A 261,772-nucleotide genomic window follows, 5' to 3' on the forward strand; every position below is an offset into this window, starting at 1 on the left:
CTCACAGCTTTATCTAATTCTGATCCTGAGAGGTTCTTGCTAAACAAAGTCACTTACATGGCAATGGTGTCCCTGTTGAAAAACATTGCTTGGCTTATTGATCTCAGTGATAATCAGCATTTCAAAGTGGTTGTGAATAGTTGTGATTATTCTCTTCTGAATGTGTCAATTGCATTTGACCCTTCTATGTATGAAGGATTCATGTTGCTGATCTCAACTAGTTTGCGATTGAGGCATGGTTGATTGATTGATTTGACCCTCCTTTAGGTGCAACAAACTGTTCTAGCTGTTGCATGAAATCCTTGCACTCGAAATCTGTAGCTGAGCAAACAGTTTATACCTTGAGAAGATAGCAGTTTGAGAGAGTCTTTACAGCTTGGCATTCAGCCATGAAACTTTGAGACTACTTTAGTATACAACAACAACAACAAGCCCAGTAGAATCCCACCATGTGGGGAATCCCACCACGTGGGGTTTGAGAGTACTTTAGTATACGAATTCAAAATGACCTGAACCGATCAAGTTTTCTGGAGAAAGGCCACTGGTTAGTATATTGCCTAAAGAAGACAAGATACGTTTTTTTCCCTTCACCATCCTAGCTTAGTGCAGCAAAAGATAAACCAAAGTGAGAGACAGAGGTAAGAAAATGGATATCAACTCTACAGCATTCGGCTTATGGCTTTCTTAATTCGAGCAGTGTATGGCTTCAATTGCAGCTCTGATACCTCTACAAGAGTTGGGTTACCAGAATGCTCAAGCTGAAGTTGCCAACTGAACATGGTATCTCTCTGTGACTTTTTGGTTTCTATATAAATACAAAAACATCAGATGCCTCTTTTCATAAACAAGCACCAAAACATTTTAATTCCCTCCGGTTTCTCCCTATCCTAATTATTGACTTTTCCTTTATTTGTTTTCTTATTTGGAATACCAACATTTGAGAGCCCAATAATCCTCATGTCAAATAAAAATTGCCGTTACATAACTATTTGACTCAAATGTACAAATTAATATGACCCTCAAGTAGTAAAAAGGCAAGGGTAATATTAAAGAAAATCATGGCGTGAAATTATGAACCATGTGCTAACCTACTACAATTAATTATGTACTGGCTTAGCTGATAAGCAAACTCTCTTCAAAACGATGAGATTTCAAATTTTACTATTCTGGATACCTAAATTCAAAGGCGGATGGAGCCTTTCAACAATGAGTTGAACTTAGCTCAATATTTAAAATTTCAATATATATTAAATTTTAAATTCATAACTTTAAAAGTACGATGGAAGTTGAATCGATCAATTTAAATCTTGAATTCTCATTTGCCTAGATTTCTGGTCAATTGTGTGGTTTATTTATGTATGCGACCACATGTGTCATGTGCGTACGCTGAAATGCCTGAAGCTCATAGGATCCAATGCTATCTCTGGCTCAATGCTCAAGATATCAACACAAGCAGCACGACGGAGAATCGAGAAAAATCGGGTAAAGTGCATATCACGACAATGCTTAGCCTCAAGAAAGAAAATAGAGGAAGCGAAAGTGTGTTACGTTATGATTGAAAGTTCACGAGCTTCGTGCAAGCTTAATTTTTAATCTATATATACGTGAGTAGGAATTTAATTTAACTACCTATATAAATGGGGGATTGGTAGAAGCCTAGAATGCATTTTCAAATAGAGAAAGTGCAACAAAAATAAAAGAGGAAGTGATAGTATATGGATGATGAAAAAAAAGAGTGATAGTATATAGGTAAAAAAATCACTTAACTATGGTTAATTAATGTATACATTTGCTCCATTAAATTACTTAACTACATTAAGTTACTTGGTGGTGCGATTATCACTTCCTCCTTCTAATATTACAGTTTACAAATACCATACCAAACCAATTACGTCAAATCAATTTTCTCGGGTTTTTCGGGTTTTTTTTTAAAAAGTCTTCATACAAAACATATAACTTACTTCCAAATATTTCTTTAGTCCTAATAAGTACAACTATATTTATGAATACATAATAACATCACTTAACTATGGTTAATTAATGTATACATTTGCTCCATTAAATTACTTAACTACATTAAGTTACTTGGTATAAACACCAGTTTAGACTTTATTTGAGTTACTAACGATTATCACTTCCTCCTTCTAATATTTATAAATTTTACCAATAAAATACCAATCTATATATAATATAAAACCAAACCAATTATGGTCGGGTTTTTTTATTCACCAAATAAGTCAAACCAAACCCTTCGTCATAGATAAGGTGATGTAATTGTACACCGCACAAACCAATCTATATATAATATAAAGCTGAGAAACATGTAAGCAGATAATGCTTATTTCTATTTATCTTTTTTCTCCTTTTTTTGGCATTTGTTGGATTTTCTCATTATTTTATGTAGTTATTCAATTAATAAATATCGAAACATTTGGTTCTCAAAAGGCATGCACGAAACTGCTCAAAAGTGCAATTAAGTAGCTCAACCACGTTCTCATGCACGAAATAGCAGAAGAGAAATTTTAGGAAAAACATTAAATGATATTAAAGAGGCCCTAATGAGTAGGGTATATTTAATTTTCTGCAGGTTAGGATATGTTTAATTTGCTATGTCTCTTTCACAGATTTTTCATCCATAGTTTTCTCCAGGCATCCGAGCTTCAATTTGTGTAATGTTTCCGCTTTTTCTTTTACAAGCACCGATACGAGGTTTTTTTTGTATGTAATAACAATAAAATACAATCCATCCTCTTCTTCTTTGATGTGGTGTCGTTTTTGAGTCCTTTTATCGCATTTTTTGTTGTTTCATGGTAAATTATTGATTTGGTGTCATTTAGTCAAATTGCAATGTGTATTTATATTACGTGAATGCCATGCATTCTAATTTATCTTTTATCGGCAATTTAGCAAAGGCAACGTCTGTTGCGTCAAGAAAGTTTTTATTTGTGTACGACAATTTGAGGCATACTAATACAGATGGCAAGACTGGAGAACATAGTACATGATTTCTTGCCCACGTCAATCCGAAATTCGTGGGTAACATGAAAAAGGAAAATTATCATTTTTGTTGCAGATCTGATATAGAGTTATTATCATGTTGTTCAATTCATGTTCATCACGTATTCTCCCGTTTGATTTATTTGTCTTTACATTGTTTTTTTTTTTAAAAGTTATTTATTGTAAAAGATTTTTTTCTTTTTCTTAATTTTTCACGGGTGTATTAAAATGTGCTAAATATTAAAAGAATACGGATAGTTGAACGGGAAGTCCTCATTGTATCGAAATTGATTCATCGTATTAGTTTCATTATTTCTGCATATTAGAAGGGTTGATTTTAGTTTTTGAAAAAATTACATCAGTATATTTAATTATATTGGTCTAGAAAAATTATATGATTAAATTCAACCATTATGTCTTACTTGTGGGTTCACAACTTATTCCCTGATGAAAATGAGTTGTGTTTAAATAATTTTAAGCACGGATAACCTTAGTTTATGTATTAATAATATGCTGAAGTTCTTGTATGTACATGTTCTTTCAAAGTGTTTACTAAACTTACTAATTACTTGTGATAAATAGTTATATGGGTTTGAGTTGGTTAAGAATGGAGATAACAAGAGTAAAACTATTCCAAGATATCTACTTTTGGCTGCAAAGAGTAGTGAGCTCAAATCCTATCTTCTCAATAAACGACGAACAATAACTTAAATGTTTTATTTCGTATGATAATTTTTAGTTATAAGATCAAATTTATGTAGCTTAGTTTTCTATTCTTCGTAAATTTTCAAATATCTTTTACGATCACGCTTTTGCCATCATTTATTTCTCTTAGAAAAAAGGGATGATGTCTAAATTAATTATTAGCATGATCATTTTGTAAGTTCTCAAACATCTCTTAAAACCGCGCTTCGCGCGGTCAAATTCACCAATAGAGTATAATATTCGTACCAAAATTTGCAAGGTTCTTGCAACTAGTACTAGTTCCAATATTATTAATGCAACTACGGAAGTGACACTGCCGGAGGTCCTCAAACATGTTGCAGTGATAATGGATGGTCACAGAAGGTGGGCAAGACAGAAAGGCTTCACGGTAGAGCATGGTCACAGTGCTGGCGGGGAGAAAATTAAAGTCCTCATTCGCCTTTGTAGCCAGTGGGGAGTCAAAGTTCTCACTGTGTTTGCATTTTCTGCTGAAAATTGGATTCGCTCCAAAGTCAGTCTCATTCTTTTAATTTCCTTCCAGAAAACACTTTTAAAGTGAAGATAGTTATTACCATGTCGATCTATCAAGCATGTTAAATCATCAAGAAAATAAAACGTAATAGAATATCAATAAGTACTGTTTTGAAGCAAGACATATGAATTTAAGAGAAGGTGCACGATCACTCTCTTTTCGAACAAATAATGGAATTTTATATAAGAAGTGATTCATATATCTGATTTAGGGACCATAACCATATACATTTGTAATTACACATAATTTATATCTACCCAATAACCTCATGATAAGAATCATCAAGGTTATATTTTATCTAACAACTCTAAACTTGAGTGACGCAGGAGGAGGTTGACTTTCTCATGAAGTTGTTTTTAGAGCTGATAAGCTCCCAAGAAAACTTGGATGAGCTGTGGACAAGGTATTCTACGGTGTTTGCTCTTTTTAAATGTCTATTGATCATCTTACACTTACTCGTTGGAAAGGTTTAAAACTATGCTAGTGCGATAGGCACAGGCCCAAGATGATTAATTTGGTTATTTATTTTAATTAGTCTTTATGATTTGTATATTTTGCAAAGATACCGTGATTCTCTGTAGTGAGTCTACATATTTTGTTTCTTTTCCTCTTATTTCCCCCCTTAATTTCTCAATTGTTGTTAAAATTTGTCTTATTTTGGTTATGTCCGCATCTTTTTATATTTAGTAAGTTGACAATTCAAATATCCTACATATCAAATTTATAATCACAAGATTCAAAGATATTTTATTATATTATACACATTTTTAATTTAGAACCACAAGATTCAAAAGTCCATCTTTATTTCTTAAACTCCTTTACTTTAATTAGCCATACTTTAAGGTTTATATTTTATAGATAACTTTTAAAAACATTCTAATTGTTATTATATATAGCAACATATACAAAATGTATTTTATGTACCATCACTTTAGTTATAATTAAAAAATGATGGAATTAAGTCTTTGAGATGGAAAGAGTAGGACACAATGAAAGTTGTTCATCAATGTGAAAAAGAAAATTAGTGAGAATATGAGGGGAAATTAATATTTTGATTATAGATTTTTTCTTTTAAATTTTTTAATATCTTATATGTATACCAACAGGTTGATATCTATCTCAATTAACTAACTGTTCAGATCCAAACATAAGAACTATTGTTGTATATATTGGATTTTTAAAAAGCAAAACTAATAAAATATTTTTATTAAATTAATTAAAAAAATATGTTAATAAGGGGTAAATTAGTTACATTATAATTTTTTATATTAACAATTATAGATAAAAAGAATTGTTACAGAGAAATTAAAATTAAGATTTAATTAATTTTATCTTGATTTTGTAAATGAACAAGTAATTTGGACATATATTTTTAGTAATGTGGCTAAGTAATATGGGACGAAGGGATTACTTCATTTATTAATTCTTAAAGAACGTGGAAAGTCAAAAGTGAGCAAGTAAAAGTGCACAGAGGAAATAAATATGTGTCGGAGAATTAAAATTGAAGTGCATATGTGTATACATGAGGAGAGAATAAATATTCAGTATTATGACATATGTCTACGTGGATAAAAAAGCAACTTAGTAATGTGATCAAGTAATATGGGAAAAACTTTATAATGGGTGAGACATAAATATGACATGATGTGTGAGGGAGTATTTTGTTACAATTATATTGTGGGCCCCACCCCTTTATGCTCTTCCTTCTCTTCCTTTCTTTTTCCACATTTTTTGTCATTTGTCTCTCCTTTCTCCTCTTTCCTTTTTCCTTTTTTTCTCATTTTTTTTTACGAATTTTAAAACCAATTCTATTATACGCAGATCAAATTTTTTTAAGACATTCTTCCATTTTATTATTCAGATTTTCAAAAAATTTCTTAAAAAATCAGTTAAACTCCGTACAAGTTTAAAAGAAAATAATTGGCACTCCAAAAAAAAAAAAGTTAATGTAAAAACTGATAACCAAAAATAAATGTAGGATACTTTTAAAAGTAAAAACACCTTAGGAAATTTATTGGAATTATTTTTTTTCCTTTTTCTTTTGGTATATACTATTCAAAGTTGCTACATTCTGTACTCGAGAAATTCAAAGTTCTAATTCCCATCAAAGTAGACCCTGAATTTAGTGTGTGCAAAAATCGGTTTAACCGATAAACTGAACCGAAAAAAGTTATCTGTTTAGCAATCTATTTGCTTAATGAATTTTTAAGTTTTATGGACTAACAGCTCGATTTCAAATTTTAAGTTCAATTAACAGGAAATTTATTGAAATTTCTTTTTTTAAGTTTTTTGTATATAGAACTTAAATTTTGAAATCGAGCTGGTAGTCCATAAAACTTAAAAATCCATTAACCAAATAGATTGCTGAACCAATAAAAAAAATTGGTTCAGTTTATCGGTTAAACAAATTTTTGCACACTACTAAATTCAGGGTCTACTTTGATGGCACTTAGAACTTTGAATATCTCAGGTACAGAATGTAGCAACTTTGAATAGTATATACTAAAAGAAAAAGGAAAAAAAGAATTCCAATAAATTTCCTAAGGTGTTTTTACTTTTAAAAGTATCCTACATTCATTTTTGGTTATCAGTTTTTACATTTTTTTTTTGGAGTGCCAATTATTTTCTTTTAAACTTGCACGAAGTTTAACTAATTTTTTAAGAAAAAATTGAAAAGCTAAATAAAAAACTGAATAATATCTTAAAATCTGCGTATAATAGAATTAGTTTTAAAATTGATTGAAAAAAAAATGAGAAAAAAGAGGCAAGAGGAGAGAGAAATGACTAAAAAAGGTGGAAGAAGAAAGGAAGAGAAGGAAGAGCATAAAGGGGTGGGGTCCACAATATAATTGTAATAAAATACTCTCTCACACATCATGTCATACTTATGCCTCACCCATTGTAAAGTTTTTCGTAATATGGGACAGAGTTACTTGTTCATTTACAAAATCAAGATAAAATTAATTAAATCTTTTTCATCTTACCCTTAGTAATAAATGTTCTTGAAAATAGTTAATTTTGATTAGAATGTATTTATTGGAGAGAAATAGGGATAAGATAGTAAAATATATATACATATTAGTCCCCGTTAAAGATAATTTAATTCTTTTTGTACAACTTATTGTTCTTTGTGTTAGTCCCCTTTTGCTTTATATATATATATATATATATATATATATATATATATATATATATATATATATATAAGAAATAAAAAAAATTGTCTTATTTTAGTTATACGCCTACTTTTTATATATTTAGTAAGTTAACAATTCAAATATCGTATATGTCAAGTTTATAATCATAAGGTTTTAAAGGATATTTTATTATATTATTCACATTTTTAATTTAGAACCACAAGATTTGAAAGTACTATTTTTATTTCTTAAACTCGTGTCAAAAACGTAGGACTTAAAATTGAATGTAAGGAGTATATGTCAAATGAAGGAAATGAAAGGACAATTTAGACAGTGCGGACCCATGGGGACTTTAAAAAGTAAATACATAAGAGGTAGAATTAATGTCCAACTTCTAAATTCATTAGTACAACTTATTGTTGTTGTGTTTGTCCACGCTTGGCTTTTATTATACATAAGAAAAACATAGCATACAAAAGTATATATATTTTTAGTGATGTGGTCAAGAATATAGGATGAAAGATTTTATTTATTAATTTTTAAAGAACGTGAAAAGTCGAGTATAGTAATGTGGGCGAAGTAATATGAGACGAAGGGAGATTTTTTATTTATTAATTCTTAAAGCCAAGTAATATGACTATGAGTACTTCATTTATTAATTCAAAGAACGTGAAAGTCAAAAAAATAAATAAAAGTGCGAAAATAAATGTGTCGGAGAATTAAAATTGAATCTTTTTGTATAAACACGTGTCCATTCATCATTAATGAAATTGGCAAAATTTATAGTACAATCTAACGTGTCCTTCACCGTTGAAATAGGGTACAACATGGAATCTGCTATGTACAATTTTTTAATGCTGTGTTGGTCCTCCTTTGGCACTTATATATATAATAGAAATAATATATATATATATATATATAAAATATAGAATAGAATATAATAGAAATAGATGGGTACAACATGGAATGCTCTATGTACAATTTGTTAATACTATGTTGGTCCTCTTTTGACACTTATATATAATAGACAGGTTATATGTTCGTCGACATTTTTTTTTCTTTTCACACACTATATTATAATATTATGATTAAATTATAACATTGAGAAAAAAAATATAGTACTGATTAGCTACGGTTAAGTAATAATAATATCATGTTTTCATTGTATTAGTATTTAATCATAACATGCATGATTCTTTGATAAAGCACTAGATTTTTCGCTTTTTACTTCTTTTAATCCTTTTAAAAGAATACTGAAGCATACGCGTTTTCTAAAAATATTCTAAAATGGTAATAATTTATTTAGAACTTAAAAAGAAAACATGTTCTCTGGTGGGTTTCAATTATGTGCCGTAGAGATCAGGGAAGTTCACTTTCATAAGTCAAAATGTCAACTCATTATTCATTACTCATTTCATTATTCAAAGATCCACTGAATCCATTGGCTACCATTCTTTGGACATAAGAAGTTGAGACAAACAAATACGTGACTCTTTGTCGTTTTCCTTCTCTTAAAGGGAGAGGCGTTTGCATAAAAAGTCTGCGGACCACTTAAAGTCATGGCCATACTTTGACGCAAGAGGTGGTACCATGTTTGATTGGTATATCTCGAACTTTTTATTTTATTTTATAATTGCGGTGTCCTCTTACGCGCACCTCAACTAATTTCACGACACATCTGCTACTTTTCACAAGTACTCGTATTGAGTAACTCTATCCACAAATCTCAAACCTTATGACAACTGCAAATTTTGATTTGCCAAGGAAGTGTCCTCCCTTCTCATTTCCTTTTTAAGTTGTACTCATTGATTGTGACAATTATAGTTGCTTAACTATATCACTTACAAGATAATTACATTCAAGTATCAATGATAGCTATTCATCGGTAACCTGATAAAAATGATATCTAACCTAATATAATAAATTAAACTACATTGATAATCCAAAGGAATGACTTAGTAGTCAACGAAGTTGGTTGAAAAATCATGATGTCTCAAGTTAGAATTCTAGCAGGGACAAAAATACTAGATCATTTCTTTCCATCTATCCAACAGAGTGGACAATGCAAGCTACTCCATGGAAGGTAGCAGACACTCGCATAGAATTAATTTAAGTGTGCGCGGACTGGTATCGACATCATGATTATCCAAGAAGGAAAAAAGCAACTACATTGATAGTGTTAAAAAGAAATTGTACACTACCAGTAAATAATTTTTAAGTCCTCTTTTTCAATCAATTTTGTACCCCACGGAATGACAAGTGAACTCAATATAAATGGCAGAGTCAAATGCCACTCAGTAGTATCCTACCATCATTACCTATCCCCTACCATCATTACCTATCCCCTTCTCCATATCACCTAGCATTCTCAATTCCCAAATGGAACTTCAAACTACTTTTGTTCATTCACGCTCTCTCTTTTTTTTGGCATTCCATGCTACTCTCTTCATGTTCCTTTACTTATCTTTTCCAGAATATGCTTCATCAGGCATACTTGGGAATCAGACAGACAAACTTGCATTGCTTGAATTTAAGTCCAAAATAACTGAAGATCCTCAAGGACTCATCGATTCTTGGAATGCCACTCTCAATGTCTGCCAATGGCTTGGTGTTACATGTGGCCATAAACATCAAAGGGTCATTTCTTTAGATCTCAAGGGCCATAGATTGGCAGGCAGTATATCACCTAGCATTGGCAATCTTTCGTTTCTTCGAATTCTTGACATCTCGGATAACTCCTTTCATGGTGTAATCCCTCCAAAGCTTGGCCAGTTGATAAGACTTCAAACCATGAATTTAAGCTTCAACATACTGCGAGAAGAAATTCCGTTAACCTTGTTCTAGACCATAATATCCTTGAAGGACACATTCCTGCTGAACTTGGTTCTCTGACAAAGCTGGAAATGGTGTACCTCAAGAATAACAACCTCACAGGAAATGTTCCATCTTCCATCGGAAATCTTACATCTCTGAGAGAGCTTTACATTTCCTACAATGACTTGGAAGGTGAATTACCTGAAACAATGGCCAATATGAGAAGCTTGATGAGCTAGGTGCATCGGTGAACTCTCTGTCTGGAGAGTTTCCCCCTGCACTTTACAATCTTTCGTCTCTTAAACTCATTGGCTTGTCATTTAACAAGTTCAGAGGTAATCTTAGACCAGATATCGGCCTTGCCTTCCCAAATCTTCAGAGACTGTATTTGGCTAACATTTACTTCATTGGTTCAGTACCAGCTTCATTGTCCAATTGCTCAGATCTTCTGCAGCTTGATATTCCTATAAACAATTTCACGGGAAATATACCATTGAGTTTTGGCAACCTCAAGAACCTGTTCTGGCTTAATGTTCACAATAACCAGCTTGGAAGTGGTGCACCCAATGATCTAAATTTCATAAGTTCTTTAATCAATTGCAGAAAGCTTGAGTTCCTGGACATTGCTGACAACAAATTTGGAGGTATGTTGCCCTACTCTATAACTAATCTCTCGACAACGTTGACGAAGCTACTGATTGGGAACAACGGGATAAGTGGAACTATACCTGGAGAGATCTCCAACCTTGTCAACTTGAATGTACTTAACACCCAAGGAACTCTTATAAATGGTAGCATTCCAGATTCTGTTGGAATGTTATCAAACTTGAAAAATCTCCATATGGAATCGAATCGGCTGACAGGAAATATCCCCTCTTCCTTGGGAAACATCAGAGGATTGTTGTACATTTATTTGCAAGACAATAGCTTGGAAGGAACCATACCTTCAAGTTTAGGAAATTGTACATCTCTCATAACCTTAGACATCTCGCAGAATAAACTCAGTGGTAGTATACCCAAACAGGTCATAGCACTTTCCTCCCTTTCGGTACTCCTTAACATGGCTTACAACTCTCTGAGTGGTCCCTTGCCTGTGGAAATAGGTAACCTGACCAATCTTGCTGCACTTGACATATCTAACAACATTTTGTCAGGTGAAATTCCACACACACTGGAGAGTTGTTCATCCCTTGAAATACTCTACCTGCAAGGAAACTTCTTTCAAGGAACAATTCCTCCTCTGAATAATTTGAAAAACATTCAGTATCTTGATCTTTCGGGTAATAACTTGTCAGGCAACATTCCTAAGAGTATCGCCAAGCATGTTTCTTTACGGAATCTCAATCTGTCATTTAACAACCTTGATGGAGAGGTGCCAGTTCAAGGTGTTTTTGCTGATGCAAGTAGAATTCAAGTGACGGGGAATATGAATCTTTGTGGAGGAATCAAAGAGCTGCATTTGCATCCATGTCTCAAGCATGCAAATAAAAGACCCAAGAAGCACATTACCCTCATTTTAGTGCTGGTACTGGGTACTTTTGCTGCATGTCTAACTTTGTTGCTGCTAGTTTCATTTTGCTGCGTGAAAAAGGTGAAGCAGAGGCCTAGCTCAGCATCTTCTTTAAGGGAGGGATACACCAAAGTTTCCTATGAAGATCTCTTAAATGCAACTGGTGGGTTCTCTTCAAATAACTTGATAGGATCAGGAAGTTTTGGCTCAGTTTACAAAGGAAGTCTTTCTCCAGAAGGAACAATTATTGCAGTAAAGGTACTAAAACTTGAAAAAAGGGGTGCTATGAAAAGCTTTTTGGCTGAATGCGAAGCCTTGAGGAACATAAGGCACCGGAACCTGGTGAAGATTGTAACTGTTTGCTCAAGGGTTGATTTTGATAGCAATGAATTCAAAGCTCTGGTTTATCCATTTATGGAAAATGGGAGCCTAGACGAGTGGTTGCACCCAAAGGAGGAACAGATGATGCAGAAGAGATTGAGTATCTTACACAGATTGAACATCACAATAGATATGGCTTCAGCATTGCATTATCTTCACAGGCAATGTCACACACCTATAGTTCACTGTGATCTTAAGCCAAGCAATGTTCTTCTGGACAATGATCTAACTGCCTTTGTGAGCGATTTTGGTTTGGCAAAGTTCCTGTCTGACTCGGGTCAAGATGCTGATGTAAATCTCAGCTCCGTTGGGATTAAAGGCACAGTAGGTTATGCTGCTCCAGGTATGTACTATAGTGGAGATCTTAGTCTATATATTGTCTGAACTGCTTTTGTCTCCATAAGACCATAATATACTAACAATTTAGTTCTGCAATTTTGTACTTTCTAAAGAGACTCTGGATGTTCCTTGTCCTAAGCCCCAGGCATCCAGTTACCTTTGGATATCTCTATCTCCTGAGTTTGGGCCATTGATACTTACAACCAGAGGCAGGTGCAGCCTTAGCTTAATGGGCTCAACCGAATCCAGTATTTCTGATACGGAACATCAATATCGCGTGAAAAACTAGTTCAATTTCAGTAGATATTAGAGATAATATCTCATATGGTCACTCGACTAAGGGTACTTCGCTCAGAAAGTCACTCAACTTTGTTTTCTAGCCCAAAAATTACTCAACTATTGGTACTTCACTCAAAAAGTCACTCAACTATTGGTATTTCACTCAGAAAATCACACAACCTATTTAAGTGATTTTTCCATTAAATTTTGCTAACATGGAATTTTTATTTAAAGCCAAATTTTTAAGAAATAAAAAAAATACCCCTTTTAATATTTTATTGACCCGATCCGTTAAAATTATATTGACCAAGAGCTAACGGATAAAACTTACTTAAATTGACAAAAAATATATTAGAAAATTAATATCATAATTCACACAATGAGAGAATACATGCACTTCTGCAAATGTATAAGAACGACAAAGTTTAATTAGTCACTGCTCAAATTCTCAAAGTCCAACAACACAGTTTCAATTGTATTGTTAATTTTGTATTCCACCGGATGTTGAATAATTAAGAATTTGGAGATGAGTGAGAGGAGAAATCCATTGTAACTTTACGCGTGAGAGAGGACGATTTAGGAGAGAAAAAAAAGGGCCTTGGTCAATATATTTTTACCGGGTCGAGTTGATAAAATAGTTAAAATGGATATCTTTTTTTAATTTTTTTTTTGCTTTAAATAAAAATTTCATGTAAATAAAATTTAATGAAAAAATCACTTAAATAGGTAGGGTGACTTTCTGAGTGAAGTATCAATAGTTGAGTGGCTTTTGGGTTATAAAATAAAGTTGAGTGACTTTTGGGTTAGAAAATAAAGTTGAGTGAAGTAACAATAGTTGAGTGACTTTAAGGTTTGAAATCAAAGTTGAGTGGCTTTCTGAGTGAAATACCCTTAGGTGAGTGACCATCTGAGATATTATCTCGTAGATATTAAATTTTGAACAAATTATTTCAAAAGTACAATGAGTTCAGTTCTAAGAACCCTAGCCTTTATTTGGATGGTAGTTACCCATGGTTTCATAATGTACAGTATGGTATTGTATAGTATGGTATTATATTTTATTGTACTGTATTGATGGATACAATGTTTGGACGGACGGTATCATTTGTTATGGTTTAATAACATTTTATTGTTTGGTTTGACTATATGGTACTATATATATATTAAAAACTAAGGTAAAAAATAAAATAGGAACTTTAATAAATAAGTAGGTGGTGGTGGGGATAATCACTAGGTGTGTGGTGGAGGGATGGGGTGGGTAGTAGGGTAGGGTGGGGTGGCGTGGGGGTGGGATGGTGAGGGTATTGGATGGTAAGGTGGGGGTGGGTGACAGAAAGTGGGGGTTGGTTTGGTGGGAATGGGTGGTGGTAGGGTGGGGTGGGTGGTGGGGATGGAGGTTTGGTGGAGGTGGGGTGGGTGTAGGTGTGATGGAGGAGGGTGGATGGAAGTATAATGGGGAAATGAAATACGTAACCACGCAAAAATCACCAAATTCGTGGTTATAAAAATTGGACTTTTTCATGGTTATATAACCACGAGATTACAAACGGATTTACAACACCATACAACATAATTTAAAAAACAATGGAAACAAACATGGTTTCACAAAAAACAATACAATAATGAACCACGGGAGACAACCATCCAAACGGGGGGTTAGATGTTGCACCCATCAAGTTTAAATCTTGGATCTACCTCTACTTACGACGCCTCTTCTCTCACACAATTCCTGACTACTACAACAACAACAATACCCAGTGAAATCTCACAAAGTGGAGTCTGGAGAGGTAGAGTGTACGCAGACCTTATTTCTACCTTGGAGGCAGAGAGGTTGTTTCCGATAGAGGGCATAAGGACAAATAGTGACATAATTCCTGACTCGTCATACTTTTTCTAAGGTCCTGAATAAGTGGTTTCACCTTGTTGGGGTATTTAAATAACTAATAATTCTCTATTGGAAAATTGATAGAAACAAGTGATTTGTGTTGCTGAAATATGTTTTGACAAACACTTAGGATCTCTGATGTAACTATGAAAACACCTTCTCTGATACATCAAATTTTGCAGAATATGGCATGGGTGGTCAAGTATCAAGTCAAGGAGATGTCTATAGCTTTGGGATTCTTCTATTGGAGATTTTCACGTGGAGAAGACCTACCAGTGAACTATTTGAGGAGAATGAAAAATCTTCACAGCTTTGTTAAGCATGCATTGCCTGATCAAGTGATGGATGTTGTAGATCAATCTGCTTTATATGACAAAGAGCCAGGGGATCTTATGGATATACTCAGCTGCAGAAGCACAAGTGAATTTGTTGAATGCTTGGTTTCTGCTCTTACCACTGGAGTTGCTTGTTCAGAGGAAACTCCACTAGCCAGAATGAACATGGGGCTAGTTGTTTTGGATCTCATTTGCATCAGAGACAAATTGAGCGGAATCTTAGTTAATTCAGAGAAAGTGAACATCTCAAGAAAAAAGTGAATGTGATTTACTTAAAGGTTTGCAACTGGGCCTATTTCACTGACTATCCATCTCCAACCTCATCTTCCACTGGAAAAGAAATCCATCCAATACCATTGTACAATTTGACCTATGCTAATAGCTTTAACTTCATTGCTAAGTTTCCTTTCTTATTTTACATTGCGTCAACGTGAATGTTAGATTACTCAAAAAAGTTAATAATCATCTAAACAGCATGTTTATTCTCACTTTGGCGGCTTTACATTACAGTTCCTATCATGGTGTCTCTAGTCTGCATCATGTTTAATCTACATGCTAATTAACAACATATCTGCAATCATCTGCACATCCTACCTGAGCTATTAATTACATATGGAGGCAATACATAGAAAGTAATATCCCCTTTCTCTAGTTCACTATGTAATGAATTCTAAAACACTCACCAGTAGTCCTTACATGAGCAATTACCCTCTTTAAAATGATGGAATCGGTAGCGATCCCTCAATAGTATTTCTCGATCATAAAGCTTGGAGAGAAGCTTGGCCACCTCGTGGCAGTCCCCACAAACACGTAAGTTCTTCACGATACGAATTGGTTGAGATGGAGCCACACTGATAAGTCCAAATGCCATAGCTAGCTTCTCACTGTGAAGATTTAGCGCTTGCTCCTGCATATCTTCTTCTTCAACAAGTTGCAGTATTTGGGACTTGTTGGAAACGTAACCTACAGACTTCAGTCTAGCTCCAATCTCATCCAATTTTGCATAGATTTTCTGCGACCGAGGGTGAGTATTATCTCCCACTAGAAACTCATGAACAATACCATTGACCTCAATTGAGCTACAACCTGGTTCTTTCTTCAATCCACATTCTCTCATATGCTTCCTTAACATAGAAACCTCGTCCCATTTCCCTGATTTCGCATAAATATTGGATAAAAGTACGTATGCACCATGATTTTCAGGTTCCAACTCAACTAAATGGTTACAAGCCTGTTCAGCTATTTCAAGATTTCCGTGTAATCTACATGCCCCAAGCAGAGCACCCCAGACAGATGGACCAGGGGTTACTGACATATTCCTTATCAGCTTCACAGCTTCTTCCAATTCACCTGCACGACCAAGTATATCAACTACGCAAGCGTAATGCTTTACCCCAGGCACAACCCCATAAACGGTCACCATTTGGTTAAAAATTGCCCGCCCCTCCTCCACCAACCCTGAGTGGCTACAAGCACATAATACGTTTGTGAGTGTAACGGAATTAGGCTTGACCTTATGTTCATGCATTTTCAAGAACAAACTTATTGCTTCCTTGCCACGTCCATGCATTGCTAAGCCAGCAATCATAGCACTCCACACAAACACATCTCTCACATTGACCGAATGGAACACATCAAGCGCTTTCTCCACGTCCCCACACTTGGAATACATGTCGATCAGTGCAGTAGTGAGGTGACAATTTAATTTTATTCCTTGCTTCTTTATATACACATGGATCCACCCACCTAAATCAATTGCACCCAACTGAGCACATGCAGATAGGGTACAGACAAGCGTTACCTCATCAGGTTTTGCCTTCTTGATGACCTGCAACTCATTGAAAACAGCCAAAGCCTCCTTCGGTTTACCACTCTGCTCATAAGCTGAGATAAGAGCATTCCAAGCAGCAATGTCTTGGCTAGGCATGCTATTTAAAACCCTCCTCGCTGCATCAAAATCTCCCGTCCTTGCATAACCAACAAGCATAGTTGTCCAAGAAACAATATCCTTCTCCCCCATCTCGTCAAACAATCTCTCTGCATCCTCGATGCTCCCACATTTCACATACATATCAAGAACCGCGTTATCTAAAATCACGCTCTCCCTTATCCCATTCCTCTGGATAAACGCGTGCGCCCATCTACCAAGCTCCAAATCAAACTTCTTACCACAAGCAGACAAAACCGCCATCATTGTCACATCATTAGGTCTCACATTCTCCTCCTCCATCTTATAAAACAACTTCAACGCCTCATCTTCATAACCCCCTTCAGCAAAACCCAATATCATTGTATTCCAAGAAACAACATCCCTTATCTGCATATTCTCAAAAACCAAATATGCAGCATCCAAACATCCACAATCAGCATAAAAATGAATCAAAGAATTAAGAACAAAGATATCAAGACCAACCCTCCCCTTTTTAACTACCATTCCATGAAGTCCTCTCCCAAATCCAAAAGCTTTCATTTTGGCACATGCTTTAAATACAAATGGGTAAGTAAATTTACTGGGAAACTCACTACCCTCACAAAGCATGTTTAAAAATATCAAGGGACTTTGTATTGGGTCCTGGCTAGAAGAATAAGCACGAATAAGCGCATTCCAAGAAAAGAGATTTGGTTGAGGAATTTCATCAAACACTTTGTGGGCATAATCGAGACTAGAGAAATGAGATAGAGCAGAAGCTTCAATTAGTTTGCTAGCTGAAAACGGGTCGAAGAAGAGCCCAATACGGAGCATACGGGCATGAACTTGTTTGAGTTGCTTAATGCTGTGACATTTATCTATAAGTAAGATTAGTGGGTGATTTTCGAAATACCGGTCGTTAAAGACAGTTTTGGAAATCGGGTTCGGTTTTGGAAAGTGTTGGTGACGTGGAACGGAAAGAACTTGGGTGTATTGAGTCGCCATAATCTCCTTGTCACTTCTTTTGGCTCCTAAAATTGAAATTTCGAAGTACGTAACTTCTTGTTCGTTGTTTATATTAAAAAATAGAGAGTTGCTAAATGGCCACACTAATTTGATTCAAATTTGACCACACTAATGTAAAAATTATCATAATTTTTATTGTATAATTTTAAATTAAGATAAACTTTGAGAAGAAAAGATGGAAATGACATTAAGTAAGCATAAATTATTAAATTTGCCCTAAATAGTCATATGAATTTACTTCATTTGGATCATTATGGCCAAAATAGTGTGGCCAAAAGACGTTTTTGTAAAAAATAAAGATATCAGCATTCAGCACAAGCGGATGTTATAGCCACTTTTGTTTCTTCACTTGTAAACAATACTCTAAAATTTATATATTAAACTAGTGAACTTCCCGCTTCGCCTTCTCGCGGTTATAAAAAGAGAATATTTTCAACAATGTACATCTTTAAAAAATATTTCTGTCCCGTAGGCCAATATACAGTATTATACAATATTATACAATACTATACATCATTATACACAATGTATCCACCTTGTATGAAAGTGTATAATAGTGTATAAAAGGTGTTTAAATGATGGGGCGGGTTTAAAAAATGAAATCAGATTATTTTAGGGAATTTGAGGATTTTCGTCAAGACAGGGGTTTATTTAAAAACTTTAATGACGGAAAGAATATTTTTTACCCAAATTTATAACGGAAGATATTTTTAGTCATTAAAAGAAAGTAGATGAGCATTTTTTAACCTTTTCCCAATCTTTAGAGTGTGTCTCCCCAGCCTCCCTCCCTGCAAATCTCCAAGTGACCCTCTTTGATAATGGTAAAATTCATAAGTGGTGTTTACGTCAAGTTAATAAATGCAAGATATGTGTCTTTTGTCCCCACATAACTTTTTAAAGAATTTTCCATACAATTGACTCTTTTCTCTCGAATTTTACTCTTAGCAACTTCTTTTTTTTTCTTAAAACTCTTAGCAACTTCTATGTTAGAAGCAAGGTGTGTCTAATTAGATCACGCTTGGAGAGTACGTTCGCAAGAATAAAACTCAAGGGAATTGAGTGAGGCCGCACAAGTAGTGGAATTATATATATGTATATTATTTTAAAAACATGAATATAAATGTTAGTTGACGAAAATATCCTTTAAATATTAAATGACTTTTATACCTTTAATGATCTCTAATCCTATTTCTTTTAAACATATAACACTTTTGGAGGGAAGTAACGCTTTTGAGAAGGAAGAAAAAACATGTGAGATAATGAAGTTACATGTGATTTTTGAGTGTTTCTTTAGCCTAAGGCGTACAAATATTGAACAGTCATTCGTGACATTTGGGGACAAATTTCGTAACAAAGAGTAGAGATAATGGTCAAAAACACACCGCACGTGTATTTTTTTTTTTTTATTACTTTTTTTGGATGTGAGACATATCGGATGTTAGCAAAATACGAGGTATCATATTAAACTATCATAGCTATATGTGTTTTGTTATTAGATTAATACACTGTATACTATCTAAAAAAACAAAAAGTAATTTGTGTTTTTGACTTTTCTAATTTAGCCAAGCCGGCCAGCAGACACTAGATGATAGGACAGATATGTGTTTTGTTAGCTTTTTGCGTGATAGTTTAGATAGAAAGTCCCCGATTTTTGATAGTTCAAATTAGTGAAAAAGAGTTGGCGCGATTTAATTGAGTTGGCCTGAAAAAGCGAAAAGTATCTTAAAGTGTGTTTTTAACGGTGCGATAAGTCAACTCAATATTTTCCTATATAATTTAGTAATCAAATTCCCATGTCATATAAATTTAATGTTGCACGAGTATCACATAAAAGGACAGTCATCACATGATTTCTCTGTCCACTTTTAACTGGTATTGCATACCACCCTACCCATTTGATCAATTGATCAGTGCAAGAAAATACAGAAATGGCAACAAAAATAATATTATTGGTAAAATTTAATATTTGACAATAATTTAATTTTATTATTGGTACATATGATAAAACTTTTAAAAATAATTTTTTTTGTTGCCACACTATTTAATTTTGTTGCTATAGTGTTAACTATTGTTGTAAAAAGTACTTTTGGTAACAAAAAATAAATAAATTGTTGCACGTCGTTGCAATAACAGCCGATGGAAAAAGTTACGTCGTTGGAATAATAGCCGATGGGAAAAGTTTATGCAACAAAAAAAAAATGTTGTTATCAAAAGTACTTTTTACAATAATAGTCAATATTATGGCAATAAAAAAAAAATTGTTGGCAAATGTTCTCTTTCTTGCAGGGGCGATAGTAATTTGTTATATGTGATATGCCAATTACATCCATGATTTCTCTGTCACTATTTAACTGGTAGGGTTGCATACCCATTTGATCAATTGATAGTAATTGCCATATGTGATATGCCAAATTAGTTGGCGGACAAAGGTTAATTTGGGCACCAAATTTGGAGGCCATTGCTTTTGGAATATAAAAGGAGGGTCATTCTTTCAGTTCCACTTGAAAATTTATCTCTGAAAAATAAATTGAAGAATAGTGAAGGGTGTATTATTGGAGGGATCTTTAACCCATTAGAAAACGGCTCGATGAAGATCGATCCTTTATTTTTACGTATCTTTTATGTTATTTTTTGTTGATTTTTTTGAAAAGAATCATTTAATTAATTAAAACAGCAATTATTATTGACTATAAATTCTTGAAAGTGAACACACTCATATCTGTGGGGGAAAAAAAAAAAAAACTCTCAAGTCTCATCTCTGCCCCACTCTCCCCGCCGCAATTCTCCAACAAATGACCCTTGTTGACTAAAAAAGGAAAGGAAAAGAGAGATAGAAACAAGTGATCCTTGTTGTATTTATATGATGATTAAATGATAGGTTTTCCATGTTGAATTGTAACTTCTAATTTTAAAATATCATTTTTCAACTTAATTTCAAATACCATTTTTCTACATATCGGCCAAATCATGTCCAAATTAGATTGAGATGTAACAACTCAACATAAATCAATTTAAAGCTAGTCCATTTATGTTGTATACTAGATGAACCAAATAACATAATATAACTTGCCCAAAGGATGGCGCTTATTTCTTACAATAGCCATATGCTAATATATTATATTCAACCGACATGCAATATAGAGAAATCTAATTAGTAGTACTAGTAACGAGAGGAAATTCAAAACTGCACTAGCAGTGTCGAGCTTTGCTCGCGATTCGATGCATATTTTTAACTAGGATTTTCATTTCTTGAATATTACTTCCACCGTAACGTCTGTTTCTTGGCTGAAACGACATAAAAGCCTCGATGAAATCAGCTTCTTCCATGTCTGGAAACTTCTTTTTTGCAAAATAGAGTTCAGTATAAACTAATTGCCATAACAAGAAGTTGCTAACTCTTTGCTCTCCACTTGTTCGAATTAATAAATCTGGTTCAAAAAATTCGGCAAAATGAGTTTCCAATTCTTGTTCAAATAGGCTCTTGTCTATATCTTCCACTTTAATAAGTCCATTATTTACTTTAGTGGCAATTCTTTTGGTTGCTTGTAGTATATCATGTCGTCCACTATAATTGAGTGCTATCATGACATGCAGTCCCGAATTAGACTTTGTCTTCTCCTCCAGCAAGGTGATAGCCTCCTGTGGAGACTTGGAAAAGTTTGACTTATCCCCAATGCATGCATGATACTCGTGTATCATCCCTATCATGTAAAATAATGCATTCAGTTTTCTTACACTGATGATGTATCACTTCTTAAAGAAGTTACAGTTTTCCTCATTTAATGAACATCAATTGGCCAAAAAGGGATTGAAAGCCTAATAATGTAAACAAAAGAAGATACAAAAACATCGTTACATGATACTATAATTACATCATTTAATTTTTAGTTTGATGTAGTGTTTGAATTAGTCGCGTGTTCTATATATATAATTAGACATAGTCTATATCCCATAAGTACGATGTTAGTGATCTCAACATGAACTCGAATTAGTTAGATTCCAAAATGAATATCAAATACCAAGTGGGAAACTAAAAAAAATAAGTATTGTACTGAGCAGACTTCACCAATAAATTAGAGCAGATGAGTACTTTTATTGAGAACTGAATGTAGAATGTCCATATTTTATTATTACCACTATGGTCTATGCATCAACTGCTCATTCTTGATTTAATTAGGACTCCGATCAAAGACGGTAACATATTCTTAATTAATCCAAAGGTTAAAACAAACTTAAACATCGTAGAGGGAAAACAAATTTAAACCTTTCCTAAGCGTAAGTGTAAGATTTAAAAAAAAAAAAAAGAAGGTGTGAGATGATCAATAGACAAACATTTTAAAAAGCCAACAACGTCATAGAATACCTCGTCCACTCATCCAAGTTTTCTTGTGAGCTGAGCAGCTCTAAAAACAACTTCATGAGAAAGTCAACCTCCTCCTGCATCACTCAAATTTAGATTCATTAACAGATTAAATAGAACCTTGATGATTTTATCATGAGGTTATTGGGTAGATATCGTGATGTATTAGAAACAAATAAATTCTGTGTAATTATAAATGTGTATATCTAGTTATCGTCCCTAAATCAATTCATTTCTTGTATAAATTTCATTGTCGAAAAGAGAGAGTCGCCTTCTCATATGTACGTCTTGATGATTTGACTTGCTTGATTGACCGACCATATAAGAGAGTAGTAACTATTTTCATTTTAAAAGTTTTGTCCAGAGAAGGAAATTAAAAGAATGAGACTTACTTTGGGGCGAATCCAATTTTCAGTAGAAAATGCAAAGACAGTGAGAACTTTGACTCCCCACTGGTTACAAAGGCGAATGAGGAATTTCATTTTCTCCTCGCCAGCATGGTGACCTTGCATTACAGTCAAGCCATTCAGTTTTGCCCACCTTCTATGACCATCCATGATTACTGCAACATGTTTGAGGCCCTCTGGCAGTGTCACTTCCCCAGTCGCATTAATAATATTGGAACTAGTACTAGTTGCAAGAACCTTGGGATATTTTGTATGAAAATTATATTGTTTTCTGTTGGTAAGTGTAATATTGGAAGGAGGAAGTGAGAATCGAAGTGATAGCATGTTGGGTCCGGAACAAAAATGATGCAAAAAATTTTTTTTTTAACCAAAATACCCCATCAAAAAAAAATGTTACCAATATACCTTTAGCGCAGTAAAATACTGCGCTAAAGGAGACCTTACTTTTCCCTATAGCGCGGTTTTCTTATGCGTTATCTATAACGCAAAATATCTTTGCGTTATAGTCTCAACATAAACCGTCAGGTTCCACCCGTCCCCTAGTCGGTTGAAAAAAAAAAGAGAAACGACCATTGACGAGAAAAAAGAGGTGGTCCCACTTCCAAAAACGTCGGCTTTCATTAAATTTCGTCCTAGGAAAGTTTAGATTCGGTATATTCAAGTCGAGGAGCAAGATTCTAAGTTCAAATTTTGGGGAAAAGCGGCGTAGAACTCGATTAAATAACTCTACAAAAAATCTTCGATTAAAGTTTTTTTACTATGAACTTTTGTTATTATTTTGTTATATACATTATATTCTAAGCATGCTTAACATTTAATCCTTGCTATGTTTCAAAAAAAAAAAAAAACAATTTATTTTTGTTCTTTTTTATTTGGCGTGCTTTTGCCACCGTTCCAATTTTTTTTTTTTTTTTTTTTTTTTTTGGTTTAATTCAATATTTGTTAAATGTTTATGAATTGTTAATTTGTTAAATGTTTATGAATTGTTAATTTGTTATATGTTTATGAGTTGTTAATTTGTTAATTATTTATGAATTGTTAATGAATTATTATTTTGTTAAATATTAATTATGAATTTATTAGTTGTTAAATATTGTTTATGAATTGAAAGAAATTGATTGGTAATGAATTATTATGTTGTTAACACTTTGATTGGATGATTGTTATGTATTATTTTGACATTTTTCGTATTGTGTCATATTGTATAGGACCAAATCAATGGTTACATAAAATAGGACCTTTCGTCGTTACATAAAAATTATCTAAAAAAGTAACAATCAAAACAAATATTGTATTTAAATTAACAACATAATATAATACAATAGGTAACAACCATCCAGATAAGTTGTAAATGATTATGAATTGTTATCTATATAATTTTAAAAGCGTGAATATATATATGTTAAATAAAAAAAGATTATCTAAAAAAGAATAGTTAAAGTTCTTCTTTTCATAAATACATAAGTTAATGATAAAAATGTAAAGATTATCTAAAAAAGTAACAATCAAAACAAACATTGTATTTAAATTAACAACATAATATAATACAATAGGTAACAACCATCCAGATAAGTTGTAAATGATTATGAATTGTTATCTATATAATTTTAAAAGCGTGAATATATATATGTTAAATAAAAAAAAGATTAGTTAAAGTTCTTCTTTTCATAAATACATAAGTTAACGATAAAAATGTAAAGTTTGTAGAAAAATATGTGGTCGACGAATATACTCTTTTAGTCTAATTTTATCGTAGCTGTGTTGGTTATTTGGTCAACTAAAAATGTATCACATATTCAAAATAGAGTTCTAAACAAATATTACTGTTGAATTTCGATTCTCAAACTAATTAACTTAAGATGATTCTCAAAAAAGTCTTTGCCATCACATATGTGTCCTTACTATCACATATTAAATTTACTGCATATCCATGTTAATTATTCACAAGATATAATACTACATAATTCACATATAATTTATCTTTCATTTCAAGAATAATGACTAATTTAGTTTTGTACATATTGGACTCTTTCATGGATCCGAATGTTCCCCCAGGCCCGACAGCCCCGGGCCCCATGCTCACGCGGGGCCTACTCATTCACCGGGACCCTCGATAGATCGGTATTGTCTTTAGACGATCGTAGATCGAATTATTATGGGTCGGTCTTTATAGGGATATCTACTAGGCTCGCCCGTAGCCGAGAGAGCTTGGGCTCTTTTACGCGAGCACCCCCCCACACCCGCGTCTTGGAGATATTTTTTCGGGGCGGCATCTACCGTTGCGTGTCCGTTGGTCGAGTACAGTATGATTGGGCGCTCATCACAGCCATGGTTGAGCGGTGGAGGCCAGAGACACATACCTTCCATCTTCGCACTGGTGAGGCCACGATTACACTTCGTGATGTGGAGGTCCTATTTGAATTTGCGGGTAGATGGAGAGCCATTATACACTTTCGGTACGAGCCTCACTCCGGTCGGACGTGGGCAACGAGTTGACTAGGCTCGCCCCCGACTTCGTGCACATTGCCGAGAGGCCGGATGTCGGGACGCAGTCGGGTTCGGATTAGTGCACTCTGCACTTTTTTGGAGGTCTTCGATCCGGTTGATGACGGCACTCCGGGACGCCGATCGTCATGCTCGTTTGTATCTTATTATATTCGGGGGCATCTTGTTCCCGAATTCATCGGGTGCCTTTGTCAGCTTACGTTATTTGTTTTTCTTGGAGCATCTGGACCGCCTGGGAGACTACAGCTGGGGGGGGGGGGGGGCATTTTGGTGTATCTTTACGGATGCACATCGTACCGAGCGTCTATTGGAGTTGTCACGGATGTGTGTGGATTTTTTTCGTTCTCAGGTAATATTTTAAGTATGCCTTCCTTTAATATAGACAAAACTCTTGAAAGACGACTTAAAAAATCGTATTTTCTAATATATCGGTATCATCGGATCACACGCCGATTGATCGGCAACCCGAACTTTGCGTCCCCACAGGGATGTAGATACTCGGCACTCGCCGGGCACGAGGCATTGGTAAGTTTATCGTATTTAGATTTATTTAATCGCATTGAATGTTACGTTTTAAAAAATAACTTTTTTTTTTTTTTACGTTGAACACAAATGCGGTGGTGGCGGTACGGCGTTTACGCGTGTTGGGGTTAGAGCATATGCCTTACCCCCGAGCTTGCGGGGCTAGCGGCGGAGATGGTACGGATATCGGAGGATGGTATCCGGCAGGGTGCGAGATTAGGCGCGGGAGGAGCCTATTCGGAGGGCGACTATCGAGCGGCGCCGGGAGGAGGACCGGGTGCTCGAGGAGGCGGCCGTGGCCGCGCAGGACGCCGTGTCGCCGGGGACGCCGTGCGCGTAGAGGCCGCGGTGCGGGCCGCCGCAGGACCCGGCGGTGGAGGACACCGTCGGTAGATGAGGCGGATGAGGCCGATCCCATTCCGAGGAGGGCGTTCACTTCGGTCTATTCCATCCGCGGCGGCTTCCAGCCTAGTGGCGGGGTCGGCCGGGGACTCACCTACGTTTACGCCCCGCTCTCGCTGGCCGAGATACCGGGTCGTCATCACGGCGCCCGAGCCGGGGGATGCATACATGGAGGAGCGTGATAACGTTGATTGGGCGGCGTTACGCGCTTCATTAGGCGATGAGCGGCTTTGTGAGGAATTTAGAGGGACCCGGGATTCTTGACTTCGATGAGTTTTTGATCCCGTTAGTATTTAAAATGCTTATTTGTTCATTTAAATATATATATATATATATATATATATATATATATATATATATATATATATATATATATATATATATATATATTTTATTTAGATTTTTATATTTTAGGATTCGGCGCCGGCGGGGTCCACCGAGCCACCCACTCAGGCGTTTTCTCATGGGTCTGTCGAGCCAGCGGTGTCTTCCCATATGACCACTGAGCCACAGGTATTAAAATTTCTTTTATTCAACATAAGGTCAATATTTAATATATATATTTGATTATTTAAAGTACTTATTTTAAATATGTATGTTACTTATTATTTTGATATTTTGATATTTTAGGATTCGACGCCAGCGGGTCCACAGGAGCGACCCATTCAGGAGCATTCCGGTCGACCGCCGGGCAGTGTCTTCTCATGAGACTACCGAGGCGCGTGTAAGTTTTTTTACTTAAAACTACTTTTATTCAATATAAGGTAAATATTTATTTAATTTTTTATAACCTTTACTTGGACTTCGAACGGCATCTCGTCCGGAGAGACTACCTCGTATTCACCATCACACCCATTTGAGGAGCCTACGGACCCATCTCGAGCCTACTCGGGCGCTCGTTGACACGCGAGGTTTGATTAAATAAATAACGTTAATGTATTCAATATAAATAAGAAATGGTACTAATTATTATATACTTTTCAGGTTCATCCTTCGGCGCCTGAGGTGGCGACTCCAGACGAGGAAGTGGTTGAGTCTCCGGCACCTAGCTCGGCCGAGGTTCGAGCGTGCCGGCGGGAACGGATCCCCGAAGAAGCACGTTCTAGTCAGGGCGCACGGGCTAGGGGAAGAGGAGATGATCATGACTTGGAGCGTCCCGGTTATTAAGAGGAAGAAGGACGATGGAGACGATGGCGAGGGCGGTGGGGATGGCATGAGCCTTAGGCCTAGGGATAGTCTCGGCATACTACATGTGGGACCCATCCGATAGTGTATATACATTAGTGTTATACAATTTATCGTAAATATTATATATTTTTTGCATATTTATATATATTATCTTAGTTTTTATTATTGTTTATAGTTTCACACCTAAATTGATAAAAAAAAAAAAAAAAAAAACTGACACGTTCGAAATAAAGTTAAGCATTAATTTAAAAATAAGATGAAACCCTAAAAGATAAATAACGTAAAGCTAATGACTACAAGTCTTCAAACAAAAAAGGACTTCGAGCACTTTTCAACCACTAAAACGACAATCCAAAGTATTGCGTATTCTTTATGTATTGAGCCTATCTTATTAATTGTACAAATATAAGTAGGGTTCTATATAAAATATTGAAGTTTCGGAGTATCAAAGCATGATTAATATACGGCTAAACTACGTAAAAAGGAGTGGAATGGAAAATATAACTACTTAGGTTTTTGGAAAAATGGCGGACTATAGCTAATATCTATCCCCGATATAACGGTAAAATGCGTTATAGACGCTATAAAACTCCCAGCAAAATGTCCTTTAGCTAAAGCACTTAACGGTACCGTTACGGTTAAGTGATTTAGCGCGAAAATATCGCGCTAAAGGTATATTGGTAACTTTTTTTTTGTTGGGGTATTTTGGTTAAATTTTTTTTTTTTTAAATTTTTGCCCATTTTTGTTCTGGACTCTAGCATGTTGTAGTGACTTCCTTCACCTTCTCTATTTCACAGGATTTTAGCTTCTACTAGCCGTAAATAAATGAATAGTCAAATTATTATCCATAATTACCTATAAGAAATAGCTCACCCATAATTAATTCCTTCTTATTTTCCTCAAACACTTCCTCCCGAAGTGCTTAAAAGTTATTTTAGCTTAAAAACACTTAAAATAAGCCAATTCAAACAGACTAAACAAGGTTGTAAAATATAGACACAAACAAAAACACAATAAATGAAGTGTTTAATTTATTTTTTCTCTCTAATTAGTGCATATTTTTAATGAATTTGAAAGATGATTTGAAATGAGTAATTAATATAATGGGTAAAACATGAAAAAACTAATTGGGCTTGATATGGTCTTCCCAAGCTGATAAGAAAAATGAAAAAAAATTATTTTTTAAGTATTCGTTTCATATATATGTGACAAGTGTAACACACTTTCCTATCTCTTGATTTATCCAATGAAGCTAACCATTCCTCATCTGAATCCTGAATACCACTAAGTGTTCTTTCTTCACTTTGTTTTCTAGATCTTTCTTAGATGGTATAGTATTATGGTAATGGACATTGAACCTATAACCCATGTACCAATTGGATGAGAATCTTTTGCCTGGATGTTCAATATCCACATTTTCTATTTCTTTAGATCTTTGTTTATAAAGGAAGCATAGTGTTGGCGTTATCGTCACAGCGTAACTGCATTTTGAAAAGCAAAAGAAAAAGAACTTGTGGAGGAGAATAAGAACTCTCTATCATTGTGTGTAAAAATGCACACAATATATATAAATAATGTATCAATCTCATTTGATGTATCAGAAACAAGAGTGAGATATCACAAACAGTATAATAGAAAAATAATAAATAAAAGGTGTATTTTATAATGGGGTGGAAATTAAATCTCTCTCCAATAATTTAGTTCATATATGATATATGTTTATTTTCAAAAACACTTAATATTAGGAGTAAGATGGAAAAAATTTCATTAATTCTCTCTTGGTTTTGTACATGGACAAATAAATTGGACATGGACAAATAAATGTGCATACTCCCTCCACGTTTGATTTATGCGTACCCATTTGATTGAACGTGCATGGAATAGGCTAAGAAAGAGTGACCCGCGCTTTTTGAATGCCGGTGGTTCAAAATAAGTGGCGGATATTTGTGTGTTCGTCGATCGGGCGGGGAATTTGTTTCCAAATTAGGAAAGAGATCATTCATTTTGGCACGGACTAAAAAGGAAATATGTTCATTTTACCCGCAAGGGTGGCTCAGTTGGTTGAGCATGGGGTTTTCATAATGGAAGTCTTAGGTTCGAAACCCCCTGCCACGATTATTATCACGGAATTAGCGGAATCGATTGTTGTCGCGGGCTTGCTTAGTGGAGAGTTATCATTATCAACTGAGTGGATTGGAATCGCACGGGCACGTTCATCGCACCCGATCTAGCGAGCCGAGTTCCCATGTTATCAAAAAAAAAAAAAAAGAAATAAGTTGCGTACGACTTGAAACGGCTAGGTCGCAATATATTTTTAGTAATGTGGACAGATAATATGGGACGGAGGGAGTAACTTTTTATTTTATTTTTAAATAAAGAACTCATGAACTTAAAATCGTAGCTCCACCTCTGATTTTTTTCTCTCCAAGTCTCCAACACAAATAATGAGATGCTTTTCACAATTATGCAAGAAACCCATTGAAAATTTTACTGGAAGATCAATGCTACTTTTAGATTTTGAGGCCGTATGGTATCTGATGCATTTGCTTTTTATATGGTGATTGGCATGATTTTACCTACGAGCGCACTGTGACGTAGGTCCATCTTTACCAAATTTTCCCTTTATTTATACCAGCTGCCCCTTCAACTTCAAGTGCAATGCTCTGAGTTTTAATATTATATATATAGAGCTGGAAACTTTTCAAAAATATTAGGTTGATTGCACCCAATATTTAAAAAAAAAAAATGGTATTGGTGAATGAATTGTACATGATATTTCGTGCTTATACTTATTTATTATAGCTTCGAAGCTTACCAAATTGCACTTTTTTAATAGTTGTTGTACTCATCTTTTTTGTTAAGAGTTTAAGTAATACATTGACAGTTGGAAATATTGTTTTAGGGTTAGAAGAGAGAGAGAGATATGTAGCATCTCTGATTTTCAAGATTTAAAATTTTATATTTTGAAATCAATCTCGTAACAAGATTGGGTGTCCTTATATACAAAGTAGAGTATAATGATACTAGGCAAAATAGGAAGGACCTCATTACATTTTCATAAGGGGAAATATTTACATAAGGAAGGGAATATTTACAATATTTACATAGTCTATCAATAACAAAATGATGCTAAGCATATTTTCATGGATTGTGCCATAGCTCCTAACTTTTGAATCACTTCGCAATCCAATTTCCCAATAGTACTGACGCTGACAACATGCATTGGCTTCTCATAGTTAAAAACCATACCAACCACTCTTACTAACCCGCTGCTTTAATGGGACATCTTCTATCGATTTGCTCTTTGGCATATATGGAATAATAGAAACGATAATATTTTCAATAGCTCTACGTACCAACCAAGTTTTCATTAATCAAGTGACCGTAAAGAAAATAAAACTTCGGCTCTAATTTAATAAAAATTGATATAATGATATCGAAATAGTATTACGTTGCTTCATATAGTGATTGCTTGTTCCCATGCTTGATAATTTGAAATAAGACGTCAAAAATCAAATTTTGATCGCGAATAATATAATTTTGCATGGCCCAATATTTTGGTGTGTAGAGAATTGAGAATTTTCAATAGTATAATAAAGTACAAGAATAATTTAAAAAAGAAAATAAGTAAATATGGGCAATAGAATAGTTCCCAAATAAATAAAAATACTCTTAACAACGACCGTCCATAACATTGAATTTACTTACACATTTAACTCCCTCTCCAACAATGGATTGCCCCACATGACAATCCATATAAAGGGGTATCCACCTCCTAGAGGATGTTTCAAACTGAACATTGATGGGACTTTCAATGAGAGCAATCACTCTTGTTGAATTGAGCTAAATTCAAGTTTTGATGATTGCTGATATGCAAGAATGATAGATAAACACACAAGAAATATGTTTTTAAATTTCAATTTTAAATAAATAAGCTAGTGACTTTAGTAATTTTCTTAAATACTTTTTGTGCTCGTCTAGTTAGTCTAAAATAGTTAGCTAATTTTTCATCTTTAAAAAGAGAGGAAAAAAAAGACAAAAAGAGAAAAGGACAATTTTTTTTTAATACATTTGCAAAACAACGTGAAAAGTACTACTCTACTAGTCTAAGTTATCAACATACAACTGAAGGGGACAAAAGAAAAGACTAACCAAAAAAGGAAAAGGAAATTAAGAGAAAAGAAGGACAAAGAGATAGTACATCATACCGCATATAAGTTTGCTGGCAAATTTTGGTCCCAAAATGACGCAGATAGTAATTGGGAAGGTCACCCAACTATTGATAATTATCTATTAAAGTCATGTTTTTTTTCTATAACAAGAAGGTCATCTTTATTAATATTTGACCAACAAAATATTACATGTCATTTTATTTAGTCTACATGATTTTTTCCCCTCGTCCATGTGACAATAAATCACGACCCAACCCGACCCAAACTCATAACCCAAATTAACACAAGAATTATTCCTGAAGAATAATAGTCAACACAATGCCATACTCAGTTTTTTGAACAGGAATATGTAGTGAGTCCGGAGCCTAAATGGCATAAATTTGCCACAAAAAAACCAAAATGGTATGCCTTTTTTTTTTCAAACCAAAATGGGTATTTCGTTGGATAACCAACGAAATACCCGCATCTTATCCGTTCATGCCCGAATTATTTCAGTCAAAATTTTTTATTTTTTTTTAATTTTGGTGCATTTCGTGAAATGCTGAACGAAATGGCATTAAAATTTTTTATTTTTTTTTAATTTCGTTTATACAAAAAACGAAAGTAAAAATAAAAATATTTTTGGCCTATTTCGTTGGACTACCAACGAAATAGGACAATTTTTTTTTTTTAATTTCGTTTTGTTAGCCAAATAAAAAAAATATATATATATATATACGTTTTCTGGAAAGTACGCCCCCTCCGGCGGACTTTTAGTTGTGTTCAACTAAAAGTCCGCCGAGGAGGGGGGCACTTTTAGTTGTGTTTATAAGTCCCGGAGGGGGTAGACTTTTAGTTGTGTTTAAGTAAAAGTCTGCCGGAGGGGGGCTTTTATTATTCATAAAGAATAATATACATATTGCGGACAAAGGCTATAAGATTTATTATAGCCAAACCAAACACGTAATGTTGATAACCAAATTCATATCAACTTTTCAACATTATTATTATTAAATTGTACTCGGTTTACACGTAATGGGCATAAAAGTTTGCCCATTAAATTTTGCCTTATAAGGCAAACTTTGTTATACCTTAAGGAAAAACTTACGTTTATGGGGCATACTTTTAGTTATGTTTTATAGACACACTTTAGCTAAGGCATTACTAAAAGTTTCCTTGAAAAGTTAAAAATATATATATATGCTTCAACTAAAAGTCTGTAGGAGGGCGCACTTTCCCTTTGAAGCATATATATATTTTTTTTAACTTTTCAAGGGAAACTTTTAGTAATGCCTTAGCTAAAAGTGTGTCCCATAAAACATAACTAAAAGTATGCCCCATAAGGCGTAAGTTTTCCTTAAGGTATAACAAAAGTTTGCCTTATAAGGCAAAAAAATTTAATGGGCAAACTTTTATGCCCATTACGTGTAAACCGAAAGTACAATTTTAATAATAATAATGTTGAAAAGTTGATATGAATTTGGTTATCAACATTACGTGTTTGGTTTGGTTGGCTATAATAAAATCTTATAGTTTGTCCGCAATATGTATGGTTACTGTATGAATAACTAAAAGTCTGCCCCCTCCGGCAGACTTTTACTTAAACACAACTAAAAGTCCGCCCTCCGTGACTTTACTTAAACACAACTAAAAAGTTCGGCCCCCTCCGGCGTACTTTTAGTTGAACACAACTAAAAGTTTGGCTTGGGGGGCGGTGACTTTCCCTTGAAGCATATATATATATATATTTTTTATTTGGCTAACAATTTGGCTAACAAAAAACGAAATTAAAAAAAAAAAAAAAATTTGTCCTATTTCGTTGGTAGTCCAACGAAATAGGCCAAAAATATTTTTATTTTTACTTTCGTTTTTTTGTATAAACGAAATTAAAAAAAAAAAAAAAATTTAATGCCATTTCGTTCAAAGATTTCACGAAATGCACCAAAATTAAAAAAAAAAAAAAAAAAAATTTGACCGAAATAATTCGGGCATGAACAGTAAGATGCGGGTATTTCGTTGGTTATCCAACAAAATACCCATTTTGGTTTGAAAAAAAAAAGGCATACCATTTTGTTTTTTTTGTGGCAAATTTATGCCATTTAGGCTCCGGACTCAATATGTAGTAGGGGAAATAGGAGCCAAATTCATTCTCTTCTTCAACAGAGGTGGAACTAGCATGCTGCATATGGATCACATGAACCTAATCATTTTTCTCCAGACTATGTATCTGTACTAATAAATTCACTAAATATCTATAAATACTTGACTTTAACTCAATTCTTATTATTGTGTGTGAGTGTCACTACTAAAAATCTTTATATTTCCACTGATTTTCCACTGAAATATATTCAATGGCTATTTCCCACTGAATGTCGGTGAGAACAACTTAAATACTAGTGTTTTCACACGGAAAAAGTATGAAGTTTCCCAGCGTTTCAGTGGGAAGTTGTTTTCCACCATGTATTTTTTCCCAGTGAGTTAGTTCGGTGGAAATAAAGTGGAAATATTATATTTTATAGCACAAATTTTTCACTGAATGTCGGTGGAAAAAATATCTTTTTCTAGTAGTTAAAAATCCTACGGATTAAGAGTGAAGAAAAACTCGGTTGTTATTTCATGTTCATGAAATGAAAAGAGGGAAAATGAATATCGGTGATGAGCAAGAGGATCATCTACCATTTTCAATTTTGAAATACTCACTTAGGTCTTTTATGGCTTTATAATGCCTTCAATAATAGCATCTATAATTGTACTAATTAACGAATACAAAGAAAATGAAGAATGGAAATTGATGCAACGAAGACGTAACCAGCCAATTAATGGTTTATTTTTTCCCGTTTGTTTATGCATTCTAACTTCTTCTTTTTTCATTTTTGACGTCTCAAATGTTATCGCGACGATTTTGAGAGGAATAAGATTTGTAAAAATATAAATTTTCTTTAAAAGAGGAGACAAGTAATGAAACTTCATTTTCCAAATAAGAAAGAGTTCATTATATTTTCTAACTAGTTTATTCTTTGTTTGGTAAAGATGGAGTAAAAAGAAAATATATATACAGGTAAGACTTGTCTATATCCTTGGTCAGTATAATGGAGCAATAGAAGAAAATTTCCTCTTCCTTGCCATTTTTTTCAGTCTTTAAGCAATTTGATGAGATTGCTTAAATCTTTAGGGCTCGTTTGGTACGAGTGATAAGAATAAATAATGCCGGGATTATATTTGAAATGAGTTTATCCTACGTTTGATTGGGATAAAATTTCGGGATTTCTGTGAGTATCTGTTGGTTTATAATGACTTATTTACTTTTATTGTTTTCATTTTCATAATTGCTTTGATTTGTTTGCCCGTATCTGACCTTTCCTATGCTTTTTTCGAGCCGAGGGTCTTAGGAAACGTCTCCCTACCTAAGGTAGGGGTAAGGTCTGTGTACACTCTACCATCCCCAGACTCCACGTTGTGGGATTCACTGGGTATGTTGTTGTTGTTGTAATTATTTTGGGATTGTAGTGTTATTTTATCCCTGTGAGAGGGTGGAATAACTAATCCCAAAATAATTTATTCCGGGATAACTTGTTTCCAACCAAACGACCCGGCCCTTAGTTCCGTTTATATATTGATCGATTGACCACAGATTTCCCAAATTCAAGAATGGAGAATTAACATGCACAATGTAGGAAGCATCAAACTCAAATGTTGATAGATCAAAATGTCTAGATATAGTTGATGAACCTTTTTACCTTTTCAAAAATTAAATAGCTATCATGCATAAAAGTACAAAAATGTAATTTCAAATACTTGATGTTGAATTTTAAGGTCTATCTTGGAACGACCAGAAGAATTATGATGGTTTCTTCAACATTAAAAATAATTCAATGTACGTGGCTTTCTGGTATCTATCAATTTTTTAGGAATTCACACTAAAAACTTTATGATAATTAATATGTCAATTAATAGTTCAATCTTCTACACGAGAAAATATATTGGGGGGTAGGGGGCGAGTGGGAACGAAAGGCGGGACTTACATACTCCCTTAGTTCAATCTTCTAAGAATCTGAATGCACATCCGAACGACAAGATGTCATTTCTTATTTGAACACCGAATGATTAGACTGTTTGTTTTTCAACATCTGAATGTGCAAAACATATTTATTTAAACAAAATAAATATACAATTCAAATAAAAAAGTAACTAAATAAAAATTTAATAAAATAAAAATATTATTTGACAAAAAAATGAAACATTTATGTTCGCTAGTAATGTTGGAGATGCTTTGTAGTGGTGGTGGGTGGGGTAAGTCTGTGGTGGTGGGTTAGGTGGGGTATGGGTGGTGGGTGGTGGTGGTGTGGTGGGTCTGGGGTAAGGTAGTGGTGAGGGGGGTGGCGGGGGGTAAGGTAGGCGGGTGGTGGGGGGTTAGGATGGTGTCAGGTGGTGAGCGGGGGGAGGGATGGTGGTGGTGGTGGGGTGAGTCGTGGTGGTGTGTCGCGAGGTGAGTACGGTGGGTGGGTTATTGGAGGGGTGGTAGGGTGGTCGTTCACAGTGTTGGTTAAAACCAAAACCAAACCGAAAATTTAACCAAATCGAATAAAAAAACCGACATTTGGTTTGGTTTGGTTTGGTTTGGTTTTAAATTTGAAAAACCGATAATATTTGGTTTGGTTATGGTTATAGTAAAAAATAACCGAATAAATAACCGAACCAAACCGATAATTATATACATAAAATTTATAATTATTTATATGTATAATATTAACTTTTCATAAATAATTAAAGATATTTTATACCTTTAATTATTAATTTAATTTTGGTCTACTTATTTTTAAGGCCCATGTCTTAAAAGAATATGTCCAAGTCAACAATCCAAGCCCAACTCTAATAAGTCGTAAGCATAAAAAAAAAAGTAAAAACCCTACTATCTCTTTTCATTTTACATTGCACGCATGTCTTCCCTCAATATGCAAGAAAGTTCGCCCTCGCGGGCCGTGAGGAAAAAGAGCTTCATAAGAAATTTGAAAATGTAGAGAGAGAATATTTGAATTGTCACGGCTAGTCATAAATTGAAAAACCGAACCAAACCGACAATAACCAAACCGGTGGTTATTATTTTACTTGGTTTGGTTATGGTTTTAGACATTTAAAAACCGACTAAATTGGTTTGGTTATGGTTTTAACCAATAACCGACCCAAACCGAACCATGAACACCCCTAGTGGTAGGGGTGGGGGTTTGGGTGGATGGTGAGTGGGTTGTTGGGGTGGGGGTGGGTGGGTTGTTGGGGGTTAGGGTGGTGTTGTGGTAGCAGGTCAGGGAGCCGATGGTAAAAATTATTCATAAAAAAAGTACCTCTTAATGATGTTCAGACTTTGTTCAAGATCTTAATGATTAAGACCTATTCAGACCAAATAAGTTGTTAGATCTTAATGTAAACAAATGCACTTAATGGTATAAGGTCTGAACCATTCAGATTCAGACCTCCATTAAGTGCAAACAAATGAGGCCTAACACAAGAAAATATATTGGGCGGGGGTAGTGGGAACGAAAGGCGGGAAGTTACATACTCTCTCTATTCACTTTTGCTTGTCCACTTTTAATTCTGCATGCCCTTAAGAATTAATAAATGAAATATGTATATTACCTTAATACTTGTATTAATTGATATATAGTCTCAATAGACTTGAGAGATGATTCGTAAATGAATAATTAATGTTACAGGCAAAACAAAAAAAAAAATAAAAAAAATTGTCTGCTAAAGTGAACAAATAAAAGTGAATGGAGGGAGTACCCCTCTCTATAAGAGCTAAGCGTTTTCGGAATCGATTTTTATGTCATGTTTTACTTCTCTATAACAACAGTTTACCTATAACATCAACAACTAACTTTCTAACAACACTCTCTTTTTAAAATTACCCCTTATAACATTTTTTTGTTGTATTATAATAATTAATCATCTTTATAAAAATAGAATATCTATGATTACCAATAGTAAGTGTAGACATTTTGACCAAATATTTAACTTGATACTTTAATATACTATATTTATGATAAAATATTACATATGCATACATATTTGTAATCTAAAAATATCATTGTCTTTATTTTTATTTATAAATAATTTTCCAAAAAGAAAACAAGCGTTATATCACCACTAAGATATTGTACGAAACAAGTTACAATTATAACTTTTTCCATTAATAGTGAAAGAATTCTAATTTTCAAGTAGATTTAAAATGTGTGCCTTAAAGCTTAAAACTTTATATATTCGGTTATGAATTTATTGAAATTGTATTAACTTTCTTCAAATTTAGTTAGTGAAGTATGCATACCTTTGAGATTTAAAATTTAATAATTCTGTTATTTTTGTAATATTAAAAAATAAAAAATTAGATTTTATGCACCTATTTTGTCTATAACAGCCAACTATTATTTAAATGTCAAATGTTGTTATAGGTGTATAACAATCATTCTCTATAACAGCCAAAAAAATTTGAACCGAACGATGCTGTTGTAGAGAGATTTGACTGTACTTACCTTTCATATTTTACAAAACGTCATTTGATTCAATACACTTGCCTATCATTAATGTTGAAGTATTAATTACGTTCTTGCAACAATTCTTTCTTCCTATACTCATTCCCTTCCATATTGTTTATCCATTTTTCCCTTTAAACGCCCTTTAAGAAATTATATATAAAAGCGTATTTATATCACATTACTCTTATCTCCTTCTAATAAATTATACTCTAATCAATATTGATTATTTTAAAAAATAATTAATGTGAAGGATAATAGGAATTTTCCTTATTAATTTTATCTTGATTTTATAAATTGATAAGTATTTTTTAGACGGATATTTGTAATAACGTAAACGACTAATATGAAAAAAGGAGGGTGTTACTCAAGTTTTCAATAATTAACGACACATCAACATGCAATGCACCTTATAAAACTTGAGTACCATTAAAATGGACGGGAGTATATATGTAGGTACCTAATTCGAATGAAACCGTTAAAATTGGAGTAGTACTTTTCTTGTTTCCTACTTGTTTTATTTCCTTTTACTTGTCCAATATATTAAAAATAAAATTTTCTTTTAACTTGTCCACCGAAGTAGATAAGTGGACACTTAAATGTTGTTAATCTTAAGATATTTGTTAATCTATTACTCCCTCCATTCCATAATAAGTGGTGTTTTAAGCTCATGCACACCCCTTAAGAAATTGCTCATTCCTAAAAATTAGAAGTGTTTTTACTAACTTATTCCTAATTAATTGGGTATTTACATAAAATACTGTGTTTATATAATTAAATGCCTAGAAGAAAAAAAATGTGGTTAATGAATCTTGATTATTTAAACAAGGGCAATTTTGGAAGAATTTGCCCAAAATATTCTTAAAATCCTAAAACACCACTTATTTTAAAAAAAACTGAAAAGCCTAAAACATCATCTATTAGCATTTATACAAAGATTGACACTTGAATGTTGTGATTCTATGAATCAAGGTTCTTGATGTATGGGACGGAGGGGAGTAACATGCAATGCTCGTTGATAGAAACTACTCCTTGAAAAGTTTCCATAAGGAAAATTTGCACGTGTGATTTCTGACTAAAACCCCTTTACATTCCCAAAAATATACTCTCACGTGTAGGTAGTACATACTTCCTTCGTGCACACCTCTTAAAAGAAATACTTCCTTCATTTTATAATAAGTGGTGTTTTAAGTTTTTCAATTTTTTTTCAAAATAAGTGGTGCTTTAGGATTTCAAGAATATTTTAGGCAGATTCTTTCAAAATTGCCCTTGTTTAAATAATCAAGATTCATTAACTATATTTTCTTTTTCTAGACATTTAATTATATAAGCACAATATTTTATGTCAATACCCAAGTTAATTAGAAATAAGTAAGTAAAAACACTCATAATTTTTTTAGGAATGAGCAATTTCTTAAGGGGTGTGCATGAGCTTAAAACACCACTTATTATGGAATTGAGGGTGTACAAGAGAAAAACAATTTATGTTTAGTGTTTTACCCTTAGCATTAATTACTCATATTTCCAAATCATTTTTCAAATATTAAGACTATACACTAATTAATATGGGTATCATGGTAAAATAAACACTTCATTTATTATTTCTTAAGGGTGTGCAAAGTCCATAGTGGACAAGTAAAAGTGAACGGAGGGAGTATGTAGGTACCTAATTCGAGAAAAATCATTAAAACCAGAACTTTTTTTTGTTTCCTACTTGTTTTATTTTCTTTTACTTGTCCAATATATTAAAATTAAAATTGTCTATTTACTTTGTCCACCTAAGTAGACTAAGAGAGAACTAAATTTGTTTTTTCAATCTTACTCTTATCACGAAGTAACTAAACATTTCTCCAATTTATTGAAATCTTAGTAATCAAATTCAGATAAATATGTAATTTAACAAAATATATACTTATCGGACAAGTAAATAGCAATGGAGGGAGTATGCTGAAAAACTGAATCCGATTATCATGCCTCCCAACTTCTAGAAAACTTTTAAAAAGAAAAAATCGAGAAAACGTGAAGGCAAGTAGCCACGTGTCCTAATAATTTGACCGGAAGAAGAGGGCAAAATTAAAAACAACCGGTAACTACCCAGAACAGACGTCACGAAGAACGTCACGCTTAGGACTTTTTTTCTTAATTTGAACTCCTTAAAAAATCCCATAAATGTAACTAAATAGTGACAAAGTCCCGCTTTAACAGAAAGACTCCTACTCAACCAAGCATATACAGAAACAAATGCTTGAGAAAAGGATCGGACTTCAAATCGTCTAAAACTCTTCCTTCTACCTTGTTCACTCACACGTAGAGAACATGCACGGCTGCGTAAGAACAACAGCGTTACGTATTAGATGATAATTATGTGTCTAACATTTTTTTATTTTTTATAATCGTTGATTAAAAGGAGACATTTTTCTCAATTTTTTGTTATAGCTATTGCAGCCGCTGAATCAGTCATTGGACTAAGAGAAATAAGGTTAGATCGCTCGCATTCCTCATAATACTACGTTCGTTTTGTAAGTTGATCAGAGGACGGTTCGAGACGTGAATTAATTCGCATCGACGATCGAGACTGTAATTGGACCCAAAAAAAAAAAAAAAAAAAAGTAGAAATCGTTATTAAGTGATAGTGAATTGATTTTTGTCTGAAATGGCGGCGTCAAATGGAAGTGAGTACTTTGAACTTATATTGATTGCGGTTAATATAAATTTTGTAGCAACATTTTCTGATGCTTTTGATAATCTTCAATTAAAAGGAAACATTTTCTCAATTTTTTTTTTTGTTATAGCTATTGCAGCCATTGGACTAAGAGAAACAGGCTAAGATTGCTCGTATTCCTCACAATACTACGTTCGTTTTGTAAGTTGATCGACAGGACTATCGAGATTGTTATCAAGTGATAGTGAATTGATTTGAAATCGTGATCAAGTGATAGTGAATTGATTTTTATTTGAAATGGCGGCGTCGAACGGGAGTGAGTATTTTGAACTAGATGTGGAGGCACAGAATGAGAGTTTCGGTAGGCGTTCGAATGCGGAATCGGTAGCGGAAGATGAGCAGGAGTTGATGTGGGCGGCATTAGAGAAATTGCCTACACGGAAGCGAACGAATATGGCTTTGGTGAAGCGAACAACGGATGAATCTGATGATAGTGTAGGAGGAAAGACTGATACTGTTGATGTGAGAAAACTTGATAGGGATACTCGCCAGCTTGTTGTTGATAGAGCAATGGCTACTTCTGAACAGGATAATTACAAGTTGCTTGCTGGGGTGAAAGAGCGTCTCGATAGGTATGATACATTCTCTGTATTAATTGATGTTGCGAATGTGTATTTTATTTTGTCTCTGCATGAATCTTATGTATTTCATATTTCGTTGGTTTGAGTTATTTTGACTAGTTTAATTAATGCAACAGGATTTTACTGCTGAAATGTGTTTCATTTAGTTATCTTCTCTTCTTTGATTCGTTTTTTGTTGAAGTCCAAGCTTTATGAAACTTTTATGAAATGGCACCATGTTAGGTGTAAGTTCACTGTAGCACTGAGCCAACCTGCGTTGAGTCGGGCTAATTAACTAAACTCTTGCTGAGCCAAGTTCAATTGAGCTTTACTACAATTCAGTCCAGACTTTTCTCTAATATAAGATTAATTGATTTATAAAAAATATACAAGAATTATGTTAATTTTACTTCTGAAATTAAAGTCGGTTAAATCATAAATTCTGCCGAGGGTCTACCGGAAAACAACATCTCTACTCCCAAGTAGGGATAAAATCTGCGTACACTATACCCTTCTCAGACCCTACTTTGTGGGATTTCACTGGGTATGTTTTTGTGGTTAAACCAAAAATAAATAAACAATCAAGCAATTTACATTAGACAATTTGAATTACGAGAACTAAGTTTGTTAAACATAGTTAACATAACTATAAAATAATCTTGAAGTTGTAATGAATATTAATTAGATTACATAAATAAGAAGCAGGAAAATTACTAGGACAATTTTATAGTCTATGCATCTAAGTAGAGGAAGATTTATCATCACACGAAACAAAATATATGTTGAATTCCAATTTTGTTCGAATGCGCTTGGATTAAATATATAGAACGTTAAATTGAACTTGCAAAGCAAATAAAATAATTTCTTTTACAAGATTGACCTTCATTAATAATTCTAATTCTTAACTGAAAATCTTGAATTACAATGCAGGTCACCAATAAAGTACATCAATTTAGGCCACGGTTACTAAAGTTCTATTTGTGTCAAGAAAAGTCATTGTGTTGATTATTCACTTTTATTTTTATTTGGTATGATGACGACAGTTAAGATTTATATGGAGAAATGAGATTCGTATAGCCGAGTGCCAACCTCAACTTGTTGGGATTGAGATGTAGTTATTATCATAAATTCGTAGATGGCATAATCTTGAGGAATTAATCAAGGAAGCGGTAACAGTTTGTGCAAAACTTTTTTTTTTTTTTTTTAATGTAAAACTAGCGATTCCTGTTATTCTTTTTGCTAATTTTCATAACTAGCAATAGTATAATTCATAGCGAATTAATAACGGCTAATTATTTTCATTCCGGAAAAAGAGTGGGATTGGAGATTCCTAAACTTGAAGTTCGATATGAGGATATAACAATTACAGCAAATGTGAATGTTGGCTCCAGAGCTTTGCCTACTTTGCTGAATTCATTCCGTGATGTCTGCGAGGTAAACCATTTAATCCTGCAACTAATTCTCTATGTTACTCTTTTACCTTAGTCTTTAGTTTATGATAGTTTCTCTAAATGCATTTCATGAATTACAGAATATATTGACTGGACTGAGGATATTCCGTCCTAAGAAACACTCTCTTACCATTTTGAATAACGTCAGTGGTGCTGTAAAACCTGGGAGGTAAGCTTTTGCCTTTTTTTATTTTTATTTTTTTAATTTATTTTTAAACCTTTCCAGTTTTTGGATTTCTTACTTCTGATGACTGCCTTGTGTATGAAAGAAGCACTGTTGTTATGTTGGTAGCTTTTAGTTGGATCCCTTTTAGTTACTGCTCCTTTCAGTGGCGGAGTCAGAATATTCACTAAAAGAGTTCAAAATATTAAAAAGTAACCATACGAAGAAGCCAAAGGGTGTTCAACATCTAATATACATATATATATATACATATAAAATAATTTTAACCATGTATAAACAGTTTTTTTTTCCGCTCCCCCTCAGCCCTATGTGGCTCCGCCCCTGACTCCCTTAGGTCTATTTTACTTGTCATGCGTTTTTTTTTTTTGCACTCCAGTAAACATTAACTAGAGGGTAATTTGACTAAATTATGCTTATCTATTACTCCTCTCAGTTTAATTCTACTCTTTTTTTTTTTGCACCACATTAATATCTCTCCGTATTTATAAGTAAGGATAAAAATGGAAGCACACAACTAATTATATATCTTCATTTTTTAAAATGATAACTATTTTGGACCAAATCTTTTTTTAGTAAGAATGACAAGTAAAATGGACCTCAGGGAATATGTATTAACAACATACTTAAAATTTGTAACTACTAACACGTGCACTGGAAGTCTGGAAGGTTATTTAGCCTGGATATGATGTGGCTTGTTGATAGAATCGATAGTTTGAGATGCTAGAACAGAATAATCCGCCGTTGGTGAGGGGATCACTGTATGGCAACTAGGAGTAACACATAGTAAGCCGGACACTAATTCATCCAATAATGTTGGAACAGTCGAAATAGCCAAAATCTGGTCCCACACTCCGTCAAGTTCACTGGGAGAGGATCCATAGTGGTGATGTTTTCTTTGAAAGCAGTTACTGGCTTGATCAATGTTGGACACTAATATGTACAATGCTGCACCTTCTGATTATTTACCCTACCTATCTAACAGAAAGAAAAGAAATATCTACTGAAAGTGAAAACAGCTTAGTACTAAACAAATTCAAATATAACAACTTATAGTTAGTAATTTGACTGCAAGAAAAGTTGCATATTATGAATCTTTGTTTTTATTGCTCTTGATAGGATGACACTGCTCCTGGGACCTCCTGGTTCTGGAAAAACTTCATTGCTTTTAGCGCTTTCGGGGAAGCTTGATAAGGCCTTAAAGGTCAGTACTAGCTCATCTCTTGTATGGCCGTCGGATTAATAATCCTTGTCTTCCTTAATGGACTCTGAATTCTTTTGAAAAGATTCCCTGATGCTATAAGCTCTTATATTAATGTATACATCTTAGATTCAAGATAATTACTCTCAGTGAAATGTAGAAATCATGTTTATCTCAAATATCATCTTGTGAACATTAGTGGCTCCAACTTCTAAAATTCTTAATTGACCTTATAACATACGTCACCGAAATTCTGTGTAACCAAGGCCTAAAAGGTAGGAGTTCTGGGGATATAGCAAAAAGAGCAAATAAGAATAACTGAGGCTTTTATTTTTCCATGCTTTGCTGGAATGGAAACTTTACATCATGATGATCAGCGCGAAGTTTTGATGTTAGTTAAAGCTGAAGCATTTCTTCTCCATGCTTAATGCTTCTTAAATGCTGGACTTCTACTTTAAGTTCTTGGAGAAGTTACTAGAGATTTATAAGTGCAGAACTACGTGTTTCTATTCAAATTAATGTACTAGTGGTGATGCTTTCTTTGAAAGCAGTCACTGGCTAATACACTTCATGTTTGCTCTTTGCTTTATGGATGTTTTATTGATAAATTAATTCAGAGTGGTGAAAAGTTTAAGCTTCTGATTGTTACCATGGCAATATTTTCTAGTCCCTTAGTTTTTCTTGGTGAAAACAAATAAATCCTGATCAGATAATAAGCGTTTTGTTCACTTAATTTGAGGGTTATGTCTTCTCTATGATTATTTGCTGCATTGGGCCTACCGTTCTTACTTGCACCATTCATTTAATATATCTCCACTTCACTTTACTTCTTTAAAGAGCACCTGGAGACGTTGTGTTCCATTGAATTAAAATAAAATAAAATAAAAAGAATACCAAATATAATTGCATAACTCTTTGTTTCAGAAAAGAGGGATTATCACATATAATGGACATAAGCTGGATGAATTTTGTGTGCAAAGAACTTCAGCTTACATAAGTCAGACAGATAATCATATCGCTGAGTTAACTGTAAGAGAAACTGTAGATTTTGCGGCTAGATGCCAAGGTGCAAGTCAAGGTTTTGCAGGTTTGTCTAAACATTTCCACTTCATGTACTTGATGAATTCTCCTTCTATATGGCATGGGTTTCCTTTAAAATTTTGGTTACTTGTGCAGATGTCTGTCACAGCTTTCCTGAAATCTTTCATATTATCATTGCGATAAGAGTATCACTTAGAAAACGGATGTATTAGGCTTCACAATTAAGCTTGCTGAACCATGTTTTATCGTTTTGCTCTATGTTTTTTCTTAATCTGGTTTTATTCTCTCTGCATTTACATGTACTATTACTAGCTGGCTTTGAAGAAGAAAAATGAACTAGGCAGAATCCATTTGCATAAACGGAAAAATCAAAGCCCCTCCATGCTCCCCACCCAACAAGAAAAAAGAAAGAAAAATCCAGAAAACTGTATCTGACAATCTTATGTCTTGAATAGAAACAACATAAAGGAAAGTGATCCCCAGAAAATTAATTCCTAAACAAAAGTTTAGGAAATATGTAGAACTGAGAAATGTCCTAATTTTGAGAAGTCAAGGTGTGATCACTTCTTCATTGTCAATGACAATGAGATAAAATAAAAAAATAAAAGGACTATTGCAACATCTTTTTTTGCGAAGGTTTTACAGCAATAAGATTGACCAAAGCTTAATGGAATTGAACATACAGGTGCTTTTGGAATTTCTCTGTTTTTTGGACGTGTTGTGAATGATGCCTTTATCTAGTTCCATAACTTAGTCTTGTGGTGAAATACGGTAGGAGTCTTAGCTAATTCCCCGCCACGCAGGGCACATTCTATTACTTAGTAGTGTTAAGACTGAAAAGCATTAAATTTCCAGATAATATCTTTCCTAATATATTTTACATCCATCAGAAAACTTCTCCACTTGATTACTAAAATTATGCCTGTTTTTCTCTAGAAGTTGCAAGAATATTTAGAGCAAAGGCAAGTATGTTTCTTGTCATGTCTTTAGTGATTGATATATCTCCAACTTTGCCTGCTTATCAGAGCCAATTAAGGCTTATCTAATATGACATAGCATGTTTTATTCCCAAACCTGCCCTGTAAATTTCTTTTGCAGATTATATGAAAGATCTTGATCGTCTAGAGAAGGAAAGAAATATACGTCCAAACTCTGAAATAGATGCATATATGAAGGTTTGATTTGAGTTTCTCTATCTTCCAGGCTAGTTCGCTCATGCTATATGGTTTCTCATGGAGTTTTATGTCATTTTCATGTTGGCACTTGTTGCAATCAATAACTGGTCAGGCATCTTCTGTTGGTGGTAAGAAGCACAGCGTGTCTACAGACTACGTCTTGAAAGTTCTTGGTCTAGATATATGCTCAGATACAATAGTTGGCAATGACATGATGAGAGGAGTTTCAGGTGGACAAAGGAAGAGAGTTACGACAGGTATATCTCTCTCTCTCTTAAATAATTCTGGTTGTGATGCAGCAAATATTGACTCCGTAGCCTCTTCATAATGGTGTTAATTGTTAGGCAGCACAAAGATAACCTTTGCATAAATTTTGTTTGTCTGTGGGGTGACATGTTTCCTTATAATAGTTAGGGTGCTTGAACTAAGTAAGATAGCCTGAACTCAGTATATAGTTTCGAGATTCCAGCAGACTCTATTTTCTGGATGTATGAGGGGAAAGAAACTTGGGTACGTGGAGTTTGAGCTCCAGATGATAGAACAGTTGCTAATAATGGTTTCCATACACAGGAGAAATGATAGTCGGGCCCAGGAAAACACTTTTCATGGATGAAATATCTACTGGACTTGATAGCTCTACGACGTACCAAATTGTCAAGTGCTTAAGAAATTTTGTTCATTTAATGGACGGAACTTTGATGATGGCTCTTCTTCAACCTGCACCTGAGACTTTTGAATTGTTTGATGATCTGGTATTACTCTCTGAAGGATATGTTGTGTACCATGGTCCCCGAGCAGATGTTATTGAATTCTTTGAATCATTAGGATTTCAATTGCCACCCCGTAAGGGCGTTGCAGATTTTCTTCAAGAGGTACTCTTCATTTGGTGCTTTATAGAACCAAGGTACATTTGGTACTTAAATTGATCTCTTCGCAGGTTACCTCAAGAAAGGATCAGGCACAATACTGGGCTGATAATTCCAGACCATATGAATTCATTCCTGTTCATGCAATAGCTGAAGCGTTTAGAAACTCCAGACATGGTCAGGAGTTAAAATCCTTCCTTTCTATTCCATATGATAGATCAAAAGGCCATCCTTCAGCTCTAGCTACAACGAAGTTTGCTGTTCCCAGATGGGAGCTCTTTAAAGCTTGTTTCTCGAGAGAATGGCTTCTAATGACTAGGCATAGTTTTCTTTATATCTTCAGAACATTTCAGGTATGCTTGTAGTTTACATTCTTTATACCAGTCTGATTCGCCTTCTTTCGTTTTCTGCCTTTCAATTTCAAAATTCAAACTAACGTAAAATGAGACTTATCGTTCCTTCTTTTTTTTTTTTTTTGTCTTAGTGTCGGTCTTTTCATAAACTACTCATCATTTACACATATTAGCTTCTATTTTGAACTCTCCAAGCTGGTCAAACAAGACCATCTAAATTAGATAGAAGGATTTATTAAGCAAATTCATAATGCATCAGAGGCTGAGCCAAGGAATTGAAGTTTATGGGTTCTACATTTGCACCGAATACAATAGTTCGTTTTAATTACTGGGTTAGAGTTTATACATATTTAATAGATTTTCTAATACAAATATAGATTATAATCAAAAGCTATTGGGTTTTTCCAACACCCCTCTGCCCCTGAATGCATGCCCATCGTGAAGTTCTAAGATTGAGAACGTTAGAGGAGAAACTATCGGTGTATTCGAGCTGGTAGGGAGTTCAAGTCTCAACTGTACCTCGTATTCAATTATGCATTTGATCCTTCAGGCCTGTATGACTTCTATAGGATGGTGCACAATTCCATATTCAGTATAGACGGTGGGGTGTATAAATGAATGCTTCCAAGAAGATGTCATTTGGGCCACTTCTCATTTTTCAAATGATTTGGATTAGTACATCAAGTTGTTTCTTAGACACCGTAGCATCCCCTGCATCAATAGCTTATCATTTTGAGCATCTCTGTAGAGTTGTTAGTCTCTAAATTTTGATGTATCACAGACTTTTCATACATATGTTTACAGGTTGCTTTCGTTGGATTTGTAACATGCACAATGTTTCTAAAAACACGGATACATCCCACAGATTTGGTGAACGGCAACTTATATCTTTCCTGCTTATTTTTCGCTCTGATTCACATGATGTTCAATGGATTTTCAGAACTGCCTATGTTAATATTTCGCCTCCCAGTATTCTATAAGCAAAGGGATAATTTGTTCTATCCTGCATGGTCATGGGCCTTCTGTAGTTGGATTCTGCGTTTACCTTACTCGGTAATTGAAGCTGTCGTATGGTCTTGTGTTGTGTACTGGTCTGTAGGTTTCACACCTGGTGCTGAGAGGTATGTTCGGTTTCTTTCCTCTTTTATTCTCTTCGATAATTCGCGTATTCTGTTATTTTTTCAGCAGACATACAGACAAGGCTACGTGAGATTGTTTATCCAATTTATATCTCCTTTTAAATGTTCCAGGTTTTTCCGCTACATGTTTGCACTCTTTGCAGTACACCAGATGGGAATGGGTCTTTTTCGATCAGTAGCTTCTATCGCACGAGATTTAGTTATCTCAAATACCATTGCATCAGCTTGCCTGCTCGTCACATTTTTGTTGGGCGGTTTTATTGTGCCAAAAGGTAAGTTTGCACTTTTCTTTAGTTTTTAACTGGAATTCATTTAATTAAAATGGGGTCTATCCTTGCAGCAATGATCAAGCCATGGTGGGTATGGGCCTTTTGGGTTTCACCATTGACCTATGGACAACGAGCTATTTCAGTTAATGAATTTACTTCCACACGATGGATGGAGGTGTGCTCTCTATACCGCGGGAATACCGGATCTGTTATTCATAGACAAAAAAAAAAAAAAAAAAAAAAGGAATGAACAATTATATATTCTAGAAGCTTAATCAGTTGAACCATTTAAATTGAAATTTTGTAGAAAACAACCATTGGAAATGTTACTCTTGGGAATTCCATTCTGCAATCGCACAGCATACCAACAACCAATGATTGGTATTGGGTGGGAGTAGGTGCTTTATTGCTCTACATTTTGTTCTTCAACGTTATTCTGGCTTTAGCCTTGGCTATTCTCAACCGTAAGTATATTGAACTCTTGTATTATAGATTTAGAAATTGCCAACATATTGTTGCCAGTATTTGCTAGATTTTATTTTTCTCTTTTTGTTCTTTCAGCAATAAGAAAATCCCAGGCAATTGTCTCACCAGAAGAAATTGGTCAAAAATCAGCAACTGATGGTAAATTATCGCCTCTCTCGTGGCTGAATGGAATGTGTACTTCTTACCCATTTCCGATAATATTTTTGGCAGGAAGTAGTAAGAAGTCTGAGTCAAATAGGGACGCTGGCCAGGAGATGACTCAAAAAAAGGGGATGATACTGCCATTCCAACCACTGACAATGACTTTCCATAATGTCAAATACTTTGTTGACATGCCAAAGGTATCCGTACTGAAGAATTTGTTTACCTGTACATGTTGAATCATATCATATCTAGCAGAAAACGTGTACTTTTTCAGGAAATGAGTTCAGAAGGAATACCTGAAAGGAAGCTGCAACTACTGTCAAATGTTAGTGGAGTATTCTCTCCCGGTGTTCTTACCGCATTGGTCGGTTCGAGTGGAGCGGGAAAAACCACATTGATGGATTGCCTAGCTGGAAGGAAAACCTCTGGATATATAGAGGGTGACATTAAAATATCAGGATACCCCAAACAACAGCAGACTTTTGCTAGAGTTTCAGGATATGTTGAGCAAAATGATATACATTCTCCTCAAGTCACAGTTTTTGAATCCCTATGGTTTTCTTCTTATCTACGTCTTCCCAAAGAAGTGAATAAGGAACAAAGAGCGGTAGTTGCAACCGCCTTCCGCTTTTACTTTTTTATCTTCTGAACTTCAATATATTCTGATTGATCTTTTGGTTAAAATGCTAAAACCTATTTGACTTTCTTATTCTGCAGGAGTTTGTCAAAGAGGTAATGGATTTGGTAGAACTTAACTCTCTAAAGAATGCTTTGGTAGGCATGCCTGGCAGTTCTGGCTTATCAACAGAACAAAGAAAGCGCTTGACAATTGCAGTGGAACTTGTGGCAAATCCTTCCATAATTTTCATGGATGAACCTACATCTGGGCTTGATGCACGAGCAGCAGCCATTGTAATGCGAACTGTTCGTAATACTGTAGACACCGGCAGAACTGTTGTTTGCACGATCCATCAGCCAAGTATCGATATTTTTGAAGCATTTGACGAGGTATGTAATCAAGCTATTTCTGTAATAGATAAGTTACATGAGGTGCGCCAGGGCATCTACTCAAGCAGTGTTACAACATGCAGCTGCTTCTTATGAAACGCGGAGGACAAGTGATATATGGGGGAAAGCTTGGGGAGAAGTCACAAACTATGATTGACTACTTTCAGGTACATGCTTGTGCTTCCATCATTCATTTAGTACAATTATTCCAACTGTTCTAGGAAAATGATTTTCAAGAGATATAAGGTGTCTTGTACAACTTTAAAATTGATAGAAAGATCCTTCTAGGCTTTTTCTTGGTGCAGAGGTGTGGGGGTGCCTCACTGATGTTTATCCGCATTCCACTGCTTCGCTCTCATATTTAATCTTCAACTAGTACTACTAGGTTAATTATATCAAGTAATTTCATTGTGGTCTGTATATATATTGTTCACCTGTTGTACAGTTGAAATCTGGTTGTACCTATAAACAAACAATTAGATTTCAAGTATATGATGCATAGTTCCTATATTTTGGCTAATCACTTTTCTAAAGCTACTGTTCATGCTGCACGTGTTTGTGAATATGTTTTGCAGAGTATTCCTGGGATACCCCCAATTCCTAGTGGTTACAATCCTGCAACCTGGATGCTTGAGATAAGTACGCCAGCTGCTGAAGAAAGAATAGGAGAAGATTTTGCAATACTATACAGAAATTCTGAGCAGTTCAGGTGATCTTAATAAATGTCTTCATCGCCTGACGTGTACTATTTATTGCTCTCTTCTCTTTTCCTTTATTAACAATTTTGTAGGACTTGTATCTTTTTTCTAAAAATAGGGGAGTGGAAGCTTCAATTAAGCAGCTGAGCGTCCCACCTGAGAACTCAGAACCTCTAAATTTCACCACCACGTACAGTCAAGGTGCATTTTCTCAGTTTAGGCTCTGTCTCTGGAAGCAAAGACTTGTATATTGGAGAAGTCCGTCCTATAATGCTGTTAGGTTGTTCTTCACAACATTGAGTGCTCTGATTCTCGGTTCTATATTTTGGGATGTCGGTTCGAGAAGGTAACTTTTCTTTTATGAAATATCTAGAGCAAATTATTGGATAATTCTTTCAGTCTCTATAAAGCAGACACGGGTGGTCAATTGTTACTCCCAATATAGTTGTGGAACAACTTCCCCTACATGCTATTTGCTGGGGATTCTTCAAGAAGGATAAATGGGAACAATAGAAGGGTCGCTATTCTTTTTCTTTTTATTAAGGATATAGACACAACGTCTATGGACAAAATGGTTGGATTGCCAGATTGAAAGAGCAGAACTATGCAAAATGACACAAGTCGAGAAAAGAAAAGAAAAAAACAAGTAAACTAGCAATTAGGACCGTTCTTAGCACCATATAACCATAGGGCTAAGATTGAATGCAGGATTGGATGTGGAGATGTCAGTACAAGAAAATGGTCGGAACAGACTGTGAAGACATGGAGAACCAAATTCACACACTTCATGGAGAACCAAATTCACATACTTGTACTTACTTTAGGAAATAAATTGTATGAGTCAGGGTAAATTCCAAGAACAAAATGCACAAATTTCTTCTAATCCTGGTGACGGATAAATGGAGAAGCTGTCACTCTATATCATTTCGGGAGATTTTCTTTTCATTCACTCTCTTATTTGGGTCAAAATGGGGTAACTTCATTTAAGCCCTAATTGGTTCCTCAATGAAAAAACATACAGAACAACAACAACATACCTGTATAGTCCCACAAGTTGGGTTTGGGTAGGGTAGAGTGTACCCAGACTTTACCCCTACCTTGAGAGGTAGAGAGGCTATTTCCGATAGACCCTCGGCTCAAGAAAAGCAACTCCAAACAGGCAGAAAAAGAAATAACGGAAGTGAAGACGCCATGTCAAAGCATATGAAAAAGAAAAAAAAAAAAAAAGGAACAGCCTCTACAAGAAGTAGAAACAATAGATAACAACAAACATCGAAGGACAAGAAACTACATGAGTAATACTAAACTACTAGCGAGACAACACTCTACTACCTACTAGCCTTTTACTCTAATCCGTGTCCTCCACAACCTCCTAACTAAGGTCATGTCCTCGCTAAGCTAGAACTGTGCCATGTCCTGTCTTATCACCTCCTCCCAATACTTCTTCGGCCTACCTCTACCTCTCCTAAAGCCATCCATAGCCAACCTCTCATACAGAATGTGCTAATGCAGAAAAAGTGAAAGTGGTGAGATCAGGCAAGGTGGTGTAAGGTGGGTTGTGGAACGGAGTTGACGAAATCTTACATTTTGAGTAGGTAAAGCTGAAGGAATAAGTTACATGAGTTTCGTCTGTCATCTTCATATGTTTCTTCCCTCAATTAATTTGTTATGGATTGCTCTTTTGAATACTGTGTAAGTTGGACATGCCATTGTAGTCTATAAGGTTTTCCAGTTTCCAAATTTGGAGTAATGGCTATTGATTCCATTAACATTAAAGCGTTTATTGTACCAATTTTCTTCACGATTCCCACAATTAACTATGGTGGTACACTTGAAATGATTCCACAGGGACTCAACTCAAAATTTGTTCGTTGTTATGGGTGCGCTTTATTCTTCATGCTTGTTCCTGGGGGTCAATAATGCTTCTTCTGTACAGCCAGTAGTCGCCATTGAGAGAACAGTTTTCTACAGGGAGAAAGCAGCTGGAATGTACTCTGCCTTACCATATGCAGCAGCTCAGGTTAGCCCATTCACATCAAGTGCATCTTAATTTCTTCAATTTGCAATAAGTATAAATAGTATGTTGGTGTTTTAAACTACTCAATAAGAAGCCACAATGAACTGGTTTTAGAAAGAAAAAAAAATGATGTGATTGATTACTAATATAAAAAACCTTCTTCTCTTTTGGAAAGCAGGGGCTAGTCGAAATTCCATACATTTTCATGCAGACCATATTATATGGAGTTATCACATATTTCATGATCAACTTTGAAAGGACTGCTGGTATGAACTAAGGACTCTTATTTTTCATGATCAACTCCATATTGTCTTTACTCTTGCATATCCCTAGTTCTTCAAGCAATGGGCTGATCTACCGTTCTGGTTGGTTTTTTTCTCTGGAAACCGTTCTGCTGTATGTTACCCCCAAGGATTACATCTGCTTTTCTATGGAAGTGTATTTGTCTAACATAAATATCAAAGAGCATGGTTGCATATATCATTTTCTGATATTTTACAGGAATGCTTACCATACATTCACATTCTTCTTTGTGTAACGCAGTAGTTGGATCACTATGTTGCTTTCACTATTCAAAGAAATGCCATTCTTGATAAACCAAGCCTAAATATAGTTCCCAAAAGTAGTGTAATGTGATCTTCCATTCCCAAGGATGTTATTACAGTTTTAGCTAGTCTTGAAAGGCCTGTTTGCTTGCCTTGTGTCACTCACCCATCTGTTTGTTTTGCAGTCTGCAGCTTATTATGTCTGTTTATTTGATTCGTGGATTTGTTTCTTCAGTAATTACTGCAGTTTATGTTCAAAATTTATTAAAATAATCCATGAACAGGCAGTAGTTCTTTTTGCATGGAAGTAAACAATTTAGGTTTGGATTTTACCCAGTGAACATTCTACTTCTCTCTTGTATCTTCTCCTCTCTTCTTTACGAAACCAGCCAACTAGATAGCACAATTTGACTTGTTAACCAAGAAATAAAGATGCATATGCAACAAAATGGCCATTGAAGTCTCAGCCCTTCCTATATTGATCAGTGAAAATTAGAGAGATGTACATCTTTCCTATGACATTACGGTCATTAACTTCAATTCATGTTAGCTAATATATATATATATATATATATATATATATATATATATATATATATATATATATATATATATATATCTGTTGTTACTCGTTTCAATTGTGATATGTTAATTACATTATTCCATGTCCTTCCTCATAAACGGCGCTCGTTGCAACTAAGTTAAATTCCTTGCTGTTTGCACTTGGTTGTCAGATAATCTTACTCGTGTTTGTATTGGTATGTTGCAGCCAAATTTTTCCTATATCTAGTGTTCATGTTTCTGACGTTCAGCTATTTCACCTTTTACGGCATGATGGCCGTTGGTCTTACGCCAAATCAACATTTGGCTGCTGTCATTTCATCTGCATTCTATTCGTTGTGGAACCTCATGTCTGGCTTTCTTGTTCCACTACCTGTGAGTACTATTTTCCTCATAATACACTCATCATAAATTACCGCAGTTGGGTGTGTGCTTAAGAAAATTACTCTTCCTATTTCTTTTGTCTGCTTATAGTATTTAACTCGAGGACTATGGGTAATACATAAGTTTTATTATCTTAAAACGCAGGTGATGTTGATTTAAGGAAATAGTAACAGTCTCTTTTTAGAACTGTTGTAAAAGAATGGAAATAGAAAAATCCAGCACAACTTTATAATTACAGTAATTTTCAATAGAAAAATTCAGCTCAACTCTATAAATACAGTAATTATTATCAGAGGAAGAATTTGGAACCATATTTTGTTTGTCAATTGAACTGTGGCTTAGTGTAGAGGCTGATGCGACCTTTTTTGTATGGGTTCAACTTAACATAGTAACCACTAAAATTTTGACAAATACTGTATCAAGTTCGGAATTCATAATTCAAAAGCACAATGAGTTCGGTGCTAAAACCTTAGTAGTTGAAGTCATTAAGTTTAAATCCTTGACTGGCCTTTGGATTATCGCGTAAGAGCGTGTTTGTTGGATTCTGCAAATCTGTTTAAGTGTAGAGTGCACCTTTTGTTAAAGCCAACTCACGGTTTCCTCCGTTTGGATCTTTTTATGATAACCAGTCCTTGTGAATTTATTAATTTTTCTCTTTTGCATACAGAGCATCCCTGGATGGTGGCTATGGTTCTACTACATCAGCCCAGTGGCGTGGACGTTGCGAGGCATTATTAGCTCTCAACTTGGTGATGTCGAAGAAATTATTTCAGGACCCGGATTTGAAGGCACTGTTAAACAGTATCTGGAGGTCAGTCTAGGTTTTGGACCTGGATGGATTGGGTGGTCAGCTGTCATACTTGTTGCATTTAGCTTGCTCTTCTTCGGTGTCTTTGCAATATCAGTCAAAATTCTCAACTTCCAAAAAAGATGATGAGACATTGAAGATCCTTGGAACTTGGAATGTAACTTCTTCTTGGCATGAGTGGATGGCTGATCTTCAAAGGCCCAGCAATGAAGCATTCAAAAACTTAGTTTTGTATTTAGACTATGGATTCATTTAGACAAGTGGAGGTTGCTTTGTAGAATTTTTTTGATCAGACCCAAGACTACAGAAGTTTTACTATGTTTGCCTTAGTGCAGGATATTTCTTAGACAGGATTAACGCCTTTAGTGCAGGGTATTTCTTAGACAGGATTAACGCCTTTAGTGCAGGGTATTTCTTAGACAGGATTAAACACATGCAATACTGAATTTACTATATGAGAATTTCTTTTCATCATCACCCAAATTACTAGAGGGGATGAAATACCCCTTTGCCTTCACCTTTTCTTAAGAGAGATGTTTCTTGATACATTAATTAACTCTACATGTTGCATTAATCTACTTTGCATTATTATTGCCAGTATTTACTTTGATATATCAATTGGAATCACAATGTATTTTTTTCATTTTTTCACTAACTGGTCAGTGTTCATCCAGAACAAGCATCATTATATTCTGAGTAGAGAATAAAAGAAACCTGGTGAGTTTTTTTTTGGTGTGTACTGAATATGAGAGCGAAAAGATTAGAGGGGAGATCCTTTGATTTCCTATGCTTGAGTTGGGATGTATGCAAGTCTTTAGCAGCGGATGTGTTCCCCGTTCTGCCTTCGACTCATATTCTCTATTAAAAAAAATGATAATTACAGTAAACTCACATTCATTGTTATACGAGTGCAGTGATAAATCATTCACTGATCAAAAAATTTGAATCCGCTTTTTATTGCATAGGTTAACTACTGCTCCAATCCTGAAGCGGCAAATGTTGAATTAGCACGAAGTAATTATTTCACAAAAACTTACTACTGTACATAAGGAAGGATCCAAATTTTTGTAGTCCTCACAAGAATTTTAAGTTTATGGTATTGCCACACATGACTTTGTTTTATCTTTCCTTGCCTATTGTATCATTTTTTGGACTCATTGTTTCGCTGAAGTCAATCTTTACGTGGGCATATTACTACTATATTATATATTTTATAACTTTTGACACTCATATGAACTAGTTGGTCACGATTGGTATCCCATTCCTTTTCTTTTTAGGCTTAGTTGGTCACGATCAGTGGCGGATCCAGAATTTTCGTTTAGGGTGTTCAGAAAAAAGAAAAAAAAAGCTAAATATAATTTATGCAGGGTGGTCAAAAGTTAATATATGCACATAAACACAAAAATTTTACCCTATATATACTGTAATTTTTTGCCGAGGGTGTTCAGGTGAACACCCTCGACAACATGTAGATCCGCCCCTGGTCACGACTGACATTCTCTTGGATTCAAACTATTACTCCGACATCTTGTCAGTTAATCACGGCCAAAGGCAGATCCAGGATTTTAAGACGGCGGGTGCACTATTATCTTAACATAAACACCAAGAAATTTTTTAATGACGACTGAGGGATAATACTGTGTCGGACCGGTCACTAATAAAGATAAATAGTTGACGAAAAATACAAGTATATATAGATTAAATATGTGTAATAAATAAAATTTAACACGATTAAAACAAATGAAAGAGATAACTCGGTGCATAAAGTTGTAAATACGTGGTAACGATGCGGAGGTTCGAATATGGGCAAGCCATTTAATGCTTATTGTTTAAATATAGGCTCAAAAAAATAATTAAAAGTGATATTAGTTCGATCCCATGACATGATATGATATCTAAACTCGATTGAACATTAGCTTCAGAAACATGGAACCAGATAATAGGAGAAAGATACATTTAATAATATCGAATTGCAAATTGGGACTTGTGTACTTTTTTTTCGTAACTCAACTTTCAAAACCATTTTTTATGAGAAAATTGGTCAAATATAAATCTATTTCTAATGTTGACAAAATCATTTCACAAATAATTTAACAAAAATAGATTATTACTCTCCCAAAAGGGTATAGTTGAAACACTATTTGAAGAAAAATAATTTTCAAGTAAGTTTATATATAAACCAAACATGCCTTAGACAATCAGACTGGACCGGGTCTAGAAGATCGGAGACAACAATAACCAACCAGGAAGAAAGACAGCCGAAACAAAGAACAATTCCGCGCCAAGAAGGACCAAAAATTAGAAATTTCCCAAATCAAAAGCTGAACCCTAAAATTAATGGCTGAAAAATTGGCCCCTGAGACACGTCACAGCTTCGTCCACAATGGTTACTTCTAATTCCTCTTCCTCATCTACTACTTTCTTCTATGAAGAAAAATATTTTATTCATAAATCTCTGTATGCTCTTTACAATTTTCCACACTAATTGGTTAGAATTTGGTATTTTAATTCACTTCTAAATAGTAGAATGGGGAGTTTTAAGTTAAATCATTTCTAAATATAGAAATGTATCATTCTTTTTTGGGCAAACTAAAAAGAAAAGTGTATCACATAAATTGGGACAAAGTGATTATTATAGATAGGCTATTTTTATTGTTAGGAGATTGTAGAGAGCATTCAAAGTTTATGATTTTTCTAAATAAGATATATTGCTTCATCTTGCATAAAAATGATAACGTTGATTGTGGAGTTGACAATTGAATTTCAGGCCAGAAGGTGTTCGAGTGGGACCAAACGCTTGAAGAGTTGAACATTTACATAACTCTTCCAGAAAATGTCCCTAAGAAGCTATTTTATTGCAAGATTGAGTCTAAGCGTTTGGAAGTTGGGATCAAAGGCAATCCCCCTTACCTTAATGTCAGTTCTTCAATTTCTTAGCTCTATATAAGATGTATATTTAGTGTTATTTCACCAAAGGTATTACCTTTGTTTATTTTTGTTTTCTCTGCAGCACGATCTTATGAGCCCTGTTAAGACCGATTGTTCCTTCTGGACTCTAGGTAATGCTTTATTTTCCTTAATAGGAGTAAGGTTTTCTTTAATTTTGGAAACAAAATTTCCATGGAATTGGCCAAAATGGAGTGGAATTGATATATAGGATTTATATAGCTTATCTTGCTAGTTTGCGATTGATGCATAGTAGTCGTTGGTGGTAACAGAAGTCAATTTCTGGCACACTGCTTTTGTTGATTTTCTCTTGGTACAGTGGTACTGGGTGAGATCTTTTAGAAAGCAGCTCGAAGCAACTCATGTAGTTTTGCGCATATTAAATACTAGTGGTCAAATGTCTCTGAATGTCTTAGGGAAGTTGAAGGGTGTGAACTTTATTACTCACTTGGTCCCAATTTATGTGACATTCTTTCCCTTTTAGTCAGTCCCAAAAAGAATGACACCTTTCTATATTTAGTCACAGTTTAACTTTAAACTTCCTATTTCACACTTAGTGAGATGATTTATAGCCACACAAATACCTATTAGCTTATTTTAGACCACTAATTTCAAAAAGTCTTCCTTTCATTCTTAAACTTCATGCCTAGTCAAATACCTTCACATAAATTGGAACGGAACGGGGGAGAAGTTCAGAACACTGAGTCTAGTCGGACCAGCTATTAATAAATATAAGAGTCAGCTGTTGTAAGTTGCAGTTGGGTATATTTGTGTGAAGTGTTACTCAGTTCCATGGACCTTATGAGGTTCAGATATGCTTAGTTTGAATGATCATTGATAAATCGCTAATAGCTAGTATGCCGATAAATTCGTTCTAACTTAGATGGTAAATGGCAGAGGATGATATACTGCATGTAACTTTACAGAAGAGGGATAAAGGTCAGACATGGTCTTCTCCTATAATGGGCCAAGGGCAATTGGATCCTTATGCCAGTGATCTTGAACAGAAAAGGCTCATGCTTCAAAGGTTCCAAGAAGAGGTAATATTATTAAAGCTCCATCGAATACCATGTTGCATTTCTTGCACTCTTCTGTCATTTAGGATACGGAATACCTTTTATTGCTTCTGTTGGTGTTCATGGGATTGCTACTTCAAGCTGTTCATTCATGTTGATGCATTGAACTGTAAATTGCTACTTGCTTGTTTACCTTTCTTTCTTTGGTTGACTCCCCCCCCTTCTTATTGGACTGACTAGTCATACTCATGAATTGGTTGACCCTTTCTACGTATTGATTTTTCATTATTTTTTTATTGACCGTTTTATTCGAGTTAATCATATCTGATGATTTTCCCCGAGGTGGCTTCCACGTGGATTGGGTTCATAACTTCAGATGAGTTCATCTTCTGTTTTAAGATTGTTATAGTTTATAGGAGCTTTGAAATTCTGAAAGCAATGAAGTTACCTTTAATAATAGGGAAGACCTCCTAGAAAACAGTATTTTACCTTTAGTAATAGGGAAGACCTTTAATAGTTTATCAGCTATTTGCTGGAGAACTCTTTTTCTCATCATCAACTGGCTTTAACGAAGGCTGATTTGGTTGCCAATAATTTGTTATGCTCATCATCAACTGGCTTTAACGAAGACTGCTTTGGTTGCCAATAATATGTTATGCTTGTCTGCCGCTTTCTGCAGCAATCCCTTGTTTCACTTAGTTCCTTGCTTCCACACTCTATGGCTCAGTTCTCCTTTCGCATTCGTGCAGCTTATAAAAGAAAGAAGCGAATGATAGGTCATTGAACTTTAATTCCAAAGTAAAAGTAGGATTACATTACTGTTCCCTCTTTACCTTACTTAAGCAAAATATTACTGTTTCCTGTGTAGAGAAGCAGCGTTTTTGGGAGCATCAGAGAAGCTTGTGTCCAAAACCCCGAAGTTCTTTTCTTTTTTTACAGAAATTAAGACGAACTGCCCTGAAGAGAACACTATTATCTTCCATGTTTAACTAATGATGTGATAATGAACTCTTCGCTAGGCAGAATGTTACGTGCAAGTAAATGTTAGTGGAAATGACACATGAATCAAGATAGAGTTACATGAGTGTAATTTTGTAAGTGAGGTTCATATACATGACAAATTTTCTAGAAAGGCTAAGCTTTTAGGAAATCTATATTGATGCTGGTGATGGTTTGAAGTTGCTAAATGAATTAGATGATTACAAGACTGGAGAGATAAAGAGCTCTACTATTGAATGTTTGTCACTTGAAAGTCAATAGTTACTTGGGCTACTAACCAGAAATGTCGTGCTCTTCTATGTACTGAGTGAGCTTGCTTTTTATAGCTTCAATCAGTGTAATCAGTCCCTTAGATGATATACTGTGTAAAATTGAAAGTCTCACTCACTAAATTTGAGTCCGTGACTCCTGACGTGTTTTCTGTATACTAATCTGCTGTGGCAGTTCTTACTGGCATTTCAAAGCAGATCCAGCTCAACGATTGCAGGCTATTGATATATTGTTTGTTCGATCACTGCTTACATTTTCCTTAGGAGTTACCCTTATTTTGCATCCTTAGGAGTTACCCTTATTTTGCATTTTTAGGTGTAGTTACTTTTTGTATTTTTGGGAAATGATACTCCATAGTTATATTGACATCATTCTCATGCTTTTGGGTGTTCGGATTGTATGCATGATTATTGATAAGCTAGACTCCATGATTACTTTAGCAATTCCATATCAAATTTGGCTGCTACAGAAATTTTAATGTCAAAAAGCCATAGTCCACACTCCACATAGGTTCAATTGCTTTAAGGTTTACTTCTTGTCATTGTCTCTCTTAACAGTATGGTTTTGTGTCCGTTAATAATTTAAGACATGTTGTCTCACACGCGCGCTATGTGTTTATGTGTATGACCATGTATTTATATTGCTTCAAGCCTCATGAGCAGTCTATCTGAATAATGCCCTTTTTGGTCAATTTCTGGAGTATTTTCTATTGGATTAAATTAGGTCATCTCCAGTTAGCTTCCTTTATTTTCTCTATGCATTTGTAATTTGTATGCAGATGAACGTTAAACTTTCAGACATATTGCTTGACCTCTGGTAGACAGTGAAAAGGCTTGTCTTGTCAATATCTTGGAGTTCTATTTTTTACCTGCTTATCTGTCTTGAGCTGTTTTGCATCTTCTACATACTGTATATAAATTGGAAGCAGAAATGGTTTAAAAAGTTACTTTTTGTTAATCTACCTTCTCAAGGTAGGGGTAAGGTCTGCATACACACTACCCTCCCAAGACTCCACTTGTGAGATTACACTGGGTTTGTTGTTGTACATTTTGTTAACTTCCTTTTGGTAACAAAAGTTTTCTTCTCTGCAGAATCCCGGTTTTGACTTCTCACAGGCACAATTCTCCGGGAATTGTCCTGATCCAAGGACCTTCATGGGGGGAATTGGCTCAACTTGATATCTACTATCTTGAAAGATTCATTGTATCTATGGACCTTACTAGATATGCATTGTCATGATAAGAAGCAGGCTGATAAGCTCTCTCCACTGAAATTCCTAAATGTATTATGAAATATTACTTCGGGGTAATCACCTTGTTCACTGTTAAGGCTTATTAATCACTTGGTTGTTGATTGAATATAATGATCCTTCAGAACGATTTAGAATTCATGCAATTCTTCAAAATCCTTGAGGAATGTCCAGGTTAATGTTATTAGTCAGGCTAGGTTGATGGATTGGAAATATGGCCGTCCATCATCCATAATCCAATGTTAAAGGTGCATTAAAAAGAACCAGCGAGGGCATGGAATTAAAAAAATTGGTCATGGTTAGTTTTCCCTTTTCCCGGAATATTATTCCAAAAGACTGTTTGTATATAGAATTATTACAATTTTTTGGAATTCGAAAAACTTTAAAAACTTTTTTTCGCATTTTTCACTTCAAATCACTGACAAAAATTCAAATATAACTCCAATTTGTGTCCAAACACAATTTTAATTTTCTTTCGACTTGAAAACAAATATTATTTTTTTCAAAATTTCACGATTCTTATGTCCTAACGCCCGCTAAATGGTACATTATGCTTTTAAATTGTGGCTTCGCGTCTGCCTCAATCTCTGAAGTGGCAAGTTGCTCTCGTTCTGTGGGAGCGAGCTCTCTTCAGTAGCCTCTTGATGAACAATATTATACTTTATGAGTAGTAAAAGAACTAAAAGCAAGTGGTGACCCCTAATTCTTCAATATCCCCCAACTTAAGTTAAAGTGAAGAGCATTTGTTAAATTTTCTATATTTAATTAATAGTCTTTTTTGTCTATTTTATTAGACTTGTCAACTCTTCAAAATGAGTGGAAGGATAAAGTTTAACTGTATTACTACTATTCTTTATCTTTATATATTAGACATTGGTAAAATGAAATTAAAATTATAGTCGACAAAAAGTGAATAATATAAAGATATCATCTTCTTAAGATGAAGTAAAATAGATTCGAAAGCATATGGATGAAATAAGAGGAAAAAGCTTACATGCACAAACTATACTAACTAATTTCTGTTTAATGATAAATTAGAGCGATCATGTGTACTATATCAATTAATTTTGATTCAATAAAGTAGTGCATATTTAGGCACATACTATTATGTATTCGCTAAGATTGGTGTAAATAATTTGAGATAAGATGAGACAGAAGGAATATTCACTTGGAAAGTATTTTTATTTTTATTTTTTGAGAGGCAACTTTTTTATTAATCCATCTTTATATTTGTGAGCATGCAACGCTGTTGTCCAGTCAAATTTGTGTATCAGTATTACGAATTTGTACCTATATGTCACATCAACTAATTTAAATACGAGTACGAATTTGCCTGTTTCGACGGGTTGAAAAAGATGATTTGGTCAAATATGACGTTGGCCCCCAAATTGAAAGATATTCACATTTCACTGTGTAACAAAATTAAAAAAACGACACAGAATGAATCCCTTTCCAATAAGGTCCGCACTTCAATGCATTAATGGAAGCACATATTCCATTTCACAACTTTGCTCTCTAATTTGCATTTACATCCAAACCGCTTCTCCTAACTCCCATCTCCCTTTCACGTACATTGGCCAAACAAAAACACATGTAAAGCATACAGAATTGCTTATGCACGTCGTTTGTTTTTAGAAAACTCATACCGACATTTGTCTTTGCGGCGAAATTGTTTTTGTCTTCATTTATTCAACACCCTTTTCACTCGTTTTCTCTCTAACCTCACCAAAAAAAAAACTTAACCATGGTGAAAAACCATGCAAAACCTCTCTCTTTTATTTACATGAAACCTAAACTATTAAATTGAGCTGAAACCCTACCTTTTTTCATCTTATAAGAATCAAAAGAAACTTAATTATGGTGAAGGAAGCAAAAGAACAGTGCTTAATTGTGGGTAATTACTGCCACGACGTTTTAATCAAAGACGACGTCGTAATAGCTGAATCACTAGGCGGAGCAGCTTCGTTCATCTCAGCCGTGTTTGACGGTTTGTTAATTTCCTCAAATTACATTTCTAAAGTGGGCCCCGATTTTGCTTACGCCTTTAATCACCGTCCGATCATAAAGCCGTTATCCAAAACCACCGTTTTCCACGCACATTTTACAACGGAAGACAAACGGCAACGGCAAGATCGGATCTTAAAACGGGTCACTGCATGTGACCCGGTTAATCCATCGGATTTACCGAATTCGAAATTTGATTATGGTATGGCTGTAGGTGTTGGTGGTGAGATTTTACCTGAAACACTTGAAAGAATGATAGATATATGTAAGGTTGTGTTTGTAGATATCCAAGCTTTGATTCGGGTATTTGACCCGGTTGATGGAACAGTAAGTCTTGTGCATTTAAATGAAACCGGGTTTTGGCCATTATTGAAAAAGATTGGTTTTTTAAAAGCTTCAGCTGAAGAAGCACCTTATGTTGATGTTGAAGAAGCAAGAAAATGGTGTTGTGTTGTCGTGACAAAAGGGAAAGAAGGGTGTACTGTGTATATGAAAGACGATGAATTGACTGTTTCGCCGTTTGTAGCGACTCAAGTTGATCCAACAGGTGCTGGTGATAGTTTTCTTGGAGGTTTAGTTGCTGGGCTTGTTCATGGATTGGAAATACCTGATGCTGCATTGCTAGGAAACTTTTTCGGGTCATTGACTGTTGGGCATATTGGGCTTCCTAAGTTCGACTCGCAGTTAATACAGGTTGTTTAGATACTGCTATTGATTATACATGTCATTTGTTATTTGACAGTGTTTAATTTTGTAGTGGTTTTATGAACTTGTTCACCTTGTTACTATAGATCAATAGAACTAGTTAAACTGTGTGAACTAAGTTAGAAGATTTAATGCATGCATAGTTTAGTTTCCTTTCTAATAGCCTGTTTTTGCTTATTTTGAAAAGTGTTTTTGGTCGAAAGTGCTTTTGGAGAGTAATAACATTTGTGATTGGTTTATTAATTTGAAAAACACTTATGTCAATGTTAGACCAGTACTTTGTGCTTGGCCAATGTTCCAAAAGTGCTTCTGGAGAAAGGCTACTTTTTTGCTTCTGCGACTACTCAAAAGCACTTATTTTTTCCCTAAGCTTGACCAAACACCTCAACTTTCTAAAATAAGTACTTCTTTAAAAAAGGTAAATACTTCTAGCTTCCCAGAAGCTTGGCTGAACAGGTGATAAATTTGTGTTCTATGTAGCAGGAAGAAAATACTTATGAAGAGATAAGCTTCTTCTTTTGTGGTAACATAATCATAATGGAACAGCCCCAATGGAGCAGAATGTATATATAGGAAAATAGCTGAATCTACTAGTTTGAGATTGTGGCAAAGTTTCTGTTGGTGGTAATAGAACTCAATTGAAAAGTAGACAGACCTGAGAAGAATGACCAAAGAATTTCATAAGAACACACAGATATTACAATTTATCCAAGCGATGCCATAACTTCAAATACAAATGAAAAGTATAGACTTGATAGTGTCACTAAAATCTGCAAAAGCTTATTATGGAATATGATGATCTAAGTTTATAGATGTTTGTGCTAAAGATGTTTGCCTAATTAGTTTGTAGTCCGAGTGAGGAAGAATGAGAAAGTTTTGTAAGTGAACTGTCATACTGCGGTTAATCTACTTTTATCTGGTGTCTGGATATACAATTAGAACTTTGAAAAAAGTTGAAAGTGATGTTTTTAGTTTGAATGATTTTTAGACACATAAAAGTCTACTGCTGTGTTATGACTGTGTAACACTTAATAGCAAACTACATAGGCTACCTTCAATTTCAATACACCTTTCATTTCTCTTCTTTTATCTTTCATTAAAAAAAAACGTGGGAAGAGCCAAAATACATATAAGAATTCTTGATCTCTTGAGAAGAAAGTAATTAGGAGTATAATGTTTTTTTTCTGCACGTAACAATCACATGTTGCATTTTCTTTTATTAATGCTTTTTCCATCTTTCACTTTTCTTCGTTGTACTTTTAAATATAGGTGGAACTACATTTAGTTTTTACTTCTTTTAACAAAAGAAAAGGAGTTTCAACTAGTAGTTGATATCTATTTCCTTTGCCTTCTGTTGCCTTTTAAGAAAAGTTTAAGATACTTCTATACTTTGATAATAATATGTATAATGCTTGTCTGGATAAACCTTACATATGAAGGGTCGCATTATCCCCTTGGTTATGATTTTACCAATATTTCTTCCTCTGCTAATGATTATAGCAACATATCTTTGCTTGGACAAGTATGAAATGAAAAAACAGAGACAAAATAGATCAGCTTTAAGTGCTGCTGAACACTAACAAACAGAGAGAGAGAGAGAGAGAGGGGGATCTTCAATATACACGAGTTTATAGAATTTAGATGCGTTTATGGAAGGAGAGCCTTGGCGTAACTGGTAAAGTTGATGCCATGTGACCAGGAGGTCACAGGTTCGAGCCATGGAAACATCCTCTTGCAGAAATGTAGGCTAAGGTTGCGTACAATAGACCCTTGCAGTCCGGCCCTTCCCCGGACCCCGTGCATAGCGGAAGCTTAATGCACCAGGCTGCCTTTTTATAGAATTTAGATGTTGTCTTTACATGGGGATTGGTATTAGTCTATTAGATATAGTGGGGAAGGAAATGAGTCTATTAGATATAGTGAGGAAGGAAATGAGTCTATTAGATATAGTGGGGAAGGAAATGCAGTATTGTTGGTGGGTGATAGCAGAAGTGCAATGTGCTTAATCATTGACTACCTATAGAGTTGGATATATTGTTGCACTCCATTTGTATTTCCTTAGTTCATAGAAACCGCAGGAAGTACTGGAAATGAACTTCTGTATAGAATATCCTTGTGTAGTTGTGTTATCCCATCACAAGTAATAGTAGAGAGATCGTGACTGCATATTGTTCTGTTACTGTTATCTGAATAACAGTCTATCAGAGAACTAAAATTTACATTCTGCGGTATTGTTAGTTTATCGAGTTTCTGCTTTGTGATATAGAATTATGGAGGTGTTTTACTTATTCCCATCATACATAGATACTCTTTTCTACCTTATTCAAAAAATAAACATAGATACTTTTTTCTGTATCAAGCTATTGTAATAGGGACTTCGTGTCTGGAGCCTAGTAAGCAGAAAATTGCAAACAATTGTAGTTCTAAAGTTGACATGGGGTCTGCCAGAGATGAAATAGAAACACTTAAGTTATTGGAGTCATAGCAATGATCATCTCCCAAAGATGACTTGACAGTTCTTTCTAGAGTAAGAAATGAGTAACAGACACCGGGATGCTTTTCTTATTGAACCTTCTCCTTTTAGCCTGATTCCTCATGCTCTCTTAGGGTGATAGGTTTATATAAATTTAGATCCATTAGTAGTGATATATGTATGTTGAAGAGAATTAGAACATTATGCCCATTGTCATGATGTAAAGATAGATTGAGTCCTCACAGATCAGCACATTGCTGATCCTCTCACGAAAGCATTTCCTCAAAGCAAGTTCGATTACCATGTAAACGAAATGGGCATTAAATTTCTAATATGAGTAGCTGACGTGCTTATGAGAATTTTGCTTGTTTTTGGAATGCCAAGTTTTTGCTCATGTAGTCCTAATTTTTTCTCAGAGAGTGAAGGATGAGGTGCTAAAAAGGAGTTTGCAGCATTTTGGGTCCCATGAGAAACAAGAAGATGAACCGAATAGATTGAAGCCCTTAGATCATGAAGAATTCCTAGCGGCTCTCAGTGCTGCCAAAGTGGTACCAGCAAACTCTATCAAAGAATGTAAGTGGGACTTGAATAGTTCTCCCGGAGCATTGGAACAGCCCGTCTGCAATGGTCATCATAGAATACCACTTAACCCTGTCTGTGAAGAATCAATTAATTCAGTTGATAGTAAACCTTGAATAAAGAGGGCGGGGTTGTTCCGCATTCTCAAATATATTGTTAGTTGTTAGTTCTGAATAAAAGAGAGTTCAAGCATGATATTCTCTCTACTGGGCGTTGGTTTTGTGTTTTTGGTAATTGCAAAATTAGCTTTAACAAAATGAGGGGCAAATTGTTTAGTTTTTCTGGAAGACTAGATGAATTGTGAAGCTCAGCGAAAGGGAGAAAGAACTTGAATTTGGGGCAATACCTTCTTCCAAGATGAATTAGAATACTCCCTCTAAAATTTAAATGAAGAAGCCATAATGTCAGTTATTTTTCTATTTTTTAGAGTAGTATATCATACTTGCAATGAAGAGTGTTTTATCTCAGTGATTTTGTTGAGTCAAAGCCTTCGTGGATAAAGTTGTCTACGGTGAAAGGTAGCAAGTACTCGTGAAATTAATTGAGATGCACGCAAACTGATTTGGGCTCCAAGGTCATCGGCAAAAGAAAATGAGCCCTTTCTTTTTTTTGCTTATTCTGGAAATGTACCTAAACTATATTGCCCGTATTTACACGATAATAATTGATTCTTCTTTTAGGTGTAATAGATTCAAATTACTACTCCTACATAGTGACAGTATAAGTAAACAAACATAAAGAAAGATGAAAGGATGTGTAGAATTTTAATTAGCACTCTTAATTGTTGATAACGGCAATTCGGTGCACTAACCTTCTGTTATGCGCGGAGTATACGGACCACAAGGGTTTATTATATGCAGCCTTACTCTTTATTTCTGCAAGAGACTGTTTTCACGGTTGAACCCATTACCTCTTAGTCACATGCGTGAGGCTTCCCTTCCGCACATTTAATTGTTGATAGTTAAATTAAAACTCTCATCGTTTCAATTTAGGGAAAAAGGTTTCAAAACACACTCAAATTATGGCCAAAGTTGTCATAACACACCTGAACTTTGCGGGGGTCCTATGACCCCCATGTACTTATTTTTTGTGTATTTTGTACGCTTTTATATAGGTATTTTGTCACAAGCGATTGTATCTACTCTCTTTGAGCGCGTAAGATTCCATATAAAAGTGTAAATAATACACGAAAAATAAGTCCGGGGGTGATAGGACCCCCCCCGCAGTTCGTGTGTGTTATAACTTTAGCAAATTTGAAGCGACAAATTACGTTCATCTTCTTCATAGAGAACTAGACTGAAATTTGATCCTAATGCACTTCAAATCTCAACCAAACATCACCAAATTTCGATTCAAATTCCTCTCCACGTTAGGTTCTTTTGATATATCACCCACTCGAAATGGAGCTCATTTAAACCTTTGAAAATTCGAGTTCGAAGCTTCAAGCTTTGTTCATGGCACTCATGGAGTCGTTCGGTTCTTCTTCACGTTCCGGTACGTCTTCTAAGCTCGAGTTCGACTTCAAACAATCGAAACCGAAGAATTTTATTCATCCCGGATACGAAAGCTTCAAGTCGAAACTCGACGTCCCTAATGGAGTTTTTAGTTCTTTGGTTCTACTATCTTAATCCACTATTATTAATCATGTTTTCAATGTCGACAATGTCACAAATTCTATATAATATCGAAAAAGACCCGTTTGATTTGGTCGTTACAATGGAGTTTTTTTGGGTTTGAAATTTTGGAATGTGGAGAAATGAAAAATACCCAATTGAAGAATAATTAAATCTTTTAAACTCAACACAAAGGAAAGAAAAAGGCACAAATTCTTGAACGAGCACAAACTCAACACAAAAGGCACAAAGCAAAAGGCACGATAATTGAAAGAAAAATTAGCTCTAACGACTGGAAAAAAATTTGGTCACTATAAGTGCACTTATAACGACCGGATTCATCTCCCTTCATTAAGAAGTGGTCGCTAAAAATCAAATTTCCTGTAGTGGAGCGCGTGCATACACTCAAACGAGTTTGGGTGACTTTGTCCATTTGAAAGCGTAGATAATATACAAAAAATAAGTCCAGGGGGGTCATAGGACCCCACAAAGTTCAGGTGTGTTATGGCAACTCTGGCCATAGTTTAAGTGTGTTTTGAACACTTTTCCTTTCAATTTATGTAAATCTTTTTTTTTTTTTATTAGTCTGTTCCAAAAAGAATGACTTATTCTTATATTTGGAAACAATTCACCTCAATTTATAGCCACACAAAATATATATGACTCATTTAACACCACAAATTTAAATTTTTTTTTTTATTTCCTAAAATTTGTGCCCAATCAAATGTTGAGGTGAGACATAAAAATTAAATCATTTCGTTCATGTATATATTTTGCTTAGTTTAAACAAATATTATGTGAAGTACTAGAATCTAGACTACGAGGTTGATATATACTACTATTTCGCTGCTGAATAGAAAAAAGGAGGAGCGGGAGATTATTGGTTGACAACAGCTGAGTCGGTGATCTCAATCATGGACGGTACCTTGCAATTCCTTTCAAATCTCTCTGACCACCGCGTCGAATTTAACGACAACGAAGAACAAGAAGAAGAAGTGTATGACACCGAGGCATGGGAAGCGATTACCAAGTGTTTTAAAGAGGTACAATCGGTTTTGGATCAGAACAGAGTTCTAATTCAACAAGTGAATGAAAATCATGAATCGAAGGTTCCAGATAATATGGTGAAGAACGTTGCTCTTATTAGAGATATAAATAGTAATATCTCTAAAGTTTCTCGCCTTTACTCCAATCTCTCTCGTGATTTCTGCAACATCGTTCATCAACGACGAACACAGGCTTTGTGTGAACCTAAGAATCCAGATGATGACGTGGACACTGCCGAATCCTGAGTCAACTCTTTTGGTCTATCTAAATATAGTAATCTCATCTTCTGTAATTACTTCTGTTCTAAGTATAAACTTTAGGTTTTTAGCACGTGGTATGGTGTCTAGACTCTAGTTATGCCAGTTGTTTGTAGTTGAGAGTTGTCTCGTTTATCCTTCCATACTATTAGTAGTATTAATTTTGTTGTTTCTTATTTTTGATTTCCGTTGTTTGATGTACTTCGATTATAGTATTATCTTGTTGGAGTTACTGTTCCTTTTTAAGAATGATTTGTCATGCTATCTTTAGTATTTTTCCGTTATTTCTTTTCTGTAGTGCTTGGATATGCTTTTCCTTGATCTGAGGGTCTATTAGAAACAACCTCCCAAGGTAGGGGTAAGGTCTGTGTACACACTACCCTCCTCAGACCCCACTTTGTGGGATTGCACTGGTTATGTTGTTGTTGTTGTTGTAATAAATCAGAGTTGTCTGTGTTGAATCAGTATATTGATGTTTGTTTTTTGTGGAGGAATAATGGTGCTTGTTTAGATTAGGAATTATTGTGGTATTGATGGTAATAACAAATATGATTATTCTCTATCTTTTTGTTTTTCTTAAAGGAATGATTCATTGATTGATTGATGATCCGCGAGGCTGCTTTTTGTCTGAATTCTCTAATGGCTAGCAGCCGTGATTGTGTTTGAGGTATTTATACCATTTACGCATAGTATTGCCTCTGATTTCTTCAATTGCTCCTCTTAGCTTATTTACGGAAACGTGATTGAGGTTTTTATGCAGTTTAAACGTTTATTTCCTCTGTTTTTCTCTGCAATTTCCGATAACTGGTGCCATTTTCGATGTTATCTTCCAGTCAAATGCTGCTCTTCGCTGATCAGCAGCCTTGAAGTGTTTATTTCAAATGCAATAGCTAATCAGAGTTTTACTTCTTCGATTTTGATCTTCAAGGGAGTGCTAGCAGACTATTGTGTATGTTTTGCATGGCTGTGCTGAGTGGCTACCTTTATTTGTCATCCGTTCTTTAGTGTCAAAGTTGCTTCACTATTCAATTACTTTTGAGTTATGATCTTTATTTGCTTCTAAAAATGAACCTTTTATCTGTCAACGGTGTGATCATTTTCAAAGTTGCTTCGTTGTTCAATTGATTTTGCATTATCTCTATTTTCATCTGAGTATGAACCTCGACTTAGTGTTTTCAGGAATTCATGTACAATGACATTTTCTCTAATTACTTAAGGCATATGTGACAGATCTAGTACTGCTATACAGGACAATAGTGCCTGAATGATAAGATTTCCTCAGTGTTGCATGCTGCTTTGGAGAAACCATTCATGATTAAAATCACAAATCAACTTATTTGGGGTATATGTCATGTCAATGTTTCCAAGAACCTCTTGCTTTGTGCACTTTAGCAGTTCTAATTCTTGCTAACTTTTTTGTTGTCAATTTATGAAATAAGTGTGGCTATTCAATCATTCAGACAGTGGACTTGTGTAGGCTTTGGTACGCCTGAATACTTTCAATATCTCCAAGGAAAATGCAAAATGCAAAACAAAAAAAAGGGCAGTAGTAACCACACGCATATTGCTTTAAAACATAGTAGGCACCTTGCTACTTCATTATCACCGACATATGGTGTGACTTCATCTTCATTAAGCCTTGCATACAGTATTTCTGTTGTAGGTACAATTGTACTTTACTCCACTGTGAGTGCACCCTTGTAGAGCTCATTCCATGGTATAACTTGTTCCTTGTTTTTGCACTGTAGTGCCTCAGTAGGGAGGTGAAGAATTTTAGATTAGTTGTTCCATATCAGGTCCAGTCGTTCCTTATATTAGTGGTATAAAGCTAGGAAGATATATCTCGTTGTAGTGAAGCCGGAGCTTATATTTTACTGCGTGTTTAAGCTTGTTTCATTCATGCAAATCCTATACTATCTTTACTTCACCTGGGAAATTTTAGGTCATGATGCTCACTCCTCCTGAGTAGGAATCTGATTTGAAAACTAGTTGGATATTTCAGATAAAGAGTAACTCAGCTTAGGCCCTTTGCGATTTTACTTACTGTTGTCATCAACTGTAAGGATAGAGGTCCTTTGCATTTGGCTTTCAGTGCCCGCTTTGATCTTCATTTGAATCCACAGGCATTTCTATGTTTTCCCATAAACAGTGTTTCATATCTTCTGCTTCAAGTGTTGTATCTGTTTTCACAGTATTTATAACTGATGTAAGTTGCTCCTGCATTTGAAATAGACAATTTCATCTCTCACTGAATTGTTTGTGCTCGTGGCTGTGGAATTTTTGTTCCTTTTAGTGCAATCTAGTGTTTAAGGTAACCGGTTGGATCAACAATTCGGTGTCTGGTTCCTCTCGCTGATGACTGAGAAAAGCACTTACATTATGTAGAACAACAGCTTCTCTTCAATTATGAACTGTATGTTATAGACAATGTCTTGTGTGGAACTATGCTTCGTTCATTATAGTTCCAACTCGAATCTTGTTTCTTGAATGTGGTGTGGGACACAATTTATCAGTTTTTAACATGCGAACTCCTGCAAATTAAGCATTTGAAACCGTTCCAGCTACCTTATTTTTAGGTTTTGATGTTAAACGTTGGTGTTTAGTGCTTTAACTTAGCCTGCTTCACCTATCAGGATTGGAGTGGTGTACTCATACCCTAAGATACCAGAGGGAGGAGTGAGAATGGAACGACTGTGATATAACAATAATTCAATAGACGGGAAAACTTCCTGAGACCGACACCCCCCACCCCCCGTCCCCCCGCCAAAAAAAAACCCCAAGTTTGTCTTTGCGAGACTTGTTTCCTTGTAGTTATTTGGCGTTTTAACTTAGTTATTGTTGTTTTTTTTTTGGTTGGGGGTGGCGGGTTAACTTAAGCCTTCCCTGTCATGTAAACTGCAACCTGAAAGATTTACTTTACTCTAATATTTTAGCACTCATGTAGTAATTAGATTCTACTGTATATCTTCTTTAAACAATAATTGTCTCCTTCACCATCTGCATTATGCCCCTTTCGCATTCGCGGGTGTCCTCCTGGCGTGTTGAATTGGCTTCACGATTCAAAACACCCTCAACATCTTCTCAATAGAGTCCATTCCTTCTGAAACATGCAAGCCTTCAACAACGGTGTTTGGGCAAGTACATTGTGCAGAATCTATCAATTTTCAGGCTTACCTTTTACGTCTCTTTAATTTGACATAGTTGTGGAGGCCAGCTTCTTCTCTTCTTAGAGCCTTGTTCCTGTGTTCTTTTCGTAGTGGGTTTTGTGGAGATATTGGAGTTTGTATAGTAGCCATGGTGTATGCTTTATTTGGGGTTTTTACCTAGGGGCTAGGTGTGAATGTCTTGGACGTGGTTTCTGTTAAAACTCAGAACAGTCTTTGTGGCATAGTTAGCATTAAAAAAAAAAAAAAAAAAAAAAAAAAAATTGTACTAATAAAGATGAACGCGATGTCACCAATCACAGGAAAGAACGAATGTCATAATCAATATTATTTCCATCTATTTCTTCCCAATATAACACAAAATTAACACTCTATAGTCTACTACTTAGTATTTCAATCTGGTCCCGAAGGAGAAATATTCCTTTTCAAAAGGGTTTGAATGGGTTTATAATTCTTTCCAACTAGAAAAAGGAGAAGAAAATTATTAATTCTTTCCAACTAGAAAAAGGAGAAGAAAATTATTAATTACTCCTAGTATAGTTTCTAAAAAGGGTTGACTCACGCGTCAACTCGAAGTATATAAGTATGGCAAAACCTATTTGCGTTTAGTTACTATTGTTTGAGACCAAGTATAATTCAGTTTGCTTTCACGAATCATACCAAGCCAGGTAACCTTCTATCCTTTTTTTTTTTTTTTTTTTTTTTCAGGTTTCATATTTTGAAGTTTTATGTTGTTGTAATCTGATATAATTATTAAGTACGTATACACCAGAAAACTTTCTTTAATTTTTTTCGTTGTTACGTTTTTAATTTTAAAATTTTACTATTTTGTTAATGATCTGGTTGAACTGATGATGTTGGAATTAAATATATTAATTTCTTTTGTTTCTTTTATGCAGCTATCAATTGAAGTCTGTACTACTAAATTCTTTCTTTTCCTAGTCATTCGAGTTTGTAGTTTAGGCACAATAAAATTGCTCTTCTTTAAATTTTATGGTGTTCCTTTTCCCAATGAATTTTATATTGTTGGATTGGAGATTATTTCCATGAATTTTGTCAATAAGGAATAATGTTCTAAGGATCTGAGTGGCTTGTGCTAAAATTATTCGTTATATGGCTGATTTGTGAAACTCAATATTTATAATTACGAGAAAGCAACATCTAATCTTCATTAAAATGAGAACAATATATGAACGTCTCTAATAAAAGTTTACAAGTGTGTTGCACAATAACACTAATGCCATAATGCACTATAACATCACGTCGTTCTCCTTTTTTCTTTCTTTTTCTGTTTTTTTTATTTTACTTTTAGGTGTTTTACTAGCAAAGAGACAATTTCAGCCAAAAAATTATTTCTTGTTTTAAAGGTAGAAACCAAAAAATTTAATGCGCTCTTTTGAATAAGAATTCTCAGCAGGTGAGGAGAAAATTTTTCTCCCTACGATCTATCATCAATATGAGAAAATTCAATGTTACCCCAAAAATTAGTGGTCAAATCTAAAATTCAACATAAGCAATGCATAATGTATGATATCGCGAATTCTATCTCGTTTGCCTTCGTGGGCTTTCTTCTTCTTTTTCTTTTGTTTGTTCTTTTTTCTTTCTCTTTCTTTTTCCCTTCACTCTTTTTTCTCTTCTTGTTTTTCTAGCCGTTAGGATACTTCGTAGTCTGACTCCTAAGAGAATTAAAAGGAACTAATTTGTTTAGCATAATTTTCTTCTTACTATAGTGTCTGTTTGCTTTTTTCTTCTATTTAATTATATGTAAATTCTTTGAACAGGCAGCATGGGAAGATCAAAAATCAACATGGAACGTATTCAAGATCACAAGAATAGGAACTCCACCTTCCTGAAACGGAAGGCTGGATTAATCAAAAAAATCTCAGAGCTCTCAATACTTTGTGACATCAAAGCATGCATGATTATATATGACTCCCACCAAGGAAATAATCAAGTTATTTCTCAACATGATGAAATCTGGCCAAATGATCCAAATGAAGTTCAAGAGCTAATAAATCTCTACAAAAACCAACCACTCGAAAGCCGGAGCAAAAGGGCTAAGAGCTTGTCCAGCTTCTTTGAAAACCAAAAAAGAAAGGCTGAGATTCAAATGGGAAAATTGAAGAAAAAGATCAAAGCAGAAAAGTATCCCAATTGGGATTCAAGATTTGACTATTTATCTAAAGAAGAGCTAAGAAATCTTGTTGGAGTTCTTGAGGAAAAGATCAATACTGCAAAGCGAAAATCCGAATTCTTGAAGAGCATGAATCTTCAAGTTTCAATTGCAAGTTATCTTTCCCATCAAGAAATATGGCTCCCTGAGCTCATGAACGACAACATGAACGACAACATGAACCATTCAATTGGAAGTTCTCTTTCTCATCAAGAAATATGGGACTACCCTGAGCTCATGAACGACAACATGAACCATTCAATTGGAAGTTCTCTTTCACATCAAGAAATGTGGGACTACCCTGAGCTCATGAACAACAACTTGAACCAAAGTACCCCGTGGCCTGTTTCTTATGTGAATCCTTTTATCGACATTAATAACAACTTCTTTCAAGAATTCACAAGTGATTTTCAAGCAAATATTCCAAGTGGTGTGAATCCAATGGGAGCGGGGATGGATAATAGGCTTCTTACTGTAGATGATTATCAATTTGGCAATGCAGATTCTATGAAGACTGAGGCAGAAAATTGGTTGGCGAATACTGGAATCGGTTCAAGTTCAACAATACAGCCTATGGACCCTTGCATATACAGTGGCTCTACTCATATGCCTTATGGATTCCAGTAGATTTTATTTTGATCATTATATGACGAACACATTTTGCGTGTAATTTTTTTTTTTTTTTTTTTTTGAGACTTAGATTTTGCGTGTAATTAATTAGCATAGTTCCTCCTTTTTTTGCTTTAGAAGCAGTTGGAGCAAACAAATTAGGAACTTTTGTTATATTAAATGTTGCTTGTTAATTGACTTTGGTGCTCCGAGTTGCAGTCATAAAGAAGTTATTTAACTAAGGTCAACAAATTTGCGAAGTAGCCAGACTCACAGCACATTAGAGTAATAGATCATATTTTATGAAAGAAGAGGGAAAACAACAATAGAAATCAATATTTATGCAGTATTCTTATGGTTATGGATATCAATCCAAATATTCTTTAGTTATCTGGCCTCTTTTCTAATCTACCTACAACGAGTTGATGTACGTGCATTGATTTCCAGTTAGCATGGGAAGATGCAGAAATAGCTAAAATTGAATGGAGAAGGTATCAAAAAGCGTGATTTAATAGAAACCAATAACGAAAAGTAGATATTAACTACATATTGATGGCATAGATTCAACGTGAGACCGTGTCACTTGGCCTCCATAATGTTCTTTTCTTCGCCTAAAAATTTTCCTTCGCTGCTTATGCCACAACAATCATGGTTTGATAAGAAGTTAAAAACACTGCCCACTCCTTAAATGGCAGCAAAAACGACCTAAGATTATTGTGTAAAACATATTGCAATTATCAGAACTCAATTACAGAGGGAGTTCACCGCTGTCTGCGATGACAACTTTGCTTTTGGGTGTTCCACTTTGTCTTCCTTCAGCTTCCATCTTGTAAACGACATCCATTCCAGACAACACCTTTCCAAAGACAACATGTCGACCATCCAACCTATAAATAATAAAATATCAGAAGTGCCTACAAGATTGTTGTAGAAAGGATAGCTTATAAAAAGAGTTCTAAATCACAAATAGGGTTAAAAGACGCAAAACGACACCGGTAGATGGAGGTCAGGTTCTCAATTCTTGTAAAGTTAAATGGTTAGAGTAGGATGAATATGTTTTTTCAAGAGTCGGGAACTTACCAGCTAGTTGTGACAGTTGTGATGAAGAACTGTGAACCGTTGGTGTCAGAACCAGCATTTGCCATTGACAATAGCCCTGGAAATTATGCAAGGGGCACTTTTACATGCATGAAAATGGAGATTAATTTCCAATTCAACGTAAGGAGAAAATCCTACCAGGTGCAGTGTGCTTGATCTTGAAATTTTCATCAGCAAACTTTTCACCGTAAATAGATTCCCCTCCACGTCCATCACCAAGGGTGAAATCACCACCTTGAATCATGAAGCTGGGGATTATTCTGTGGAATGCGCTCCCCTTGTAATGAAGTGGCTTACCACTCTTTCCAACTCCTTTTTCCCCTGCAATGTTAATTACCACATACAAGAGAAACAAGATAATGAATGTGAATGTAACAATATTTGTCCAAAAAGAAAGTGAAGGTAACAAGCGAATGCAGTCAATTAAAAACACTCGATATATACAATATCAAAAAAAATGCATTACCAGTCAGCAAAGAAGAGAAACACTATTTGGTCAAGCAAAAGTAGGGAAAAAAAAAGAAAAATACAGGCCAGCACAAGCTAGAGAGTACACCGAAGCATCTCAGGCAGGAGAATAAATTATGAAAGTCTGGTACGTAGAAGCACCTGTGCACAATGCTCTGAAATTCTCTGCAAGAAATAGAAAGATAGTGAACAACTGGAGTAGTAATGGTGAAATTCACAAGCTCTCATTTATATATGTAACAATACCTGCTGTTTTAGGAACTGTTTTACCAAAGAGACCCATAACAACACGGCCTGTAAGAAAAGAAAAAAGGTTAAAAATCAACCCACATAAGAGAATGCAACAGAGGTAAGCTAGATGATGCTACACAAAAAAGCATTGCCCGGAAGAATTATCTTAGATCCTAGATTACGTGTATCAACCATTCCAACTTTGAAGAGGAACATGCAAGGCATATAATATAAGAGGACATAATATTCCTATAAATAGCAAGAAACAACATGTCAAGGATGCTTGTCAAATATTCTTTTTTCTTATTTTTACTTAATTTTAAGAGAAAATAAGGAAAATTCAAACATGTCCAAACAGCATCAAACATTTAAATTTGACCTTACACATAGAGATGGAGGGACGAGGAGAAGTTGAATAATAGTACATGTCTATTTATCAGGATTTCGATAATGGCCTTTGGGCTGAGAGACAAATAGTCTTATATTATAAAACACAACTCTAAAATCTACAGAGAAGGGAGGATAGTATGCATACATGTGACCCTGGGGGATCAAGGCGTCTGCAGCCTACTTGTTCCGAACAAACAATAATTTTAAGAGAATTAAAACATGTCCAAACAGCATCGAACATTCAAATTTGACCTTACATATAGAGATGGAGAGACCAGGAAAAGTTGAATGCTTGTACATGTCTACTTATCAGGATTTTGATAATGGCCTTTGTACAGAGAGACAAATAGTCTTGTATAATAAAACGCAACTCTAAAATCTACACAGGAGGGAACACAGTACGCATAAATGTGACCCTGGGGTATATCAAAGGCATCTGCAGCGTAATCAAGGAAGGAACAATAAGACACAATCCTCAAGTTCTCGGATATATTAAGAAAGATCCAGATATATAAAACTATTTACTTATGCTTCACAATGGATTCTCATCAAATCTATTATTTTTTTGCTCGCAAGATTGACATAACAGCTTAACAAAAGGAAGGAAACAGCTGGCATTTATCTCCCCCTTCCTCACAAGAAAAAATAAGGAAAAGGAAGACCATGTGCATCTACATTAAGATCCATAATGCAGCCGATGGAACACTGGTAAAACGACACAATTACCAAATCAACCCTGTATTTGCCCCAGTAAGCGTAGAAGCTAAAAACAAAAACAATAAGGGAAAGAGCATTCAAGCACAAAAGACATTATTAGCAAATCATCTTGTATTTGCACCATATAAATACAAGAAAGAAATTATACCGGCAGGTTTACCATCTATCTCAACGTCAAAGTAAACTTTGTGAGTTACTTCTTTCAGATTTTCCTGGGATTTTTTGGCCTGCAGAACATACTTTCAAGTTAATAGTAGCAAAACTTCTCACCCTTTCCATCACAAACTTAAAAATACACATGCACACAAATAGATGGGCCCACATAAAACAGGAAAGGAAGTACATCGCCTTTTGAAATGTTCCAAGTCATTGTGCATTTTAGACCCAAAGGAAAATGAATATTTTTCACAAAATATCTTCAGCAGTAACAGAAGAGCTTGATATCTTATGTGTAGAGCCTATAAATCAGAACTTTGTTAAGCAATCTATGTCTAACGTAGTACTCTATCTACAACCTATGTTAAGCCAGTGCAATCGTTAACCGAATAGTTGCATGTAAAGGTGTTAACAAGCTCTGCATGTTCTAGCTACGCTTGAGATCACATTAGCTCAAAGGTATGCCGGAACATGGCTTGTAAAATTCTTGCATAGCTCAAGATACAGTTCAACTCGACAACAATGGGTACTATATTTTCTCACACCCAAACTTTCTCTAGTAAAACAAATCTCAGATGAAATCAACAACTTCCACTTACTGCATGTTTCACAGATTGCCAATTATTCAAAGAACCGAAAGAAATTTTGAAAAGAAGTTGGATTCAGCTGAACAAAAAGGAAACTTTCAATTTCTTTGGTCTCTTGAACACGAATTGCCCCACGTAAACAAAGAAGAAGAGGGAAATGATAGTTACTGAAGCGGGCTGAGGTTTATGGGTGTTTCTGGCTTTCTGCCAACAGCATTCTACTATAGTGGAAGCAAAGGGAGGAAAGATACAATACAGTGAAGGATTAAAGAGTGTTAGTGGATCAGCAATGGAAAATGCATGGTTGATCCTGGTTAGGAGGAGATCAGTAATGGTGGAGCCAGATGTTGCTTCAAGAAGGCTTGTATGCAAAGAAGTAAAAAATTAAAAGAAATCAAAAAGGAACCAAGTCAGCGGGAGCTCAGCTGATTTAGTAACTGAGAGTGCTCAGCTTGTTCAATAAATCGATGAGCTCAATGGGGATTTTACTAGTGGCCGAGCTTTGTTACACGCTTTCAGTTCATTTACGGAGTTGCAAGTAAAATAATGCTACGTTTTTTGAAAAAAGTAAAATAATAGTACGTTGATTGTCTAAAAACATAATATAGCTGTTGTAAACGTGAACCTTCGGAAAAGGATCCATCACAGCATCCAGAGTCCAACCATTGTGTATGTGTAGATGACTAGCAACAAAGGAATCTATTCATCTGAATGATCCAGTACTTATACGAATTTCAACCAGATAATAATCCATAAAAAGAACATAAAGGGTCGATAGACGCTCGAATGATTAATATAGAAACCGTCTCAGTAGCTATTTTTCAAATATTGCAGTCTGCCAAGCAAGACAGAACGATTACGATCCAAAATCACAATGAAGATTCATACAAAATCGATCCAAAAGCAATTTTGCATTTGTATCAAGTTTCTACTTAATAGATAACACAGTAATTGCTTAGTCATGACATTAATAACATGTCTTAATCGGTTATTTGCAGATTGATCCCTAAACTATATGAAAGAGTGCTCTCTAATCTTTCCATTTTTTACAGTCTCAGTACTGAATCAGCTATTTTTCAAATAATGCAGTCTACCAAGCAAGACAGAATCGTTACGATCCAAAATCACAATGAAGATTCATACAAATCGATCCGAAAGCAATTTCACAACTGTATCAAGTCTCTACTTAATAGATAACACCGTATTGCTTAGTCGTAACATGAATAACACATCAATTAATCAGTTACTTGCAGATCCATCCCTAAACTATACAAAACAGTGCTCTCTACTATTTCGATTTGTACTTAATAGATAACGCGATATTACTTGGTCATAACATGAATAACACGTAATCAGTTACTTGCAGATCGATCCTTAAAACAGTGCTCTCTAATATTTCAATTTGTACATAAGAGTTTCTACTTAATAGATAACGCCGTCTCCGTAATTACTTAGTCGTAACATGAATAACACTTCAATAAATGAGTTATTTGCCGATCGATCCCTAAACTATACGTAAACAGTGATCTCTAATATTTCAATTTGTACATAGGAAGAGGATCACAAAAGGAAATCTGAATCATAAACTGCGTTAAACCGAAGATAAGATTAATAACAACAAATTGAGTACCTGAGCAAGAGCTAGGGTTCCGATCACGACCAAACTGAAGAGGAGAAAAACGGACGGCTGTGATCTCGTCGTCGCCATACTTGGTCGTATCTACGGTGAGAAAATGGTTGTGGAAGTTGTGAGTGAGACTTACTTGGATACTCGAAGGAGTGGAGAGTGTTGAGAGAGATTTATTTGAAGTACGGAGTTAACATAGATCTGTTGCAGTAGCCAATGGAAGAATGCCACGTTGGCCTGGTGAGGTGTTTCTGGGCCCAAATGAATATAAGGAGTTTTGCTAATTAAGCCCTTACTCACTCATCAGCCCACAGCTCATATGAGGAAAACCTGCTTCTTTTAGGAGTCATTTGCACTTTTGTTCCTATTTTGAGCTGGTCTTTAAGTTTTGTCCGGAAACAACCTTTTTTGGGAGACAAAAATTTAAATTTTCACATTATAGAACCCGTTTGGATTGGCTTATAAGTTGGCTTATAAATTTTTTAAATTTTTTTTAGTGTTTGGGTAAGTGAGAAACAAGTCGTTTTGTCTTAAAATAAGCTTAAAAAAATAATTGGACTCATTTAACTTAGTTTATCTAAAGCGAGCTTATAAAGTGAAAATTTAACGAACTTATAAGCCAAAAAAATAAGTTGACTACCTAACTTATTTTTTTTAAATTATAAAGTCATGAATTTTAAGCTATAAAGTTAATCCAAACGGGCTCATAATATCCCACAAATTATGTCTCGCGCCCTTAAAAGCTTATATTCTGCTTAGCATAAGTTCGATTGCTAAGGAAAAAAATTAAAGACCAACTCATTTGAAGGACGAACCATGCAATTTCTTCTCTTTAAGGGTGTGTTTGGTATGGAAGAAAAATATTTTCTAATTTCCTATGCCTGATTAGTTAAAATATTTTGAAAGCAATTTCTTTAAGTAGACAAGTCCTTAACTTATTGTAACATGTAAGTCGCTTGTTCTATTTTCACATTACTTATCTCACTTATTATCGATAGGTACATGTAGTCAGGACTGCTTCTAGTTCTTCGACATTTGGTTCATCCCAACCATTCGACGCAAAATATAAATTTATATGTGAAAACTCTCAAAAATATCAGCAAATGATATATCTAAACTCGTAGTAAAAGTACAATGAATCATCGCTAATAAAGGTTGAATTACTTATCAAATTAAAATCTTGAACGCCTTAGATGTATACTCATTTATTAGGTGAGATCTAATAAAATAAAAAATCGTGTATTTGAATTGAGGAGTTAAATCCTATTATGTACACAATTGTCCTTATAGATTAGTGTGTAAATAAAAAATAAAAAAAATTGTTGGTAGTGCATAAACTTGATGGGTATAAATTATTCATGTAATTTCAATATAAAAATAGAATATTTTAAAAATAAAACATGAATAAGTTATATCATATTTTCGCACTTTTCTAACAAATCTTGCAGGAAAAGAATACATGGAAAAAGAGAAGAAGCAAGAACTAAAAGCCAAGAAAGGAGGATGCATCCGTGATAATTTCACCAAAGACTATGCAAAGTCAAGAGAAACAAAATTATGACAAATTCTCACCAAAATTTCATGATAAATTGCCATGCCAATTTCTCAAGATTGCATCATAATTTGCCATGCCAATTTCTCGTCAAGAAAATATTATTATATTGAATTTCTCTTGCACTGTCTCTCCAAGACTTCTAGGAATTTTTCTATAAATAGGCATATGTTTTGTAGAAGAAAAGGGAACTCAATCTTGCATCCTATTTGCGTCCAATAGTGAAGAGGACACAAGAGCTAGTCTTGGTGTCTCTCTTGGCTCTTTCTTGTAATAAAAAAATATTCTCTTAGTCTTTATTTGTATTTAGTTATCTACTCCATAATGGAGTAAGTTTCCTTGGTTGGGATAGTAGATGAAGCTTGATGAAACTAGTATAATAAATATCTTTATTTTATTATCTTCTTATGTTGAGATTTTCTCTTTATCACCTTTATACACCAAGGTATTCGATATTAATTATATCTATTATTGGATTTAATTATATCTCTTTACAAAAATCCTTATCTTGTTAATTTATTTCTTATTCGGGAGAAGAGAACGATTTAAACAAGTTTATTGATTTAAATGATCTTTATCTTATTTCTTTTAGTCCTAATTCTCGCGGAGGGATTAACTCAAATAAGCTTATTGATTAAAATGATATTTATCTTATTTCTTTCAGTCCTAATTCTCACTGAGGGATTGACTTAAATAAGTTTATTGATTTAAGAGATCTTTGTCTTATTTATTTCAATCCTAATTCTCACGGAGGGATTGACTCAAATAAATTCATTGATTTAGCAAAAGCTAAGCGAAAGAGGCTTTTGTTCACTTGGTGCACTCAACTAAGATAATTCTTGTTTGAAGTCATTACTTTAATTGGTTAACTACACTAATTGAAAGAGGTGTTATTAATTAATTATTGTTTAATGTCACTAATTGATTGTCAATAAATTAATAGTATAAGCGAAAGTGGTGCTATTAACATATTGTCGTTATGTGGAGTGATTGTATTAGAAATAAGCAATCATTCTTTAAACGGAGAAATAAGTAATAAACTTTTGATTTTATTATAATAATTTTATCTTGCCGATTCAAAATATAAAATTTATTAGAAAAATCTAAAAATATTTTTTATTTTATTATTATAATTTTCAATACTTGAATGACTCTCTTTTCATCAGCTTTGATCCTCTCAAATAATAACCAAAATAATACAAATTTGTAAATTTCAGAAAATTCCAATCTCGCGAAACGATATCTTAAACTTTACTATAATTTGATAGAGTACGAGCGAAAGATACCTATGCATATTGGTCTCGTCAAAACTCCTTTAGCATGATGCGTCCAAACAATTGACACAATTATTCGAGCGAGACGGGTGCGGTTAAACACGAGCTGTTGGTTTTCCACGTGGTAGCGTTACGAGATAAACAGTAACGCACTACCTCAACCGTGCAAACAATTGTCGTGTGAGAGAAAGAAAAGGAAAGAGCAGATCAAGAAAGCAGGTCAAATTTCATCAACTGTTAAAGAAAAAATATCAATGAACAATGCAATTCAACGATTCATCAATCTAGAACAGCTTTGTTAAATAATTCAATGGGGATACTTTCTAGATAGTCCTCGGCCATCTTTTCTTCCTCGCTACATTATGTTCTTTGCTTTTATGTTCCTTGGTCTTCTCCTCTTCTTTGAGGTCCTCATCCTTTATCTCTACGATACTGTCACGCCCCACAATTGAAGAGGCGTAACCGGCACCCGATGCCACACTCGGCCCGAGCGAACCACTCTATACTTGTAACTCTGGAGGGATAACCCTCAACTTAGGCCGATAGGAACTACCTACACACAGATAGTACCAGCCGGCCGACAAGGCCACAATCTGGATAAACATAAACACTGCCTATCTCGTCTGGACTGGGCACACACACTCAAAACATATATATATATATATATATATATATATATATATATATATATATATATATATATATATATATATATATATATATAAACTGAGCAAGCCAACGAGGCTGCTATGATCTTATAAAACCAACAATATCGAAATAGGTATATACAAGCCGGCAAGGCTATCACACTGCACACTATATACAGGACTCGTCTACAATCCTCTAGAACAACATAACTGAATCATGGACGAGACAAGGCCCCGGCCTACCCGTCATGTCTATAAACATAAAAGGAAGACTCCACATAGACGTTGCAACTCCGAACAAGGGGGAGCTCACCAATCAGCTGACATCAAGTCATGTCTACTGAGGAGGTCTGATAGTCTGTCTATCTGTTCCTGTAGGCATGAATACAGCGCCCCCCGCAAAAAGGACGTCAGTACGAATAATGTACTGAATATGTAAGGCAAGATAACAACTGAAATGAAATAACACGTTGTACTCTGGATATATCAAGAAAAAATTTGGAGGTTCTCTACCTGGGTTGCCTCTCATCTGAGGCAAGATAACATAACTATAGATATAACTCCGTGACTCGAGGGTTAGGCATAGATAACTCTATGACTCATAGGCCAGGTATAACTAACTCCATGACCCGTAGGTCAGGTATGCGCAACTCCGTGACCCGTCGGTTAGGCAACAACTCCATGACCCGTAGGCCAGGCATATATATACATATAATGATAACTCGAAGACAACATAATAGCCTATAAGCAACATATACACTAGTTATACCTTCTGTCATTATATCGTCTTATATAGCTCGACTATTCTTATACTCGTTCTCAACTGGAGAGGAGTATAACAATAAGGTCATGGAATCCAAGTACAATCTTTGTGAATAGCACATCCTTGTGCGAATAGTCAAAGGTGGCTCAATAGTAGGAATCATGCCAATGAAAAGAAGGAATAGCCTTAACATACCTCTTGTCTCCAATACGCACTCAATAACGAATTTGCTTCAATTAGCCGTTTAACCTAAACAATGACAATACGTCCATTAACTCAATGAATACTAATATACGAGGTATATCAATGATAACTAGTCTCTAAAAAGAGTCGGGCAGCATTTCCCTATTTCATGACCATCTCCAACTCAATAAATAACACCAACAACATCAACAACAACCTCTATTTACCTCCTTCTAACTTCCAAGCACAAACAACACAATTATAAACTCAAAACAACCCAATATACATTCGTATACCAACGCTTCTATACACTTCTTTATTTTCGTATATACATAGTACAACAACAAAAACAACAACTATAACTACAATCAATTCCCATGATATTCAAGCCCAAAAAACAACTCGTGAGAATCACCAAACAGCCCACACGATAACAACAACACCAACTTATCCGATTTTCGCCATTAATTTCGCAGTTCTCATCTCACAATTTAGCTATGGCCTGTATGAATTTAAGTATATCTAGGAGAGGAGGATTTTTACCTTATATGCCAAGAAATCCTCTTCTTCCACTTTAATTCATATTGAAGAAAGCCCGCATTTAACAACACGATAAAAGAAAACACGAGACCTAAGCGGTGAGTAAAACCCGTAACAAAATTTAATAACGTTGTTGTATATATGTTCATAGAATAACGTTGCTGTGTATAATTCTTCACGAAATAACGTTGCTGCAAAGTTCACGAAAAATTCCTAAGCTAGATGAAGCTTTATTGGTTGCTATTCACGTTTTTATCAAGAGAAATCATTTAGCAAAATGAAACATCAAATGTCATATGTACTTAATGGACTGTGAGGTCCATTCTTTTATCCAAGAATTGTGAATAGGGCGCCTCCTAAGAGTAAGAAACAGATCACTTAGAGCTTGTTTGGATGGGCTTAAAATAAGTAGCTTATAAGCTGAAAGCAGCTTTGTCACGCCCCGAACCTGGGCCTGGACGTAACACGGCACCCGGTGCACGATTGCATGTAACCGAGCGAACCAATGCGTTGTTGGATCAACATGTGATATCAAAACATAACTAATTTATAAAATAAAACTAACACATGCTGATTAACTAAAAGTCTCACTGAAATATCATAATGCGAAAATACTTAGACAGTCTGAACATATCTGAAAGTAGCCAACATGGCTAAACCAAACAATCCGAACATCGCCAACAAGGCTAACATAATAAATATCTGATCGTATCGAACCGTGTCTATGAAGCCTCTAAGAGTCTTTGAATAATAGGTATCTATAAACCGAACCGACCGGATGATCGACAACGCCCCGAAGGAATTTGGGGCTCACCAATAGCCGATACGTGCACTCCTAAATAGCCGAGTCGTCAACTCGTATATCGTTGCACGCATCGCGAGACGCAGCCCCAACAATAAAAGGACATCGACATTTGAATTGTATCGGTATGTAAAGCAACCGAAGCAATAAAATACCGAAACCGAAACCGATAACCGTAATCAGAATCGTAATAGCAAGGAAGTAGAGATATGAATACTCCCTTCTATATCTCGAATCATCCGTATTATCCGTGTTTGTATATGTGGGGCCTCGGCCCATAATAAATGCACGCTATGGCCTCGGCCTAGTAGTGCGTCGTCCAATGGCCTCGGCCACGTATACGTATACACCGGTATCGTGCCGTGCCCTCGGGCAAAATCACATATGTATAATTATGGTTAATTAATAAGGATCGAGACCACAACAACAATGAACAATGCCGAACCGAAATAGACATCTTTGGAATTAACCGAAAACACCGATTGTTTCGAGCATACTTGAATTTCTAGACCGAGACTCATGTGGTAACAATACATAAGTCTATAAAGATTACGTGCCGAGTTCATGATATTCAAATTGATAACCATGAACGAATTCTCAGAATCGCAACCCTAGAAGATAACGCTTCTACAACATATCATAAAACCGGGGCTAAACCGTATTCTCGAGTCAAATTACGACAAGTATGAAGAATGAGGCGTAGGGAGAATCATGAACATTCCCTAACGTAGATAGTTAGCCTCACATACCTTAATTCCAAATTTCTTTGAGCGAAATACAATGTTCGTCGCCCCTTTCAACTTTGATCTATATCAATACAAGCCAAAGGGATTCTATATTAGCAATAATATTCATACTTTGGTCATCTAAGCATTTTATCAAACACTTAGTGGGCATAAAGCTCCACAATCTCCATTAATGGTGTTTCTTCACCCAATTCCCATTCTATTACTTCTAGGTGATTCTACAATCTCAATTATAGATGTAATTAACATCATTCTCCATCACCCATATCATTATAACAATCTCAAGTCAACAATCCAAAACTCTAGCATAGTTTATATAATCCTCTTTATCAAACCCATTTACTATTCTCCCAAGAACTCATCAATTCACAACTATGCATGATTAGAGAGTAGAAACATTACCTTTTTGAAGTCCAATCCTCTTGAATTCGGGTTCTAGGGTTTCCACATCCAACAAAAATGTTCCAATCCTAACTCTATGGATTAGAAGAGTTTACTCAAGTTAGAAAGGGATTAGGGACTTAAATTCACCCTAGAATCATGATAAAAACTTACCTTGGGAGATCTTGAGGTTTGGGACTTGTTCTTCTTGACTTTAGGTTAATTTTTCGTGAATGGGGTGCTGGGGAAATAAACCCCAAACCTTAAATATAACTTAAAACGCGTAAACCCGACCTTTTGACCCGAAACTGACCCGTTTCGCGATGGGTCCGCGATGCGGGACCATCGCGCAATGTTCTGTAGCTCAATACTCAGACTTGCGCGATCGGCCCACGATGCGGGAATATTGCACGCGCCCCGACGCGCCTGAAATAGCGACATGAGTCGATTCTGTACAGTGTTCGGTAAAATGGACATAACTTCTTGTACACAGATCCGTTAAAGGCCCATAATATACCGTTGGAAATCTATTTCAAAGGGCTACAACTTTCATCAAAGAAGTTTTCCCAAATTCATAACATATTTTCACGAAAGTTGGCTGGAAGGCAGACGTATCGAAAACTTAGCCGATTCGATAGGATTTCAAGTGCCTTACTATTAGCCATATTGAGACGATCATATCTCCTTGCTCCGATCTCTGATTGGCTTGGTCTTTGTATCGTTAGAAAGGTATTTCCACATACTACAAATTCATTGGGGGTAATTTCCCAAATTCCAAACCGATTAAGGAGTTATCGGCTGCTTAAATAGGCCTATCAACCATTTTCGCAAAACGTTCAAAGCTTCAGTGTTTCCACTAGAACTCTAATGATATGAGCTTAAACTCAGTTCCAAGATGCGGGGTGTTACAAGCTTATAAGCTGAAAACAGCTTATAAGCCAAAAAAAAAAAAAAAAATTGGGGTAGCCCAACTTATTTTTTTGGCTTATAAGCTGTTTTTTTTTAAGCTAAGCCAAATGAGCCAACTTATTTTTTGGGGCTTATTTTAAGCACCAAATGGCTTATAAGCTGGCCAGCCAAACACTCAAAAAAACTGAAAACAGCTTATAAGCTGTTTTCAACAACTTATAAGCTACGCCAAACGGGCTCTATGTACAAAGGTGACTCATGTCCTCACTTTTCTATAGTGTATCCATGTGTAAAGCTTGTCTCCTTTATTTATCTAGTAACCTTACTTTCCTCTTGTTTCTTGTTCCCCTACACCCTAAAAATTTAGCTAACTAGTGAAATACGCTGCGCTTTGCGCGGTTATAAACGCCATTAGTAAATTTATACTAACTGACGTTGTAAATATATTCAAGATAGACTAGATTAAATTTTTCACTGTCTTCAAGATAGAATATATTAAATTTCTTAGTGTCTTCATATGATAATTAATTTTATATGTTCAATTAAATTATACTTTGCAAATTTTTTTAAAAAGTAATATAAATCAAGGTGATTAACAACTTAAAGAATTTAAAAGACATAAAAAATGAAGTTTAAGTGGCGGAAGCCATTAATTAATTGTGAGCTTGCTTGCAACGTCACGAGAGTGACTTTTATAGAGTAAGATGAAAAGGTATAATAAGAGGTGTAATTAACAGAATTAAGAGAGTGACTTTTAGATTTTTGAATATATAGCAAATTAATTTTTAAAATGGGGGAAAATTGTAAAAAAGGAGAAAAAAATAAATGGTCTTCAAGTTCATGGAGATGTGTCCCATCACCTTTTATATGCCATAGTTATTTCAAATATGCACCATCTTCTTGTACACTTTCTTTTTGGTATAAATCACTTTAGAATTTAGCTTTACCGGAAGAATCACTTATTTTCTCAAATTTCTCTTTCGGTTCTTCAAAAGAAATACACATGCTAAGTTAGCTACGTACTTTCAAAAGTTGGAATCCTTTGGATCTGTTACCCTCAAACTCCTAATATCAGATTTTGCTAATTTTATGTGACCCAAATATTTAAGGGAAAAGAAACCATAAAAATATGTTGCAATAGTTTAAAAAATCATACCTTGATTGATACTGTGGTTTGTTGGCTTGATATTAAGAGCGATTTCTTTGGCATCAAACCTCCATATGATAAAACGTCATGAACGATATATATTTGTTTTGAATCTATTTGAATAGAAAAACACCACGTCTATTAGACAATGATAGTGCTCCAATGCAAATAAAAATAATAATAAAAGATATAGAAAGACATATAAATATACCGGAATTCATCAATAAGTAGAGCAATGTTTTGTTATAGAACTGCCATAATCTCTTGAATGAAGTTTGTAACCAGAACAAAAGAATTGATCATTATTATTACAACAGAAATTAACTTGCCTCCGAAAATACTCCATTCCTTTAGGTGACCATTTTCATAGTCAAGATATCAATGAAAGAGGAGATGTACATTTTCTCATTATGGCAACGCTGGATAAGAACCGATCTTTACTTTTGAGTATGAAATTGTTGAAAAACACAAATGATATATGGATATATTATTTGACGTTTAAACTTCTAAGGATTGTTATAAAATTACATACATTTAATAGGGAAGGGGAAAAAGCTGGATTAGTATTAGACTATTTAATTTAATTTGGTACTGTTATAGAGGAAGAAGAAAACATATAAGTATATAAGAGGTGTAATTAAGAGAATTAAGAGATGGCTTTTAGATTTTAAAATATATAGCAAATAAATAATGAGGGGAAACTCCAAAAAAATGAGAAAAAAGATAAATAGTTTTCTAGGCCATAGAGAGGTGCCACATCACCTTGTCTATGCCTAGCTTTATATTATATATAGATATAGATTACACACATAATTAATTCTTAGTCTCAAATTACTTAAATAATGAATCACTTCTAACACACTTCGTATACTCATTATCATGATCACGTAATATAATACTAGTCCATAGCCTCTTTTGTCACACACAATACTTTCCAATCACGTCGTCACACTTCAAAGTCTTAAATCATTTCGGGACTCCGCATTTTTATACAACGAGCTCTTTATTTGTATACTTGAATATGACAAAAATTATCCGAAGCTCGGGTCTACTTACATATGTCGAGCGGTTCAAACCATAGCCCGAAACCTCGGGGTATTACATCGATGAAACTTATGCTCTCCGATTCGCTTAACCTCTAACCTTCACGACACTTACTTACTTATAATCTCAAAATAATCTTGTCTTGAACTTATGTCAATTAACTTACAACAAATCCAACATACAAAAGTACGGGATGTAACAGATACTTAATTATCTATTGTTGTAGTGTTTTCTGTTAGTTAGGATATAATATTGAAGTGAATTGAATACACATATTTGTTCTGAAAAGATTATCTTCTATTAAGAATGTTTTTGGCACTTCAGAGAAAATACGAACAGACAAAAATCGTAACAGTCACTTATTTGTTTACCTTGTTGGAACTTCAGAGAGAATATGATCAGACAAAAATTCACAATAAACACTTTTAGGTGACTGCGATGACAGGCTTGTTGTATATCCGAAGAATATTGCGTATTATCTCCAAAGTCAAGCACTCAGTCATTTTAAAAAAAAGTTATAACTTCTAATGCTTCAATTTTTTCTGTTTCCCCTGTTTTTTCTTTTACTTTATTTCTTTGTGAAGTTCTTAACATTCTTAATTTTTATTTTTTCTTAACTTTTGATGACATTCTTATATTCGCCGTTGGTGTTTTTATTCTTTGGATGCTAGATCGACAACTTAATTTCTCTGACAAAAACAATCGTTGGTCACAACTTAGAGCCAACGCAGTGGCATGTATTTCCTGCGAAATCCTTCGATGAAGAATCAACTTATTCAAAGGCTTCCACGATCATACAATGCTCTTATCTTAGCTGTAGTAGCACTAGTCGCGTCCGCAATATTCCTCGAAACAGTAAATTTCAATTTGAATCGAAATCCAACGATTGTCCAGATTTCTTCAGGAGCATACGTTACGATCTCGAGCCATGGGCCAATTTTAGGATTTCTATGAACCATGTATTGGAGGCTCAGAAGAATGCAGCATTTAGAGTCGTAATTATTGGTGGCAAATTATTTGTGGATTTTTACTATGCTTGTGTATAGAGTAGGGCTATGTTCACAATTTAGGGAATATTGCAACTACTTAGGAGATGTCCTGGAAAAGTTCCAGATGTTGATTTAATGTTTGATTGCATGGACAAGCCTATTATCAATCGAACTGAACATGCTTCAATGCATTTGCCTTTGTTTCGGTACTGTACCACACCGCAACATTTCGATATACCTTTTCCAGACTGGTCTTTCTGGGGCTGGTAAGAATATATATATATATATATATATATATATATATATATATATATATGACTTTCCTTTTATTTATCTAAATGCAAACTACATTGTTTAAATTTTGGTATATAATGTAACAATGTTACGAGAAGGTATATGGTTGACTTGTTGAGCTTGTTAGTTTGTATAGCACGCCAGTACTGCTTTATCAGGTTATAGATTAATGCCTATCATAGGATTCGCTTACAATTACATTATAAGTGATGTAATTGTGTAGAAAATTTTACATTGTCATAGAACTCAAATCCATCCAACATTATAACTTCTATACATTAAATTTGCAGTATAACTACAGGTAGTTGTTCATAATAAGTGAAATTAGTTAGCTGGAAGCTAAGACAGATAACTTGTTACGTAGGATTGGGGTGTCATTCTTTGGCTGACCATGGACTTTCTTTTTGTTTTTGTTTTTTCCTTTTTGTATCAATTAGTTACTTTGCTGATTTATATTTTCAGGTCTGAAATAAACATAAGACCTTGGAATGAAGAATTTAAAAGCATCAAAGAAGGCTCAAAATCTCGAAGTTGGGTAAGGAAGATACCGGTAGCATAATGGAAAGGGAACCCAGATGTAGTTTCTCCTATTCGTTTAGAGTTGCTTACTTGCGATGACACTCAAATGTGGAGAGCACAAATTATGCGGCAGGTTCATGACTTACACATTTGAATGAGAATCTCCTTTCTTTAGTTTCTGTATATAACTAGTTGTGTTTTTAATTTTGTTTCTTCTTGCTTTTGGTAATTTGAGTCCCTTTATCTTCTTAATTACTGATTTATGTTGTGATGGATATAGAATTGGACAGAAGAAGCAAAGGTTGGATTTGAGAAGTCCAAACTATCAAAGCAATGTAATCATAGGTGAGCTTTGCAACACTCTTGAGTTGCCAGTCCCGAATTCGGATTTTGGTTCTTCGGTTGACATTATATTCTTGGCAATTTAGGCAGCAATTAAGAAGTTACATTCACTAACAGTTCAAAGAAATTTTAAAATTTTGTCAGTGCATAGAACTTAAATGAGTCATCCAAGATATCTTACCTAGTGTTGACATTTTCTAGGATCAACTTCTATAATTATTTGTCTTCTTTGCTGATTCATTTCTATGAACTTTCCATGCTAAATTAAGTCATCAATGCCTTTATTCTATCTTTACTCTAGTGATAAGTCATCTCATCGTCGTGTACCCCTAAAAAATTGTACAATGCGATAAATGATTGTATTAGAGCTCTTTGTGTGTGTCATCCTTGTGTAGCCTTGCTAATCTTCTGTGTATCGTTCCAATTTTATCAGATGTCCATAGAGGGATATTGTATTAAGTTCTGACACAAAGGAAAAAATGCATTCGTTCTGTTAAATTATGTTCTGATAATGCAAGTACAAGATTTATGCAGAAGGATATGCATGGTCAGTGAGCTTAAAGTATGTTTTAGCATGTGGTTCTCTTGCCCTGATAATCAGCCCACAGTATCAGGATTTCTTTAGTCACGGTCTGATTCCGAAGAAACATTACTGGCCAATTCCTCCATTCGATTTATGCCCTTCTATAAAGGCTGCAGTTGATTGGGGTAATGCAAATCCATTGGAGGTATGTTTTCGCCCCCAGGATTATGTTATTGTAGCTACTTTTTAGCTTAGATGAGATTATGCTAGTGACGGATTCAGAATTTAAACGTTGTCAAGTTCTGAAATGTATATCTAAGTCTATTTATGTTTGTGTTTGACTCTTTCATTTTGCCGATGTCTTTATACTTTTTCCCATGGTTTTTCTTGGTTAATTAGGCCAAAGCGATTGGAAAAGGTGGACAAGACTTGATGGAAAGTTTGAGTATGGATCGGATATATGATTACATGTTTCACTTAATTTCAGAGTATGCAAAGCTGCAGGATTTTGTACCTGTTCAACCCCCCTCTGCTCTTGAGATTTCTATGGATTCTGTGCTTTGTTTTGCTGATGACAAGCAAAAAACATTTCTGAAAAGATCCATTGCTTACCCTTCACCTGGGAGTCCTTGCTCACTATAGAAATTCTACAAGCAGTAACAAATTCAGGATTTAGAGTCAGAATTAGCATTTTGTTGAACCCGTAGTGTCTAGTCTAGATCATCACCACTGCCTACCGGAGTTACATAGGAACGAACAGGAAAATGTAGAAGACGAAAGACAAGCCATATTCGGTTTGCCTTCCCTCTTTGTGCAAGAAATTTCCTGTTTCACTTAAAAATAAACCATTTTAGAAGAAAGGAATTTTACATCATTATACACCCTAGTCTTATTTATGTATGATCTTCGGGACTAAGGCGTAATTGTTGTAGATTTGGGGCATTACTAGAATTTATACTTGCCCTTTTCCAAGCTTGTTTGAGGCATTTGCTCTCTGCATTCAAGACAGAAGAAGCATGTTTTTTTAAAGATTAGGCATTTGTATGTAGGGACGAGAGAGAAATAGCAAGTTTTAAGCTTATTGATCTTTCAAGAGGGAAAAAAGCAAATGTGATCTGTGAAGCATATTGTTTCTTAATGGGAAGATAGTACTGCTTCATTCAGTGATGTTGGTTCTTGTAAATGTTTATTCTCTAAATTTGTTGTGATTACCAATTTACCACCTCTTTGACAGGCGAGTTTGGGAGTAGATTAGACCCTTATTTAAAGAAAAAAATTCATATTATGAACTAGCTTGAAAGCTGACTAGTCTGTGAGTCGACGTCTCCCAAAACTATATGACATGAGTGACAATAGTTCAATACATACAAATGATCCAAGAAAGACAACTTAAATATTAAAGTAGTAATAACATTCAGAAACATCACACAAACCATGAAGTTCAACTAACATCAAAAGTTAGATGAAGAATGCATATTGTATGGGCTTATAGCTCGCGAGAGTCGTCAAGTCGTATATATATATATATATATATATATATATATATATATATATATATATATATATGAGGATACATTGATCTGCCTCATTGCAACTCCTTCCTCCTCATTAGATATGTAAATCAAATTCTCAGCATCATCTATGTATCTAGACATATCTCGGATGGCCGTGGAAACATATTCAGGCACTGTTGTGATGAAAACTTTCTTTTCATAACAGTGCGTGAGTATTGTTTCCATGGTCTTCCAAAATATGTCTTCACTGAGTATTTAGAAGCCTTTAAATCAGAAGCTGCAGTGACACTACAATTACGAATCGAAATTCCGGTGTTTTGATTAGGGTTTCATAAAATTGCATCACGTTTTATTTTGATGTGCTTGCGCATTGTAGCCCTTCTTGGTTAGCATTATGTTGTTTTGAATCCAATCATGTGTTGTTTCTTAACTTCGACAAAAAAAATTATGAAGAAAAAGTTTATAATATGTAAGATTAGACGTTTGAACTCGAAGGACATGGAAGAATACTAGCAAGGTTTAAGCTTATTGATTATTCAAGAGTGAAATAGCAAGTGTAACACTGTGAAACATATTCTATCTTAATGGAAAATATATTTAATTTCACTTCATTCTGTGATGCTGCCTCTTGTATAAGTTTAATCTGATAAAAACTTTTTTGGGACCATCATCCCTTTGACATGCGAGTGGTTTTGGGAGAATTGAGACATATGTTTTGATGTTAATGCAATCAAGGAAAGATTAAAATGTTTAATGCAATCAAGGAAAGATTAAAATGTTTGTACAAGACAAACCTAATTTATTCCAACTTGTAACTAATACCCCATCTTATAATTAAAATATCTAAACATGGTATATTCGCGGAATTTAGACCGGACAACTCTTCTTTGTTTGAGTTGCTCACTTGACAAGAGCTCTTAATAAATGGGTAATGAATTTTATTATAGATACATATTGTATAGTCTGTACTCTGTAGCTATAAAGGACCGAAATAGATACTTATGGTATAGTCTGTACTCTGTAGCGATAAAGGATGGAAATAAGGGGTTGCATGGTTACTTTTACTTGATCTTTTTATTGAATATCTATAGAAAAAATTATATAATTAGAGTAATATTTATATTGAGTGACAAAATTAGAATTTCCGAGGTTACGAATTCACGAATACGTGGGATATTGCAGTCTCGTGATTGTGGGATAAGGAAAATGGAAAGAAAATAAGGCATGAAATAAGCCATCAAGGCGTTACCGATATGTGCCAAATTTGAGGGAGAAAAATGACGTCCTCAACTATCCAAGTAGTAATACTAGTGGCAAATGGAGAAGGTTGGGTCACAAGCAACTCTTTTGTCCTCTAGCAATTATCATTATTAATGAATGAGAAATAAAATCAAAGGTTCGTTCAAAAAGTGGAAGAAAAAGGCTTGTGGTGGTTTCCAGTCAATGACAAATTCATGACTGGCCTTTCCCAAGCATGCTTTTTCTTCACCATTTCCTCTCCCCCGCTAAAAATAGCCACGCGCTCCATTTTATTTTATGTGACTTCTAATTGGACACGGGAATTTATAAATGAAAAGTGTTATAAATTTATTTGAGGGGTTATAAAATTTACTGTATTACTAGTTGTAAAATAACAATTTAATTATATTATTTTTAAATCTAAAAAAAGCCAATATTTTAATTTAAAAAAATAGGTTCGCATACATTAGAATGACGTGAGTAGTAAAATGAAATTACTTCTCGTGCCGGAGCTAGAATGTAACATATAGATTCACATAAACTCATTAATTTTTCTCAATCCATGTGCATATATGAAAAATTTATTAAGTATTTAATTATGAACTCAATTATTATTGTATATTAACTTGAGATTGTTGTAGCAATCTATAAATTTTGAATTCGCCGTTATACGCCACTCAAAAAATGATGAAAAGAAGATTTTAACAATTAGGGATCGTTTTGTTTAAAATCGGGATATATCAGTATTATAATCCTAGAATTGAGATAAGATATTAGTGCAAAAATAATATTGATCTTAATTAATATCTTCAACTAAATATAAAACAAATTTAATTATTTAAACTCAAATAACCCACCTAAAGGGCAGCCAAGTGCACAACACATCCCGCGTTAGTAGGGTCCGAGAAAGGGCCTAATTCCTTCCCACCTGATCCCTTGAATCAAACAGCGCCTTAAAACATTACTAAGGACCCATTTGGCCGTGATAATTATTCACTTTTTTCAGAATTTTTTCACTTTATCTGAAAATCGGTATTTGGCCATGTAAATTTCAAATACAATTTGAAGTTGTAATTGGAATTTGGATAATACCTAAAACCCTTCATTTTTTAACTTTCAGTACTTTCAAATAACCAAATTTTTTTTGTAAAAATTATAATCAAACGCAACTTTATCTTCAACTCCAACTTCAAAAAATTCAAGTAAAGTGAGGACTATTTGATTTCTAACGCACGCTTATAATACTATGATATATGTAAAATGCTTTTTTTTTTTGTTTTTAGTCAAATGCGCGCTTGGGAAGTTTGTAAAACTTGGTAGCCTCTACTGGTGCTTTTGTAGCGTTATGGTAAAAAAATTGGCTGGTTGTTGGGATTCCGCGCAGACATTGGGAAAGTAGCTTCTGCGCTCACCGCTTACGTTACGAATTGCTTGCACAAATTGCGCTCTTTCATTTGTTTCCCTGCTGCTGTTTTTGGACTTATGAGAAGGAAATTATACTCCTTAAAATTAAAAAAAAAGTTGTTGGCAATGTTTGTTCATGAATCAAAATATAAAATGAAGGGAAGTACTGAATATTTTACTCTAAAAGTATAAAAATATCAAACAAAAATCCAAGATTATTAAAGTATAATATCTACGACGAGGAAAGTACGTCACGGGCTCACAGCATTCGCCAGATTTGGGTACCAGAGCTAACAGAGTAATGACGACATGCGTTGGGCAATTATTTTCTGAGACTTTGGTCTCCCCAAGATTTCTACCTCTTCCAACTTCCAAGTGGTTCATTTGCCTTTGCCAACAAGCAAACAATTCATACTCCGTCCTTATTTGCCACATTTTTTAAATTTATTTTATAAAATGATATATCTTTAAATTTATAAGTAATCAATCAGTTTTACTTAATTTATTTTCTTAATTAGAAAGTTTTATAATTATATATTTTAGTTTATTACTTCTTATAATATATTTTAGATGTTAAATTTAAAAATATTTATTCTCTTTTATTAATTTAAATTATATCACTTAAATTAGAATGAATCTCACTTTACCCCCTAACATTTAAGGGTTGGGAAAGGATACTCCCCTCACATATTGAATGGGAACGATAACCACCCTATCCAATATTTTCCGGTGAGAATTTTTGTTTTTAATAAAAATCTTTTTTTCTTTTTCTTTCTAGAATTAAATACAATATATAACTCTTATTATTGTCCATTCACCTATTCCATCGAAAAAACAATGTATAACAACTACTTGAAAAAATCGTTAATAAATTTCTAGCTACATGTCATTGGTTTTTTTTTTTTTTTTGGACTAGAGGGCCAAGATCTTAATTATTATACAATCTAAATACGATCTAGTATCGATCATATGTGAATTTATATTAAAAAACACTAATCTATGTTAAATTGTGATGTCGCTTGTTTGAGGACATTGTATCATAACAAAATGTTAAGTATCATCTAATTTTTGATATAATACACTCAAATTAACGATATTTCTGTGAAATTAAAGGAAACAAATTAAATCTTTTTAGATATTATTTGATTTAATCTTTAGATTTAATTCATAATATACACACACACACACATCTTTTGTTTTCAGTCCACAAATTTTGTGTTTTAATTTTAATTGTTAATATATACATATAGAGAAAAATATAGGTAAGATTTAACAAAGATTAAATCTCGTTTCAATGGTTAGTTTAGTGATTTTTTATTATTTTTTTAAAATTAATTACTTATTCTCACCGAAAAATATTAAATAAGGAAGTTATCGCTTCCATTCAATATGTGAGGGGAGTATCGTTTCTCAACCCTTAAATGTTAGAGGGGTAAAGTGAAACTCACTCCATAAATTAGATTGAATGAAAGTAATAATGTGAGGAGGCCCCATTGTTTCTCTAATGCATTAATGCATCACTCGCTTTCAACTTTCAACGCCACCCCTTTCCTCTCGCCGCCTCATTTGGGGAGCCCCCAGCATATTTGCTAGTGGCTAATTTCTTTATTCAAGAGAAGATAAGTAATTCTCTTTAATCCCCACTTGGCAGTGATAATTTTTTTTATTAACATGTTTACCTTAAATTCATAGATACATAATTTGTTTACATTTATTTAATTAATTAATATTTATTATAATATTATTAAATCAGTTAAATTATAGAAATGTGATTCGATATTATAAAAGTAAATTAGCAAATTCGACAAGTTAAAAGACTTTAATTCTAATAAGACAATTATAACAAGGCGAGGACTTAACGAGTAACGACCTCATGGCAACGAAACTATGTAAGAAGAAGCATCGCTCACGAATTTTAAATCAAGTTCAGCGTATAAGGCATACTCCTTTCCAAAATGGTAATCCAAATTTACTCATGGTTAGGACTTAGGACTGCCTTCATTATTTGGTTAAAGGAATACTTTATAGTTAAAAGTAAATTTATGTTCCGAAATCACTTAGATAAAGTCAAAGATAAAAAGGATAAAAATGTATAAATCATTCCAAAGTATAATTATTAAAATTAAGATATTTCGCATACTTTTGGAATAAAATTGGACCTTCATTAATTTACAACCAACTTATGATCTTCCTCCCAGATATTGACAATCAGATTACAACCAACAATTTTTCATTCCTCGTCCCCTCTTAATTTGGTTGATAACCATCCAACACGATCCGATGTGGACTATACTTCCTTTTATGATTTTTTTAAACCAACTGAATTTATTAGTCATTTTCTCTATTCCTTCTTTTATCCTATCGACGTTTGTTTACAGCGTGCTATTTTATTTTGCTAAAAACATTGAAATCCAAGTTTTACGATTGTTTTTCTCTTAAATAAATAAAAAACGAGTGAATTTTCGGATGAATTCTTATTAATAATAAAAAAAATCATGTACAAATACGATTGAGTGCCTTCCTTTGCTACTGGTAAAAATTAACTCGCATTCAATAATTAAGTCATATATTTATTAATTTATTATAATTAAATTAATTTAATTTAATATAATTAGCAAGATAAATATTTACCGAGATATCCTATTTTTAAGAATAAAGATTTGAAACTTAAGGACGTAAAGTTAACTCCAACTGCCCCACACATATATTTTTCAAACATGTTTATCACAAACAAATAAGGGAAAAGAGGACTGATAAGGAAATATGTAGATTTTTGGTATATTTTAATCTCAAAGATTTTGTTTGGTGTATAAATAATGAAGATTTTTCCAGAATTAAAAATTACTAGTAGTTATTGTAGTCCTATAAAGCTGTAGAAATCCTCAGCCACTTTTCTTTCCTATCTCCTCCACCGCCTTTTCTTTCCTATCTCTTCATTTCTCTTTTCCTCGGCAAAAAAAAAAAAAAAAATTCAGTTATGGCCGGAAGCGGTGTGGTAACGGTTTACGGTAACGGTGCTCTAACGGAGACCACCAAACAATCCCCATTCTCCGTTAAAGTGGGTCTTGCTCAGATGCTTCGCGGCGGCGTTATCATGGACGTCGTTAATGCTGAACAAGCCCGTATAGCGGAGGAAGCCGGCGCGTGTGCTGTCATGGCTCTTGAGCGCGTCCCTGCTGATATACGCGCTCAAGGTGGTGTAGCCCGTATGTCGGATCCACAACTTATCAAGGAAATCAAACAGGCCGTTACTATCCCCGTTATGGCTAAAGCCCGTATTGGTCATTTCGTTGAGGCCCAAATCCTTGAAGCAATTGGAATTGATTACGTGGACGAATCAGAAGTGTTAACCCTTGCTGATGATGAGAATCACATTAACAAACATAATTTCCGTATCCCTTTTGTTTGTGGGTGTCGTAACCTAGGTGAGGCTCTACGTCGTATCCGTGAGGGCGCAGCTATGATACGTACAAAAGGTGAAGCGGGTACAGGCAACATTATTGAAGCCGTTCGTCATGTCCGTTCCGTTATGGGTGATATTCGTGTGCTACGCAACATGGACGATGATGAGGTGTTCACTTTTGCTAAGAAGATAGCAGCACCGTACGATCTGGTGATGCAGACAAAACAGTTGGGTAGGCTTCCTGTTGTTCATTTTGCTGCAGGTGGGGTTGCAACACCAGCAGATGCAGCGCTTATGATGCAGTTGGGATGTGATGGTGTATTTGTCGGGTCGGGTATTTTCAAGAGTGGTGACCCGGCTAAGAGGGGTCGGGCTATTGTTCAAGCCGTGACTCATTACAGTGACCCACAATTGTTGGCTGAGATTAGCTGTGGGCTTGGTGAGGCTATGGTTGGGATTAACCTTGATGATAAGGTGGAGAGGTATGCTAACCGTTCTGAGTGATTGAGATGGTTTTAATTAAGTTAAGAAATTAAAGTCTTTATTTTCGTTTAAATGTTTACAGTTTTGAGGTTTAATGTGCCTCTTGTGCTTTGGATGAGCGTATGTTAAACTGTTGGATATGTTCGTCCGTATATTTTAGTTTTGTTTTTCTGGTCAGTTATTATAACTTATAAACCATTGGAATGGGATGATTAGATTTATTCAGTTATATGCATTTCGATATTCAGCTTTGGAATATTTTCTGAGAATGTGCGGATTTTTCTTTTTTTAGCTTGTTATGGTAGAAATTGGAGAGATAGGAAACCGGATGGATTAATTCCTCAACTGTTCACTCAACTGATAGTTGCTATTTCTTTTGCAAGTCAGTTTCTTTGTGGAAGGAAATTGGAATCGAGAATCAGGATAATAACTATTAATTGTTACTATTACAACTCGAATCCGATGCATACTTTATAACTATATTTTCTTTTTTAATTGAATGGATTAATTTGAAAATAAATTCACTTTATGAATGATTTACAATATCAAATTTTTAAGGTTTATTTTGAGCCTCCGTCTTTCTTCTTAGGATAAACGTCGTGTACTCAAATGGATTCATATAAATTGAAACAGAGGGAGTAGTATATACACTTATCTCTAAAAGGTGTGATGTCTTTCCATCTGACACACTTGTGTATGTATGTGTGTGTTGGTGGGACATCACAAGGTACAGTTTTTTCAATCCGTGTGCGCTTGGCATAAAACAGAGTATAATGAAATCAATATTTTTTATAGACAAAAACAACTAATGTGGATTAAGGTTAATGTTAATCGGTACTCCTACATTAGCTTTGGTAGTATTTGACAAGTCTTTTAAGTTTGGTTACCGTTTATATGACAAGAGACATGTTGGAGATTTAGAGAGCTTAATTTTAGAAAATCTTAGGACAAACTATTGCGTAGGGATCAAACAGGTCTAAATGGAGAGGAATTGACATGAAAATTGGTGTAGTCAATTAGAACTAATATGATAGCTGTAATACATCTAGTCTAAGTTTGAGATAGTGGGTGTACCTAAATGCTGGGATACATCTGCCTTATGTTACTGCTGACAAAAGCAGATTCGTGTCGATTTCAAATGCACCCTGGGTTTATTTCTAGTGTGGTCAAATCAGCTGTGAATTGTATAGAACCTGGTTCTGTTCATCTTGGTATTGTTTTGTTTTCAGCTTCTTTCAATTCTTCCTGGAGAAAGAAATTGATTTACCATTGGTATTCTAGGTCGTGAACTTGTGATGATTCCACTGATCATAACCGTGAAAAAGCTTGTTTCTTTCTTTTGAAATTCCATTAGAACTTGGTTTCTGTCCTGTTTTTATTTTGATTCAGTGAGTTGGGGCAGTTCTATATATAACCATCTTTAGATTATCTATTGTCGTGAAAGAAACAGCTTTTGTGCCACGGCAAGGTTGTTAACCGGTCTTAGACTATGCTCATTTGCGTCAAAATTGTCACACCCCGATCTTGATCAGGGTGTGATGGGCACCCGACCCCGTGACCGGAGCCGAGCGAACCCTCTGACTCTTATTCCAAGCGTAATTTTTTTTTTGAAAACCTTTAAGACGAGTAAACATAAATAGATGACTGAAATATTCCTTTGTTGCTTTAGAATCAAATAAAAATACGTAACTATACAGAGCTTGTATCGTAGTACAAACTGACTCCTGAAACCCACGACTGCTATCAAAGTCTCTAATGTGATCGTCCCCGCACGATGTACTGACTCGGCTACACTCCGGACATAATGAGTTTGCCAACTCGTTAAAAATCTTCTATATTAACTCGATTCGTTCGGGTGTCACACGTATTGACGAACGCCCCGAAGAAGAGGGGTCAAGATAGAAAAGAATGTGCGAGATGTAAGACATGAACGAAAACATAGTGAGAGTTGTAAAACATATCACGCATAAACGGTAACTTCAGCGAGTAATAACTATATGGAAACATAGACATCATAAGATAAAGAGTAACTTGTACATGTGAATGCCATCGGGGCGGCACATTAATGCTAGCTTTTTCTTTTCTTTTTTTCGAACACGGTGTTTCTTGTTTTTGTACATAGAAAATGATATTTTTCGAAAAACGGTACTTTTTTTATGCAGTACGAGAGTTCATGGCCTCCCACCCCCCTCCCCAACAAGAGTGTCCCAAGTATATCGATTATATATATATATATATATATATCATTGGAACGCACGCCGCGTACGGCTCCCATAAATCCGCGTCCGGCATCCCGCGTCCGGATGATTAGCCGCCTGAATCGGTGGACACGGTTGCCCTCCCCATTCCCCACACATATACGGGTATACAAATACATTCGTCGATATCGTATTTTATACGTTATGATATAAACAATTAAACCGCATGCATGGGAGCTCGAAAAGAGGCATGTGTCTATCGGAGTGACGTGAGGTCGGTAACCTCCGATTACATTATGGATTGACGGGATCGCTTTGTCTCGACCTGCGGACGAGTATTTTAAGGCGAGACTATCAATGAAAAGCAACATCACGAACAACATAGAATAGGGTTACAAGACGGTATTTCGTGTACTTTGGAATCTTAGGAAAACAATCATCGTACTTTTTTCTCACCTCTGGCATCATCATTATCATCATAGATCCATAATCGTTGTCTTAGTCTTTAAGGCTTTCAATATTGTAAAACTTGGTTTTTGAAGAAAAACGAATATTTTGGAAAACATTTGTAAACTTTTTTTTAAAGAAAAAGCACGCTTTGGGGTCAAGGGTTTAATTAAAATAGTTATTGTTTTGTAGTCGAATGATGATCAAAACCTTCATTGACTATAGTACGGAAATAAACTTAATGAAACAATAAGAGGGAATCCGAATAGTGGGCCCGCCTCGGTCGAATGAGTCGGCGTACACAATTTACGTATAATACGTTTCATAATGTTGCTTACGGGAGTCTTAGGGTGATCGGGTCTTATTCTCGCAAGTCCTAGGGTGTTTCGACCTTCTTTCGCTATTCGAGCACTTTTGGTTCAATGTCACCTTTTAATGAATAGTAACTTTTCAATCTTGGATTTCTAGAGTTAGGGAGGTCCCCGAGACACGAAATCAAGCCTATACGTCTAAGACATGCCAAAGAAAGAAAGTAAGGTCTTACATACCTCTTGCCACTCCTTCGAACCTCTCCAAATTCGCGACTGCAAATCCGCCAAATCTACAATTTGGTCCTCGTTTTACCAAGCCTTGATTAGAAGCCTTTAGAGTTGGATTCTTAAATGAACTTGGCTACCGAAATTTGGTAAGACTTCCCCCGTAATTATACCATGCCCAAAATCCAACTCGGCTATTTTAATCAACAATAGCAATCCGGAATTCAACCCGCACACTAGCAACAATACCAACAATCTTACCAATAACATTCCATTTATATTCAATTCAATTCACGTAATTTTTCAACAACTCAATCAACATACTACTTTTCCCGAGACCTTCTAACTTCAATGAAACAACAACGACATACTTCCTTCTTTAAAATTTAATCACAACAACCCTCTTTTCAATCTTCCAAATCATTAAATAAATTCAATCCATTTTTCTACACATACACTATTTTATTCGGCCATACACACACATGCATATTTTTCATGAATTTCCATCCTTGTCTTTACATTACAACAACAACCAAAACACTAAATAGAATTGATTCATTTTCTCCTACACCATCCAAGGACCACACGGCCACTATGCTATCTACATTCGTCCATGAATTTTCCACTTATTTCTTGGCACTACAATAACAACCAACATGCTACATATACTACATGCATATTTTCTTGAATTCTCATCTTTTCACACATTACGACAACAAACAACATTCTACATAGACTCAACCCATCCTTTCCATGCAACACAACACACGGCTACAACTAACATCCACAACTCAACAATCAAAGTACCAAATAAAATCAATTCATTTATCCTACACAACCCCACTATATTGTGCCACCATGGCCACAACTTCAACATGCATGTCTTCATGTTTTTCATTCATTTTCCCACACACCACAACATACACAATTATCCAAAACATATGAAGAGAGGATTAAATACATACCTTTCCTCTTATCTTCCTTCTTGCCCAAGGTTTGTAACTTGCAAGAAAAATGGTTTATTTGCTCCAACAACCATTCCATGCTAGTTAGGGCCTTCAAATTAGTTAGAATACTAGAAGAAAATAATTGCTCTTCATCAATTTCCCATGGCTAAATTTTATTATTAGCCATGGCCGAAACCTCTCTACCTCTTCTTTTTTTTTTTTTTTGTTCCTTCTTTCTTTCCACTTTCTTAACTAAAATGAAGACTTCATATATATATATATATCTTCCACCATCTTTCCATATTTATATTTTAGTCCCTCAAGTATGGACTCATGTTCCTTTTTTTCTTCCTCTAGAATTCTCTTCTTTTTTCTTGACTTTTCTTTTCTTTTCTTGAATTTTCTTCAAATTTCTTTAAATGAAAAGATGACTAATCCCTTTCTTTTTCTCTCTTTTTTTTTCGGCCACTTGGCCTTTTCCAAGGCATTCCTTGAGTACTTGTGAAATGACCATTTTGCCCCTCAACTTTCCTAATTATTACCATTTTGTCCCTAACCTTCCACATTATTTTCGCGGCCCATTTTGCGAATTTCTCTTCTTGCCCTTAGCCTTTCTCAATATTTCCACAATACCAATATCCATAAATAACATTCCCAACGACTTCGACACTAAATTTATTTCAGAACATGGTCTTGTCCTTAATTTCTTACCATTATCCCACAACGTCCGAACGTACGAAATACGGCTATAACATCCTCCTCTAGAACATTCGTCCTCGAATGTTCAACTAACCCTACGGGGCGTCATAATACTTGGGAGGGTTCCTTTTATAGCTACGCTTTCCCTATGCCCGTTCCTTATCCGTTACCTTATTTTCCTCTTCATCGAACTCCCACTTTGTCTCGATTAATGCCTTTCGTATCGCAACTTCTGGCCCACAGGATTTACATGTCCGCCGATACCATCATACTTGGGATATCCTCACCTTCACATATACATGTATTCAATTACTAATAACTAGCCCACAAATACGTCCAAACGCCGTTCAAGCCTATCCTAGTTCTGTGGCCGCGTGACACACTTCCGTCTCTTTATTAATCCACCTCGTCTTACGCGTCCTCTTAAGGTCTCCATCCATCCATATATTCTAGTTTTCCTTAGGTTACTCTTTAACTCATTTGTTCCCCGTATCTCAATTTGTAGAACTTTTGGTTTATTTCCCGGTCACCCATCCTAAATTGCTCTCACCGAGCACGCTTAACCTCAACTTTGGTGGAATTTGGTACCTTAACAAATATTTTCGCGTCTACTTCCTTGTATACCTTTTATTTATGGATCATAGTCGAAACTCTTCAATAAAGAGGCATTTTCGTAACACGTCCTTTTCTTTATAATTACTATTTTGCCCTTTTTCTCTTCTCGATACTCCTTTTAAACGCCCGTATATGACTATTTTACTCGCCCGGCTAACATAACGGAACAAATATATCCGTCAGGTCTTATCTCTTTGACTTCCGTATCATCCTCGCCTTTTTCAATTATTCGGGCTTCCACAGATCGACGGTGAATATAAGGAATCTTGTTTCCTATGTCTCTCACGTGTATCGCACGATCAATTCCCGAAAGAAGGTCAATATTTCCTAGATGCCCGTGACCTCTTGTTTATAGATATTTGGCCAGCTTCGGCCGCCCATAAAACAAGTTTCTCTCCGGACACGACTTCGGTGCGTTCAACCCTTGGACCGACCCGCTTAGATACAACTTTGTCACACCCCGATCTTGATCGAGGGTGTGATGGGCACCGACCCCGAGACCGGAGCCGAGCGAACCCTCTCGACTCTTATTCGATTCGTAATTTTTTTTTGAAAACCTTTAAGACGAGTAAACATAAATAGATGGCGAAATATTCCTTTGTTGCTTTAGAATCAAATAAAAATACGTAACTATACAGAGCTTGTATCGTAGTACAAACTGACTCCTGAAACCCACGACTCTGTCTGCAAAGTCTCTAAAATTGATCGAAATCCCGGCACGTGTTGCGACTCGGCTACACTCAGACCAAATGGAGCTTGCCAACTCTGTTTGGAACATCTTCTATATTAACTTCGATTCGTCCGGACGTTGCACAACGCGGCATGAACGCGACCCCCGAAGATAGGGGTCGATGATGAGCAATGTATAGTATGTAAGACATTTTCGGTAACAACATAGTGAGAGTTGTAAAACATATCACGCATAAAACGGTAACTTTTTGTGCGGAGTAATAACTATATTTTGTAGTGCATCATAAGATAAAGGAGTAACTTGTACATGTGAACGCCACTCGTTTCGCAGGCCATGCATGCCTAGCTTTTTCTTTTTCTTTTTCTTCACGAACACGGTGTTTCTTGTTTTTGTACATAGAAAACGATATTTTTCGAAACGGTACTTTTTGTTGACGCCGAGTTCATCGGCTCTCCACCCCTCCCCCAACATTGTCCCAAGTATATCGGATATATATATATATATATATATATCACGAACGATTTAGTCGCGTATGTCTCCCATAAATCCCGCGTCCCGGCATCCCGCGTCCGGATGATTAACCAGTTTCGGTGGACACGGTTACCTCCCCATTCCCCACACACACATACGGTGTATACAAATACATTCGTCAATATCGGGGTATTTTATACGTTATGATATAAACAATTAAACGCATGCATGGGAGCTCGAAAGGTCATGTGTCTATCGGAGTGACGTGAGGTCGGTAACCTCCGATTACATTATGGATTGACCGGGATCGCTTTGTCTCGCCTTGAAGGGACGAGTATTTTAAGGCGAGACTATCGAATGAAAAGCAACATCACGAACAACATAGAATAGGGTTACAAGACAGTATTTCGTGTACTTTGGAATCTTAGGAAAACAATCATCGTACTTTTTCTCACCTCTAGCATCATCATTATCATCATAGATCCATAATCGTTGTCTTAGTCTTTAAGGCTTTCAATATTGTAAAACTTGGTTTTTGAAGAAAAACGAATATTTTGGAAAACATTTGTAAACTTTTAGGAAGAAAAAGCACGCTTTGGGGTCAAGGGTTTAATTAAAATAGTTATTGTTTTGTAGTCGGAATGATGATCAAAACCTTCATTGACTATAGTACGGAAATAAACTTAATGAAACAATAAGAGGGAATCCAATAGTGGGCCCGCCTCGGTCGAATGAGGCGGCGTACACAATTTACGTATAATACGTTTCATAATGTTGCTTACGGGGAGTCTTAGGGTGATCGGGTCTTATTCGGCAAGTCTGGGGTGTTTCGACCTTTCTTTCGCTATTCGAGCACTTTTGGTTCAATGTCACCGAATGAATAGTAACTGTTTTTCAATCTTGGATTTCTAGAGTTAGGGAGGTCCCCGAGACACGAAATCAAGCCTATACGTCTAAGACATGCCAAAGAAAGAAAGTAAGGTCTTACATACCTCTTGCCACTCCTTCGACCTCTCCAAATTCGCGTTGCAAATCCGCCGAAATCTACAATTTGGTCCCGTTTTACCAAGCCTTGATTAGAAGCCTTTAGAGTTGGATTCTTAAATGAACTTGGTCTACCGAAATTTAAATGAAAGCACTTCCCCCGTAATTATACCATGCCCAAAATCCAACTCGGCTCATTTTAATCAACAATAGCAATCCGGGAATTCAACCCGGCCACACTAGCAACAATACCAACAATCTTACCAATAACATTCCATTTATATTCAATTCAATTCACGTAATTTTTCAACAACTCAATCAACATACTACTTTTCCCGAGACCTTCTAACTTCAATGAAACAACAACGACATACTTCCTTCTTTAAAATTTAATCACAACAACCCTCTTTTCAATCTTCCAAATCATTAAATAAATTCAATCCATTTTTCTACACATACACTATTTTATTCGGCCATACACACACGCATATTTTTCATGAATTTCCATCCTTGTCTTTACATTACAACAACAACCAAAACACTAAATAGAATTGATTCATTTTCTCCTACACCATCCAAGGACCACACGGCCACTATGCTATCTACATTCGTCCATGAATTTTCCACTTATTTCTTGGCACTACAATAACAACCAACATGCTACATATACTACATGCATATTTTCTTGAATTCTCATCTTTTCACACATTACGACAACAAACAACATTCTACATAGACTCAACCCATCCTTTCCATGCAACACAACACACGCTACAACTAACATTCACAACACAACAATCAAATTACTAAATAGAAATCATTTCATTTGTCCTTCACAACCCTACTATATTCGGCCACCATGGCCACAACTTCAACATGCATGTCTTCATGTTTTTCATTCATTTTCCCACACACCACAACATACACAATTATCCAAAACATATGAAGAGAGGATTAAATACATACCTTTCCTCTTATCTTCCTTCTTGCCCAAGGTTTGTAACTTGCAAGGGTCAATGGTTTATTTGCTCCAACAACCATTCCATGCTAGTTAGGGCCTTCAAATTAGTTAGAATACTAGAAGAAAATAATTGCTCTTCATCAATTTCCCATGGCTAAATTTTATTAGCCATGGCGAAACCTCTCACCTCTTCTTTTTCTTTTTTTTTTTGTTCCTTCTTTCTTTCCACTTTCTTAACTAAAATGAAGACTTCATATATATATATATATATCTTCCACCATCTTTCCATATTTATATTTTAGTCCCTCAAGTATGGACTCATGTTCCTTTTTTTCTTCCTCTAGAATCTCTTCTTTTTTCTTGACTTTTCTTTTTTTTTCTTGAATTTTCTTCAAATATCTTTAAATGAAAAGATGACTAATCCCTTTCTTTTTCTCTCTTTTTTTTTCGGCCACTTGGCCTTTTCCAAGGCATTCCTTGAGTACTTGTGAAATGACCATTTTGCCCCTCAACTTTCCTAATTATTACCATTTTGTCCCTAACCTTCCACATTATTTTCGCGGCGATTTTGCGAATTTCTCTTCTTGCCCTTAGCCTTTCTCAATATTTCCACAATACCAATATCCATAAATAACATTCCCAACGACTTCGACACTAAATTTATTTCAGAACATGGTCTTGTCCTTAATTTCTTACCATTATCCCACAACGTCCGAACGTACGAAATACGGGCTATAACAAAAATGACCTTGCAACATAGCATGACTATGATCAAGGAGGGCTATTGCTTTTAAAAAGCTAAAAATTCTGTACATCTAACTAAGAAACATCTTTAGGGCTGTTACATGAGTATCCAAACATTGCTTGAAAGATTCCTTTTTTAACCTTTTTCTCTCTCAATTATTTGGTTATTCTACAAGTAGAGAGGTAATGAAAAATTGTAACTGCTATCAATTGTTTTTAATGGATGTCCAGAGATGTAACTGTTGTCAAGAACTTATTAGTACATCAATCGTTAAAAATTTCTAACATCTCATTTTGAAGTGTGATGTATTGACAGAGGTATACAAGATAGAAAGAATGTAATACCACCAGCACTCGGAGAAAAGGAGGGTTATGCTTCTCACTTTCTCTTTTAAGTGCTCACTTCTTTAAAATTGAACCCCTTATTGAACATAGAATAAAGATTGATTTCATATTTTAAGTCGCGCAGGCACATTAACTAGTTTAGTCTATAAATTGTAGATTTTCTTGAATAAATATGCTAGTATTATTTTATTTTTATTTTTTTATTTTTTTGAGAATGGTAGCAGTAGAATATGCTATGTTTTTTTTTTTTTTTTTTTGATGGCATGGGAACTTAACCTTCGGTACAACGCGGGGATAGTTGGCCACCCCGTGCAAGTGAAAACCACACTGGAGGTAACCGCACTAGTTCCCCGTGCGACGAGCTCAATCCAGGGCAAATCCCCATCGTCATGGCAGGAGTTTCGAACCTGAGACCTCCATTATGAAAGCCCCATGCTCAACCAACTGAGCCACCCTTGCGGGTTAGAATATGCTATGTTTTCACACTGGGCTTGCTGGACATGCACAGATTATTCTTCTATCACTTCTTGCGACTCCTTGATTACTATTTTGGCTCTCTGAGTCGAAGAGCTATATTTGCAAGGGACATCAGAACTGGAATGGTCCTGTCCTTCCGTGGACACAAGGGGCACGAGAAACCATATATCCTTTGTTGTCCCCTAGAGACGATAAAATTGGCACAGAGAAGATTAGCATGGCAAATGCAAGTAGGCCAAGTATTTTTTAACATAATGAAAACACCAGTGGTTCCACCAACTAATTACCACTAGTTTGTTGTTGTTATGCACTTTTAATTTGAGTCAATAAACTTAAAGTATAAAAATACACGGTATTTACCAAAAAAGGGGTAAAAATTTATATACCAAAAGGGGTATATGCGTGGTCGATCCACGATATACCCCAAAATTTTTTTTTTTCGCCCGACACCAAGTCAACGAAAATTAAAAAAAAAAATATTTAATTGTATAACGTGGATGGATCCACGTTATACAATATAAATTGTAAAACGTGGATCGTCCACGTTTTACAAATATATTTTGTAAAACGTGGACTGATCCACGTTTTACCTCTAAAGTTTATTTTTTTTTTTTTTTGCGAGCACTAAAAAAAAAAATTTAGTAAACTTTTTTTTTTTTGTAACACTTAGTGTGTTTTTTCATACTTTGACCAATGATTAATCGTGTGTGAAGACTCAAACGTCAATATTTTATATAGAACACGATATTTTTTTCTCGCGTACAATAATGTAGTTCAATACATCAAGGATACGTAGACGTTCGGATCGTCATTTTAGGGGTTGAAAAGGTGCCGAAGTAAGTTTAGTGTTTGACTGTAAGGTTATTTTAGTCAACTTTATATGTTGAGAAAATTAATCAGCTTTATTTTCAAAAATTGAAACCGCAGAAGTGAAATTGACATTCACAGGTACATTACCTTGGGATTTTTACGTTGAAATCTATTACGTATCATCATCTTATAAGTAAATAAAACTGAAAATTTCACGCCAATTTGGGGGAAAATCGAAATTGAATGGGATAAAAGGCGTTTTTTTAAAATGATGTTTTTACGAAACCGCCTAGCGGCGGTTTGTCCGCATAGATCTCGAAAAAAATACGCAAGTTAAAAAAAACGCGTAAAACGGACGTCCGAGCGCAAAGTTACGACCATCTAAAGTTTGACCACTTTACAACTAGTTTTTCTCCCTATATTTTTTAGAATTATATTTATATTCAAAATAATGTTTTATCGTGATTAAAAAATAACACGCTTAAATCAAAACCTTAAAAAATAAAACACTTAAACCTTAAACAAAACTTATTTCGGGCACCTTTTCAACCCCTAAAATGACTATCCGAACGTCTACGTATCCTTGATGTATCGATTACATTATTGTACGTTAAAAAAATATCGTGTTCTATATAAAATATTGACGTTTCGGAGTCTTCACACACGACTAATCATTGGTCAAAGTATGAAAAAAAACACTAAGTTTTTCAAACAAAACTTACTTGGCACCTTTTCAACCCCTAAAATGACGATCCGAACGTCTACGTATCCTTGAATCGAGCCTACATTATCGTACGCAGAAAAAATATCGTGTCTATATAAAATATTGACGTTTTGGAGTCTTCACACACGATTAATCATTGGTCAAAGTATGAAAAACACACTAAGTGTTACCAAAAAAAAAAATTTACTAAATTTTTTTTTTTAGTGCCCAACTCCATCCAGGCGATATCTGAATCACAGTAGTCATTTGAAAGGAAGGCATCAGCCTTGCTATAAAGAAGTCTCTTCAAACTGAAAAAAAAAAAAAAAAAACTTTAGAGGTAAAACGTGGACTGATCCACGTTTTACACTTATATTTATAACGTGGATCACCACGTTATACAATTAATTTTTTTTTTTTTTTTTTTTCGTTGACTTGGTGTCGTGCGAAAAAAAAAATTTTGGGGTATATCGTGGATCAAATTTACGATATACCCCTTTTGGTATATAAATTTTTAAAGACCCTTTTTGGTAAATACCGCGTATTTTTATACCCTTTAGGCTCCGGACTCCTTTTAATTTACTGAGCAAGAAACATGGGGAGACATTCTATACTAGTAGTCGGGGTACTTCAGCTTGATTTTACTTTACATCAAAAGCCAGTAACTTCTTTGTTTCCGAACAAGAATCCTAGTATCTCATTCAAAATAATGACATGAGTAAAGTGAACTTTAATGGAATTTTAACTTAACCAATGTTGGACTTCAGATTCTTAAACAATCTCCTTCATATCTGGCCGTACAAACATAGATTGTAGCAGAAAGGTATTTACCTAGAACAAAACCCAACACGAAAGACTGTCGAGAAGAAGCCAAGATCGAAATGCAATCTAGATTTTCCAGGTTGCTTCTCTTTAGTTCTCACGAAACAAGGGCTAGTGCTAGTTTGGTATATTGAACTTTTACTAGAGCCAATGTGGATGAGTGAAGGATGTTTGCCATGGTATGAAATAAGAAGTGATTACAGGTGGGATTAAATGATTGACATATCACAGGTCAAGGACGGAACGAAGAACCAAACATTTGTTGTCTTCCTTAGCTTTACTTGAGTCGAGGGTTTATCTGAAACAATCTCTACTTGTCAAGATAGAGGTAAGGTCTATGTATACTCTACTCTCCCCAGACTCCACTTTGTGGGAAGATACTGGGTATGTTGTTGTTGTTATTGCTTACGAATTCGTTATCTACTAAGATTGAAATATATTCATACTTTCGCTTCCCTGTTTAGCCATCTGCGTGAATTTAATGAAATCAACAGGTTTGGTCTTGTTTTGTGAAGACTATTGAATGCCATTATAAAAGTATAGATGATGATTTTCAGAGTTCATCACTTGAAACCAGTGTTATAAAAGGCATTTTAGAAGTTTGAAGCCACAAAATGCTCCCACGTGCGTAAATTTTCCCGTGAGGCATACGCCCTATGTGCCCGACTGTACGCTCTGAACACACGTAACACCCAATGCTCGGGGCTCGCCTAACAGTTCTTACGCAAATGCAAATCCTAACCCTAGGAACAAACCAAATGCAAATCATAACTCAAATACAAATAAGTTTAGTCGGAACATGGAAGAAAATAAGTGCAAATACAAATCAACCAAGTGGCTTTAGACATTGTTTGTATGTTTTCGTTTAAAGAAAGAAGATTACATTGCTTTGTCGTGATGTTTAAATCGTGATTTTTAGGTAAAATTGAACACCTTTTACCTCTAAGCTATCTATCTCAATTATTTTAAGAGCGTTCAAAATTTAATTTATATCCAGTTAACTATAATATCTAATCCATATACCAGAACCATTTCCAGTCAAGGGTGTGCAGGTGACCACCTTTGACTATGAGTGACTCCGCCACTGGCCGAGGCATATGTAAAACGCCCTGGCCTTTTTAAAAGACTGCTTGAAACAACTAATTATTAAGTACTCTCCGTGCATAGCAGATGCCAGAAGGTGCAACCAATTAAATGTTAATCTCCGAGGCCTGTTTTCTTTTCTCAATTCCTCGAGAGTTAATTTGAAAATCATTTGCACCACAATCTTGGAAAGAAAGAAAAGTGTTGTTAACATTCTAGTGCTGGAGTAAATTAATTTATTTAACTTGGACTTATATCTACAATCTATATTCATCTAACTCCATAATTCACAATTAAGCACAAGATAGAGGCGTGGATCACATGTTTGGTGTGGAATATTGGTGAACTTGGGGGGTAAAAAATTAGGGTGCTGCTAAATAGCAAAACCCACTTTGTCAAAACTGTCAAAATTGAGGCTGGCCCACAGTAAAATGACCAGAATACCCTAATCCTCAACAGCCAACCTCTCTCCTTCAATAAAGTGTAATAATTAAAGTAGGCCACACTAACATATAAATGGCAATATTTAAAGGGTCTTTGACATATATATACATCTTAAGGAGAAATATTTACGAAACGTGACGATAGTTTTATATTTACAAATCATAACATTACAAATCCTATACAAAACATGCTTTATATTTAAAAAAAAAAAAAATTAAATTATTTTTTATTTTTTAAAAATCATTTTTTTTTAAAATATTTTTTTATTTTTTTAAAAAAAATATTTTTTTTTAAATTTATTTTTATTTTTAAAAAAAATTAATATTTTTTTTTTTGCTCAAAAACTTATGTATGAAAGTTGTATGAAATGTGTATATCTCGCTCAAGACTTAAAAAGTTTGCTCAAAATTTAGTGTATGAAAAATGTATGAAATGTGTATATCTCGTTCAAGGCTTAAAAAATCCGCTCAAAATTGTGTGTATGAAAACAATATGAAATTTGTATCTTGCTCATGTCTTAAAATTTCGCTCACATTTTCATGTATAAAGTTCATGTTAGATTTTTGTAAAATTAATACAACTACAACAACATTGTATATAACTTTGATACAACATTCAAGACTTAAAATAATCGCTCAAATTTTTGTGTATGAAATGTGTATATCTTGCTCAAGGCTTAAAAAGTTCGCTCAAATTTTATGTATGAAGAACGTATGAAATGTGTATATCTTGATCAAGGCTTAAACATTATGCTTAAAATTTTATGCATGAGAATGGTATGAAATGTGTATATCTTCCTCAAGACTTAGAATTTCATTCACATTGTTTGTATATAAATTTCATATTAGGTTTCTAAAATTAATACAACTACAACAACATTGTAACAATTTTCATACAATATCCAAGGCTTAAAGTTTTCGCTCAAAATTTTGTATATGAAAATTATATTAAAAATTTTGCTCACACATACACATTTCATACAACTTTCATACATAGAAATATGAGGTAATTTTTTAAGCCATTGAGCAAAAAAAAAAAAAAATTAATATTTAAAAAATATATATAAAAATTATTTTTATAAAAAATATATATATTTTCTGGAAAAAAAATAAAAAAACGAAAAATATATGAAAATCCATGTTTTGTAATATATCGTTATGTTTTGTAAATAATAAAAACTATCGTTACGCTTTCGTAAATATTTCTCTTAATACGATATATACGTAGTTTTCCCATATTTAAATGAGAATACACTTATATTATACGGTGGGCCAACCTAACAATATACACAATTTTATTTTTATTTTCATTATATTGTGGGCCAATCTAAACAATATACACAACTTTATTTATTTTTTATTTCATTATACGGTAGGCCAGCCTAAACAACATACATAAATTTATTTATTTATTCTTTCATTATACGGTGGGCCAATCTAAACAATATACAAAGCCTTAATTCTTTTTCCCTTTTTTTTCCTTTTAGAGACATTTACCCCCTAAACCAATTAGTAAGAATTCTATACAAGAAAAACATATCTTTTTAAAAGTAACAAATATAGCACATTGAATAGAAAAAAGTATAAATACAATAATAAACTCTGATTAAAGCTAACCCTCTCCATTAATTAATGAAATCTATTTTCATTCATACAATTTTACTCATTTACTCTTTTCTCTCACTTTTACAATGATCTCTCTCCCCACCTTAATTTTATGATTTTTTTTTTCAAACTTTATTTTTATGATGACAGTTTTCTTAAAAGAAACATTTAGTATATTTCAAATATATTATACTGTAACTATTTTATATTATGTTAATATTTCATCAATATATTATCTATATTAAGTTCATACATTTATTATTAAAAATATATAAAATTGTATATATACAATATTCTATACAATTTTAATGTTCATCAATAATATATATTGTTCATACATTTATTTTTCCAAATATACGAATTGTATTTACAGAAATAATTTGCATTAATCAAATTCTAATTCTAAGAAAAGAAAATAAATATGGTCCCGATTAGTCCACACCTTTTCTTTGGAAATAAAACAAATTGACTTTGCCCTTAAAATTAGCATGTATTTAATTCATACGTTTTAGACATGGAAAATGGGATTTGTTCTAGGTGTTGCCGTACTTAGTTTTAGGAGATCTTTTTAAAGGTTTATGCTATTTAGGTAGTTTGCTTTGACTATTTCCTTTACTGAAAATTTAAAATGGAATATTTCTCTAAAAAAAAAAAACTTTTGATCCAATATTCAATTGCAAAAAATGTAACTATAGCAATCATCGTAGACAATTAGATTTAGCTATGTTTTTATAACCCAAAGGTTGGCCATTGATCATGTAAACGTCCCTATCTATAATTCTAATCAATTTTAAGCATATATACTTTTAACATTTATCAAAAGAGAAAAATGCTATAACAATTAGAATTTAATTTTTTTAATAGAAGTCCACACATACAATGTTATTTCTGGGCGGTTATTTAAATAAATAACCAATAATGTCTAAGACCAGATTTCGAGAAATTAACGACGATTATTTGCTAGGAAAAAAAAAAAAAAGCACACCTCTATATGTAGAAATTGAGAGATATTGAGATTGCGAATTTCTGTGTATTTCATTGAAAAAGAAGAGCACCCATGCTTAGAAATAAAAGAAAAATATAATCCTATAAAAATTTGTCCAAATTCTATTTGCTAGCCTATAACTAATTTTATGAGAGTGCAACAAATCAATATTTTGCATTAAATTTCCTATTAAATATTGAAAAATCATTTATTTTACCATTTTGCTCTATTAAAACATGGAGGTAAGTAAACTTCCCTTCCAAGAAATGTCGAATGCTATTGCAGCGAAATTGGTCAAGGTCCGCGTTTAGAACCCTTAGGTCCCGAGTTTGAGTCTAGGTGCGCGCATTTAGTCTAAAACTTTTTTTTTTTTGCATTTTTTCTTTCACTTATATGACCACAAAACTCAAACAAATCAAATATCAATGTACTTTAATCCTTTTGAACACCAAAACTCACTTAGTATTGCTATTTGATTGAGAAAACACTAAGCCTTTGAACGAAATGTCATATCACATACTCATTTGTTTCAAGATAACACATTAACGTATCTAATACTTTGAATGCAATGGCAACTCATTATCTCTTAACATAATGCATCAAGTCACTTTTGGTGTTGAAGCAACTATGACCTATAATGAATTATAACCTTGTTATAAATGAGCTCACAATTTCGGAATGTCACGATGGCGACCCCGTATTGTCGGTAAAAATAGCTAATTCCGGTCGTAAATCAATCGCGCGTAAATATTGTACATAAACATAATTAGACTCACTTAAACCGAGGTATCATACGTAAAAGTCGCAAACTCGAACATACGTAAAAAACCCACAAAATTTTCACGTGTACAACAAGTTGTACGCAACGTCATATTTTAAAACCAAAAGATATATAAAAATGAATATCATGAATTGATTTTTTTTTTTTTGATCATGAGAAATGTACAAACAAACCCCGAATACGTTTGCTATTTTAGAAAACATTTTTTTAGAACAAGTGTCATATTTAGAAAAATATCCGAATCGATTTTGAATATGTATGTTTTTTAATAAAATGGATCGACATTGTCATACGTATCTAATACTATCATAAATGACATGCGTAATTACCCTATCGTAGTAACGCGGTAACAAATCATTCATCCCCATAATATCACATAATCGCATCATAATCGATCATCGACTTAACATAATGGACGCGGTGAACAATCAAAAAGTTATTTTTATGATGAAGTTTTACATACGTTATTAATAAACCGAAATAGCTAGTGTAACTATATTATGTAGTGTTTCATAATGTAAGATTCGAAAGACAGACATAATACTGTTAGTTAACGGACGGAAACATAATCGAGAGGTATATATACGTAGTTCAATTTGAGCCATACCGGGAGTATATATTTTGTGGGACCCACCTCGGACCCAACCATAGTAAATAAAATTATGGATAATAAATTGCATAATCATCTTAGATGTCGAATTTATGGACCTGCAAGGTTTCAAAGGAAAGGTAAACATTCAATTTAGTCCGAACGATTTTTTTTTTCTTTTCCGAAAGCTTCAATCGAGGCTCGCTTCGCCCGTTATAACATGCCAAGGAATAAAAGTAAGGCTTTACATACCTTTGTTATGCCTTACGAATCTTGATTCCCGTTTCGCCAAAAATCCGTAAATGGTCACTCTTTTACCTTATATTCATGCAAGTTTATTTCAACTTTGGTTAAGCATTTGACTACCAAATTCCTATATCCCCTTAAATTGACAATATTCAACTCTCAAACTAACCAACAACAAGCCAACAACATAAATACAATAACAAAACACAATATGCTTACTTTCCAACGTAATGCCATAATTTTCATTTTATCACTTTCAAATCAATACTAACTCCACCCATTAAACCTTTATTCATGTTATAAAAAAATCATCACAACACAACTAACTTATCAACAAGACAATTCATTTTTATTCCACCCTTTTCATAGCCTTGTTAACATACATATTTCCAACTTCAACCCAATTTATTCAACTTCCATCTCCAATATAAATTCTACCAAACTACAACTAGAATGTAACATAAAATTCAACTCATTTCATTTATACAACACTACACGCACGGCTCCATACACAGAACACCTTAGACATATACACACACACACTTCCACACCACACTCACAACACACAAATTCTTCATACGCATTTATTTCATAAGACCATTTAATCAACATTAACAAGTTTAACAATTTTTTCTTTACAACTACTATGTTCCACGGCTACAACACACCCACACACATGCACACACACACACACACACATAATTTCCAAGAGAGATTCCGAGAGATTCTAACATTTATAAATCTTCCATTTTGAGATTCTTACCCAATGAATTCTCACTTGCCACTATTGTCCTATTGCCAAGATAGTTAACCAAGTTGTAGATAATCTTGCACTTAGTAATAATCCCACAAGAAATAAATTTTGAACCAAAGGATTTGGCTCCAAGAATTTTCTCTTCTTTCTTTTCTCTCTTTTCTCTTATGGCATTTGTCTTTCTTGATTTCTTTTGATTTTTCTTGAAATTTCTAGAGAGAGGACATATATATATAGTTGCCCCTAATTGGCCACATTTGAACATGGAAAATTTCTTAATTTGGTGGGTTTGGGCCAACATGGCCGGCCACCTTTCCAATTTGGGCCTCATTTTCTTATTCTCTTTAAAATAATTAATCATATTTTGCAATTCCCGAAACAAATTTTCAAAATTCCAATTTTGCCCTCAAGTCACTTTCCGTGTTTCCACATTCAAGTTTTCATATGACACCCCTACTAAAAAAAAATTAAACATGGCCTTGTTATAAATGACTTATTTCAATTTTCCGATTATGCAAAAAGATCGGTAATGTAAATCAACGATGAGAACCACTTAACGATCGTCGTGTACACAAGTTCGTATATTAAAAAACCCAAACAAAGAATGAATATCATGAATTGATGCCAATTTGATCATGAGAGTACAACAAACCCATAGTTTTGCTATTTGATTGAGAAAACACTAGACTTAGAACAAAGTGTCATATCACATAAGATATGTTTGAAGACAACATAACATCTAATAATGTCAACTCATTATGTCTTAACATAATGGATCGAGTCACTTTTGTGTTGAAGCAATTATGAACTATATTCATAATCTTACTATAAATGAGCTCACAATTACCTATCGGTAATATAAAACAACGTAATAACAAGTTCGTAACGTAAAAAACCCACACAAAGCATGAATATCATTATTTATTATATATATATATATCTTGCATATATGAATTTCCTATTAAATATTGAAAAGTCATTTATTTTACCATTTTGTCTATCAAAAAATGCAGATAAGTAAATTTCTGTTCCAACAAATGGCGAATCTTTGTTGCTTAAAATTGGTCAAGGTTCGCGTAGAACCCTTAGGTCCCGAGTTCGATTCTAGGTGCGCATTTAGTCTAATTTTTTTTTCCATTTTTTTCTTTCACTTACATGATCACCAAACTCAAACAAATTAAGTATCAATGACTTTATACAATTTTGTCAAACACACACACATAATTAATATAGAATGGAATTAAAAGTAAGTTGTCCTTGTTGATCAAATATATTTGATGCAATGTTGGGAAACTTTTGATATTGGGCGATATTGTTGAATATATGATATGGGTTGTGGTTGTTTGGGCCCAATTAAAGCTCAATGCCCATGCATATATTACAACAACAACCCAAAGTTAGGAAGTAGTGTCATATAACTTGTACTCCAAATATATTTGATTAAGATATTTCCATTTAGTCCTATTAACATACGACTATTTAATTAAGATATTTTGTAAGAAAATAACACAAAATGTAAAATGAAATATGACGTTGTACTAAAATATTCAACAAAAAAGAAAGTAATAAGATCGCATAAAAAATGATCATAATCAAAAAGCATTAAGTCATGCTACAAAAAATACGGCTAATTTATATGACATGGTATTGAGTATTGACTACTTGTCACACACACACACATATATAGAGAGAGAGAATTAAATCAGAGAGAGAATTGTTACTCAATCCTATATAGAGAGAAATTGAGAATTTAATATTTCAATTAAAATCAACCATAAGAGAAATCTACTATTTTTGAGAGAATTAGATCTAAACTTGAGAGAGAGATTATATTTAACTTTGACAGATAATTTCATGTTTCAATTAAAGTCAACTATAGTGTTGACTACTTGTTACATCTACTTAAAAAAAAAAAAAATCAAAAGTTATTAATTGCTACTCAATCCTATATAATACTTAGCTAAATTGGAAGAATTCAAATGTTTCAATTAAATTCAACCATAGTGTTGACTACTTGTTAAATCTACTATTTTTGTTTAAGCTAATTGAATTAGATCTAAACTTGCTTAATACTACTCAATTTATTTAACCCTTGACTAATTGAGATAATTTAATGTTTCAATTAAAGTCAGCTATAGTATTGATTACTTGTTACATCTACTTAAAAAAAATTAAATCAAAAGTTATTAATTGCTACTCAATCCTATATAATACTTAGCTAAATTGGAAGAATTCAAATGTTTCAATTAAATTCAACCATAGTGTTGACTATTTGTTATATTCATTATTTTTGTTTATGTTGATTGAATTAGATCTAAACTTGCTAAATGCAACTCAATTCTATTTAATACTTAACTAATTCAGATAATTTCATGTTTCAATTAAAGTCAACCATAATATTGAGTGCTTGTCACGTATTGTTTTTTAAAATTGATTGAATTAAATCAAATGTTGTTAATTGTTACTCAATCCTATGTAACACTTAGATAAATTGAAGGAATTCAAATGTTTCAATTAAAGTCAACCATAGTGTTGACTATTTGTTACATTCACTATTTTTGTTTATGTTGATTGAATTAGATCTAAACTTGCTAAATGCAATTCAATTCTATTTAATACTTCACTAATTCAGATAATTTCATGTTTCAATTAAAGTCAACCATAGTACTGACTACTTGAAACGTATTGTTTTTTAAAATTGATTGAATTAAATCAAATGTTGTTAATATATATAATCCTATGTAATACTTATATATAAATTGAAGGAATTCAAATGTTTCAATTAAATATATATATTGACTATGTAAAATCCGCCTTTTTTTTTTTTTTAATGATCAACTTAAAATTGAAAGTTGCTAATAGTTACTCAATTTTATATAATACTTAGCTAAATTAAAAAAATTCAGTGTTGACTTTGTGTTGACTATTTGTTATATCCGCTATTTTTGTTTAAATTGATTAAATTAGATCTAAACTTGCTAATGTTACTCAATTCTATTTAATACTTAACTAATTTAGATAATTTCATGTTTTAATTAAAATCATATATATATATATATATTTTTTTTAAATTGATTGAATTAAATCAAAAGTTGCTAGTTATTATTCAATTCTATATAGTAATACTTAGCTAAATAGCACCAATTTAATGTTTCAATTAAAATCAACCATATTGACTACTTGTTAAATCTACTATTTTTGTGTAAACTAATTGAATTAGATCTAAATTTGCTTAATAATACTCAATTATATTTAATACTTGACTAATTGAGATAATTTCATATTTCAATTAAAGTCAACCATAGTATTGATTACTTATTACATCTACTTCAAAAAAAAAAAAGTTGCTAATTGTTACTCAGTCCTATATAATACTTAGCTAAATTGAAAGAATTCAAATGTTTTAATTAAAGTCAACCATAATGTTGACTATTTGTTACATTCACTATTTTTGTTTATGTTGACTGAATTAGATCTAAACTTGTTAAATGCAACTCAATTCTATTTAATACTTAACTAATTTAGATAATTTCATGTTTCAATTAAAGTCAACCATAGTATTGACTACTTTTCACGTATTGTTTTTTAAAATTGATTGAATTAAATCAAATGTTGCTAATTGTTACTCAACCCTATGTAATACTTAGCTAAATTGAAGGAATTCAAATGTTTCAATTAAATTCAACCATAGTGTTGACTATTTGTTACATTCACTATTGTTGTTTATATTTATTGAATTAGATCTAAACTTGGTAAATGCAACTTAATTTAACTTAATTAATTGAGATAATTCGATGTTTCAATTAAAGGCAACCATAGTATTGCCTATTTGTCACGTATATTTTTTTAAAAATTGATTAAATTCAATCAAGCGTTGCTAATTGTTACTCAATCCTATATAATACTTAGCTAAATTGCAGCAATTCAATGTTTTAATTAAAATTAATCATAGTGTTGACTACTTGTTAAATCTACTAATTTGTTTAAACTAATTGAATTAGATATAAACTTGCTGAATACTACTCAGTTATATTTAATACATAACTAATTGAGATACTTTCATGTTTCAATTAAAGTCAACCATAGTATTGACTACATGTTGCATCTACCTTTTCTTTTCTTTTTTTAAAAAAAATCATTAAATTAAATTGAAAGTTGTTAATAGTTACTCAATCTTATATAATACTTAGCTAAATTAAAGGAATTCAATATTTCCATTAAAGTCAACTATAGTGTTGACTATTTGTTATATCTACTATTTTTGTTTAAATTGATTAAATTAGATCTAAACTTGCTAAATGTTACTCAATTCTATTTAGTACTTAACTAATTGAGATAATTTCATGTTTTAATTAAAATCAACCATAGTATTGACTACTTGTTGCATTTTTTTTTTTTTAAATTGATTGAATTAAATCAAAAGTTGCTAATTATTATTCAATCCTATATAATACTTAGCTAAATTGCAGCAATTCAATGTTTCAATTAAAATCAACCATAGTGTTGACTACTTGTTAAATCTACTATTTTTGTGTAAACTAATTGAATTAGATCTAAATTTGCTTAATACTACTCAATTATATTTAATACTTAACTAATTGAGATAATTTCATGTTTCAATTAAAGTCAACCATAGCGTTGACTATTTGTTACATTCACTATTTTTGTTTATATTGATTGAATTAGATCTAAACTTGCTAAATGTAACTCAATTTTATTTAATACTTAACTAATTCAGATAATTTCATGTTTCAATTAAAGTCAACCATAGTATTGACTACTTGTCACGTATTATTTTTTTAAAATTGATTAAATTGAATCAAATGTTGCTAATTGTTACTCAATCCTATGTAATACATAGCTAAATTGAAGGAATTCAAGTGTTTCAATTAAAGTCAACCATAGCGTTGACTATTTATTACATTCACTATTGTTGTTTATATTGATTGAATTAGATCTAAATTTGGTAAATGCAACTTAATTCTATTTAATACTTAATTAATTGAGATAATTCCATGTTTCGATTAAAATCAACCATAGTATTGACTACTTGTCACATTTTAAAAAAAAAAAATTGATTGAATTAAATCAAATATTGCTAATTTTTTATTCAATCCTATACAGTACTTAGCTAAATTGCAGCAACTCAATGTTTCAATTAAAATCAATCATAGTGTTGACTACTTGTTAAATCTAACATTTTTGTTTAAACTGATTGAATTAGATCTAAACTTGCTGAATACTACTCAGTTATATTTAATACTTAACTAATTGAGATACTTTCATGTTTCAATTGAAGTGAACCAAAGCATTGACTACATGTTGCATCTACCTTTTTTTTTTTAAAAAAAAAAAATGATTAAATTAAATTGAAGGTTGCTAATAGTTAATCTTATATAATACTCAGCTAAATTAAAGGAATTCATTGTTTCAATTAAAGTCAACCATAGTGTTGACTATTTGTTATATCTACTATTTTTATTTAAATTAGATCTAAACTTGCTAAATGTTACTCAATTCTATTTAATACTTAACTAATTGAGATAATTTCATGTTTTAATTAAAATAAACCATAGTGTTGACTACTAGTTGCATATATATATTTTTTTAAATTGATTGAATTAAATCAAAAGTTGCTAATTATTATTCAATCCTATATAATACTTAGCTAAATTGCAGCAATTCAATGTTTCAATTAAAATCAATCATAGTGCTGACTACTTGTTAAATCTACTATTTTTGTTTAAACTAATTGAATTAGATCTAAACTTACTGAATACTACTCAATTATATTTAATACCTAACTAATTGAGATACTTTCATGTTTCAATTAAAGTCAACCATAGTATTGACTACATGTTGCATCTATCTTCTTTATATATATATATATATATATATATAATGATTACATTAAATTGAAAGTTGTTAATAGTTACTCAATCTTATATAATACTTAGCTAAATTAAAGGAATTCAATCTTTCAATTAAAGTCAATCATAGTGTTAACTATTTGTTATATCCACTATTTTTGTTTAAATTGATTAAATTAGATCTAAACTTGCTAAATGTTACTCAATTCTATTTAATACTTAACTAATTGAGATAATTTCATGTTTTAATTAAAATCAACCATAGTATTGACTACTTGTTGCATATTTGTGACAATTATGTGAAATGTCATATTATTAGCCACTAATTACCGATTTTTACACCTAATTTATTGTTTTTACCCTTGCTGTTATTTATTTAAGTTAGTTAAAAGCTAGTTGTACAATTATAATAATAGAATTATTGGATATTTCAACCAGCAAGAAAAAAATATTATTGAATATTTGAATTTTTTAATAGTAACTAGTATTAGTATTAGTATAAGCATAAATGCGGATAATATATAAAGTATATTAATTATTTTCAAAATTATGATTTAGCTTGTTTATACATTGCTTTCTTAATTGATATTGTGGTCGGACTTTACTGTGAATTTCTTACCACATTCCTCATAGAGCTCTCTTATCTTTTCCTTCTCCGAACTCTGGTTATGAAGGAAGGAACCGTGCGAGAAAAAGGTATCGACAACAATAAATGTTCATATCAATCTATTAAGCGTTTCTACTAGGGTATCTAATCACATTCACTTCCCTAACTTTCGTCTCTCAGTGATAGTTTCAGCTCAATAGATTGCATTTGTTGTTGATTTCCGATAATCTAACATAAATCTATACATTTTTCTTACTCCTAAATTATTTTGTTATTCTTAAACTTTTATTTTATTGTTCACAATTCTTTATGTGAATTTTATGCATTGTTTTATTGTTAAGAAATATGATTTTTCTTTTGGCGAAAAAGAAAAAATCATATTTATCAATTACTCCCTTTTACTAGTCTAGTATACTAATTTTGTTTTATTTGTCCATTTTAGCCAATCAAGAGATATTTATTTTTATCAATTGTATCATTATTATTAAATAACTATTTTTCAAACTTATTAGAGTATAGTTAAAATTTAAATTTCCAAAAAATTGTTTGATTCCAGTTCAACGCTTGCCTTAGATGTACAGTTAAACTATAAAGCTTATTTGCCTTACAGGTATGCATACCTTATAAAGTGTACAAATATAATTCTTGCTGATAACAAAGAGTCATTTCTTGAGATTCGGCAGAGTATTATGGTTGTTCTATTATATCAAATTCCTTGAGAAATTTCTTTGTATTATGGTTGGCTTATTACATCAGATTCCTTGTTCCCAGTTCCTGAAACAATGTAATTGCAGGGTGTTCTAATTCATTGGGTAGTAGAACCTTCTCCTGGGGTAATCCAGTTAAGGTCCTTGTACATTTGAGGGCCAAACAACGTCGTTCTTTCATAAAGCTTTGTATTTTCTACTCATGATTATTCATATCTATTAAGTTGGAGGATAAGTTATGGAGTACATCAATTAATTGCCTCTACTGCGTAAAGAAGAGGATGCTTTCAAAGAAGGTGCACTGTCAATAACATTCGCTTATAGTTGTTTGTGTATGTAAAGTATGCTTTCAACTACTTTCTATTAATTAATTTTGCATTGTACAAATACACAAGTTGCTACATCAATCACTTCTAATTTTATTCAGGAGACTATCAAGCAGACAGATTCACAATTGAATTGGAGAGGTAGCTACATAAAGAAGTGCAGAAAGAGCGGAAGAGCAACACAAAAGGTATTCAAGAGGCTATCAGATAGACATACACAACTGAATTGGAGCGGAAGCTACATAAAGAAGTGCAACAAGAGTGAAAGAGCAATTGAAGAAGTGAAGATATCTCTTATTGTTCCAAATTTAGTTAGATTTTGCTTGAATATTGATCATATCATGACATTATTTTATTGTAAAAACTGTAGATTTTTATCACTGGAATTAGCTATAGGAAACTTCTCTTTTCAATATATAAGATACCAGTTTATGTTTTCTATGGTTAATGAAATTTGTAGGTTTATTATTTGAATTTTGATGGTTATGTCTTCATATATGAACATTACAAGAACCCACTGTTGACATCTATATGATGTGCTAAAAATAGTCTCAGGAATTTAACATCATTTGCATTAGTTTCAGTAATAATTCCTGACAGTTATAAATGTCGCAAACAATAAGCTTAAAATGCATAATGCTGACATTTGATAAAAGTCGCAAAGAAATGTCACTATTTTTTTGCCAACGTTAACATATATGTTGGAAATTTCAATGTGACATTTTGACAAATGTCGTAAATAAGTGTCGCAAAATCTTTGTTGACACTTACTTAAATGTCGGCAAATTCCCGACACTGAAATTTACGACATTTGAGCTAAATGTAAAATAAATGTCGTTAAGCGATTTTGCGACATTTAGGTAGCTTTATATGACATTTATAAAATGTTGCCATATGTCAACTTTCTTGTAGTGGTTGCTTCAACACCAAAAGTGACTTGATGCATTATGTTAAGAGATAATGAGTTGCCACTGCATTCAAAGTATTAGATACGTTAATGTGCTATCTTCAAACTAACGAGTATGTGATATGACACTTCATTCAAAGACTTAGTGTTTTCTCAATCAAATAGCAATACTAAGTGAGTTTTAGCGTTTAAAAGGATTAAAGTACATTGATACTTGATTTTTTTGAGTTTGGTGATCACATAAGTGAAAGAAAAAACGAAAAAAAAAAGTTTTAGACTAAATGCGCGCACCTAGACTTGAACTCGGGACCTAAGGGTTCTAAACGCAGACCTTGACCAATTTCGCTGCAATAGCATTCGACACTTCTTGGAACGGAAAATTACTTATCTGCATTTTTTAATAGAGCAAAATGGTAAAATAAATGACTTTTCAATATTTAATAAAAAATTCGATGCAAAATATTGGTTTGTTGCATTTTCATAATCAAATTGACAAATGATTTCATAATAAGGTCATACCTGATTTTAGTTCATAGTTATTTCAACACTAATAGTGACTTGATTTGTTATGTTATTAATAAATAATAATTTGACACTGCATTCACAAGAAATAGCAACATTGAGCTCAACAAAAAATAATACAAAATTAAACAACATGAACAAAAATAAAACAAAATTAAACAACAGAAATCAATCATTCACTCAAATTATTCCACTCTTCAATAGATAACGTCCAACAGGAACCAAATACCGTATATATATATATATATGCCATAACAAAATAAAAACAAGAAAAAGAAGAAAAAATACATTCCAGGCCAAATACCGTATGTATATAGCCAATATATAACAAATTTACAGGAAAAATAAAAACACTTTCAGATACCAAAATAAAAAGAAAAAGAAGAAAAAAAATACACTCTAGGCTAAATACCGTATGTATATAGCCAATAAATAACACTTTATTTACAAGAAAAATAAAAAAAAAACTTTCAGATGCCAAAACAAAAAGAAAAAAAGAAAAAAGGAAATGAGTACACCCTAGGCCCACTGTATGCATACTCAATAAGTTAACAAAAAGAAAAAGAAGAAAAAAAGAAAATACACCCTGAGCCCACCATATAGATACACAATAAGTGAACAAAAAAAAAAAAAAAATACACCCTAAGCTTATGTATACACAATACAACTACTGTAAAAAAAAATAATTAAAAAAAAGATACATTAAAAAATGGAAAAGAGCATGGGAAACATAACCCATGATTAGCTTATATGAGAGAGAGTCTCATTTTATCAGGAAGGGTAGTGATGTAAAAACACATGACAATAAAATAATAAAAGATAAAGATTCTCCAAGATTCCCTATGAAATGACTAATATACCCCATTTTTGATAGTTTTGCCCAAAAATGGTTTTGCCAAATAAATTTTTCCAAAAAATTATACTGCAAATATGGGGTAAAATAAAATATTATACATATATATTGTTGGATTCCTCGACGTGAACTACACTCTGAATGCACCTTTTTAAATTTTATTGTTAGAATATCTTGCTTTGCCACCGAAAATTTTCTTTACTGATTCCAATCAAGAAAGGTAACTTGCTCTTCCTCTTCAATTTACCAAAAGTTTCTGACAGTTACAAGCATCACTTTTCGTGTAGGCATTATATATTCTTTCTGGGACAGAGTAGGGACAATATATTCCTCAGCAATTACCAGAATATTTTAAACCAAACGATTTCTTATATTCTACCAGGCATATCAAGAACAAAGACATTAATATACCTACATATAAATTGAACAAATTTAACAAAGTTGGATGCAATAATCTGTGACAGTAAGAATTGAAATTACTTGTGCCCTGGTTGAGAAAAATAATAATGTCCGATGGTAAGCAACATTTCAAAGTTTGCTTCTGCTGGTCGAGAGTATTCAAAGTGAGAGGAGCTGAAAAACCAGAAGATATTGAAAAAGTATTTGAATCATACTCAGTAAATGGAATTATGAGTATAGATAATCTAATTAGTTTTCTGGAGAAAGAACAGCAGGAAGTGAATGTTACAAAAGAGGCCCAAAATATATTCAATAGCCTCAAGCATCTCAATGTCGTTCATAGAAGGGGATTGACTCTTGAAGCTTTTTTCAGATATCTTATTGGTGAGAATAACTTTGCCCATCAGTCTAAGGTATTAAAATTATTTTGTGTCAATTTTTGCTTGTAAGGTGATAAGAATTCCATTAACTTTTACTACTTTTCTTTTCTTTCATAATGGAAAACTCTATTTCTGCACCTAGTACATAGGCTTGGCCAAACCTTGTTAAATGCTTATGTTATTTCTTCAATATGTTTGATGCGATTATGCACTAATCAATATGCAATTTTCCTCAACAATTTCCTACATTATGCTTTAGTCTCAATTTTAACGTTAACAAATGCCTATTTCATTTTATATGAAAGCTTTTTTTATAAATTTAGGTAATTAGGGAAACATTTGGGATATATGAAGAGGGTTGTAATTGGAGATCTCTTGTATTATTGTTGTTTTTCATAACAAAAAACTCTCTGTTTCTACCATGAGGATATATATTTGGTTGAACCTTGTTAAATCCTAATGTTATTGCGTCTTCTCTATTTGCTTGTGTGCTAGTTAATATGCGATCTACCTCAATAATTTCCTTCATTACGCTTTAACCTCAATTTTAAAACTAACAAGGCCCATTTCATTTGATATGAAGCTTTTTAATTCCTTCATTTATTGGGTTCTTCAGGTCCACCAAAATATGGATGCTCCTTTGGCCCATTATTATATACACACAGGCCATAATTCGTACTTAACTGGAAACCAGCTCAGTAGTGATTGCAGTACTGAACCAATTAAGAAGGCCCTAAAGAAGGGAGTTAGAGTGATTGAATTGGACCTTTGGCCTAATACCACCAAAAAGGATATCGATGTTTGTCACGGAGGGTAATTATTTCACTTATTCATAATAATTGAACAACCATTAAGACATGAATCTTGAAGTATTCCAAGTTAAAATTGCAGGACACTGACAACACCTGTTAAGCTAAGCAAATGTCTGAGAGCCATCAAGGAAGTTGCCTTCTCAGTTTCTGAGTATCCCGTTATTCTTACTTTTGAAGACCACCTTCATCCTTACCCAGACCTTCAAGAAAAAGTTGCCGAGGTGAACCTATATGTATTAATTTCACTGCCAAATTTCAAACATTTCAATTCATGGTAATTCAATGTTTTTAATGCAAAAGTCACTAATTGCTATGACCCCCCCCCCCCCCACCCCACAACAAAAAAAAAAAAAAAAAAACCCACCCCCTCGCTGCATCTTATATTATCCATGCTCCAGATGTCTAGGGGCGTGCGGGGGTGTTGTCTTTTAAAGTATTTATACACCTTTTTAAAAAATAGATATAATTATGTGAGTATTTGTCTAAATTATATGTTATCTTTATATTAAACGTCTTATCTAACAAGCACTTTCACTAATTCGAGCTGTAAGAGCTAATATGGAGATAAGATTACTTGTTTTTTGTTTTTTCTACAACGTTAAATATTTTAGGATAAATTAAGCTTACTTACCAAAATAATATAGAACGAAAGTAGTAAAGCATAATCTTCTCAAAGATAAGAACATTTATAATACTTAGCTTATTCCGAGTCAAATATAATCCTTGAATGCGCGCAGATGGTCAAAAGGACATTTGGTTCCATGCTGTTCATCCCAAAATCAGAGATGGACGAGTTCCCTTCACCAAACAAGTTAAAGAACAAAATCTTAATTTCGACGAAACAACCACCAAATGATGGCCCTGAATCAGACAATAAAGTTCCACCACAGAGAGGACATTCAAAAAATGAACTTGATACTCAGGTTTAATTTCTTTTCTTTAATTATTATTTTCTTGCCCCTATTTTGAATTGCTATTTTTTTCCTACTTTAACTTTTATACATTAACAACCTAACATATTTTGTTGGTGATAATACAATAATATTACAATTACAATTGAAAAATAAAATGAAGAAATAAAAATATCTTGGTAACAGACGCGGATATCTCGCTTTCTCTTTAAGGAGATTCAAGCCCACCGCAAAGAAATCTACTTGGTCCAGCCGAATCTTTCGACTTGTCCCTCCACGATACAACGACCCGATCACGTCGTATAACTCAACATACTCTGGACAAGATGTTGAGTCCAAAGCTCCACCAAAAAGAAGAACACCTTCCTTCAACTAATAAACTCTCTTTATTTTCCTCACTTTTCAAAAACTCTCCAAAGTATATATTTTTCTCTACATCCCACAAGTTAAGGATGGATAACTATTTATAGGTAGGAAAATCATCCTTGAATTGAATAGGAAATGAATGGGGTAGTAAAGTAGGTAGATAATGGAAGAATTATTAGTTGGAGGTTACATGAGTTACAACACTAAAAAGGATGAATATGGGTGAATTATGAGTAGGAGATTACAAAAGAAAATAAGACCACATTCATCCATAACTCATATGAATAATGAGATAATAAAAAACAAAAGTAATGGCAAGGCACAAAAACGTAAGGAGAAGGAAGACTTCTGCCAGCTTTATGGCCACAACGTACAGATGAATGCAGCAACATAAATTTGCATTGAATTGATGAACTTTAACACATATTATTTAATATTAAAATGCACTAAAAGTCCATCAATCCCTCACTCATTTTAATGTTAATATAAGAGAGTATATCAGTTGAAGGTAGATTATTATGTATAATGAAGGTGTGCTTTGCATTGAACCTTCACTTAGTAAAACAATAATCTTTACTCCGGAGCCGTAGTGGTCTCGGACTTGAACTATACTTTGCTTTAGGGAAATAAAGAATTATTGCTTACACATAATAATCAAGGTGTTGACATGAGCTTTAACAGCCAGCACATTACGGCCTTGTGCTATCCGGTTTCATGAGTGCTTTTGAGAACGAGCCCAATTCTCATAGGAAGCGGCCTACTTCCACACTCACATAGGTGAAATGCGTCGATGGTGCTTACGTAACGTAACACCCCGCTCATACGAGCTACGAGTTTCATTAAGAGTTTATAAACTCAACCTCACAAACATTACGAGAATCATGCACTCACACCATAGGGAGGGAATAAATAAAATAGTGCATTTTCTCAAAAAGTCTTCATATGATTCGTTTTTTTCCCATTGAACCTGGTTATAGGATCTCTAGTCCCAGTTGGGTTTCCTCATATACGACTCATGAATTTATGGGCTTCAATCCCATCTCCTCGACGTGCTCAGGACCTTTTCTCTTGCCAAGGCCTTGGTTAGTGGATCTATGCAAGATTATCACAAGATTTGACATAATCAACGTTAATGGTACCACTTGTCAAATATGATCTCACGATCGTGTTTTCTCCTTATAGGTCCGGATTTACCGTTATAATAACGGTTTTGAACTCTACCAATTGTAGCGGTGCTATCACATGAATTAAAATAGGAGGAATTGGTTTTTCAAAATAAGGAATTTGAAATAATAAATCTCTTAACTAATTCGCTTCTTCACTAGCCGAAGCTAAAGCAATTAGTTCGGCCTCCGTAGTAGAGTTAGCAATAATCGTTTGCTTTTTTGATTTCCAACAAATAGCACCACACCAACGTAAAAATATAACCGGTGGTAGAACGGAATCACCGGATAAAGTGTTCCAATGCATCGAAGAAAAGCCTTCATGTATAGCAAGGATATTTTTTATAAAACAAGCCATAGGTTTTTGTACCAACTAAATATTTCATAACTCTCGTTATGGCATGCCAATGTTCACTACGGCTTGCTTGTAAACCTCGCTAAGTACTCCAACATTTGCATACGCAATATCGAGCCTAGTGCAATCGTCACATATCTCAAACTTCCAATTAAACTAGCATATTCCTTTTGATTTATCACATCATTTTCACTTTGAACAGAAACAAGTGAATACTTGAATCAAAAGGAGTTACAACATGCTTGCAATCAAGAAAAGTTATATTTTTTCAAAATTTTCTCAACATAATGTGGTATTTGGTCAAGGAATATTCCATCACATGTTTTAGTAATTTTTATTCCAAGAATTAAATTTGCCTACCAAGATCTTTCATGTCAAAATGGCTTCTAAGAATATTTTTAGTTTCACCAATACCATTCATGTTAGAGCCAAAGATCAATAAATCATCAACATAGAGGCAAACAATAACATGTGAATTATTCCAAGACTTATGATAGATGCACTTATCATACTTATTTGTTTTAAAACCATTTTCAATCATGCAGGAATCAAATTTCTCATGCCATTGCTTTGGTGCCTCGTTTCAAGCCATATAGGGATTTGGTAAGTTTACACGCTTTGTTTTCTTGGCTTTGCTTCAATAAAACCTTCGGTTGTTCCATATATATTTCCTCATTTAGGTCCCTATTTAAAAAAAGCAGTTTTTACATCCATTTGATGAATATGCAAATCAAAAATTGCAGCAATAGCAATTAAAAGCCTTATGGATGTAATTCTAGTTACCGGAGAAAAAAATATTAAAAAAATTCTAGGCCTTCTAGTTGTTTAAAACCTTTAGCAACTAGTCTAGCCTTATATTTATCAATAGAGCCATCCGGTTTTAACTTTTTTCTAAGGACCCATTTACACCCAATTGTTTTACAACCGGTGGTAAATCAACTAACTTCCAAGTTTTATTGGAAATAAGTGATTCCATTTCATCATTTACACCTCTTTCCAAAAAAATAGCATCATGTGAAGATAAAGCTTCTTGCAAATTGAGAGGGTCATTCCAACATTAAAAACATAAAAATCAGGATCAAAATCTTTTTCTACTCTAGCTCTTTTACTTCTTCTTAACTCAAAATCATCACTTTCTTTATTTTTCAAAACGAGTAGAAGAACTAGGTAGTGATAAAATATTTTCGTTAGTCCTATGACCCCCACTATTTTTAGAATCAAATGGAAATTTATTTTCATGAAAAATAGCATCACCGATTCTATTATTATATTATCTTCAAGACTAAAAAATCTATAGGGGTACATACTAATTGAAGCATAACCAAGAAAAGCAAAAGTAGTAAATTTTTTACCCAATTTACTTATTTTGGGATCCATTAGCCTTACATAAGCTAGACAACCCCAAACTCTTAGATATCCCAAATTTGGCTTGTGACCTTTCCACAATTCAAATGGCATTTATTTTGTCTTTTTATGAGGCACACGATTCAACACATAACAAGCGATTAAAAATAGCTTCACCTCAAAAATTTAGAGGTGCACTAGACTCGAATAAGCATGGCATTAGTCAACTCGACCAAAGTTCTATTTTTTCTCTCCGCTACACCATTAGACGCAGGAGAATAAAGTGGAGTAGTTTCATGAATTATTCCCAATGATCTAACAAAAGAATTAAACTCATTAGACTCATATTCACGGTCTCTATCACTTCTAATTCTTTTTATTTTTCTACCAAGGCGATTTTCAACTTCATGGAGATAAATTTTAAAATTTTCAAAAGCATCACTTTTATTTTTCATCAAGAAAACATATGTATACTTAGAAAAATCATCAATAAAAGTAATAAAATATCTATTTCCTCCACGAGTTAAAATTCCTCCAAGTTCACAAATATCGGTATGAATTAACTCTAACAATTCAGTTTTTCTTTCAACTTGAAAATGAGGCCTTTTTGTGATTTTGGCTTTACTACAAGCCTCACATTTTTCAAAATCCTTTTTAATCATTGGAATTAATCCTAGACTACTCATGATTCCCACATAACGATTATTAATATGACACAGACGAGCATGCCAAAAATTAGTAGAAGAAAGCATGTAAACAGAATTAGTAACTTTATTCATCTCAACATTCAACTTGAACATCCCATCACAAGCATACCCCTTTCCCACAAAAATACCTTTTTTCACTATTACATATTGATCAGACTCAATAATTTGTTTTTGAAGCTCGCTTTATTAAGAAAAAACTAGACATCAAATTTTTTCTCATGGAAGGAGTAAAAAGTACATCTTTTAAAGTTAACACCCTTCACGAGTTAAAGCTCAACTCGACATCTCCCTTTCCAAGCACTTGAGTAGTGTGAGAATCACCGCATGATGGTTTTGGGCTCACTCAAATGGAGTATACACTTTGAACCAATCTTTGTCATAGCGAACATGACGGTTTGCACCGAATCGACCCACCATCCATCAACATTTTCAACCATATTTATGTCTTATCACCGCCACAAGTGGCTCTTGGTAACGTTCGCACGAGGTGTAGGACCACGTTTCCGAAACTTGCAAAAATCGAGCAATATGCCCACTCTTTTACACGGACAAAGCATGGTCCTCCATTTTGTGCTTGGTTGTTACCACCATTATTTTTCTTGGGAGGTCTACCATTATTTTTCTTGAATATTTTCTTCTTAGGCTTCATAGAAGTATTTTTGTTAGCATTAGGAGCAGCATTATTTGAATTAATTAAATTTACCTTATTTGTGACGGGTTGTAAGTTGCTCTCTTCCGTTTGCAAAAGTGCATCTTGGCCCTTGCCTCTTCTTCCATGCGGATTCGCATAATCAACGTCTCGAAGGTTTCCTTTTGTTTGTGGCGCATAATTTTTTTGAAATTCCTTCCATGAAGGTGGAAGTTTATCTATTATGCCACAACAACAAGGTTATCTCCAATTTTGATCTCCTCGGACCTAAGCTCTCCAACAATCATTATAAAGTCTTGAGCTTGATCTACCACTGATTTGTTGTCCACCATTTGGAAGCGAAAAAATCTACTAGCGACATATTTTTTCGCTCCGGCCTCCTCGGTATCATATTTACTCACTGCGCTTTCAAATTTTCTTTGCGGTAGAGTAAGTTCTATCATAATAATCATAAAAATTATCGATAGACAATTAAGTAAATATCTAGACACTTGTATGAACCTTCATCATACTTTTCAATTTTTTCTTGAAGAGAAATAAGTTCTTCATCATTCATGGAAGAGTTGTCTACTTTATTTGGATTCTTCGGGTTAACACATAAGAAACATTGAGAAGACTTAAGTAGAAAAGTACTTTACCTTTCCATCTCTTAAAATGAGTACTGTTGAACCGAAATGGCTTGTTAAGATCTCCTACTTTGACATCCGCGGATTTTTCAATTGTAGCCATAAATCTCCTTAAAATTGTTGGTGATAATACAATAATATTACAATTACAATTGAAAAATAAAATGAAGAAATAAAAATATCTTCGGCTGAGGCGCGGATATCTCGCTCTCTTTAAGGAGATTCAAGCCAGCTGCGGCAAATCTCACCGGTCCGGCGGTAATCTTTTTTGACTTGTCCCCTCACGATACAACGTAAGATCACGTCGTATAACTCAACAAACTCTGGACAAGATGTTGAGTCCAAAGCTCCACCAAAAGAAGAACCTTCCTTGACTAATAAACTCTCTTTATTTTCCTCACTTTTCAAGAACTCTCCAAAATATATATTTTCTCTACACCCCACAAGTTAAGGATGGATAACTATTTATAGGTAGGAAAATCATCCTTGAATTGAATAGGAAATGAATGGGGTAGTAAAGTAGGTAGATAATGGAAGAATTATTAGTTGGAGGTTACATGAGTTACAACACTAAAGAGGATGAATATGGGTGAATTATGAGTAGGAGGTTACAAAAGAAAATAAGACCACATTCATCCATAACTCATATGAATAATGAGATAATAAAAAACAAAAGTAATGGCAAGGCACAAAAACGTAAGGAGAAGGAAGACTTCTGCCAGCTTTATGGCCACAACGTGCAGCAACATAAATTTGCATTGAATTGATGAACTTTAACACATATTATTTAATATTAAAATGTACTAAAAGTCCATCATATTTTTTATTTATCAAGTTCCCACAAAATAGCTACAAATAATTATCCGTAAAAATGAAATTTATTTATAAAGTTCTTACTAATTGGAGCGTGAATATTAATTATTTACATTATCAATGTATATACGAGTAATTAAGTTAAATCGCTTCATGATACTTATATTCTACAAGCACTTCGGTATCTCTAGCAGGAAATACAAATAGAGGAGGGGCACGAAGATGAAGACGAAGACGAAGTTCCCAAATATAGAGATTTAATTGCAATCCATGCCGCGAAGCACAAAAGGGGTATGGAAAATTTTGGGAACCATGGAAGTTCTAATAAAGTTGGACGTCTTAGCATGAATGAACAAGCCCTTGAAGATACCGTAGCTGTTATTGAACATGGCCATCAACTTATCCGGTAAATATAAAATCTCAGCTCATTAATTTGCTCTTTGTTTACTGCTACTCTTTTCATCAAATAATATTATGTCTCTAGACGTTCCCTCATGTGTAGTCTCTCTAACAGCTTAAGCTTTTAGATGAGATGGTGATCACACACTTTAATATGGTACTAGTGTAGCGCGGTCGTAAAAAACAATGACATTTGAAAATCAGCTTTCTTTTCATAATTTAATGGAGATAGTTTAACAAATTAAAGAAATCTATATATGCATATTTTTATTAGAGTTAAAGCTTAGATGGACGATATGTAAAATTAACAACTTTTTTTACTTGTATATGTATGTATGTATGTACGTAACTATCGTTTTTGAATCTTTGACTAATACTTTGTAAAACGGCACACGCACATATTTCGATACATACATATATACATTGATTTCTATAACTCTTTCATTAGATAGTAAAACTTTTGTTGTTTAATTTTTTTTTTTTTATTCTATTCAAACAACAGAAAACATAATATAAAATATAAAACCTATAAATATGAAGAAAAATGGGAAACATGACATCGCAAGTCGTGGTGTCTTCTCTTATTCGTTGTCCATTCTCATTTTTTTTTTAATTGTTCTTCTTTCTTTCTTTCTATATTCTTTAATAAACCCCCTTTCTCAAATTCTCATACTCCATAAAAGCTATAAATGAAAGATCAAGTAGGACAATTGAGGGGAAAAAGTAGATGAAATCATGAAATCATGAAATCCAGCAAAGGAAGTAAAATGTAATAAGCAATCCATAATCACTTCTTAAAACATCAAATGAACTACTTCATAAGCCATCCAAACACAATTTCCACTACATTAAGTTAAAAAAATAAAGAAAACCTTGAAACAAATAATTGAAACCCACTAAAAACAATACTATGCGATGAACATACTATGCGATGTCCATTTTGTTCACGAATAATAAAGTCTAACAGATTAGGTGAAACCAGTGGCAGAGCCAAAATTTACATTAAGAGGGTTCAAAAATATAAAATAATAAACAAATGAATAAGCTAAGGGGGTTCAGCGCCTACTATATATACATAAAAAATAATTTTAACCTTCTATATACAAGGTAATTTTTCGCCGAAGGAGGTTCGAATGAACCCCTAGTGATTACTTGGCTCTGCCCCTGGGTGAAACTACTAAAATGAAATAGAAAGGAAATTATCATTTTTTTTTCTTCCCAAACACAAGGAAAACGAAATAAAATTAATTCAAAATCAATCAAAAGCAGTGAAACGCCAGAAACAAATTACCCTCTTGTTTCTTGGATTCATCATTAGTAATTTTCTTCTCAGTTATCTACGCGCAGTCCATTGATAAATTAGGCAGCTAATGAATTCAGAGTACTATTTTACCAGATCTGTAATTCTCCTTTCTCCTAAATATTCCAACTGCAGGTTAAAGGGTTATCAATGCAAGTTCATAACAAATACATATAAATTGACAAATTAAAATGAAGGATGATTTAATCACAAAGAAAAAAAAGACATACTGAAATAGAGCGAAATTTGATACCTGAAGAACAGCTTAGCATATTTCATTTTCTCTAAAATCCAAACGTTGCCTTCACTTTTGTTTTTCTCTTTATAGATAAATTATGAGACAGGGAAAGTGGTTGAACACACATTTCATATATATCTATAGAAAATGTAACCTCTTCTTCTTTCAAGATACGTTACTGCACAAAATGAAAATTTCAGATATAAAATAGTATAAAGAATGTAATGGAGAAAGGGAAATAAACCATCCACTTATAGGTTATTTAAGAGCTTTAAAAATTTAATTAATGTGAAAGACATTTTAACCATGAAACGGATAACATGAGTGAGGTGCAATAATTAAGAAAGAAAAATAAGACACATTTAAGGAAGATTTACGTGGGCTGATACATGGGTGAAGCTTTTTAAAGCCATTTAGTTAGTTGATTATGAATTAAAAATTCAAGAAAAACTCAAAAAAAGGAGAAAAAAGATAAATGTCAACGGAGGTCATAGAGAGGTGCCACATCACCTTGTCTATGCCTAGCTTTATATTATATATAGATTGGAGCAAGTTGCACAGCCACATAGACTGAATGGTGGTCAGTTGAACACCCTTCGCTGAAATTTACAAATTATAAGTTTTTATACATACGCGCGCGCGCGCACATATATATACTAAATCTTGAACACCCTTAGTGAGTGATATCGCCATTGAGCAGAGCATAAGTGCATGTGTGGCTATCTCATGTATGGATCAACTTACTTTTCTTTCAGTTCTACCCTTACTACTTCTTGAATTGATGAAATATGATCATTATATATACTTCAGATTTACACAACGAAATATACTAAGGGTGTACCCAAAGGGTACACGCATTGATTCATCAAACTATGATCCTCTAATTGCTTGGATGCGTGGAGCGCAGATGGTTGCATTTAACATGCAGGTCGAGTACTCGAACTTGCCATATTAATTGCCCTTCAAATTAACTTTCAGTTGAGGGTGATAGAAATAAAGAAATTTTGAATAGGAAGGGTCAAGATTATGGTTACAGCCTCATTTAAATACTTATATTGTAACAGGGATACGGCAGGTACCTATGGATGATGCAAGGATTTTTCCGAGCCAACGGGGGCTGTGGCTATGTGAAAAAACCAGATTTCTTACTAAGTCCTGATGGAGCATGTGACGAAGTTTTCAATTCCATGTCCTTGCCTGTGAAGAAAATTCTCAAGGTTCATAAACTTCAATAATACAGTTTTCTTGTGCTTCTGCTGAAGAATAGGAGTAACATATATAGTACTATATGTTTAATGTGAATATTCATTTTGATAAAACAGGTAAAGATATATATGGGAGAAGGTTGGCGTGCAGACTTCCACTTTAGACACTTTGATTATTTTTCCCCTCCAGACTTCTATGTCAGGGTAAGCTATTCAGCAGCTTGTCTACCTTATTTTTCCAGATTAATTGGTACTTATTACATTTAATATAGGTAGTTTATATGTATTTATCTTTTATGTAAGTACAATTTTTTTCCTTGAAAGTGGCATAGACGTTAAACTGTGGTAACAAGGATTTAACCTTATAACCGTTTAACATTTAATTTTTTTCCTTGAAAGTGACATAGATGTTAAACTCTGGTAGCAAGGATTTAACCTTATAACCGTTTAAAGAATGTTTAAACTAATCATTGTAATTTAACATGTTATACCATATTGTTTGTCTTATTTTGAAGTTACAATTCGACTTATTAGGGGCAATTTACCGTAGTCATCTTTTAGGTGACCTGATAATATAAAAAAGATTTACTCTCTATCTATAGAAGTTAAACTTAGGATTTAACATTTAGATGCTAATAATTACTATTAAAAAAGATTATATGCAATGTAACATGTTACGTCCCGCCTTATTTTTTCTAGGTTACTAATTCTATTTACCATGAGCAGTTTATATAGTCGGTATATAAAAGTTAAACTCTTTGCACAAATTAATAGCACAAGATTTCTAGTTTGCAAAAAAGTTGGTTACTATTACAGAGATTTGTAGTTTGTATTGATAAATTTAGATAATTGCAGGTTGGAATAGCAGGAATACCTGCGGATACATGTGAGATGCGCAAAACTGAGATTATTAACGATCAATGGATACCAATATGGAATCATGACGAGCAATTCGAATTCCCACTTCGTGTTCCAGAACTAGCTTTGCTTCGGATTGATGTTAAAGATCATGATCCATCTGGTGGAGATGAATTCGCAGGACAAACATGTTTGCCTGTTTCTGAGTTGAGGACTGGGATTCGATGTGTTCCGTTGTATAATCACAGAGGAGATGTTTACAAATCCGTAAAGCTTCTCATGCGTTTCGACTTCACTCTTTGATTTTAATTGCAAATATATAGGTAAAGTTGTTAGCTCTGCATAGTTACATTGTCATAGGGACATCATGTGTAATTGTGTATACCATATTAAAGTAAGTCGAAAGTGAAAACATCATGCTAGGAGAGCACCAGTGATTTGAAATGAAAAGATAATGTATCGATGAAAAGCAAAGACCAGGAGCCTGTTTGGATTAGCTTATTTTAGAAGCTTTTAAGCCGAAACAGTTTTAATTAAGTTTGGATAAAATAAGATAGCCTGTATATATATATATATATATATATATAATTTTTATTTATAAAAATCGGATTGACTTATATTTTAGGTATTTACGTTTTTAAGCAAAACAAAATAACTTTTTAACATTTTTTTTTTTTTATTTTAAAAAAAAAATTTAAATTTATTTTTATTTTTTAAAAAAATTAATATTTTTTTTTTGCTCAAAAACTTATGTAAAATAAAAAATCTCGCTAAGATTTAAAAAGTGTTTTTGTATGAAAAATGTATCACGAAATGCGTATATCTCGTTCAAGGCTTAAAAATCCGCTCAAAATTGTGTGTATGAAAACAATTAAATTTGCCTCACTTAAAATTTCCCGCCTAAATAAAGTTCTAAGCAACTAAAAGCAATAAGCTAAATTTTTAATTTATAACTTTTGGCTTTTAAGTCAAAAATCATGGGTCTAGATAGATAAACAGTTCTAGATATATATATATATATATATATATATATATATATATATATATATAAAAAATATATTTTATTTTTTTTAAAAATAAAAATATTTTTTTTTTTTATAAAAAAAATATATATATATTTTGACAATGAAAATTAAATATCGTATGTGTCGGATTTCTAGAATATATTAGCAGCATAAACATGTTTGGGCCTCATAGCATTGTTGGCCCTTTCTGATTTTCTATTTGATTTCATCAAGGGTTTCATCAATCACTCACCTGTAACATGGTAGCATGCGCTGTAATTTGGTTTTCGAGCTACCGGTTGTAAATCTGAAATTCGAGGAGCCCATATGCTATTTGTGTCTGCACGTCGCCTAGATAGGAAAAGTTGGTGATTTGCAGTAGTAATCCATAAGGGGTATCTTGAACTTTTAACCCTATTTAAAATGACCTATGTTGTTCATCAGATAAGTTGTGGTATAAATTAGCTTTGTCTATGAGGCAGGATTTCGAAATGTTTCAATTAAGTCGGAAATCGTGAACCTGCTCAATCGACAATAAGTTTTGTCTCATAGACATCAATTGTGTGTATTGCTCAATTTGTCCCCTAGTGTGTAACTTCTTGAAATGTCTTGAAGTCTTGCTTCATAAGCAAAACTAACATATGTGCGCATTACAATTAAAACTTATGCCCGATTGGTTAAAACAGGTTCCTTTTTTAAAAAAAATAATGTTAAGTATGACAAAAAATTTAAAACCATCCCTTATAAAGTGGGGCCAAAAATTTCGGGCAATTCGCAGGAATGCCCTTATTTTGGGGTCTCTTTAATTTTTGCCCTCGCCTAATACTATGAGGTTAAAAAAGTTCGAACCAGACCTTGAAAAAAAAAAAAAAAAAGAAGAAGCAAAAAGAGGCTCGCAGTAATTTTATATAAGCAAAATTTTCGTGCAAAACTATACCCAAGGCATATCGTAGGTAGAGTTTTCCATTCATAGCATAGGCCTCGAGGTAGAACTTTGAATGCTAAACTTTTTTTTTTTTTTTTTTTTTAATACCTGGGAAAAAATTTTGAATGCAAAACTATATTTCTGCGATTCCTTTTTTATTTTTTATTTTTTATGAAAGATTCCCATTTTAATATAAAGACTAATTGAATATGTGCCGGATCTAAACGTGGAAAGCCCAATAGAGTTTTCCATTCATAAGCTCATATTCAAAATCTTTTTGCAGGCAAAATTTTAAAAATTGCAAGTTTTGCAACGTCCTTGCGAATCCAAACGTACTTACGCCTTGCGAAATTCCTTTTTTTTTTTTTTTTTTTTTCATTAAAAGATGCGAATTATCAATCCATACTTATCTTGATAAGGCATTGATGCCGGTCCCATAACTTTGGTTAAGGCCGGTCCCAAAAAATTCGGTTCAATCAATGCTACGTATTTGGCACAACAACCGAGATAAAATTTGAGAGTGAAACAAAATGCCTAAAAACTTAAAATTATTCCGAGTGCTTTTGAGGTCCAACAACGTCCGCACAAAAAAATATTTCTATTGACACCGAGAGATAATCCTTTTTATTTTTTTATTTTTTATGAAAGATTCCCACTTTAATATAATTTAGAAAAGCCCAATTGAATATATGTGTGCCCACTTCTTTTGGATCTAAACGTGGAAAGCCCAATAATAATAGATCAAGTTCCTAAGGCACTCTACTTGGGTTCAACTTCCATCTCCTCTGTACACTTGTATATATTAGACCAGTTGTGCATTCTTGTATACTGGAATGGGCAGTGAACAAATAATATAGAACTCTGATTTTACAGTTCCTCGTACTAATGGTATCATCTCATAGGGAACTCTGATCTTACAGTTCCTCGTAGTTCACCAATATAGGCAACAAAGAAGAGTAAGGTCAACTTTTATAAAGAGATATTCACAGGTAGGTTAGCAAATCACTCCTCCTATTAAAATCGTTTTAACTTCAGTTGTTCACCTACATCAATCGACTGGAAAAGAATTTTTGCACCAAAAGAAATACATGCCTTATTCGTTCTATTGTGTTAGGGCTAGCAGAAATTACTTGAGTAGTATATTTGGACAGAAAATAAAAAAGAAATTGCTATTGTATATTTTTTAGGAAATATGTTTAGTAATATCCTTTCTATTTTAAAGGAAATAAGAAATCGTCCTATGCTAGACTCATCTGATGGAAAAATCAAAAGGGGACCTAAGTTATATTTTTATCGAATATGTAGCGGAAGGGACGAGACGAGACCTAATTTAGACACTGAACAAAATTATTACCCTTCTTGTTTAAGTAGGTTCATAAATATCCTATGATTTTGTGGAGGAGCTTAATTAATTAGTGCTAATGTCACTTTTAATTGAGGTATGCACCAAAAACTTTAGAACCACACTTTACATTGAGCCAAAATTTCTAATAAAACAGTTAAATCTAAAACAATATAAGTGATGAATCCATAGACTACAGTTTTAGATTAATTAATGCGATATTGACAAGACAGTCAGATTAATTGTGCTCGTCAATTAAAATCAAAGGAATGCTTAACTAATTTTTCACAACGTAAGTCATTTTCTAGTGTTCAGTCGCTGCAAAATATTTTTCATGAAAGACAATTTTCACCAAATTGAAAAAAATAGCTTCGGCCACTTTTGGTCATAAATCATTTGTGTTTACAATTATCAACTCTTAACTCTATATTAGTGCTCTAACTAAGACTTAAAAATTATTACTATTGGATAATAAAGGTCACTTCAGAATTTAAAGTTTATGGATTCTGAATTCTAATTTCTTAAAATTACTAGATTCTAAATTTGTAATTTGTACATATTATATAGAGTAGATTTTCAAGTCAAATTCAAAATTTGAGCAAAAATTACTTGGATTCTAGCGAACTCATATCATAAATGATGAAGTCGCCAATTATTATCAATTTTAAATTAATATCTTTTGAGGAAAATTTATTTTTTACTCAGCAAAATAATGGAAAACATATATACTGTCGTACCAAACTCAAAAATGAAGGGAGGTTCTAGAGAAGGAAAATCATTGGAGGCTCCGAACTAGACAGTCTCTCTCTTTGTCACTATGTGTGTGTGTCGATAATATTCAGTTATTCACGTCTTCGCAGTGCGCATCTTTGTCACAATGATCCACTCGAGGCAACTATTAAAGCCCTGCCCACCATATGCGTCAAAATATAAATTGGACCCATTACCAATATATATCCTCCGCGTCAATTCACTTGTCTACGACTTTTCCAAAGTGCTTCCTCAACGTGGTAAATATTATTCATATCGGATATTTATATCGAATAAATATATATTTTTATGATTAAGTGATTTAATGAAGTGAATATATATATATATATATATATATATTAATTAATTATGATAAAGTGATAGTTATATGTATTTAAACACGTATCACACACCCTTTAATTTGATATAAACACTTGATCCACCCTTCATCACCCATCTCTTTCACCCTCGTTTTAGGACTTTCTTAAAATTGTGCTAATTATTTTTCTAAATTGTGATAATAGATTCTCTAATTTGAGAAACTAACGCTCCATACGTCTTCCTCATGGACCGCCAAAACAAACGATGAGGACGGCACTCGAATCCATTCTGCCGGTTTGAGTGATTGAACTATTTTCTAGAACACATATTAACTAATCATGATTATAAGTATTTTAATTTATTTATGCTTAAATATTCAAAGTGTTCATAAGTTGAGTGCTTATAAATTTTAAATTATTCAAAAGCCATAAACTGATTATCTCCGACTTATGATTTTTTAGCTTACAAGATGCTTATATTGGTTTGACTAATACTGTTTTATTCATAATATTTTTTTGTAGTTCTCAAGATATTCTTTTCTAAACTAAATTCGTAATTCATGTTCCATTCAATAAGTTAATTCACTACCGAGGGTTGTGGTGTGATGGCTATGCTTCCTTAATTAGAAGTTTTGTGTTCCGATCTTGGAACGGAAAAAATTCCTATTGGCAAATACTTTTTCTTTTAACTAGCTTTATATAGCGCAAATTCGAATTGATCCGACTCTATACCGAATACTAAAAACGGAGTGAAAAATAAAAAGATAACCAGGACACCAGGTAATCCAAACGGACTTTGAGTAATTTATATCTCAAATATGTGCAACTATTACAATTTGATTGAGGGTAATCTTAGAAAAGTATTTTATCGTTTTGATGTAAGTAATCAAATTGTATTATACTGTAGAAGCTTTTATAACAGATACAGTGTAATAACTTATCCGGAATGAAATCAATGTGGGAGTCTAGTTTCCCAAAGCCACTTTTTTTGAATTTGCATTTCATCTAAAATTTGCATTTCATTTTCATTTTCATTTTCATTTTCATTGCATTTGGAAAGAGTGAGGTCACGAGAGGGAAACGAAATTTCTTGTTCCAATTTTCCATATTTAATTAATTGTACCATTCAATTTTTGCGTTCTCTCTCTGTCCACCTGTCCCACTCTTTGATGGGTCGTACGTTCTTGTTGTACTTAAAAGGAGCAACTCCAGTTGCTTCCATTAGCAACTCATCTCTTGTTAGTTTGTTGCTCCCTTCTCTCTGCACATAACTTGGGTTTTAAACCCTCCTTTATTTTTCTCTCTACAAGACTTTGAGGTATGCTTCTCATGCTTTCATTCTTTTTGTATACTAATACTCATATTATTAATTATTCCCTCCGTTTCAATTTATATAAATTCATTTGATTGGACACGATATTTAAGAAAAAATGAAATTTTTGAAATTTGTGATTTAAAATAAGTCTTGAGTATTTGTGCTGCTATAAATAAATTTATTTTCAAATTAGGAAAGAGGTCATTTATTTTGATACGGACTAAAAAGAATAGAGGTTCACATAAATTGAAATAAAGGGAGTAGTTGGATCACTCTACTTATGGGACCTTAAAGGTGAAGCCAAGATTTTAAACTTTATGGTTCTGAATTTTAGAACACGACTTTAAGTGTTAATAATTGCAGAGACGAAGTTAGGATTTGAAGCTGATGAGTTTTGAGAGGGCAGTTATACAAAGTTATTAAGGTCAAATTAATAATTTCTACATATTTAATGAATTTTTAATACTTTTTAATGTTAGGTATAAAATTGTTTACTTTATTGATCACAATAGCTGCAAATTCGCATAATTTACGCTTTAGTGCTCGAAGGTTGGAGCTTTTTAATATCAAGAATGATACTTTGTTGCTAAATTCTGTAGGTTTCTGATAAACATGCCTCGTACTAATATTCGGAGCAGCTCATGCGTTAGATTAACAAATTTATTTATGTTTATCTTACTTTTTTATTGCTTGTATGCTTTACTATGGGGGTTTGAAATTTAATTTCCATTGCACAAGTAGGAATATTATGCTTGCTGCAGTCTGCAGATGTCTTTTTTGTTGAGTTTGACGAAATTGTGTACTAAATTTTTCTCTTGTGCGATATTGTAGAGAAGCACAGACCATATTCATGTGTAGTGGTTCGACGAGTAAGGTCTGTTCTACTGATTTAGTCATGGAAGCTGAAAATCAGAAGCAAAAAGAACTTGTCCCTGGGTTCGCCCTTTTGCTCGAGTTATCGGCCTCGGATGATGTTAGAAACTTCCAGAAGGCTGTGGAAGAGGAGGGTCATGACATCAATGAAGTGGGGTTATGGTATGTTAGGAGAGTTGGTGAAACAAAGATGGGATATGAGGAGAGGACACCCCTTATGATTGCTGCAACTTTTGGTAGCAAACAGGTGCTTAATTATATTCTGGAGAAGGGTTGTATTGATGTTAATAAACCTTGTGGCTCCGATCGGGCTACAGCGCTTCACTGCGCAATTTCTGGTGGCTCGGGAGCTTTGCCCGACGTTGTCAAGCTCTTGCTTGACGCTTCTGCTGATATCAATTTAGTAGATGCAAATGGAAAACGGGCTGTTGACCTGATTCCCGCTCGGAGTTGTTGCCTCAACTCTAGGCGGAAGATGCTGGAGCACTTGCTCGGAGGAAACAAAGACGAGGGCGAGCTTGATCAAGCAGAAGAACAACAATTGTTGACTCCAACCGCCTCCAAATTTGGGAGCGAGAAGAAAGAGTATCCCGTTGATCCCTCTCTTCCAGACATAAAGAACGGGATATATGGAACGGATGACTTTAGAATGTACATTTTTAAGGTGAAGCCGTGCTCAAGAGCATATTCCCATGATTGGACAGAGTGCCCCTTTGTTCACCCTGGTGAAAACGCTAGAAGGCGTGACCCTAGTAAATACCACTATAGTTGTGTCCCTTGTCCTGACTTTCGTAAGGGAACATGCCAGAGGGGAGATGCTTGTGAATATGCTCACGGTATTTTTGAGTGCTGGCTTCACCCTTCACAGTACCGGACCCGTATGTGCAAGGATGAAACAAATTGCAGTAGGAGGGTATGTTTCTTTGCTCATAAACTTGAAGAGCTTCGCCCCTTGTACCCTTCCACGGGGTCTGCTGTACTTTCCCCTAGATCATATTCAAATGGTACTTCGTCATTGGAAATGGGATCCATTTCTCCACTAGCCCTCGGTTCTCCATCAACTCCACCTATGTCTCCTTCTACAGGAGCTTCTGCTGTGGGTGGATCTCTGTGGCCCAGCCAGATCAGCCTTGCAACTCCAACCTTGCAGCTGCCTATTAGTCGGTTGAAAACAGCAAGCAGTGCCAGAGACATGCAATTAGATAATGGTTTACGTGGATATGAAAGTCATCATCTGATGGATGACTTATCTGCTCTTTCTTCGCCATCCAGGTGGAATAGTTCTTTTAATGATCGAAATGGCGAATTTGGTACGCATGGTGGATTGGGACCCACTAATATTGATGATATCTTAGCAAACCTTGATTCCAAAATTTTGTCTCAGCTAAATATGAACCAGCAACATATGACAAGCTATTCTTCGGGTCAATCCTCACCATCTTTTAGGACATCAAATTCATATGGAATCGATCCATCTGGTGCTGCAACAGCAGCTTTGAGTTCAAGGTCGCTTGCATTTGCCAAGCGAAGCCAGAGTTTCATTGATCGAAGTGCTGGGGCCCGTCTTTCTAATGGGTCCGGTGTGCCTTCTAACCTCTCAGGTTGGGGCTCACCTGATGGTAAATTGGACTGGGGCATCCAGAAGGAAGAGCTCAATAAGTTGAGAAAATCTGCTTCGTTTGGTTTACGGAGCAGTGGCAATAGGTTTCCTACTAGTGAATCTTCCGTTGAGCCTGATGTCTCTTGGGTTCAGTCTCTGGATTCTCCTAGACAGTTGTCTATGGAGGATCAGCAGTATCGTTTGAATACTAGTCGAGGTCTTGAGACGATTCCAACATGGGCAGACCAGCTATACATGGAGCAGGAGCAAATCGTGCATTGATGGTGAAGATTGGATTCGGGAGCATTCATTCAAATATCTAACAAGTTTTTTTGTAATTTTTTGAATTCTTTTTTTCATATTCACCATCTTGTTGATGAAAGAATACTGATAAGCAGAGAAAGTAGTTGGGCAGGGTGGAAGAATTCTGCTCCTTGAAATATTTTTCCTATTTTTTATTTTTGAGTTCTGAATTTTGATTGATGTCTGCTTTAATCTCATCATTATAGACCATGTAACATGGCAATGAATAATGATACAAGTAAAATGGTTCTGATTCAAGAGCCAAGTTATCAAATTACACTGTCTTTCAATTTTTATAGTTGAGTGGTTTGTATGAATAAGTTTACAAGGAGATGAAATTGATTTATTTTTAGCTTCTAATAAAACGGAAGAACTCAAGACTATGTAATAATGTTTGTGCTTGAGTGATGTATTTTCTGCTTATCATAATATGGAAAGAAACTTGGAAAATGTAAGTCCGAGAAAAGGAGAACTAGCCATCTCTTGGAAGATGAGTAGGCATTCTTTTACTAGCCAGTTTTTTTGGAGAGATTATTCAACACGGATAGTTTAATGCGCACGAAACCATAGTTTAAGCTGCATCTTGCAAGTTTGAATGATTTTGTTTAACTGTTAGCCTAATTTGTTTTTTGTTCTGTCTATCGGTTCAGCAAAAAAATAAATATATCCTAAAATTAGTTAAAGTATTCATCGACCAGCCAAATAAGAAGCTAAGGTAGGAACAAAGGACCACCGAGGAGGGTAGTGGAATGAATAAGATAATTTTATTTTTATTTTTAACCAGAGGTCAGAGATTTTTAGTTCGAGCCATTAGATTATGAAATGAAAAACCTCCTAAGAAGTGTTTTCCTTTTTATGAACCCTACATAACATGGGTCAGGATTAATCGAAACTGTAAATTTCACATATCAAATACTTATTAAAAATAAAAAGACAGGAAAAAATGTGACAATTCCTACCACCATGACTTAGGTCACTTGGCATAGGTTAATGAATATTGTAGTTTAGGTACGGATTTGAACTTTACGTCAAGCTAATTAAATCTACTATTTAAAAAGAGAATGATAGAAAGGCGAGCTCATTACAACAACAGGACCTAGTGAAATCCTACAATGTGGGATTTAAGGAGGGTAAAGTGTTCGCAGATTTTACCCCTATCTCGAAAGATAGGGAGGCTGTTTTCGAAAGACCCTCGGCTCAAGAGAAAAGCACGATGAGAAAAGTTCAAATAAGCACAAGCAGTTCAAAGTAAAATGAAAATGAAACTAAAGAAAGCGAAAAAGTCATGATAGAAAGAGTTTGAGAAAAAGAAGCAGTAATTACCACAGATAAATAAAATAATCGAAATACAAAAAATAACATATAATAACAAGAATCAAAGGGCAATAGACTATAGATCAAAATTGCGACAAAGGCGAGCTCATTATCCCCAAATTTGGAAAAAGAACAAATTGATCTTAAGAATTGGCTCCAGCCGGATGCCTTAATATAAAAAAATGTTAAAAGAGACAATTCCTAGTGCAAAAAGCAGGCCAAATTCCTAGTGCTAAAGGCAGGCCTAATTCACACATTTTCAAGGGGTAAGAAAATGCGGTGCAATGTATGTGATGCAATCTTTGGCGAGAGTTCAAACAAGTTGTCATTTCATCCGTCCGTTTCAATTTATATGAATTCATATGACTGGGCACGATATTTAAGAAAGAGATAAGATTTTTGAAACTTATAATTCAAAATAAGCCTTGAAAATTTATGTGACTGTAAATCATTCATAAAGTGAATTTGTTTTAAATTAAAAAAAAAATCATTCATTTTGATATGAATTAAAAAAAAAATAAGTTCAAATAAATTGAAACAGATGGAATATTAAATTGTTAATTAGTCAATTGCCTTAGAAGTCAAAAAGTAGGAAAATATGGGGGAAAAAGCATAGACAGTGATATAGAAATGTCCGTAGCCGCCCCAATCTATCTATTGGATAATGCATTGACGTTTCCTTGGCAGAATATGGCCGGCAATGTGGACTTCTCCATACATTTAAAGACATAATTAAAAGTAATTATTATATACTCCTTTTGTCCCAATTTACTTGGACAAATTCGGATTTTGAAAGTCAAATATTTTTCTTTCGATCGTGAATTAGATATTGAATCTTTAAATTTTATAGATAAAATTTACGTATTTAGAAATTATGTAAAAATTACTATTTCCTTAGTCTCAAATTATTTATCGTGACTACTAAAAATAGTTTTCTCAAATTATTTGTCATTTTAGGAGTTCAAGGCACAATTAATTATTTTTTCTCATTATATCCTTATTAGAATTTTATAATTAATAGAGATGATACATGAATTTTATAATTAATAGAGATGATACATACATAGAGTAAACATTTAATGGATAGAGATTATAACTTAGACAAAAAAAAGGGGAAAGTTAGTTGAATGCCTCTCTATTTCTCAAGGGACGTGTAAAACAAAAAAAATGACAAATAATTTGAGACGGAGGGAGTATAAGTTACAATAATTACAATTCAAATTATTTAGGAAAATTATGATCAAAGAAAGACTTGTTTGAAGCAATATTCCAAAGGTGCCGCATAAATTTGAAACAGAGAAAATATATACTAATTTCTTATAATTAATAGCAAACGTCAAAATTATTTTCAAAGAAACAATTATTTGACTCGTCAAGTAGTAAGGTAATCCCTCCGGATCAAAAAGAGTCTCTACTTAGTCTTTTTTTTCTTGAGTCAAAAAAAGTATCTACTTATCAAATTAAGAAAAAATTAACCTCATTTTTTCAGATTTTCCCTATTAAGTGCTATGTGATCAAATTCTAATACCTAATTAATTAAGGGCAGTTTAGTCAAATTACTTTTTTTTAGGAGTTAATATTTTCTTAAAAGGTGTGTAAATGATTAGATGAACATTCTTTTTTATCCGGAAAGAGTATCATATATTAAATGTGATAGTGATAATATTTGGTTTTTGTCTCAGAAATAATAAATGCTACATAAAATATGGACCTAAACCTATCAGTAACATTTACGCTGATCACTGAATTTTCGGCTTTTACTTAACAGGTATTGTACGCTTATGGTATCCAATATTTAAGTTTTTCTTCTAAATTGTTGGTACATAAACTGAGACCTCCCTCTTATTTGATACGGAAAGGTCAAACAAGTAATTTATGGCTAAAATAATAGTCATAAAAAGATCCCTTGCATATGTGATATTGTATAGTTAAAACTATTAGATATGACAAGCGCAGCACCAAAAAAAAGAAGATCCCTTGCATATGTGATATTGTATAGTTAAAACTATTAGATATTACAAGCGCAGCACCAAAAAAAAGAAGTGTGTTAGAAATCACAGAGATTGCAAAACAGGAAATTAACATTATTTATTCAGTGTCCACAACAATAACATATCCAGTTTGATCCCACAAGTAGGCTTTGGGGAAGGTAGATCGTGCGGAATATGCCACTTGGGGGTGGGTTTGATCAACCCAAGAAATTTTGTCCGAATCATATATTTGTATTAAAAGTTTTGTCAAATATGTACAAATTATTAATTAAAAATTCAGTAACTTTAAAGAATTAGAACCCCCGAACCCATAAGCTTCGAATTTTGACTCCGCCTCTGGGTAGGATGTACGCATATCTTACCCCTACGATCCTACCTTTGAGAGGTAGAGAGGATATTAGGATGTTACGAGCAAGAGGTGAAAAGTTAAATTTACCGAATTTGCAGAAATTATGAAATAAAATTGTAATTAATCTCAAAATAAAAAAATTCAGAACGACCTGCTTGATTTTTACTCCACAAAATTGCAGGCCAGGCCAGCTGGATGGAATGTTTGAGCCCATTAGACGTGTGGAACGGGTCTATTTCAAACATATTTTTGGGCCTCTAGAATGGGCGATCTGTATGTGTCCAAAGTATGAAACTTCTTTAAGCCCATTACGTGCAATAAGCAGCGGTAGAAATTGCGCCCACTGACCCCCTTTCAATCCTATATGTACATCTATCATTAAGTTTTGAATTCTTTAGGTAAAATTTTATGCTCATAAGATTCATAACTATTTTTCAGTTACATGGTAAAAAATAGGCCGGTTCTTAGAATGGATTGGTCAGTTGACACCTTAACTTAGAAGTACTTGTTTGAATTGGTTTCGCTCCGAAAGAAATTTGTTTACTCTTAGAATAGCAAGTTTATATAGTATGACGAGAACCTCGATCACAAATACAACAACAACAATTATAATAACTATGATGGGATCGTTTTAATTTTTTAATCTACTTAAGACATATAATGTTTTGTCACAGATTGTGCACAAGGTCATATTCAAAACAATACATGGCTGACCACTTCGTCTTTGTAGTCGATTGCGACAAGTTTCATATTTAGTCCCTAAAATGTTAGACTCGTGCATTCACTCACAAAATGTAGAATATTTTCGAATAAAATGAGTAACCTGGTAGACAAATTTAATTTCATAGCCAGTTAGTGCATGTGTAATTCGAAATCACATTTATTAAGGTGTACAAAGATGAAATTGTATTAACAATCTTAGGAGAATTAATCCTGTCAACGGAAACTGCTTCTTTGGTTGTACTGGCACACATTTAAGACCCTGTAGACTAGAAAAACTCTGATCGAAAATGCATTCTTTTAACACTACATTTGGTTGTCTCCATTAATTGTAATAACCTCTTCACATATATCAATTCAAGTACTCATCAAATAGTGTTTTATTAATCTTATAGGCGCACAATTACCTTAATCACTCTGAAAATTATCTTTAAATCCGTATTATAACATCTATAAGCAGTAATAGTGTAAAGTATGAAATAGTATACTAGTACGTAGTAATTAAATTTGCATCACAACATTGGGCATCTTATTAGTACTAATTATTGGGGTATACGTATAGTTTTGAGGTGTAAACTTGTCATGTCCTGTTCTTGCGACCGCGGCCACCACCATTGGACCCGCCCCTGCCAGGATAGTGGTTGCGGTTTGCAGAGGGTGCACCATAGTCAGCTAGCTCCACCGCTAGTGACCTCCTCTGAACTTGTAACATTGTTATCTCATTGTCTGCAATACGTAAAGGATATAAGAAATTAAGCTCATGTTAATATAAAAGTTTGTTGACACAATGGTATATAACGAGTTTAAGAACCATCATATCTGACAAGCCGAGTACTACGACTACAGTGTCTACAATTAACTTCTTAGACAGCTCATGTACTTACGTGTGCGCTAATATAACGTCCATGTTTTATCCATATGTATGAGAATTTTTGACGCGCAAAATGATATATTTTCCTTTCTAATTTATGTGGCAATATTTTCTCTTTCGTCCGTTAAAAAAGAATAACTACTTATTAAAGTCTTTTATCTTTAATGACAGATTTAGACCGCACGTTTCAAAAGTTAGATTTTTTTTCTTAGACACAAATTATGAACATAAATTGAAACGGAGGGAATAGTAACTGGACCTTAATTTGAACCATATACTATAAGATTGACTGACACTACCTATGTACGTACAAATGTTAACATTGCAGTCTAATTATTTGATTATATTTTAGTTATGGTTCCGCCACGATGCTTCGCTACTTTGCAAAAAAAATTTAAGGCTTTAAGTATTTGACTATAAATCCAAACAAATTAGTACATAGATTTGTCGCCCACCGTCAATCCGAAGAACACTGCTCATGTAATGCATTTAATTTGCAAGTTTAGGACCCAGGCATTTTCATAATTTTATAGTATTTGCATATATATGCATGGAGAAATGAGCGGATATCTAAAAATGGAGTGTCGCTCGTGAATTAGGGGTGCGTTCCGTATGGAGTTTTGTAATTTTTCTAGAAATTTTTTTCTGAAATTTTTTTTTTTTAGAAAAACAAGTTCCTTAAAAATAAGGAAAATGACTTTACCAAAGGAAAGTAGGAAAAACAAATTCTACAAGTGGCATTCCACATTGATTGTTTCCTCCTCACCCTCCAACATACCTCATCATCACTCCACCCCCGTAGCCTCCATCCCCACACCCCTACCCCAACCCCACCCCATCCTTTCATAGTATAATTCCCCATTTGGCAAAAAAAAAAAAATACTGTTTATACATGGTTAAAATTATTTTTTATGTATATATAGTAGATGTTGAACCTCCTTTGGCTTCTTCGTATGTTTACTTTATTATATTTTAAACCCCTTTAGTGAAATTTCTGGCACCGCCACTGGTCCAGAATATATACAAATTCTTTTAGATAATATTTTTGTATACGTACCGAACACAAAAAAATAAGTAAGAAATCACATATTTTCCTGAAAATCATTTTTCACGGAAAATATTTTCTTTTCGTACCGAACGGCGAACACACTAGGAAGAACCTTTCGTTCACTTTATATAAAATTGTCCTTCGAGTGGACTAGTAGAGAGAAAGGTTCATAACATTTTCTAGATTGATTTTTAACATCGCACTATTCTACTAAAAAAAAAAAAAATCGCGTGGACATAAATTGTATATACTACATGCTTTAAAGTTTTCAGTTTATATATAATTCGTGTATGAGATAATCATGGTCATGAGTCCACCACCGCAGAAATGGTGGATCTGTCATATCGTGTGGGTTAACTTAACATTTGTAGATATGTGATCGATATTTGAAAAAACTAATCAGAGGTTCATAGAGAACGGTTTTATCATTCCCCCCTAAATCCTGGACGTAAGAGACAATGAAATAAGAGAATAACAAGTAATAAAGGCCCATAAACAAGCCATATAAATTAAAGATAGGGACGTATATACCTGAGATTGAAATGAAGTTTCGTGCTGAAACACAAAATATAATTGAGAGAAGAAAAAAGATGCATAACAAGTAGCGTCGAATTCCAAAACCAACCGCCATCTCTCTCAGTCTCTCTGTCAGAAAATAATGAAGCAGATAATCCAAAAATCCTCCTTTATTTATAATGAAATGTTGAAGAGTTGACATTGGCAACTGGTGAGCTTTACGTGGCTACGACTTTGTTTGCAAATCATGATGTGTTTATTGTATATTGCTATTTAATCCGTCAAATTTGGGTCAACTGGGGTCGAGGAGTTTGTTGTAGCTTCCTTTACTCAAAATGGAACCATCAATTAAAAACTTCTCTTTATTTTAAAGAAAGCGAAAAAATTATAACCATTTTTTATTTCCTTTACTCTAAAAAGTTTGCATAATTGCATGTATATATAGTCAATGTTTGGGGATGTCATGATGATACTATAACAACTATTGTGATTCAATTTCAAATAAGTTGGATCGATTATATGAATTTTCATTAGACATGTATGTCCCTCCATTTAAACTCATTTTAATTCAATATTATAAAAAGATATTAGTTTGGATTTTATGCTTTTCAAAAGTAAGTATTTTAAGTGATAAAGAAATATACATTGTTTCACTATATAGTTGAATGCTATCAGAGAGACTAATGATAATGTACAGGATATAATCAGACAAAACATGCATAAATTTAGTTTTCTAAGAGATAAGTATGGGCCTTGCTTCAATTCCAAATTCCTGCATCATAAAGCAAAACTTAGTTTAATCAATTGACAGTGGAACAAAGAAACAAGACTCTGAAGTTGTTCTGGTTTATACCATCAGGCAGCAAAGCTGCAACACATTCAACTTGAAGAAAATTAGATTCTTCATGCATAAAATTCTAGTTGGTATTGGAACATGTGAGAATTACGTGCAAACCAACTAATAATCAAAAGTGAGAAATGGGAAAAGTAGTTCATGCAAAATTATAATTAAGAGTAATACTTAAGAACCATCATATTCCAGGTTCTCACAACATAGACAAATTAATTAGAACTAGAGTTGCTAAATTTTAAAATTCCAGTTGTACACTAATATCAATATGCTTGCATCACTTCCATATATGTCTCTTATACTAATATTAGTAGTTTTTAGGAATATTATTATCATTTCAAAGAATTTGTTATATGACTTCTTGTTTTGAACCAGCACCTTGACTATTTCTCTGAGTACCTGCGCACTAACTTCCATCAATACGCATGAGTATCGAGTAACTTATCCATCAAAAATTAGGCGGATAAGAAGAAATAATTATCATTTCCTGGAATATTCGAGTCCTCTGCAAGTCTTTCAGTTACTTCTTTGGACTGAAGTCTGGTTAGCTCAAACAAGACACATCTTTGCCAAATGCACAAACAAATATCACATGGACCATTTGTTTTCTTTCAGACACGACAGACTATAAAATTTTGGCACGGCTATTATATTGCACCTCTGCTTGCTTCAAAAATATTTCTTTCATATTTCTACAATATAGATAACTGATGATATACCTCCAAATTTGATGCTATCTTTTGTCCAAAGGCAATTAACCTACACTTTTTGAACTGGATGCATATGTTACAATAGTACAGCCGAATTTTGATGAATTTTAAAGTGCTCCTAGAGATTTACAGGAAATATTGAACTAGCTAGGTGACCTAATTAGCACATATGAGCCATAAAAGTGATGGATTATTAAGCGACCCAAAAGAAAGATGGGTAACTTACATAAATAACTACCTTTTAAGAGCAATTAACCATCTGTAACTATCTTTTTCATATTTACAATTCATAGCTACCGTTATACATTTTCGCTGTATTTGAGTGTATTTTAATACACTGTTCAGTTGTATTCAACCTCATCTGATGTCAAATGTATTTGAATGTATTCGAGCTGCCGCGAAGTTGAATATATTGATTGTATTTGAATGTAACAAATTTCAAAATACACTGTGTACATTCAAAATACATATGAAGCCAAATACATTCAGATATAAGACAAGAAGCAAAAATACATTCAGATATAAGACAAGAAGCAAAAATACATTCAGATACAAGATAAGAAGCCAAATACATATGAGATACAAGACTTATCAGCCAAAACATATGAGATACAAGATATATGAGCCAATTACATATGAGATACATGTGACAAAATACACTTAGATACACTCAAATATGAGATACAAAGGAGAAGAGTCCATGGATTCTGGCTAGACGAGATACATTTCAAAGGGGAGAATACAATCAAAATCAGTCGGATCTCCAGCGAAATACAAAATACCATTATATTTACACCAAAAAATGAAGAGTACATTCAAATCCTTTTAAAAAATTACATTCTATGTACACAAAAAAATGGAGAATATAGTCAAATCCGGTTGGATCTCCGGCGAAGATACAAAATACACTTTAGATCTGAAATGGGACGGAAAGACGGAGTTAGACTTGGTGAACGAGTTGAGGTCGTTGAATCTGAGCCGTCGGATCTCCGGTTGTGGATCTGAGCGGCAGGATGTGGTGGTGAACGAGTTGAGGTCATTGAATCTGAGTCGTCGGATCTCCGATTGTTGATTCTGAACGGCGGGATCGATGTGGTGGTTGCTTGTGGTTCGCGGAGCTCTGGTTGCCTGCCAGAAGAGAGCTACGCAGTCGTGTAAAGGAGAGGGAGAGGCAGAGGTGTTGTTGTCGTGGTTCATCGCCAAAGCTCCAGCAGTGGGGCGGCGGCGATTGTGTTAGTGAATAGGAAGGAGAGAGAATGTTTTTTAGGGTTTGGAGAAGATGAAAAATCTGAAATGTGTAGTGAGGGAGAATATAGAGAGGTATATGTATTTTGGTATAGCTACCAATGGTAATTTAGAAAATTAATTTAACTACTAAATATAAATAAATCAAAAGGTAGTTATCATCAATAATTACCTCTTAGAAGAAGCTACACCAAGTAATTTTTTCAAGAAAGATCCTCCAAATATGTGAACTGAACAAGCAATTTGCACTATTACCCTTCATACGGACTGGTCTTTAATTTTTGCCCCTCAATTCGCTAGTCTTTAATTTTTGCTGTTTGCTTAAAAAGGTACCAAAATACCTCGAGGTTCTGGATTCGAAAAACCAGCAGAGTAAAAAATAATAATAATTTCACAAGGCCAGTTACATAGAACCTATGCCTATTCGAGCAAAGTTACATAAAACCAATGCTGGAGACAGCATACTTTGCCTAAAGGCATAAAAAAAAGTCTGTCTGAGACGGCAGACTTTTAGTTATGCTTTAAGGCAAAGTTTGCCATCTCCGGCAGACTTTTAGTTATGCTTTAAGGCAAAGTTTGCCGCATAAGGCAGACTTTTGGCAAAAGCCTTGACTTGCGACTTTTTTTATTTTATTTTTTTAACTGAGCGGGGGATTGATCCCAAAACCTCGGGGTATTTTTGGCCACCTTCTTAAGCGAAGGGAAAAAATTAAAGACCAACAATTTGAGGGGCAAAAATTAAAGACCACCCCAAAAGAAAGGCAATCCACGCAAAAAAATGAACTGAACCGTGCAATTTGCATGATTGCCCTTATTCGGAGGTGGTCTTTATTTTTTGCCGCTCAAATTGCTAGTCTTTAATTTTTTTCCCTTCGCCTAAAACTCCTGGGTTCTAGGTTCGAACCCACGCTCAGTCAATTTTTTTTTAAAAAAATAACAAGATAGAGTTTGGATTCGCAAGGTAGAGCTTGCAAGAAACTTTGCCTTGTATGCAAACTCGACCTTAAGTTCTACCATGCAAATTTTTTTAAATTTTTGATTGAATGGGAGTTTGAAACCGGAACATCAGGATATCTTCGGTAAGTTTTTTAAGCGAAGGGCAAAAATTAAAGACCAGTTCATTTGAAACGCAATCCGCGCAAAAAAAAAAAAAAGGAACTGAATCACGTGATTTGAGTGTGGGCCTGGGCCAGGGCCACTGTACTATTTGTTTGAGTGGTTACTCTTTAAATGTTCAATTTGCATGATTGTCCGTATTCGGGAGTGGTCTTTAATTTTTGGCCCTCAAATTGGTGGTCTTCAATTTTTCCCCTTCACTAGAATTCCTTGGTTTCGGATTCGAACCCCCGCTCAGTCAAAAAGTAAAAAAAAATTCGCAAGGTAAAGTTTGGATTCGCAAGGCAGAGTTTGAAACTTGCATTAAGGCAAAAGTTTTTTTTTTTTTTTCACTCGGTTGAAATTTTGCAAAATTCTTTCTTAAGGCCTAACTTTGGCCCAAATAGGCCTGACTTTGCTACAAAAATTTGCCTTGTTAAATTGTCCCTTTTTTTTTTACTGAGTCGGGGTTTGAACCTCAAACCCACAGCGTATGGTATTAGACGAATGGTAAAAATTAACCTCCAATTTGAGGGGCCAAAATTAAAGACCAGTGCGTTTAAAGGGTAAGCCGCACAAAAAAATGTCTTTAAATTGGTTCATTGGCACTTTTGTTCTTATTTTGTGTTGGTCTTTAATTTTTGACCTTCACGGCTAATGACTTTTTTAGCGGGACATAAGTTTATATTTTCGCATCATAATATCTCACAAATTATGCCTAGCGTCCTTATAGAACTTAGATCTCCTTAGGCATATATAAGTTTGATTGTTAAGGACAAAAATTAAAGACCAGACCGTTTGAAGGTCAAAAGTGTAATTGTCTCCTTTAAATTCTATCGTTGTTAGATTTTTCTCAACATCACTGTTTTTTGATTAGGTTAAATTTTCTCTTCATTAATTGGATAATTTTTTTCCTTTTTTCTTTATACAGAAAGATTTCCCACTACATACAAAATAATTACCCTTTTATTCCCCCCCTTACTTTCATACCCCCAAAACTGTTTACCCTTCCTACCCGTTGTAGCTTTTGAGGTAATTGTTTTTTTTTTTTTTCTTTTTTATTTCTTTACTTTTTTTTTTTTTTTTTCGTTTTATTTCTTTTTCCCCCTTTTCATTAATTTATTTCTTTCCCAAATCATACTATTTTTATTTTCTTTTTCATCATAATTTGATTCAACATTTAATTTTAGCTACTTTATTTATATTTTTTGCTCCATTTTTTTAGTTTCTTGTTCCTTTTTAATTTCATTTATTTATTTTCTTTTTATTTTTTATATAATCTAATTTCATTCACCTTTTTTGTTAGTTTTATTTATTATTCTTTTTTTTTTATTTCTGGTGATTTTTATTTATTTTTCCTCCTTTTTTAGTTTCATTTTTTCAAATTAGTTTTTTCTTTAGTTCCCATTATTTTTTCATAATCTAATTCTACCTTTTGGCTCCCTTATTTTTTAATTTTTAATTTTTATTTTTTTGTCAATAAGAAGGATAACTGATATATTATTTTTTTATTTTTCTATATCTGAAAAAACAACATATTTTAGCATATAGTATACCAAATCAGTAGCAGTTGAAGTATACTGTTGCAGTATACTGTGACACCCACGTGGTATATATCATATACTAACATGGTATCGTAGGGGACTGTCAGTTCATTCTTTCAACAAAAACACTCAGTCGTCTATGATACTCACGTGGTATATATTATATACAGATAAGTTACTATAGAAAGTTGGATCATTCCTTCAAAAATTACTACTCAGTCTTCAGTGATACCCACATGGTATATCATATACTGACATGGTATCATACATGACTGACACTCCATTCCTTCAAGAAAACATTGAGTTCTCTATGATACCAACCTGATATATCATGTACTAACAAGGTATCGTAGTTAGAAGATCCATTCCAACACTGCTCAATCCTCTGTGATGCCCACACAGTATATTTATATACTGCCAGGATATCATACAGGACTTGTTCATTTCTTCGGGAAAAAAAACACTCCTCGGTCCTCTATGATACCCACACGGTATATTCATATACTGCCAGGGTATCATAGAGGGCCGGTTCATTTCTTCGGGAAAAAAAACCCTCCTCGATCCTCTATGATACCCACAAGGTATATTCATATACTACCAGGGTATCATAGAGGAATGGTTCATTTCTTAAAAAAAAAAAAGACTCCTCAGTCTTCTATGATACCCACACGGTATATTCATATACTGCCATGGTATCATAGGGACTGATTCTTTTATTCGAAAAAAAAAAAACACTCATCAATCCTCAATGATACCCACACGGTATATTCAAATATTGTCAGGGTATCATAGAGGACTAGTTCATTTCTTCGGAAAAAAAAAGTCATCGGTCCTCTATGATACCCACACGGCATATTCATATACTATCAGGATATCATAAAGGACTGATTCATTCCTTCAAAAAAACTCCTCAGTATTTTATGATATCCATATGGTATATATCTATGCTGATACGGTATCATAAAGGACTGATTCATTACTTCAAAAAAACTCCTCAGTATTTTATGATATCCATATGGTATATATCTATAGTGATACGGTATCATAAAGGACATGTTCATTCCTTCAAAAGAATAAGAATTATAAGAAAATACAATAAACAAAGTTTAAGCTTATTTTGATATTTTTGTTTTTATATAATTTAATTTATCAAGTTAATTTTTATAAAAAAAATAGAATCATATTTTTTATATAAATTTTGTTTTCATTTCCAAAAGAGAAAAAATTTAAAAATATATTTTCTATTAATTTAGATTTGAATAAATAAGCTAGTGACTTTAGTATTTTTTTTAATTACTTCTTTTATAGTCCAATAATTTATTTTTTAATACTAGTATTAGTTTAAAAACAATTCGCTAATATTCTAATCTTTATATTTTATTTTTATTTTTGAAAAGCAAAACAAAAAGACGAAACAACAAAAAAGAAAAAGACAAAATAGAAATTTGAAAAAAAAAAACAAAAAACAAAAAAAAAAAACTATACACATACAAGCACAATAGCAAAGATGTAATAATGGGCTAATGGCCCATCATGGGGAAAAGCCGCCGAAATAAAGCATCTGGGTTAAATGGTTTGTGCCTTATGAAAACATCTTCGGTAAATAATTTATGGAGGGACAATTTCATGTAAATGGTTTGTCTAGGGTGGGCATTTCGTGTTGATTCCTCAAAGAGAATTTAAGTAGTGACATAAAAGAGCCATTTGGACAACTTGCAAGTTGCAAGTCGCTGCAACTATGTATATACCAACGGATGTACATTATACAGGGACCAATAGCCAAAAGAACCAAATATAACAAACATCTTTCTGTCTTGACTGGAGTAGTTTGTGCTAATCCTAAGCTTTCAATATGAACCAAAGAACCAAGATCACACAGCCTAAAGGAAAACATTGAATTTCCACCCACCCCGAAAATAGAGTCCGGAACCAAAATGCCCCCAAAAAAACCACTTTGAACCAAAAACCTTAAGCTAATGACAACAAGTCTTTAAACAAAAATGGACGTCTAAATATATAGAACACTTAAACCTAAAGTTTACAAATAAAACTTACTTGAATACTTCAACCCCTAAAATGACGATCCGAACGTTTACGTATCTTTGATGTATTGAACCTACATTATTGTACGAAAAAAATATCGTTACTATATAAAATATTGACGTTTCGGAGTCTTGACACACGACTAATTATTGGTCAAAGTATGAAAAAAACACTAAGTGTTGCAAAAATAAAGTTAGCCAATTTTTTTTTTTTTGTACTGTTTCTATAACGCAAGTATTTTACTTGCGCTATAGATTTTTTTTTTTTAACGGCTTCTATAACGCAAGAAAATATCTTAAAGCAGTTAATAGCTCCATCCCCGTGAACTGCTTTAAAAAGAATTACTGCGCTAAAGGTAGTTTTGTAACTTTTTTTTTATTAAGGTATTTTGGTTCAAAGTGATTTTTTTGGGGGCATTTTGATTCCGCACTCCCTAAAATATAAGAAAGAAAAAGGAAAGAGCTAAAAGGTAAATAATAACAAGCACGTGGTCTTAACAGGAAAAAACATTCACGGGTCACTTTTGGTTTGAAGTACGGAAAAGGCTAAAAGATGGGGAAGAGGACATTGTGAGGTAGGCAGCAGCAAAAAGACATTTTTTTGTGTGGACTGCCCTTCAAAGGCACTGGTATTTAATTTTGCCTCTCAAATTGGTGGTCTTTAATTTTTTTCTCTTCGCCTATTACCTCAAAATTTTGGATTCCAACTCCAGCTCAATAAAAAAAAACTCTACCTTAAGGTAGAGATTTGAAACTCTGCCTTGCGAATCCAAACTCTACGTTGCGATTTATTTTTAATTTTGGACTGAGCGGGGTTTGAACCCGAAACCAAGGAATTTTTAGCGAAGGGCAAAAATTAAAGACCGCCAATTTGAGGGGTAAAAAATAAAGACCAGTGCCTTTGAAGGGTAATCGTGCAAATGACCAGCCAAAAAAAGCCTAAAAAAGGCCCCAATTTAGGCTTAATACCGCGAGGTTCCCTTCGGCCCAAACTAATCCCAGACGCTAGCCGTCCAACCCATTCACTACAACCAAAAAAAAAAAAAATTGACCTTCTATGGCGACTAAAAGATTGAAAGGTCGTCACTAAAAGGTTCGTTGTAAAAAGAACAAGACTATTTGGGGCGACTATAGTTGCCACTAAAGATCGATGAAAAAAATTCATATTGAGCCTTAAAGCACTGTATCATTGTTATATAAAATATGTATCACAACTGTATATGTATAGTAAAATGTATAATATGTGTATAATTAATAAGTCTACATTAATTATTTATTTATTAAACAGAAATTATACATTGATTATACATTTATTATACACAAAGTATACAACAATGATATATTTTCTATACATATACTTTAGGGATACATATTCTATACGATACTGATACAGTTTCTATACGTATGATATAAGTTCTATACATATATAGTAGTGATAACAAGAATGACACAGTTTATATACATATGCTGGAATTAGTTGAAAAATGGCTAGAAAACAGAATTGTTTTGAAAAGGCTAAAATGACCTTTAAGATTCTTGGCTACCGGGTGTCAATAGTTTCACCTGGATGACCATTTGTGTCCTTATCCGCAAAAAATGTCCTTAACTTATTAGAAGTGGCTCAAAAATGTCCTCCTTCCATCTATTGGTTAAAAATGCCTTTAACGTTTCTTTAGGTTCAAAAACGCCCCTCTGTTGACTGAAATATGACATAGAATTTCATTAAACAAGTTAAAAACTTCATTACAAGGACACTTTTTCAATTGTAGAAGTAAAAGTGACTGTTTGTGAATTTTATCGGTGATCCTAACCTCTGAACCTTTTCATAATGAACCTTTAATTTCCTATTTGAACAACTTCATCATTGATCCATTTAAATCATTACTAAATTAAAAATAGTTTCATCAAGTTCAGTGATGTCTTATTTTTCCAATTATATATAGATAGATAGTCGAAAGTAGAATGAGTTCTCCCGGTGGCTTCCTAAAATACCAATATGGTGTTTGAAGTTGCTGATATGAGCCCACAATGTATCTCAAGCCCAAACAAACCTGTCTGTCTATGTGGCAAGGAATAATTCATTGGTGGGCCAACTATACACGACGATATGGACAAAATGATAAATGTTTGATCATTACTCATACCAAGAATGAGAAATGGATACTGACCATAACTTAACCTCAAATACTAGTTCGTGAGGTGAAAATTGTTCAAGACAATATAAGGAGACTAAAAAACTCATTACCCATCAATGTGGGAATTCAACAAAATCTCACATCAATAGTTTGAAAAAAAGGAAAATTATGCAGATTTAGACCAAAATGAATAATGTCACACTACACGTTTTGCCAAAATTATTGAATTCACTTGAATCCACTTAACATGGACTCCATTTACCCATGTGGAGGAATGCGGAAGGGACATGTCGTCTTCAGCGTTAGTATCAGAATCTGTCATTATTTCTGGTGCTAGCATCATATATACAAGAGTCCTTGCAAAAGGAAAAGCTGAGTAGATTGATAATCACTAGTCACAAACTCTCAATTATTAAAACCAAACAAACCCAGAGACATTTTCTCTCACACACAGACTCTTGTGATTGAATAACATCTTCGATTCTACTTAAGACAGTCCTTATACAAGGACATCCATCATTTTTAGGACCATCTCAACATGTCGACCGAATGGGACAGGCTTGTCCACTTATGTCAAGAATCTACCCATTTTTCTAACTAACAATTGCCATAAAACTATAGTAGAAATTTCTTTTTATTTGTGTCTATCTCACTGGAAGTTGAATTTAATGCAGTAACTTCACACATTTCACAAAGTAAAGATAGATGGATTTAACTCATGTTACCTAGAAGAAAATCAGTGCAAATTACTTTTCAAAAAAGTGAAGCGAGTATATATTCTTTAAAGCAACACGTGCGTAATTGAATGGTTCAAATTGGAGAGGCTGTTTTTCGAGAGATTTTAGAGATAAAAAAGTGGTTGCCAGGATACTAGCTCAAGCCTCGCAACAAAATTATGGAGCATCAAACAAGTGCTAAAATAAACAACAAAGAGACTGGCATATAAAGAACTGGAAGTGAAAACACACTGTATATGTCAAGCTTACAAACTGCCCCTCTTAGTGCTATAATTTAAGATTGCAAGTATTTACTTGAAGCCAATAAAACTATCAAACATATTTAGGGGGAGGCACACCTATGTGTAGATTTTCAAACGAATGAAGTCCACAAATACAAAAAACGATTTGAACATAATTTTACGCCAGCGATTGTCAACCTATTATCAAACTCAGCTTGCAAGGTTCTAGTTTTTAATTTAGGACTCCGATGATTTTAAAGCATGACTTCTCTCCTAAAATGATACTCCATTTATTTTACATTTTTCTCAAGCAGATATTTCCCTTACTATAATGCATATTGTTATGTCAAAAAGTATTATTTACACATCGATATAACATTTTTTTGTGCAAAGTGGTGTTAGATGACACCTCTTATCAAAGTTAGAGTATCTCCGCCTATAAAACCATAGCTTAAGTTCCAAAGTCCGCCTATAAAATACCTGTTTGATGTTACGCTATTAAGTCTTAAGTTGGCCAAAGTAAGAAACAATATGTCCGAATCTAACTTTGAATCCTACCCTCCGTTATTTCGACCACCACCAAACAGCCCATTTCAAGAATCTAACTCTGATAAAACAGAGCCACTTTTATTGGACGCTGCCATCCCTGTCATTGACTATTTCAAATGCACCACCACGACGACAACAAATCAAGAAGTTGCTGAGGACGATGAAAAGATTATTTGTCGAAATTTAATCAGTGAAGTTTGTAGAGATTGGGGATTATTTCGTTTAGTGAACCATGGAATTCCAGTTACCTTATTGAACCAAATTCAAGAACATGCTAACAAGCTCTTTTCGTTGCCCTATGAAACTAAAAAAGCCTTATTTTCCAGTAGTACTAGCAGCAATATTATTAGTCCTATATCGTATTTTTGGGGTACCCCTGCTCTAACACCCTCTGGCGCCGCTCTAGCAAAACAAAGAGGTCCAAAAGAAAATAACCAGAGCCTACAATGGATGGAAGGATTCAATGTTTCATTATCTCAATTGTCTCATATTCACTACCAAGATTTATTGCTCGAAACTTTCAGGTTCACTTCCCCTTCTTCTCCTTCTTACTCTTTTTTTTTTTTTTTTCCTTTTTGTTTGGTTGGTTTTTGCTATTTTCTTTTTGGTTATTTCGAAATATGTGAATGTGACTTCTAGAAAAATCAATGTGACTTCTAGAAAAATCAAGCCGCCAATAAATAGACAGTATATTGAGTTATTGAGCTAGTTGACAGTTAGTTAAATCAGTAGTATTAAGACTTCAATGATAGAGCCTGAAGGGGGATAAGACAGTAGTATTAAGAGCACTGTAATTATGTGGCTAAGGATCAGACAAGACAAACAGTGGCGAAGACAAATTTTTTACGAAGGGGTTCTAAAATACAAAGAAGTAAACGCACTAAGAAATCGATCGAGGGGTTCAATATATAATATATGTACATAAAAATAATTATAACCTTGTATATACATTGTAGTTTATCGCCAATTGGGGTTCAACGAAACACTTGCTTCTTACCGGCTCCGCCCCAGCATTAAAGTTATTGATCTTGAATTATTGAGTTCAAAATTTAATATTTATATGCATTTTATAAAAAAAATTAACATATATATAAAATTAAAGATATGATCTTGAATTATTGAGTTCAAAATTTAAGATTTATATGCATTTTATAAAAAAATTTAACATATATATAAAATTAAAGATAAAGCTACTAAGTTGAACCACTAGCTTTAATGGTGTGTCCGCGTCTGCCTAAAGTTGCGAATTGCGATTGATGGATTCGTGATAGGAGTATTTCTTTTCTTTTGTTCGTGATAAAGCTACTAATATAAAAATGTTAGTAAAATTATAGCTAATTTTTTACTTAACTTTTCATTTTCACGGGTCGAATCCATTGTACCTGTGAATCACTTTCCATCACAATTACCGTCCATTTTCGACTAGAGAAAAACACTGAGACAGCGAGACTACGACAGTCGTGAACGCAACAAAAATTAATTAATTAAGTAGTTAGTAGTGTTATGAAGGTCGTCAGTGCATGTCCATATTTTCTAGGCTTATCTTTTCTCTGCCGACCGCTCCACAATTAGTAGCGGCATAATAAGACACTTCGGGTTTCGTTTTATATGACGTTCTTGATTTCATTTTATTTTAATAACATTTTTATATTATATAAATATAAATATCATAAATTTAAATCATAAGTTTAAAAAATTAGTTTTAACATACATTAAGAGTCTTTCTTTTATTAAGATAACGTATGTAGTTTTAACATACATTAAGAGTCTTTCTTTTATTAAGATAACGTATGTAGCTAAAATATACTGACATGTTAAATTAAAAGGGGAGAAAAATGAGTCCGCGATTTAAGTGACACAACAAAAAAAAAAAAAAGGCTACAAAAGTAGGTTTCACGCACAGATTTTGTGCGTGAAAGAGGCTACTTTTTTTTTTTTTAAGCTATCAAAATCACATTTTTTTTCATACTTTGGCCAAAGATTAGTCATGTTTCAAAACCCCAAAATATCAATATTTTATATAGAATTTAATTTTTTTTTTTTTTTGCGTACAATAACGTTAGCTCATTACATCAAGTATACCTAAACATTTGGATCGTCGTTTTAGGGGTTGTAAAGTGCACCGAAGTAAGTTTTGTTTGTTTGGAAACTTATCATCTTTAGATCTAAGTGTCATATTTTATAGGGTTTTGATTTAACTGTTTTATTATTTAGTTAAGTCGAATGTACAAATAAAAATATTATATTAAAAAATATTTCATCCAATACAAGAGGTTCAAAATAATTTAAAAGTAATTCATTGCATTAAGTAATACATCATTTTTTTACAATAACAAAATATTCAAAATAAAACTTCAAGTATGAGAGGCTCTTTTACTCCGAGATGTTTTGCCACCACGAGACGTACTTGCACCACCACGGCCTTATTGCCCACACGAGATGCCAAAAAATGAGAGGCCAAAAAACGTGTTGCCCATACATATGAGGTATATACATATTGAAAATTATCCAAATAGAGGGAGACAAATTTGCATTTTTATGATTTGCTAATGGAAACAAATGTTAAATTGTGTTTACAATGGGACGAAAAAAATTGATATATTTCCATGTTAAATGTTAAATTTGAGTGGCTCCAAAACCCTTAACGTTGTGGGATGACCTTAATTAATTTATGTATCATAGAAGATTTGACGTAAATAAAAAATAAGGACAGGAGCATAAGTAGAAAACTAATTGTAGATTGTTAAAACTTTAAATGATCATAACTTTGCGCTCGGATGTCCGATTTACGCGATTTTTTTTTACTCGGGGTATTTTTTTCGAGATCTAGCTGGGCAAACGCCAAGCCAGTTTTTGAAAAAACACCTGTTATCTCATTCAACTTGAATTTTGCCCCAAATTTGTGCAAAAATTTCATTCATCTTTAGTAAAAATCTAATGATAAAATAAATCTATTTCGAGATGCTAATTCCGTGATAATGATGTTTTAAATGTCCATTTCGAGGTTCGAAATTCACTTTATGAAAATGAGTTAGATAGCATTAGTGAACATTATAAAAAATAAAAAGTGTCTACTTTGTTGCTTTCACCAATTTGGCTTCGTGATTTAGCCTTTTTTTTTTACTTACTTCTTTTTTATGCCAACAACATGGGATCAAACATTGTTGGGAGCATTAAATAAGATATATTATACCTTGATTGAACCTCTCATATTGGATGAATTATTTTTTAATATAATATTTTTATTTATACATTCGACTTGACTAAATAATAAAGCACTTAAATCAAAACCCTATAAAATATGACACTTAGATCTAAAGATGAAAAGTTTCCAAACAAACAAAACTTACTTTGGGGCACTTTACAATCCCTAAAACGACGATCCAAACATTTAGGTATACTTGATGTAATGAGCCGACGTTATTGTACGCAAAAAAGATATTAAGTTCTATATAAAATATTGATATTTCGGGGTTTTGAAATATGACTAATCTTTGCCCAAAGTATGAAAAAAACGTGATTTTGATAGCTCAAAAAAAAAAAGTAGCCTATTTCACGCACAAATTCTGTGCGTGAAATCTACTTTTGTAACTTTTTTTTTTGTGTTATTTTGGTTCCAATATTTTTTTTTTTTTTTTTTGTGTCACTTAAGTTGCGGATTCGGAGAAAAATAATGACGATGCTCATCTTTTTATTCGTCGTTATGTTCAGACTTCAGCTGATCAATATAGCTAATAATATAAAAAGATTGTCCGGTTTATTTTTAGCATACATATACATACCCAACCTTTTAATTATCTCCTCTCTTCTTTCATGATATTTGATTTATAGTATACAATAACGTAAGATTTCTCTAGATCTGCTTGATTCCTTTGTCCTACGTTGTGTCATAATTGCTGGTAGGCAATTATTATTTTATTAAATAAAATAGAGTACACCCCGCAGGAAAATTATTACAGCTTCCAACATCTCTTGGGGCAACCTAGGACCAGGTACTGAAGGATTAAACGAGTCAAGTCTTATCATGCATGTACTAGTGATATTACAATGCCCATAATCAATCAACTAGTTCTCGGGATTTTCCTCTTCAATGATAGATAGATAGTCTTTCCTAGTGGGCCTCTCTCCATCATTTTCATATACTATAATTTCTTATAAATTGGATAATTATTTCAATTTATGTGATATAGATTACATTATTGAGGTAATTTAATAAAAATAAGATTTTTAAAATTTAGGTTTCAAACATATCATAATACTTATGTGGCTATAAAATATTTTAAACTTGTAGTTTTAAGCATATCATAACAATTGTATGAGGGTAAAATAAGAAGTGTAATATTACTTATTTCTAAATAAATGTGTCATTCTTTTTTAATAGACTAATTAGCAAATAGTGTCACATAAACTTTAAAAAAAAGGGAATATTTCAATAGATCAATACTCTCCTAAATATTTCATTTTACGTGTCATTCTTTTCTTTTAAATCCGTTAGAAAATATCTTTTTATATTTGATAATAATTAACTTTAAATTTTTCATCTTATTCTTAATTACATTTTTTATAGCTAAGAAAAAATATCATGACATAGTAAAAATCATAAGTTCAACTCTTTTATTCTTAAACTTCAGCCTAGTTAAACAATATCACACAAAAGGAAACGGAGGGATCACTAGCATTTTCTATAGGCTACTCTCCCATTATTTTCATATTCCATGGAGTATATATACCTTTTGTAAACACAAACATTAGGATAATTTAACCAAATTTGAATTGTCCGTTGTTATGCGTCAACTTAACCTGACGATATATTAAAATTTACTATACAGACTGTAAGTGTCATAGAACATAAAATCTTTCTTATAGTACTATATTTGCTTTGGGTGGTATTGGATCTTAATAGATGCTTGCTAGAAGAATATGGGAAGGAGCAGGCTAGGCTGGCTACAGAAATATTCAAGGTTTTGGGATCAGACCTAAACTTGGGACCATTACAGTCCCAGTTTTATCTCTCAATAGCCACTGGTTTATTAAGAGTCTATCGTTACCCTATATGCCTCGAACCAGAAAGAACGTGGGGCATTGACGTACACACAGATAGCTCAGTCCTCTCTATAATACACCAAGATCAAGTTGGAGGCCTTCAAGTTTACAAAGATCATCAATGGCTCGATGTCAAGCCCCTTTCCAATACCCTAATCGTCAATATTGGTGACATGTTGCAGGTACGTGCTTTCACTAATTTGTCCATTTCAGTTTTGCATTTCTGTTATACTTCCTTCCGACCCAATTTAAGTGGCAAAAGAATCAACCATATCTTTTGACCGAAATTTCTTTATATGTTTTTTTAAATATTTTAAGCTGTTAATTATTGTGATTTATAAAACTCCACTTTTTACGTAGTTTTCAAATATATAATATAAATTTTATGTCCGAATACACAGTCAAAGTTTAGAAGTTTGAATCTCGGAATTCTAACTGTGCCACATACATTGGGGAAGGAGTAATTTTGTATAGGTATAATAGCACTTTTTGCGACTAAGTTACGTTATTGATAAATTATATTTTTAGTCCTTATGATATACGACTCAACATATTTAACTTTTAATTAATCAAAATGTTTGTTTTATGATCATTTCATGTAAAAATGTATTGCATTTGCCACTTAATTATAGAACTATATTACATGTCAAATATGGAATAACAATACAAACTTAACATAGCACGTGAGCAATTAAGTGGTTGAACGGTTAATAGTTGTGAAAAATTTGTGATGAAATGTGCATTGAAGATTGTGCTTACCCATATATGTTATAAAGATAAAATCATACTTCCAGTAATAATTGAGGGATCAAAAGTGCTATTAGCCTTTTTTTTTTTAAAAATAATTGTGATGTCCGAACTAGCTTACACGTAACTCGGTCAGTTCATATGTTACGTGCTACATCCCACCGACACATTTATGCGCATGGAGCAGATAATTCTATCCACCAAGGCGTGGGCAGATGGGAAGAAATCACCTAATATTTTTTATTTTGCTGAAATTTAAGCACAATATATTTAATGCAATCTGCTCATTGACACTAGGCACGCCCTTGAGTGCTTACCTTTTTCTAATTTTAACTTACATAGTATTTTTATCATAAAATATTTTTCTGCAAAAGGAAATTGAGAAATTTCATCTTATAGTATCATTCATTTATTGGACTGACGTTTAAACTTATGGGCTTGTTTGGTACGAGGGATAAGGATAAATAATTCCGGAATTATATTTGAGATGAGTAATTAATCCCGAGATAACTAATCCCAGGATAAGTTATCATGGAATAACTTGTTTCCAACCAAATGACCCCTATATAGTCTTCTTTTTTCTTTATCATAGAGTGCAATCCGGAAAATAATAAAGAAGAGAGAACAAACAAGATGAGATCTAGTATTATACCAACCAAGATCTCATTACTCTTTTCATCACTATAGTACAATTTAATGGACTGACATTTTTAACTTATACAGTCTTTTTTAATCATATATCTTGAAATTTCGAGAAAGAGAGTTTTACCAACCACTATAACATTAATTAATCTCTTCATCATTATAGTAGTACAATTTAGTGGACTGACATGTAACTTATAATATTGTCTTTTGTATCACACAATATTTTCCTAAATTATTGAGAAAGAGAGTCTTACCAACCATGATAACATTAATTTGTTAATAACCATATAATTTATTGGACTGACGTTTAAATCTGCTAGTCTCTTTTTTTTTATTAAGGGCCAGAATTTACATTAGTTAGTGACTATATAAGCATTACATTTTCTCGTTGATAGCACATGTAACTTACCCAACACTAGATCAGAACCTTGGAGTACGCACTTTTAGCAGTCATAAAAAGAATTACAATCCCAATTACTATACTAGAAAATTGTATGGAATACTGTGAAGTATTTACCAAGACAATTATTAAGATTACTACTTTCGCTAATAGATTTATTTTATCACTTCAAAAAAACCCAATGTCATGTTTTATGATATAAATTTATGAAGCCATATATGATGAGTTGTTTGGTTGGATAGTTGATGTACCAAAAAAAAAAAAAAAAGGTTCTCAAATTTATCCTATCAATGAAATCTAATCAATTGTAGCCAGTAGGTTTTTACTGTATTTCTACGCCAACATATCATGCTTGGTATGAATGTGCTATAAAAAAATAGAAATTAGTGATGGACAAGATCCATCGTTGAACAAAAAAAAAAAAAAAATGTTGCTAATCCAATTTAGGCACGATTAGCAACGAACAATCAAAAACTCCTACTTTAATGACGGTGTATTTAGACAGATTAGCAACGAATCTATAGCTAATTTTTTTAGCATGCAGTAAAGATTATCTACATTACAGGCCAATAATACAAAAAAATTACAAACTGTCAGTTCACAAAATATAAACTCTTATTTAAAAGATGTGTTTGGATTGTACAGGCAATGAGTGATGACAGCTATATGAGTGTGAAGCATAGAGTGAAGGTGAACAAACACGAGGAGAGAATATCAATTGGTTATTTTGTGTTCCCTGCTGAAGATGCTATGATTCAAAGCACAAAGTACAAGCCCTTCACTTACGCAGATTTTCGAGCACAAGTGCAACATGATTTGAAGACAGTAGGTCTCAAGACTGGGCTCCAAAAATATAGATTTACTGATTAAGAACCTGTTTGGATGGGCTTATTTTAGGTGCTTTTAAGCCAAAATAGTTTTTAAGCACTTTTGTAGTGTTTGAGTACAATAATTTTTCTGTGGACTTCCGGAAATCTGTTTCATGTAGCTTGGCAAGGAAATTTTGAGTCGTGGGTACAGGACCCTTTACATGTAAGACCTATTGCTCATGCAATTTGGGATCCTCATTTTGGTCAGCAGTAGTGGAAGCTTTTACTCGAGGGGTGCTCTTGGCCCAGTGAATATCGCTTATTCTGGTGTTTATCAGTGGTGGTATACAATCGGTTTACGCACTATGCATATATTTGTCTCATACACTATGGGGATGGTGAGAAGAGATATATTTTACATCCCAGAGGGGCTATAATTGGAGATACCATTGTTTCTGGTAAAAAGTGTTTTTCATTGACTTGTTTTTAAGCCAAAATGATAAAAATAAGTCATAAGCCATAAGCTAAAATTTCTAACTTATGATTTTTGGCTTACAAGTCAAAAGCCATAAGCCCATCCAAACGAGCTCTAAATCTCTTAACAAATTATCTTTATTTTTATAGGGCAAAAAAAAAAAAAAAAAAGAACTAATTTGTTCCCCCACTATCTTTAGCTGACTGTAACTTGTACAAGGTACTAATTAATAAGCAGGCTCCTTTTTTTCCCCCTAGGTTCCAATAATTTTTTCCTATGAAGAAACGCTAGATTGTAGATTACTCTCATTAATTTCATTGCGGTGTAGGACCTAGGTATCTTAGCAAATTTGAAGTAAGATTTTAATACTGGACGCAAATAGGGTGCTGCTATTTGGCACAACTCAAAATAGCACAATTTGGCACAACCCACTTAAAAAGTCCTAATTATCCTTAATGAATATTTGGCTCTAAACAATTTTTTATTTTTTCCCTCCAAGACTAAGTCATAATTACACTTAGGCATGCTCAACTTTTCCATTTTTCAAACACCTCGAGAAGATGAGCAATCTCGTTTTTATACATTTATACGTTATACATTTACATTATACATTTATACGTTATACTTTGCCTTCTTTTTTTATTTTTTATAATTTTATACCATTTAAACAATAGAAAAATCCCTAATTATACACAACAGTTGCCTCTTACTCTTTTCTCTTCTTCCTTTGCCGAAATCACAAACATAAAATGGACCCAAACATTTTCAATGTTGATAATAACAACAGTGAAAACGTTGATTACAACAGTGAAATCGATGATTACAATGGTGAAAATGTCGTTAACAACATTGAAGATGGTGATATAAGGGCAACCTTGAATAATGTTTTAGGGATTGAAGGTAATGACAGTTTGCTCTCTATGTTGGAGAAGATGAAGATGAAGATTCAGAGGATTTCAATGGTGGTGGTCCAGACACATACTTGGACAGCGAGAATGAGGGGCTCAACTTGGTGCGTGTAGAGGAAGAGGTAAATACTCCTGATCACTTTGAGGAATACAAAGAGGATCCTTTGACGGATGAATATGAACATGAGCATGATATGACAGATGAAGATGAAGCTAGAGGAGGAATGAATGAGGAGAGATATACACATGAACAAGTTTTACAAGGTCCTATTGAAGGGATGACATTTGGAAGTAAAGATTCAATGTTTTCATTTTACAGAGAGCACGCCAGATTGAAAGGGTTTGGTGTGGTGAAAAAAAACAGCGTTAAAAAAACGTAGTGATTTTGTTAATTATGTTGTCTATGCTTGTGATAGGTCAAGGAAAGGAAAACAAAAGAAATCGAGCAAAAGGAATGAATGTAAAGCTCGTGTTAATGCTGTTATGATGGATCATCATGGCGTGTCACTAGGGTTGAAAGTGAGCATAATCATGTGTTGGATGCCAGACTATCACGATTTATGCCCTCACACAGGGAAATGAGCAGGAGTTTGAACAGGCAGCTTGTTGCTCACGACATTGCAGGTTTGAGACCTTCAAAGAGCATAAAACTCTTGGAAGTTGAAGCTGGTGGTCCTGAGAATTTGGGATGTACCCCCAAGGACTGCAAAAATTACATTTTGTGGGAGAGGAGGTTGAGAACCTTGTCCACCGATGCAGAAGCAATAAACACAGATTAAGGATAGGGAGTTTTTCTATGTAGTAGACCACGATAATTCTGGCAGGCTACGTAACTATGTATGGGTTCATACACATTCTAAGTATGCATATCTTGAATTTTGTGATGTGATATGTTTTCACACTACCTACCTTGTGAATCAATGGCTTATGCCGTTTGCTTCATTTATTGGTGTGAATCAGCACCGGCAGTCCATACTTCTTGGATGTGCTTTGATTACAAGCGAGGATGCTAACACTTACAAATATGTCTTCTCTACTTGGCTTAGAGCCATGAATGGTGTAGCTCCAACCGCTATTATGACGGACCAATGTGAGAGTATTAAGGCAGCTATCGGAAGTAGTGATGCCAAACGCAATCCACGAGTTTTGTATTTAGCACATTTTCACAAAGTTGCCTTTCAGGCTAAAGCGAGTTCATAATGCTAAAATCGCCAAGAGGGAATTTAAAGCAGTAATCTTTGATAGCATTACTATTGATGAATTTGTTGGAAAATGAGAGGCATTTATTCAAAAATATGAGTTACAAAACAGAAGATGGTTCTCTAATTTGTTTTTGGAAAGGGAGAAGTGGGTTCCTGTATACCTAAAGCACTATTTTGGGCTAGTATGTTGTCCACACAAAGGTGTGAGGGTATGCATGCTTTCTTTGATGACTATATCAGTGGTTCTAGCACACTAAAGCAGTTTGTTGAGCAATACGAGATAGCCTTGAGAGCAAAATTTGATAAAGAGTTAACTTCTGAATTTAATTCTAGTTATACAGAAGCAAAAGTTTTCATTGGATTCATGTGGGAGGAACAAATATAAACTCATTACACTCGTACAATATATGATCTTTTCATGGACCAGGTAGCAAAAAAGTATCACTGTGAAATGAGCAATCATGAAGATGCTGAAGTGGTGGAAGGTGTGGAGAATTTCGACATTGCTGATTATTCAATTAAGAATGATTTTCATGGCAATGTATTTGTGTTCTTGGTGGAATACAGAACAAGCGGTGAATATTTGGAATGCAATTGCAAACACTTTGAATCTACTTATATTTTGTGTTGCCATATACTAGAAGTTATGTCAAGAAAGAAGATTGACATAATCCCCGAGAGGTATATAATTAGAAGGTGGAGAAGAGATGTCGTTCGTCCACACTTGAGGAAATTCTTTCCTGGTGGCTACCCAACCATGACTGATGAGTTCAAAAGATATTATATGTTGAAGAAATGGTTTGACAGGGTCTGTGATGTTGCATTGGACAATGAAGTGAAAATTAGAGACTTTAAAAAAAATGTAATGAAAGCCAGACTGGCTGCCTATTTAGATTGGGAGGATGATACGCTAGTGCTAGACGTTGGGGGAGATGATTCAGACGATGATAATTTCACATACATAAGAAACCTAAGAGAGACTCGTCCACGTGGAAGGCCACCAACTAACAGACGTATAGGAGGACGTGAAAACGTCTTTAGGCCAAGGGGTGGACTAGGGTATAGGGCTAGATGTGCACCTAATGCCAATGAAATAATGAGAATGGAGGTGATGCTAATGCAGTTGATAATGATGGTGGTACAAATACAAGAAGACGTGCATGAGAGAGTGCGAGAGCTGGACCTAATGCCAATGGTGACAATGTCGATGGAGGTGATAATAATGGTGGTACAACTTCAACAAGACCTGCACGTGGGAGTGCAAGAATGGGACACGATGCAAGAAAAATGATAGTGGAGGTGTAGGGGGTGGTAGAAGTGGCGGTAGTTATAATAGAAGTAGCGTTGGTGATGTTCAAATAGATCAACCAGTCGTTTAATTGAATTGGAAGTTTTATTTTGTGTTTCAAATAGTGTAAATGTTAATTGTTTGTTAGTATTGCAAGTTTTTGTATATATTGATTGAATTGGAAGTTTTATTTTGTGTTTCATAGTAAATGTTAATGTACTGGATGATGCATTATTTGTTTATTTTGTGTTTCAAAATAGTGTAAATGTTAATGTACTAGTTGATGCATTATTTGTTTGTTAGTATTGCAATTTTTTGTATGTATTGCGTAACAAAGAGAAGTTTGCTATTTTTGTTGACTTCAAACATGTGATTTAATCACAAAATTGAGCATGTTCTGCCTAACTTTTGACAAAATTGTCTTTAAAAAAAATAGTTTCATAAATTCTCTCATATTGCTTGTTCAATAGAAATTAGAAATCTGAATAAACATAGTAAAATATCATTTATATCAAATTAAAATTCGGAAATTTCAACTGTTCTTTCTAATGGAGGGAATCCAAAATTTTATAGGAGGGAAAATGAAAAGGTGAAAAGGTGCCTTCTCACTCCAATTTACTACTCCTATTTAAGAACGTTCAGCCCTAACTTATTATTTACCCAAAAAAATTTCAATACAAAGTAGTTTTGCAAACCAAAAATTTTGTTGATCAATGGCCGATTTCACTCTAGTCCATCCGAGTCACCATCCCCACCCTCGTTTTAGAATAAGACTGAGTAGATCTTATGCAATGTTGGATGATATGGTACTCACATTTTCCATTATTTTTGTTTTTTGTTAAATTACAATGTATTTATAATTCTTATTCTTTTACAGTGGTTGCCAACGGTTGTATCTAAATACATTCCACCTCGAGTCACTACCACTAAGATTGTTCATCTCAATGTAGTATGGACAGCCAAAATTATACCACGTGGTGAAAGAAGGAGAATCCAGGATGGATGGAAAGAATTTGTTGACGGGGTAGGTTTTGAAGAAGGAGATGTTAAAAAAAATTTGTGATGTTTAGGAGCTCTGATGAGTTTGTTAAATTTGTGGTTGTTAATGACGACCCATTGTTCGTAGCTTTTGCTAATGCATTACCAGACGTTTTGGTTTGAAACATCTTTGAACTTTGTATGATCTTAATTATGAATATCAATATCAATATTTTATGAATTTGGGTTTATAGAATGCTGTTTTAAGTTCTTAAAAGTTTTTTATTCCATGGTTTGTGTGAACGAAATAACAATGTCCTAGTGCACCTGTGAAAAAACTTAAATTTGTACTTAAAAAACTTTGAAAACAATGTCACTTAACTTTAAAAACAATCACTTAATGAACCGGCAGGAGTAGTAAAATCCTTTGGTTATCAAGGATTTGTAAACTGAAAGCATTTAGTTATCAGTGGGAAGTGCAAACGTTGTGACAATCATATTTTTCATGATTATTTTAAATTTCATAAAAATAAAATAATTAACCTGGAATATTTTTTTCGTTATTATGATATATTGTGTGCATTTAAATACCAATCATATTTTTCAAGTTTGTTGTTCTAATAATGACCCAATCTAGATGAATTTGCATGACTTGTTAATGAAAGTAGTAAAGTTCTATCTATATGCAAGTAATGTTAGATTTTCTTTTGCCTATTTCTGTCAAGTATTTTTTGTGTACCAAACCAACAAAAGAAAAGCCTTCAACAAGAACACAAAGACAGTAACAACATAATAGAGCTGAAATCTTACATTTCACATGTTTTTTACTACATTAACCAACTTGCCATGTTTCAAAACAAAAACTAAGAACATATGAGTAGTTGACCATCTTAACATCAAAACAACTTCTTTCAAAACATAGATTAAACGACTAAACCAACAACATGTTTGAGTAGAAAAACTATGTCATCCCGTACGAAGCATTTAATATGCGCGGTTGATCTTCTCACCTTTCCCAAATTTTTCTCGGTTTATTTGAACCCTCTATCGACTAACACATTGATTAAACCAGACTAATCCTTTAAACCAATTGATATTTAGAAATAACAGCGTAACATCTAATATATTTCAATAAACTCAGTGTTCACATGATTACAACAAATACATGATTGCTAGCTCAATCCATTTTCCCATGACCTGGTCTAGACTAGTACAAGAGCGACTAATGATTTTCGATTATCGCTACATTCTAAGACTCAACCTCCGTCCCAGAATGAAGTGGGAGGAGGCCTTCCAAATAGGCACCGCACATTTCCGCATCATATCACAATCAACCACCTGAAATAGTCTACACCCAAAAATTAACTTAACAATAAGCACCTAATCCACGCTAAAACGGAGTAAGTATCATAGGCCGACAATGGTTAGTAACACATATTAGTAAAAGAATTCACAAACAACCACTATAATCACTAAATCAAGTTATACGTCTATCCACCGCACATCATAACATCAATATCCTTAAATCACAACTGCTCTCTAATAACTACAAGTCAAATATCACAGTGCAATTTCCCAATACATAAATCATTAGATTGTTCCTTTTAGTCTAGGAGTTAACTCATCGTTATAACACCTTTTATCCTACATCACTTAGAAACCAGTCAAATTACTTATTTTACGGAGGGTTCTCCAGGATAATTCAACAGGTACAATTCAACAAGTATAAATCAAATGTAATCGAATCCAGATACACGTCATCGCCTAAGTATAATATATATCCCCAAACATTACTAATTGTTAAATATATCAAGTCCAAATCCAACATTAAAATAAACAACACGATCTCAATTTTCGCCACAAACCATGGTGCAATGCAATGCAATAATGTATGGATGCAATACAATGCCATGCAAATCGTGTACATGTACATATGTACTAGCCCGAAAATATCGACGTCTCGGTAGCACATACTCCTTGACTCGCAAAGTCTAAGTGCCACCCATCTCGGATCTTTGCCCAACGGACGGATGGGACCCTTTTCTCTTTGCCCACGGGGGTTCTCACCGCATCTCACTCATCTCTTTCCCACAGCTAAAATCCATGCACTATCAACGATTCCGAAACTAACATCGGATATCGCCATGCAATCTCTCTCTCGCCCCTTAATCATCGGATATCGGCCATCTCACGTCACTCAAGTAAAATAGTTTTATCAAGTCCATCAACTTCACACAATCAACGATTTCGGGATGAACATCGAATCTCACGTCACTCAAGTAAAGAGATTTATCCAAGAGATCAAAACAACAATGTATCCTGAATGGATGAGAATGCGGTCCATTATATGAGTCAACATCAACAAATCACGATCCATATCACAAGTACCAACGACGCCAACAATATATCCGAATCACAAATACCAACGCCCAATGCCAACATAGATAACCGAATCACAAATACCATATAAATAGATATGCCAACAATATTTTAGGGACAAATACCAATAGAATGGGTATGCCAACAATATATCCGAGTCAAAAAAAAAAAAAAACACTTTGGTATGCCAATAATATATCCGAATCACAAATACCAACAAAAGGTGGGATGCTCAATAATATATCGTAATCAAGACGATAACATAATCCTCATTATCAACAACTTTCATGGCATCAAAATCGGTGACAAAGAACAATCAAATCACGACATAATGGGGTTTGGCAAAAACTTTAACACACAACAAATTTTGTTAATCAAATCGATATACATTATTATCACTTCCCTAAATCATCCTATTAGCTTACAAAAGTAATTTCCTTCCTACATTCACAATCATTTTTCATATATAGTTCAACTCGTTTGAGAGTTTGGATGGATGCATTTTATCCTTCCATTTATCAACTAGATTCACTATTTATGGCACAACACAAATAATCACATATTACGGAATGGGTCATCATTAGTGTGCACGGTAATAGGTATCACTTGTTTAGACTTAGAAGTCACATAAAATCCATCGATTTTCAAGAAAGCCACATCATACAATGCCTAAATAATCTTTGTGTTAACTCGTTTGGTGTTAACACACAATCACACATCAATACCATTCTAGGATTCCATCCCAAATCTTAATTCCTACACATGCATTCTTGTAAATTCTAATACACGAATATGGGAAACTAATGAACCACCTTGTTAGTTGTTAGTTTTACCATAACCTACCTCGGCACCCGAACACTATATAACGAACCCACACGTTACCTTGTCTTTCGAAGCGTCTCCAAATAATCAAATGTTAGCCATCACATATGAATTCTATGAAAGAAACCATGAATAATGATACCCCTTGTGATCTCCACTTTCTATTTCGAGTCAAATTCCAACCCTTGTATTTTGAAAATTAGTCTCAAACAAAAGGAAATTTTATGACCAAAATATCAAATTCAATACTAAAAGGTCAAAACCCATTACTTTAATCATATGAATACTCAATTAATTCTCAAAATCATCATTAATATGAAATCCCCCAAATTTGGGTCTAAGAACCCTAATTTTAACTCATGAAAATCAATTCTAGAATAGAAGATTAATGATTAACAAGCCTAGATATGACATTATCTAGCATGAACAACAACATTTAACCATAACTTAGGAATCCAAATCATATTTAAAACCCTTTTATGAAAAACCCCATAAATCCTTTTTAATCCTTGTGACATTCTAGGAATTTCTAGCATACGGATTCTTACTTAGATTGAAAACTTTGATGAGATTAGGATTAGGGAACTTACTTCCAAAAGAATCTTGTCGATTAACCCCTCAAGTCGAGGCTCCAAGGTAGTAAGAAAATATAATAGAAGTTATGGGAGGAAATAAGGGTTTTATCGAGGTTATTAAAACATAAATCAATCGCTCGTCGACCGATCTTAAAGTGTTACATCTTGATGGATTAACCTTCGTTGATTTAAGCCAACAAATTCTACACTTAATACACCCGAAATCTATTGTCTTCCAAACTTGAAAACGACACCCGGATCCCGGAACCTCCCGAACACAAACCAAACATGCAGATATGCATAAAAATACTTAAGAATGCATATCTACGTGGCCTCAAAATTTCCAACTAGAGGCTTGATGCTTTGACTTGTCCAATCCCTTCCCCCTCGCTATCAACTTTCCAACCCAAGTCCCAAAATGCAACACGAGATATTAGGAATCGAACCAAACCCACCAATCAATCACAAATGGTCTCGAACTTACATTATACATGTTTAACAAAATCCATTGATTGCACCCACAAGTCAACTCCCTTTTCTCTCATTTTTGTGCAAATCCAATTTTCCCTAGAAAACATTCCAAAGCCCAAAACGATGCCTAGGAAATCATGCCAACTATCTTCTCGGGTCAAAATAGTTCTAACGAGACTCAGGAATGGGTGAACGAGGGAAAAAATAGAAGAATGACGGTAACAACAAAACGGGTCGTTACACATCCATACCAAAGATCAATATTGTTGCCTTCTTCAACGTATATATTTAAAACCTTTGTGTGTATTTAAAGTTCATTCCTAAGATTCCTCAAAATTCTTCTAAGTTCTTTAATTTAGCCTGAAAGCCGCACATTAAGGGTTTTAGTTTAGTAATCATCCGAAGAACTAACAATTAATACCATAAGTTATTTTTTCATCTTTTTTTTGTAGTTATTTATAGTATGTGAATATTTGATTTCAAAATTTTGATTTTTAAATAGTATATTTTAAATTAAAGGATTTAATAGGTTGGTTGATTTTCTCATCTTAGAAATTTTTCTTTTTATTTGCACTAATACGCAAACATAAAATCAAATATATTTTATAAATAACTCTCTATTTTTGAATTAATTATGCATATTCTTAAAGAATAGTTAATAAAAACATAAAGAATTAATCTAGTGTTTTTTAATAGTTTTTATAATATAATGCAAAACTAATTAATAACCCGCCCCTTCAAAATAATACATGTTAATACAATACAAAATATAATTCAATCTTATTTCTAACAACGTCATTACCTTCTATTACAATTTTAGTAATAATTATTTACCAAACATTTAGAATATTATATTTAACATATTTAGCCTAATAATTAACTTGTGTAATATAAAAGGACTTTTAATGTAAAAACAACATGCTTAACATAAATGTCCTTTTAGATTAGTTGAACTTCCATAACAAAAATTAACTTAATAATAAGCACCTTAAAATTATAATCGACTTTAGATAATTACTTTAATAATCTTAGGTGCCCTAATTCACCATAATTAATTAGGTGGCGACTCTTAACTTTAATTAACTCCGGCATTACCCGGATGTTGTAAACTATTTTGACCCCGGTTAAAATAGGGTATAACACTTAACCTCGTTCAACTGAGATTCTAAGGCATTTAAACGATGGATGAACATCTCATTGGTAAGAGTAACCCGGTTTTCCAGTGCATCTGAATGTCGGTTAATCAAAAAATATGTGTCATCTAACTTACGCATGCTTCTCTTAGTGCGACGTAGTAGGTGTTCCATTTCTGCAAATAATAATACAAAAAATTAATTTTATACCTAAGGTTGAATGTATGAAACCCTAGTCTGACTACTTTGTTGAAAATGAAAGTACTATACCTGGAGCTGATAGAGACTAGTTAGAGTATTGAAATGTATGTAAACAAAGAGAATAAGGAATGTGGTACAGTGTTTCTCTTCTTTAAATAGGCCAAACATGCCATTTCAACCGGATCAGTCGGTTGGACTGCATTTAATGACTGACACTTATTGCAATACGCCATATTATTATTTTATATTATAATTTTAATTTTATTTAATTCTTGTAAAATTGAACGCAAATTCATCATTAAATTGAAATTGTTCGTACCTTAAAATTCAAATAACAATTAATACAAAGTTCATCATAAAATTGCAATTGTTCGTATATTAAAATTCAAATAACAATTATACAAAGTTGATCTTCTCTTGTTGTGCTCATAGAAAATACATTTAAAATGGGAAATCCATCCAATACAATTTAGCAACTTCCACTCTCAATTCATGGAGGGACGAGCGGATTGTTCAGGCTCATTGTTGGGCTTGTTGATAGGGAACATAGTTCTCTCACAAATAATATGTTAAAAAAAAACAATAAATATTAAAAAAAAATGATAAAATATTTTGATTTGATTTGATGTCTTATAGAGGTGGATGTAAATGAAGAGTAGTAATGATACCTTTCAATATACATATAGTCATAATTATCACCATTCACCGCCCTTTTTTTTCATTTTTCACCAATAACACTTTTTTTTGGTAATTTCATCATTAGATTTCCCTCTCAAACATTGTTTTCGGATCAAATTTTTTAGATTTCCCCCAAAAGTTGTTTTGGATCAAAAGGAAAAAACATAGAGGAAAATTTCAATGGAAAAAAATAAAATTCAAAAAAATAAAATTCAAACAGAAAATTTATTATTACTCCACTTAATGTAAATACTTAGATAATTTCTTCATCTACTTGCATTTGGAAAATGTTTAATATGGAATAGCCACATGTTGATTTTTAATGTTACCAATTATCTATGTGATCATTTATACTATATGTTGATTGTTCTATTTTATTTACTTGATTTTGAGATAAAATGTAAAAAATAAAAAATAAATTTGACGAGGTCCAAATTGACCCAATTGAACCACCAATGCTTGGTGGAATGAAGGTGTGACTCTAAATTTTGTTCAATTTGATCAAGAAAGCAAGTCAACACAAGATCAACAAACCCTAAACACAAAAGTCAACAAAATCCTGAATTGAGACTACGCCCACTTCAATATTGAGATCCAACTTGATCCAATTAGACCACCAATGCTTGGTGGAATGAAGGTGTGACTCTAATTTTGGTTCAATTTGATCCAACAAAAGCAAGTGATCACCATTTGATCAACAAAGCAAGTAAACCCAAAAGTCAACAAAAATTGAATTGAGACTAGAACCACTTCAACATCGAGATCCAACTTGATCCATTTGGACCACCAATGCTTGGTGGAATGAAGGTGTGACTCTAATTATTATCAAGATCAAGTGTTGTTGATCTTCAATTTGATCCAACATAATCAAGTCAACACAAAAGTCAACAAAATTGAATTGAGACTGGAAGCACTTCAACATTGAGATCCAACTTGATCCAATTAGACCACCAATGCTTGGTGGAATGAAGATGTTACTCTAATTATATCAAGATCAAGTGTTGTTGATCATCAATTTGATCCAACATAAGCAAGTCAACACAAAAGCCAACAAAAATTGAATTGAGATACAACTTGATCCAATTGAACAACTAATGAATAGTGGAATGAATTCACTATAACACAAAGTGTGTGGATTCCAAATTGATTCAATTATATGTTAAAGCAAAATAATTTTAGTCAATTAATTCAAAAATAATATGTTTCAGTAAAATAATTAATTTAGTAATATGTTACAATTTGTTAGTACATGATGTCATGACTCCAAATAAATCATTCATGATTTGGTCATAACAAACTTAATAAAGGTTGTAATTTATGAGTATATTAAACTGTTGAGATTTCATATTAACCAACTTCAAAAAAAAAAAAAAAAAATTAAAATTTTAGACTATAACAAAAACCAAGGATAAAAATGAGCGGTTTTTTTAAAATTTATTTAACCAAATGGTGCCTTTCTCTAATTCACAACAACTATATAAACGACATTCTTCCAACAAGATCACTCATTTCTAACTTTTCGAGTAAAGTGCCTTTTAGAAGATACATACCAAGGTATTCTAACAGTTCATCTTCCATTTTTTTTTTGTCGATTAATAAACTTTATAAATTGCTTTTTTCTGTTAGTTAATCTTTTCTACTTGTTGTTTTTGCAGAAAAATGTCTGACGAAGCACAGTGGCCTACATCAAGCATTTATGAAAACATCCTCAGGCCACCCAAATCTGTTCATGAGCGTCTTGTAGACGTTCATTTTCTGTTGGTAGACATGATGTAGAAACTAGACAAGATGATGGAGGAGATTGCTGAGTTGAAAAGAAACCAGGAGAAAATGGAGATGATGAGCAAGGCTACATGCGGAGGCGTTGGCCTCGAAGTTAATGAGATCTTGCCCCCTCACCCAACCGTTTTCTTAATTTTAGGAATGATTAGGGTTTATTGTCGCCCCCCCCCCCCCAACCCCACCCCCACCCTGCATGTCAATGTTTAGGCAGGGTTAGTATGTATTGGGGGTTTGATTTTGTTTTTCTTTTTTTTGGTTTCGATCGGAGGGGATGATTTGTCTATGTAATTTTTTTTTTAGGGGGGGGGGGGGTTAATTAATTTTATTATATATAAAAACTTATGTCTTATTATGCCTAAATTGATGTTGTGCTAAATATTATTTTTTGAGTACTATTTGTTAAATACAACTATCACGAAAGTTACAAATATAAAGTGTAAAATAAAATACAAGATATTTTAGATTCAGATTAATACTCTTATTTAAGTTAATGGAATATATAATTTCACATATTATATCAGAAGAGCCAAATGAACCTTTCAGTTTCCCTCTAAAGGAAATAACGTGCACAAATTTGCGAGTCAAGGGAATAAAAAAAAAATATTCAAACTGAAAATTTATTATTACTCAACTTAATGATAAAATATTCAAACTGAAAATTTATTACTCAACCTAATGATAAAATATTCAAACTGAAAATTTATTATTACTCAGCTTAAATGTAATACTTTGATAATTTCTTCATCTACTTGCATTTGTAAATTGTTTATTATTAATGGAATCAATTACATTGACAATAAATATGGAAATATATGAACGGTTACATTAACAATAAATATGGATATTTATCACACATATTTGAAGACTATTCAACTATACAACCCTTCATTTCCAACTTTTCATTTACATCGTTCCAGAATATATGAACGGTTACATTAACAATAAATATGGATATTTATCTCACATATTTGGAGACTATTCAACTATACAACCCTTCATTTCCAACTTTTCATTTACATCGTTCCAGACTATACCTACTAAAAGGTATTCATAAATGTTCATCATTCTTTTTCTTTTCTTTTTTTCAGACTAAAAAATAGTATAACGTGCTTTCTCCTTCTTACAATTAATCCCTATACTATTTATTCTTTGTGCAGAAATGGGTGACAAGCGGCAGTTTGGTGGACATAGCAAGTATACAATCCTCATCAATCTGCCCAAGAACATGAATGAGCGTCTTATGGACGTTCATTTTCTTTTGATGGAAATGGCTGATAAACTAGACAAGATTATGGACAACCAGGCTGAGTTGAAAGTGAGGACGGAGAAGTTGGAGGCGATGGCCATGGCTACAGTCGGAGGCATTGGCTTAGAACTTGATGAAGTCTTACCCCTCTCACCCCCACCTTTTCCCAAGGCTATGTGAATCTTTTGCTAGGATTAGTATAAGTATGTTTGGGGATTGATGTTGTTGTTTTGGTTTGTATTGGGATATTAAATATAAAATTATGAAAATTTTAGTTTGTTCGCCAAAAATTGTTATATAAACAAATGTATTATACTCAGATATGGATTTTATTTGAACCATCATTTGAACTTATAACTTACACTGATAGAGATAACCTTATTATTATAAGAACTTATTTCATACGACTTACAGTGATGTGTATAATTAGAGAAAGTTATATAAACGTCCTATGAATTTATTTTTTAGACTTACACGGATAGTATGTGATTAATTAAAGAATGTTATATAAACAAAAAAAAATTGAATTTTGTACGACTATTCGTTTACAATTTTGACAAATTTCCAAGAAGGATAATAATGTTGACAACACGGCATACAAGAAGCCCTCTTGTTTATTTCCAATGTCCACCTCTTAAATTGGCAAATGAGAGTTTAACTAATGAAATGGGTAACCAAATCTAGTTGGTGAAGGGTTTAGGCGTGGGTGGGTTTGGCCGCCCAAGGTAAGAAAGTAATTATATCAACTAATGCATGATCACTATATGATCACTAGATGAGTTGCATGCAAAAATTACGCTAAATACGTACTAAGCTATCAGTAACCTAAAAAAATGGAGAGAACACCTAAGAGAAGAAGACTAAGTTTAGGATTATGTGCATCTCCGGATGTCATAGAGAAGTTGTACCATACCAAAAAAGAAAACTACGAAACCATGAAGGATAAACTAACTGAGCTAATACACAGGCTAATCAAGCTTAGAGGCAGAGACTCTACTGAGATGATACTCTTGCTTGACCCCCTTCCCCTTACTAAATCGTATGAAATATATGAGAAGCTCCTGAAGAATAACCTCCCTCAAGTCTATGATACCGATGGTGACAATGAGTCATCAAAGGATAGCCCCTTACTTGATACTAGGGGCGTTACTTTTGGTGATGCATGCACCAAGGTTCTTGATCTTTGAGGTGGTCATGATTACTGGTAGGAATGGTTGGTGCAGGTGTTTTTGTCTAGATGCTATGTCATCTCTGTTTTTAGTTTTGTTGTGTTTTCATTTTAGCTTGTTTTATCTTTGTTTGGAATGAAATGTTTGTTTTGCAATTACAATTCGTGTCTCTTTTAATATTTCTATGCTTAATAGCTAACACAATGGAATAATTTAACTTGAAAAAGTTTAGACTACACAAAATAATTAATTTTGATTTTACGGATTCTTATATTTTTTATTATTTTATGCATATTAGATAATTTGATTAAAAATTGGCGAAATGCTCTCAATGTAAAAGAGGAAAAGAAAAAAAATAAGGTAGTAAAAAGGAAAATGTTCATAAATATGAGTAAAAACCCAATTCCATTGATCAAAAGCAAATTTACATAACAAAGATGAGTACAAAACACTACTTCATAAATGTGAACATGCTTTTCTCTGTCACCTAAACAGATTTTCACTTGCACCGGTTAGGAACTCAAGGGAAACTATGTACTTTTTTTTTTAAAGGCGCGTAACTAGACTCGAACTTGGGACCTAAATGTTCTAAGCTTAAGGCGAAACCATTATACTAGGGCAGATCAACTGCGTTTAAGAATCATCGTTAAATAGTTTTAGTCGCTACGTTAGGCCTAACTTATCCTAAATAGAGAGACTTCGATAAACAAAAAGCAAAACTGGATACCAGTCTCATACTAATCCAACTAGATGACTTAGGGAATACAATTAAAATCCAGGGCTACCGATAAACGAAATAAAATCACAATAACCAAGAAAATCAAGGTATTCAGCTAGGCAAAGAAGGCATGAATAAAAACAACTAAAAACCAAGGTGCACGAAAGGTTCTTTTATTCTAAATTAGATTGTTACACCAAAACATTTTTCAAGTTACACCAATAACATAAATACTAGTCTCGTTAGGGCAATCACTTCATCCTTGGAGCTGTAATGACACCCACGAAAAGTGCCAATGAAATCATAATTATCATCCACATCTTTGTTACTTTGTCTTCCAAAGTTGACATTTTATCACTTGAGACTGGCTTATAGCCTCCAATTTAGTTACTTCTTTCCTCAAATTGTCCATTTCAACCTTAATAGCATCCAATGCAACCACTAACTCTCTGACTTCAGTCAATGGAGTATCCGAAAATACTTCATCTTCCCATTTCCAATAACCACAAGAATTAATCTGTCCAAGAAATTAAAATTAAAGTAACACCTAAATAATGCACTTTACCAATCAAAATATGAATAACAACAATAACTAACCTTTGTCTTAGGACACTTAAAGAACTTCCTTCCAGGGTTTGAATGAGTTTTTGAAGTTAAATGGCTAGCTATCAAACCACAATGGCACTTCAACTGCGACGAGGAGCTATTTTCCGACATTTTTCAAGACATAAACTGTGCAAGAGAGGCGAGAAGAATAGAAAGAGAGGAAAAACCCTAGCTGTTGATATTGAAGAAGATGGCGTCGTTTTGGTCTTTTAATTTTAGGACTCATTTAATTAAATTGCTGACATGGCCTCTTATGTGGCATTTTAATGGGACACAGTGGACAAGCCATTAGCCACGGTGGAGAGGAGTTAAAATTAGGGGCAAATATATCAACTATTGTAACGCTAGCGGTATAAGTGGACTGATAGTATAATGGGGGTAAATATGAACCTTTTCCCAAAGTAGAGGGGTAAATCAGGCCCTTTTCCCATAAATAAATAAAAACTAGGAATATACGTATATATATATATAGGTTGTATAGGTAATTCGTCATCATCTATTTGATGACCAATAAAACAACAAGGAATAAATAAATAAATAAATAAATAAATAAATAAATAAATAAATAAATAAATAAATAAATAAATAAATAAATAGATATATATATATATATATATATATATATATATATATATATATATATATACTAGGTTCTACTTTGTTTCTTACTATAGATAATTGGTCACCACCTATTTGATGACCAATAAAACAACAAGGAAAATTAAATAAATAAATAGAGATTAGGAATATACGTATATATATACTGTATAAGAAAAGTATACATTCAAAAAGAATGCACGGTTTTCTCTAGTGATTGACATTGGGAAGAAAAATGTAATAATGATCTTGGGTGAAGAGAGTAAAATTTTAATCCACCTATTTAATGACCAATAAAACAACAAGGAAAATTAAATAAATAAATAGAAAATAGGAATATATGTATATATATACTGTATAAGAAAAGTATACATTCAAAAAGAATGCACATTCAAAAAGAATGCACGGTTTTCTCTAGTGATTGGCATCGGGAAGAAAAATGTAATAATGATCTTGGGTGAAGAGAGTAAAAGTTTAATCCACCTATTTGATGACCAATAAAACGACAAGGAAAATTAAATAAATAAATAGAAAATAGGAATATACGTATACATATACTGTATAAGAAAAGTATACATTCAAAAAGAATGCACATTCAAAAAGAATGCACGGTTTTCTCTAGTGATTGGCATTGGGAAGAAAAATGTAATATTGATCTTGGGTGAAGAGAGTAAAATTTTAATGAATTTGAAATTGGAAAAATAAAATTTTCAGAAAGGGCATAAACGTAAAACAAGACGATGGCATTTGTGCAATTTGAGCCAAAAGTCCACTTGAATTTACATTAATACCCCAAAAAGGTGGAGTTGTGCCAAGTTGTGCCATTTTGGGTTGTGCCAAATATAATTAGCCACGCAAATAAGCCATAAAAGTGACTGAGACAGTGCTTTGGATCTACTCACTGAGTAGTGGTTATATTTTATGTGACACTCTTTTTTAGTGTATTTCAGAAAGAATAATGCCTTTATATATTTAAAATTAATTTAATTTTAAACTTCTCATTGTACAAATAGCGTGGCTTGTTCGAACACTACTACAAGTTCCAAAAAGAAAAATTTCTTGAATTTCATACCAATCAACTGAGTTCACATAAAATGAAATTGACGGAGAATGAATAAATGATCTGCGGAGAATAATGCCTTCATATTTGAATATATTGGTCTCTTTCATAATGCAAAATACTAGGGAGTCCTGGTTTGTGAAAAAGCCTTTTTAGTAGCTTCTCAGAAAAAACAAAGATGCAAGAAAATAGAATAAGTAGAATAAATTAACATATTCTTAATGAAAAATTTGAGATTGCTGGCAGCACTCAACAAGAAAAGAAGTTTATCTTGTGCCCCTATTTTGTTTTGATCTTAAATTTTTGTCAGACAAATAATTTTTTTGCGCGACATAAGTTTTTATTTTCGCATCATAATATCTCACAAGTTATGTCTCATATGATTTTTGTCCTTAAAGAACTTATGTCCCGGACCAGCCCATTTGAAGGGCAAAAATTAAAGATCAGCCAATTGAAGGAAAATTCGGGCAATTTCTTCCATTTTTTTGTGCGGCTTGTCCTTCAAAGGCACTGGTCTTTAATTTTTGCCCCTCAAATTGGTGGTCTTTAATTTTTTTTCCCTTCATCTAATATCCCCAGAGATTCTGGGTTCGAAGGTTCGAACCCCAGCTCAGTAAAAAAAATCGCAAGGCAGAGTTTGTAGCAAAGTTGTAGTATGCGTATATACAATGGAATACAATGAAATATATCAGAAACTATTTCATAAATTAGAAATACAAAATGCAGAAATACAGCGAAATACAAAAATCGTGAAAACAAAGGGGAGTAAAAATAAGCTCTACAAAAAAAAAAAAAAAAAAAAAAAAAAAAGAAGAAGATAAATACATTTAAATACAGCGAAATAATACACTGAAATATACTGAAAAATTAGATATACTGTTTGTCGATACACATAAATACACTGAAATATAGTGAAACATTTTATCAAACACTTGATGGGCATAAAGTTCCACAACTCTCATCAATGGTGTTTCTACAACAACAACCTATTCTCTTGCTCCTAGATGATGCTACAATGTCATATTGTTATAATCAATACTATTCTTTATCATTCATAAGATAAACAACACCCATGATTAGCAAACATAAGAAGGATTTTCCTCTTATTTCGACCTATCCATGGAGATTTAGCAAACGAATTATTATGGCTGAGCTTCGGCCATTGGCTGGAGATCCTCCACTGCTTTTCCTGTTGCCACTGGTGTATTTTTGCTTGGAGTATCAATATCCGCCATTAAAATGGAGAGTTAGAGCTTGTTGAAGATACTCTAACAATGGCTGAAAATATAAATAAATAAAAAAATTGAATGAAAAGTGATGGTAAATACGATGAAATTTATGAACAATTGAAGAGAAATACAACAAATAACATAACGAAAATTAGTTACTTGTAGAGATTGGGTAACTGATAAGGCAGAAGAAGAAATCGTGCTAATTATGGTGAAGAATAATGGGAGTAAAATATGGTTGTGAATTGAAGATGTGAGAGAAAAATATTTGAAAAGAAAAAAAAAATTGTGAGTAAGTGGGAGAGAGGTACCTTACTTTTAGGGAAATACACTGCAGTTCTAAAAAATAAGTTATAGATGGTAATTTGGTAAATAATTAAGCTACCAAAAATAATTTTAAAAAAAGGTAGCTATTACTAATAAATAAGTCTTAGAGGTAGCTATGGGCCGTAAATTTTCCAAAAAAATTGCCTGAAGGCAAAACTCTATCTTAAGGTAGAGTTTGAAACTCTGCCTGAGGAGAGTTTTGCATCTGTCTTGTGAATTCAAATTCTACCTTGTAATTTTTTTTTATTTTTTACTGAGCAGGAGTTCGAACTCGAAATCAAGAAATTTTTAGCGAAGAACAATAAAGATCATCAATTTGAGGGACAAAAATTAAAGCCTAGTGCCTTTGAAGGGCTATGGTGCAAATGAACCATTTCTTCTAAGTAAAGCCCCTAGCTTTGGACCACACTTTGTTGTTGGGTTCTCAAGGCCCTTTTTAGCTGCTACTGAAAGCTAGTAACAGTAGCAGCAGCAGCAGCCCACTAGGTGTCTACAGTTGGTAGAAATGGCATTAGGTAGCCACCTCAAGGACTAATGTTAAAAATACAATCAGCATTTTTAAAGTATTTAGAATTTAGCCAGTAGCTAGTTTTAAAAAGTGATAGAGACCTGCTTCTTTTCCTCCACTTACTCAAATTTCAGGACACTCAAGATACTGTGTACGGAAGTTCAATTTTTCAATTTAAATGTCGGTACACTCTGTCCTGAAGTTAAATTTTGTAAGTTCAAACTTCAGGACACTATGTCCTGAATATTTCTTTTTCTTTTTGTTCTCTGTTTTTTTTAACCTTTTTCCTATGGGTCTAAAAGATTCAAGCTAACTTGAATACGAAAATAAGATGAAGAACAAGACATAAACAATGGAAAATGCGAAAGCCAGTTTTGGTCATTCTCATCATTTCCTCAAAGTCATAACATGTACAAGATAATTAATTCCGTGAGACTCATAATAAAAGCAAGTGATGAAATCAATGTAATGATACGACAAATAAGTAGTGATTACTAAAATACAAGAGGTTAAGTGTTTACTAGTAGTTATGCTTAACTAGATCCAAAAGGGGGAGAGGACACAGTGTTTGGTAAGTGAGAGATGTGGAAATACAGATTTCAGTGTCTTCTAGGAGGCTCCGTGCGTCGAGTATACACCCCGAAAGTCCTCCGGGGTCCCTATAGATCTCCTCCGTGTTAGATGCAAGTCCCAAATAACAGCTCCTGATGAACGGCCAAAAAAAAGAAGTTTGAAGTGATATATAAGCGTCAGCTACCTTATTATATGTATTTTTTCTAATGAGCTTTTAAAGCATCCGTCAGGAATGAATTCTTATTTCCAACCGACAAAAAAAGACGCATCAGAAGTTGGTGGGAGAAATATTATAATGATAAGAAGGCGGAAAAGGTAATCCCAATGGGGCAGAAAATTTGTTGTCGCCTTGCATAGCTGGATATTGGCATCTTCCTTCTATTATTGTCAGCCATTGGCATCTTCCTTCTATTATTGTTGCAAAAAGACAGTTCGTACTTCTGAATTTCCATTTTCAGTCCTCATGTTCATTGATTACTCATTGTATTATATGGTCCCCGAAAGTCCTACTAGCTTTTTAATACTCATTCATCTGGCGGTGCCCCTTCATCGAAGAATTACATTATATGTACAAAATTAAAATTATTTTTAATGTATATATAATAAGTGTCGAATTTTCTTGACTTTTTTATATGTTTACTTATTTATATTTTAAATGTTATTGATAAAAATCCTAACTTCATCACTTCATTCCCTCATGTCCCGTCCTCATTTTAGTTCAGCTACAAAAGTAGTAAGCTATTGGCGATATTTTCAGAATTTAAGATCTATGCTCCGATATTTATATATTCTGGTAATTTATAAAATATTTACTCATTAATAAATACCACTCAGAATAGATTTATCTACGTCTTTTTTTTATGGGGCCCTTTAACCATCTAAGTTAGTTCTTCGCTTTCATTTTCTATTAAAAAATGAATCAAATATTGTCTAGAGTATACACTGAGACTGAAGATGAGGAGAAAATGAACCAAAAACTAAAAATCGAAGACCCATCTGAGTATTAAGCCTTAAGCCTTGAAGTTCTATTTTAAAATTGTCAAAAACGCCCTTAACTTCTTGAAAATGGCTTATAAATGCCTTCCATTAACCATGGGATAAAAAATATATTTAACATTTGTGTTTCGGCTCAAATGTCGCATTGAGATTAACTGACTATCCATGGGAAATTTGAAAACTTAAATAGTAACATGGCATCATTTAAATATGCCATGTATAATATTTTCTCTCCATTCGTTGTCCGGTATTCGCATTATAGCCCGACTATATTGGAATTCGCGCCACATAGGGCCCATTCAGAGGACGTTCTACCTACTAATGATTTTTTCATATTCAGAATTTGAATCAGCAATTGGGCCTACAGTGGGAGAATGTACCCCATCCACTGCACCACACCCTTTGATGGTCCACATGTAATATTTATAATATAAATTAATCCCACCCATTTTAATAAAAATACCCAGCCCCACTATCCGTTTTCTTCTTCCTCATTAAGATATGTTCTGCACCTCCTCCATTTTTCTTTTGCAATCCGGCAAAGAAATGAAGTCCGTGGAGTCTTTTTTAAATACCTGTTCACTTTTACTTGTCCACTATATTAAAAATTAATTTTTAAAATTTACTTATCCACTTTAGCATATCAAGAGAAAGATAAATTCTTTTTTCTTATTTTACCCTTAACATTAATTATTTAATTTTAAATCATCTTCTAAATTTATTGAATCTTTACACCAATTAATATGAATAGTATGATAAAATACCTACTTTATAAATAAAGTGAATAGACGAAATACTTTACGTCAGTTGGCCCCACTTCTTATGTGCTGGAAAATCATCTGCCTAAAATTAATAAACTTCGCTATCAAGTGTGGGAGCCACCATGATTAAAATGATTGGTTTCACAATACAAATCTGAACCATTCATCTTTTAATGGGACACGTGTAGTCAATTTAATGCCCCACCTGAAATGGAGAAATCCTCTGCTGGAGGTGAGCCTCATCCAAACAGTTCTCCCACGCTTTTTAATTTTTCTACATCTATTTGATTTCCATTATCATAACGTAAACGTGCATAATCTAGCATCAACAAATATTTACAGGAGACGTCTTCAACTTTTCGAAGGAATCTAGAGATTCTTCATTAGCTTTCAATTTCCAATTAACTAGGCACATTAGTTTCTATAAAATCTCACATGGTTTCACAATTCCCTTGCTAGCCTCCACTTAGGAAATATTCTCGAAAAGTTCAGCGTGTTTTCTTATTCTTTTCCATTCAAGAACATGGGATAAGGGAATCCTCGTAAAGTTCGTCTCAGCTGCTCCCTGTCTGATCAGGAATTTCTAGCCAACTTCATGGCCCTTATTTTAAGGGATTATACTCCCTCCATCTCAATGTAAGTGTCTTATTTTCCTTTTTGATCTATCCCAACAAAAGTGCTTCCTTCCATATTTAATAAGTTTTTCAATTCCGAAGCAAATTTAAAACCACAAGATCTAAAAGACTACACACTTATTTTATTTAATACCACAAGATTTAAATTAGGATGGAGAGAGTAATAAATTACAGTGTTTAAAAGGTTGCCGCAATGGTAAGAGTGTTCATCGTGTGATTAGGATGTCACATGTTTACACCGTGGAAATAGGCCTTTTGTAAAAATTCAAGATAAGGTTGCTTACAAAAATGGAATGTGATCCAAACCTCTCTCAGAATTCGCGCACAACGAAAGCTTAGTTCACTACATCATGAGCGAAGTTAGAGGCGCACAGGTTTGCCTGAAGTCCCTTTACGGAAAAATTATTTTAAACTGTATCATTACTAAAAAGCATAAATTTCTAACAAACGTTTCTGGCAAAACACCCATCATAAATACTGCATTACCGGCGGAAAATCGATCAGAAACGCTTCCAACAGGTTCCCTCCAACATTTTCATCGGAAAAGAGCCTATTTTCACTCGTGTATATATAAAAAAATATGGAATCCATTGATTTTTTTTATCTTGTTAATTTTTATATTTTAAATCATTTTGATGAAAATACTGGCTTCACCTGCTCTTTTCTATACCTTACGAAGATATTTTATTTGTATGGTATCAAATTGCACTTACTATATATTAAACCTCTATTATCCCCCTATCAATGCATAAAGGTAACTCTAATTTAAAAGATGACTCATTGCAAATGACTATCTTCCCAATTCAAGATAATCTTGACCAGAAGTTAGTCCTATTTGAAAAAATGTCTCATATGCACTGACTATCTCCGCAATCAAGAAAGTGTTGGACCAGAAGTTACTCCTGTATGAAAGACACCTCATATAAAATGGTTATCTTCGCAATTCAAGAAAGTGTACATGGACCAGCTAATTTAATCCAACAGCCTCCATTTTTTTCTCTTTCAATAGATATGATTTTGGACCAAACTACTGAAAAAATGTAGTGTTTATAGGATTGGCATCTGTCATGTTACTCGTTTTTCAATTACGAGTATCGTAATTTTCTTTTCTCGGCTAACTTAGTGGTTGGGAGATGAGATTCCTGATTATTTAATTACTAGTAGGGAATATTATAGCTTTTCAATCCCAAGATTTTTACTTATATGCCATCCCAATTTATTTTTCTTTTAATGTCATCCAATATTTTTATTCATATACAGTAATTAACATTTAATTGTGTTTGGAACTTGAATTTCACTTGATAATAATTGAAATTTCGTGAGTAAAAACTATAATTTCACTTTATCAAACAAAATGTCAACTTCAAATTTTTTGTTGCAAGTTAAAATAGAACAAACTTGTAAAAAAAATACATTGATTTTCAGATAATGCTACAATATTTACAAATAATGACCGTCCAAATGGTCTACTTAAAACTCACATATAGTGACCATTTTAGCCGTTCAAGAGAATATGTACCAGCTAACTACTCAATTTTGTCGTAAGAGATGTGGCTTTTGGAACAATGATTAAATAAAGCAGATATAAGTTTATTATGTATTTATTTAGTAAAATATATCTTGTAATCTCCTATTTTAGTCCCAAATTTTATTATTTAGTCAAATTAGTTCCTAATTTGTAGCCTACAATTATGTTGTAAATCATTTATATCAACCCATATATTAAAAAAACATTCTTATTCATTTTTATCATTCGGTGCTTCCTAAAAATCAAAAGATAACTTATCATTTCATACCCCCCCCCATTTTATCCGTTTTCATTAATTATTGGGTTGAAAATTTCCAGAAATTATTAATTGTTGCACAACTTTTATCAAATCATGTTTTATTGTGCTTGACTACGAAGGAAGCCAATAGGGCTGATATCCAGTCGTGCCCGAACTTGGTGATCGACCACATCCTACCTCCCCGCTCCTCCACCGTGCCACCACCTTAATACACGAAAAACTTGTGCAAACGGGAACGACTAATGACATTGTTCGGCAATGGATATATTAGATATCGAATGATCTAGCTCAACACGATCATTCATTTATGTCCAAGAAATAATCTCTCTCTTTTCGGAAATAAATCTTAGGCTCTCGCTGTCGACGCAAAGTTCTATTACCAAATTGGTGGATTTTCCGAATAAGTGAATGTATACTACAAAAATTTATTGGACGTCGGTCACAAAGTTTCTAAAACGACTATAGGGTTGTGGAGGAATATATTTTTAATAATCACGATATATAATTTTGACGTTGTCATGCTTGAGCTTGAGGAAGATAGCCATGCCAAGGACGCCATTCACGTACTATTAGGTGTTGTTAATCCTCGAATTTCTTTCTGATTATTATTAGAAAATCACTTCAATTCTTTGTTCGTGGAAAGAAAAATAACCGTGGTCTCCTGATTAGCAAATGGCATCGTCTAGGACAAAGATGGGAGGTAGGAGAGCGAAGACTTATTATCCACCGGAGAGAAATATTTACCCCACCGTCCCCTACCCCACAAGGGTGGTAGCACCGTGGTCGGGCAAGAACAAGGCCCTAATTTATTGTTCTTGGTCCTCGTCCTCAAGGTCGTTCTAGGCCAAACCCTCAAATGCGCCGAAATTGATCAAGCTATGCACACCATATCGTTGAATCCGCCCGACAAAATTGGTACATGGACACGTGCCACATCTCATATGACCAACTCCCAAGGTTTTATTATCAATTGAAAGCAAAAATAATGGCATTGTTGTTTAAAGCATGATTCCAATTCGGGTTATGGTCATGCTTCCCTTCAAGTAAATCCCTCTTTAAATGAAAATGTCTTACATTACCTAAACTCATCAAAAACCTTATTTCGTTCGTAAATTTACCATCGATAATATGGTTTCGTTGAATTTGATCCTTTTGGTTTTTATGTGAAGGATTTACGGATGGGAGCAAATCTCTGAGAGTTCTCTTTATCCATTCTTCAAAAATTTTCGAGCCATCTCATTTACTTCCGCACCATCTCCAGTGTCATCTCTCCTTCTCACTCCAGGTCATCAATGTTATTCTTAGTTCTTTACGTAGTAGTAATTTGATTGAATGTAATAAGGCTCGAAACAATATTTGTCATTCTTGCCCTCGGGGAAATTAATTAAATTGCCCTTTTATGACTCTCTTTCAACTACTACTATGCCCTTTGACATTGTTCTGATGGAAGAAACAGCTCTTCAAGTCACATATATTATGTTTTATTTCTTGACAATTACATAAATTTTCTTTGGACTTTTCCCAAAAAACAAAGTCCCGTGTTTATAATATCTTAACGTCGTTCTGATTTTCATTCGCACAAAAAATCAAAACTTTTCAATCAAATCATGAATTTGATAATGTTCCTTTTCATAAATTTTGTGAACAAAACGGATGTTTTCCTCTTTTCTTGTCCCCACACTTCCCCCCAAAATGGTAAGGCAGATTTGGAAAAATTAAATCGATAATAATATATTATACTTTGCCCATGATCTATGCCCCTCTCCTATTGGCATCACGCCTTGGCCATGGCAACGTACACTTACACAATATTCTGACCAAACTCTTAGCATATAAGACCCCCACTCACATTCTTTATCAAAGAATCCATCCTAAGTTTTTTTTTTTTCTCTTTCCTCCACAAAATTAATATATGTGTCTTCCTAGGAACCCTTCCAACCATTAAGTGGGTACAAATTACAACTTATCGAGCCGAAAAACAATCATCATTTGTGGTTTGATGAAAATTCCTTTCCATTTTCACAAATAAATACTCCATCTCCTACCTCATATGATTTTTTAAATAATTATTGAGAATCAATTGTTGCATGACCAGCGCTCCCCCTTTCTCTCGTGCAACCCTTGACCACCCGATCTCCCCCACCTCCTTCCTTCATCGTCGACCGCCCCGTCCGCCTCCATTGCCCCGTGAAAATGAAAAACATTCTTAGTAGCGAGTGTTTCTCCCGTGCCGCCCACCACGGGCAGAATCCCCGCGAAAATTTTTACACGTAGTCGAATTTTTAAGCCGAACTCAAAGTACCATAATCAAGCCTTAAGTCACCACCAATTCCATCTCCCATTCCTCGAAATCCCGTTTGCCCTTAATATATTGGAAAATGCTATGCAAGATGAATATAATGCTCTTATTGATAGTAAGACTTGGGAGTTGGTCCCTCGTCCTCCAAATGCTAATATTATTCGGTTCTTTATGGATTTTTCGCATAAAAAGAAATGATGGTTCTTTTGAGAGGCATAAAGCCCGTCTTGTATATGGCGAATCTCAAAAGGTGTTGATTGGGATTCCCATAAGAACAACTATTCGTGTGGTTCTTACTATTGCTTTATCTCAATCTTGGCCCATTCAAAAAAAAGAATGCTTTCAACCAATTTGAATGACCGTCTATATGTATCAACCTTTGGGATTCCGAGATCCAAATATCATGTTTTCTCTTGCGTAAGTCTCTTTATGGTTTCACCGCACCACGGGCTTGGTATCGCCGTTTTGCTGAATATGTGGCAACCATTGGTTTCTCGCATAGTACATCCGACAACTCTCTTCACCTTTTGTCGTGGAAAAGATATTGCTTACATTTTGTTATATGTGGATGATATTATTCTAACCATCTTCGTACTCTCTCAAACTTGGTATCATGTCCAAGTTAGCTACGAAAAAAAAAGACTTGGGTCCGTCGAGCTATTTTTTGGGATTGTTGTCTCCCCGGAAACAATAGTCTCTTTATGTCTCGAGTTCTTATTGAGGATATTCTCGACAGGGTAGGCATGTCACAAAGCCTTGCCCCGCTCCGATTGACTCGAAGGCAAACTTTCTTCAAGCGCCCCGATGAGGATCCTATCGTCGTCGGCGGTGCTTTGCAATACTTGGCATTCACTCTCCGACATATCATACGCCGTCCAACTAGTTTGCTTGTTTATGCATGACCCCAAAGTCCAAGAAAGCATTAAAACGCATTTTGCGACATTCGAGGTACGATTGACTTTGGCACACATTTATACAAATCCTCTCTGGCTCACTACTATCATAAGTTATGTCCGGACACTCGACGCTCCACATCGGGTTATTGTGTCTATCGTGGGGATAACTTGATTTCTTGGTCTTCCAAGCGCCAACCTACTCTATCTAAGAATTTAAATTAATGTTGTCTCGAGTCTTGTTGGATTCGTAATGTCTTGAACTCAATTGTCCTATCCGTAAAGCAACTTTGGTCTATCTTGTGAGTGCCATTTACTTGTTTCCGACAACATCAACGCACCAAGCATATCGAAATGGACATTCACTTTGTTCGTGAAAAGGTTAGACGTGGCGAAGTTCGTGTCCTACATGTTCCGTCCCGTTATCGATTGTCCGATATCTTCACCAAAGGTCTTCCGCGCGTACTATTTGAATTTTCGCGAACCCAACCGTTCAAACCTCCCGCTTCGACTGCAGGGGTGTGTTAGATTATGTATTTATTTAGTAAAATATATCTTGTAATCTTCTATTTTAGGATAGCATATGTTAGAATTATTTAGTCAAATTAGTTCCTAATTTGTAGCCTACAATTATGTTGTAAATCATGTATATCAACCCATTCAAGGGAACAGATTATTCAAGGAAAACATTCTCTTACAATAAGTTGTAGGATTGCTTTGTAAAATAATGTACTCTCCTCCGTCCCAAATTTTATTTTACACGACCCTTAAGAAATACTTTCTTCTTTCATTTTTACTTATCCTGTATACTAAAAACAGTTATTCATTTTTACTTGTCCAGTTTAAAAAATCAAAAGATAACTTATCATTTCATACCTATTTTATCCGTATCATTAATTATTGGGTTGAAAATTTCAAGAAATTCTTAATTGTTGCACAACTTTTAAAGTATGTTTTATTGACTTGGTAATAATTAGGAGTGATATAGTCAAATTGTCATGCTCTTTAACCAACGTGTAAGAAATAAAAAAGTAAAACTTTTCACGAGGAGTATTATTAGGAAGGGTATTTGACTAGCTCTGCCCCTATTTATGTCCAAGAAATAATCTCTCTCCATTAAATGTTTACTCTGTTTGTGTGTCATCTCTATTAATGACAATATTCTAATAAGGGTAGAATGAGAAAAAATAATTTATTGGACCTTGAATTTCTAAAACGATATAATTTGAGACAATTATTTTTAATAATCACGACATATAATTTGAGACAGGGGAGTAGTACTATTAGGTGTTATTTAATTAACTCTTTCTGATTATTATTAGAACTTTCATTTTTTGTTCGTTGGAAGCTTATAGTCTCCTGATTAGGAATGGCATCGTCTAGGGATGGGAGGTAGGGAGAGCGAAGCCTTAATGGAGAGAAATATTTACTCCCTCCGTCCTAATTTATCAACTCATTTGATCAATGGATTAAAAATAAAAAATTTTGTTATGTTTACTAAATTGCCTTACTTTAGTGCCTACTTTTATTGACTTTTCTTCACAACAAGTAAAAAAATAAGTCTCCAACAAGGGTAAAATAGAGATGGTGTCATTAAAGAGTTTTAATTAAAGGTGACATTCATTTTAACGAACTAAAAGTAAATGGTATGCCACATAATTAAACCTAGGGAGTAATTCTTTTCTACTCTAAGGTCATTTAATTCTGCAATCTCCATTCATTTCCTTTCAATTAATGTCATCAATTCGTGAATTTCTAGTAATTGTTACAAATTGAAACTTTACTTTTCTCGTATTGATGAAACAAATACTACTACGTACTGAAAAGAAACATCTCATAAGTGATAAATTAAAAAAAAAATAAAGTAAACTCATCCTGATATTATCTACAATAAAATAAATGTTATCAAATCATAGGTTTATCTATCCTAGGAATTTTCGGACACTTTTACGGTAGTAAGTGCAGATTTGGAAAAGTAGTAATTATTATCTTCGTGATTTCCTAAATCAAACACTTATTTTGACCAAATCAAGTTAAAACAACAATTATTTCGGATCAAAGAATTTTTTTTTTTTTTTAAATTAATATATGCAGGGAAATGCCAATTAAGTGACATATTACAACTTCATTTAGGGAAATGTTAATTAAGTGAAATATTAATATTGTTTAAATATTATTGTTTTCCGTCACTTTTCATCAGATATCTTGACTTCGCGTCGTGAAAATGAAAAACATTCTTAGTAGCGAGTGTTTCTTCACATAGAATCAGAGTCAGAATTTTTAATTTATGAATTCTGAATCATAATTTTATTACTTAGTGGATTTTGAATATATTATGTATACACAATAAATAAACTTTTAACAAATATACTAGATTTTTGAGCCAAAGTTATTGGTTCAACTGCCATAATCATTGTTATGGCTTCCCGCCCCATAACACGAATTCAAACTGATTGGGATCCCAAAGCGAAGAACAACCAACCAGCTGATAAGAAATTAAAAAAAAAAAATCAACCTTTTGGGACAACACAAAAAAGAAAAAATAGTTTTGTAAGTTATTGGATTCTACTGCCATAATTATAGTTATGGCGTCGCGCCCGACAACACGAATTTAAATTAATTGGGATCCGTGAATATCAACCAACCAATAGATAAGAAACCAAAAAAAAAAAAATCTTGAGACAATGAAAAAAAGAGTTTTCTAAGTTATTGGAACCAACTACCATAATCACCGTTACGGTTTTGCATCCGACATTACGAATTTAAATTAATTGGGTTCCAAAGAATATCATCCACCTAACGGATAACAAAAATAAGAAAAACTATCAAACTTTTGAAACAACCAAAAAAAAAAAAAGTTGTAAGTTATTGGATTCTACTGCCATAATTATCGTTATGGCTTCGCCCCTGACAACATGAATTTAAATTAAGTGGGATTCCGCGAAAATCTACCAACCAACAGATAAGAAATAAGAAAAATGTAAACCTTTTGAAAAAAAAAAAAAAAACATAGTTTCCTAAGTTATAGGGTCATATTACCATAATTATCGTTATGGTTTCGCGCCGACAATACGAACTTAAATTAATTGGGAACCCGCGAATATCAACCAACCAATGGATAAGAAAAAAAAAATGTCAATTTTTTGAAACAACAGAAAAAAAGAGTGTTGGGTCCTACTACCATAATTACCATTATGATTTCGCTTCCGACAATACGAATTTAAATTAGTAGGGTTCTCGCGAATATCAACCAACCAACGGATAAGAAATAAAAAAACTATCAACTTTTCACCAAAAAAAAAAAAAGTTTCGTAAGTTATTGGATTCTACTGCCATAGTTACCGTTATGGCTTCGCGCCTACCAACATGAATTTAAATTATTGAGATTCCGCGAATATCAACCAACCAACGGATAAGAAATAAAAATGTGTCAACCTTTTGAAATAATAGAAAAAAAGAGTTTCCTAAGTTATTGGGTCCTACTACATAATTACTGTTGCGGTTTCGAACTGACAATACGAAACTAAATTAATTAGGAACCCCCCAATATCAATCAACCAATGGATAAGAAATAAAAAAATGTCAACCTTTTGAAACAACAGAAAAAAATAGTCTCCTAAATTATTGGGTCCTATTACCATCATTACCATTATGGTTTCGCGCCCTACTATAGGAATTTAAATTAATTGGGATTTTTCGTATCAACCAACCAACAGATAAGAAATTTTAAAAAATATATCAACATTTTGAAAAAAAAAAAAAAAAAAAAGTTGCGTATAGTACAATTTTTTTTTCATATAGTACAATAATTTCTCTTTTGGCTTCTCGAACACTCAAAGCCTCGACGATGAGTGAATCATGTGGCCTATCTAACTGACTAAAGCGGTCTCCAATGAACTTTCCATGAGAATCATGAACTAGCATGTCGATTCCTGCTATTCCCGAAGCAAGATCAAATGAATCATCAATGTTGCATTTAAGAATATTTTCATGAGGAGGAAAGCATTTAATTGCAAAGTCAGTTCCCACTGCAGTTGGATTGGAGGTTGCCGTTCTTGCCTCAGTTCAATCTTGCCAAAACAGGTTGGAGATTTTTCCTACACGTTAAATAAATTGTTTAACGCAAATTTTGGGGACAGAGGGCAGTTCCCTGTCCACCATACACGTATCTTACCGAATCAGTTGCGACACAGATGAAAATGCATGTTGCAAAAGATAGGGTCGAGTCCGATACATCAACCGTCTACTCAATATCCTTGTACGATTCCACAATGACTATACGAGATGAAAATCTGGATCGACGGAAACTCAATCGGTTTGTACGTCTACTAGAGCGACATACTAAATTTTTTATTTATGACATAAGGAGCGCACTTCACTTCATAAACAATGAATCCCTGAGAAAACCGTAAAATAAACTCCATCTTGGTCTACTCTAATTTGAGCCAAAGTTACTCAGTCGAATCATAATCACTATTATAGCTCTGTTTCTGAACGAATATTAAAACCGAATTAATCACAACCTCAAAACGAATAATGAAACCGAATACATAAACGGAATGATAAACAAAAAGACATCAACTTATTAGGAACACAAAGAAAAATGTTTCATAAAGTATAATAGTACGGTACAATAATTAATCTTTTGGATACCAAATGAACGCGTTGCTTGTTGGCCCGGAATTTTGTGCTGTTAACTCCATTATAATATAATTAAATTATTTCTTGAATACACTCTCTTATTTCCAAAACTTAGCGAGCAAAATAGGAACAACAGAAGCAGAGTCCTTAATAGTTTTCCCTCTTACTTAGGACCCGTTTGGCCATGAGAATTATTCCCTTTTTTTCAAAAAATTATTTAACTTTATTTGGAATTATATTTGGTAATATTTTTAAATATTTTGTATTAATTAAAAACAACTAATATATATATTCACTTTTTTTTTACTTTTAATACACTCAAACAACCAAATACTTATTTACAAAAATTATAACCAAACACAACTCCTTCTTCAACTCCAACTTTAAAAATTCCAAATAAAGTGAAAAATATTTGATTTCTATGACCAAACGCCTACTTAGTAAGCAAATTTAGGAAAGAGAAAAAATATATAATGCGACATTTTCGCAATTGAATAGACGCCATAGGATTGAGTTAACCCATTTTGCTAATTTATTTATTATGTATATAAACCCCTGTTAATTGAGAAAACTGATAGAGTGTAACTGGTAACCCCTTTTCATATTTTGTAAAGCTTACAACTTTCACTCTTTAAACTTGGGATAAGGCACTGTTACCCCCCTGTACTATACCCAAAATTGCTACGACACATCTTACCTTTCCTAGGGTCCTATTACCCACTCTAAACTTATTTAAAACGAATAATTAGGGGTTTAAATGGAACTCTCATATGGGAGAGTGACATACACTCTCCTTGCCACATGTGTATTTATTTATTTTCTTCTTTTTTTTTTTTTAATTTTTTATTTTTATGTTAATTTTTTTAAAATAAAAATAAAAAATTAAATTTTCATTAAAAAAAAAAAAGAGTTTTAAAACCCGTTTTTTTTTTAATTTGAAAATTTGATTTTTTTTAAACCCATTTAAAAAAAAAAAAAAACTAAAAACATGGATTAAAAATTGAATTTTCTTTTAAAAAAATGATTTTTAAAACCCTTTTTTTTAAAAAAATTGAAAATTTGTTTTTTTTTAAAACCCGTTTTTGAAAAAGAAAAAAAAACTGAAAAATGATTATTTTTTTTAAATATGGAAAAATGGATTTGTTAAAAATATGGAAAACTTGATTATTTTTTTAAAATGTCTTTAAAAATCTTGATTTTCATGATTTCATTTTCTTAGTACACTTTTATTTTTCAAATAAAATCCAAAAGTGTTTTTCTTGCCAAAATGTGAAAAATGAATTTTTATAAAATTTTGAAAAAAATTAATTATTTTCTTAACATGTGGAAAACCCGTTTTTTAAAACTATATAAGAATAGATTTATTTTCAAATTTTAAGAAAATGAGATTTTTAAGAAAAAAAAAATTAAGTTTTCCCATTTTGCTAATTTATTTCATTATGAGATATAAACACCTCTCCCTACATCGAGAAAATTCCATTTTAAATAAGTTTAGGGGGGTGTAACAAAAAAAGGTAACCCCTTGTTCATATTTTGGGTAAGTAGCTTACAACTTTCCTTATCCTTTAAACTTCAATGGCGGCTGAAAATGAGCGAATTTTGAGGAAAAGAAAGCAAAATGTTGACAAACACACACATCAGAAATTGGGTGTTCATAAAAAAGTTGAGGTAATCAAAATGGCTCTGTTTTTAGATTTTTTTGGTTCAGTTCCTTTTTTGGTTAAACTAAGAGTGTTGTATGAGTAGCGAAACATGTGAATTTTCCTTGCCAATGAGAATCTCCTGAATAGGAAACGCTGAACTTTTGATATTTTCAATTTATTGTAATTTTTTCTTTCAATTTCTTTGTCCATATATATCTGTTATTCTTACTTATTATTATTAGTTTTGGATTAAACATATATATATATTTATATTTTTTCTTCATTTGCGCCTTTTTTCATTAAAGTCCATATTTTATTTGCGCTTTGCGCGTAAAGTCGTTGATCCATTTATTGTGTTCTTTTCATAGGATAAGACGAAGACCATTTTGAGACGCACTGACAAAATGATGGATGCCTTGGTAGACCGCTTTGATGACCTGAACGAACAAGTGAACATCATAGACGCGCAGTGGAGAGATATCCTCGAACAACAGCAACAACTGAGTGACTGCCTTGATGTTGTGGCAAGGAGACTAGAGAGGATGATCCGTGGTGTTACGCTTCGTTTCATATTGATGCTGATCAATATGTCACTCCTCCCCCTTCTCCACCACCACAGCTTTAGGATGTTTCTAATTGTTTTCTTTGTTGGTGCTTGTTTTAGTATGAAGTTGTTGCTTGTGTTAGGCTGTTGTTTAAGAATGGTAGATGTGGTTGTTTAGAATGTGTTAGGTTGTTTTAGTATGTGGTTGCTTTTGTAGGTACTTTTCGAACCCTCCACCTCCTTTATGTATTTTGAACATATATATTGAATGTAAGAGAAAGTTATGTTATGTGTTGTTCCTTCATATTTGTAATGCTACTAATATTATATAATTATTTTACCTGCTTATGTTTGTTAAATTAAAATCAACACAATAACTAGATATTGGATGGTAGAACCGTCGTAACGTCTATTGATGGTTCAACAAATAAATATTATCTGGGTTTATATCTAGATTTAAGGAAGCTGTTGTTTGTGTTAGGTTGATGTTTAAGGATGGTAGATGTGGTTACTTTTGTAAAAAAAACCACCCCCTTTATGTATTTTGAATGTATATTAAATGTCAGGGGAAGTTATGTTATATGTCGTTCCCTTATATTTGTACTGCTACTAATATTATATAATTTCATTTTTTTTATTTGCTTGTGTTCGTTTAAATTATTAAAGGAAAATTAATTATTAATTTAGTTAACACAATAACTTTATATTGGATGGTTGAACCTTCGTAATGTCTATTGATGGTTCAACCAATAAATATTTTCTAGTTTTATATATGGATTAAAGGGACATTGTGTGTTTATACCTCTTTTAATTGTAAAAATGGAGACAGAGGATAAGTGGATACAATAACTTCTCAACAACCCTATTGATTGTGTTATTTGTATCCGTGAAAGCATTGAGTGAGTCTGCGGACTAACAAGAAATATACATATACCCAAGTTTGGATGCCATTGGCTAGGCGTGTTTGAGGAAAATATTTAAGTTCTTTTGGTTCCATATGTTGTCTACATTCTTCCTTTGTTCTTCTTCATTCTTTTAGTAAGTATGTGTAGTTCAAAGTTTCCAGTAGGGTAGTAGGGGTTTCAATGTTTATTAATGTTTCTTCTCTTGTTTCTTCACTTTTGTGCACATAACAAATATGGAACGCATTCTCCATCATACAAAAAAGATCCTCACTTGTTTTGATGACACCAACACATTGATTATGGGCCGCATGAGTTCTTTTGAAGCTAGGTTTGATCATTTAAGTGTTCGTGCGGATAAAGGGCTAGAAGACATTAATAAACGTATACCACCTTGGATAGAAAGATCGTTGAAGTCAAGCAGCGGCAAGATATACTACTTGATCATCTTAATGTTGTTAATGTCAAGCTAGAATTGATCTCCTAGAAGCGTCCTTGATGTTACGACACCTCTTTACTAAATTTAAGTTAAATGCAAATGAGGTTGTTACAATTTCTGGGTTTGTAGTGGGCTATTTATGTTAAAGTAATTTTTGTTTTAAACATCTTTTATCTAGAAGGTAGTTGGTGTGTCCCCATTTGTCCGCGTTATTACATGGTTGAACCTTCTTATAATATTGCATGATGGGTCAATCATGCCCTCGTTAATGAAATTTCTCTTGTTCCCTTCATAGAGTTAAATGAAGGGTCAAACAAGACCTTGCTCATACATTTTTTCTTGCTTGATCCTTATAACGGTATCGCCTGATGTCTCAACCAACAACATTTTGAATTCTTGAATTTATCAGCTCTCTTCACATATTAACAATTGAACAATATCCCTCAAGCACTGTAATATATGATCAAAATTATGCTTTCAAGTATTCCTTCCAAACAAACAAAAGTAGCATTCAAAGTGTGAGGCTTCTTGGCTATCGAGATTCAGATCCGGTAGGGCCGCATGTTTTGGTGTTCCATCACCATTTTGCTAAAATGAGAGTTAGGGTAAATTCAAAGTTAATCCAATTAAATCCAAATGAGGTTAATTGATAAAGATAAATTAACAATGCAAAACAGTACCTCATTTCTTGCTCTTTTCGAACTGGCGCGCCGTCGATTTGCAGTACCCCTGCCTCTTCCTCTTCCTCTATCTTGTGATGCTCTATCATTATGTTGCTACAATGGGGGTTAGAAAAAATTCACAGTTAAGCCAAATAAAATCAATGACGTTAATTAAATTAAAGTGGCAATGCAAACAGTACCTCATTTCTTGCTCTTGTCGAAACAAAGCGTCGTGATTTGCAGTACTCCTTCCTCTGCCTCTTCCTCCATACCAGCCTATGCCTCCTCCCTTACTATTATTATTTCTGGTACTCCTCCCTCCTAAGGATCTAAATAACATTTCAAGTGGTGGTTTATATCGTACTTCTTTTGGCCTTCCAAGGGAACGATACAAAACAGGGTCTACTACATTTGGCAGATCATTTCCACTATTTACTGAGATGGTCACCATGTTTTCTGTAAGGTCTTGTATCATGCTATCATAAAAATTTGTGAGATCATCAAGCAAGTCTATTAATCTTGACCTGAGAAGTTGTACCATTATGTCACTGTCCAATGCAATATTACATGCCTCGTCAAAATATTTCATTAACTCCCTATATTTCTTGTAATCCTCCATCATATCAGGGTAACCTGCAAGAAGGAACTTTTCAGGTGGTGTCGAACAACATCTTTTCTCCACCTTGTCAAAACATACCTCTCGAGCAAGTGTTTAGTCTTCTTATGTGCCATCACCTTAAGTATATGGAAGCAAGCCATCCCTTTTGATTCAAAAGATTTGCAATTCTAGTCAAAATATTCTCCCTCTATAGTGTGTTTAACTCTGTAGACAAATTAATTTCCATAAAAATCATTTTTGATTGAGGAATTTGTTATGTCGTACTTCTCCACTCCTTCCACGGCTTGCTCATCATCAACTTGTCTTAATTCACAGTATACAACCTCTTTAACTCATACTGAAAAATTATAAAAATCTTGTGAGTATAAGCATCTTGGAGCTGCACCTTCCATGAGAACATAGACTCGCAATTTGTTTTAGTGTAACGAGATTTATGCTCGAAATGCAACTCTTTTTTCGTACCTATTTCTTAATGCTAACCCATACTTCTGAACATATTGTTGCAGCGTGCTTCGGTGGCTGATAAATCCATTGAAGTAGGCATGGATTCCCTCACTTCTCTGCTTTGATAACATCCCAACCCAGAAGTGGTTGTTAAGGTATACTAGCACCTATTTTTGCCTTTCTGAGTATAACTTACCGAACCAGTCACTTTCTTCTAGTTCATATTTCACAATAAACTCACCCCATCTTTGCTCGAACTATTCAGTAATAATGCTATCAAGGACAATGCTCTTGAATTCATACTTCGCTACTTGTGCCAGATACAATATCTATGAATTGTGTCTTTAGGAACTTCACTAACACCTGCCTTGATGCTTTCAAGTTGGTCAGTCAAGATAGCCTTTGGAGCAACTTCTTTCATGGCTTTTAGCCATGTTTCGAAAATCAACTTATAGTTCTTTGCGTCCTCGTTGGTAAGAAGAGCATATCCCAAAAGTATAGACTAGCCGTGATGATTAATACTAACAAAAGAAGCAAATGGCATGTTATACCTATTCACAATGTAGGTTGTATCAAAGTAAATAATGTCACTGAACTCCTCATACGCGTGCTTACAGTGATAGTTAACCCATATGGCCCTCTTAATCTTGCGAACAACATTCGTATCCATTGAGTATAAAAATTCATTATCCTTTTTCTGCATATCACAAAAGAACTTGCATAAAGCATTTGCATCAACTCCTAGCAATTACAACCTTCTGGCCTGTTCCATATAATTTCAATAGTCCTTTGGAGTACAACCCATGTTTTCTGGCCCACCAGATTGAACCTCCAAAAGTCTCATGCTCTTGCAAAGTCTAAAGCCAGTTCTGTCATTAGCTTCAAGAGTCCTCTTCACAGATTTACTAATAGATCTGTTTTCAGCCATATACCGCGACAGACTAGAGTCCAATTGATGATTATGGTCTCTACATACCTTAGTCACCATCCATGAACCATATGTTTGCTTAATGGCATTAACTCTAGCCTGACATCCAACCCTCTTGGTGTATTTTTGCTTAGTTGGTTTCCTAAACTTGTCACAAGCAAAATAAGCATACGAAACATTAATTGTTCTTTTCACCACAGAAAACCTCTCATTTTCACATGATTTTTATAAAAATCAAATAACAATTCAGCAGATTTGAATATCTGACCACTTTTTGGACCTAATAATATTTCCTCGTTAGAACACACTCGCTCCATTTCTTCACCATCTCTGCATTCTCCACTAAAAGCAGAATTGTGTTTATCTTCTCCAAAGAATGCATGGATCTTTCCCTGCATTGTGACTGCCAACTGAATTAGTATTAATCTCATTATCTTCGTTGAAGTAGCTGTCTTACGATGTTAACCCTAGATGCTAGTATAACGTAAACCTAATAGGATCATATTGGTTATCTTGATTGGGGTTCATTTTTAAGTAAGAATGTTTAACACAATAGAGGTTATGATGGCAGAGTTTGTGTGATTAGGTGAGGAAGATCGCTAGATTTAGTATGAAGGGTCAAATGCAAAAGGAAAATGGAGGGAAAATTTTATACTTAGTTTATACATATACTTAGTAAGGACACGTATTATATAGAAAAGTAGAAAAGCATACCTCGATTAGTGCGAAATCTGAAGCGTGCTTAACGTTTTAATTTTGATGATTGACGCGTAACTTTGTTTGTTGTTAAGGCCGTGTATGGTTAATTAGAACATGTCTTGTGGTTAAATGGATGGTTAATTAGAACATATCTTAATTACAAAAAATTCCCCTACACTCCAGTTTTTTTGGGTAGAAATCTTGTGGGTTGGAATAGACAAAACGAGGACATTTATGTCATTTCACACGGGCAGTAATAATTTCTGCCAAGTTATACAATGGTGAAGTCACCGTTAACTTAAAAGTTAATAACGGCTTCAGACGTTAACTCACGTCGTCTCTCTCGTCTCGCCCTATTTTAAAATTATTTATCTTCTCAATGCATTGAAAAAATAAGTCTAAAGCACACTTCACGTTCTCCAATGGTGTACTCCTTTACTTCTTCGTATAATACGCATGTCATGGCCGTCTCAACAATATTAGAGGCCTAAATCCAATCTTTAAACAAAGGCCGTAATATTTTTTTAAAGAAAAAATCAGCATATATATTTTTATTTAAAGTCTACTTTTCTAGCTTTTTTAGATAAAAAATTTAAATACTTTTTTATAATCGATTTGTTCTAACAATTCCTTTTCAATTGATAACATAGCTAATTCATTCAATCTCTCTTGAGACATTGTTGATCTTAGATAAGATTTTATTAATTTTTATTTTGAAAAACTTCTTTCTGTTTAGGCAACAGTTTATATATAAAATATACCTCTAAGGGAAAAATGGGGCGCCAAGCTATTGCTTTGTTTGCCTTATAATCGAGCCGCCCCTGACGCATGTGTACAATTCCCACCTTTTTAACTATATCCCATATAACACAAAGCGTACAACCCTAGTTGTTTATTAACATGCGCCGTACTCACTCACTTCCTGCCATTATCTTATTCTTCTTCTCTACCTTTTATTCTTTTCTGAAAACTGCCTAAAAAGTTTTATGTTGTATTTTGTGATTAGAAACACGATATATTCCCACAAGATTTCTGCCCATCTAATTATAATAACTCCGGATCCGTTTTCTTCTTCCTTATTCTTTTATAATCAGGTCAAAAAATTGGTAGGGGGAATCTTTTCTAAATACTTCCTCTGTCCCATAATAAGTGTCATCTTAGTTAAAAAAAATTATCCATAATAAGTGTCATCTTAGGAAACTAAGACATAACTTAGCTAGTTTTTTTCAACTCTACCCTTAGACAAAAACTGACAATTTAAAGTAACATCTAATGATAATTGGAAAAGCCACATTAGTAACTTGGTATGACTGAATTCCCAATAACAAAAAGATTACTATTTGTGCATGCTCTAATCAAGATTTAAAAAAAATTATTTCTATTATATAGGAATAATTTAGTAAATTTTACATTGTATTATTAATTTTTTTAATATGCGTTTTTTTTAATTAAGATAATACTTATTATGAGACGGAGGACTACTTTGCAGCAGTTTGCCCCACCTCTTATTATATGTTGCTAAAAAACATCTGCCTAAGTTTTTAAATTTCACTATGAAGTGGGGGCCACCAAATAATAAATCAGTCCAAAGTTTTAAAGACCTCGCATAACTTGTCTCAATTATGTGAGTGTGAGACAAAAAGTTGTCCCACACTTTTTAATTTTTCTACATCTACACCCTCTGTCTCATATTAGTTGTACACATTAATAAAAAAATTATTCCAAAATATTTGTTCATTTATAAAATTAAGATGGAATTAATTACATATTTTCTATTGTATCCTTAACATTAATTACTTTTTAAAGTAATCAATATTAATTAGAGTTTAATTTATTGGAGAAAGATAAGTACACTTTTATTTATAATTTTTTAAAGAACATGTAAAAAGAAAAGTGTACAAATAATATGAGACAGAGAATATTTGATTTCCATTATTATAACGTAAACGTGCATAACCCCAGCATTAAAAAAATATATATATAGGAGACGTTTCCAACTTCGCCAATGAATCTAGAGATTCTTCATAGCTTTCAATTTCCAATTAAATTAGGCACACTAGTTTCTATAAAATCGATATAACATGGTTTCACAATTCTCCTACTAGCCTCCACTTAGAAAGGGAATCCTCTCGAAAAGTTCAGTGTGTTTTCTTACTCATTTCCATTCAAGAACATGGGATAAGGGAATCCTCGTAAAGTTCGTCTCAGCAACTCCTATCTGATCAGGAGTTTCTAGCCAACTTCATGGCTGTTATTTTAAGGGATTATAATATATCACAGTATTTAAAAGGGAGGTAGTAACACATAAGGTCATCCAATTATGAGTATCTTTCAAAGTTATTTTTTTTCTTTGTAACAAGGTTACCCAATTTTTCCGATATCACTTCAAAAATCACTCAATTAATTTTTTATATTTAACTCCTTTTAATGAAATACTGGTTTCACCTGCTCTTTTCTATACCTTAAGACGATACTTTATTTGTATGTTACCAAGTTGAACTTACTATATATCTCTTTTCTATACCTTAAGACGATACTTTATTTGTATGTTACCAAGTTGAACTTACTATATATTGAAACTCTAATTATCCACCATCACTGCATAAAAGTAACTCTAATTTAAAAGATGACTCATTGCAAATGACCATCTTCCCTATTCAAGATAATATTGACCAGAAGTTAGTCCTATCTAAAAAAATGTCTTATATGCAATGACTATCTTCACAATTCAAGAAAGTGTGGAGCAGAAGTTACTCCTATATGAAAGACAACTCATTTATTATTATCTTCGCAATTCAAGAAAGTGTGCATGGACCAGCTAATTTAATCTAACAGCCTCCATTTTTTTTCTCTTTCAAAAGATATGCTTTTGCACCAAACTATTAAAAAGGTATTATAGGATTGGCATCTCTTTAATGAAAACATAGTACCACTGTCCACTAGATACTACATGTCGTGTTACTCATTTTTCGATTACGAGTATTATAATTTTCTTTTCTCGACTAACTTAGTGGTTGGGAGTGGGAGATGAGGACCCTGATTATTTAATTACTTGTAGGGAATATTTATAACTTTTCAATCCAAGATTTTACTTACATGCTATCCCAATTTAGTTTTACTTTTAATGGCATCCAATCTTTTTATTCATATTCAGTAATTAATAGTAATTATGTTTGGAACTTGAATTTCACTTTAAAAGAATTGAAATTTCGTGAGTAAAAACTATTGTTTCACCTTATCAAACAAAATGACTTTTTTTTTTTTTTTTTGCAAGTTACAACAGAACAAACCTATAAAAAAACATTGATTTTAAGATAATGCTATAATATTTACAATATGAACGTCCAAATGGTCTACTTAAAATTCACACTAGATGGTGTATGCCCGTAGCACGGGCCCAACACTTTGGATTATACAATGTATCTGTGTGTATGTAGTTGTGTATAATTATAAAAATTTATGTATTGGGTAGTGATAGTATATACATATATATTTTATACTGCTAATAAACATACTTAAATTTGCACTGTCGATGCATATATATAGATAAACATTAATACATATACACAAATGTTATTTGTTTATTAAGTGGAATTATGTGACCATGATAAAACAATGAAAAGTAAAAGGAGTGTAAAAGTGACACGTGGCCAAAAACATAATTAATACCTGCGCACTTAAACGACATCATCCGTTTTTGATGCAATTTTTTTATGAAAGGCAAAATAGAAAAAGTATGAATATATTTAATAATAAGCTACAGTAAGATTCTACTTTTAACTAATGGAATTATTCAATGGCAAGTGCTTTGACCAAATTGCCCTTGGTTTCCCTTGGTCGACGATCCACTTCTTCAACTCATGCTTTTATATAGTTTAGTTTTAAAAAAGGGAATTTGACTATTACAAATTAAAAACTAAAAAAATGGAGAAATCGCACAAATTGTCCTTCAAATGGGTTGGTATTTAATTTTTGCCTTTAGCAATTAATTTTAGGAATAATTTCAATAATATACAATCCAGCATAAAATATTATATCCACGTAGTTATATTTTTAATTTACATCTGTATAGCCAACTTTTTTTTACAATAGTGTTTATACACACGATATACAACATTATACACTTACTGTAAATAATGTGTCGATCTTATATAAAAGAGTATAATAATGTATACAGGATTATTTTGGGTAATATTAAAAATATGAGTCATTTCAGGTAAATATTTTTTCCAAATGGACATAGGCTGCTATTTTTCCTAAATTTTATGCCTAGTGGCCATAAGTTTTTAATGGTGCGAAACATAACTTGTGAGATATTATGATGCAAAAATATAAATTTATACCCCAGAATTTTTATTTTTTTTAGGGACAAAAATTAAACAGTAACACAAAATAAGGGCATAAGTGACAATGAGCCTAAAAAAATGTGGAGAAAGTTTTGGTAGGACCTACGGCACACATGTGGATCCCCACCTTTTTTTTTTTTTTTTTACATGACTAGGTGTTAGACGTATGGTATAAGTTTTAAATCTTTTGGTTTTATGATTTCTTTAGCAGTTTTTGTTTTCAATTTAAATCGTTATTTCTTTTTTCCCGAACTTCTCTTCTTTACATGATCTCTAAGCGTACCTTTACCATTTTCTGAACTTATTATCATTATTTAAATATCTTTTTTTTTCTGTTGCAATTGTCTCCTACTTCTTCACGTGGACCCCATCTTAACTTTTTTTGTTTTTTTGCAATTGTCTCTTAATTCTTCCCGCCGACCCCGCCTTAATTTTTTTAATCTTTACTATTATAGAAGAGTGAGCTCCACCTTAAATTTTTTTTTTCATTCCTATTATTATAGAAGATTGGGCTCCACCTTATTTTATTTTTTTAACTTTTATTTTTTACAATTTTTCTACTATTAAAGATGATTGGGGCCCACCTTTTTTTTTTATTATTATTAGTGACTGACGACGAAGCATGAGTTTATAGTAGAAAAATATAGTGACCATTTTAATTTTTAGCCGGTCAAGAGAATACGTACCACCAACTACTTAATTTTGTTGTAGAGACGTGGCTTTTGGATCAATGATTAAATGAAGCAGATATAATTTATAGGATTGCTTTTCAAAATGAACTGTACTCCCCTTCGTATCAAATTTTGTTTTACACGCCCTTAAAAAATACTTCCTCTTTTTATTTTTACTTGTCCTGTATAATAAAAGTAGTTTTTCATTTTAACTTGTTCAGCTTGAAAAATCAAGAGATAATTTATCATTTCATGCCTATTTTACCTTATCATTAATTATTGCTTTGAAAATTTCAAGGAATTCTTAGTGGCAACACAACTTTCAAAGTATGTTTTATTAATTTCAATCATTAGATGACTTACTAATAATTAGGGGTGATATAGTAAAATTGTCATTTATTTATGGCTCCTTAAGGAGTGTGTCAGCAAATACAGGACGAGGAACAATGGACGAGGGAGTATTAATTAGGAGGGGTAAATGACTAGTTTTACCCTTATTTATGTCTAAGTAATAATCTCTCTCCATTAATGGCAAAATTCCACTCACTAAAGATAAAATGGGGAAAAAATAATTAATTGTGCCTTGTATTTCGAAAACGATAAATAATTTGAGAAAACTATTTTTAGTAACCACGACAGATAATTTGAGTCGGAGTGAGTAGTACTATTAGGTGCTATTTAATTAACTGTTTCTAATTATTATTAGAATTTTCATTTTTTGTTAGGTGCAAGCTTATAGTCTCCTGATTAGGAATGGCATCGTGTAGGGATGGGAGGTAGGGAGAGTGAAGCCTTAATGGAGAGAAATATTTAATCCTTTTCTATTCTAAGATCATTTACTTCTGCAATCTCCATTCATTTCCTTTCAATTAATGTCATCAATTCGTGAATTACAAGTGTTTATTACAAATTGAAACCTTACTTTTCTCGTATTAAAGAAACATATAACTATGTACAGAAAATAATAACAACATACCCAGTGAAATCCCACAATATAGGGTCTAAAGAGGGTAAAGTGTACGCAGACATTACCCTTACCACGCAAGATAGGGAGACTATTTTCGAAAAACCTTCAGCTCAAGAGAAAGCATGGCAAAAATGGTTAGATAATACAAGCAATTAGTAGTACGGGAATGAAATAATAAAAGCGAAAAATCATGGTACAACAAACTGAAAAAAAAGGGGTCGTAGCTATCACAGATGAATAATTTAAAAAAAAAAATCGAAGTACGAGAAATAATAGATTGTAGCATAAAACAAAGGACAAGAAACTATGGGGCAAAACTACGACTACTAGTGAAAAAGGGTAAGCGGGACTACCTACTAGTGTTCTACCCTAATCTACGTCCTCCACAACCTCCTATCTAAGGTCATGTCCTCGGAAAGCTGGAACTGCGCCATGTCCTGTCTAATCACCTCTCTCCAATACTTCTTCGGCCCACCTCTACCTCTCCTGAAACCGTCTATAGCCAACCTCTCACACCTCTGCACTGGAGCATCAGTGTCTCTCCTCTTCACATGCCCAAACCATCGCAACCTCACTTCCCGCATCTTGTCCTCCATTGAGGCCACTCCCACCTTGTCCTGGATATCTTCACTCCTAATCCTATCTCTCCTAGTGTGCCACACACCCATCGCAAAGATTCTCATTTCCGCAATTTTCATCTTCTGAACATGAAACTATGTACAAAAATAAACACCATACACTCCCTCCGTCACATATTATTTGACCACTTTGCCTTTTGCACTCCCCTTAGAAATCATAAATAAAAGATGTATTTTCCTACCTTACCCTATCTCTCTCCAATAAATATATTCTAATCAGTATTGACTATTTTTAAGAACATTTAATACTAAAGGTAAGATGGAAAAGATTTCATTAATTTTATCTTGATTTTATAAATGAACAAGTAACTTGAGACAAGAAATAAATGTCATAAGTTTATCTATCGGACACTTTTATTGTAGTAAGTGAAGATTTGAAAAAGTAGTATTTATTATCTTCGTGATTTCCTAAATCTAACACTTATTTTGACCAAATCAATTTGGTTAAAACAACACTTATTTCGGATCAAAGGAAGTTTTTTCAAAAAATTAATATATTTAGGGAAATGTTAATTAAGTGAGATATTTAAAAATATATATATATTTTACTTATGTGATTCAAGCTATATTAAAAATCTTTCCAAGGAGGGTGGAAAATTTTAATACTATAATAAGAACGCTCATAAGGTAGCGTGGAGTATTAATGTTTTTCCTTCACTTTCAATCAGAGATATCAAGTTCGAGTTGTGAAAATGAAAAAAATATCTTAATAGGGAGTGTTTCTTCACGTAGAAGCAGAGTTAGAATTTTTAATTTCTGAGTTTTGAATCATAATATTTATTACTTAGTGGATTTTGGATATATTATTTATACACAAGGGAGCCCTATACACAATAAATGAATTTTTAACAAAGATACGAGATTTGAGCCAAAGTTATTGAGTTCTACTGCCATAATCATAGTTATGGCTTCACGCCCAATAACAAGGATTCAAATTAATTGTGATTCCAAAGCGAATATCAACCAACCAACAGATAAGAAATAAAAAAAAAAATCAACATTTTGAAACAACACACACACACAAAAAAAAAAACAAAAAAAAAAAGTTTCGTAAGTTATTGAATTCTATATTTCCATAATTACTGTTATTGCTTTGCGCCCGACAACACAAATTTAAATTAATTGGGATCCGTGAATATCAACCAACCAACCAACGGATAAGAAAAAGTGTCAACCTTTTGAAACAAACAAAAAAAGAGTTTCCTAAGTTATTGGGTCGTACTACCATAATTACCGTTATGATTTCGCGTCCGACAATACAAATTTAAATTAAATGAGATCCCGCGAATATCAACCAACCAACGGATAAGAAATAAAAAAAAAAAACTATCAACCTTTTGAAACAACACCCAAAAAAAAAAAAGAGTTTTTTAAGTTATTGGATTCTACTGCCATAATTACCGTTATTGCTTTGCGCCCGACAACACGAATTTAATTTAACTGGGATCCCGCGGATATCAATCAACCAACGGATAAGAAAAAGTGTCAACCTTTTGAATCAACATAAAAAAAAGAATTTCCTAAGTTATTGAATCCTACTACCATAATTACCGTTATGGTTTCGCGTCCGACATACAAATTTAAATTAAATGAGACCCCACAAATATCAACCAACCAACGGATAAGAAATTTTAAAAAAAAAACAATCAACTTTTTTAAACAACACAAGAAAAATAGAGTTTCCTAAACTATTGGGTCCTACTACCATAATGGCGGTTATGATTTCGCGCCCGACAACACGAATTTAAATTAATTGGGATCCCGCGAATATCAACCAACCAACGGATAAGAAATTAAAAAAAAAAATGTCAACCTTTTGAAACAACAGAAAAAAGAGTTTTCTAAGTTATTGAGTCCTACTACCATAATCACCGTTATGATTTCGCGCCCGACAATACAAATTTAATTAATTGGGATCCCGCAAATATCAACCAACCATTGGAAAAGAAATAAAAAAGAATGTCAACCTTTTGAAACAACAACAAAAAAAAAAATAGTTTCTTAAGTTATTTGGGTCCTACTACCATAATTACCGTTATGGTTTCGCGTCCGACAATACGAATTTAAATTAAATGAGATCCCGCGAATCTCAACCAACCATCGGGTAGAAAATTTAAAAACTATCAATCTTTTGAAACAAGACAAAAAAAAGAGTTTCGTAAGTTATTAAATTCAACTGCCATAATTACCGTTATGGCTTCGCGCCCGACAACACCAATTTAAACTAATTGGGATCTCGTGAATATCAACCAATCAACAGATAAGAGATTAAAAAAATGTCAACCTTTTGAAACAATAGAAGGAAAAAAGAGTTTCCTAAGTTATTGGGTCCTGCTACCATAATTACCGTTATGGTTTCGCGCCCGACAATACTTATTTAAATTAATTGGGATCCTGCGAATATCAACCAACCAACGGATAAGAAATAAAAATAATATCAACCTTTTGAAACAACAGAAAAAAATAGTTTCCTAAGTTAGTGGGTCCTATTATATTATTACCGTTATGGTTTCGCGCCAAACAATACAAATTTAAATTAATAGGGATCCGGCGAATATCAACCAACCAACAGATAAGAAATTTAAAAAATATATTAACCTTTTGAAAAAGAAAAAAAAGTTGTGTATAGTCCAATAATTTCTCTTTTGGCTTCTCGACCTAAAGCCTCGACCATGAGTGAGTCATGTGGCCTATCTAACTGACTAAAGCGATCTCTGATGAAGTTTTCATGAGAATTACGAACTAGCATGTCGATTCCTGCTATTCCTGAAGTAAAGATTAAAAGAAGCATCAATTTTGCATTTAAGAATATTTTCATGAGGAGGAAATCATTTAATTTCAAAGCCAGTTCCCGCTGCCGTAGGGTTGGAGGTTGCCTTTCTTGCGTTAGTCCAATCCTATCAAAACGGGATTGGAGATCTTTTCTGTATATTAAATAAATTGTTTAACACAAATTCGGGGGATTGAGGGCAGTTTTCCGACCACCGAACATGTTATCGAATTAATTGTGATACGAATGAAAAAGCATGCTACAAAATATAGGGTCGAGTCTGACATAAGGAGTGTGATCCACTCTATAAAGAATGAATTCCTGAAACAACTCTAAGATAAACTCCATCTTAATCTACCCTACAAGATTTGATCCAAAATTATTCAGTCAAATCGTAGTCACCATCATAGCTCTGTTCCTGAACGAATTAATCAGAACCTCAAAACGAATAATGAATACCGAATAGTGAAACGGAATGATAAACAAAAAAAACATCAAATTTTTGGAACAACACAAGAAAAATGTTTGATAAAGTATAATAGTACGTTACAATAATTACTCTTTTGGACACAAAATGAACGTGTTGCATGTTGGCCCGGAATTTTATACGGTTATCTCCACTGTAACATAATTAAATTATTCCTTAAACATATACTCTCTTATTTCCAAAACTTAGTGAGCAAAATAGGAACAACAGAAGCAGAGTCCTTAATATTTTTTCCTCTTACTTAGTAAGCAAATTTATGAAAGAGAAAACATCTAATCCGACATTTTCGCGATTGAATAGACGCCATTGGATTAAGTTAACCCATTTTGTTAATTTATTTATTATGTATATAAACCCCTGTTAATTGAGAAAACTGAGAGAGTGTAACTGGTAACCCCTTTTCTATATTTTGTATCGCTTAAAACTTTCACTCTTCAAGCATCAATGGCGGCTGAAAATGAGCGAATTTTGAGGAAAAGAAAGCAAAATGTTGATAAACATACACATCGGAAATTGGGTGTTGATCAAAAAGTTGAGGTAATTAAAATGGCTCTGTTTTTATATTTTTTTTTATTTTGATTCATTTCTTTTTTTGGTTAATCTAAACATGTTGTATGAGGAGAGGAACATCTGAATTTTGTTATCTGTTCTGATATGATTTCACCATTTTTGGAAATTCTATTTAGATATGTGGAAAGAATAGTTCTGATCAATTTTTTCTATAAGAAGCGGTTAAGAAGAAAAAAGTTTGATTCTTTGAGTGTAACATGTGGCAGAGGGATTTTTTTTTTTTTTTTTTTTTATTTTTTTTTATAAATTCCGGAATTGGGTTTTGATAACTTTTTTGACTGAATTATTGATTTTTAGGTTTCAGTGGTTAAAAATTTTACTAGATTTTTTAAGTTGATTTAATCACATTGTGTTATCTATGTTTTGTTGATGTACATTTGTATATGTAAATTTCTAATTAGGCATAAAATTGACTATACAGTGGATAGCAGCCTATTGAAAGTGGGTTTGTTGTTTAATGTTCATGAAGTGAAAGGACAAGGAATTATCAGATTTTTAGATTTTTTTTTTCAATCATTTTTTTTTTTTGGGTTAATCCAAAATGTCGTACGAGTAGCGAAACATCTGAATTCTGTTATGTGATTTCACCATTTTTGGAAATTCAATTTAGGTATTTGGAAATAATTTGTAAGAAAAAAAAAAGTTTGATTCTTTGAGTATAAAGTGTGGCAGAGGGAAAGTTTTGGTTTTGTTGATTCTGGGCTTTGGGTTTTGATAACATTTTTGACTGAATTATTGATCCTTAAGTTTTACTGGTTAAAACTTTTACCAAAGACAGATTTTTTAAGTTGATTTACCCACATTGTGTTATCTATGCTTTTTTGTTGATGTACATTTGTATATGTAGTTACTAATTAGGCATAAAATTGACTATACAGTGGATAGCAGCCTGTTGAAAGTGGGTTTTTTGTTTAATGCTCAAATTAGATATGTGGAAAGAATACTTCTGATCACATTTTCTATAAATGGTTAAGAAAAAAAAAGTTTGATTCTTTGAGGAGTATTAATTTATATGGAGTGTAATGTGGCAGAGGGAATTTTTCGTTTTGTTCATAAGGTTTTGTTGATTCTGGGTTTTTTGTTTTTGACTGAATTGTTGATCTTTAGGTTTCAGTGGTTAAAACGTTTCCCAAACATAGAATTTGTAAGTTGATTTCCTCACATTGTGTTATCTATGTTTTGTTGATGTACATTTGTAATTTTGTATATGTAAGTTGCTAATTAGGCATAAAATTGACTATACAATGGGTAGCAACCTGTTGCAAGTGGGTTTTTTTGTTTAATGTTCATGAAGTGAAGGGCCGGGAATTATTAGATAAAATTAGTATAAATGTTTGGGGTTCATTGTGCATATAAAGCTCAATTTCAGCATAATTGAGGAAAATATCAGGGAGTACCATGGACTGGTTTAATGTTTCCCTTCCAATTGTTAGTTCAATGCCATAATTTGTCTTGGGTATTTTAAAGGCTATAAAGTGGATGGCATGGGTGAAGAATGTTTTTTCCTCTTACCCTTTTTCCGCTCTTTAATTATGGAGAGTTTAGGCGGGGAACAGTGATATGTCCAGTGTTGTCAAACGCGCGCTTAAGCCCTGAAGCGAGGGGCAAACCAAGTCGCCTCGCTTAATGTGCACTTCAGTGACATCATCAAGGCTCTAAGACATTTTTCCTTGCCAATGCGAGTCTCCTGAATAGGAAACACTAAACATTTGTTATTTTCACTTTATCGTAAAAAAAAATTCAATTTCTTTGTCCATATATATTTGTTATTCTTACTTATTATTATTAGTCTTGGATCAAACACATATATTCAAATTTTTTTCTCCATTTGCGCCTTTTTCATTAAAGCCCATGCTTTATTTGTGCTTTGCACTTAAAGCCCCGATGGACCTTAGACTTTTTTTGCGCTTCTCGCATTTGGTAAATGTTTTTCTAATGCATTGTGATTTATGCAGGTGAGGAGCGATGAAGATGGGTTTTTGGGTTCGTGGCACCTGGGTACTGTGATTAGTTGTGCTGATTTGATTCGTCGAGTTAAATACGATCACCTTCTGTCAGAAGATGGTTCTGGCAACTTGGTAGAATCTGTAAGTGTTTCTCCTATGGTTGATGGGGTAATTCCTGCTGATCAAAATCCAGTTCACAGTCGTGGTGTGATTAGGCCTTCGCCACCTCCACATGAATTTGGAAAATGGCCTTTAACATATGGACTGTGTGTAGATTTCTATTACCAGGATGCCTGGTGGGAAGGTGTGATTTTTCATCGTGAAGAAGGGGACAAGGAGCGAAGAATTTTCTTTCCAGAAATGGGTGATGAGATGATGGCTCCAGTGGACAAGCTTCGAATAAGTCAAGATTGGGATGAGGTTACAGAAGAATGGGAGCCTCGTGGTTCTTGGATTTTCCTTGAATTGATTGAGGAGATTGAGCAGATACACCCGCGCTTAATCTCAGTCAAACAAATCTGGTATGAAGTGCAGCTAAAGCCTGATTATGATGAAGTTCTCAAGCAGTGGTGGACGTCTTCTTCAATAGATATTTGGAGGAAATTGGTGAAGGAAGTTGTGCATGATAATATGAAGTTAACTATCAAACAATTTTTTTCTGAACTGAACTCCTCAAAGGTCTTTGTAGAGGGAGGCCAATTGCTGGAATTTTCAGAACCTGCCCTTGAAATGTATATTGATAACTCGATTGCACCCTTTACTGAATCCGGTTGCAAATTAGATAGTCCGGCTGTGCTTCCTATGGATCAGGATGATGTTTCCCATCCTCAACCTGTTGAAAAGCAATCTGTTTCAGACGGTTTTGCCCCTGCCACAAAGGAAGTTCAACTGTGCGGTAATGGTGATTGTTGGTCAATTCCTCCTAGTCAAAAAGAAGATTCATCTGTGCCTCCGCCTAGTGATGACGTTGCTGGTATTTTGTCCAGTACCAAGAGAAAACCACCGACTTTCGCGAATTCTAAGCCTCGCAGGGGGAGACCTCCTACAAAGAAGAACTCAGAAGCAATTGCTAAGTATATGTCATCTATGTCCTCGATGAAAAAATTTAAGAAGCCGCCTAATGATGACATTGCTGGTATTTTTTCCAGTAGCAAGAGTGAACCACCGACTTTTAAGCCTCGCAGGGGGAGACCTCCTACAAAGAAGAAGAATCCCGAAGCAATTGTTAAGTATATGTCATCTATGACCTCGATGAAAAACTTTAAGAAGCCACCTAGTGATGACATTGCTGGTATTTTGTCCAGTAGCAAGAGTGAACCACCGACTTCTAAGCCTCGCAGGGGGAGACCTCCTACAAAGAAGAAGAAATCCGAGGGGCAGAACCTGGTCGGTGAACCTGACTCTTGTCCAGAAGCATTAATTGCTAAGTATATGCCAGATAAATCCTCGGTGAAAAAATTTAAGAAGCATCTCTTACATTTGGGCTGGAAATTTGAACTCATAATGGACTGTGGCATCATAAAGAAAAATTACGTTACTCCTGATGGAAAGGTATTAGGGTCACTTACCCAAGTTTGCCAGGTGTTGGAAGAGTCAAAAGCTTGTCGGCCCGTTCCCCCAGTTGAACAAAGTAGTTTACATGAGTCAACTTATAACTCCATCCAGTCTCCTCCTAGCATGGAAGGACCACAAACATGCAGAGAGGTGCCTGAGTTGCCATCTACTTCTACTGAAGAAACAATTATTGATCCTGAAATCAGTCGTCAAGCTGTAATTGATTACTGTTCACCGAGATCTCAAGAAAAAGGTGCCTATCAGAAGTTGTATAAACTTGGGGTGAAGATAGGGGATACTACCCTAAAAGCTAAGAAATACCTAGCTGCAACTGGATGGAAATTCTATACTGTTGGGAAGAAAGACAAGCAATTGCGTTTCCGCTCCCCGGAAGGTAAACTTTTTATCTCTTTCCGAAAGGCTTGCATATGGTGCATAAAAAAGTGGGAATCCGAAAGCCAATTACCAGAGCATGACCCCCTGTTAAGAGAAAAAGAACCCCTTCAAAATGGTAAAAGCAGATTGTATAACATGACCAAACCAAGAAAGAAGAGAAAACATGGCGATGTAAGAGATATTCATACTGGTGGCTTGCCAGGGAAAAAATCCAGGCCTTCACTCAAAAAAGGAGATGGTATAGGATCTAATTCTTCAGCCTGTGTGATGCGATCAAGTAAAAGAGCTCGGAAGGCGGCTCCTTCTTCCTCTAATCAAACAGCTCGAACAGTTTTATCTTGGTTGATAGACAATAATGTGGTCCTGCCACGTGCTAAGGTACAATATTGCGGAAAGAAGTATGGTAATCCAATGGCAGAAGGGCGGATAACTCGTGAAGGAATCAAATGCAATTGCTGCCAAAAGATATTTGGTCTTCGTAACTTTGAAGCTCATGCTGGGAGCAGTTGTCACAGACCTTCAGCAAATATATTTTTGGAGGATGGAAGGTCTCTTCTTGAGTGTCAAATGCAGTTGAAACGCAAACAGAGTGTAAACAACACCACGAAAGAACCATGTGCAGTAGAAAAGGGTAGTCGTTTTAGCACAAATGACTATATATGTTCTGTGTGTCATTATGGCGGTGAATTAATTCTCTGTGATGAATGCCCTTCTTCATTTCACCGTGATTGCCTTGGGATCAAGGTATCACTTTCTTACTGTTATATTGTACTTCGTTTTGTTAATCCTCAATCAGAAAGCTAAAATCTTGCATCCAATTGCTTAAACAGGAGGTTCCAGAAGGTGACTGGTTTTGTCCATCATGCTGTTGTAAAGTGTGTGGTGAGAGCAGATTTGATACAAACAGAAACCACTTTACAGATAACTCCGTTCTCATTTGTTGCCAGTGTGACCATAAGTGTGAGTAGCTGTTTGATCTTTCTCATATGTTCCAACAACATATTGTAATCTTTCTAGTGACATTTTTGTGCTCAGGTATATAGAATTGTGTGTATATGTGTGCACACATATCTCCGTATAGGTACTTCTTTATTGATTAAGATTTGATTCGATGCAGATCATGCTCGGTGCTTGAGAAGCAAGGGTCCTGGAAAGCTGGATAATTATCCTGAAGGAAATTGGTTCTGCAACAAGAGTTGTGAGCTGGTAGTTGAAGCATGCTTTCCTTACACAACATTTTTTGCTAAGAAGTTTATAAAATGCAATATTTAATGCCTGAGAAACATAGTGATTACATGCTTAACTAGTGCTTTTTTTCCATTTTCAGTGGATTTTAACTATGTGAGAAATTTTATTAGAGACAATTTTTTTTTTTTTTTTTTGCAGATATTTTTGGGCATGCGTCATCTTTTGGGAAAGCCAGTTATAGTGGGTGATGATAACCTAACTTGGACATTGTTGAAATATATAGAACCTGATGATTCTGGTTCTGATATTGTGGGTTATGAGTCCAGCGTGGAGAATTATAGCAGACTTAGTGTTGCTTTGAATGTGATGCATGAATGTTTTGAACCAGTCGAAGAACCTCACACCAGTAGAGATATTGTAGAAGATGTTATCTTTAGTAGATGGTAAGATTCAGATTTTACCATCTAGACACGTAATATGCTTTAATTGCCTTTATTAAAAAAATGATCGGGCATTAATTATTTCAGCTAACGACAAACAAAATCTGAAACTGCAGGTCAGAGTTAAACCGCTTAAATTTTCAAGGTTTTTACACTGTGCTGTTGGAAAGAAATGACGAACTGATTACAGTAGCGACTGTAAGGTATGTTATATATATATTCTTTGAGCAAATTAAAACTAGTTCTGTACTCTTCCTTGTAAACTTTTCCATAATTCTAAAAGTAATAAACAAAATTTTGATACAAATATGTATACTTTTACTGTCATTTCAAAGGGTTTATGGAGAAAAGGTGGCAGAGATCCCTCTTGTTGCAACACAATTTCAGCACCGCCGACTTGGAATGTGTCGCATTTTAATCAAGGAGCTCGAAAAGGTATGCATCTCTTCTTCAGTTCAGCTTTGCGGGGTGGTGGTATACCAAAGGAACAGGTCTAAAAAAAGCCCGAGTATGTTCTTTCTGGTGCAGGGACGTTCATGAAAGCTATATAAAGTATAAAAAGTCTTGTTGTTTTTTGGAAAAAATAGTTATAGGTTTCTTTCCTCGACCAGGGCTGCGGATTCAAGAATTTTCGGCTATGTATTTAAGCTGGTGACAATGACAATGGTTAGCGATCCCAATGAGGGGTTGCTGATGTACATTTTGTAGGAAAAGATTTTCTGGTATTTGGAAATGTTTGTTATCTCATAGTAGGCATATTTGTCATGTGATTTGCATTGATCCTAATAAATTTGACTTAGTTTGCTGGGCAGTCAGCTGAATTAAATGCTTGATTTGAAGAATGATCAAGTAGTCTATAACCCAGAGAATTAGTGATATCGTGCAGGCAGATGATAATTTTGAGTGTTTAATCATTTAATCCCAGTGTACTTATTAACTGTTTCTGTTTTTTTCTCATTGTGAGTTTGTTTCTCTCTCCAGAAACTCATGGAATTAGGAGTTGAGAGGCTAGTTTTACCAGCTGTCCCTGCTGTCCTGAATACGTGGACCGCTTCATTTGGTTTCTCAGTGGTGAAAGAATCAGAGAGAGTAAACTTCTTGGATTACACTTTCCTTGATTTCCAGGGTACTATCATGTGCCAGAAGATCCTTCAAAAGACTGCTTCTCCTTCTGTGATATCGAGTGTATTAACAGGTACATGATATTCTGTCTGTTGTGACAAGAGATGAGTATCTTTTTATCTGCAGCTGAAATTTAATAGCCCCTGCAGAAGCCGAGCAAACACATTTTGACAATACAAATAGCAAAGACAATGTTGAATTGGATGACAACACTGCTGTCTCCGAGGTGGACCAAGGATCTATGCAGTATGTTTCCTCTCTCTTTTGTTCCGCTTTGAAAGGTTTGAAGAAGAGACTAATCAAAGCGCTATAAGTTTCACATCCATGAGGAATAGAAATTACTTTAACAAGAAATATGATTCTTTTTTTAAAACTAATGATATGGACCAGCAGTCAAACTCACTCATGTGGAGGAAAAGAGAAATTGACATAAATAGCCGCCCACCAAAATAATAACCAGCAAATGTATATTTTTTGTGTATCAATTGTATGATAATATACATAAAATATACATATTCTATACATAATAGTGGATATTTGGCTAATGAATGTAATTATTTTTAGCCGACCGGCAAAATGTGTAACTTGTTGAATTAATTAATGATATGAACAAGAAGTCAAGTAGACCCAATAACTGCACTACATAACTATCAATGGAGGAGCTATCACAGTAGATGTATCTGAAACACTCATTTACTACATTCATACATATGTATGATTTTTGTATAGTATATCTCATATCTAATTATAAGGTGTGATTTGTAACAAACAAACAGTAGTACAAGGCGTTCAGAAATTCTTCCTTCATCCTAATACATGCCATTTGGAAAGTTACTACTGTGCTTTTCACTCAGAACACCAGGAATATCTGGTATCAATAAAACCTACTTTTGGGCTCCTCTTGCTACTTTTCCTTTGCTCAGAAAATGTCATTTCATAGTTATAAATTTCTTAATTATTGAATCCTCGTCATAATTAACATCTTTTGTTATTTTTAGCAGGTGAACCAACAACGTTGTCTTAGCACCGCCATGATAGTAGCCTGATCAAATGCTACAAGCTGAGAAGGATAAGTCGTCCTGTAAAAACAAAGCTAATATCAGAAGGGGTAATACTCAATATTAAGCTGGTGATTTCTTAAGAAAAAAAGTTGAACCAGCAGTGGAGCTGTGAGTATCTGTTACAGGATTGTTATTTAAAAGACCTGAAAATTTGTGCTCAGGTTTAACGTTAGTTTCCTCCTTTATAAAGGAGTAGGAGGGAATTTGTCCAGACTGGTTACGTTTACTTGATCCAAAAAAAAAAAAATTGTCAAGTCTGGTATATATGCTGTATAGATGATTAGTTCGAATTGGCATCAGCAAATTTTGTATCGTTTTTGTTCCTGATATTAGTTATTACAATGCATAAAGCCAAAAATCTCAGCTTCCAAGAATGGAAATATCACTCTAGATATTTGGTTTTGTCTAGAGCAAGTTCATTTCAGAATATCTTGATTAATCTAGAGTAGAAGTTCTACTATTGAAAGGTTTTGCATTGTCACGTATCACGAACCTTGTCAATTATTCTCCTCCATTAATTGTTAGAATGGAGAGACCAGGAGAAGCAATTTGCGGGGCCTACGCTCCCCTCATTCTAAATCTTTTGACTCTAGATTCTGGATTCTCACTTTGTTCTTCCTTTTTTTAATGCATGATGCAATTTGTAGGGGCCTACACTCTCCTTCTTTCTTCCTCATTCTAAATCCTCTGACTCTAAATTATGGACTTTCCCCTCCGTTCTTACTGTTGAGATGCATGGACGCAATTTGCATGGCGTACACTCCCCTTCGTTCTTCCTCATTCTAAATCATCTGACTCTGGATTCTGGATTCTCCTCTTGAAAAAATGTCAGTGCCTTAGCAACCAAGAGAGGTAGCTGATAGCCATAGACAAGGGTCTCTGAGGGGTCCTGAATCTCTACTTGGAAAAAGGTACATATTAATGAGTTTTCTATGGTCTCTGAGGGGTCCTGAATCTCTACTTGGAAAAAGGTACATATTAATGAGTTTCTTAAAATATATACAGAGTTTGGATCAGAATTCGGCTGAACCCATATATTCAATCTGCCCTCATGACACTCTGTCATCCACGGAATTTTTTTTAAAAAATCCACTCACAAAGCTTCTATTTTTTCTCAAGTTAAATACATATCGAAATACAAGTTTAACTTTCAAATACCTTGTTTCAACTTTTTTTCAAATTCACATTTTTTTAAATTTCTAAACGCTTGTTGGATGTCTCATGATAAGCAATTTACATATACAATCATGGGCAGGCTCGCAACCAGCGTATTAATTAGCTAATATGATGAATCCTCTAACTATACTTCGTGGTTCTCTTTCTTTTGATTAGGGTCCCAACCGATGATTATGTAAAGTGCTTATCATAAGACACCTATTTTTTTGACTTAAAAATGCAAGCATACTGTTCAGATTGGTCATTATCAAATGATTTAGTGACTTAATAGTCAATACTAAAGAAAGATAAATAGAATTCCGAAACTTGGAGATAATCAATTCGTCCTGAAATTTAAATTTAAATTAAAGATTGTTCCGGGAGCTAGTTTAAGAAATAAAAAACTAGGTCTTGATTTAAATAATAAGATAAAGTATGTTACCTCTTAACTCAAATAAGTTCAAAGATTCGACATGGAGTTATGTATCCCATGTCAAAATAGGTATGAAGTTCTGTGTTTGTTCCAGAAGCAAAGAAAAGAACATTAACCATTCACAAGTTATCCTTTTTGTTTGGTCTTTCATTTTTTTCCTTTTTTTTTCGTTATTGGAATAGGAAGTGTGATTTATGCTTGGTTTTGTTTTATTGTAGTAAGAAACGTGAATTCCTTTACTTCTAATGAAGTTTGATAGAGGTATCCAATATTTCAGGGCCCCATTGCCATGCCCCAACTTACAGACAAGAGATGAACCCCTCCCCACCCTGGCTTTCTTTTCATATTTTTAAGGTGAAAGAAAAAAAAAATCCACTGAAACTGTTTTTCTGAACTTTTTATTTATTTTCTGGTTTTGATATGTAAACCAAAGATATTTATATAATGTAAGGCAATTACTATGAGCGGTGGGGGTGAGGCGTTGGTGGGGTCGGGGGAGGAGTAGGGACGGGAAATGTGTTATGGGCTATGGCGGGCAAGGGGTTGGGGTTGGGGGTAACGGCCGCGGGTGTTGGGGTTGGGGAGTAGCGAGGAGAAGAAAATTTATATGGAATAACACTTAAAAAACTTATTTTTCCTACTTCTATCCGGGAACTCATTTTTCTGATTCTAATGAACTCATTTAATAAAAAAAAAAAAATTTTAACCGATCAAATATAGAAATTTAAAAATATTTTCCTCTATACCAAATATGTGTGTATTGAACTTTCTATTTATTTATTTATATTCTAGTAGTTCATGGTCACTACCTCAAAGTGTTAGTGGATGACTTAAAATTTGGTTATGTGTTTGTAATTACAAATTGAAATCAGACTAATTTTATAATATGGACCATCAACGGCAAAGAAAAAAGAACAAGTTCCTAATAGGATAGAGACTATTTTAATATGGGAATTCGTATTCAGACAATTCATTTTAGTTAACAAATTTTCTTCGCGTGGTCCACACACCTTATCCTAGAGACAAAATAAATTTGGTCCACATGTGCAATCATTGATTGCGCAACGTCAATGCAAGAATTTTTACGGAAAAGGGCCAAATATACCCCGTACTATTGGAAAAAAATCAAATATACCCCTCCTCCGTTAAAGTTATTCATGCAGGACATCCAACCCTACATGGCTGATGAGATGGATGTCACGTGGCATGTCACCTCAATATTCCTAACCCATTTTACTCCTCCCCTCTATTTGTTATTCCACCATTAAAATTTCCTTCTTCTCCACCATCATTGCCACCATTACTGCGGTTATGTTTCGGTAGATACATAAAGACCTACAACTCTCACTTATGACAGTTTCAAAATATGTTAAAGATAGTCTTTTTACGAATTAAAAAGAAATTGATCAACCAAAATGCAGTTTTGATTAATAGCCACACGTTCAGTTTCAACTAAAGAAATTCACATTTATTTTGTTCCATTTTCAAGATTAACAAACCTAATAAGGGTCATCAAACAGATAGCAGATCGTGTTGCAGGAAGGGGATAGCACTCAAAGTTACAACTGCAGAATTTGACAATTTGTCTTTAGTCCTAAAATGATGTTCCCATTGGCAGCAAACTGAACTATATTATGTAGCATAATTCATAGCTAAGGGTCATTATTCGCGCTAACTAAACTGTGAACCTAGCAACCAGCCACAAACGATTATACTCAGGTTCAGAGATTAATGCTCAACCTTATTTCTCAAAAAAAAAAAAGGAAATAAAAATTAATGCTCAGCCTTATACCCAGATAATTCATCAAAATATGAAAAAAGTGCACTAATTTCGATGGATCATCAGCAAGGAGGATCCACCACTATCTCAAATTCATATCTCCCCTAGTTATTTGTTCTTTTTCTATTAATGGCAGTAATAGTGGCAATGGTTGTGGAGGAGAAATAAATTTTAGTGGTGGAATAACAAATAGAGGGGAGAGATAAAATGGATTAGAGGTGTTGAGGTGGCATGCCACGTGTCTCTTAATGGCAGTAATAGTGGCAATGGTTGTGGAGGAGAAATAAATTTTAGTGTGGAATAACAAATAGAGGGGAGGGATAAGATAAGTTAGGGGTGTTGAGGGGAGGGGTGTTGCTACTGGAGTCGTATGTGTTGCTGTGCTAGTAGGCGCAACCATATTCGCATACGATAATCAGAGAAATTGCAGTAATATCGTATTTACCAACGCAAATCGGATGAAAACAAATTCCAGTCTACCAAAAATAGGGGAAATCGCAACAACATCATACACACGACCTGATTCAGACGAAAATAAGCCCTAATCTGTTAGAATAAGGAGTGAAATAGAGATTACCAACTGTATTCAACGATATCATGAACAATTTGATCGAAAATTCCAGAACTTCAAGCAGCCATTTTGAAGAGCCCTAATTTCGCCAACAAAACCCTAGTTTCGCCAACGATTTTCAACTGTGCTCCACGAACCTATCACAAACTACAATCGATCGATAGAGGATCTGAAATACTCCTCGAATCTGTGCGAATCCTGCTTTGATACCATGTTACAATACCCAATTCATCAATGGAGAAAGGGCTGAATTGAAGAAGAAGAAGAAGGTCGGTTGAAGAGAGAGAATATCCTTTTATTTCATCCTTTTAGAATCAGTCCACTTACTTTCTACAATGTACAAAGTGCTATATATATATACAAGATACAAGTGTAAAATTCTATAAAGCTAATGGTCCTAAGTGTACCAAAGTGAACTAACTATCAACAGGTGTTGAGGTGGCATGCCACGTGGTATCCACCTCATCAAATGTAAGTGTCACGTAAGATTGGATGTCCACCTTGGACAACTTTAACGGAGGAGGGTATATTTGAATCAATATTATAACGCAGGGTTATATTTAACCCTTTTCTAATAGTACAGGAGTATCTTTGGCTCTTTTCCGAATTTTTAATTAAGAATAAACACAAGTACATTGTTTATATTTTTGAGAAGCTAGATCTCATCAAAGCTGCAAGCCTACTAGATGACAAAGGTTTGTGCAAACATCTTTAGTGATTAAATATGTGTCGTTAAATAAAGCATCAAAAGTTGGGAAATCAATTTCCCAACAAAAACCAGGCAGCCACAGAAGGTTCACCTTCAGCTCAAATTTTATAAATAAATTAATTAAAAATGCAACCTATTAAACTTGTATGTAGTATCATAAAGAATTGAATCTATTAACATAAAATTGGAATAAGCCTATTCGATCTTGCTGTCTGATTCAATTTCGCTGCTAGCGTGAACTTAACTTAAATTTTTTTTCCACGATTTGAATTTTAGGCTACAACTTACCTGCACAAGCTTGAATCGCTAAGTAATAGTTGTCTGACCATAGGTCGGTGAATTTCTTCCGGTGCCTTGTACATACCGTCCCTCTCCTTTTCTAATTGCGTAGATTGAAGATTGAATTCCTCCGAGAACAACTAAACTACTAACTAAAGGTCTAGTGAAAATTTACTTAATAGAGAAAAACTCCCCTTTTAGTCTTATATTATACATCCACTTCTAAGCTAACTAAGAACCCTTTCTAATTTTGAACACATTAACTTAAAATCTTGAATTTCAATCATCACCGACCTAATATAGCTCAGCAGTATTCAATAATTTCAACTCGAACTCTACATAGGTGTTAACTTTTTTATAAAAACAAATAAATAATAATTTTAAAAAATGATAAAAATTTAAATTTAAATTTATAATATTCAAATCTTGAATCCAGCTCAACACGGTAACCAAGTCAGCCATCGTCACATGCACACTGCAACAACAAAAATCTTCATTTCCCCATCGCCCATAGGCCCATGCCTTTTTCTTTCCAAATAAAACGTTCACAAAGCAACATTCTTTTTCTCTCTCTCTTTCTCTATGCTTTCTCTCTCTATCTTTTCCACTTTTTAAGTACCTTTTTTCTCCCCCTCTTAGACCCTTTTTAGTTTCTCCAATAATGAAACATCTCTCTACTTCTTCTTCTACATTATGTCTTCTTATATTACAGTTTTATGTAGCTTCATCAGTAATATTATTAAGACGCCACCACAACAATAATAACAACCCAAATCACAATAGAAGTCCAATTCTTCAAGGAAATCAAACTTCATGTGCTCTGTTTATTGGTACTTGGGTATACGACGAAACTTACCCATTATACCAATCTTCTTCTTGCCGCACCGTTGATGTACAGTTCAACTGCCAGCTGTACGGTCGACCTGATACTGAATACCTTAAGTATCGATGGAAACCTGCTAATTGTGAGCTTCCCAGGTACCTGAAACTCGATTTTTATTCCAAATAAGTAGGCATTTGGCCATAGATTCAAAATATTTTTCACTTGAAGATAGAGTTGTGTTTGGTTATACTCTTTACAATGAATATACAGATCAATGTTTATTCTTGAACTTACTTCAGTGAGTTTCCAATTTTGAAATACAAATTTAAGTTGGATTTGAAATTTTTCATGGCCAAACACTGATTTTCAAATAAAGCGGAAAATTATTCGGAAAAAAGTGAATAAATATTTATGGCCAAATGGGTCCTAAGTTTTGATTTTTTGATTATTTTTGTTGCTGGTGAATGTAGGTTTAATGGGGTTGAGTTTCTGTTGAAAATGAAAGGGAAAACAGTGATGTTTGTGGGAGATTCATTAGGGAGGGATCAATGGGAGTCGTTGATTTGTATGATTTCAGCAGATGTACCAAAAGCTCAAACACAAATGTCAAGGAGTTACCCTATGTCTACTTTCAAGTTCCTGGTATTGGCCTCGCTCTTCATTTTTTTATGTCAAATACATTGGTGAAATACATCTTCTGAGTATTTTTCTTTTTCAATATTATTTTTTATAAAATCTTCCTTCATTTCCTTTATTGAACATAATGATGATGATAATAGAGCTTTAATGAGTTCTAATATGCAACGGTAAGCCATTCCTCTTTCTAGCTTAGAGAAATGCATTATTGAAACTGGGTTGAAAGTTTGTGACTGCAGAGTTGATGTCAGAATTTAAAATTTATGGATTCTGAATTCTACCTAGTTCTTTTAAGTTATTGAACTCTAAATTAATAATTTGTATATATTCAATGTATTTTCTTAAAAACTGGTAAAGTTGTAAGTTATACTCTAGCTCCGCCCATAATTGTAGGTTCATCATAAATTGATTAATTTTATGTTTGACAACAGTCTTTCTCTTTTATCTGAATTTAGGATTGATAATATGAGTAAGCTTACACTAATATCGGGAAAGTTATTGTTAAAAGGATTTATATTAGGGGTTCTAATTAATTTAGGATTGAGGCAACATCAACAACAACATACCCAATGTATTTTCATAAGTGGGGTCTGAAGTGATTTAGGATTGAGGTGTACATGTTATTGTTGTTAACGAGATTTGCATTAGTATTTTTTATGTGATTTGGTCCTTAATTTAAACCTGGTGTGATGCAGGATTATGGAGTGTCTATTTCGTATTACAAAGCACCATATCTGGTGGACATAGACACAGTGCAAGGCAAGAGAGTGCTAAAATTGGATGATGTTAGAGGAAATGCTAATGCTTGGATTGGTGTGGATGTATTGATATTTAATACTGGTCATTGGTGGACTCACAAAGGCCCTCTCCAAGGGTATACTTTCCTTCCAACCTCTCTTCTTTCATATTTTTCTGTTCACTTTGGACTTTGAACTAATTAACATTGTAAAACACTTCCACAAATTTGATATATGAAAAGATGCACTATCAAGTCACCTAAAAAATAATTATAACTAACCATTATGATAAGTGAAAGTAGTTATTTGAAATAAGACTGACAATTTACTTAAAACAAGTTAAATTACACTGCTAGTGTAAATCAACTTGTTAAGATTCTATTACAGATGTATGTGTTTTAGTAATCTTGTTTTGTAACATCAGGGGCACAACTACAATATTAAGTATGAGTGCAGAAGAAGTTAGTAATTTTTGCTTAGCGACCTTTAATATTAATATTAGTAAATCCATTAAATACAGAGGCGGAGCTAGCATAGGACTCGTGGGTTCGGCCGAACCCAGTAACTTTGGTTTATGCCTTGTATTTGTCTTGAAAAATTCATTGTATAAATTATTAATTTAAAATCAGTTGCTTAAATGAAGTAGAATCCCGAACTCACAAGCTTCGAATCCTGGTACCGCCTCTGATCAATTATGAATAAATGTGAATTCCATTAGCTTTTGCTTAGATGTTATACTATTTGTATTGAAAATTTTATTAGATATGTCATAAATATTTAATTGTGAATCTAGTAACTAAAACGAGCTATGCGTATTCAAAATACATAAACTTTTGGCTCGGATTCTGATTGACATGAGGTAAAATGCAGGTGGGACGCCTTAGAAGGAGGAGGGAGAATGTATGAAGACATGGACCCACTAGTGGCAATGGAGAAAGCGTTAAGAACGTGGGCAAGATGGGTTGATACCAATATTGACAGAAGCACAACCAGACTCTTCTTTCAGGGCATTTCCCCTACCCACTACGAGTATGTTAAACTCTTTTTTTATTGAGTATAAGTTCTTATGCAATTATATTCGTTAAAGGCAATTATATTTTTTATTGAAACATTAATTTGTTACCTTAAAATGGACAAGTTAAAATATACTGGTAGTGTAACTGTGTAAGAAGATTTTTATAATATCTTTGATTTTTTAAATTTGTATTCCTCCTCCAAAAATTACTGGCCCACAGGGTTGTCACTTGTCAGGGTTAAAAAGCGTGATTAGTAGTATAAGCAGTCGGGTTCTTTGAATTTCTCTTTTGGAACTATGCTGGCCTTCCCCCACTATAGCTGTCATCGACTCATCGTATTTTTTACTACTTTAGTACCCCAACTTGGACTTAATAACATTGAATTTCTGAGTTTTTGCTTTAATGTCTTGCTGAAAATTTAGAAATGTGGGTGACATTTTCATCTATTTATTTTTAATTTTATTAAGATAAAAATCTATAACAGAATAGGAAAAATATATTGTACTAGAGAGATGTAGGACTAGTTGAGAGGAGAAATCTTATTTATCTTTGATGTCTGCACGACATTAATTAATAGAGTACTATATTTGGACTATAAAATAAAGTGATCATAGACATAATTTATCATTACGAAGTGTTAAAACTTTAAGTAAAAACACACTCCATCATATATTATTAATTATTTTACTGCAAACATGATCTTTTTCCCTTATTACCTACATGGGATAATGGGTGTTGCATTATTCCGCGTCCCTTGTCTGTCGGTAGCAGATAATTGAAAAACTCCCTCCACATGTGCGATGCCACTTGCTACTACTGATTTACTAAAACAATTATGCACTACCACAACACTTACTACTATGTGTGGGTAATACTGCTATAACTTATTGTCAATTTTCTTTGTTGGCAGCCCGAATGAATGGAACTCGGGTGCATCAACAGGGAGTTGTTACGGGGAGACTAGCCCCGTAACAACCACCCCGATGACGGGTACGTACCAGCGTTCGGACTCTGATCAAGCGAATGTGATTCAGACAGTAATAAGAGAAATGAACAACCCACCTTTTTTGCTGGACATAACATTGTTATCGGCTATGAGAAAAGATGCACATCCATCCATTTACAGTGGTGATCTCAACTCTCAGCAAAGAATTAACTCTAACAAACCTGATTGTAGCCATTGGTGTCTGCCTGGACTACCTGATACATGGAACCAATTATTTTACACTGCCCTTTTCTACTAACTTATAGTACTAGTGGTAGTATTTTTAGTTTTTGCTAGCCTATTGATGCAAATTCATTGTAGGAGACAAAATGTTCACACTAGTGCAGCTAATTAAGATGATTGTTAAGTGAGTTTATATATAGTTACTTAGCATGATTAACAGTGAAACTGAATCGGCATTGTAGATTTGTGCTGCTAATGAAAGATTATTGGCTAATAGCTAGTTCATTACTTTTACTAAGCAAAATCTTTTTTCTATTTTTCTGGAGAATAGCTACATAGTTGGAATTACTGTAAATATTTGTGTCCTGCTGGTTGAGGAGTAGCGGAGCGCTTTACCCCAAATATGTGACTTTCTGACGTATATCTATATTTGATTGGACCCAATATAGATATTAAACACCGGATGGAAAAAAAAAAAAAAACTTCATAACTCTTATCCCCACTTCACAGTGACCTACCCCTATTCCTTGTCTACCTGTCAACCCCGTTAATAAAAATGTCCCTTTTTACGTTACTTTATAGTCCCTGTGTTTTAAAAGTAGTGCAAATATAGTTTTGTAAAATTACTCTTCCAAATAATGTTAAGTCTAATGTTTACATATATATTGTTCAACTTTATAGATTAGATGTTATCTAACGTTTGCAATAATTTATAAAAACTTAGACAGTGATATAATGTTTCGTAATAAGATTTTAAATTTTCTCAAAAGTAAATTTTGGATCGTAATCTAAAAGGTTCATAAGTTGCAAGAGAAATAAGAAGATTATCACTTATTAAACAACTATCTCAAAAAAGACCACCGACGAAGATTTCATGAAAAAGAAACACTTGAATCCACCGGAAAGTTATAGCCAATGACCTTGAACATGAGTAGTCTTGACTTTTTTACTCCCGCTTGCCTCATGACAAATGTGCATGACCCAAAGTCAAAAAATTTGCCCACAGGAAAGTGGGGTCAAAAGCTCAAAATAACGCACCTCAAAGGTCATTATGTAAATTACACAATCCACTCAGGTCCTTACATAGTCAGAGTACTTTTATGAAATGAAACGAAAAAAAGGCCTAATAGGCGTTGATTTAATTGCAGACCCTCAACTCATTCTACATTTGTTTGCACAGTTAACATATTAGCCTGCTCTAGATACACCTAACAGAATTCCTCGGCTGAGATCTCACTCCAGCAATATGCTACGGGAAAGGGCAATTCGCGGGAATGCCCCTTATTCAGGGTGGTATTTAATTTTTGTCCCTGAAATTGTTGGTCTTTAAGTTTTGTTTTTCGCCTAGAATATCCTGAGGTTCTGGGTTCAAACCCCGGTTTAGGCATAAAAAATAAAAAAACTCGCAAGGCAAGATTTTTGGAAAAGCTTGCCTTATGCGGCATAGGTTGCCTTAAGACATAACTAAAGTTCTGCCGGATCTGGCAGAGGTTGCCTTATAAGACAGACTTTTAGTTATGCTGGATCCGGCATAACTAAAGTTATGCCTTAAGGTAACCTATACCGCATAAGACAGACTTTTCTCAAAGTCATGCCTTGCAATTTTTTTTTTTTCACTGATTAGGAGTTTGAACCCAAAACCTCGAGTTATTTTCGGTCACTTTTTTAAACAAAGGACAAAATTAAAGACCAGCAATTTGAGGGCCAAAAATTAAAGCCCACCCCAAAAGCACAATCAGCGCAAAAAAAAAAAAAAAGGTATGTGAAAGACAAAAAAAATTGGGAAAAAAACACAAGTAAACAAAAATATAATAATATTTACATATTCTTAACAGGTAAATGCAATCAACATTTCATGACAGGTTAAGAGTTTTATATAAAAATAAATTGCTTTATACAAGGAACCTGCTCCCTTTTTTTCGTGGGACTCTATATCCTCTATAACTACTATTTTTACGACATTTTTCATTTTACACTTTCTCCAAACATTTTCTTCCTACACGGTTATTCCATAATGTTATCTTTGATCTTTCTGTTTTGATTTCAAAGGTCAATAGCATACATCATGAAAACACAAAAAAATCATGAGAAAAGACATCATTTGACCCTTGAACTTGTAAGACGAAAACTCAGTTTAGCAACTAAACTTAACTTGTATTTATTTACCCCCCTTAACAACTTTCATCCCAATTATTTACCACCCCGAGAAAATAATACCACTCTCACAATAGGAGGTGTATACACTCGCCCACGTCATTGCCACATCGTTGCCACGCATTGCCACGTCAAAAATGACTAACCCTTCATTTTTTGTTTTTCTTTTATTCTTTTTTCTCTTTCTTCTTCTTTTCCTCCTTCTCTCTCTCTTTCTTCTTTCTCCTCAACCCCGCCCCCACCCCCTCCCCCCGCCGCCCACACCTCCACTGCCGCCGCCGCCGCCGCACCGCCGCCGCCAACCAAAATAACCAATACTAAAAAATTACCAACCCTTCATTTTTTATTTTTCTCTTCCTTCTTCTTTCTCCTCATCCTACCATAAACACCCATAAGAACAACATCCACCACCACCACCATCACCCCACCAAATTTCATCCCATTCCTTTTCAAATTCATCCAAATTGTTTATTTTGGATTGTTATTGTTGGCAATTATTATTATTATTAGCAACCTCATTTTTTCCATAATCATTATTCTATAACCACCACCATCTTCTTCTCCACAACCCCCCACCCCACCCCACCCCCCGCCCCCCACCGCCCCCACCTATCACCCAACCCCCCCGCCCCCACCGCCCCTCTTCTTCACCCCCCGCGCCCCCGCCCCCACCACCCCACCCCCCCCCCTCCCCCCACCACGCCACGCCCCTCCCCCACCATTTCGTCTTTCTTATAACCCCCCTCCACAGCCCGCCCCTTGCGGCCCCCTCCTCCTTCTTCTTCTTCACAAATTCCTCTTTCTCTCTATATTCTCATCATTCTTTTCTTACCATTTTCACCATTTTTGGTTTCTTGATTTTGATTTTTTTTTCTTTCAAAAATAAAGTTATGGAATAATGATTATGGAAAAAATGGGGTTAAGCTAATAATAATAATAGCCAACTTGGACGATTTTGAGAAGGAATGGGATGAAATTTGGTGGGGTGATGGTGGTAGTGGTGGTGGGTGTGGTTAAAGATGTTGGTGTTGTTTTTATGGGTGGTTATGGTAGGATGAGGAAAGAAGAAGAAAGAGAAAAATAAAAAATGAAGGGTGAAGAAGATGGTGGTGGGGGCGGGGGTTAATGGGTGAAGAGGGGGGGGGTGTGGTGTGGGGTGGGGTGGGGTGGAGAGAAAAATAATTAATTATTTTTTAATTATATATTATTTTTATTTTATTTTTTAATTATATAATAATAATATATATATATATATATATATCAGCGGGCCCACCTTTTTATATTTTTCACTCTCTTAATTTTTTTTTTTACTTTTTTTTTTGCCACGTCAGCTCTCAGGGTGGTAAATAATTGGGATGAAAGTTGTTAAGGGGGGTAAATAAATACAAGTTAAGTTTAGTTGCTAAACTGAGTTTTCGTGCCAAGTTCAAGGGTCAAATGATGTCTTTTCTCAAAAATCATTTATATTATTACTTTAGGGGAAAAAACATAAGTAAACAAAAATTTAATAATATTTGCATATTCTTAGCAGGTAAATGCAATTAATATGTCATGACACGTTAAGAGTTTTATACAAAAATAAATTACTTTATATAAGAAACTTGCTCCCTATTTTTTGTGGCACTCTATACCCTCTATAACTACTTGTTTTACGACATTTTTCATTTTACACTTTCTCCAAACGTTTCCTTCCTACATGGTCATTCCATAATGTTGTCTTTGACTTTTCTGTTTTGATTTCAAGGGTCAATAGCATACGTCATGACAACATGAAAAATCATTTATATTATTACTTTTGAATTATACTATGTATATATTAACACATTAGTATACATATTATATCGCTGAAAATGAATTATACCAAGTATAACGTGTATTTAAGCATGTTTGAAAGAGTATAAATTAAAAATACATGGTACATACATTGTATAAAAATGGTATAATGTAATTTTCGTATTTAAATTGAAACACAAATTAAAATACATTCATTAGATAGGAGGTTGTGGAGGACTCAGGTTAGGATACAAGGCTAGGAGGTAGTCTCGCTTATTTCTTTCGTCCTAGTAGTTGTAGTTTGCTCATTCGTTTATTGCCATCTGATTTCTACTTATATTGTTGGGTCTTTTACTTCGAGTATCTTATTTATATATGGTAGCTACTGTTTATTATGACTCTCTCGCTTTTGTTGCTTCTCGTTTTCATATTGTTTTGATTTAAACTTATCCTTATCCGACCTTTTGTCTTATTACGTGCGCCAGCGAGGTCTTTCGAAACTTGATATACCTTTCAAGGTGGGGAGTAAGGAGTCTCGCGTACACTCTCTCCCGTACCCCACATTGTGGGAATCTATTGGGTATGTTGTTGTTGTTGTTGTCGTCATTAGCAGTAAACCCACGCAAGAAAAGAATAAGGTTTAATTGAGATCCAAATTAGACATCATCACCTCACAATTATACATTTTCTTTAGAAACTTTGGGTGTGAGAATTGAAATGTCTGCCCTCAATATTATTAAAATATATTTGAATTATACTATGTATATTAACACATTAGTATACATATTATACCTCTGAAAATGACTTATACCGGGTATAATTTGTATTTAAGCATGTTTGAAAGAGTATAAATTAAAAATACATAGTATATACACTGTATAATAATGGTATAATGTAATTTTCGTATTTAAATTAAAACATAAATTAAAATACATTCATTAGCAGTAAACCAACACAAGAAAAGAATAAGGTTTAGTTGAGATCCAAATTAGACATCATCACCTCAAATTATACATTTTCTTTAGAAACTTTGGGTGTGCGAATTAAAATGTCTGCCTTCTTCTCCTTCTATACACGTCCTTGGAGAAAATAATGGGGCTCTATTGATTGAAGAAGTGAGAGAAGTGAGTAAAATAGGGGTATGGTAGTTAAAGAAGAGAGAGAAATAAGAAAAATGTGGGTGAATTCCTAGTTTAGGGGATTTTTTTTTTTGTATAATATTTTTTGAGTATGTCAAAAATGTAATAAAACCTGTTCGTATTAAGAAATGCTAATGACGTGCTTAAATTTAAAACCGTGACAGTGGTATAATTTTCTCAAAAAATTTGGATTACATGTTGTGGGGGGCTTCTAATAGTCCATATGTTGCAGCCCACACGGGTTGACTATAAGCCCAGCCCACACTTGGTGAGTAGGTAGGGCCTTTATCTCCGGGAAATTTTTGAAAAATTAACACCTATTGTCTACCTTTCGGTAAAATCTATAAAAGATAATCATTATCATGAAATTTCACATGTAAAAATTCATGATAATATCTTAAAGTTTCACATATAAAATTTAAAACTCCATAACGATATTGAAAATGATTATTTGTGAGTTTTACCAAAAGCTTTAGGAAGTGGTCCGAGTAGACAAAATCGGATATTTAGCTTCTTTGGCCGGATCATTTGCACTTTTGGCCCTACTTTGCACTGGTATTTAATTTTGGTCCCTCAAATGGAACTTATGCCTAGCGAGGCATAAGTTCTTTAAGGGAACCGGCACAAGTTATGCATGATTCCTTAAAAAACTTATACCCCGCTAAAAAGATAAGTTCCATTCGAAGTACAAAAAATTAAAGACCAGCCCATTTGAAGGACAAGCCATGCAATTTCTTGTCTTTGGCCCAAGATAATTTTAGACAAGTTAATCATTTTTTTGCGCGGATTGATCTTCTTTTGGGGTGGTCTTTAAATTTTGTCCTTCATATTTGTGATCTTTAAATTTTGTCCCTCATATTTGTGGTCTTTAAGTTTTGCTCTTCGCTTAAAAAGGTGAGCGAATACCTAAGATTCTGGGTTCGAACCCCCGCTCAGACATAAAATTAAAAAAAAAAATCGCAAGGTAAAGCTGGGGGGCGTGTATGCCGGATCCGGCATACACTCCTTAAGGAAAAAACTAAAGTTATGTCGGATCCGACATAACTAAAAGTCTGCCCCGTAAGGCAGAACTTTTCCTTAAGGCATAGTTTAGTTATGCCTTACGGGGCAGACTTTTAGTTAAGGCATAACCAAAAATATGCCCACAAGGTAGAACTTTTCCTTAAGGCATAGACTATGTCTTATAAGGCAAACTTTTAGTTATGCGCTTAAGGAAAAAGGATCTGCGTATGGGGCATACTTTTAGTTATGCCTTAACTAAAAAGTATGCCCATAGCGGAACTTTTTTCTTAACATATCTAAAGTTTGCGCTTGAAAAGTAAAAAATATAAAATATATGCCTCGAAGAAAGTACGCCTCGGCGACTTTCGGTTGAGCGTAACTAAAAATCTGCGAGAGGCGCGCACGAAATTCAAACTCTACCTTGCGATTTTTTTTAAAATTTTTGACTGAGCGAGAGTTCCAACTTGGAACCCATGAATTTTAGGCGAAGGGCAAAACTTAAAGACCAGCAATTTGAGGGGCAAAATTTAAAGACCACCCTAAAAAAGGGCAATTCACAAAGTTAATTGTCATCTAAGTAGTTTTTTATTTGTCTTTAAACTGTGGATTTGCAATCTCAATAGTAACAATTACTACGTCTCAATTCTAAGCTACTAGAAAGTTTTTGAATTCTCAATGCCAAAAAAAAAAAAAAAAAAAAAAAAAAAAGCAAGTTTATTGTTCATCAAAGTTTTTAATTGTCATCAAAGTTTTTAAAACAAGTTTTTTATAATATTTTTCATTCATTGTGTGGCAAAATAATACGTCAGAAACGTAAAAGCAGCAACAAGAAAAACCAATCAACACGTAATTTCAAATTCTTAGTCCAGTGTTTTTTTATTGCTAATGCAGGCAGAATGTTGCGTCGAAAATTAGTCCTATTTAAGCTGCTAATCTTCTCAAGAATCTTGTCAAAATAAGAATATCAAGAATCAAAAGGGTAGGTATGATATAAGCCTGGCCTATGATAAATAAATATTTTTAAATTGAGAAAGGAGAAACGTATAAGGTCTTTGATGCCACACTTTATTGACAAAAATTGCCATAAACAAACATTGGGTTATCTTTCGGCTTAAAAAGAAAAAAGTTGCAAATATTGGAGATCTTGAGTAGATATTGATTTGAAAACCTTGACTTGAAATATATGTTCGAATCACAACTTCAAAAAATTGAACCTGGAAAAAATCTTTTGCAAGTTTTGCTTGAAATTTGTCAAACATACACCAATTTCAATTTTTCTAGCATGCGAGGTATGGAAAATTTTACAAACATTCAAAAGTATCATATAAATTTAACGGAAAAGACTCAAATATGCCATTGAACTATCGGAAATGGCTCATTTATGCCACTCGTTAATAGTTTGGCTCATTTATGCCATCGAACTATAGGAAATGGCTCATTTTATGCCATCGAACCTATGAATTTCGAATGCAGGAAAATGACTCATTTATCGCCACTCATAGTTTGACTCATTTATGCCATCGTCTGTTACCAAAATGACTCATCCATGCCATATTTCATTAAAGCTGGTTTTACAATACCATATATGACACGTGGCCTCCAACTAGATTATGGTTGTGGGTGGGCAGGGTGTATGGGTCGGATTTTTTTCTTAATTTGATATTTAAACTTGGGTTGGTTTAATTAAACGACGTAGACCTCTAATTGGAGGTCACGAGTCATATCTTATATTATAAAATCGGCGTTAATGAAAAATGGCATGGATGAGTCATTTTGGTAACGAGTAATAGCATAAATGAGTCAAACTATTGACGAGTGACATAAATGAGTCATTTCTATAGTTCGATAAGCATAAATGAGTATTTCTGTAGTTCGATAAAGCATAAATAATGCAAACTGATGAGTGGTATTAATGAGCCCATTTCGAATAGTTCGATGGCATATTTAAGCCTTTTCCGTAAATTTAATTAGAAGCAATATAACCTAATAAATTGGGATTTAAAAGGTAAAATAACCCAACAAAATGGACCACGTGTTGAGAGTGGTGGCAGTGCTACCCTTGATTGAGGGTGTCAATTATGCAGATAGTTTTTTTTTTTTTTGTGTATATATTATATAGTACTTAAATTTTGAATATTCTGAGCTTTTCTATACATCTTTTATATATTGTAAATTCTTTTAATAAAAAAAATTCGATTCTGTTGATATTAATAGAGGAGGGTAATAATTTGCAATGATAATAAGGAAAATGACATGTGCAAAGTGGCTTAGTCAAAACCAACCTCTGTAAGTAAGGTGGAAGACAAGCAGTTATTTCATTTGCGTGTTTGACCTTAACTTCCAAATTTTGATTGTCCACATCTGTCTACTTCTTCTTCAACGAGATTGTTGTTTCGTTTTATAAAACTTACTATTAATAACCATAATATTCTCATGTAGTGTACTAAAAGATAACGCGCTACCTGAAAAAATTAACAAAACTGATTGATAATTTACGTTTTTGCGTGTACGTGTGTTAATCTAGCTTGACATATGACAACGAAGAGGGAATGAAATATGTACCTATCCTCATGAGTTTTCACGCTCTAATCGCATGGGGTACTATTCAATATATAACCAGAAAAAATTACTTTCTCCGTTTCAATTTGTTTGTATGAATTTGACTTGGTACGGAGTTTAAGAAAGGAAGAAGATTTTTCAATTTTATGGTCTTAAACTAAAGAAATGTGAAATGTACCAAAATGTCTTTTAATCTTGAGTTCTTACATATGTCAAGTGAAAATTAAAATTAAAGAATTACTAAGAAAAAGAAAGGAAAAAGACATTATTTTTTAAAACAGACAAAAAATAAAAGCGACCAAGAAATTAAAATGGAGGGAGTAAATAAATTGATTATTAACTTCGTACAGTTGGTACGACGACCCTAGTCACAAAAGAATAGTAAGTTTCACAATAAATGCAATTGATGCCATAAGTATTTTTTCTTAAAAATATTCTGCATGATAGAGGTTATCTTTATGTATCATTAACCAGTTTTATTGAAGCAGAATAGGTATGTAAAATAGTATTGTTAAATTAATTCTGAGCCCAGAATATATTATGTGTCCTTAAGCAATTTAATCCTTTTACTGATTTTAAATGTTTGAAATTAATTTCTCTCAGGATAAAATGAAACAAATAATTTTGTAACAGTGGCACTTCAAATGACAAAATTCCGGCAAACTCAAAGAACTAAGCAAATCATACTTGGCACTTACTTTTATTTTCCAAAAAAAAAAAAAAAGGATAAGAATTCAACTCTATATTAATTGTTTCAATCAATATATGAATATTATTATTCATCTTTACTACTCAAAAATTCCATTCAAGGCACTCTAATTTTGTTAATATTACTACTCCTTCCAAATCAAAAAAAGAAGGCAACGTTTCTTAGCACATTCCTAAAAAATACTAACTCCTAGACAATATAGATAATTTGACTAAATTGTCCCTAATTAAATATATATTGGGATTTGATCACATAACACTTAATAGAGGCAAATTTGAAAAAAACAAGGTTAATTCTTTCTTGATTTGATAAGTAGACACTCTTTTCGGATAGAAGTCACTTTGCATGAAAAAACATTTCGAAAAAGATATACTCCATCAGTTTTATTTTATGTGAACCTATTTGATTAGGTATAAAATTTAAGAAAAAATAGAAAAATTTTAAACTTGTGATAAAATGAGGCACATATATTTTATGTGGCTATAAATTCAAAGGTAGACTCAAATTTTTTCCGGGGGTAAATTTGAGATTAGAAAAGGAGATGTCGTGCAATAGTGCACAAAGTGAATAGTCAACAGCACAATAAAATAAAGTTAAAATAAAGTGTATCGTATAGTAATAAATCACCGCTCTAAAAACACGGGGATGGGCTTTTATGGGCCACACATTCCATTTTCCAATCTGGCCCCAATACTTTGACTGCCAGTCTGCCCACTAATTCCAACACGATATAAATGCCTCCAAACATCCCCTTCCACAATCCCCATCACAAAACAAAAAACAACTAACGGGAAAAAGAAAAAGAATTCGAACGTTAAAGAAAACGACAAACATGTCTTGCACTGTCGCTCTTTCAAATTCGCCGGTTTTCTCACCGTCTAGGGTTCCGTCACCGTCATCTTCTCCTTCACCTTCTTCTCCGTCATCATCACCGTTAAGGATTCTTCGTATACAGAAAGCGCCGTTAAGTAACCTTATTAGAGCTTCTAATACTGATTGTTCTACTAATACGGTTTTGAAGAGGAAGAGACCGACTAGGTTGGATCTTTCTGTTGTGGGTTCCATGAGTTTTGGGAATTTTAAGGTGGATACTAATCCGGGTCGGGTTGAGGATTTGGTTGAGGTTGAAGGAGAGGGGTATAGTGTTTGTTGTAAAAGAGGGAGAAAAGGTGCTATGGAAGATCGTCACTCTGCTTTGGTTAATTTCCAAGGAGATTCCAAACAGGTATCTTTCCCTGTTAATTACTACTCAGTTTTTATTTGTTTGTAAGTAAATACTCCTTTCATCACATAATTATGTGGCACCGTTTGGCTAGATACAAAGTTTAAGAGCTTTTGAAATTTGTGGTGTAAAACAAACTTTAGGCTCGTTAGACATTTGTGCGGCTATAAATCATCTTATTATGCTTAAAAGGTAATTTTAAAGTTAAGTTATTTCTTAATATAGAAATCTGACATTCTTTTTTAGGACTTCCACATAAATTGGGCCAGAGGGAGTAGTACTATATCTTATGATTCTTTTCAGTTTGTGAAACTTATTTTGCTATGTTTTGAAGCTCGCATGTAACTGTTTCACGTTTACTCAACTGCGTTTTCGTGAATTGATATGGACTTTTAGCATCAAATTGAGTACCTTTGCCTAGGGTCATAAAGTATGTAGTTGGAAGGAAACTTTCAAATTGTCATTTTATGTCTAGTCTTTGAAAATTAAACAACAATAAGAAGAAGTCAACAACATACCCAATATAATCCCACAAGTGGGGTCTGGGGAGGGTTGAGTGGACCCAGACCTTACCCCTAACCTCGTGAAGGGAGAGAGGTTGTTTCCTAAAGTGCATCATGAAAAATTAACTTGTGTTTTTCCAAATTTAGTTCTTCATAGAAATAAAAACTTCACTGAAAATGTGTAAGTACCAAGTTTGTCTTAGAGGATGAATTAGTTACCTGTATTAGAATGAAAACGGTCTGACTATAGTGGCATGGATATAGCGGATATTTACCTTGGATTCCAACTATTTTGGGATTAAGGCATTTTTGATTGATTGATTGATTCTAAATTGTTTAAAGCGTAAACACTGACAAAGGGCTTATTTGTAACAGGGTGTTTTTGGTATATTTGATGGTCACGGAGGAGTAAAAGCTGCGGAGTTTGCAGCAGAGAACTTGAATAAGAACATTATAAATGAACTAGAAGGAAAGACAACAGATGACGAAGTTGAGACGGCAGTGAAAAATGGTTATCTTAAAACAGATTCTGAATTTCTCAACCAGGAAGCTCGGGGTGGATCGTGTTGTGTAACAGCATTGATCCAAAAAGGCAATCTAGTTGTATCTAATGCTGGTGATTGTCGTGCTGTTGTGAGCAGAGGAGGGATTGCTGAGGCATTGACCTCTGATCATAAGCCTTCAAGGCAAGATGAGAAAGATAGAATTGAGGCATCGGTAAGCACCTTGACGTTGAAATTATGGTTAGCTTTGTCTTACCCTACTTGTTTAGAGAGATAATTATAATCCAATGCCTTTCAGTGATCTAATTTACAAAACAGCCAGCAAATGTATAGGTTATGTATATTAATTAAGTATATATTCATATAATATACATAAATATACATTGTCAGTGTATAGGTTTTGTATATTTTGGCTAGCGACCGTAATTAAGTTTGGTTGATTGACCAAAAATGAAAAAAGCCCATGTTTAAATTTGACCTGTGGCTGATCTTTTCGTGCTTTGTGTTTTTTAGGGTGGCTATGTAGATTGTTGTCATGGTGTTTGGAGAATTCAGGGATCTCTCGCTGTATCAAGAGCTATCGGGGATCAGTACCTTAAACAATGGGTAATGGCAGAACCTGAGACGAGGATTCTTGAACTTAATCCTGAATTGGAATTCCTAGTCCTTGCATCTGATGGTTTGTGGGATACGGTTAGCAATCAAGAAGCAGTCGATATTGCTCGGCCTTTGTGCACTGGTGTCAGTACGCAGCAGCCCTTGTCAGCATGTAGAGAGCTCATTGACCTCTCTGTTTCTCGAGGTTCACTTGATGATATAAGTGTGATGATAATTCAACTGGGACAATTCTGTTGACGGTTCCTCATTTTAGGTTAGGAAAATAACAACTGCTTACTGCCACAGGATTCTTTCTCACTAACTCGCATGCGAGTTGCTAGCTAGAGATTATAACTAGAATAACAGTTAGATCAGTTTAATAGTATGAGGTTTTAACCCTGTAAATCGAATTGCTCTCAGATTCTTTATTTCCCCCTTGATTCGGGTATATAATTCACTTGTCATGAGACTTCAGGTCAGGTGCAATGATGGGCAAAACCCCTTTTTATCCATTTGCTCATTAGACAATGTTTACAATATTATTCTGATATTATTATCGTGGCGATTTTTTTGTGTTTCAAAGGTTAGCATTTTTTCTTGGAACTAGCTATAATGGTGTTTTAACATCTATTCTAATGGTGGTCCAATGTTTAAGTCTTCTTCAAATATGTAAGTAAGTAGGCACTTTTTTTCCAGAAAATTGACAATTCACATGGGTCTTCTTTCATGTAAGTTCAAGCAATTTTCCAACCAAAACAAACGCCATGGAGAAATTCTGTTAGCAATCGTTTTTTGATCTTTAAACAACCTAAGATTGTCTGTATAATTGTATCACTTACGAATTAATATAAATATTACACCCCTGGCCTAGGTTAAGGAGCATTTCTTACATGGTTTGAGATCTGTACAAGTGTGAAATCCTAATACTAAAGAGTTTATACGGACTTGTTTGGCCATGAGAAATTTTCACTTTTTTCCGGATAACTATTTCACTTTATTTGGAAATCAACGTTTGGCCTTGAAAATTTCAAATACAACTTCAATAAACATCTAAAACCTTATTTTCACTTTTTTCACTTTCAATACATTCAAATGACCAAATATTCTTTGCAAAAACTATAACCAAAAACAACTCCATCTTCAAATCCAATCTCAAAATTCCAAATAAAGTGAAAAATATTTGGTTTTCATGGCCAAACGCCTACGTAGTATGTTGAAGTTCTAGCGAGATACTATATTTTCAGGATTGAGATTTATATAAATATGTTAACAGATTCTTGATCTATATTTTTGACTCATTAGCGTCATCAAGATCATTTGTTTGCTTCAAGGATGTCAATGTTGTAGTATGATAGACCAAGGCATTAAGTTAAACGAAAATAAAGTAATAATTGGAGAATGTGATTTTGATTAAATAATCTTATAGCATAAGAAAGAGATTTGGCCGGTTAAGTTAGGTTTGGTAATATAGTGAAGATGCCCAAATGCAGTCAACTGTCAACAATTCAACTCTTTGGTCCTATTATGTGAACTTAAGACTTCATATTATGTGAACTCATATCCTCAATTGGATCAAATCAACATATGTAATTCCAAGACATCCCCAGTTTGTATGTTGGTGCATTTATGTTCTTAACTACGGTTCTTTTATTTTGGAAATTTACATGGGATAGATAACATATAAAAGGATTTAACTTATTGTAATTATACTTTAAATCAATTACTATGCATAGCTATACTTTGTATTTCATAGAAAATTCACATTAAACCTCATTGCTCCTCTTCTCCCTCATTTCTCCAAAGCCGTTGAACCCCCAATCGCCGCTGCTTCGCCGGAAAGAGCAACTCTAGCGACCTTTTGTTTCTTCTGTTTCAGATTTTGCCACCGGACGGTGCAACGCCGACGACCTAATGGTTCCAAATTTGGTCGTTGTGATGTTGTCGGTGCCATCGTCTCACTATATTTTTATTTCTCGGATCACCGGAGTGGTCCTTGTATTGGTATTTCTAAAATCAACAGCGTGGTTGTTGTATGAGTATTTCTAAGATCATTGGCGTGGTCGCTATATTTGTATTTCTTAGATCACCGACGGCGCGTGTGATGTATTGTATGCATTTTTTCCAACGATTTCGAGCTCCATATCTGGCTGTCGTCATCAACTCCACCGCCACATTTGAGGGCGTATCGATGGTGTCAACTAGACCTTCGTCGCTGTATTTCGTTTCTTGTATTTCTCTAATCTTGCCAGATTTGAGTGTATTCTGCATTTTTAAATGTAAATACAATATATATTTTTTATTTTTGCCAGTAGTTATGTATTCCGAATGAGATTTTTTCTGGCAAATCCCTGTATTTTTTGAATTTTTGTTGTTTGTACTTTGTATACAACCAAATTGAATGCAGTAAAAAGAATACATTATAAAAGTAGCTACGAATAAATATAATGAATTGAATACAACCGAATATCCATGTATTTTTTGAATTTTTGTTGTTTGAATACGTACCAAATTGAACATAATGTAAAAATAGTTACAAATGGATACAGTGAATTGAATACAACTGAATTGATTACAGTAAATTGAATACAAACAAATACACCTAATGACAAACACTTTGTAGCCACGAACGATAATTAACGAAACTATAGCTACCTTGCAAACAACGTCCAAACTATAGTCCTTTGTGAAAATTTCTCTCTCTCTCTTTTTTTTTTTTTTTTTTTTTTAACTCATAAATAGTATTTATGCTAAACTATAGAAGAATTAATTTACGGGTAAGTAACATGTTGAGGTAAAATACACACATGAATTGATTGTGATTCAATGATTAAGGTGTATGTAAAATATGTCATCTATTTATTGATATGATATAAACATTCCATGTAGCCAGTGATGGAGGTAGGATTTTTGCCAAAGGGTTCAAAAATTAAAGAAATTGTTGCCGGTGAGACTCAAACCTACATGCTCTAGGTAAATTTATATCCCCTTTACCACTAAGCTACGCTTTTGATTTGTGTTAAGTGGTTCAACATTTAATATATAACATAAAACAAAAAGTTGATCCCATGTAAGTAGATGTGCCCTGCATGTAAGTAAATCTTTTTCTTTAATTAATTTGACCTAATCATTATCTCTTATGTTAGGCATTTTTTATAGAGTTAGATTCGTATGTAAACAAAGAAACGACGAAATGAGAAATAGTGGAAGAACTAAAAATGGGGTGCTAAATCGACTTTGATTGTCCTTTTGGAATTATTATGTTGAACAAGTTTAATTTTATACATTAATATTATAATTCATTTTTACACTCAAATTTTGTTGGTTGTTTTAATCTAACAAGTTCTTCACTCGCTATTGGTCTAATGTTCCACGTCAAAAGTAAAATACTTGTGTAATTAAACAATCAATCAAGATCCAAATCTATTAAGATGATTTGGTGTTTTCACCTTTTTGTACCCGAATTTCCATAATTGGATAATAGTACGTAGAATGACAGAGTAGAGGGAGCATTGCTCCTTGGTAGTTCAGTAAGTGTATCTACCACATTAACAACATTAACATTACAAATCGAAATGTACCTAACAATAGTAGTTTCTAACATATCTGTTCAAACAACTTCATTGGTAAACACGTAAAGAACTATCGAAAATGTTAAGCCTATCAAGTACTTCTTCCTTGTAATCTCCTTTGCTAGATGATCAGGCACAATTGATTTTGGACCTTATGAAAAACACCATTGGATTTCGAAATAGCACGATCTTATTCAAAATTTCACCCAATTGAGCAGGTCTAAGATGTTTCAGTTCGCTAGGTTGTCTCTTGCTTGCCCACGAATTCAGCAGCAGTTCGAAAGGTTGCCTCTCTATAATTGTGATTAATTGTTGGATTTTCTTGTAATTGTATCAAAAATCTACATTCAAAAATTAACAATGATCCATGTCTTGAAGTTTCCTTGCTAACAATCTGGTTAAATTCACATATTCGTTCATGTATCAAAGAAAAAGATGGGTCCTTTTTGTTGTTGAACGGGTTGTTATTCTTGGTTAACCAAATATGCCAAAAAATAGAAGGGCAATTACTTGTTCCAAGTGAACAAGTTGTTGTAAGATTTGTTAGGGATTTATTACGGGTGCATCATCAATTGAGTTATATTACATGCGTGTTCAATATAATTTAATATAGGCCAAACCCATCGGAAGCTGCTAGCGTGCTCAATCTTTTCACTGACACCAAGACGCCCGTTCCATTTAGACACTGAACTTAACTTAAAATGTGTTATTAGACACCTTTTGCGGATGTGTGAACGTGCGTGTCCTTCACATTTTTTGGAGCGTGAAAGAGAATAATTTTGTGTTTTCGTATTTTTTTTCTCCTTCATCTTCTTCCTCCCTCCTACCACTTTCTTCACCATATCTCTAAAAGCCACTAAATGGGCCATAAAAACCACAAGCATTCTCAAGATTCTTGCAAT

The 261,772-nt window shown here is 33.8% G+C and overlaps 18 protein-coding genes, 1 long non-coding RNA gene, 1 other non-coding gene and 1 pseudogene across 26 annotated transcripts; 15 read left to right on the plus strand and 6 right to left on the minus strand.

The window, feature by feature from the left end:
* The first annotated feature begins 4,048 nt into the window (after window positions 1-4,048).
* LOC132054050 (LRR receptor-like serine/threonine-protein kinase EFR) lies at window positions 4,049-10,797 on the plus strand. Its single transcript, XM_059446123.1, has 5 exons — window positions 4,049-4,217; window positions 9,845-10,117; window positions 10,234-10,377; window positions 10,425-10,717; window positions 10,789-10,797. The coding sequence occupies exons 1-5, from the start codon at window positions 4,049-4,051 to the stop codon at window positions 10,795-10,797; spliced, it is 888 nt and encodes a 295-aa protein (XP_059302106.1).
* LOC132052907 (putative receptor-like protein kinase At3g47110) lies at window positions 10,206-15,454 on the plus strand. Its single transcript, XM_059444624.1, has 2 exons — window positions 10,206-12,419; window positions 14,762-15,454. Exons 1-2 carry the CDS (start codon window positions 10,832-10,834, stop codon window positions 14,896-14,898), a joined length of 1,725 nt encoding a protein of 574 aa, XP_059300607.1. The 5' UTR covers window positions 10,206-10,831; the 3' UTR covers window positions 14,899-15,454.
* On the minus strand, window positions 15,374-17,838 carry LOC132052906 (pentatricopeptide repeat-containing protein At2g29760, chloroplastic). Its single transcript, XM_059444623.1, has one exon. The coding sequence runs from the start codon at window positions 17,826-17,828 to the stop codon at window positions 15,594-15,596; it is 2,235 nt and encodes a 744-aa protein (XP_059300606.1). The 5' UTR covers window positions 17,829-17,838; the 3' UTR covers window positions 15,374-15,593.
* A 3,200-nt stretch (window positions 17,839-21,038) lies between these two features.
* On the minus strand, window positions 21,039-22,940 carry LOC132054051 (cis-prenyltransferase 7, chloroplastic-like). The gene is given in 4 exon segments (XM_059446124.1): window positions 21,039-21,527; window positions 21,529-21,550; window positions 22,213-22,286; window positions 22,602-22,940. Coding segments are annotated over 4 exon segments (924 nt in total).
* Window positions 22,941-40,076: 17,136 nt separating this feature from the next.
* Window positions 40,077-56,063, plus strand: LOC132052908 (ABC transporter G family member 31). The gene is made up of 26 exons (XM_059444625.1): window positions 40,077-40,237; window positions 40,346-40,581; window positions 40,702-41,203; window positions 42,505-42,625; window positions 42,723-42,811; window positions 43,943-44,027; window positions 44,949-45,111; window positions 46,164-46,240; window positions 46,353-46,497; window positions 46,811-47,112; window positions 47,178-47,459; window positions 48,264-48,580; window positions 48,710-48,870; window positions 48,939-49,042; window positions 49,175-49,331; window positions 49,429-49,491; window positions 49,564-49,694; window positions 49,772-50,104; window positions 50,215-50,505; window positions 50,589-50,672; window positions 51,081-51,214; window positions 51,322-51,549; window positions 53,052-53,223; window positions 53,399-53,486; window positions 54,535-54,701; window positions 55,378-56,063. The coding sequence occupies exons 3-26, from the start codon at window positions 40,869-40,871 to the stop codon at window positions 55,642-55,644; spliced, it is 4,296 nt and encodes a 1,431-aa protein (XP_059300608.1). The 5' UTR covers window positions 40,077-40,237; window positions 40,346-40,581; window positions 40,702-40,868; the 3' UTR covers window positions 55,645-56,063.
* Window positions 56,064-57,754: 1,691 nt separating this feature from the next.
* On the plus strand, window positions 57,755-62,126 carry LOC132054700 (uncharacterized). The gene is made up of 5 exons (XM_059446669.1): window positions 57,755-57,904; window positions 58,286-58,434; window positions 58,529-58,577; window positions 59,362-59,504; window positions 61,841-62,126. The coding sequence occupies exons 1-5, from the start codon at window positions 57,856-57,858 to the stop codon at window positions 61,925-61,927; spliced, it is 477 nt and encodes a 158-aa protein (XP_059302652.1). The 5' UTR covers window positions 57,755-57,855; the 3' UTR covers window positions 61,928-62,126.
* A 1,314-nt stretch (window positions 62,127-63,440) lies between these two features.
* On the plus strand, window positions 63,441-68,008 carry LOC132052909 (inositol 3-kinase). The gene is made up of 2 exons (XM_059444626.1): window positions 63,441-64,695; window positions 67,597-68,008. The coding sequence occupies exons 1-2, from the start codon at window positions 63,856-63,858 to the stop codon at window positions 67,873-67,875; spliced, it is 1,119 nt and encodes a 372-aa protein (XP_059300609.1). The 5' UTR covers window positions 63,441-63,855; the 3' UTR covers window positions 67,876-68,008.
* Window positions 68,009-70,286: 2,278 nt separating this feature from the next.
* LOC132054052 (protein EARLY FLOWERING 4-like) lies at window positions 70,287-70,664 on the plus strand. The gene has a single exon (XM_059446125.1). It carries the CDS (start codon window positions 70,287-70,289, stop codon window positions 70,662-70,664), a length of 378 nt encoding a protein of 125 aa, XP_059302108.1.
* A 3,618-nt stretch (window positions 70,665-74,282) lies between these two features.
* On the plus strand, window positions 74,283-76,660 carry LOC132052914 (agamous-like MADS-box protein AGL17). The gene has a single exon (XM_059444632.1). It carries the CDS (start codon window positions 75,627-75,629, stop codon window positions 76,638-76,640), a length of 1,014 nt encoding a protein of 337 aa, XP_059300615.1. The 5' UTR covers window positions 74,283-75,626; the 3' UTR covers window positions 76,641-76,660.
* Window positions 76,661-77,114: 454 nt separating this feature from the next.
* On the minus strand, window positions 77,115-82,028 carry LOC132052915 (peptidyl-prolyl cis-trans isomerase CYP20-1). The gene is made up of 7 exons (XM_059444634.1): window positions 81,900-82,028; window positions 79,675-79,753; window positions 78,435-78,482; window positions 78,330-78,353; window positions 77,859-78,041; window positions 77,703-77,778; window positions 77,115-77,509 (listed from the first exon to the last, which is right to left on the minus strand). The coding sequence occupies exons 1-7, from the start codon at window positions 81,975-81,977 to the stop codon at window positions 77,371-77,373; spliced, it is 627 nt and encodes a 208-aa protein (XP_059300617.1). The 5' UTR covers window positions 81,978-82,028; the 3' UTR covers window positions 77,115-77,370.
* A 1,327-nt stretch (window positions 82,029-83,355) lies between these two features.
* LOC132054053 (uncharacterized) lies at window positions 83,356-95,718 on the plus strand (annotated as a pseudogene).
* LOC132052913 (zinc finger CCCH domain-containing protein 66-like) lies at window positions 87,874-152,553 on the plus strand. 2 transcript variants are annotated; one of them, XM_059444631.1, is made up of 3 exons: window positions 87,874-87,883; window positions 149,448-149,506; window positions 150,335-152,553. In XM_059444631.1, the coding sequence occupies exon 3, from the start codon at window positions 150,354-150,356 to the stop codon at window positions 152,256-152,258; it is 1,905 nt and encodes a 634-aa protein (XP_059300614.1). In that variant the 5' UTR covers window positions 87,874-87,883; window positions 149,448-149,506; window positions 150,335-150,353; the 3' UTR covers window positions 152,259-152,553. The 2 variants fall into 2 exon arrangements, with proteins under 2 accessions (XP_059300614.1, XP_059300613.1); XM_059444630.1 differs by lacking the exon at window positions 87,874-87,883 and having other exon boundaries at window positions 149,347-149,506.
* LOC132054987 (U6 spliceosomal RNA) lies at window positions 94,378-94,477 on the minus strand. The gene has a single exon (XR_009414456.1). It is a non-coding gene; the product is annotated as a U6 spliceosomal RNA (small nuclear RNA).
* LOC132052910 (probable pyridoxal 5'-phosphate synthase subunit PDX1) lies at window positions 101,572-102,850 on the plus strand. Its single transcript, XM_059444627.1, has one exon. It carries the CDS (start codon window positions 101,686-101,688, stop codon window positions 102,613-102,615), a length of 930 nt encoding a protein of 309 aa, XP_059300610.1. The 5' UTR covers window positions 101,572-101,685; the 3' UTR covers window positions 102,616-102,850.
* On the plus strand, window positions 131,704-144,321 carry LOC132052911 (phosphoinositide phospholipase C 2-like). 2 transcript variants are annotated; one of them, XM_059444628.1, is made up of 9 exons: window positions 131,704-132,134; window positions 132,718-132,914; window positions 132,993-133,134; window positions 133,651-133,836; window positions 140,039-140,253; window positions 142,595-142,712; window positions 142,849-143,001; window positions 143,107-143,193; window positions 143,845-144,321. In XM_059444628.1, exons 1-9 carry the CDS (start codon window positions 131,829-131,831, stop codon window positions 144,148-144,150), a joined length of 1,710 nt encoding a protein of 569 aa, XP_059300611.1. In that variant the 5' UTR covers window positions 131,704-131,828; the 3' UTR covers window positions 144,151-144,321. The 2 variants fall into 2 exon arrangements, with proteins under 2 accessions (XP_059300611.1, XP_059300612.1); XM_059444629.1 differs by having other exon boundaries at window positions 131,705-132,134; window positions 140,042-140,253.
* Window positions 152,554-170,031: 17,478 nt separating the features above from the next.
* On the plus strand, window positions 170,032-178,335 carry LOC132052916 (gibberellin 2-beta-dioxygenase 8). The gene is made up of 3 exons (XM_059444635.1): window positions 170,032-170,740; window positions 175,120-175,441; window positions 177,697-178,335. The coding sequence occupies exons 1-3, from the start codon at window positions 170,199-170,201 to the stop codon at window positions 177,919-177,921; spliced, it is 1,089 nt and encodes a 362-aa protein (XP_059300618.1). The 5' UTR covers window positions 170,032-170,198; the 3' UTR covers window positions 177,922-178,335.
* A 15,701-nt stretch (window positions 178,336-194,036) lies between these two features.
* LOC132054701 (uncharacterized protein At1g43920, Chloroplastic-like) lies at window positions 194,037-194,992 on the minus strand. The gene is made up of 2 exons (XM_059446672.1): window positions 194,483-194,992; window positions 194,037-194,402 (listed from the first exon to the last, which is right to left on the minus strand). Exons 1-2 carry the CDS (start codon window positions 194,600-194,602, stop codon window positions 194,211-194,213), a joined length of 312 nt encoding a protein of 103 aa, XP_059302655.1. The 5' UTR covers window positions 194,603-194,992; the 3' UTR covers window positions 194,037-194,210.
* Window positions 194,993-196,980: 1,988 nt separating this feature from the next.
* Window positions 196,981-199,379, minus strand: LOC132052917 (uncharacterized). The gene is made up of 2 exons (XR_009414043.1): window positions 198,734-199,379; window positions 196,981-197,426 (listed from the first exon to the last, which is right to left on the minus strand). It is a non-coding gene; the product is annotated as an uncharacterized LOC132052917 (long non-coding RNA).
* Window positions 199,380-227,722: 28,343 nt separating this feature from the next.
* LOC132052918 (uncharacterized) lies at window positions 227,723-236,191 on the plus strand. Of its 4 annotated transcripts, none has more exons than XM_059444636.1 (10): window positions 227,723-228,093; window positions 230,082-232,766; window positions 232,853-232,982; window positions 233,140-233,228; window positions 233,409-233,653; window positions 233,767-233,853; window positions 233,986-234,085; window positions 234,632-234,845; window positions 234,913-235,018; window positions 235,771-236,191. In XM_059444636.1, exons 1-10 carry the CDS (start codon window positions 228,001-228,003, stop codon window positions 235,775-235,777), a joined length of 3,756 nt encoding a protein of 1,251 aa, XP_059300619.1. In that variant the 5' UTR covers window positions 227,723-228,000; the 3' UTR covers window positions 235,778-236,191. The 4 variants fall into 4 exon arrangements, with proteins under 4 accessions (XP_059300619.1, XP_059300620.1, XP_059300621.1 ...); XM_059444637.1 differs by having other exon boundaries at window positions 235,774-236,191; XM_059444638.1 differs by having other exon boundaries at window positions 234,922-235,018.
* A 5,109-nt stretch (window positions 236,192-241,300) lies between these two features.
* On the plus strand, window positions 241,301-245,425 carry LOC132052919 (protein PMR5-like). 2 transcript variants are annotated; one of them, XM_059444640.1, is made up of 5 exons: window positions 241,301-241,738; window positions 242,054-242,225; window positions 242,915-243,093; window positions 243,827-243,985; window positions 244,883-245,425. In XM_059444640.1, the coding sequence occupies exons 1-5, from the start codon at window positions 241,422-241,424 to the stop codon at window positions 245,214-245,216; spliced, it is 1,161 nt and encodes a 386-aa protein (XP_059300623.1). In that variant the 5' UTR covers window positions 241,301-241,421; the 3' UTR covers window positions 245,217-245,425. The 2 variants fall into 2 exon arrangements, with proteins under 2 accessions (XP_059300623.1, XP_059300624.1); XM_059444641.1 differs by having other exon boundaries at window positions 241,507-241,738; window positions 242,089-242,225.
* Window positions 245,426-255,225: 9,800 nt separating this feature from the next.
* On the plus strand, window positions 255,226-257,813 carry LOC132052920 (probable protein phosphatase 2C 25). Its single transcript, XM_059444643.1, has 3 exons — window positions 255,226-255,701; window positions 256,577-256,918; window positions 257,218-257,813. Exons 1-3 carry the CDS (start codon window positions 255,309-255,311, stop codon window positions 257,557-257,559), a joined length of 1,077 nt encoding a protein of 358 aa, XP_059300626.1. The 5' UTR covers window positions 255,226-255,308; the 3' UTR covers window positions 257,560-257,813.
* Window positions 257,814-261,772: the final 3,959 nt, after the last annotated feature.

The sequence above is a fragment of the Lycium ferocissimum genome, chromosome 4 (assembly GCF_029784015.1).
Source record: "Lycium ferocissimum isolate CSIRO_LF1 chromosome 4, AGI_CSIRO_Lferr_CH_V1, whole genome shotgun sequence".
Classification (NCBI taxonomy): Eukaryota; Viridiplantae; Streptophyta; class Magnoliopsida; order Solanales; family Solanaceae; genus Lycium; species Lycium ferocissimum.

Bases quoted from the DNA above. Each gene is read 5' to 3' on its own strand.
- LOC132052915 (XM_059444634.1), bottom strand. From the start codon at position 81,977: ATGGCGACGACGAGATCACAGCCGTCCGTTTTTCTCCTCTTCAGTTTG. The intron at 78,354-78,434 runs GTATTGTTACAT...TATTTCTTGCAG, and splicing joins AACAGTTCCTAAAACAGCAG to AGAATTTCAGAGCATTGTGC. The intron at 77,779-77,858 runs GTAGGATTTTCT...CATAATTTCCAG, and splicing joins GATCAAGCACACTGCACCTG to GGCTATTGTCAATGGCAAAT.
- LOC132052909 (XM_059444626.1), top strand. From the start codon at position 63,856: ATGGTGAAGGAAGCAAAAGAACAGTGCTTAATTGTGGGTAATTACTGC. The intron at 64,696-67,596 runs GTTGTTTAGATA...ATTTTTTCTCAG, and splicing joins TCGACTCGCAGTTAATACAG to AGAGTGAAGGATGAGGTGCT.
- LOC132052918 (XM_059444636.1), top strand. From the start codon at position 228,001: ATGGCGGCTGAAAATGAGCGAATTTTGAGGAAAAGAAAGCAAAATGTT. The intron at 232,767-232,852 runs GTATCACTTTCT...TTGCTTAAACAG, and splicing joins GTGATTGCCTTGGGATCAAG to GAGGTTCCAGAAGGTGACTG. The intron at 232,983-233,139 runs GTGAGTAGCTGT...GATTCGATGCAG, and splicing joins TTGCCAGTGTGACCATAAGT to ATCATGCTCGGTGCTTGAGA.
- LOC132052913 (XM_059444631.1), top strand. From the start codon at position 150,354: ATGTGTAGTGGTTCGACGAGTAAGGTCTGTTCTACTGATTTAGTCATG.
- LOC132052907 (XM_059444624.1), top strand. From the start codon at position 10,832: ATGTTGCCCTACTCTATAACTAATCTCTCGACAACGTTGACGAAGCTA. The intron at 12,420-14,761 runs GTATGTACTATA...CAAATTTTGCAG, and splicing joins AGTAGGTTATGCTGCTCCAG to AATATGGCATGGGTGGTCAA.
- LOC132052916 (XM_059444635.1), top strand. From the start codon at position 170,199: ATGTCCGAATCTAACTTTGAATCCTACCCTCCGTTATTTCGACCACCA. The intron at 170,741-175,119 runs GTTCACTTCCCC...GGATCTTAATAG, and splicing joins TTATTGCTCGAAACTTTCAG to ATGCTTGCTAGAAGAATATG. The intron at 175,442-177,696 runs GTACGTGCTTTC...TGGATTGTACAG, and splicing joins ATATTGGTGACATGTTGCAG to GCAATGAGTGATGACAGCTA.
- LOC132054052 (XM_059446125.1), top strand. From the start codon at position 70,287: ATGGACGGTACCTTGCAATTCCTTTCAAATCTCTCTGACCACCGCGTC.
- LOC132052910 (XM_059444627.1), top strand. From the start codon at position 101,686: ATGGCCGGAAGCGGTGTGGTAACGGTTTACGGTAACGGTGCTCTAACG.
- LOC132052920 (XM_059444643.1), top strand. From the start codon at position 255,309: ATGTCTTGCACTGTCGCTCTTTCAAATTCGCCGGTTTTCTCACCGTCT. The intron at 255,702-256,576 runs GTATCTTTCCCT...TATTTGTAACAG, and splicing joins TCCAAGGAGATTCCAAACAG to GGTGTTTTTGGTATATTTGA. The intron at 256,919-257,217 runs GTAAGCACCTTG...TGTGTTTTTTAG, and splicing joins AAGATAGAATTGAGGCATCG to GGTGGCTATGTAGATTGTTG.
- LOC132054701 (XM_059446672.1), bottom strand. From the start codon at position 194,602: ATGTCGGAAAATAGCTCCTCGTCGCAGTTGAAGTGCCATTGTGGTTTG. The intron at 194,403-194,482 runs GTTAGTTATTGT...TTTCTTGGACAG, and splicing joins TTAAGTGTCCTAAGACAAAG to ATTAATTCTTGTGGTTATTG.
- LOC132054050 (XM_059446123.1), top strand. From the start codon at position 4,049: ATGGATGGTCACAGAAGGTGGGCAAGACAGAAAGGCTTCACGGTAGAG. The intron at 4,218-9,844 runs GTCTCATTCTTT...TATCTTTTCCAG, and splicing joins TTGGATTCGCTCCAAAGTCA to AATATGCTTCATCAGGCATA. The intron at 10,118-10,233 runs GTGTAATCCCTC...ATATCCTTGAAG, and splicing joins CTCGGATAACTCCTTTCATG to GACACATTCCTGCTGAACTT.
- LOC132052908 (XM_059444625.1), top strand. From the start codon at position 40,869: ATGGCGGCGTCGAACGGGAGTGAGTATTTTGAACTAGATGTGGAGGCA. The intron at 41,204-42,504 runs GTATGATACATT...TTCCGGAAAAAG, and splicing joins GTGAAAGAGCGTCTCGATAG to AGTGGGATTGGAGATTCCTA. The intron at 48,581-48,709 runs GTATGTTCGGTT...TAAATGTTCCAG, and splicing joins TTCACACCTGGTGCTGAGAG to GTTTTTCCGCTACATGTTTG.
- LOC132052919 (XM_059444640.1), top strand. From the start codon at position 241,422: ATGAAACATCTCTCTACTTCTTCTTCTACATTATGTCTTCTTATATTA. The intron at 242,226-242,914 runs GTATTGGCCTCG...GGTGTGATGCAG, and splicing joins TGTCTACTTTCAAGTTCCTG to GATTATGGAGTGTCTATTTC. The intron at 243,094-243,826 runs GTATACTTTCCT...GGTAAAATGCAG, and splicing joins CACAAAGGCCCTCTCCAAGG to GTGGGACGCCTTAGAAGGAG.
- LOC132052914 (XM_059444632.1), top strand. From the start codon at position 75,627: ATGGGAAGATCAAAAATCAACATGGAACGTATTCAAGATCACAAGAAT.
- LOC132052906 (XM_059444623.1), bottom strand. From the start codon at position 17,828: ATGGCGACTCAATACACCCAAGTTCTTTCCGTTCCACGTCACCAACAC.
- LOC132052911 (XM_059444628.1), top strand. From the start codon at position 131,829: ATGTCCGATGGTAAGCAACATTTCAAAGTTTGCTTCTGCTGGTCGAGA. The intron at 140,254-142,594 runs GTAAATATAAAA...TATATACTTCAG, and splicing joins CATGGCCATCAACTTATCCG to ATTTACACAACGAAATATAC. The intron at 142,713-142,848 runs GTCGAGTACTCG...ATATTGTAACAG, and splicing joins TGGTTGCATTTAACATGCAG to GGATACGGCAGGTACCTATG.
- LOC132054700 (XM_059446669.1), top strand. From the start codon at position 57,856: ATGGCTGAAAAATTGGCCCCTGAGACACGTCACAGCTTCGTCCACAAT. The intron at 57,905-58,285 runs GTTACTTCTAAT...ATTGAATTTCAG, and splicing joins TCACAGCTTCGTCCACAATG to GCCAGAAGGTGTTCGAGTGG. The intron at 59,505-61,840 runs GTAATATTATTA...TCTTCTCTGCAG, and splicing joins TTCAAAGGTTCCAAGAAGAG to AATCCCGGTTTTGACTTCTC.